The sequence below is a fragment of the Rhinolophus sinicus genome, chromosome 12 (genome assembly GCF_057876585.1).
Source record: "Rhinolophus sinicus isolate RSI-liver-muscle chromosome 12, RSI-T2T, whole genome shotgun sequence".
In the NCBI taxonomy this organism is placed as follows: domain Eukaryota; kingdom Metazoa; phylum Chordata; class Mammalia; order Chiroptera; family Rhinolophidae; genus Rhinolophus; species Rhinolophus sinicus.
Genome location: NC_142512.1, coordinates 29,369,072 through 29,603,126, shown reverse-complemented (window position 1 = coordinate 29,603,126; position 234,055 = coordinate 29,369,072). Strand labels below are relative to the sequence as shown.

General features: G+C 35.8%; 2 protein-coding genes, 1 non-coding gene and 2 pseudogenes across 18 annotated transcripts; 4 read left to right on the top strand and 1 right to left on the bottom strand.

Moving 5' to 3' along the window:
* The first annotated feature begins 19,406 nt into the window (after nt 1-19,406).
* Nucleotides 19,407-144,715, top strand: PPM1E (protein phosphatase, Mg2+/Mn2+ dependent 1E). The gene is made up of 7 exons (XM_019736354.3): nt 19,407-20,071; nt 122,890-123,008; nt 127,677-127,876; nt 130,964-131,152; nt 133,509-133,652; nt 133,861-133,954; nt 139,562-144,715. Exons 1-7 carry the CDS (start codon nt 19,611-19,613, stop codon nt 140,620-140,622), a joined length of 2,268 nt encoding a protein of 755 aa, XP_019591913.3. The 5' UTR covers nt 19,407-19,610; the 3' UTR covers nt 140,623-144,715.
* Nucleotides 69,803-232,083, bottom strand: TRIM37 (tripartite motif containing 37). 16 transcript variants are annotated; one of them, XM_074319741.2, is made up of 29 exons: nt 231,630-232,083; nt 229,811-229,912; nt 224,076-224,116; nt 222,283-222,399; nt 219,596-219,683; nt 217,643-217,765; nt 216,145-216,268; nt 215,240-215,307; nt 209,518-209,642; nt 205,716-205,766; nt 204,520-204,601; nt 200,293-200,369; nt 190,869-191,048; nt 188,016-188,130; nt 186,664-186,882; nt 185,425-185,561; nt 178,373-178,458; nt 174,216-174,410; nt 168,600-168,908; nt 164,539-164,670; nt 163,989-164,169; nt 162,097-162,236; nt 159,608-159,706; nt 153,360-153,470; nt 151,728-151,806; nt 111,797-111,923; nt 111,344-111,399; nt 106,836-106,891; nt 69,803-71,631 (listed from the first exon to the last, which is right to left on the bottom strand). In XM_074319741.2, exons 1-29 carry the CDS (start codon nt 231,648-231,650, stop codon nt 71,618-71,620), a joined length of 3,255 nt encoding a protein of 1,084 aa, XP_074175842.1. In that variant the 5' UTR covers nt 231,651-232,083; the 3' UTR covers nt 69,803-71,617. The 16 variants fall into 16 exon arrangements, with proteins under 16 accessions (XP_074175842.1, XP_074175843.1, XP_074175846.1 ...); XM_074319740.2 differs by lacking the exon at nt 69,803-71,631 and adding an exon at nt 105,571-105,620; XM_074319742.2 differs by lacking the exon at nt 111,344-111,399.
* On the top strand, nt 75,743-80,734 carry LOC109449765 (double homeobox protein A-like; annotated as a pseudogene).
* On the top strand, nt 179,965-180,747 carry LOC109449739 (PDZ domain-containing protein 11 pseudogene; annotated as a pseudogene).
* On the top strand, nt 223,679-223,809 carry LOC141569034 (small nucleolar RNA SNORA72). Its single transcript, XR_012492428.1, has one exon. It is a non-coding gene; the product is annotated as a small nucleolar RNA SNORA72 (small nucleolar RNA).
* Nucleotides 232,084-234,055: the final 1,972 nt, after the last annotated feature.

Here is a 234,055-nt window from a genome sequence, read left to right as displayed (position 1 = left end):
TCTTTGTACAATAATCTTTTAGTCTTATATTCTCTGTTGTTTTAACATAGAGTTTAAACAACCGAATTTTCTCACAGTGTTAGAGACTAGAAGTCTGAAATCAGTGTAACAGCGTGGTCTGGTTCTGGTGAGTGCTTCCTTGCTTGCAGATAGCTGCCTTCTCCTTGTGTGCTCACAAGGCCTTTCCTTGGTGGATGTATGTGGGGAGAGAGCTCTTTATCTTTTCATCTTAGATCTTTATCTTTTCATCTTATAAGGCCACCAATCCTATCAGTTTAGGACTCCACCTATATTGCCTCCTAAAAGCCCTCCCCTATCCAAATATAGTCACGTTAGAGGTTCGGGCTTCAGCATATGTTCAAGGTGTGATAAAAAACTATAATGAATGTTTAGATTAAAGATTTATTACCGTAAAAAACTCATTGCCATTAATCCCCTTCAAAATCTTTCCCCTCACTTCAAACACACTCATCCACAGTTCTTGCCACTTTCTGAATTAGTTCTGGAAGTCCTTTTTCGTGAGTGTCTTTAGTTGTGCTGTTGTGGCTGCCTCGATGTGCTAAATCGATTCAAAACTTTACCTTTCATGGTCATTTGACTTTGGGGAAGAGCCAGAAGTCTCACAGTGCCAGATCCGGTGAATAAGGTGGATGAGGACACACCGTAAGGTTTTTATTTGACAGAAATTGCTGTACCATAACTGATGTATGACATGGAGTCTTTCTGTTGTGATCAAGAAATATGGTGAATGCTGCTGCGGAGCGCCATCCAACAGAAAGGCAGGGATCTTCAACACAGGAAGCAGTGCGTCAAACCTTAGTAACAGTGTGTGACAAGTTTCAACTTGTTCGGTGCAGTCAGTCAGGTGTGAGCTATCGTTGAGAGAAGGTGTGTTTTAAAGTGTGCCGTAAATCATCCTTCATCATGACAACACTCCATGTCACATTTCTGGTATATGGCAATTTCTGTCAAATAAAAGCATTACGGTGTATCCATGTCCACCTTATTCACCGGATCTGGCACCGTGAGACTTCTGGCTCTTCCCCAAAGTCAAAATGACCATGGAAGGAAAACGTTTCAAATTGATTCAGGACATCGAGGCAGCCATGACAGAGCAACTAAAGACACTCACGAAAGAGGACTTCCAGAATTGCTTCAGAAAGTGGCAAGAACGACGGGATGAGTGTCTTTGAAGCAAGGGGGAGAGTTTTGTGGGGGACTAATGGCAATGTGTCTTTTACAGTAATGCATTTTTAAAATTTAAACATTCAATGTATTGTTTGATCACACCTCTATTTTGGGAGGACACAATTTAGTCCATAGCATTCTGATCCTGGCCCCCCAAAGTCATGTCCTTTTCACAGGCAAAATAACACATTTCATCTCAACAACCCCAAAAGTCTTATTCGAGCATTAACCTTAAAGTCTAAAGTCTCATTTAAATATCCTCTAAATCACATATGGATGAGGTTCAAGATACAAATCTTCCTGAGGCAATTCCTCTCCAGTTGTGAACCTGTGAAACAAGACAAAAGTATTTCCAAATTACAATGGTGGGAGAAGCATAGACAGTCCCATTGTAAAAGGGAGAAATCAGAATGAAGAAAGGGGTAATGGGTCCCAAGCAAGTCCAAAATTTAACAAGGCAAGTGTTATTAGATCTTAAGGCTCGACAATAATCCTCTTTGGTTCAGTACTCTGCCTTCCAGGCCCACAGGAGTCGCAGCATCACCTCCACAGCTCTAGGTGGGAGTCCTGCCCCCAAGGCTCTGCCAGGAGGTTTTGCCCCAAGACCTCTGGCAGAGGCCTTCTGGCTTTGTTGAAATTGAGACAGTAGCTCTGATGGCCTCTGAATTGCCTTTGGGTCATTTCTTCCTCTTGAAGAAGAGCACATGTTAGCAGTCAAATAGCTCTGTACAGTCCTGTCAAATCCAAGAAGTCCGACAGCCTTCCTTCAGTTTGTCCCATCTGTCCTCTTCAGTTCAAACTGGCATTGTTTCTGCTCGTATAATGTCATAAGCTCTTTGTGGAGTGATGGTCCAGGCATACCCTTGGTGTTCTCTTCATAGCATGCTATCTAATTTTTTGCAATATGGATAGGCTGAAAATTTTCCAAATCTTTTGGTTCTGGTTCCTTTTTGCAATTCCTTTCTCAATTCATAGCTCTCCTTTTGCATTTTACTGTAAGTAGTCAGGAGGAACCAAGCCATTCCTTCAATACTTTGTTTAGAAACCTCAGCTCAATATCCAGTTTCATCACTTGTGAGTTCTACTTCCACAAAACACGAGAAAACAGTTCAGTCAGGTACTTTATAACAAGGATCATCTTTCTTCCAGTTTCCAATAACATGTGTCTCATTTCCATCTGAGACCTCACCAAAATTGCCCTTAACGTCCATATTTCTAGCATGCATCTCCAAATTCCTTCAGCCTCCACCCATTACCCAGTTCTAATGCCTCTTTTCTAGGTATTTGTTATAGCAGTACCTCCCCTTCTCAATATTAAAATCTATCTTAGCTTGGGCTGCCATAACAAAATACCATGGATAGGGTGGCTTAAAATAAATTTTATTTCCTCACTGTTCTGGAGGCTAGAAGTCCAAGATCAAGGGCTAGCATGGTCTGTTTCTGGTGAGATATCTAACTGGTTTATAGATGGCTACCTTCTTGCTGTGTCCTCATGTGACAGGGAGAGTGAGGGAGTGAGTGAGCTCTCATGTGTCTCTTTAAATAAGGGCACTAATCCTATCATGAAGATAACACTCTTGTGACCTCATTTAACCTTAATTACCTCCTAAAAGCCTTCTCTCTAAATACAGTCACATTGGAGGTTAGGGCATCAATATACGAATTTTGGGGAGACAATTCAGTCCGTAACACTATAGGAAACTTAAATTATATACACATGAATTATTTTTAAACTATATCATATTGCAAACTTTTAAAAAACCCTAATACATCCTCATGTGTTCTACATAATTAAGTTTTTCTGTGATAGTTTTTAATGGTTATGCATAATTTTTAAATTTTGTTTTAGAATTTGTTATAGTATATTTTTAGTGTTATCAACAATGTTCCTAATAAGCATATAAGTTCCTCCTTAAAGGAATTGAATATGACTTGTATTTTCTACTGCTGCTGTAATCAATTTCCCAAATTCTTTTTTTTTTAAATTTGACCAAAGGATCTTTTAAAAATTTTTTTAAATTAAAATTTATTGGGGTGACAGTGGTCAACAAAACTACATAGGTTTCAAATGTATAATTCTATAATGCATCATCTATATATTGCATATGTGTTCATCACCCAGACTCAGTTCTTCCATCACCATATATTTGACCCCCTTTACCCTCTTCTACCATCCCCCCTCCTCTTATCCTCTGGTAACCCAAATTTATTCTTACTGTTGTGGAATCTGAAATCAGTTTCACAGTCCTAAAACCAAGTTGTCAGCAAGCCTACATTCCTTCTAGAGGAAATGCGTTTTCTAGCTTCTAGAGGCCCCCTGCATTCCTTGGCTTAATAGCCCATCTTCAAAGCAGAGGAGCATCTTCCAGTCTGTTTCCATGGCCTTTTTCTCACTGTCTCCTCCGGCCTCCCTCTTATAAGGACAGTTGTGATTACATTTAGGGCCCTGTCAGGTGATCCAGGATAATCTCCCTACCTCAACGTCCTTAATTTAATCGCATCTTTAAAGTCCCTTTGGCATGTAAATTAGCATTCACAGATTTCAGGCTTAGGTTGTAAACATCTTGAGGGAGCCATTATTCTGCCCTTCAAATCTTGTGATAACATGATGCAAGAAATAATGATCCTTGGCTGATTCATAGGCACATTAAAGTTTTAAAAGCACCAGACCTGATAACATTTTAAAACTCATAGTCATTCCCATTTATGAAATGAGAAAAAAAGGATATGAGAAGAAAGGATAGTTCCTTAGTTTTTTGAAAGCTTCATTTTTCAAGGAGTATTCTTTCTTAGTTATAAAATACATGTAAGTATAAACTTCCCCTACCCACCCCCCCACCCCCAAAGTCTTTTCTGTTACTTGGTTTCAAATCATGGTGTGATATAATATCTGTCATCCCACAACTTATATGAGCTTGCCACCTAATGCAACCAGTGAATTAGTTAAAGTCTCACCTGGCCAACCAGTGATGGCATTCATCTTTCATCTTGTGGATAGACAGTGTGGTAACTCAAAACATGTTTATTGGCTTTTACTCCGTTTTATGCCATTGCTATGATAACCCTTTTTGGTAATTCATTTATACACATAAATATATTTGCACACAAAAAACACTTATTCCATATTGCTTTTTTAAATGTCAGTTTCATGTTTTAGAATGTCCTGACTACAGTTGGTACATCACAGGCCATTAACAGAGGTTACTTTAAAAAGTACTCATCCAGGGAAGAGTAGAGTAAACCAGTACTAGTAATTCAAACTTTGCTCTCCTTTGAGAAACCCTGATGCACTTAGAAAATAAGTTTGATTCCAAATAAGTTATTAAAGATATAAAATATAATAAGGTTTTAGAATGAAAAGCTCAGAGGACCTAACATAGGATTTTGGTTTTGTTTTTATTTCTAGGATAGAGACTTAACATTTCAAATACAACAATTATAGACTTTTATTGTTAGAGGAAATCTTAGAGATCATCCTGCTAATATCTTTAATGCATAAATCTCTAATTTTTAAACATGCAGATAATTAAAATAATTTGTTGGTTTTACAAACATTTTATCTTTTTTGTGAAGTATTTTTCCCCAAAAAATATGACTGTTAGCTTGAATTTTGGGAATATGTAACTTAAAACTTACTTATATAGTGCCTTATGATTTTGAAACACTTTTTTACATTATTTAATTTGATCCATCTAGCAACTCTATCAGGTAGACGTGATAAATTGGCACGTCTGCTTTTGTTTCCTCTGTGTATGCATCTGCTGCCCAACACATAAGCACTTAACAATTGTTGAATGAATAAATATTTCCAATAAGATTAAGAATAAATTCTGTTTTTCAAATGGTCAGATAAGAACACTTTGGTCATGCATAGGATAGTGTTTTTCTGCATTTTTTAATTATAAAATAAATATGTAACAATTTAAAATGGCTTTTGTAATTTTAATTTTTCACTTTTTAAAATTGTGATAAAATAGATATAACAAAATTTACCATTTTTACCATTTTTAGTGTTCAATTTAGTAGCATTAATTACATACACGATGTTTTACAACCATCACCACTATAAAACTTTTCGTCACTCCAGACTCTTCCCATTAAGCTTTAACTCCTCATTTTTCTCCTCCCTCCAGCTCCTGGTAATATCTGATCTACTTTCTGTTTCTATGAATTTGCCTATTGTATATGTTTCATATAAGTGGAATCATACAATATTTTTTCTTTTGTGTCTGATTTATTTCATTTAGCATGTTTTCAAGGTTCATCCATGTTGTAGCATGTATATCCATTCATCTGTTGATGGACATTTGGGTTGTTTCTAATAGTGTTTTAATGGTTTATAAATTTGAGTAACACTTTTTGTTTTCTGAACCTCCTACTGATTTTTATTGTTTATCAAGTTTGGCATGGTTGATTTGTCTTTGGAATATTTTTAAACTGTTCCTACTAGTTTAAATTTTAACCTTAATAGACATTTTCATTTCTTAGATCAGCTCTTTTAATTTTCTCTCTAATTACTGTATTTTATTTTTCTTGTTAGTAATGTTCTTACTAAAATGTTTACCAGTGATATAATTACAATTATTTACCAGTGATAAAATTATGGTATAATGGGTAAAAAGAACATAGGACTAGATTTAGAAGACCTGCATTCTAATTCCAGCTGAGACATTAATAAGCCATGTCAGTTTTGGCACCTTTATTTTCTCATGCCTTTACCTTACTTATAAAACAAAATAGGACTAAATGATTGCTAAATTCATAGGTTGAAATTTTGTCATTTCTGCTTTTGTAAAGGCATTATTATTCACTTTAAATGAGCAATAGTGGAAATATAGAAAAGAGTGACATTTACACATTTTTATTTTCAAAATCAGTAATACTAGGGTTTCCATTCCAATGCATTGCATTTCAGTTTTGAGACATCATGTTGAAATGTTCTGTTGCTTTAAAAAAAACATTATGAGTTGCAGAAGAGAGGCTGGCTTTTCATAATATGTATTTTTAGTTAACGTCAGTGCCTAAATTTACTGTTACTGTTAAAATTTACAGAACATTTTGCTCCCTCAGCACTGATTTTGGCATAAAACATGTTGACAAGATTTCATGTATTTTTGACCGCAGTATATTCCTTTGTCTGTTTCCAGATTTAATTCACTATTGATATAGACCTTTTTGTGCTTCAACTATCCATTTGACTGTCATATGTATTAAGATGTGAGTTTTTAAATGCACTGTTGCTTCGATAGTGATTTTACATGTAGCTTATTTTATGAGACTATAAAAGCTTGAGAATCATGGAAGTTATGTCCTACCTACTTTCAAAATGAAAAATTAACACAGATAAAAGATAAAAGCTAAGTAGAAAAGCAAAGATAATTTGTATTAAGAAGTCATATAAATAAAGGCAAAGAAAAAAAACCATAATTGGTTATATAAGTCTTGGTCTAATGATAGGAAGTATACCATAAATTCTTAAAGAAAATAATGATTTTTTGGTCTTTGTTTTTTTATTTGTTTGTTTTTTAATAAGTAGTATTTACACAAGATTTTAAATTCAGTAAAAAGTAAATCTTTTCTCCCCTATCCCTTAAGTCATTCAGCTCATTTTTAGGCGGCAACCAACATTACCAGTTTTTTGTGTGACCTTCCAGAGCTATTCCATGTATCTAAAATATAAATATAATTTTTCTTCAACACCTAAATCACAAAATTTCAACACCCAAATCTGTAAATTATTTTTGTATCTGTACATATAGACTTTTTCTCAATTAAAAAATTGCTGTGTGATACTCCATTGTACAAATATACTATTATTTAATCATTCTTTTATTGATGGATATTTAGGTTAACTACATTTTTGGGAGGATATAGGAAATTGGTCAGAGTATATATGCATTTAAAATGTTGATGTAGAAGGAGAACTGACTCTGGGTGGTGAACACACAATGGGATTTATAGATGATGTAATACAGAATTGTACACCTGAAATCTATGTAATTTTACTAACAATTGTCACCCCAATAAATTTAAATAAAAATAAAAATAAAGAAATGGGGGTGAAATACGCAGGTTTACCTCACAGAAAAAAAAAAATGTTGATGTATGTTGCCCAGATTATCCTCTAGAGAGACTACCAATTAATACCTCCACCAGTGATGTTTGAGAGCGGTTGTTTCTGCACACCCTTGACAACACAGTATTTTATCTTTTTTTGCCAATTTGGTAAGTCTATGAAAGTGACATCTCATAGTATGATATTACATTTTCTAGTTCATTTTTTTATATTAAGTGATGTTGGATATCTCTTCATCTTATTATAAGTTATTTCCTTTTCTATGAACTGGCTGTTTATATTTTTTCCATTTTTCTGTTGGGTGGTTGATCTTATTAATCTGTAAGAGTTCTTTACATGTTAAGGAAGGTATTAGGCCTTTGTGACATGGCAAATATTTTTCACAGTTTGTCTTATTTTTTGGCTCACAGAAATTTGATTTTTACATAATTTTTCACTTTTATTTTGTTTCTGAGTTTTGTGTCCTATTTAGACCTTCCCACTCCATGATTATTAAATTCTTCCATTTTTCCTTGCAGAACTTTCAATAAGTGTTATTTTATGTTTAAATCTCTCTGGAGTGGATTTGGATGTTTGCTATGGCTTTGAATTTTGAATTTGACAGAGGGTCTCTGATTAAAGTGCACTCAGTGGTATCTCAGAAGGCAGTTTTATGAAAAATGCCAGTGAATCTGTCTTACATCAGCCAAAACATCAGGCAAGTTCTAAAGAGGACAATTAGTGCAACGGCTAATACATTTTTCTTCATGAATTTTTGGGTTTCTTGATTTATTTCTTGGTTATTTTCAACAAATACTTCTTTTTCATGGGGACGGTAGTTAGATTAGAAAATAATTGGTAAGGAATTATCTCAAGGTGATGAAAAGGAGGGTGCTGATTTGTAATTCAATCCTGACTTTCTTCTCAGCTCCAGATTGGTATAACCAACCATCAACTTGATATCTTCACTTACACGTGTAATAAATAAGTATTTCAAACTTAACCCCTCAAGTCACCCCCAAAAGAAGTATATCTCCTATATCAGTATGTACCACTATCCATACAAGTTTCATCTGAACCAAAAATTGAAGACACTCAATTTCTTTCATATCCTCTATTACATCTAATCTATTAGCAAGTCCTATCAGTTATACTCAAAATATGTCTTAAGCATAGTTTCTCCATTGCCATTTGCTACCACTACACTGTAAGTCAAAGTCTTTTTCACATAAGCTATGGCAATAACCTTCCAATTAGTCTCCGTACTTTAATACGTTTCCTACAACAGGAGTTAGAGGAATCTTTTAAAAAGATATTATCAGTTTGTATTACTTACCTACTTTCAACTTTCCAGTGGCTTCCTGTTACACTTCGAATAAAAGCTGGACTCCTTATGAAAGCTCAACATGACCTATCTTCTGCTTTCTTTTCCATGCTCACATGATGCCATTCACTCCTTTGCTGCCTATGCTTCAGTCACATTGAACTTTGTTCTTCAAATACACACAGTTTCATTCTTGCTTTAGGACCTTTATACCAGCTTTTCTGGGTTTCCATGTGGCTCACTCCTTGTCTTTTAGATTTAGCTCAGATTTTACCTCTTTGGAGAGGCCTTCACTGGCCATCCTACATAATGTTGACCTCCCTTATCACTATCAAATACCCTAATGTTAGTCATTGCATTTGCTCCTGTCTGAAGACATTCTTTACTGACCTATTATCTAACTCTCCCACTGGACTGTAAGCCCCATGAAAGCAGGGACCGTGTTTACTGTTGTATCCTCAGTGCTAGAACACTATCCCTGGCACAGAACTGGCTCTCAGATATCTAATGAAAATGGAAGTGAAACTCTATCACCCATGCGCTAAACTGAAAGACTTGGCTATGCTCCCAAGGCTTCCTTGATTTGCTTAACCTAGGTAAAGTACAGGGTTAATCATGGAGGAAGAAGCACTTTGCAAACTTATTAAAAACTGGACCTCTCATCAATGCATTTTTTTTCTAACCTGGTTTTTATGTTTACTTACTCGTTCACTGTCCTACCAAAATTGTATACAAAGTTCAATAAAATTGATTGTCTTATAGGCCTTTTTACCTTACTATTCTCATTCTTGAAGCAACATTTGACACTTTGAAACTCTCCTCTGTTGGCATCCCTGGTACTAGACCATCCTGCTCCTCTGCCTTCATTGGATACCCCTCTAATGTACATTCATAGTGTCTTTTTTGACAATCAGCATACACGTCCGTGCTAATTGCTCTCCATTTTCCTTTTGTACAGTTGTGTTTCCCATTCTCCAATGTATGGATTGTATATTCTGATGCCTTACCCTCTATTAGTGAAGGTAGGCACACGACGCAAGCCAAGTCAATTGAACTCATCCCTGGACTTTGAAACTTGAGTGGGGGATCCAGGTTGGGAGAAAGTAGTTGAAATGCATTTATTCTAGCAGCAATGACTGAATAAGATAGTTGAGGAGTTTCTACTAAACAGATATCTGGAGTGACTCTATTTCTGCTAATGGATTACTTCAATAGCCCTTCCATAAATTGTCTCTGTTTAACTCAGCCAGAGTTGGCTTCTGTTTATAACGAAAGAATCTGTGATCTACACTTTTCTCTCCAACCTTGGAAGAATTATCCTAGTTCCTTATTTTAGTTGCCACGTTAATCTTTTTTTGTATCCCAAATCAACATATTAAGCTCTATCTCCCATGCTCCAAACTCACTGCAGTCCATTTATAATTAACATGTTATATAGTTCTATCAAATATTTGACATATCTAAAACCAACCCTATTTTCCTCCAATCTAGTTTTCTACTTCATTTCTCTTAACGTGAGAACCTTTTTCAAAGACGTACTTTCATGATGACTACCCATTTAATTAGTTGCCAAATTATTAATTGTATAAGAGTGCCAGTAAGTTGTACTCTAAGAACTTGGAAATTAGAGAAATAAGTTTGCTCTCAGAATTAAACTGAAATCTTTAAAACCATTATCAATTGTAGCGATAGCATTTATTACATGATTACTACTTTCCTTTATACGTATAGTTACTAAATAGCCCATTTAGTAACTTTGTTGAGGGTAGCATTTTTATTCTCAGAGAAGTTACATCTACTTATTATTCTTCAGTTGTAAATATTGGAAACTTGCAATTTAAACCAAAAAGAAAGATATCAAAACCTTAAAGCCAGCTTGGAAATAAATGACCTAGTTAGTTCCAGAGTGCCAGACAGCAGGGACCATGGGAATGGTTTCATGGTGGGAGCCCTTCTTGCATCCTTATTTCTTGCTGAGGATTCAAAGTCTGGGGAGAAAGTATTCTATTGATCTATTGATCTCAGGATGTGATAGAATCTGGGAGAAGTCACTAGAGTTATCTTTGGCTTGTACAAGAAGAGGCCAGGAATCTGGTTTTAACACCCTGACAAAACTACATACAATGGAGGAGAGGTAATTCCCTTAGAGAGATTGAGATTCTGCTAGGAGAGGGTATAGCTTCTGGGCAACCAAAAGCAGGGAATGTATGTTGTAGTTTATGGTTTGCTCAGTCATACCATTAGGAGACAGCCTATCAGGAATTCAAAATAAGTAACTCCAGAGCCCATGCTCTTAGTTACATTAATGAAGTGGTTCTCAATTTAGGATGATTTCGTCTCCCAAAAGGGGGGAACATTTGGCAATGTGGAGATATTTTGGTTGTCACAATTGTAGGGATAGGTGCCACTGGCATCTAGTGGGTAAAGATCAGGTATGCTGCTAAATATCCTAAAATGTACATTGCAGCCCTCTATAACAAAGAATTATTTGGCCCCAAACATCAATAACGTTGAGGTTAGAAACTTTAACCTGAGAAAATGTGTCAATCAGAAGTGTTGGTAAGCAATACAGTATGGTAGAAAAAGGAGGGTCAACGTGGAGCAAACTTCCATGTAAGCACTCAAACCCTATTCAAGGGGATGAGGGTTATTTTTAGACTGGTCCTGACATCTGATCCTTATTGTGGAAACGGACCCCTCAGGTTTGTCAGTTTGATGCTATTAAATATTTGAATCATAATGAACTCTGATTTCATGCACGTCAATTATCAACTTACTGATAATTGAATCCCAGGTACTTTAGTCACAACCCAGGTACTTAAATTAAAGGTACAAATGTCTGGTCTTGATGGAAGTAATAGTTCTCACTATAAATTCATATGTTGTCATTGTGATTTTTATATATCAATTTCTTGTGAGATTTGTTCGTGTTAGTTAATGTCGCTTTGTGTAATTAAGTTTGGAACACTCAAACTTCTGAGCCTCCTAAGTGCAAGTTGCTAAACTTTGTCATAAATCCATGCAGGTAAATGTCACTATGGTAGTTTGAAACCAAATTCTTTTACACTCCTCCCATCAGGAGGTGGGGTGTATTACGTGTTTCCCTGAAAATAAGACCAGGTCTTTCTTTGCTCCAAAAGATGGATTAGGGCTTATGTTCAGGGGATGTCCTCCTGAAAAATCATGCTAGGGCTTATTTTACGGTTAGGTCTTATTTTGGGGGAAACACGGTATGTCCCCTTCTCTGGAATCTGAACAGGCTTGTTACTGCTTTGACCAATAGAGTACCACAGAAGTAATGCTATTCACTACGACACCAGGTCATAAAAGGCTATGCACCTTCTGCCTTGTTCATTGGAACACTCACTCTTGGAACCATTCCTAAGCCACCATGTGAGAAGTCTGCCTACCCTAAGATCATCATATTGGAATCATTACATGTAAGCATTACAGTTGACAGTCCTAGCTGAGCTCCCAGTCAACAGCCAGCTTCAACTGCCAGTTTGGCAACACAATCAAATTAATATCTTGAAAACAATTTGCATACTAGTCATTTTTCCACTCAATTATTTTCAATATAAATGAAAAAAGTATAATGTGAGTGAGTCGTTTTGGACATCTAGCCCATTTGAACCTTCAGATGACTATCTCCCACCAACTGGTATCTGACAACAACCTCATGAGACCTGCAAGTGAGAACCACCTAGCTGAGCCCAGTCAACCTATAGAGCTGTGACATAGAGTAAAATGGTTTTTGTTTTAGTCATTAAGTTTTGAGGTAGTTTGTTATGCAGTAGTAGACAGACAGAACAGCCATGTTAGAGCCTCTCTGGGTGGGTTGCCGGCTCTTCCCAAGTTGTGTCTTCAAGTGCTTTAGAATTTCAGATCTTCCTTTAAAGTGTCTTAGCTCCTTCTGTTCATCTTCATTCCCACTGGCACTGTTCTTTTCTCTATTTATTATCTCCCATTGCCTAACTGATCTTCCAACCTTCAATCTCTCTTCTTTAATCTACCCTGTACTTATCTGAAATAATGCATATTAAATTTTCTTAAAAGAGTTTTCATCATTTTTTTTCAAATTCTATTTTTTTGCCAATACTTGGAACACATTATTGTAATTTCATCTCCCAGTACAGCTTAGATCAAATCTTGAACTTTTGCCTATGCCCATAGGCTTTATACCTTAAAGAATCATGAAGTTATTGGCATATATTTACAGAGACACAAAAATTTCAGAATTTCATGTGACAATTTAAAAAAATATTTGAAAAATTAGTAACTTTATATGTAAAAGACCCAAGTTTATTTTGCATAGATATTTTGATTTGCTGCCTTTGTGTAAATAATTGCAATTTATTGTACTGATATTTAGGGATATGGAGGTTCATCAAATCTTAATAGTCCTCAACTTGCAGAATTACTGGGAACCACGTGTGCTATATTCGTGCCAGATATGTCATTTATAGATCACTCTTTCATAGGGCAACAAACCACTTCATATGCCCAAATCATTTCCTTTCTGGAGAAGATACATTGTGTCAGCATGGTTACCATGTGTGGTAATTGATAATGTCTGTGCCACATGGCTTACTTCTAACCTTGTCCAACACAGCTATTCTACCACCTCTGATTACCATATGTTACAGCACTCTAGGTTAATGGAATCATTTCCATCTTCCCCTCTAGTCACAAATGTCATCATGGCTCAATTCCATCAGCGCCACACTCAACAAAGAATAAAGTGTTCAGTATTTGAGCATAGAAGACACTTTTGTGAAGTTTTCATATTTAGTTGCCTGCTTAATTTTCATTTAGAAAAGCAGTTGGATTTTTTGATGAATACTCCAGAATGGGGAATGGGCATCTGCTGATTAAAATAGGACATGATCAATATCACCCTCAATTCTTGCATGTATTAATTCTAAATAAATATATGAAGGGAATTAAAAATCAGATGATGATAGAGATAGGTATTTACCACCATAAAGCACTTTTTGGTTTTGTAAGGTGAAAACTAGTAGCAAAATATTGAAATGGATTTTTAAAAATAAGAGTCAATACATTTTAGAACTACTTATTATAGAAGGAATATACCATATGTTAGTTATTCATAGTACCTCCATCAGAAATTACCATCAACCGATGCCCTCTTCCTCAGAAGCATGTCTTCTCCATGTCCTGTTCTTCAGAAGCATGTCTTAATAAGTTCAAAAATAATTTTGGTTCCTCTAAGAACTATGCTGGTTAAAAACAAAGGTTGTTACCATTAATAGTTAAAACATTAAAAAAGTTAGAACATGTTTTTGGGACATCTCTGCTTTTCAAAATGGATGAAAATAATGCATGTGGGCCTGGTATTACCTGATGCAAATTTTAATTTTGACAGCTTTGGACTGTTGCAATATAACCATATTAGCCCCCAGTAGAAAAGGAATAAAAATTAATATAGCAGTATTTTTGGCAGCAAGTGGAGATGATTTTAAAGTTACATTATTGATCTAGGATGTAGAAGATGCAGCCAGGGTATATCAAGGAGAAAGGAGGAAGAAGTTCTTACCTGAAAACATTTTTATGTGCTCAGTTTTTTCAGTTATAAGGTACTCTGTTGCTCCCTACTAGTCAGTTTGACAACACAATTGAATTAATATCTTGAAGAGTACTTACATATTAGTTTTTCTTCCACTCAATTTTAAAAATGAGTGAAAAGTTACACATTTTTATATTTGCAATTTAACATCATTAGGTCTAGTCTTAAACATTTGTCTAGGCACTAAGATCTGAGATATATATATACACACACACACACACACACACATACACACACACATACACATATAAATACTTCGTTATTACACTTTTTCAAATATGCCAATATTTTATGTAAACAATGTATATTTTATCATTTGAGATACAGTATCAGCTTCAAATCAGTAATTTTTTACAATCAGCAATAACAAAATTGAGACTTTTTTTGGAAATAGTTTTCTATTTTTCACCTATAAAGAGATAAAACAGGCATACTTTAGAATAGACAGAATATTCTAGACTTGTATAACCAAGCAGATACTAACTGGAGATAAATTGAGGAGTTAACATATTTTCTTAGTTACAAGCACCAATTATTCACCATATATCAAATATTAACTTTAAAAAATTAATAGGCTTTATTTTTAAAGCAATTTTAGATTTACCATAAAAAGAGTGGAAAGGATGAGAGTTCCATATATGCCCTCTCCCGCTCCCCACCAGTGTTCTCAATTACTAACATATTAGTGAGGTACATTTGTTGCAATTGATGAGCCAATATTGATACATTATTAACTAAAATAGTTTACATTAGAGTTCACTCTTTGTGTTGTACAGCCTATGGATTTTGACAAATGTCTAATATATATCTACCCTTATAGTATCATACAAAATAGTTTTTGCTGCCCTAAAAATACCTTGTATTCCACCTATTCATCCTTTCTTCTCTCACCTTGGACTCCTGGCAACCTATTTGTAACTTTTAATTCTAGGAAATAATTTACTGCTAATTTCAAGTAAGGTCAGTATTCCAGTAGCACCTTTGAAGACCTAAACTTGCTTTAATGTCAGCTTGATCCATTTATAGTTCTTTCATATATATAATACATTTTATAGTGCTTTAAAGTATTATTTGTTATTGTATCAATCAAGACCCAGTTAAGAAAACAGAGGGCAATTGGTTGCACAAGTGATAGAAAAGCTAAAAAAGGCAAAAGGGAAGGTGAGTCAGTGTCTTAGTTCATTTGGGTTGTTATAAGAAAAATACCATAGACTGGTTGACTTATAAACAACAGAAATTTATTTCTCACAGTTCTGGAGGTTTGGAGGTCGAAGATTTGGGCTCTGGCTAATTCAGTGGCTGGTTGACAGACAGCCATCTTTTAACTATGTCCTCACATAGCAGAAGTGGAAAAGGTCTCTTTTGGACCTTTATTATTATTATTATTATTATTATTATTATTATTATTATTATTGGGGAATATTGGGGAACAGTGTGTTTCTCCAGGGCCCATCAGCTCCAAGTAGTTGTCCTTCAATCTAGTTGGGGAGGGCTCAGCTCAGCTCCAAGTCCAGTCATCATTTTCAGTCTTTAGTTGCAGGGGGTGCCGCAGCCCACCATCCCATGTGGGAATTGAACCCCCAACCTTGTTGAGAGCTCGCGCTCTAACAAACTGAACCATCCAGCCGCCCCTGGACCTTTTTTTTTTTAAAAGGCACTAAATCCCATTCATGAGGGTTCCGCCCTCATGACTTAATCACCTCCCAAGGGCCCCAACTTCTAATAACATCATCTTGGGGGTTAGGATTTCGACATACGAATCTGTGGAGAACACAAATATTCAGTCCATAACAGGCAAGAGCAGGAAGCTAGAAGCCACTACCATCTCTAGGCTGATGGACAAATGGAAGAAGATGATGTTTCTAGAGCTCAGGGGCTGGTGTCATAGGCAAAAGCTGGAATCCCAGTGGATGCGATCGGGGGAGCAAAGCTACAAAGGAAATGCAGCAGGCATTAGGACTGGTAGGATAGGGAAGAAATATCCTGGCTTTTCTCCTTTCCTCCCAGTTTCCAGTTTCTTGCCAATGCCTCCCACTGGGCAAATCTCAGCTGAAAGTCAGCTGTCAAGGAACAGTAGTGAATACAGCCTGAAAGGGTCGGCTCTCCCCAAATAGAGAGCAGAACAAGAGGAAAAGGAATGGATGTGAAAGCAAAAAGGACAAGGAGTAACACAATAATCAATTATTTCTAACTTTGAAAGTCAACTTTATTGAGGTATAATTTACATATGATATACTTATTTAAAATGTACTTTGATAATTTTTGACAAGTGAATACACCTATATAACGACTCAGTCAAGATGTAGAATATTTTAATCACCCCACAAAGATCCCTCTTACTCCTTTGCCATGAATCCCCCAGCCCACCTCAGTCCCAGGCAACATTAATCTGCTTTCTGTCACTATAGGTTAGCTTTGTCTGTCCTAGAATTTCACATAAATGGAATCATAGAGTATACACTTTTTTGTGCCTGGATTTTCCCCCCTCAGTATATTTCTGAGATTCATCCATGTTGTTGTATTTATCAGTAGTTCATTTCTTTTTATTGTTGAGTAGTATTCCATTGTATGAATACACCACAAGTTGTTTATCCATTCACGTACTGATGACATCTGGGTTATTTCCAAGTTTATGAATAAAACTACTGCAAACATTATGTACAAAGATTTTTGTGGTGTGTGTGTATGTGTTTGGTGGACATGTTTTCATTTCTTGTGGGTAAATATTTGGGAGAGGAATTGCTGGGTTATATGACAAGAAACTGCCAAACTCAGCAATTCTTTATAACCTTATAAATAGCATTACCATAAATGTCTGCGAAAAGACATTGTGCATTTCCTCCAAAGAGCTAAGGATTAGAAGGAGAACAATTCTTATGAGAAAAAAAATTCTTTACAATCTCAAAAATATTTAAATACCCTCGATAACATACACTTTTCATAGCTTAATATTTTTTAGTAACTAGTAAGAAGGGATTGGGGAAGTGTAAGAGGAGAGGAACTGAAAAAGAAAGTAAAGCAATGCAAAATAATGACGGAAAAGATTTCTTGACAATGGCAAAGTCATCCTACACAGCTGCTCTGAGATCCCAGCACTGCTGTCAGCAACCTTCTGGCAAAGCTACTCTGTCAAATGGATGCACTAGAATCCATACTGATTTTTTGTGAAGGAATATCTTCATTAATATAAGCAAACATGTCTCTCATTTATAGTAATGTAGAGGTGTGGGCTTTTTCTTTTACTCTTAGTAGTAATGTTTCCCCAACACATAACAGTTCCCTTTGCTATGTGGGTTGAGTCATAAATTAATGTCACAAATAAATGTCACCTAGATGAGGAAGGCAATTACATTAACAAAGTAGGAAGGTGTAGCTTGATATGAATTGTTACAGTTGACAGCTATGTACTCTTGAACTAAATGTTATCTTTTCTAATTCTGAGATGTTAAATAGTTGTTAGAATGTTAAACTGGACATTTAGGTGTACAGTCTTAAAAGTTTTGTCAGTCTTTTCTAGATATTCTGAAATGGAAATGAACAGGTGGGTTGAAAACAAAGACAAATGAGGAGTTTAAAGACTTTCTTGGCAGGAGGTTAAAGACTTTCTTGGCATCTCAGGGAAGTTGCTCTACACTGGTGATATTTTAAACAAAACACAAATACATTTAGCTTGTGTAGAAACAGACTTATTTACGGAGTCTTTCCATTTACCTTTGAGACAAAAATAGTTATAGGGGACTCATGCATTACTCACTCTACATTTTCTATCATGTATTATTTAATCTCAAGCTGGGAGAGAGAATGGACCTCTATTTTACATGATGCCACAATGTACATTAGTGAGCTCAACCCACTTAATCTTAAAATAACAGTATCAGGTCAGGGATTTAGAACACAGTATTATATGAAAACAGTTGGCAGGGAGACTTCTCCTGCCATTAATAACTGACTAGAAATGGCATTTCAGATCCTAAATCCAACTGAAACCCAGAAACAATTAAATGGAGAGGATGGGTTGATAATTTGTGAGTTTTTCAAAGTAGAAAAAGAATCACTATGTTTTTGCTGAATTATATGTTGCCATGGACATGGAAGTATGCAGTAAGGATGCTATCATCTATACAGCTGTATAAAAACACAGCTTCTGCCTCTCCCAACCCCCCCCCCCCAGTAGGGCTCGAAAATAATAGGCTTGTGTGTAGTTTGGTAAGAAAATTAGAATAATTTAAAGTTGTTTCAGTTTCAGTCTAAGAAAGAAAGAAAAGCTGGGGGTTGAGGAAGAAGAGCTAACAAAATGTATACATATTATGTAATAAAGTATATGTATTGTGCAGAGACTAAAGAGGGGTGTCTTGGTGTGCTGGAAAACTAATGGCTTTGTAGTGAAAAGACCTGGATTTTGTTCGTGTTGCATCACGTGGGTGACCTTGAGCAAAGTCACAATGTCTTTAATTCTGTTTCCTCATCTGTAAATTGGAATCATAATGGTAATGTCTTTAATCTTGAGTCACTATTGTAAGGATTAAAGGGGTAAAAGACAACTTGTAAACTAGAAAAGCCTAGAAAACTAAGGCTTTACAGACATTGCACTGTTGAATCTTCAGAGACAAAGAAAAGGAAAAAAGGCTTTGGAGGCTGACAACCTGGGTTCTGATTCCAGTGTCATGGCTAGTAGCTTTGACACCTCCAAGCGAGTAAAGTACTTAAAATCCTGTTTCCTCTTTGTGAGAAATGAGGATAACACCACTTTCTTCGCAGAATCAAATGAGAGAAAGTATGCAAAGAAACCTACCACTTGGTAGTTGTTTGATGCCCTCCCCTGCCCAAAACTATTATACTTAGTAAAGGAGTGTCATCAACAACAAAAGGTGTTCACACCGTGATATCTTTCAACAGATAAAGGCTCTAGGGCAAGGCAGGAACAGATAAGGAAAACAGGTAAATCCATCAAAGTGGGACCCAACAGCTAGACTTGGAGATGTCTTAGTTCACTTTATCCAGTTGAGGCTATGGTAGCTATACAATAAAGACATTCAGAGTTGGAGAGCGGGGAAGTCTAGCGTCCGTTCGACTACACGGACTCGACGGGAGGGACCCTGAAATTCTTAATTAGAGCTGGTTGTCATGGCGACAGTCTCTAGGCAGCGTGGGCTGAGCTCTCTGTAGGGCTAGGAGGTGGGCCTCCGCTGGACCCTGAGCGCGCGCCCGGCACCAACTTTCCCTCCAGACCCGAGAGGGGCGGCGCGCTCCGCCCCCGCCCCCGGGCCGCGCACGTCCGCACTCGGCGGCGCGCACGCCTGCGGGAGCCCTCTCCAGGCTACCTAGTGCTGATCGCTCGTGCCGGTGCGGCCGTTAACCGCCCTTGCGGGAGCCCGAGGCTCGAAAGCAGCCCCCTCCGCTTCCTGGGCTTCCCCACCCGCCCCAACTTCCCGGTCGGCCCCGGGGCATGAGCAGCGATGGCCGGCTGCATCCCTGAGGAGAAAACTTACCGGCGCTTCCTGGAGCTATTCTTGGGCGAGTTTCGGGGACCCTGCGGCGGCGGCGAGCCGGAGCCGGAGCCGGAACCCGAACCCGAACCCGAATCGGAGCCCGAGCCGGAGCCCGAACTGGTTGCCGCTGAGGCGGCCGAGGCTTCGGTCGAGGAGCCTGAGGAGGAGGCGGTCACGGTAGCCGCCACGGAGGAGGGGGAGCAAGAGCAAGACCCCGACCCCGAGGAGGAGGCGGTGGCGGCAGCGGAGGGCGAGCAGGAGGAAGAGGAGGAGGCGGCGGCAGCCCCGGGGCAGTCGGCCGTGTTGCCGCCGCCGCAGCCCCAGCTGCCGCCGCTACCCCCGCTCCTGCGGCCGCTGTCGGAGCGCATCACCCGCGAGGAGGTGGAGGGCGAGAGCCTGGACCTGTGCCTGCAGCAGCTCTACAAATAGTTAAGTGGCGGGGCTCGGTTGGGGGTGGGCCCGCTGTCCCTGCCGCGTCGGCCCTTCAAACTGCTCTCTATTCCGCTCTTCACCCCCCACCCCCCCGCCCCACACACACACCCGCGCCTGGCGCCGCTGGAAGCGCCCCCGCTGCTCGGACTGGGGCGGTAGGCTGCGTGCGAGCTGCCCACGCCCGCTTAGGTCCCGGTGCTCCTGCTGGTCCCGGAGCCGCTCCTCCGGCCCCTGAGCCCTCCTGCCGGGCCCCTGCTCTTTCTTCCAGCTTCACCTCGGCCGCCCACTTCTTGCTCCACTTCACACACACCCTTTCTCCTTCGTGCCTCCGAAGGTCCTTTCTTCCAGTCTTGAGAGTTCCCTCTTCTTCCCAGCTCCCTGCCTCTAGGAGGTTTTTCTCCCGCCCAGGTCTGTCTTTTTCTCTGAGCGCCTTGTTTTGGCGGCTGGAGACGAGACTCGGTTCTCGGCTGCGCTGCGAGATGCTTCCTGCGTAACCGCGACAACAATGATTGTAATACCCGCCTGGTAGCCGCATGCATGAGGAGAGACTGGAGTAGGTTTTTCCGCCAGGCGCTCAATGTGGAAAGTGAAGAGCTATTTGGATGGCTTAATCCATGGGCGCCTAGCATCCTAGTTGAAAGATATTTGATAACTCCTAATTGAGGGAAGCGGGGAGAACTTGGGAGGGAAGAGTAAGCAAAAATTTACACGCGAGCCCTCAGGTGAAGGACACCTGAAAAAGCCCTAAGTCGTTCAAGTGCAAAAGTCAGGCTGGTTTGATAAAATTGCAATTAGATGCAGTATTTTCAGTCCATTAAGTAGATGGAGTAGGGGAGAGAAAGCAGATGGCTTAGCTACACAGATGAAAAGTCGAAAATAGAAAGGTCAAGGCTTTGCCTTTCATCCCAGTTCTGGTTTTTATGGGCTTGAAATAGAAACGGTTTACAATTGCGTCTCTTTCTAAACGGAGTTGTTCTGAAATAATGACAGAGGAGAATACTAACAAGTTTCTGGAAACATTGGTAAACCTGGGAATGAATCTTTTGCCATTCTGCTGATAGTTGTAATGAAAGGTGTTACTCTGGACCTACAAAAGTTTACTACTGCACAATTCACTGCAATTAAATTCAGACTCACTTCTCGGATTTTCTCAGAAGCCTAAATTAAGAGAAGGGCCTGGAAAGGAAATGTTTTGTCTTTATCCAACGTGACCGGGGATCAAATCGTTTTCCTGTGAAAGCAGAAGCTTATCAATAGGCAAAAAGCATTTAACATCTGCTGTAGAAGCAGGCTGTACTGATGTTCCACACTTTATAGGCTATTTAAAATCTAATTTGGAAATACTGTTCGATTACCAAAGTAATAATGCTTTTTGGGAAATTAAAAAAAAAAAGGCATGTAATACCACCACCCAGAGACAACAGTATTAACATTTTAGAGTCTTCCTAGTGTTTGTAAACTCATAGAAATGGGCGTATGCAATGTCATTTTTTAGCACTATATAAAGACGTTTAAAACTTCCTACTAAAAAGAAAATGGAAATGTTTACCAAAGTGGGAGAATTTATCTCAGCATCAGATTAATTCTATTTTGACAGTTCTTACCTTTACAAACGCAGTTGCAGAATTAAAGAAACACACGTTTAAACAGAGAAGGTCCATTAAAAAGAGACTCATTAGTTTAGAACAGCTACAAACATTTGCCAGTAAAGGTTTTTTTTAAAAAATGAAACCTATATAAAGATGATGGCAAGTAGACATATGTTTTCCATATGGAAGGAAAGCAAGATTAATTTTGATATACATAAAACTTGAAAAGGTATTCAAATGGTAAAATGGCTATCTAATTGAGAATAGAAGTTTGGATTTGAAGTAAAACTAGCAAAATTAAAGTTGGAAAATATTTTGCTTTAAATCAGAGATTTCATCATTTATACTGTGTTTTGTGCAGGGGCTATTAACCTATTTTTATTCAGATATAAAATGGCTGGCTTGTTCATGTAAAGTAACTTCAAAATTCTTAAACAGATACCCCCCCAAAAAAAGCCTAAGAGTTAAAAAATATATACTTTTAATGTTTTTAGTTTTTATTTTGTTATTTATAAAAGGAAATCATATTACTTAGTTACAAGAATCAATATTGGAAGACACTGTTGGGATAGATCATTTTCTGACCAAGCACTTTATTTTACAGATGAGAAAACTATGGATTCAGATTCAGAAATGACAGATTATGTATAAAAGATTCCAACATTTCTCAATATAAGTTATAATACTCATTTAAAACTACATCTTTTTTCTTATTAAAAAGTAGTAAATGTTCACTATAAGAAGTGGAGAAAATTCACATTAGCAAAGAGAAGAAAATAAATACCAACCATTCAGTGTTAACTGTACTTTTTAGGTTTTTTCCCACTTCTCAGGCTGCCACTTATTCTCTGAGTCTTTGTTTTGTAGCTAGCTATCTTGAGACCAACTTCTTAAAAAAGATTTATTCATGTTCATACATATAGATGTAGTTTGTTTGTTTTTTTCATTTTGGCTACTCCGTAGCATTCCATTGTGTGATTGTACTATGATTTATCTAATCTATTGATAGACATTTGGGTTGTTTAATTTTTACATATTATATACTGTATTATTTAATACTAGCTGCTCTAATGCATAAATCCTGAAATCCCAAAAGATTAACATAATGTTAGTTTATTTCTTGCTCACAGAGTACTTTAATGAAGAAGAAAGGTTTGTTTTCTTATGGAGTGATTAGGGGACCCAGGCTAGTAATAAAGGTGTGCATCTTTAACCTGTGGTTTCCAAGGTTGCTCTAGGCATCCAGCAAACATAAGAAGAGTAGAGAATGGTGTTGGACGTTTCTAGGGGCCAGTCCTTAGAAGTGGCATATATAATTCTGTTCACTTTCCATTGACTAGAATTCAAGTCATACGGCACCCACCTAGGGCCCACATTTCTCAGCAAACAGGACTGGGAAATGTAGTTGCTGGCTTGGCAGTTAATTTAAGAAACAACTCTACACTTTGAAAAAAGAACACCAAACTTTGGTTGATAGCTGGCAGCCTCTGCCCTACAAATAATTCTACAGTTTGGACATGATTCCTTGTGCATGTGTTCATAGATTTCTTGGGTATATACCTAGAAGTGGAATTGTCAGATTGAACTTGTGAACTATGTACACATTTACTTTGTTAGATATTGCCAAATTCCTTTGTCCAACAGTACTGTATGAGAGATCTGGTTTCTCCATGTCCTCACTAATACTACAACTGCCATGCCACTCACCTTGTATTTTTATACAGCTGTATAAAATACAGTGGCATTAATGCCACTGAACTACTGTGTTTCCCTGAAAATAAGACCTAACTGGAAAATAAGCCCTAGCATGATTTTTCAGGATGACATCCCCTGAACATAAGTCCTAATGCATCTTTTGGAGCAAAAATTAATATAAGACCCGGTCTTATTTTCGGGGAAACACGGTATGTTGGAAATATGAGAATATGTATAGCTGACTATGATTTTGATTTTGGGCATTTTGGAAGCGGTCGCTTGTTCAGAAGTCTAGACCAGCACTGTTCAATAGGAATATAATTGAGCCACATATATAATTTAAAATTTTCTATTAACCAAATTTTAAAAATTGAAGAGATAGATGAGTTTAGTTTTAATAATTTATTTTCTTTAACCCAATATATCCAAATATATTATCATTTAAAAATGTAATCAATGTTAAAATATCATTGAGATATTTTACATTTTTTTATACCAAGTCTTCAAAATCCTGTGTATATTTTACACTTACAGCACATATCAATTTATTTAGTAGCTATGTGGGGCTAGGGACCACCATATTGAATGGCACAGATTTAGATTTAATAACAAAAGCTTTTATTCTGTAACACATATATTTAATTTCAAAGTTATATTTAAGTGGGTTCTCACTCCAATCACCAAATACATCTTAATTTAGCCTTTGGAGGAATAGAAAGCCGGATTTATTTTCTCCAGATTTCTTTCTGTGACTAGAGAATAATCTGATCTAGATTATTGAATGTAAATTTCTCCTCACATAGTTTATGGGGTAGTAGTTTTTTCTGTTGCTGTGTAACATGTCACCATAAACTTAGTAACTTAAAATAACACTCATTTATTATCTTACAGTTTTGTAGGTCAGAAGTCAAGGAATGTTCCGCTGGGTTCTCTGCTTAAAGTCTCAAGTCAAGGCCAAAGTCAAGGTACAGGTCAGGCTGGGCTCTTCTCTGGAGGCTCGGGAAGATTCTACTTCCCAGCCCATGCAGGTTTTTAACAGAATCTAGAACCTTGTTGTAGGTTTGAGGTCCTCATTTCCTTGCTGGCTGTCAGGCAGGGGCTGGTTATCACTCCTATAAGCCACCCACATTCCTTCTCAAGATGGTTTGAAGACCTGTCCATCTTCAAACCAGCAATGACACATCAGTCCTTATGCTTTAAATCTCTCTGGCTTCTCTTACTGCTAACCAGAGAAAGCTCTCTGCTTTTAAGGGTTCATGTGATTAAGTCAGGTCTGCCAAAATAGTCTCCCTATTTTATGATCAACTTGCCATATAACATAACACAACACAGGAATAGCTCATTGGTATTCACAGATTTTGGTGATTAAAGTGTGACATCTTTGGGGGACCATTTTAGTAATTCTTCATATCACAATAGAGAAATAAGATGGAAGAGCATTTTAATTATTTTGTTTAGAGGTCTTTTAATTTTACATCTACATGAAAGAAAAAGAGTCTCCCAATCCTTTTTGTCTTCACTCCTACCAACCTGGTCCAAGGTTCTGTCAGCTATTAGTTGGCTTGTAGCCGTGCTCTTAACTGCTGTTTCTGGTTCCACATTTCCCTCCCTTCCGTCAGTTTTTCATGTAATAATCATTTGGTCTCTCTTTGATCAGCTTCTGCTCTTGTTTAGTTTCCATGCTTCAATCACAGTGGTCTTCATTTAGTTCCCAGAACCTGCCATGCTCTGCCCTGTCTCAGGTTCTCTGTACTTTTGTTTTCTTTGCCCAAGCAACTTTTCCCCTTCTTTCCACTGTCCAACTCAACCTTAAATATCTTGTCCTCATAGAGGTGTTTCCTTACCTATGGTCTAAATTAAGTCTTGGTTTTCATAGCATCCTTTATATCCACTTATCACAATTTATATACATTCATGTGTTTTTTAATGTCTTCCTTAGACTGAAGGCAACAGGTAAATAATGTTTTGTTCATCTTTGTGTATGCAGCACCTAGTACAGGTCCTGGCACATAGTGGGCACTCATTAACTATTTGTTGAACAAATGAATGAATCTTCAACTTTTTATCTGCTCAGTCTACCAGGTTGTTTTCATTCCAGATTTTTGTAGGCCTGTTCTTAGTCCCTTCTTTCTCTTAGTTATTATTTTCTTCCACTGCTCTCCTCTGAATGGTAGAGAAGCTTGCTTCCTATTTTATGTTGTTATTGGTGTGTGTGTGTGTATGTGTGTGTGTGTGTGTGTGTGTGTGTGTTTAACATTTTCAGTTATATAGCTGCGGAAATATGTTTGCAGTTCTTGTTACTGATTAACACTCCACAACTTTGTAACATTTTCATGGATTTAGGAATATTCTCATGTAAATTCTTTGAGAATATTGTGAACAATGACAAGTTTGAAGAATGATAATACTGTATAGAGAGTATTGAGCTTGTTAACAGGTTGAGAATAATCTTAATTCCTTGTGTGTATTTTCCCTTACGACTTTACCTTCTGGTGTGTAGTTCTGAGGAAGACCAGTCCATTACTTCCTAGCTTAGCTTAAGTTATCAAAGAAAAAGAATCAAAAGACTAATCTGCTAGTTAGAAGTATCAAAAATAATTTTTTTCCTGGTGATGTGATCCCATAATGATTTATAAGATTTCCTACAGAAACATTGCTGTTCTTATCTTTTATGGAATTGAAGAATTTGACCTACTTCTACCACAAGGCAAAACTTCTGATCTTCAATCCATACACTGGGGGTGCCAAAAAAAAAAAAGTATACAAATGGACACTTTGGTCAGTGTTGCTCAAGCAGTTTGCCGTAATCAGAAGTGTCTGGACGCTGATGGTAACCGCTTTGAGCACCTCTTGTCATTGCAGAAGTCAAATGTGACTTGTATTCATCTTTTGTTATCGGTATATATTGAGTATTATAATTTTAATACAGTTTTCCTTTCTTAAAATGTGTATACATTTTCTGGGCACCCCCTGTATAGTAATTTCTTACGTTTTTCTGCTTTGTGAATCTAAATACAAAAACTAAAACAAAAATTGCTTTTTAATAAGGCTGGTTTTTGAGAAGTGCTACAGCTATTTTACTACAATACTCACCTTTGCATTAAAAAAAAACAAGCACCATCAACAACAAAAGTAACGAATGCCCTTAAGGTGATATATATAGTATTTATTAAATTGTGTTTGAGGTTTGTGATATATAAAATTATTTCTTAGGTTAAAACTGTAGAGGGCGAAAATCATGTTGTGAACATATTTTTTTATTGAACCTAACAAGTTATTACATAAATATGGGCACTGACAGTCATTAAATCAGGCTGTTACTGATTTTGCAATAGGAATGACCTCTGAAGTTTTAGGATTTGATTTCTGGAAACCCTGAATATTTATTAGTTCATATAGTCTTGGTTTATGGCAGCTTATAAATGCAGTCTCATCTATTAAGTGAGAGACATATGTCTTATTATTCACAATCTACTTATATACAATCAGAGGAACAAAATATTTTCAATTTTTCAAGGTCATATGGAAAGTTAACTGCATCTAGAAGTAATTTCAGCCTTTAAAACAGATAAATACAAATTTGCATTCAAATGCTCTTTGCCAACATATTCTCTATTCTTGGATTGAGAAATATAAATATCTTGCTGTAAGACTTAGTTAACAATTTAAACCTCCATGGGTCACCATTGTCTGCACCGGAAATAATTCTAGAGCTAGTAGTAGTAGTATTTTCTGTTGTTGCTACTGCATTTATTGAGAGCTTGTTCAGGCACTGTATTACATTTGTTACCTCATTTAATCCTTGCAAAAAGTATTTGAGGTTAATTAAGCTCTATTATTAGCCCATTTTGCAGATGCAAAAGCCAAAGCACAGAAAGTTTAAAGAACTTTCTCAACTTTCCACTAGCAGTGGAATGATTTCAGGCAGAATGATTTTTGAGAGGTTATAGCTATAAAGTTCATTTTATGATTTTCATGCTACATTACAAACGTATTTCTATAGGGAAAAATCTCAGTGAAAATGCAATTCAATTGTTTGAATTTTGACTACTGCTGTTGCTTAGCTCAGGTTCTTATCACTGCTTGCTGTGATTAGTTTAGTAACCTCACAGAAAATTTGCCATTAGTCTCTTTTTCCTCTAATCTAGCCTCACTGTATTTTCCAACATAATTGAATTCACAGCACTTCTCTAAAGATGTCATGTTATTTCTTGTCTCTTTGCCTTTGTAGATGCTGTTTCTTCTTTGTGGAATATCCACTTTCCTGGCTAACCATAACCTCCCTTTTGAGGGAGAAGGGGTGGTTGGATTTTTATTTTATCTTCCACCCAAAAAGTCCATCTTGCTCTGGTATTATCTGTAAATAAAGAGCAGTGTAAGGTTTTTGCACCAAATATTTTTGTAAATCTCGTTTCTAATTAAAGAAAAGATCAACAATTAATGCTACTTATTAAAAACACAATTTGAAATCTAGAAATTCTTTAAAAAGTAGCCTAAAAATGGTTTACAACTTGTTGTATAGTTCATAACAATGCCAAACAAACAAACATATCACTATTTTACCTTGAGATATTTTTTTCCATTTTGTACTTGACTAATCCTGCAATCTATTTAGATTTTTGAATTCAATAATAATTATTGAAGTAGCCAAAGGCACCTATTTTCTATACAGTTTTAACACTACTCAACATAGTGTCCCTTTTGGAAAGAAATCCTTTTTAATCTTTTTTAAAATTAAGTAAACAGAGAAGAGAAATATTTTTGCTCAATTAGTTTGCAGTCTATATTAATGTCATATATTCAGTATGGGATTTTTTAGAAGCCAGTAAAATACATTCTGGTCATTAGTAAGCAGTGGATTATATATTAACATAAAGCAATGATCACTTGTATTCTAGAAGTCTAATGGATGACAGTTCCCACCATTGGGTTCATATGCTGTAACAGTTTTGTAATCATTATGATTGTAAAATCATTATTCCTTTGCATAATGCATTAAAAAAATGGCTCAAAGTAAAGCTTGTCCTTTAGAGTCAGAATTCCATTTTATATGTTAAAATATCCAGTTTATGTTCAACATATAATACTAAAGTAAAGTAAAACTATCCTTGATTATCAAGGAAAGGAAGAGGAAATAGGACAAGTGATATCATCTAATGTAAAGCTGTAAAAATAAACTGTAGATGAAAATATATTGAAGATCAAATATAAAAGCATTCTCTCAGAATGAGGCCTTACAAGTACTCAAACCAACTAATTAAACATCACAATGGAAAAGTCCATTAAATATTATATTAAATAGTATATTTTTATATTCTTACATAGGTCAAAATTACCAAATCATGAAACTAAATTTCTTCTCATTTCTCTAAGGACTATAAATGGAGATTTTAATTAAGAATTTCTTTGGTTTTAAAAAAAACTGTTTATTTTACTATAATTTAGTTCTAAGTAGTTGTCTAAATAAAGATAGCCTTATGTATGGTTTGGTAATTTTGTGGTTAATATATACCATGAAAAAATTCTAGGTATTCAGTTCCTGAGGCATATATGATCAGCCATGTTCAAGCTTGATATTAAATCATTTGGTATTTTGTAATACATATAGTTAACAGTAAATCCTAAAAACCAATTTGATTAAAGACAGTATCCTATTTTTAAACTGACATTAATGGAGTTTATTTTCTTAGTCACTTGTTTTTCACCTCATTGAAGAAACTATTTCAAATGGCAAATTAATTTTACTATAATAGGAGTAATATTTATTTAGTCATCAAAAAATCATTAAGTACCTACTCTATGCCATGCACTGTGCTAGATGCTGCTTATACAGAAATAAAATACTTGTTTCCTTCCTCAAGAAATGTGGAGTTTAGAGGAAAAGTTGGAGAAATTAACTAGCAAGTACAGTACAATGTGAATATAATAAAAGTTATTAACTCTGTTATGGATGAGGTGATATACTGAGCACATATCATATGTTATCTTCTGTTTTTTGTTGTTGTTATTTTCTGTTTTTATCAAGAAATTAATGTTTAGCAACATAAGGTAAATCATCCAAGGTCACGCAGTACGTGCTAGTAGAACCAGTATTTAAACTCAGATGTATCTGACTTTAAAGCTTGTAATCTTGATGCCTCTCTATGTACTGATAAGAGTTAAGACACAGCGGTGCAGAGGATTTTATGGGACATTGGGGTGGGTGTGCCAGTGTAGTCTGTTAGATTCTGGAAGGGGATATTAAGTTGAATTTAGAAGACTAAATAGGAATTAGCCAAGAGGAGGAGGGAGCTGAAAAGCATTCCAGCAGAGAGACTATCATGTGCAAAAGCATGGAAATGAGAGAGCATAGCGGATTTGGGACTTCTCTGTTGTTTCTCTGAATAAAGGAGGGTGATCCTGCAAGAAAGGCTGGAGAAATAACCCTGAAAGTCATTCATTCATTCATTCATTCAGTCAGTCAGTCAGTCAGTCAGTCAGTCAGTCAGTCAATATCGGGCCCGGTAGACTTTGTGTTCACTGCATCTTTGGGAAGATGAGGGAATTTTAAAAACTACAAGTCATTGAAATGCCACTAATGTTAAACAAAATGCCACATAACCAGGAAACAGAAGAGCCTATGCTGTTTCTTTTGCCCTCTAATTTGTCTTAATTGGCTTTTAGAACAATGGTATCTAAATTGTAAACTCTTTTTCTCTTTTTTTTCCTGATCATTTCTCTCATCAGTGCTATCTCATGCCAACCAATGTGGAGATTTTAGAACAGAAGACTGCCTGAAGTGTTCTCATTTCAACTATGCTTAAATCCTATTTACTTCCTAAAGATTTATGAAAGGATAAGTATGTCTCTCTATCAGTATCCACAGTGTGACCTTATCTTTCATAGGATAAATGTACTAAAAGTACTATAACAGATTCTTTCAAGGACATGTCCGGAGAGATAGAAGCACATCAAGCTGCTGGATGGATATACAAGACAACACAAGACCATGACCCAGATTAAAAATCAACATATAAAATTTAGGAATGATTTTTCTGAGTTTGAAGGAGTGATGTTTATCACTAGACATATTTATCATTCAGTGAGAGAATTATTAGTTTATTTTCTCTATCTTCACAATCTAAAGAGACAGCTTTCAACACTCATTTCAAATGCTATCTCCCACTAGAAGAATTTCTATGAGGTCAACGGGAAGTAATTATTCCCTTCCTTGAACTCCCCAGTATTTCATCTGTATCTTTTTAAAAGACATTCAATAATTCCTTCCTTTTTATTACATCATTTGTATGCAGGCCTTATCTCTATTAATTTTACGTACCTTCCTTGAAGCAAAATTCACATTTGATCCACAGCACTAAGCTTTGTACATATAAGGCACTGAGCTAATATTTAATGAATTAAATCACAGCATCCATATCATAAACTGAATGATTAGAACAGTGTTAAAGTATTGGACATGAATTACCTACTTCAGAATCATCTGGAATATATTGTTAAAAATGCAACTTCCTGTGCTCCTGTCCACACCTACTGAATGAGAATTTCTGTGGGATCCAGGAATCTTGTTTTGAATAAAAATCTAGGTAATTATGATGAACATTAAAGATTGAGAATTCACTGCATTAGGGAATGTAAGAATCCAAATTAAAATAGAATTTACATGAATTTGCTGATATGCTTAACATTAAAAATAACATTTGTACATACCAGAGTGCAAAATATAAGAAAAAAAATGAATAGGAGGATATTTTCAATGCAATTTTTCTATGTCAGTGAAGATCAATGTTCAGTGTTTTAGGACTTTCAGTGTTCAAAAGCATATTTAGATGTATTAAATAATTTTGAATATTGAACATTTTTATGAATGCATTTGAAGTAAAGTGCCCTGGATTTATAAGTAAAGATTAAGAAAAGATGCAGTGAACATTCTTATCTGCACATTTTTATATTACTGTATGCATAGATGTCTTTTAGGGCATCATTTTCTATAATATAGCTTGTGGCTAATAGTTTTATTATAAAAGAGTGTTTTAGATAGCATTTAACAATTCATGTTTCTCATCTTTAGCAACACATTGTATTTTAGATTTACTTGTGTGTAAATGTTTTATCTGATTTTTTAAAATACGGAATTGCTGATTGAATGCCAACTATTTTGGCTTATGCATTATTGAAGTTGATAAGGACTACAATACGCTGTAAGAAGCAAGTCCAATATAGATCTCCATCCATGTAATTCTTTTACTTTAATATGACATACAATAGTTTTACAAGCTTAAGCTGTTCTTATAACAATAATAGTAAGATAAGAAATGCTTAAATAATGCTTGTAATGTAGAGCACTGGTCCTGGTACTTTGCATGTATTAATTTATTTAATTCTCACAACAACCAAATGAAGTAGGCACTGTTATCAATTATACATTACAGGTGAGGAAACTGAGACACTAAGTAAGAAATAATGTCTAAATTCATACAACTGGTAAGTGGCTAGGATATGAACCCATGCAGTGTAGCTTCAGAGTCAGCACTCTTCACTACTCTACAATAATGTTAGTTTTTTAAACTAGCAGTTAATTTGATTCTGTCTTAGTAATTATCAGGAGCATTTTCCAGCAATAAGATGGCAAATGATTCCAAGTAAGAATTTTAAACAAATTCAGTCTATATCTAAACATTATCTTTTTTGAATTGTCTTAATGCTATTCCTACTTTTACTGATATATGTAGTAATATCCAGGTTTTTTTAACTTAAAATTAGTTGCATATCAAAAAATTGTCTTAGCATGTTATTTCTGGTGTTTATGATTGCAAAAGATGATGATTTGTAGTAAAAAGAAAAAAGTGTCTGTGGAGGAATAGTCCCATCTTCAGCACTGATTGACCCAAGTGAAAGTTCAGACTGATGACTTTAAATATTATATATAAAATATGTTTAGTAATATACTTTCTGATAAAGTTTACTGAAGTTTTTCTCTATAAAAAGTGCATTTTTGATTGACGTTTCTGTGTTACACATGAATAAAATATTTCTCCATGATCTGTGTCATTTCCTCATTTTTAATTCTAGAACTTGGTCATTTTAGGTATCATTAATTATGTTGTTTCAATAAATAAATACTGAAGAATACCACCTTTTAAAAGCATCTAACTTATGAATGCTATATATTAGGCTGTGTTTTAATATGTTAACTGTGCCTAAAAATCTGTACTTTCAAAACACTGATTTGTTTAAAAGGTTTAATTGAATACCACTGGTTTGGTATAATCAGGACAGCTCAGAAGAGGAGACCTAAATTAGAAAGAAACTCAGAATGGAAAATAAAGAAGAGATACTTTACCCTTAGAATAAAAGGTTCCAAAAAGTGGAGGTAGACTATAGGATTCTTGAATCATGGATGTACCCAATTATGTGGCTCTTAATAGCATCACTAGTATACTTTTATCTTTTTAATGCAAACTTTTAATCTAGTCAATTGAAAAACAGTATGAACATTGAATTATCTGTGGAACTCTTAAAGGAAGGGTTACTGTAATTTTACATGGGAAAAGATATTTCTTGTATTTTTATTTTTTTATCTATATTTTGTATTTTATTAATAGTGGAAAAGAATGAACATCATTTCCCCCCCCATTTTTCTACCCTCCCCACTCCGGTTCAAGCTGTTGTTTCTCAGTCTAGTTGTGTAGGACACAGCTCACTGGTCCATGCTGGTATTGTGAACCTTGCGCTCCCCAGGCTGAGGTAGTCGGTCGCTGGTCATCAGTTGGCCACTCACAGCAGCTCATGGCAGCTCTCGCCGGCTGCCGGCTATGCTGGCCACCGGCCTTTCCTGGCAGCACATGGTAGCCCACAGCAGCACACAGCAGCCCGCGGCAGCTCACGCCAACCTCTGCCTGCCTGCTCCAGGGAGAGCTGTTGTTCAAAACCTTAGCTGTAGGGGGCGCAGCTCACTGGCCCATGTGAGAATGGAACCGGCAACCTCGATTCCATTGGAGCTGGGCCCTCCAACCACCTGAGCCACTGGGCCAGCCCCAAACATCATTTTTTTAATGAACAAAACATTTCTTTTCTAAATTTGACACCGGTATGAAACTTACTCCAAATATTTAAGTTTTTAAAACTACAAGTTGAAGATTTGATCGTGCTATAAAGTACCATTTTACCTGATGGCTAGGAGTCAAGTATAGTCAAGAGAGGTGTCTAACAAGTACCTTTAGAGCAATACATAAGGCATTTAATAACTTGAAGAGAATGACAATGTCCTGTTTCTCAAATAAATAGATATTTAATTTACAAGGAAATTATTCTATACAGAGTTTCCTACTAGAATATAAGCTCCACATAATTAGCATTTTAATTTCTGATTAAATAGAAGACACATGCTCATGTTTGAAACTACATGAAAAAACAGAAAAACTACTGTATTTTGCTACTTCAAATAGCTCTTTAGGAATATTTTTCTCGTCCTTTTTTATGCAAATATATTTATAACTAAATTGAGATCATACTTATGTAGACCTTACAGACCTTACAAGGTCTGACAAGTTCCCGAGCTTGTTGCACTGATATTGCTAACCTTCTTTGATATCAGAGGGATTATTCATTATGAATTTGTACCAACTAGACAAACAATTAACCAAAGTTTACTATTTGGAAGTGCTGAAAAGTCTGCTTGAAAAAGTTAGATAACCTGAACTTTTTGCCAACAATTCATGGCTCTTGCATCACGACAATGCACCAGCTCACACTGCACTGTCTGTGAGGGAGTTTTTAGCCAGTAGACAAATAACTGTATTGGAACACCGTCCCTCACCTGATCTGGCCCCCAATGACTTCTTTCTTTACCAAAGATAAAGGAAATATTGAAAGGAAGACATTTTGATGACATTCAGGACATCAAGGGTAATACGATGACAGCTCTGATGGCCACTCCATCAGAAGGTGGACTGAAGGGTGGACTAGGTGCTGGTATTGGTACATAGCTTCCCAAGGGGTGTATTTCAAAGGTGACCATAGTGATATTCAGCAATGAGGTATGCAGCACTTTTTCTAGGATGAGTTCGCGAACTTAATTGTCAGACTTATATAGATTTTTTTGTACCCATTTGCATATACTTGTATTATTGTATAATGAATTTCTGTAATTCAGATTGTTGGGATATGTGGTATGGAAATTTAAAAATTTTAATTCTTCAAATTTTCAGAAAGTTAACATCAGTTTGCACTACCTCCAGTAGTATATGAGAGAAAAGATGTCCCCATGGTGTTAACACTGGATATTTTCAATCTTGATTTTTGCCAGTCTGATGAGCTAAACATATCTCTTTAATTTGAATGTATTAGTTTAGCATCTTTCCATATGCTTATTGAGGTTTGTGTTTCTTCTACAAATGCTTGTTTATATCCTTTGTGGGTTTTTGTATTTATCTTTATTATTAATTTGTAGGAAGTGTATATATATTATGGACAGTAGCCTCTTTTTTTTTTTTTTAATTTTTCAAGTCTTTATTTCTTTGCTTTCTCTCCCTGGTGCAAAAAGACAAAAGTCTTTTAAATCTTTTTTTTTTTTAATTAGTTTCAGGTGTACAAAACAATGTAATAGTTAGACATTTATTATTTATACCCCTCACAAAGTGATAACCCCTCTCCCCAATCTACTACCCCTCTGACATCGCATACAGCTGTTACATTTCCACTGTCTCTATTCCTAACTAATGCTGTACTCCCCTTCTTGTGACCATATATATAGATATAGATCTAGATCTAGATCTAGATATAGATATATAGATATATAGATATATAGATATAGATATGAAATTATAGTTGACATTCATTATTATTCAGCTTCAGCTTCAGGTGTACAGTGCAGTGATAAGGCATCTACACTATCCCTGAAATGGTCTCCCTAATAAGACAAGGGTCCATCGGATACCCTACAAAAACTTTACAACATTATTGATTATATTCCCCAAACTGACTTTTGTATCCCTGTGGCAATCTTGTGGTTAACAATTTGTGCTTTTCAATCCCCTCACCTTCTCCTTTATCCCTATCTCCCATCCCATCTAGGAACCCTCAGTTTTTCCTCTATATCTCTGAGACTGTTTCTGATTAGTTTGTTCGTTATTCTTTTCTTTAGATTCCACATATAAGTGAGATCATATGGTATTTGTCTTTCTCTGTCTGACTTATTTCATTTAGCATAATATTCTCTAGGTCCATCCGTATTGTTGCAAATGGTTAAGATTTCATTCTTTATGGCTGCGTAATAATACTCCTTTGGATAAATGTACCACAGTTTCTTTTTCTTTTTTTTATTAATTTCAGATATACAAAACAATGTAATAGACATTTATCATTTATATCCCTCACACAGTGATAACCCTCCTCCCCCCATCTACTACCCCTCTGACATCGCAATAGATCCTTCTGACCCTCCACTGTGGACTCAGTACCACAGTTTCTTAATCCAGTCATCTACCGATGGGCATTTCGGTTGTTTCCATGTCTTGGCTATTGTGTATAGTGCTGCAGTAAACATAGGGGTGCATAAATTTTTTTCAAATTAGAGTTTTGGATTTCTCTGGATAGATACCTAGGAGAAAAATTGCTGGGTCATAAGGTAGTTCCACTTTCAGTTTTTTGAGATACCTCCATACTGATTTCCATAGTGGCTGCACCAATCTGCAATCCCACCAACAGTGCACAAGGGTTCCCTTTTCTCCACATACTCGCCAGCACTTGTTTGTTGATTTATTGATGATAGCCATTTTGACTGGGGTGAGGTACTATCTCATTGTGGTTTTTATTTGCATTTCTCTAATGATTAGTGAGGTTGAGCATTTTTTCATATGTCTGTTTGCCATCTGTATGTCCTCTTTAGAAGAATGTCTCTTCATGTGTTCTGCCCATTTTTTAATTGGGTGTTTGTTTTTTTGGAGTTGAGTTGAGTGAGTTTTTAAATAACTTTTGGATATTAACCCCTTATCAGGTATATTATTGACAAATATCTTCTCCCGTTCGGTAGGATTCCTTTTTGTTTTATTGATGGTTTCCTTTGCTGTGGAAAAACTTTTTAGTTTGACATAATCACATATGTTTATTTTTTTCTCTTACTTCCCTTGCCCGAGGCGATATATCAGTAAAAATATTGCTCTGGGTAATGTCTGTAAACTTTCTTCCTATATTTTCTTCTAGGAGTTTTATGGTTTCAGAATTTACATTTAAGTCTTTAATCCATTTTGAATTTATTCTTGTATATGGTGTAAGGAGGTGGTCCAGCTTCGTTTTTTTGTGTGTGTCTGTCCAAGTTTCCCAGAACCATTTATTGAATAGACTGTCTTTACCCCACTGTAAATTCTTGCTTCCATTGTCATAGATTAAATGACCATATAGGCATGGATTTATTTCTGGGCTCTCTATTCTGTTCCATTTATTTATGTGTCTGTTTTTATGCCAGTACCATGCTGTTTTGATTACTGTAGGCTTGTAGTATAATTTGGTGTCAGGTATCATGATACCTCCCACTTTGTTCTTATTTCTCAAGATTGCCGAGGCTATCTCGAGATTGCTGAGGGGTCTTTTATGGTTCCATATAAATTTTAGGATTATATGTTCTATTTCTGTGAAAAATGTCCTTGGTAGTTTGATAGGGATTGCGTTGAGTCTGTATATTGCCTTAGGCATTTTAACGATATTAATTCTTCCTATCCATTAGCATGGTATGTGTTTCCATCTACTTGTGTCTTCTTTAATTTCTCTCTTCAGTGTCTTCTAATTTTCTGAGTAGAGATCTTTTACTTCTTTGGTTAAATTTGGACAGTAGCCTCTTGAGTGCAGTGTGTTGCATATGGCTTCTCCCAGTCTGTAAATTATTTTTTGAAACTTTATTATGGAATCTTTTTCTACATAGAAGTTTAATTTTTTGTACTTCATCAAATCACTATTTTTTTCTTCTTTTTGGCTTCTGGGATTTGTGTCATGTTTTAAAGGGTATAATTAATCTTCCCCACCTATTGTCTTATGTTTTCCTCTGAATATTAATAGCTCTTTATGTTTATTTATTGAGAATTAATTTTTGTGTAGGATACTATTATATTTAGCTACTTAAAATTGATATGTCTAATCATTCTAATAACTAAACAACTCTTACAATTAGGAAGATTAGTGAGTTTTGAAGGGAGTTCTAATTTTGTTAAAATGCTTGAATTGATAGATGTAGCTGGCTACATCATGAATACAAGACTGATAAGCAGTTGGAATAAGGGTAGATATTTTTTGGATAGGAAGACATTTAAACAGAAGTGCAGATTTCTCAGCAGGCTTGATGGCCAACTAACTTAATTTGAAACACAACACTAGGTATTTTACAAATTCTTGCCTTCCTGACATTTTCTCTCTTAGAATGTAAGGGGAAAATATTTATATATTTGTATGAGAAAAAGTCTTGAATGATATATACCAAATTATTAGATTATTAGCAATGATTTTCTCTGGATGGTGAGAGTTCAGATATATTTTAAAAAATTTTCTACTTACTGTATTTTAAATATTTAACAACACAACTGTGAAAAATAATACAGGGGCTGGTAAAGGATGCAGTGAAGGGTACTGTTGCTCTGGATCTATTTATAGCCAATGAAGAAGAATTGCATGGTTGGTAGGAATGAAAGAAATTTTTGCAGACAAAATTGACCATATCACTATAGAGTTTGTTATAGCTGGGGTGGAGAATTCTAGAAGTAACCACATACACATATAGTCTAGATTATAGGAAGAAAACTTTAAAAAAGTGAGCAAAAACAATATAGTCATGGCCTTATAACCTGAAACTAGGACAGTTGTGAAGCACTAAAAAATAATTGTAAAATTATACAATTATGTAGATTATAGAAATGAGGTTTTTTTAAAGGCAAAAACCACTTTGACTCCACTCGGAGCAATCTTAACTCAGGTTTTAAAAGGATATTTATAAAAGATGTGTATAGAAAAGTGACACAAAAATTTAAGTGTGTCAGAAAATCTAAAATCAATAATTCATAGATTTGGGAAAGACACTAAAGCTAATTTAAAATTTTTACAATGCAGAAACAAGAATAAGGAGGACATATGCCTACTTAATATTAACAGCTCTTATTTTGTTTCCATATTTTCTGTCAAGGAGAACAGTCTTTATGCTGTAATAACAAATCACTTAGTAAAGGAGAATTAAAGTTCAATATAGGTGAAATTAATTAAGAAAGCATATGACTATCAATATGACTGGTTTCTAACTTGAAATAATTATACCTGGGGAGACTATGAGAATTTGTAGGTAAGAAAGCTAAACTTCGAGGAATTACTGGGAATAGGAAGAATGGAAGTGATAACAAGTAAGGACGTTGATAGTATGTTGACTAAATTCAGAAATGACACAAAGCTCGATGGACCTTTATATAAGCAGTGAAAATAATTTGGAAGTCTCTAGCAACAAGGATTTAACAGATTGGTTTAAAGAAGAAATTTAGTATAATTAAATATATCATTCTGAATTTGGTATGAAAAAAATCAGATGAAAGAAGAATTGATGAAGGATTAAATAACCTAATGGGAGCATTTATGACAAAGGGAATTTTACTGCTGGTAAACTTAATATGAAGCAGCGGCATGATGTGCCTGTCAAAATTTAATTATTATGGTTTTCTGAATCAGGGAGGTTGGTTAGGCCACACCTGGCACGTCTCCAAATTTAGGTGCCACTTTTGGGGAAACTGCCATATGTCCAAATGACAGCGGTATCAGCCTTTCGTCATGTAGAAAAAGTATTAGACTTAATCTGAGTCATAAAGCGGCTCTGGGACCAAAGATTATAGAAAGAGAGATTACAGCCCAAAAGAAGGAAGAATTTTCTAGTGTCTAAAAAATAACAGGCTGCCTCGAGAAGCAGTAGTTTGTGTGTATGGTGTTTGAGTACGGCTAGTTTACTACCTTGGTAAGGATGCTAAGAGGGTATTTTGAATGTATTGGTTTTGCATCTCTTCATATGCTTATTGGCCATTTGTATATCTTCCTTGGAGAAATATCTATTCAAATCCTTTACCATTTTTCACTTGGGTTGTCTTTTATTATTGAGTTGTAGGAATTCTTCATATATCCTGGATACAAGTCCCTTATTAGATACATGATTTGCAAATATTTTCTCCCATTGTCTGGTTTGTTTTCACTTTATTGATGGTATCATTTATAGCACAAAAGTTTAAAATGTTTATATAGTCGAATTTGTTAGTTTTCTTTTATCACTTATACTTTTGGTTTTGCCTCGCTGAAGGCTATGAGGATTTATTCCTCTGTTTTCTTCTAAGAGTTTTAACTCTTACATTTAGTTCAACAATCCATTTTGAGATAATATTTGTGTATGACAGTGGTAGGGGCCCAATTTCATCCTTTTGCATGTGGATATCCGGTTGTCCCAGCACCATTTGTTAAAAAGACTATTCTTTCCTCCATTGAATTGTCTTAGCACTTGAATTTTTAAAGGGATAATATAACTTTGATTTTTAATAACAAATATAAAAACTATGGAAGATAGGAGATAAAATAATGCATAATTCTACCACCCTTATACAACTTCACTATTTTGTGTATTCTTTCTAGTCTCCCATCCATAAACATATACATTTTATAGACTTGCAATCATAATGTACTAATTATATTTTTCACACACTTTCCATATTGCTATATAGATTTCCAATTTTTTGTTGTTAATGTTCCATCTGCAGGATATGTGTAATAAATCAGCCCCTTATTTTGAATATTTGGGTTTACTCTAATTTTTTATTATTTAAATAACATTGTAATTATAATCTTTGTGCATAAGCTATTAACCTTCCATTGAATAATTTCCTTAGATAAATTTATGCAAGGATTTCTTCCAAACATACACTGAAAACCAACTAGAGGCTAGTTATATAATTTTGATTTGGGGAATTCTGGGGTGTGTGTTGTTGTTGTTGGCTCATTTAATGTAACAATAGCGGCTGATACCTCTGACTGGGTCAGGCAATGTGCCAAATAGTTTGTGTGCATCATGGTATTTAATTCTCCCCCAAATTCTATTAGATAAGGGATTCAGGTCTCAGAAAAGTTTGCTAACTTGCCCAAGGTTGTACGAATAATAAATGGCAAAGATGGTACACAGAGCTGTGTGACTCCAAAACTCCAGTGGCTCCTAGATTGGACATCAATAGTTATAATGGCAATATTCCTATAGTAGTAGACTATATTGGATTTGTTATTTTGTGCAGAAGTTCTCTGAATACATATGACTTGTTAAGTACTAATGGATTATTGGCCCAAAGCTTGTTTTTTAAAAATGGGAATCTAAAGACTTTCTCTCTATAGATTTAATAATTCATTATTCTTGGATCCCATGAACTACTCATTTTATATTATTCCAGTTTGTATAGTGTTTGCTATTTCAAGGGGTCTAGATAGTATACATAATCACTACAGAAATTGTTTCGTTCAGTGAATAAATGCTGCAATAAAAAAGAAAATGGAAAATGAATTAGAAATCTTTAATACTCAAATGTAAATCAAAATTTCCTGATATCTTAAAGATATACATTTTAGTATTTTGGGGAGAATATACACAATAGCATTTTTGATCAAGACATCTAAATCCTATGCAATGTATATTTAATTAACAGTGTTCAGCTGTTAGTAGCTATTTCAATTGTAGAATTATTAAATATGTTTAGTATTTGAAATAATTATGTGCAACTCATAATTATTACTATAGCTGAAATATGAAGAGGAAAATCACAATTATAAGAATAAAATGATACTTAAAAAGAAACTAATTTAGAAATGCTAGTAGTCTGAAAAAAATTGGCTCTGTCACATTCAGAGATAACAGTTTTCTTTCAAGCATGAAAATGCCGGTTCTTTATACAAACTCTTGTTCCAGGATTCTATTTTTGCAGTCTTTCAGCACATCAAGCTGCATAAAGTCTTTCTTTTCTTGATTTCCATCCAAAGAGACTATTTCCTCAAGATTAACAAGGCGACTGGAGTTATTTGTATGCCCTAGACAGAAGAATGAGCCTTTTCATTCTGGTAGAATAGTACTCTTTCATTAAGGTGTACCTTCAAGAGGGATTCATATGTAATTGTGAGGGAAGAAAGGTACCTTTACCTGGCAGAAGCAGTCCATTTTATTAAATGGCAATTCCCTGAATTTGTTTCTTTTAACTAGAGTTAGTTGATCAGTTTTCATGTTTTTAGTAACATTTAAAAGAATGTTCCATTTGTTTCTGCTCCAATTCCTTGCTGCTGTTGAGGTGGACAGAGAAGAATTTTTCATATTCAAGAATAGAATTGCGATTAATGTATTTATTAGTGGAGAACTTGAAGACTTTAGCCTAGTCCTCTTTCTTTCAATGCCTCTCAGTCTCTGGCAACAGTAGCAGGGAGTTAGGACAAATTGAACATTCTTTTAGCTGCTATTATGAAAACAAATCCTATCAACTAAAGTGTGAACGTGAATTCAGTGAATTGGCCTTTACATGAAATGATTTTTTTTTTTTAAGATTTTATTGGGGAAGGAGAACAGGACTTTATTGGGGAACAGTGTGTACTTCCAGGCCTTTTTTCCAAGTCAAGTTGTTGTCCTTTCAATCTTAGTTGTGGAGGGTGCTGTTCAGCTTCAAGTTGTTGTCCTTTCAGTCTTAGTTGTGGAGGGCGCAGCTCAGCTCCAGGTCCAGTTGCTGTTTCTAGTTGCAGGGGGCAGAGCCCACCATCCCTTGTGGGACTTGAGGAATTGAACTGGCAACCTTGTGGTTGAGAGCCCACTGGCCCATGTGGGAATCGAACTGGCAGCCTTCGGAGTTAGGAGCACGGAGCTCTAACTGCCTGAGCCACCGGGCCGGCCTACATGAAATGATTTTTGATAAATTGACTTTTGGCCAATGACCCAGAGCTCCCCTAACCAGCCAGATCAACTGAATTAATCCTAATAATGAGGTGTCAGATGCTTCAGCTATATTGCTTTCATATCCTCAAAACTGAGAATTTTCATAATGACAGACCACAAAATGGACTACCAAACCTAACGTATAAAATGTACATCTATTTTGGACTGAAAGATTGCCTAGTAAAAGCAATTAAATGACATTTTCTCTCTTCTATCAAAGACTTCCGCACCTCCAGCCTCATGCTCTCACTGGAGCTCAGTTCCTTATTTCCAAGAGAACATAGGAAACACGTCTTTTTCATTGAGTGCAATCAAATCACAATTCTCCCTCTTTTCTCATCAAATAGCACTTCTTTAGAATTTCTAAAGACTCACAGTTATCTCATTCTTTTTCATGCCCACTTCTATTCAGTTATTCCCCAATTTCATTCTGTCACTTTTATAAAGTTCTCAGATTCTCCACTATTCTTACTGCAGCCACTTCAGTTCAAGTCTTCATTACACTGTCTTCTAGTTGTTTTCCTGCTTACATGCTTCTCTCTAATAGTAGGTAAAATTTATACTGCTTTCATCATATATCTCTCTGAGGTAACCCCCAAAACGGCATATTCACTAGCTAACCTTTCTGTCAACGTATCAGAAGAATCAGCTATCATCCTGTAGTGCTGTTTTTGGCTTACTTGACGTCTATCTGCTGTCTGAACAAAAGGCATCTTTATCCTTATTCTTTCTACTTAGATGACTTTTAGATGTGACCCTTTGCATGGTACTTGTGGTCCTAGCCTGTTGCCTTCTCCTGATGTGACACACAAGAACCATGTTTATATTTCAGACATTCAATAAGTATTATAGTTTATTTAATCCTATACCCTCAATTTATCAAGTAACCTAATTTCTCAGGCTTCAGTTAGATATCCTTAGGATCTCTTCTCTGACTACTGCCACTCTGCCTCTCTCTATTTTAAGTAGCCAGGTTTTTTTAAATTGAGATATAATTGACATGTAGATATTTATATATATCTCAAAATGATCAGCACAATAAGTCTGGTTAACATCCGTCACCGCATGTCCATTGCAGACTTTTTTCTTGTGATGAGAACTCTTATGATCTACTCTCTTAGCAACTTTCAAATGTACAATACAGTATTGGTAACTACAGTCACCATACTGTACATCACAACCCATGGCTTATTTTATAACTGTAAATTTGTACTTTTGACCCTCTTTACCTATTTTGCCTACTCCCCAACCCATAACGCTGGCAACCATTAATCTGTTCTCTGTATCTATGAGGGTTTTGTTTTTGTTTTTGTTTTTTAGATTCCACATAGTATAAGTGAGATGATATGGTATCTGTCTGAAATGCCCTTAAGGTCCATCCATATTGTCACAAATGGCAAGACTTCCTTCTTTTTGGTGGCTGAATAATATTCTTGTGTGTGTGTGTGTGTGTGTGTGTGTGTATGTGTGTGTGTGTGTGTGTGTGTGTGTCACATTTTCTTTATCCTCTCATCCACTGATGAACACTTAAGTTACTATTATATCTTGACTACTATAAATCATGTTGAGTGAACATGGGGTACAGATCTCTTTTCGAGTAGCATTTTCATTTCCTTTGGATAAATACTCAGAAGTCAAGTTGCTGGATCATATGGTAGTTCTATTTTTAATTTTTTGAGGAAACTCCCTCCATACTGTTTTCCATAGTGGCTGCACCAATTTACATTTACATTCCCACCAACAGTGCACAAAAATTCTGTTTTCTTCACATGCTCACACTTGTTATTGCTTTTATTCTTTAGCCTGAAGAACTATCTTTACCATTTCTTATAGTGCTGTAGTAACAAATTCTCTTTGTTTTTTATTTATCTAAAATTTCTCTAGTTCTTTTTTCAGTCTTTTAAAAAATTTTTATTGAATTTATTGGGGTGACATTGGTTAGTAAAATTATATAGGTTTCAAGTGTACATTTCTATAACACTCATACATCATCTATATATTGCATTGTGTGTTCACCACCCAAAGTCAGTTCTCCTTCTAGCCCCATATATTTGACCCCTTTTTCCCTAGTCTACCACCACACTTTCCCCTTTACCCTCTGGTAACCACTGAAGTGTTGTCTGTGTCTATGAGTTTTGTTTCTTTTTTTAATCTTGTTCCTTTGTTGATTTCGGTTTTATATCCCACATATGAGTGAAATCATATGGTTCTCGACTTTTTCTATGTGACTTATTTCGCTTAGTGTGATAATCTCAAGATCCATCCATGCTGTTGCAAATGGCAGTATTTCATCTTTTTTATGACCGGTAATATTCCATTGTATATATGTACCACATCCTCTTTATCCAGTCATTAATCAAAGGACACTTCAGTTGTTCCATATCTTAGCCACCATGAATAAAGCTTCAGTGAATATAGGAGTACATATATCTTTATGGATAAATGTTTTCTGATTTTTGGGGTAGATACCTAGAAGAGGGGTTGATGGGTCTTATGATAATTCTATTCTTAATTTTCTGAGGAGTTTCCATACTGTTTTCCATAATGGCTGTACCAATTTACATTCCCACCAGCAGTGTATGAGGGTTTCTTTTTCTCTACAGCCTTTCCAACGCTTGTTATTACTTGTCTTGTTGATAATAGGTGTGAGTGGCATATCATTATGGTTTTGACTTGCATTTCCCTAATAGCTACTGAAGTTGAGCATTTTTTCATATATCTGTTGGTAGTTTGTATGTTTTCTTGGGAGAAGTGACTGTTCAGGTCCTCTGCCCATTTTTAAATTGGATTGTTTGTTTGCTGTTGTTGAATTGTATGAGTTCTTTAGATATTTTGGATATTACCCTTTTATCGGAGATGTTGTTTGCAAATATCTTCTCCCATTTGGTTGGTTGCCTCTTTGTTTTATTTATGGTTTCTTTTGCTGTGCAGAAGCTTTTTAGTTTGATATGGTCCCATTCATTTATTTTTGCCTTTACTTCCCTTGCCTTTGAGGTCAAATTTGTAAAATCCTCTATGAACCCAAGGTCCATAAGTTTAGTTTAGTACGTATGCTTTCTTCTATGCAATTTTTTGTTTCAGGTATTATATTTAGGTTTTTGATCCATTTTGAGTTAATTTTGGTGTATGGTAACAGCAGTCTGGTTCCATTCTTTTGCAAGTGGCTTTCCAGTTTTCCCATCACCATTCATTAAAGAGGCTTCCTTTTCTCCATTATATGTTTTTGGCTCCTTTTGTTGAAAATTATCTGCCCATATATATGTTGGCTTATTTCTGGGTTCTCACTTGTATTTCTTTGGTCTGTGTGTCTGTTTTTCTGCCAATACCATGCTGTTTTGATTATTGTCACTTTGTAGTATAAATTGAAGTAAGGCAGTGTGATACCGCCAGCCTTGTTCTATTTTTTAAGGATTGCTTTGGCTATTCAGGGTCTTTTGTGATTCCATACAAATCTGATGTTTCTTTGTTGTTTCTTTAAAAAATGCCATTGGGATTTTGATGGGGATTGCATTAAATCTGTATATTGCTTTGGGTAATATGACCACTTTATCTATGTTGTTTCTCCTAGTTCATGAACATGGAATATCTTTCTGTTTCTTTGTGTCTGTAATTTCTTTTAATAATGTCTTATAGTTTTCAGTGTATAGGTCCTTTGTTAAGTTTATTCCTAGTTATTTTATTCTTTATGTTGCAATTGCAAAAGGAATTGTTTTCTTCATTTTTTTCTCAAATTTTATTGTTAATATATAGGAATGCAATGGACTTTTGTACATTGATTTTGTATTCTGCAACTTTACTGTGTTTGTTTATTGTTTCTAATAGCTTTTTAGTGGAGTCTTTAGGGTTTTCTATATAAAGAATTATGTGACAATTTAACTTCTTCATTCCCAGTTTGGATGCATTTTATTTCTTTCTCTTGCCTGATTGCTCTGTCTAGGATTTCCAATACTATGTTAAATAACAGTGGTGAGAGGGAGCATGCCTGTCTTGTTCCTGAGTTTAGAGGAAAAGCTTTCAGTTTTTCACCATTAAGTATGATATTAGCTGAGGGTTTGTTGTATGTTGCATGTACTATGTTGAGGTCCTTTCCTTCTATACCCATTTTATTACATGTTTTAATCATAAATGGATGTTATATCTTGTCAAATGCTTTTTCTGCATCTGTTGATATAATCATATGATTTTTATCCTTTATTTTGTTTATGTGGTATATCTGATCAATTTGTGTGTGTTGAACCATACTTGTGCCCTAGAATGTACCCCACTTGATCATGATGTATAATCTTTTTTAATGTATTGTTGCATTCAATTTGCTAGTATTCTGTTTAGGATTTTGTGTCTGTATTCATCAGCGATAGTGAACTGTAGTTTTCTTTTTTTGCATTATTCTTACCAGGTTTTGGTATCAAAGGTAATGTTGGCCTCATAAACTGAGTTAAGAAGTATTACTTCTTCAATTTTTTGGATGAGTTTGAGGAGGACAGGTATTAAATCATTTTTGAATGTTTGGTAGACTTCACTAGTGAAGCCATCTGGTCCTGAACTTTTGCTTTTGGGGAGGTTTTGGATGATTGTTTCAATTTCCTTGCTGTTTATTGGTCTATTTAGAGTTTCCAGTTCTTCGTGATTCAGTCTAGAAGGTCATATATTTCTAAGAACTTCTCCATTTCTCCAAGGTTATTGAATTTGGTGGCATATAGTCCTTCATAGTATTCTTTCCAAGTCAAGTTGTTGTCCTTTCAATCTTAGTTGTGGAGGGTGCCATTCAGCTTCAAGTTGTTGTCCTTTCAGTCTTAGTTGTGGAGGGCGCAGCTCAGCTCCAGGTCCAGTTGTCGTTGCTAGTTGCAGGGGGCGCAGCCCACCATTCCTTGCCGGAGTGGAACCAGCAACCTTGTGGTTGAGAGGATGCGCTCCAACCAATCAGCGGCAGTTCAGCTCAAGGTGCTGTGTTCAATCTTAGTTGCAGGGGCGGAGCCCACCATCCCTTGCAGGACTCGAGGAATTGAACCAGCAACCTTGTGGTTGAGAGCCCAATGGCCCATGTGGGAATTTAACCAGCAGCCTTCGGAGTTAGGAGCATGGAGCGCCAACTGCTTGAGCCACCAGGCCGGCCCCTCTTTTGTTATTCTTGAAAGATATTTTCATTGGATAGTAATGCTGGGTTAACAGGTTCTGTTTCTTTCATTACTTTAAAGATGTCATCTCATTGTCGTCTAGTCTTCATTGTTTTTGATGAGAAGTCGTCAGTAAGCTGAATTCTGTAATTATTTTTCTAGTGAGTTTTAAGAGTTTCTCATCATGTTTGACTTTCATCACTGTGACTATGACGCACCTAGATGTGGTTCCTGTGTGTTCCTCCTGCTTGCGGTTCACAGAGCTTTTGAATCCGAAAATAGATGTCTTTCACCAGATTTGGGAATTTTTTTATCATTGTATCTTCAAATATTTTTCTCCCCCATCTCTCTGTTCTCTCTTTTGGGGACATTAATTAGGTGTATTTTATGCCTTTTGCTATTAGTCCACCAGTGACTTCCTATTTCATTTTCTTCTTACCAAAAAGTTACTTTTCTCTAACTAGATTTAATTGTCAGTTAGCCAGCTTTAAGTGAATTATACATATGGTTTCTCAGTATTTTCATAGATCTTTGGAAGATGTGGCGGTAGTAAGAGAAGGAAGATGGCATTTCAAATGCATAAAAATAGCTTTTCATTATAATAACTTCAATCTTTTGAAGATAAACCATTTACTCTTTACAGTTTCCAAATATTATGATCAGGTGTAATAGTTTTTTTGATACTCAAAAATTGTTTGAGAAAATATTAGTTAAAATACACCCTGTTACAGAATCTTCTTGCCATTGCTCTTGAATGGTGCCATTATCCTCATATAAATACATGGTTCCACTTTAATGTACTCAGAAAATTTGTTCCACATATTGTGATATGTGACTTCACTAAAATAGCCCTGAATGGAAGGAAAGTTAACATACTAGTAGTGCTGTAGGTGTCAGAAAACAATGTGCACTCTCATTTTCGGATCATTTAAGGATCTAGAAACATTTTTCTGTTTAATATAAAGAAAGCAAATATGTTTTCCTTGTATCTATATGAAAGAATATATTTAAGAATAGGTAACCTAAAGGTATGTGATTTATTTAAATATAGATCCAGACCAGTTCTGGTAACTTTTTAGGGTTTTGCCCAAATAAATTAATATATTGATCTTAACATAGTCTTTTATAAACAAGTTCAACTTGCAGATGATAGATATGACTCACATGATCTCATCCATTATCGAAGTATAACACAGGTTATGTGTGGTGTTTTAGACCTATAGAACTAAATAAGTGTTAAAAGGGATTCATTTTTCTTTTCAATATAATTTGTTTTTCAGTAAACAGATCTTGGCTTTCTACGTAATGTGTGTGTTTTGGACTCTGCAAATGGAACAGCATAAGTGTGAAGGAAGAGTTATTTTACAATTTATTAAGATGAGAACTGATAATTCTTTTTTTTAAATGTATTGGGTATGATTTTCAGTGAATGGAGTTCAAATAATTGGTACTTATAATATTACACTTTCTTCTTTATTTGTTTTATTATTTCATGCTGGCTTATCTTCTCATCTATGGAAAAGACAACTATCCAAAATCATGGTTTGGGAAAGGAAAATGCTAAATAAATGTGTATATAATATGAGCACAATACTTATGGTACTAATGTTATGTTCCCTTTTCTGGCAGGTATATAAAGAAAATGCTATACAAAAATGTAAAATCATCCCCCCCCCCCGACAGTTAGTCCTCACTAATTATTATTTACATAAGCGAATGGTGAAATTTAAAACACATAGGATACATTTTTTTTAAGTTAAACTACCTAAACCAAGACCATTTTTCCATATGGTTTTTGTTTCCACACTCCTAAATACTAAATGTAATAATTTTTGACAGCAGCATTTCATGTATTAAGTTTTGGAGTTTAGAAATATTATTCATTAACCATAAATAAATCTCATCAGGGAGACATCTAGGTAAAAAAGATGCCATTTCTGTAAGAAAGATGCATTTAATCTAGTGATACTCTATGATGTCAAATGGTATGAAACATTTATTAAGCTGTGTAATAAATAGGACTCAGTTCTACTATATCCCAGGAGCTTTAATAAATTTTTAATAAGGAGAAGTAGGAAAACCAGGATGTTTTCCCTTCTACAGTGCCCTAAGCGTTTTTCTGTTTTTAAGAAAACCACCCATACTACTTCCAGAAAAACATTTGCTAGCTTTTCAAATCTTACATTACAATGTTAAATCAGATTCTGTTAAGTCTAGGGATCTCAGATGCAATTCCATACTACTAGAAAAATTCTCTTGGTTTGTCTTTTTTTTTTTTTTAAGAAATTGTTGTGTGTTTCAAAACTTTCAGTCTGTTCAAAGTTTCCCTGTGTTTCCATAGCCACCAATAAGAAATATTAGATAGTGCTAAGAGTTATTATAATCACATGATCATGAATAATCATGAACAAGAGCCTAATAGCAGATTGGCCTACACCAGCTCAGCCAAGTAGCATTGGACCTGGTCCAAATACTAGCACTGAACCAGTTAGCTAAGCTCTTTAAGCCTCAGTTTCTTCATCTATGAAATAACGATACGGTTATTGTGAGCATCAAGTTATCAAATTATATACAAAACACTTAGCACAGTGCCTGGCATATGGCAAGTGCTTATTATTATTAAAGATTTAAAACATACCATACTTTGTTAGCAGTAAACTAAAAATAAATTTGCTATTTTAATTTTTTAATTAGCTTAATTAATGGTTTTTCAGTTGTGTTTATTTTATGTGCTTTATGTTAATAAAACTTAGAAAATGTAAAGATAATCTAGTGATGTTCTTAATGATTCAAAGATGATGCTTTTGTCATTTATATGTGTATGTATGGTTGAAGCAAAACGAATTGTTCATACCAAGCAGGGAGAATTTTTACATAAATTGGTCAAGGTAAGTGCCACCTGACAGGACATGGGAGGAAAGGACAACCGATAGGACTTACTATGTACTTTATCTCATTTAACTCCTTTAACAGCCCTCTGAAAGTAGAAAGTATCTGTTTTGCAGGTAAGCAAACAAGCATCAGGAAATAAAATAACCTGTTAATGTTAACAGCTTGTAGCAGCAGAATTGGGATTCATTCCAACTGACTCCCAAATCCATTTTTTTATTACTATCATTTTGCTGAGAAAATTAATATGATCAGAAGTGTAAAATGTGTGGAAAGGGGGCTATAGATGGGAAAAGCTTGTTGATGCTAGGATGGGGATTCAGTTGAAAGATAATTAGATCTCTTTCCAACTAATAAATGGTAAAAGAAAAAATGTAATGGGAAAAAACCTCAATGTGTGAGTTTCCAGCCGTCTGCTCTTCCTCTGTGTGCTAATGACAGTTCTGCCTTTGCTAATTCAATTGCTTCCATTTCTTCTCCCTCCAAGCTCAGCATTTGTCAGACTAGGTCCTTGGGGATTTATAATACAGAATTGAGAGACAAGGATGAAGTAGAAGGAATATGAAAGTAGCCACTGCAGGATAGTCTAATCACATTATTCCATGTTTTCTACTTTGTACCCTGTCATGGTTGCATTCAAAAAAGACTTTTCAGTGGATGTCTTCAAATCTTACAGTGAATGCTGCTGGGAGCTCCTAATTGTAGCAGCATAAGAAAATGTTTTATGTCGGTAACCGTTGAACTTGGTTATGTGGAGGTTTACTATATTATTCTCTCTACTTTTGTGTATGTTTGATATTTTCTATAATAAAAAGGGTGTTTTTTTTTTGGAAGAAAATGTTTTAGTGAACATACTTGTCAGGCTCCCTCTCTAATCCTGGAAGTTTAAAACTGTATTTTGCATATTATTAATGTATATTTTAGAGTGCCTTACACATAGTAACTACTCAATAAACAAACATCTGAGTTGAATTGAATGTAATATTTAGTTGCTCAATTTTAAATGTAAGTAATATGTAAGCAGCAGTTAGTATATAAAGTGAAAATATGCTTTTTGGCTAATTTGTCAAGGTGAGAAAATGTTTAGGAATTAGTGGAGATGTTTGACATTCATATCTCTAACCAGTTTCTTTTGGTTAGTATTACCTGGTACAACTCTACTCAGTCTTTTACTTTCAATCTTTTTTCTTGTATTTGATTTGTCTGTGGGAACACATATAGTTTTTAACTTTAAAAAAATTTAGGCTGACAGTCTTTTAAATTGTAGATGTTAGTCCATTTACACTTTTTGTTACTATTGATATAGCAGGTTTATTTCTACCATCTCTTATGTTTTTTATTGTCACACTTTTTCTACTTGCTACTATTTTTCTTGTGGTTCTTCTGCTCCTCCTTCATTTTCTTTTTCTTGTCCTTCTTTGGAAGTTATATATATCATGTTTCTTTTATTGGTTATTTTAAAAATGTTAACATGCCTATTTAACCTCAAATCCAAAGTTAATAATATTTATCCAACTTTCTGAATGTTTAAATTCTGATAATCTTCCTTAAGGGTGATTGTTTGTTGTGTGATATTTCAGTTCTATTTTTTATTTAATTCTACAAATTAGACATTCATTATCATTTTATATAATGCTTGTTTGAATATATTCATGTCTATCTTTTTTAAACAATATTTTTTTTGGTTAGGATTCCAGCATCTCAAGATAGACCTTTCTTTCAAGTTTCCTTCTTCCTGAAGTACATACTTTCGAAGTTCATTTAAATATGGACTCTTAGTAATTAATGTTATCTTTTTTTGTTTGAACATGCCATTCTTTGCTCTCACACTTTAAAGATCATTTTCCTATGTATTTCAGCTCCAGGTTGATGGATATTTTCTTTTAGCTCTTTTTTATTTATTAATTCCTTTGTCTTCTGCGTTTCATTGTTGCTGTTGAGAAATCAGTTGTCAGTCTGTTTATCAGGTATTTGCCTTTTCTCTCTTATGGCCTCTAAAATATTTCCTTTGCCTTTGGTGTTTTCCAGTTGCATTATGATAGATGAGATAGTTCTCTTTTTATTTACTGTGCTTGTGATTTGTTGGGCTCCCTGAATCTGAGAAACTATGGTTTTCATCAAGCTTGAAAAATGTTTAGCCATTATGTCTTCAAATATTGCCTCTTGATTATTGTTTTCTTCTTCCAAAACTCTAATTAGATGTATTAAACATTCTTACTCTTTCCTTCTTTTCTGTTAACTTCATCTCTTTTATATTTCCATTTTGCATCTGAACAAATTCTTAGCTCTTCCTTCCAGTTCAAACTGTGAATTCTCACTTCAGGTTCACCTACCCTGATGTTTAACCTGTCCACCAAATTTGTAATTTTAATTATTATAATATGTCTAGTTTCTAGAAATTCTATTAGGTTCCTTTTCAGATCTGCCTGTTCATTGAATAGAGTCTTCTTAGTCATATTTTTATATCCTTTCTTGCTCCTTTAAATATTATTCTACAGTTAGTAATTCCACTGTCTTTGTGGGTCTGAGTTTTATGTTTATATTTCTGCTGATGCTTAATCCCAGTAGCTTGCTTTATATATTTTGTCAGTTTGTTCGTTTATCTCAAGATGATTTTCACAGTTTAGCCAGCATTTTTTGGTGACTTTGTTAAGAAGGTTTTTTTCGGGGTAAATTAGTATTCTATTTGCCTGAAATGGAAGATACGAAATATTTTTAGCTAATTAGGAAAAAATATGAGAAATAATGTGCCTATATCAATATAAAATGGGACTATGCCTTTTGAAATAGAAATTTAGAATTCACTCTTTGTACTATCTCATCAAAAATGAATCTTAGCAGTCAAATTGTTTTACATCTTAAAACTCTGTTACTGTTTTTATACATTGTGTGATCAGAATTAAATTAACAGGAACAAATGGAGACTTTATTCTTTGTATTGTTATCTATTGTCTTAAACTGTAGACCTCTATGTGACTGTTAAGTATCCTGTTTTACTTAACTAATTGTTAATTATCAGGTATAAATTGAATGAATTTGTGCTGTTCCTCTAATGGTACAATTTTATTTTTGCGGTTAATATCATTAGCTACACAAGAAAAAAAATACAAGATCTTATTTGCTAACATTGTTATCCTTTGTCATTAAAAGATGAGGGACTAAAGAAAAAGGCAGGGCAGATTTCTCATAGTTCTATTTTATTTTTTTATGTCCTCTGAACCCTACAATTGAGGACTTCTAATAAAGTCTGTTCAGCATGTTTATGATGCTGAATTCATAGCAAAATATATGTTTGACATGAGTTTTACATTCCATTGTAAGAAAATGGTAGGAGATTATGAAGTTTCAATTTTTTCAGTCCAAATGTGATCTACTCATCCCAGGTGATATACTTCCCTACCTTGTTTGAGGAATATATTTTGTTTTAACTATAAATAGCACAGACTGTTCTACTCTTCAAGTTTCCTCAAGTCCTTTCAGAAGCAAGTAGAATACAATTCTTGAAAAATGAAAAATGATCTCTTTCCCTGCAATGCTGTAGCTCAATCTTAAGGACCAAATAATATTGCCTTTTTTTTTTAAGGGCAGTTGTCATAATAATTCATGATGTAGCAGTGAAATGAGAGAAATATTTTGAACCACTGACAATAAGATATGATGTTCATTATTATTCTCAAGTTATTTTATATGTTCATTTTTGTCCCCCCCCAAAAACCCAAACTCTTTTATAGCAGAGACTGTCTTCTATTTTGTGTATATATCTCTATCCTCTTTTTGTCAGACTTCAGGTCCATATAACTCTCCAGCTTATTCAAAATAATTTTGTCTTGGCTAGCATGTACAATGGGATCTTTTTAGCCTCTTTCTCATGCAAACATCATAACTTGGTATTTTTCTGTCATAGTAAAACTGCACATGGTGGAGAAAGCCCAATTAAAGTTGACTTAGTGGGACTTCCATATTTGTGGAAAAATCCCAAGACGTCTTTCTGGGCCACTTGCTGTTTCATATATCCAGATTGTTCCTTATCCCAATAAAATAGATATAGGAGACGACTGTAATTAGCTATTCCTATCATTCTTGCCAGGATAGTAGGGGTTGTTCATTGTGAACACATTCTGCCGCCAACATCTGACTTGGAACATTGTGTTTATTTGTGAGAGGATTTGAGTATGAACAATTTGGTTTAAAAATTAAATGAAGAAATAAATTCTATTGGTAAACCTGATGAAACATTAATCTTTTAAAGAAAAATTATTAAATTATAGAGAGTTCACATTTAAAGCATTGACTATCATACTGAACATTGTAGAAATTTAAAATTCTGTGTCTATTTAATTTAGAAGATTTTTTAAAACTTCCTTTTTGCCTTTTTGAGCAATGGACAGATGATCTGGAGGCAACCCAGCAACAGATTGGAACATAGAGCAGAACTAGGTGTACAGTGTCAGGGAGTCCAATTCAGTGTATATTTACTATGTACAAGGAACTCGGATAGACACTTTAGTGGGGGAGGGAGGTTGAGGTGGATATAAGGATGAATAAGAAATAGTCTCTTAAATATTGTAAAACCCAGTGGGAGAAATAGATCAGTAAATAATAGAAAATGGAATAACAAATGTTAAACCCAGTTTGCAGTAACATGCTGTAGGGGAACGTAGGAAAGAACAATGGAGATTGATTAGAGAATCAGAGAAGTTTTCACTAAGAATGTGGCATTTAAGTTGCTTCTAGAAAAGGAGTAGTATTTGGATAGATGGAAGATGTTGGGAATAGGAGTGAAAGGATCTCATTTTGAGGGATTGGTAAATAATAGAGGCATGTATGATTAAAGCCCCAATTTTGTGGAAGGATAAATAAAAATGACTATAAGGCCAAACTGTATGAGTGTTTAATTTTTGCTGTGTAATAATATTGATAGCAACTATTATTGCTCTAATAATTTTATGCACATAAAGAACAGCTATGAGAGGTATTATTACTGCCCCCAGGGCATACACAGTCTTGTGTGATTTTGTGAAAAGATCTGGATTTGAAAGTTGACTTTGTCACTTAAACGGTACATGACTTTAGACACATGACTTGATATTACTGAGTATTGGTTTTCTCACCTATCAAATATGGATAGTACCTTCTTTAGTAGTTTGTTTCAGGGCATAGGCTGTGCACTGCATCAGGCCATGTGCAGCATTCACATGGACCAGGCAGGGGCTGGCAGTTTTTTTTTTTTCTGTAAAGGGTGAGATAGTAAATATTTTAGGCTTTTGCAGGCCATAAACTATCTATCTGTTAGAACTGCTTAATCCTGCTGCTGTAGCACAAAAATAGCCATAGGCAATGTGTAAACAAAATAAAGATTAATAAGAGGGTGTGGCTGTATTCTAATAAAATTTCACTTACAAAAACAGGTGTTGGGTCAGATTTGGTCCACAGCCCAAAATTTGCTTGTCCCCAACATAGACCCAGATGTGAATGGTGCACCGTTGAGCTGTGCAGTTGTGGCACAGGTGGGTTTAAGGAATAAATTACATGGGCTGTAAGAAATATTTATAGCCCAAATATTCCAGCTTAGTACATGTGGGTGCTCAGTGAAAGAAATCTGTACGCTTTCCCCTCTTCCCTTTTAAAGTTGTTACTATGGAATTGTTGGGTAAACCACATAAACTTTCGCCCTCAATTTCAGAATTCTCAGTAGGAAAATAAAAACTACCCTTCTACCAAAGTAACTATAATTAGGTATGTGAGTTAGAGTGATAATATATGAATATTGTTTTGAATTCCTTAAAATCAGTGTTCAGTTGAGTGCCCTGTATCCAGCAGTCTTAACACAACATGAGGGGGAGTCCAAAACTAAATTGATGGTACTATTCAACATCTCATGTGATTTATGCGATTTACTTTGTGTAAATGAGGATTGTAACCTGGGGAAGATATACTGCTTTGAATCGCTGCAAAATTAGCATATGGTAGCATGATAGCATATGATAGCATGATAGCATATGATAGCATGATAGCATATGATAACATGCTGTCCTGGTTTTGAGCCCCACCACACAGTTTTTGTCAGACTGCCACTGCATCATTCTTGAAATGCAAGTAATAATGGAGAAAAATCCTATGTTCTAGTAGAGATGTCCAGTAGGGGTGGGGAGTATATAGGCTTTCTCTTACTTTTACTTAGTGATAGCTTTGTTAATGCTGTTCCTTTCAAGGAGTTTTCTTTCTCTAAAAACAAACAAACAAACACCTCTGTATTTCTCTAAGTAATTCTGTTGGTGCGCAAGTAAAATGTCTGGATGAATATACACCAAACTGAAAAGACTCACTCCTAGAGGGGGACTCAGATGGGGAACAGGGGAGACCCTAGTTCTGGCTACATAACATCTAAATTTTTGCAATTGTATATATATTATTAGTAAAACTGAAAAATAATAAACCATAAAATGGCCAAAGAAGTCATGGCCAAAGTGACCTCTACTCCCTCAGCTGTACCCCAGGGTAGCTAACCCGAGACCCCTGGGTGAGAGGAGGTTTGGGTGTGGTTTTTCACTGTAGGGAAGACAGGACTGGCTCTCAAGGAGTGTTTCTTGAGGTGTTTTTCCTTCTCAGTACTTTGAGAGTTCTCATATCAGATTTTGTAAATCAAATGTTGATTGTCTACTAGGGCTGAATTTGACATTACTTTTGAGTCTTGGTTTAGGAATACCAAGTTAATTGCTCATTTTAAGGTATTTTATGCTAATCATTGTTATGAGATTATGATGTTGAATTGCCATACATAATTCTGTTCTCCCACTCTCAGTATTAAAATAACTTTATAGTTGTCATTTTAAGTGTGGAATAAAGGATTTCCTACTTCTACATTTGAAAATATTTCCTTTTCTTTACTCTGTAATAATATGTACATTCTACCTACCTTATGTTTTTTAAAACCATTTTTATTGTGGTAAAATATATATAACATAAAATTTACCATTTTAACTATTTTTAAATGTGCAGTTAAGTGGCATTAAAAGTGTTGTGTAACCATCCCTACTGTTATCTCCAGAACTTTTTCATCATCCCAAACAGAAACTCTGTACCCATTAAACAATAACTCTCTCTCCCCTGCTTCCCCTGGTAACATCTATTTTACTTTCCATCTCTATGAATTTGCCTATTCTGGGTATCCTGTTCATATAAGAGGAATCATGCAATATGTGTCCCTTTGTGTCTGTTTTATTTCATTTAGTATGTTTCAAGGTTACCCAAATTGTAGCATGTGTCAGACTCATTTTTTTAATGGCTGAATAATATATTTCATGGTATGTATATACCACATTTTGTTTATTCATTCATTTGTTAGTGGACACTTGTAATGTTTCCACATCTTGTTTATTATGAATAATGCTGTTATGAATATTGGTGTACAAATTATCTCTTTGAGTCCCTGCTCCCCTTTTTTTGAGTATATACCTAGGAGTAGCATTCCTTGATCAATTCTATGTTTAACTTTTTGACAAATTGCCACACTTTTTCACAGTGACTGCACCATGCATTCTGTTTTAACAGATAGTTTTGGAATGCTTATTAGCTTATTTTGAAAATGTTTACTGTTTTCAATTTAATATATGAAAATGTCTTGGAATTTCACAAATGTATTATCATTTGGGGACAATAACATTTCTAGACTTGCCTTTTTAGTATTTTTCTGTTTTTCATTTCTCCAAATTTGAAGTATTAAATACTGATTTCTTTGTCATACGTTCACTGAGAAGCTAGAAAAATTCTTACATTCCTGCAAGTGAAGTATTCTATAAATAAGCATACCACTTCTCAAACTAGTTAACACTTAGGATTCCCAAGCATTCTGAAACTTGTATGATAAAAAAAAAACACTACATTTTTTTTTATCTCCTGGAAAATATATGAATTTTCCAAGAAGAATAAACTCTAGTGTTTTTCTGAAGTTAAATCTGTACTCTATCTAGTTCATTATCAGCATCTTACTTAAAAATTAAATAATGTTAAACAGGAAAAAAGGAGTACTTAATAACAAGTGTTACTGAGTACTTTCCGTGTGTCAGACAGACCCTGTGCTAAGTATTTAAGCTCATTATCTAATTTAACCTTCCCAACAACCTATATTGGGTAGGACCTCTTATCTTTATTTTATAGATGAGAAACTTGAGGTACACAGAGGGATTAAATAAGTTGCCTAAGGTCACACAAGTAACAAGTAGTAGATTTTATTTACTTCAGAACATCTTTATCCAAAAGCATATTTTAGGACTACTAGTTGGCCCTGACAAAGATTATACATACATGTATATGTATACATATATATATTTCATATACACATATACATAAATATCAGCCCAGATCACTTAATATTACTGTTGTAGGCATACAGAAAAAATTGGATTTTAATTATAGAAATTTGAAGGCTACTTATTTTTATAGCCTTTAATTAGTGTAAGCTTTTGATGTAGTTCCCAAGTTCACTATTTTCTTGCTATTCCATGTAATGGCAACCCATATATGAGCCAGTGATAATTATATCACCTAGATCCTGGGTAAAATTTACTACTGATGGTTCCCAGCTCCATTTTGTACTATGTCATTTTGTAGTACCTTTCTCCTGCTTCCTTGAAACTTTCTTGCTTCCTGGAAAAACCTCTTTTTGTAAGCTCCGTAAGGACAGGAATCTTTGAACAGTGCCTAGTTCAGAAGTGATCAATTTACAGTTTGGTGAATAACTGTAAAAATCTATTTTTCTTTATAAATCCTTATCAAATAAGATGACAAAATCTTATAACTGTTGTTATGGTTGTTTATCTGTGCTCTTTAATTTTCCATAGTCATATTTCTAATTACTTGTTTTTTCTTGAATACATGACAAACCATCTAACAATACAGGTGATAAAGGGCATGGATTTTGATGTTGGACCGACTTGGAATTAATCCTGAGTCCACCCAGTACTAATTATATGACCTTGAGCAAGGTACCTAACGTCTCAAACCTCAACTTTCTCATCAGGAAAATAGATTAGATAATAGTAACTACCTCCCAGGATTGCTGGGAGGATTAAAGAAGGATTTGCATACATGTGATGTGCAAAATTAAGTGCGGGACCCATTTTCATGTGGGATAAATGTTTTGTTGTTGTTGTTTCAAATTACTTGGGATTCAACTGTGCAAGATGTGATCAATGTCTTAAAGGAATGCACCTATTAGGCTACAAATAGGAAATAGGTATATGCATGACTTTAAAACACTGAGAATAGTGGAATAAAACAGACTGAATGCACATCTGTGACTTTAAAAATGTTTTAAATTTTTGAAATTGTATATATTTAAGGCATACACTGTGATGTTTTGATATACGAGATCTGACAATTAAGTTCGTGAACTTGTTGCAACGCTGTTGCTAACCTTTTTTGATATCAGAGGGATTATTCATTATGAATTTGTACCAACTGTACAAACAGTTAACCAAGTTTACTATTTGGAAGTGCTGAAAAGGCTGCTTTAGAAGTTAGATGAACTGAACTTTTTGCCGACAATTCATGGCTCTTGCATCACAACAATGCACCAGCTCACACGGCACTGTCTGTGAGGGAGTTTTTAGCCAGCAAACAAATAACTGTACTGGAACACCCTCCCTACTCACCTGACCTGGCCCCCAATGACTTCTTTCTTTACCCAAAGATAGAGGAAATATTGAAAGGAAGACATTTTGATGACATTCAGGACATCAAGGGTAATACGATGACAGCTCTGATGGCCATTCCAAAAAAAGAGTTCCAGAATTGCTTTGAAGGATGGACTAGGCACTGGCGTTGGTGCATAGCTTCCCAAGGGGAGTACTTCAAAGGTGACCATAGTGATATTCAGCAGTGAGGTGTGTAGCACTTTTTCTAGGATGAGTTTGCGAACTTAATTGTCCGACCTCGTATGTATACATTATAAAATAATTGTCACAATCAAAATGATTAACATATCCATCACTTCCCATAGTTACTATTTGTGTGTGTATGTGGTGAGAACACTTGAGATTTATTCTCCTAACAAATTTCAAGTATAAGTACATTATCATTAACATCACCATACCGACATTAGGTCTCCAGAATGTATTCATGTTTTTACTGAAAGCGTTTAACCTTTAATATATCCCCTTTTCAACCCTATCCCTAAGCCTTTGGTGACTGCTATTCTACTTTCTGTTACTATGAGATTAACTTTTTTTTTTTTTTTTAAGATTCCACATAGTATAAGTAAGATAATGTGGTGTCTTTCTGTGTCTGGCTTATTTCACTTAGCATAATGTCCTCCAGGTTAATCCATATTGTCACAGATGGCAGAATTTCCTTCTTTTATAAAGCTAAATGATACTCCAGTGTGTGTGTGTGTGTGTGTGTGTGTGTGTGTGTGTTATTTCTTTTGGACATATATCCAGAAGTGGGATTTCTAGATCATCTGGTAGTTCTATTTTTAATTTTTTGAGGAAATTCCATACTGGCTGTACCAATTTACATTCCCACTAACAGTGCACAAGGGTTCCCTTTTCTCCACATCCTCACCAATACTTGTTATCTTTTAATTTTTTTTATAATTGCCACCTAACAGGTGTGAGGTGATATCTCATTGAGGTTTTGATTTACATTTCCTCGCTGATTAGTGATGTTGAACATCTTTTTATGTACCTGTTGGCCATCTGTATGACTTTTTTGGAAAAATGTCTATACAGATCTTTTGCCATTCTTTGTTTTTTTTACTACTGTGTTTCCCTGAAAATAAGACCTAGCTGGACAATCAGCTCTAGTGTGTCTTTTGGAGCAAAAAATAATATAAAATTAATATGTTAGCTGGTAGGAAGATTGTCAAAGATGGAGCCAGGTTCTATTCCCCTTCTCTTCTGGCTTTATACTAAGCTTAGGTTTTTCCTAAAAATAGTGTGTCCACATTCTTAACGGTATAGCCCATAGGCATTTTAAACTTACTCTTTGAATTGAGATAATTCATATTTTAAACACAGATTGGCCATGGATTGAAAATATGAAAATTTGTATCTAATAGGGGTTCTTTTCTAGACTACACTGTGCTTTTTTTCTGTAGGGAAATTCTAATTCTAACAAGCATAAGTTTAAGCCTGTGGTTGATAATCAAAGCTATGATATCAGCCAGGTCTGCCATACTGTCAGGACTTGCTGTTGGAGAATGTAGATTATAATTGATTCTGTTGTTCAGGGTCTGTAACAACTGCAGGCTGCCAAAGTCAGTTGCCCCACTTTCTCTTCCTTCTCACTAATAAAGTAGTGAGGCAGCAGAGTGTTGTGAAAAAGGTATGTTAGGAAAGCTGAGTTCTGATTATTATTGCTCTTCTTGTTTGACCTAGGGCAAACCCTTCCAGCCTATTTTTTTCCTGATTTTCAAAATGAGAATAATATCTCTTTTACTTCTGTCAACGCGTTATTTTGCATCAGATAATATAGTTAATGTGAGCACTTTATAAACTGTAAAGGCAAAATATAAAAATAAAGTCTTATCCTCATTTCTGTCACTCAAGGAGACTGGTATCTAGTTGAACAGAACCTGAAATGGGCAGATTCCTGTTACGTAAGCATTTCTGATAAATTGCTCAAGGACTGGAATGGGCAGGAAAGGAACTATAAAAGTAATGGGGAAAAAATCAAGTGGGTACTTGCATGAAAGGCAGAGTTACTTGAAATTCCAGGCACAGGAATGGTTTCTTAGGATTGTGATTATGCTATTCTCTGAAAGATTTAGGTGAAAGGGGAAAGACCTCATTTAATAATTGAATATGTTTTATATCAAAATACAACAGTAATGAATATAGGAGAATGGTTCTTATGTATCCATAGTCATCCTTTGAAATTTGGAAATAACATTGCTGCTGCTATTTGGCTTGCCTGTTGTTTGGTTCTTAATTTTTTCTCCTTAGGAAATTGTCTTTTGTACATTCTTTAATTATTAAAAACAATTATTATGACAATTAGATTCAAAATAAACAAGGTATGAAATTTAATATTTATGCAAATTAATAAGACTATCCCCAAATATTGATGTACAAGATACTACATATACATTTAAAACATGAATTATAGTTGGGGAAAAGGGTTTGAAGGGAGATGAACACATAGATGAAAATCTCAGCTCAGGATAAAAATGTATATAACAATTATCGGTCAATAAATTATACGTAATTTAAAACTTTTTTTGGTGGGTAAAAACGGTAGATTGCCCTAACTATAGCAGTCTTAATCTGAGTGATCTATTAACCCAACACTTTCTGAGACTCTGTATCATGGGCACAGATCCTAAGAAGCTGCTAATTAACTGCTACGTCCTGCAGAATAAACTTTTTATTTTTAAGCCACGTATACTCAAAAACTCTTATCAGTGAAGGTAGACATTCCTCCAGTCTAATTATTATTATTATTTTAATGGAACTAATACAATCATTTTGAAAAGAAAAAGGATTCAGTTGTAAAATATTTATTCTATTTTTCTTAATGAATTTACATTGCCTTAGCTGCTGATAAATGTTATTTAATGCAAATGCCAGTGTTTACTTCTTTGTCTATTTTCTTGCATTTTTTTTAACTGTGGAGAGAAGAAATTCACTTAAAATATCTAAGCATATTTCAATTCAGAAAACTGTTGGTAGTTTAGAAAGCTTTGCATTAACATGCTATTTCTTTAGGAAATAATGCAAGAAAATGCAGAAGTTTTCCATTTTCTGACTTAGTCTATATAGTTTATAGTACATTTCTATATTCTGCATAGAAATGTTTTACTTTTAGTGGTCCCTGACATTTTTCTCAAGTTTACTCAGAGCAAATGAAAACTGTTTTAGTGTCTTATAAAAGAAATTTAGCTGGACAGATCCAGCTGTTGCATTTATAAATAGCCACTGATGTCTGAAGCAATAAAGGGTTTACTCAGGTTGTTATGGCAACTAAAATTCAGCAGAACCTCAAAGATAAGCTATATTGAAGGAGCAGAGTATATTAAAGATACATTTAATCTAATTATATGATAGAAATTATTGCTTGCTATCATTTTAGATTACAAGAGAGAAATTAGATTCCACTTGTCAATGTAACTTACTATCCTTAATGTACAAAGATTCTGTTACTAACTTACGGGCTGTATGGTTTTTGTATACTTTTAAGGAGGTTTTCATGCAGTGGTTGGTGATGGATTCTTTTGACCCATTTAAAATCTCTTTCTCTGTCCTCTTTGTAATGAGTTCAATGTTTATTTAAATCTGTGGGCTAGGATTGGGGGTACATTTTTGAGTCCATGGACTATGGCAGAGCCTGCATTGGTATGAGTCCATGATCTTATTAATGCTTTATCCAACTGAACTGACCAGTTAAAATCTTTTAAGACCATTTAAATAGGTAGATCTATTCAGAGATTGTTACACAGTACCTCTGGGAGTAGAACATTAGCATCTGTAGATTTTTGAAATTATTTTTACTCAATGCAATACATGTGCAAATTTTTTTTTTGTAAAGTGAAATAGTGTATTATAAACTTATAATAAAAGAGCAATCTCTTCCTCTGTTTTTCTCTATCCCCAAATTCTCAGAGACAGCTATTTTTAATTCTTTAAGTTGTTTCTTCTGGGATTTACCTCTATGTCTCTAAAGAATGTTTCTTTCTTTTTCAATTTTAGATAGTAATTCTTTCCTACTTTGGTAAAGATTTAACAATCTTACACAACTCCTGCTATCACTTAGCCCACTGCCCCATCCCTCACCCCCGCCATATAATCATACTGCAATTTTGGGTTGTAGGTTCAGAGTTAAATTTACTCTGCATGATAAGTAAAGATAATTTTAAAACTTTTATTTTGAAATAATGCATTATCTTGTCCATTGTTAATCTTTGAAATTTAGTCATTTCCTAAATTTAAAAATTTACTATTAAAGTCTAATAGCTATATGCTAGCTAGTCTATATTGATTACAAAATTAATGAAAGTTAGATGGGTTTGACAGTGATGGAAACATAATCCATGTTTTTTTAACTTTGCCATCAATTCAGTGACATCCCTCATCTGCATGAATACTCAATAATTCAGAGGCATTTTTAGTTTCTTGCAGTTGTCATTTTAGAAAAAATTGGTCCTGGAGGTTAGTAGACAAATAATTTGAAATTCAATTAACAGTGTAACTGCAAGAGCTTTGGATAAGGGATTGTGTGACCATCACTAAGTTTCTAGAATGGTGTCTGCATTTAGTGTTACAGCAGTCCCCCCATCTGTGGGGGCTATGTTCCAAGACCCCCAGTGGCTGCCTGAAACCGTAGATAGTACTGCACACACACACACACACACACACACACACATATACGTACATATATATAATGTTTTTTCCTATACATACATATCTATAATAAAGTTTAATTTATAAATTAGGCACAATAAGAAATTAACAACAATAACTGACAAATAGAAAAATTACAACAATATACTGTAATGAGAGTTATGTGACTGTTGTCTCTCTCTCTCAAAATATCTGATAACAGATCTGATAACTGAGAGGGCTACTAAGTGACTAACAGGCGGGTAGTGTATACAGCGTGGAGATGCTGGACAAAGGGCGGATGGGGTTGGATGGCACAAGATTTCATTCATCACACTACTCAGAATGGCCTGTAATTTTAAACTTGTGAATTGTTTATTTCTGGCATTTTACATTTAATCTTTTCTGACCATGGTTGACCATGGGTAACTAAAACCATGAAAAGTGAAACTGCAGATAAGGGAGGACTACTATATGGTATAAAGGCAAAAATAACAGATTTAGAAAACATCATTTTATGGAAATTTTCTACTGTGTTATTCATATTAGTTTTAAAATAAACTATTGTGTAAATTTTTTTCCTTAGTAATTTTGGCATCTAAAGATAGACACTACATAATGCACAAATGAAACACTTAAGCATGGAATCATGGAATTTCTTCTGTGGTTTTATTGCATTTGTATTTTGTTTTTAAAAATTTAGTATTTTCACATTCATAAGTGACCAAATATATAGCTTTAATTTTGGACAAACATTTTGTTCTGAAAAAAACATGTATTAACAAATTATTCGATATATAATAATTTTAGATTTTTAGTGATTGATAGCATTTTAGTATGTACTCTAGCAAACAACTCTACGTCATACATGTCATGTGTATGTATATATCTGTAGTATGCTAATGTGTCTAATTTTAAAGTCAGAGGGGTCAAAGTTAGTTTCCAAAGCATTGCAAAGTTGTGAGAAAGTCCTGATGTTACCTGAACCCATATTTGAACTAAAACATACAATCTTCATTCCTTTTTATGACAATAAGGAGACCCTGTCTCAGGGGACACAGGATTCTCTCACAGTCACTTGCTTTCAATCCAGCTTTCACTTCATACTTTCCACCCAAGATGGTTATATATCCTGACCTTACATAGCCTCAAAAGAAATGGAAAAAAAATCTCAGTGATTTTACTCTAGCTCTTCATGAGTATTGCAGTGACTTCAAATTTAGATAACTTAAAGCTCTACCTTTTCAACCACCTTGCTGCGAAATGAATTATTTTTTGCTGATTTAAACACAGAGAATCCAAAAACAGGTATCAAATTCATAAAGGCAATATGAAGAATGGAATACCATTTTGTAAATAATTTGATACTTACTGTTTTTGAACAGGCATCCTGTTGATAGGTGAGCACATTTACACAAAATGCATATAGATTTTAGAAAATGTCTCCAAGTACTTCACCAAACACAAAAAAATGTAAATATTGTAAATTGCCCCAATTGAATTTAAATTGCTGTTAATATCCTGTTGATGACCCTAGGATACTTTAATCCTACTAAGAGAGTGACTTGACAATGATTTACCATACCTACATATAGAATCCTCTGAAATATAGGATATTCATATTCACTGATCAAAATATGAAAGTGTTGATGAGACTTAGGTGAGAGGAATCAGTGCAGTGTTCATTCTTTTCCCCCATGCTTTCTCAGATTACTTGAATATATTGGCCACTTCTTACCTTTGGAACTTTCACTTTTCCAGTATATGAGTAAATATTTTCTTGCATTGTTCTTTTATTTTTACTTCAAGTCTTTGAAGTGCTCTAATTTCAAAGATCTGGATACATAATTGCATCTTCTTTTTATTAGTTTCAGGTGTACAAAACAATGTAATAGACATTTACACCCTTCACAAAGTGATAATGCCTGTCCCCCAATCTACTATACCCCTCTGACATAGTATATAGTTGTTACAATTCCATTGACTCTATTCTCTATGCTGTACTCCATATCCTTTGAATATATATATGTGTGTATATATATATATATATATATATATTATATGTGTGTGTGTGTGTATACATATATATAAAATTACAGTTTGCCATTCATTGTTATTCAGTTTCAGCTTCAGGTGTACACTGCAGTGGTCAGGTATCTGCACCGTCCATGAAGAGATGAGATTATTGATATGCATAAAATACTAGAGGCGGCTTACAAAGTTCATAAAATGCATCAAGGCAATCAAACAAGATAAACTGATATAAAAACATAAGAACAGAAAAACAATTAAGCAAAGTGTAATGTTGATTAGACTACAGAATGTGTATGTTAAAATCCTAAATGCTTTCATGGGATAATATATATGAAGGTGCAAAGTCCAATGCTTAGAAAATAGGCATTCAAAAGTTTTGGCTTAATTTTCATTTTTGCTTGACACTACTTTAATTCCATCTGATTTCTTTCATTGACTCATTCTAAAAATATTTATTGAGTTCCTACTATGTGTCATGCCCTATTAGGCCTGGGGATACTAGAGTGAACAAGACAGACATGTTTCCTACCCTTATGGAACTTACATTCTACAGGGGGAGGCAGACAATAGACACTTAGACACAATAATTAAATAATTACAGGTGGTGATTAAGTTTTTTGAGCAAAATCAAACAAAGTAATAGAGTTACTGGGGGTAGAGTTACTTTCACTTGAGTAACAGGGAAGATGTTTCTAATGGAGCTGGCATTTAAGAAGGAGCCAGCTGTGCAAATATTTGGGAGAAGAATATTTTAAGCTGAAGGACCCAAAAGTGCACAGGGAATAAACTAGGTGTGTTCAAGAGTCAGAAATAAGACCTGTGTGACTCAAGCTTAGCAGGTGAAGAGGAGAGTGGTAGGAGAAGAGAGAGAGATCTGGAAAGAAGCCAGATCTTTTTTGTCCACGGGCAGTGACTTAATCTTTCTGGATCTTAGTTTCTTCCTTTCCTATTGTGCCACACCCATTGAATTGTTCAAACGCACTGAACCTAGTTATTTATTACCAGCAAGGTTTTCACTAAATCTACTAAGTCTAGCTAAGGTTTATGTCTTCTAATGGTCAAACTAAACAGAGAGATGCTTTAGTATTTCCCTTGCTGGTTTTCTTGATCCGATTCACAGAGCCGATACTCAACAAGTTAACTCTCCACTTGTTTGATACCTGGCCCACTATCCACTTTATTTATGCTAATTCTGGCTGGGATATACATAGGTAGAAAATTCTTCTATTTAAATCTTGTTTATACTGTAATGTTCTTCCCTCAAATATGTTTCCAAAATTCCCCAAATAAAAGTTTCTATCTCTTCGTTTATGATTTCTTGCACACATTCTTTCACGTCATTGCATCCTACCCTTCAGCTATACCTTAATGACTAGCAATTGGCAAGAGTTTATCCAAACTCTTAGGCACCTAAGTCCACCTTCTGTCAAATTTGACCTCTTTCTTCTCTAATAATTTAGCTTGTCATATGAATTTTTTCCTTGCATGTCTTTCCCATGCACATCCTACTCTACGTACTTCAACATGCTGTGATAGACAATATATGACCCCTGTGTCAAACTAACCAGGTTTGTAGCTTGACTGTTAATTACTAGTTGTGCGACTGACTAGTTACTTAGCCTAAGCCTCAATTTTCTCATCTGAAGAAAAGGGGTAATAATAATACCACAAAAAGGAGTGTATGAATTAAAAGACTTAATATGTATGGAAGTATCCAGCACAGCAACTAATAGGTAGTCCATATAACTAATTAGTTTACTTCCCTTCCTGTCCTGTTGCTTTTACTTGATTTACTCCAGCTCTGTACAGTAAATCCTTCCTAACTGATCTCTCTGACTCCTATTTTACCTCTTTTAGTCTATTCCAATTACCACTGAAAGTTTAATCACACAACTCGGATTGGGCCTCTCCTGAAAGATCTTCAATAATTTCCCATTACCAGTTGTAACAGGTAATAGCTCCATGATAGTCTCAATGCAAGAAATGCTGTATTTCTTAATTTTGAAATTAAATTAAATAGGCTTGAACCCTTGTTACCAAGGTTTCAAGAAGACCAGTATCACACATTTTCCGTGATTTTTCTCCTTTTCTAGTCCTTCAAGAGTTCTAGATGTCCTAAGGGTCACTGTTCTGCCATTTCTCTTTGTGATCACCCACTTTGCTATTAAGCACTAATTTTCCTCCACCTGCCTGGCACTGTGGTTCCAACTGAAACAAGATTCTTTTAGGCTTAGCCATAAACTGTGTGACCATGCAGTGGCGGAGCAAGGAGAAATGGTGCTACAGTCTCATGCCAAGTACAGATACTAGAGATCCTTGCCGAACTCTACCCATGTAGCCATTTCCATGTAAAATACTAACAGCTGGAAGATTCTGATTTCCATGCTCACTGCTGAGCCAATAATCATTTATCTATTTCTTCGGGGATCCAACAACCTTATTAGGGTTAGGCCATATAAGTCTTTTATTATGTAAGCATACAAGATGCCATTCCTTCTGGGACCATCGGTTTACTTACCTCTAATTTTGTAGTAATCAATATGGAATATTGTTTCTTGGTTCCTGGTGGCATTTAAGGAAATAGGGGCCGATCTGTGGGGTTTGCTGTTTATTATACTTGACATTAACTTCTTAAGTCTTTCATGAATTTACAGTCTCGTAGTGGAAACAAAGGAGTATTCAACCAATTACACTACCAGCCAGAATCTGCCTTTAAGGTGCATCCACTTTAAATATAGGTTGGATTGAACTTCTTAAATCATAAAGAGACTTAACAGTACTAAAGACTGTTAATAATAATAGCTGACATCTATTGAGTGCTTGTTAGGTGCATTTGCTAAGTGCTTTAAAAGTGCTTAAGATAATCACATAAAGTAGATACTATTATTACGTGATTTTTCAGATCAGAAAATAACTTGTCCAAGGTCAGGTTACTTGGACAGAGGAAGGACTGGAATGCAGATCTGTTTAAAAGCTTTTAACCTATACTGCTTCTCAAAAGGCTGTGATGTACTTTGAGCATTTAAAATACATTTTATTGTTTGTAAGACATCTTGTGACTTCATACATACATGCACACGTGTACACACACACACACAAGTAAAACTGAAATCAAATTTTATGAAACTTAATGTGATGAACTCTGATATTTCTATTGTATTTATTTTTTAAAAACATTGGTCACTAATAAATTATTTTTACAATCCATAATGGGTTTTGACACTGAAAAATATACTAGTATGGTATGTAGGAGAATACAATTTGAACAACACGGGTCTGACCTGCATGGGTTCAATTATACATGGATTTTTTTCAATAAATACCCGTACTGTTTTCAATCCCCCATTGGGAGTCTACAGATGTGGAGGGCCAACCATATGCATTGGTCCACGCTATTTTATATAGGGGACTGGAGCATCTGTATATATTGGTGTCTGTGAGAGGTCCTGGAACAAATGCCCAGTGAATACTGAGGGACAGTTAAGTTTTGGGGGAATCAAAAGTGCCTATAACACCCACATTGTTCAAGAGTCAACTGTATTTTTTTTTTAATTTTAGGGAAAGCAACTCTGAAAATTATGAATGAGGAGATTTTGAAGATAAATAAGAGTTCAAAGAAAAAATTGAGTTTGTATATATTAGTGCCTGATATGTTGACAATTTGTTCTATTCTAGTGTAAAGGCTACAGGCATTCAATAAATTCTAAAGAGGAATGAAGTAAAAATGTCTTGTCAGTAGGAAACATTTTCTGGGTCAAATATCTTTCATTCTGCCCAAATGAGGGACTTGGCTCTGAAAGCAATAATTGACCTAATATTTTCTAAGTGTATAATAATACAATATTTATTTCGATTCTATGTTATTATCCTCTCTCCTGACTTAGTAGAGCTCTTGTATATAATATAAATACCAATAAATTACCTGCACTATATTTGTGATTTCATTTAACACTTTCTTAATTTAAATACTGGTAGGAAATAATAATATTTTTCTTTCCTGAGTCTCAGTTTTTGTAACTGCAATTACAGAGGAGCTCATTCTCATATTCATCTCACAAATACCGTATGTTAAATATTTATGATTAGACCTGAAGAACCTGAGAAGGATCCAGCCACATGAAGAGTGTGGGGGACAGGGGTCCAGACAGAAGGGTAAAAAGCCCTGAGGCCAGAGAGCTGCCATTGTGGCTGGTTTGGTGGATGAGATAGAAGGTCACCAGAAACAAAGTTGGAGAAGTTAGGAGTCAAGTCAGACCCTCACAGGGCCTTTGTGACTCCTATAAGGAGTTTGAAATATTTTCTTAAGCGAGGAAGTAACATGGTCTGGTTTATATTTTAAGAGGGTAACTCTGGCTGCTATGTGGAGAAAGGACTGGAAAGGGCAAGAATCAGAGTAGGGCAACCAGGTGAGAAGCTGTTGCTAATCTATTTGGGCTCGGGATAACTATCACTTGGACCACGGTGGTAGCTAAGCAGATGGAAAAAAATGGATGGGTTCAAGGTGTATTTTGGGGGTAGAATCAATCAAAGTTGCTGATATATTAGATGTGGGGATGAGAGAAAGAGTGAAATCAAGAACTCCCAGGTTTGTAGGGTGAGCAACTGGGCATTCGAATCGTGGTGCCATTCACTGGATGGAGAGAACCAAATAGGGCAGGGCCAGATTTCAGGGGGATGTGTTAGTTTCCTAGGGCTGCCATGACAAAGTACCACAAATTGTTTGGCTTAAAACAATAGAAAAATGTATTCTCTCTCAGTTCTGGAAGGTAGAAGTCAAAAATCAAGATACCAGCAGGTTTCACCGTGAGACTCTCAGAAGAGAATCCTTCCTTGCCTACTCCTAGCTTGTGATGGTGTGCTGGCAATTCTTGGCATTCCTTGGCTTGCAGCTGCAGCACTTCAGTCTCTGCTTCCATCTCTACACATCATTCTCCACGTGAGTGTGTGCCTATGTTTCAAGGACTAGGGCAGAAAATAAACAAAATCAGCCTGGAGCATGTTGGAGTGGCAGAACATGAGAAAATACTGAAAAAAAAAAAAAGCTTCGATTGGCGGTTGTCAAAGGAGCAGAGGAGCAAACTGAAAGAGCTCTCAGTGGTCAAACTTGGAAACATTTGAACAAAAAGAATAAAATAGTATTGTATTATAATTCAAATCGTAAAATAAATATCCATGAGCCCATACTGGCACAAATAATTGGATAAATTAATAAATGGAGGTGATGAGACAAATCTCCCCATACAGAAAAATGCCAAATATGTGGGGAAACATAACTCCCCACTTCTTAAGTGTAGGCTGCATACAGTGACTTCATTCCAAAGAGTACAGTGTGGAAAGTGGGAATGGGGAGAGAGGAAGTAACTTGATAGGAGAAATGTGACAAATGCTCCTTCAGCCAGGTGACCAAGGTCTACATCAAGAGTCATAAACCGTATAAATAGCAAATACCCTTGTTACGATGTGATGACAATGGCATTTTACCTCTGTGACCTCCCTCACAAAAGTTCCTAACCCCGGTCTAACCATGAGAAAAACATAAGAATTCAATGAAACAAGACCTCAGCAATCAATCTTTGGAATATTAGACTACTGCAAAAACATGATTTCTATGATATGTACCCATGAATAAGAAAACCATATACATACTAACTGGCATTTCACAAGGTCTCTTGTTTTGAACTAAGAGATACTAAAGAGACACAAAGACCAAATTTTTAAAGTTAAATATTTCTGTTGATAACCTTTTATTCAGTTGTTATTATCATTTGTTTCCTTAGACAATTGGACTGGTTCTCGTATGTATTACATATAGTAGTGCTGTTAGGGAATGATGTGGCCATGTTGCTCCATTAGGCTAGGCTTTGCCTATGTATGAATGCCTGGTCTTAAACAATGTCGCTAATCATTTAGGAGAATCATGTGATCAAGTGTAAATTTGCTGAAAATTTAGTAAAAATTTGGGTATATGCTGGTAACATCATTAATTAGTATTTTCAGGAAGAAACCAATGGTAGTGTATAGCAACCTAGCAAGTAGATTTGCTTTTACAGATTTATCCCTGTTATTCAGTTTATGGTTTATGATTTTTTCTTTTTTTTTGGAATAGCATAAACACGTTTATTCCCTAATCAAAGGGATGATCTTAATTAAATGAACACTTGGAAATAGCTGCATGTAAAATGTTTGTGATAAAGATAACTGAATACAGTAATCAAAAAAAAAAAAAAAAAGCATGGAGAGATTTGCTCATTGAACTGTTTATTCGTGCAGCCAATTCCTGTCCGGAAGGATGATGGAATTTTTACTCCCCTTTTTCATAGACCCGAGTACAGGTGGCAATGTTCATGACGCATTCCACAACTCATTTCCCGTTTTCCAGTTTTCTTGTTATTGTGCTTTCCTTCCCATCCCATTCCTGATGTTGCATCAATGCGCCGTTGACAAAACTGCACCCAGTCTGAGTTTTTCTGCCATCAGCTGTAGTTTCTTCAAACTTCTCTCCCAGGTTACATGAAAACTGCGTTGTTTTCAACATGCTCTCAGTTTTTATGGTGAGGTATTTGCTTGTCAGTGGTGAGGACACAGCCTAGTTTGGCCATGGCACCCATTTTTCGTAGAGCCATCCCTACTCCTAATTCCTTCATGTACTCATCAAAGCCTCTGCTCTCCACTAAGAGCCGTCCTCCTACCAGCTGCTGAATGGAGGCCATGGTGGGCGATGGCGGCCTGCGGGGGGAGAGGAGCAGAGTGCAGCGTGGGGAGCTTGGCCTGGTGTATGATTTTCAACCAAATGGGATAAAGTCTTTAAAATGGTATACCACTGCATATCTATCTATCTATCTATCTATCTATCTATCTATCTATCTATCTATCTATCTATCTATCTATAATACAGAGATCATCTTCTGGAATAACGTAACATTCCTTTCAAATGTGAACCGTACGTCAATCTTTTTTCTCCCAATTGGAGCTACTATTATTCCAAAATCGAGTCTGTAGTCTTTTGTTCAGCAATATTCAACACTTGCATACTATCAAGATAATGAACATAATTGAAAGAAATGGGTTTGTCAGATAAGACAATGAATTTTATTAGAAATGTTCAGTAGAAATGTTCGTTGAGATTACTTTGCTGTTAGATTTAGGCAGGGGATTTCAGATGAACCTATTTCCAAAGGGGTTACTTATTTTTTAATAATAAGGAATATTTTCACAAAATAATATACTACTTTCTCTTATGTCATTCCAATAACAGTGCCAACATCACAGATTAACTATAATCCTAGCAGCAAATTTTAAGACCTATTTGTAAATTAAGACCTTAAAGTTCAAATTTTTAACTATGTAGGGTAAATGCCTGGAATTCTACTCTGAAGTGTTTTCTCTCTCTCTCTCTCTCTCTCTCTCTCTCCATATAGATAGATAGATAGATAGATAGATAGATAGATAGATAGATAGATAAATAGATAGATATAGATATAGATATTCTCTCTATATATCGTATATATCATATTATATATAAATGATTGAAAATGACGTCATTGAATTCTATGGCTTTTTTAAAAAATCAATTGATATAACTTTCATTGTTTTAATAATTTGGAAGCTCCTCTATGATAGCAAATAATTTATGACAAAACCTTACCCAATGTGTTTATTATAAATGCTACTTCCTACGTATTATACTTTGTTCCTCTAACAAATATTTTGAATTTTTTTCATTCTTTTCTCAGATATATAAATAGTGTAACACAAATTAGAACATTTTGGGTTTTGGTTTTTTTTTACTTCCTTAAGAAACTTCATTATTACCAAAACTAAAAGATGTGATTGAGAAATATAATGCTCTAATTCCTTATTCTTAATATTTCTTATAAAGCCATTACGTTTTTCATTCACATTATTTATGCCATCATAGGCCTAAACTCACATTTTATCCAATACATCTTCAAGGTACTACAGATAAACTTTCATAACTCTTTGTAGGGTGTATCTTTTCACGATCAGCAAAATTTAGGGATCGCCCTCTGATGTTTTCTACAGATATATTCACGATTGACAGCAGGTATTTTACTGTACTATTGTTTCAGTTTATAGCATCATCATTATGGTTTTTCTAAAATAATAGCACAATCTTTTCTTTAGATATTGTTTTCAAATGATTACAGTTCCCAAGAAAGAAACTATACCAATTTGAGTCTGAAATATCAAATCTTGAAGGAGAATACAAAAATTGTCTTCCAAGTGATGGAAAATCATTTATGTATTAAGAGAAGTAACTTGGCTCTGGTATACTGACTGGCAAAAAGAACAATAGCTAAGGTAGAAACAGCCAGACTAAAGTGTGATCTTCGATGGATTAGAATGAAATATTCATAGTTTTCTTTCTCCATGATTTTTACACTGCTGTGGAAATAAGTAATACTACCCAAAATGAGAACAAATGGGCTACTGTTCAAAGCTTGCTATACAGACACCATCATTTGCATTTGCAGATTCACAGGGAAGTGGAAAAGTTTTATTATTTAAAAAAAAAAAGATTTTAGATATGCTCTGATCGGAGATTGTTGACATGGGGAAACTGAAGTGGGCTGACTAGAAACCTGGCATCTTAGGTTATTGGTTTGGAGAGCATATTTGTCTTTCTCTTATTGGTCCTGAGTTGAAATAATGGGGTGGTGGGTAGGCCATGGGCAAAAAAGAAAACAAAACAACAACAATAACAACACACCTATAAAACTAATAAATAAAAAGAAAAAATATTACAAAAAAACAACAAAAGGAAGGTGGTGGTTATTGACCAAATCCTGACTCTTTGGGCTGATTGCTGCAGAGGATGTGTTTTGGCTTTCCAGGAGGTTGTCGAAGAGATTGTGGGTCAGAATTCTATTGTCTTGTATGGTCTGGCCATTGTCCATTTGTATAGTTGATCTCTTCTACTGAAGAACTAATAGATTTGTTTTATAATTTTATAGCTGATTATATTCATGTAGCTTTGAGAATTCTATCAAGATTCTAATAGTTACAGAAATCTTCCCAGAAGAAAATAATGTTTCATGTCTGAGAGTATAAGATGAATTATGCCAAAGTGTTCACGCTGTAAGTCAGTATGAAGGTGTCATTACACAGGTAGAAGTGGATTCTGGACCTCAGAGGCACCATTTACAATAATAATTCAGTTGGGCTTTGAGAAATTAGTGAGAACCTGGTTTGGACCACCTCAAAGAGCCTTTGGGTATTTTCTTAATGACTTACTGAATAATTAGGACTTTCAAAGATGTAGAGGAGAAAGTAACTGGCCTTTTACCATGGGAAACTGCACATACTAGCAATATCCTATACCGCCTATATAGAGGAGATTGATCAGCTATGATAAGGAGGATATTTGAGTTCCGACAGTTTTTTAAAAATTAAATCTTTATTTTGAGAAATTTCAAATTTTAGGTATTTTATGTAAAAGTAATAAAGCATGAATAGATGAAGTTAAAGTACGTTTTATCTCCCCACCCCCAATTTCCTCTCATTCCCCTCTTCCTGTAAGAGGCAACCTCCCTTATGAATTTGGTGTTATGTCCTAACTCATAAAATGATTATTTCTGAAAACAATAGAAATACCCTCTACTTAGCAAATTATAAACACAAAAATAGAAGGTCTGAAAGACTGCTCTGTAGATTTCTTTTAGATTAGTAAATTAACATAGCATGATGAACTTGAGAAACATTTTTCACCAAGTAGCTTAATAACTAAGGAGCTCTATATTGAATGTTAAATAGCGTATGTTCTTTGTATCAATACTAATTTGTCTAGTTAGCAGCAGGCAACTAGGAAAGAAAAAAGAAGGGTTGGGGAAAAGAACCTATGAAAGAAAGTAGGGTTTAAGTTGACCCTTTGAGGAATATGTAAAAAAGTCAGAGGGTTTCCTCTCTTGATCTTGGCTAAACCAAGTAGTTAGGTCTCACACGTTTATCTTATCTTTCTTTCTTTGGCTGTTATAGAAGCAATATTTTTTTCTTTGTTTCAAAATGAACAGGCACAATATATACTAGTAAATCCCAGTATTTCAGGTATTGCTATTTTGAGCCTCATATGGCAAAACAAAGTTTATTTTGTGAAAATTATAATCAATTCTACAAATATAAGTTGTCTTATAAATACCTATATAAAAAAACCTTTAGGTTCCGGAACATAATTTAATAGAATCCTATACATCTTGTTTTAAACATTCCTGTGATTTTCATGGACAATCACAACTGACTGAACAAAGAACTATATTTAGTACCTTATTAAAAGGGTACTGTAATTAAGTCTGTTTTAGTTTTACTCATTACTAACACCCTGGATAATACAAGAAAGGGGGGAAATTTAGCTCATCAAAGAAGAGACCCATGAGACGGTATGCAGCTAGTTTAAATCTTAGTGAAAAATCCCAGCGATGTCAGTGCATCTGCACTGTCCTTACTGACAGATGCTGTACAAAGACCTCATCTGAAGAATGAGTCCTTGGAGTACCCACGATTTTAACGTCTCTTCAAAGGATAAAAAGAGGTTCTGTTTTCCTGTTGTTGGGATGTTATATCTTGTTAAACTGACTGCATGATGCACACTGGTTTATTATTTAAGTGTATTATGAACATGAGTTTTTATTTGCTTCAAAAATTTTGTTTTTGCCTTTAGGAAGCACTTTAGGAAAATGCTATTCACTCAGTAGTAGGTATATTTGTAATTTGTAACATGTATAAAATTTCATCTCCAAGGATAAATATTTTATTTTATGGAGATATAATTTGTATATAGAGAAAATTTCTATGATCTTGAATAATTTTGGAAGGTACTTTATTTTTATTATTTTTAACTTTTTAATTGAGTTTTAGAGTATTTTCCTTATATTTATAGACAAAAGACTAGTCCTCATTTTATCAGAAGATTAGGAAACATTTCCCTATATTTAATATCCATGTTGCTTTCCAAGTTTTTTACTTTCCTGTAGATAACCAAAATGTCAACCAATGGGGAATTCTGTAATTGAACAGTGATATTTTGAAATCTGCTGTAATAATGATGTAGTGATGTATTTTTTTGGTCTTTTGACAGAAAATTGAAATACTGACAAGCTAAAAATATTTATACATGGGTTGGCAACTTGTTTTTCTAGTCCTCTTCCTGAAATGTAAGGAATTTACTGTTAAACGCTTACTTATAGAATAAGTCAGAAACTGATAGTAAATCAAAAGACTGAAAATAATTATGATATTATAATGATTGAGAAAGTAGCTAAAGAAGAGCTTGTAAGATTATTAAATTTTCAGAAAGTGGATGGTTAAAATACTCGTATATATTCACAATTAAAAATGTGCAAGTTGAATTTAATGACTACTTATTATTTCTAAATATCTATAGTATTTGAACTTAAGATGATATTTTAAATAGATATAACAGGTTTTGCTTTTAAAATTTTGACGGTATAGGAAAACTATTTGTATAACCAACATAGGTAGCCTTGGCACATTCTAGGGAAACTAAAGCTTTTTTCTCATTGTTAATGAAAAGGATAAGATTACCCTAAAGGGAAAAAAAACAAAAAGAAACTCAAGATACTGTTTTTATTTTATTTTATATTTGTAGGTAAAATTGGTAGATAACATTATATAAGTCTAAGGTGTACAACATTGTAATTCAACATCTGTATATACTACAAAGTGATTGCCACCAAAAGTCTAGTTTCTATCCTTTACCATACAGATGACCCACTTCACCCATTTTGCATCCCCTTTCCCCTCAGGTAAACATCAATCTGGTCTCTGTATCTCTGAGTTTGTTTTGTTGTATTTGTACGTTTGTTTTGTTTTGTTTATATTTCACATATGAATGTTTGTCTCTCTCCATCTGACTTATTTGACGGAGCATAATACCTCCATCCATGTTGTCACAAATAGCAAGATACATTCTTTTCTATGGCCGAGTAGTATTCCATTGTACTACATCTTCTTCATTCATCCACTGATGGACACTTAGGTTGTTTCCATATCTTGGCTATTATAAATAATGCTGCAGTGAATATAGGTATGCATATATCTTTTCGAATTAGGGTTTTTGTATTCTTTCTGTAAATACCCAGAAGTAGAATTACTGAATTATATGGTAGTTCCATTTTTAACTTTTTGAGGAATCTCCCTAGTGTTTTCCATAGTGACTGCACCAATTTACATTCCCACCAACACTGTATGAGGATATCCTTTTCTCCACATACTCTCCAGCACTTGTTGTTTCTTGTCTTTTTGATGATAGTCAGTCTAACAGGTGTGAGGTGATATCTCATTGAGATCTTGATTTGCATTTCCCTGATAATTAGTGATGTTGAATATCTTTTCATGTGACTGTTCACCATCTTTATGTCTTTGGAAAAATGCCTATTCAGATCCTCGGCCTATTTTTTAATCAAGTTGTGTGTTTTTCTTGTTGAATTCTTTATATATTTTGGAAATTAACCCCTTGTTGGATGTATGATTTGCAAATATCTTCTGTTTAGTAAGTTGCTTTTTTGTTTTGATGATGGTTTCATTAACTGTGTAGAAACTTTTTAGTTAGATGTACTCCCATTTGTTTATTTTTACTTTTGTTTCCCATTCCTTTGGAGTCATATCCACAAAAATGTCACTAACACCTATGTAAAAGAGATTACTGCCTATGTTTTCTTCTAGGAATTTTATGGTTTCAGGTCTTACATTCAGCTCAAAATGGATTCATTTTGAGTTAATTTTCGTATGTGTTGCAAGGAACTGGTCTAGTTTCTTTTAAATGTGGCTGCTCAGTTTTCCCAGCACCATTTATTGAAGAGACTGCCCTTTCTCCATTCCTCCTTTGTAATCAATTAATTGCCCTTATATGTGTGGGTTTATTTCTGGGCTTTCAATTCTGTTCTACTAATTTGTGTGTCTGTTTTGATTACTATAGCTTTGTGTAGTATAGCTTGAAATCAGGGAGCATGTTGCTTTCAGCTTTATTCTTCTTTCTCAAGATTGCTTTGGCTGTTCCAGAACTTTTCTGGTTCCATACAAATTTTAGAATTATTTATTCTAGTTCTCTAAAATATGCCATTGGAATTTTGATAGGGATTGCATTGAATCTATAGATTGCTTTGGGGAGTATGGACTTTTTAACAATATTAATTCTTTCAATCCGTGAGCACATAATATCTTTCCATTTATTTGTGTCAGTTATCACTCCATCATCTACTTTCTGATGTCCAAAAATCTGTTGCTTTTTTCCGTTCTCTCTTCCCTTTTGCTCTTTGGTATTATGTGTGTTTAAAATTCACTTTATGGTCTCCTGGTTGAAGGCTGAGACTTTAGGACTCTCTTCCAACATGGCTCAAAACAACTCTCCAAGCAAGATCACAGCAATAAATCATAAGTGAAGCAGCACCAAATTCACAGAAGATCAGTTGAAAATCCTCATCAAAGCATTCAACCAAAAACCTTTGTTTGGTTATGCTGTCAAACAAAAGATTGCTTTAGAAATCAACACTGAAGAGTCTAGAATCCAGATTTGGTTTCAGAATTGAAGAGCTAGGCACAGAGTTCAGAAAAGATCAGAACCTGAGGACTTAAAAGCAAGCCAAGACCAAGATCACCTGAAGAGAAGATTCATAGTAAAGAAGATAGACGGTGTCGTACCAGCTACACCTCCTCCCAATTATCCACCCTTATCATGGCATTTACGAACAACCCTTATCCTGGGATTGATTTCAGATAGCAACTTGCTAAGGAAATTGGGGTTCCAGAGTCAAGAGTCCAAATTCAATTTTTTCAAAATCGGAGATCTAGATTCCATGTCCAGAGAAAAAGAGAACTTGATGAGCCGTTAGAACAGAAACAAGACCAGGAACAAGATCTCTGAGATGAGGGAATTCAAGGTGTAGAAACTACATAAAATGGCACCAGTCTCACTAGCAACTCTCTTATTTCTCTGAAGCCAGAATAGGAGGGACCAAAAGATAAAGTCATTGTATCTGATGTCATCAGCCTGCATTCCAAATCTCTCCTATCCGGGAACATATCCTTCTAAACATACCTTCACTTCTCAAAAAGCTGAACCTCTGGAGATGGTAAACAGAACTTCAGGAGGCCAACAGATACAAGGCTCCACACAGCCGGCCAACGGAGCTTGGCTCCACAGTTCAGCGGATGTCAAGAAAAATAAAAATAAACTTATTCATATCGTTTTTAAAAACCAAATGAAAAATAAAAATTCACTTTACTGTTGTTTTAGTGGGGTTTCTGGAGGAAGTAAATTGACTGTTCATGGTCAATCTGCCCTTTTAACCTGAAAGTGTCTTATTCTTATATTATTTTTTTGATAGAGAAGCAGCAGTATATAATTGTTGGGAGAGTGAGTTACGGCACCAGACTGCTTGGGTTTGAACTCTGGCTCTGCCACTTACTAGCTGTTAGAGTAACCCCTACATTCCTAATTTTCCTTATCTGTAAAATGGGGATAATAACACCTACTTCATAGAGTGACCAGAGAATTAATTAAAAATAATTTTTAAAGCACTTAGAGCAATGCCTAGCGCGTATAGTATGCCCTTAATAAGTATTTGTTATTATTATTTTCTTCCCTCTTTTTTTCTGTCCTCTTCTTGGAACTCCCCTTTGTCCACAGTTAATTTCCCTAGATTGATCCTTTAACTATCTTTTCTTTCTTATTTTCTATTTCATGTTTTGTTCTACTTTCCTGGGGATTTTTATAACCTCTGTTTAATGCCTTATTTCAGTAATCATATTTTAAATATCAAATAGCTCTTTTGATATCTGTTTTTAATCTTTCATGATTTCCTCATGTCTGATCACCCTTGGTGGTCTGTATAGGTGTATTTTTTAAAGTGGTTAAAAGCTTTTTAGGAATAAGAAGACTCATTGTGTGTAAGCCTCACTTTTGGATGTTAGGATGGAGACATGGCCATACGTCACCACGAGGAGGACTTTTTTTCTGGGATTGTTCAGTTCCTTCAGAAGAGACTTTTCTAGTTTCTTGCCTGGGCAAGAAAATGCAAGTTTTCTGGGGTGAGGGTGGGGGTAGTTTCAGTATTTCAATAAATCCCTTTCTTTTCGGTTCATCTTACGTCTGCTCTCTACTCTGCCCAGTGTTCTCAAGTCTAGAATACTCCTTTTCAATTTCTGTAGAGGAGAAACTTACATTCTTCCACCAGAGCTGAACTGTGTGCACTTATCTGCAGGCATTCTATGTGTGGGAGTCAGGAGGGAAATCAACCCTTCACATACAGAGACTTTCATCCTGTTTTTTCACTTTGGGCTTCCCCTACATCTACTTGATACTTCCAAGGTCTGAGCCTTTCCCAGGTTCTTTGGGGGTAAATTCAGTCTCTTCTCATCAGTGTCTCCCTGAGGTTATAGCTTCTTCTACCCTGATAAATCAGATGCCACTCCCCTCCATTGGCTCTCATGTTTCCAAAAATTTATTGAAATATTATCTTCACTGTTGCCCTCTCTTCTGTTTGCTTTTTCCTTGTGGATTTAAACCTTTTAATTTATTTTTGCTGTAATTTTATAAGGGGAGAGGATAAATGTATATGCCTTCTCTGCCTTTTTTTTTTTTGAAGTCAACAGACAAATGTTATTTAAAAAATATTTATAATTGCTTTTAGCTATGCTACTTAATTATATAATGGATTGGCAACTTCTAACACACTTGGATAAAAAAGACCAGTTGTCTTCCTTAGATGCCGAGGCTGGCTGCCATTACCACACCTTCCTCCCTATAACAGGTAGTGAAGAAACTCAGATCATAGAATCCAGTTGAGTTTGAATTCCCACAGCCAGGGCAGGTTCCTCTACCTCCAGATGATTCACTGGAGCTTGACTTTTCCATCTCCATTTGGAACAGATTTTATTCAACCACCATTCTATTTTTCTTCCCCCTTCTTCCTCTTACCAGCCCTAATTACTGGCATTCATTGAGGACTCCTCTATTCTGACACATACGAATGGTAAGGTCCCACCTTGGCACACTCTAAACAGTATGTGGTATATCCATATAACAGAGTACTATTTAGCAATAAAAAGGAAAATGGTATATCTGTGCAATGGCACGTGGTTCAGCATGTTCAACATGGAAGAACATTATACTAGATGAAAGAAGCCAGGTGCAAAAGGTTACATAATTGTGATTCTATTTATAGCAAATGTCCAGAAACGGCAAATTTATAGAGACAGAAAGCAAGTTAGCGGTTGTCTGGGCCCTGAATGGCTGATGGTGGGGGAAGCTGTGCAGGTGGCGGGGGAAAAGGGTGGAAGGGCCCGCACATACTTTCCACTCCGTTTTGCTAGGAACCTAAAACTGCTCTAAAAAACAGCCTATTAAAAATGTAAGTTAAAAAGGTCTTAAAATAGGAATTACAGTTCAAATTAGAGAAATGTAACCACTGTATATATAAAGCTCTTTGTATCCTAGCTAGCAAATTTAAACAAAATTATTACACATTTAATTATTAATACTTAACTTACAGGGGTTTAGGTTTATTGGCCTTGTAAGTGAGTCCTTCTTATAATTATTTGGGTTCATTTCACTCATTAATTCACCAAATGCTTATTAAGCACCATTTATGTGCCAGGTATTATTCCAGATCCTAAGGACATAGTAGTGAATAAAAACGAAGAAGGCCTCTTCTTTCAAGAAACTTAAATTCATTCTAATGGAGAAAGACAGAAAATAAACACTAAATATTTCAGTTAGGTGGTTTTGATAAGCACTATGAGAAAAAATAAAGCAGGATAAGAGACTAGAGAATGGTCAGGTAAGAGTGCATAGGGAGTTTGCTATATTTTTAATAAGGTGATCAGGGAAGACCTCTCTGATAAGGTTAAAAGAGATCTGAAGTAAGTGAAGTAGTGAAGGACATAGATACCTGGATGAAAAGCTTTCTAGTCAGAGGAATCAAAAAGTGCAGAGACGGTGAGGTAAGAGAATACTTAGCATGTTTGAGGAACAACAGAGATTTGTGTGATTTGGAATGAAGTGAAAGAAAGAAAATGTAAGACAAGGTCAGAGAGGTGGCAGGGAATTAAATCAAGTAGGGCCTTATAAGCCGTGGTCAGGAGTTTTAATTTTTCCCTAAACAAGATGGGAAGGCAATAGAGGTTTTGAGCAGAGAAAGGACACGATCTGATTTACATTTTTAATGAATCACTCTGGGTGCTGAGTGGAAACTAGAGTCTGAAGAAAAAAGGTAGCAGTTAATAGGCTGATGCCGTTGTCCAAGTGAGAAATGATGATGGTTTAGAGCAAGGACGTAATCTTGGAAGCGGTAAGAAGTGGTCAGTTTCTGGATATATGCTGAAGGAAAAAACTAGGATTTGTTTATGTGGTGTATGAAAAAGGAAAAGAGTCAAGGGTAAATCCAAAGATTTTGGCATGAGCAATGGAAGAATGGAATTACCATTTACTAAGATGGAGAAGGCTTAGGAAGAGCAGGCTTAAAGGGAAAATCAAGAGGTTCAGTTTTGGACACATAAGATTGTGGTACCTGTCCAAATTGAAATATTGAGTATGTGAGGTTGGGTATGAGAAACAGAAGTTCAGAAGAGACATATGACTGGCGATACAAATTTAAACATTATCTGTAAATAAATGATATCCATGGAACTTGCTTTACAATTACTATCTACATGTACAACGAAAACTTGTTTTTTTTCTTGCAGTGGAATATTGATCTCTAGTTCTGGCCTCTTCTCTTTAAATATTAATTTTCATCCTATTTTCTTTCCTATATTTTTAAATAGAATTTGAAATTATCAGAAGACTTTTATTTGTTAGCATTGTCAATCTCATCATCTTCTGAAAATCATCTTCCCAAACTACAAATGGATATTAAAATGCACAGTATTAATTGTTAGACCGTTGACTATTCAGCAAAAATGGAGAAGGTGGCATTATGAACTTAAAGTTTTAGACAGATACGGGTTTATGACATCATTCTCAGTCATGACCTTAGTGTTTATATGTTCTTTTAGGTTCATTTTAGTTTTTTATTTTTCTCTATTCTAATAAAAGGAAATGTGAATTTTAAAATTATGTACTTCAAAGTTATTGAAACCATTATTATAGGAAATGTTAATGTTGAAAAAGTCTTCATGAAATATTAAACAGTACAACTCACTTATTCTACTTTTCTATAATAAGATTAACTTTATAGCAATGTGACTGTTTAAGGATATTACTTGCTTTTTCATTACAATTAGCTAAGCTATGTGAGGGGATGTATGTTTTTTTGCTCTTTGGAGTCACTTTGGGAAAGTAACAGTTCAATTCTGTTAACTGATTGAGGAAACCTTTAAAAATCATCTTAGAATTTTTTCTACTGCATAGTTTTTACCATACTGCTGCCATTATCCACAATAATTCCTTGTAGGAATAACTAAATCAGTAAAATGATGCCCCATTTGCTTCTGTAAATTTCTTCTCCATCTTTTAAGTGGTTACAAGTGTATTAACTATCTTTATGCACGGTCTTTTTGCTTACCAGAAACCTCAGAATGCCTCATAATGCCATGCTATTTAAAGTCATATAATGTATGTATAACATAATATGTTGTCCACTATCTTCATTATGGTTGATTATTCATTACTTATTCAAGACAAGGCACTGCGCTATGTGTATCTAATCAAAATAGTCAGTGGTTCCTATAAATAAATTTCATTCAAAGAAATATTTTGTTAATTAGGGAATAAACACACATACACACACACAGTTTATTCTCCTTATTCACAGTAGTTATGTTCTATAAAGTCACTAGAGACATCGAATTAGTGATTACTGAACCATGTTTCCTAAGGGAAATACAGAGTTAGATTCCTATGAGCCTCTGGCCACATTTTCATCAGCCAGTCAATACAGTTTTGTTTTATGTGTGTTTCTGCTTAAAGATATCTTATTTAATATATATTGTTGATTCGTTAACATTGAACTCACAGCCAACAGTGCTCGTGCTTGAATGAAGGTTGTATTGAATGTATGTGTTTTCTCCATAAGACACATCACAATCTTCTTGTGCTTAGGATCACTAGACAGCACTTAGCACTATGCTTGGGGACCATTTTAAACAGCAAAATTACCAACAATAAGCACAAAAAATGGGGAAAACATAGCACAGTGAAATAGACTGTGAAAAGGACACTTGTTTACAGTATGAAAGCTAAAACAAGAAGGCAGTGTTTTCTTGTTTGACCTTAGCTAGGAACGTGTGCTTCAGGCAGCTCAAATTTTTTGTCACTCTGTGTATGTCCATGAATGACTGACTGTGAAAGTAGTATTGACTTACGGGTTCCAAATAAATTTTAGTGAGTAGGTGAATTTACAAATACAGATTCTAATGAGGACCGACTGTATACATACGAGTATATGTATTATTTTAATGAGTCTGTCTTAATTCAAAATTGCAGACTATATGAAATAGGAATAGTTACACATTTTATACCAGTGAACATCTCTTGTTACCTCGATTTTTGTTGGTACTTTTTCATTTGGATGAAGTGGCTTTATTTGGAAAGGAATGAATAATGAACCAGAAAATCGGTTTTTCTATTACCTTTTAAGTAGTTCTGTGCAAACAAAACTTACTGAGCACAGTAATGCACTAGGCTCTGTATAAAATTATCCCGATTCTAAACTGCAGAGGGGAGAGTTTATACTCAGGTGAAAATCAGGATGCATGCTTATGCTAGATTTTAATTTTGAAATAGCCCCAAAATACAGATTGGCATTGAAAAAAGGAACAAAGCAAAACATCCATATATCTACTACCATGTTTGTCATATTTAAGTTTTGGCCATATTTGTTTAAAGATTTTTTTTAAACTGAGCATTACAGCTCCCAGTTGAAAGCCCCCTACAGACCCTTGCTTAGTCTTGTGCCTGCCCCTTCCCTCCCATTCCAGCCACTTTACTGAATTTGGTATTTCTGTTTCCCAGCTAAGCCTTATGTGGGTGGATTTCAGGATGCTAGGGATCCTTCAGTGTTTTGGTTTTTTTTTTTTTTTAATAATAAAATATATTCATTTAGTCTAGCATATGGGTTGTGAAGCATTTCTGAAAGGAGTCATCAGTCTCCTGCCTATGTATAGGCCTTTCTGGGGAACACTTAATGAGATTGCTGCTTCTCTCCCACTCCTTCAGATGTTTTGTTTGCCGTCCCTGAATCCAAATTACAAATTTATCTTGCAGTGTTCTACTTCTGATGCCGATGAACTTCTTATTGACAGACATTATCAACTCTGCCATAAAGCCATTATTGTTTTGCTTCCAAAGAAAAACTTTTTAGACTTTCAAAATGCAGTCATTTCAATCATTCTACTATAGGGGTTGTGAAGCGCAAATAACATAAATAATGAACAATGAAAAATGTATATTACAGTATATTAGAAATATACAAATCCATATTGTGTTTAGTTGGATTAGTTATATCACAAATTCATATATGCAAGAAATGTAAAATTATATCATTTTCCATAAATTAAATTAACTATGACTTTGAATTGCCCAACCTGGTAAGATGGGATTCCTATCAGTCATGGGAGCATGTGGAGAAGAATGAGGCTCCCTGCCTTTCTCCTCCCCAAAACAAGAATCTAAGAGTCTTTAATGGGATCAAATACATGGTGATGGAAGGGGAACTGACTCTGGGTGGTGAACACACAATGTGATATGTAGATGATGTATTGCAGAATTGTACATCAGAAACCTATATAACTTTACTAACCATTGTCACCCCCAACAAACTGTAATTAAAGAAAAAGAAAGAAAGAAAACAAAGTGGGATGGGCCTACTTGTTTGCAGTTTATGGTCACGATGAATAACCTTGTTAAATAAGTCCTTGTGTTCCTTAAAGTAAGATGACATTACTGCTTTTTGGCCGACTTCTGCACGAGACTCCCTGCTGATAGTCCTTAGGACCTAAAATGTGTCCTCCAAAGATGCTCCACGTAGCCGTGCCTTGAAGCACAGCCAGAAAGTAGGATTCCAGTCTCTACTATGCCTGATACTGCTGAGCCTTTTCCAGTCTAGGGAAGTTGCGTTTAGGAGGCTCTTTTCCAGTCTCCCTGACAGCCCTCAGAGGTTTTGCCTTTAGCTCAGGCTCCCTGCCAAAAAGTTAGAAGGCAGATCATCCACGAATAACCTCTATTTTCTACTCAATAACTCACACCTTCCATAAATAATAGAGTGGGAGAAAGAAAAAGAGTAAATGGAGAACAAAATACAAATTAGGATTGTAATAAACTACCCCAGTAACTCTTACATGTACACCCATACACACACATTCCACCCCATCTTTCTGCCTAGGGCTACTCTGAGTTGTTCAGGTTTTTTATTGAGCACTGGTAGGAAGAGACTTTAGATTATTATAGATGAATCTATATTTATGAATAATTAAAACATGACTAGTAAAATGAGCAACTTGGATATTTATCTCTTGCTGTGAAAATCAGAGTAAAGCATCCTGTTACATAGACTTTTCCCCCCACAAGTATTGAAAAGGTAATCTAATAGCTCCCAAATGAAATTATTATAATTATTATTATTGTGTATTTTCAGTAGACATTAAGGAATAGCAAAGTACCCCAGATCTATTGTGAGTCTTAAAAATCAGATCTGATAGTATTATCATGACTTTTAATTGAATTTGAAATAATTTCAAGAACATTCAGTTTCCAAGTGCTGAGATAGAGAATAAAGTTGAATATGATATATTTTTACCTTCAAGGATCTTGCAGACTAGTGAAAATATATGAGTAAATCCATAATTATAGTGTGATAAATGAAAAAGATGCTATGAAAGTATATGACTGAAAGGAAAGGAGTCAAGAAGGCTTCCTGAAGAAGGTAATGCTTTCTATGAGTTTTTCAGAGCCCAGTAATGGTTGTTGACTAAATGAAGAACAAAAAAAGGGTAGTCCAAGCTGAGGAAATGAAATGGCATCTGTGAGTTTGTGTTAACATAAAACAATGTAACATATTTATGTTACATGGCTGGAGCAAAGGGGGCACCGGAGTAGATTGAAGGCAGAGACAGTGTGGGCCAGATATGATGTTAAGGTGTCTAGGGGCCTTTTGCTTTTTTCCCCAAATAATCTTTCAACTGAAGACCTCCTTAGAGAAATAAACCTGGAAGAAATTTATTATCTTGTTGCCAATTATTACTTTGTATTGTATGTAATTTAGTTCTATTGAACCACTACTGACAGATGTGTTATTAAGTAATTGAAGTAATGGTGTTATTAATAGAATGGAATACATTGAGAGAAAAAAGTGGAGAAAATCACTTAAAAGAATGATTTTTTTATTAAACAGCAAGATCAATTATAAACCTACTCTATGAAAGAGACAAAATTTATATAATACATGAGAATTATTTTGAATAATCAGTCATTCTACTTGAGAACTTGAACTCTGAGAATTTTTATTTTATTTTTCATTGTGAGACCTGTTTAATGGATGAAAAGCATAAGGATAAGAACTAGTAATGGATGAAAAGTATAATGATAAAGATAATAAATTTATTTAAAAGGAAAAAATACGTGGGGTCCTCTGTCTCCAGTTTTTCACTTTAAATTGTGTACTATTCTTCATGGGTATCATCTAAACTAACAATCAGAAAAACAATTTATGCTGCCCAACAACTTCTATTGATTCATTTCTTCCTTCATGTAATTAGCATAGTTGTTGCTAGATATTGTCCTTCGTACTAGAGATGCAGCAGTGAACAGATTCAGTCTCGGCCTTCATGGAGGGCATAGTTTGGGGGAACAGACAATAAACAAAACAAAGATACGCTATATCGGGTAGGATGAGTTCATGGAGTAAAATGAAGGTAAGGGTCATAGGAAGCACCAGTGACTGGGGAGGAGACCGCTGCATAATTCAGGGATAATGTGGAGTTGTGTCTCATATATGAAGAGAAGGTATACTTCCCTCAGATAGAGGAGAGAAGAGTGTTGCTGGTAGAGGAACAACAAATGCATAGGTCTTAAGTGCCTGGTATGTTTGAGAAACAGATGCCAGTGTGCTTGTGAAGAAGTGAATAATGGGGAGAGTTAACGCTAAGAGTTGGGAGTAGGGGACAGAACCAGAGTATGCAGGGCCTTGTAGACCGTTGTGAGAACTTTTGCTTTTGCTTTTAATGTAATGGGAAGCCATTGCTTTTTGAGCAGAGTGAGACATAATTTAACTTACATTTTTCTTCCCAAATTTTTATTATGAAAATTTCCAAACACTCTAAAAAGTTGAAAAAAATATTATAAGTCTCCATTTGCACACCCTTGGTTTCAACAACTGTTACCATGTTGCCTTATTTTGTCTATCTATCTATCTATCTATCTATCTATCTATCTATCTATCTATCTATCTCTCTATCTCTCTCTCTATCTATCTATCTATCTATCTATCTATCTATCTATCTATCTATCTATCTATCTATCTATCTTTGCTGAACCATTTGAAAGTTAGACATCACAACACTTCATTTGTAAAAATAAGTATATTCATTTACATAATCACAGTACCATAATTTCATCTATTGATTTAGATATGCATTAATGATTCTTGCCTGAATTTGTCATTTCATTGGAGTTTGACTTACATTTTGAAAATATCTATTTCATTACAGTGTGGAAAATAGACTGTAAGTTTATTGCAAAGGCAGATTCCGGCAATTAGACGACCACAGGAGAGATGGACTAGAGTGATAGCTGTGGTGATGGTGATAAGTGGTCAAAATCTGGATGAATTTTGAAGAAAAAGTCACCTTATATCTGCTGATGTGGGACTGAGAAATGCTGAGGAGTCAAAGAGTGTTTCAAGGCTTTTGTCAATTTTTGCCCTTTGCTGAGATTGGGAAGATGGTGGGAGGATCAGATTTGGGAGCTGGAAATCAGGAATTTGGCTTCCGTCGTGTTAAGTTTAGAACATATTAGACTTCCAAGTTGAATTATTGAGTAAGCAAGAGAAAATGGAAGCTTAAAGTTCAGGTGAGAAGTTTGGGCTACAAGTGAACATTTGGGAGTATTAAGGAAATGGTGATGTTTAAGGCCACGAGACAAGATCAGATCCTCTAGGCAATAGGTACACGAGGTCTCACAATTAAGTTTGTGAGCTTGTTGAACTGATGCTGCTAATCTTTTCTGATATCAGAGGGATTATTCATTATGAATTTGTACCAACTGGACAAATAGGAAACCAAGAGAGTGTGGTGGCTTAGAAAGTGTATCAAGAAGGAGCAGAGAATTCAGTTGTGCAATGCTACCAATAGGTTAAATAAAAACATTTGAGAAATTATCATTGGATTAGTAAATCATGGGTGACCTAGAAAAAAACAATTTCAATAAACAGTTGGTTAAAGAGAAAATTGGAAATAAGGAATTAAAGACAATTCTTTAGACAATTTTAGTGTAGATAATTCTTTCAAGGAATTTAGCTGTGTAGGGGAGTAGTAGTGAAATGAGGGAGTAAGAGCCTTAAAAACAGATTAGAGCTATCATAGCATGTTTACATGCTTATACAATAACCTATTAGAGAGGGAAAATTTATGACGCATGAAAAAGTAGGGACAATTCCTGAAGTGCTGTCTCTCTTACCACAAGTGAAGGAGATGCAAAACAGAACAAAGTATGGTTGACCAATGAATATGTGGGAAGTCTCCATAAACAAAAGGCTTATTTGTAGAGCCAGAAATCCCCTTTTCTGTAGGAGTTGTCTTATTACTGCCAAGGTAAACTCCCTTGTTAGTTCAATGATAGTGGAATTAAAAAAAAAAAGGTAAATGACATTTAAAATTCTTTATTTTCTCAGTACTGTCAGTATACTGTATACTAACAATTCCATTGACATTATTTTAAATCAGGCATTCCTCTTTAGAGGATATTTTGAGATAAAAGAATAATGGTATGGAAAATTTGAATGACAGAATGATTGTAGTGTGAAAACTGCATTGGGTGAGAACCTACCATTGTTCAGAAAATGAGTGGCCTGAAACTGTTGTTCTTTTATGTCTTCCCAATCTCTTTTCTTTTCCCATCCCTTCCCTTCCCTCTCTTCCCCTCCCACCCTCCTGTCCTCTCCCTTCCTGTCCTGTCCTTTCCCTCCCCTCCCGACCCCTCCCCTTTTTCTGCCTTATTTCGTTAGCAAGTACTTTCAGTATGATGTTGAAAAGGAGTAGTAAGAGTTGACATCCTTGCCTTGTATTTGATCTGAGTGGGAAAACTTCAAGTATCTCACCATTAAGTATGATATTAGATGTAGGTTTTTTGTAGATATTCTTTATCAAGTTGAGGAAGTTCCTTTCTCTTCCTAGTTTACTGAGAGTTTTTATCATGAGTGGGGTGTTGGATTTTGTCAAATGGTTTTTCTGCATCTATTGATATGATTATGTGATTTTCCTTTTTTAGTCTGTTCATGTGATGGATGACATTAAATGATTTTCAAATTGAATCAGCCTTACATACCTGACATAAATCCCAATTGGTCTTGGTTATAATTATTTTGTGCTATTTAAATTTGATTTGTTAATATTTTGTTGAGGAGCTAGGTTCTTAATCTATAGTCTAAATTCCTTCTTTCTAGAAACAAACCTACTTATAAAGCCACTTTTGTGTTCTTCCATTAAAAGAAATTTTGATTGATTTTGAGAGAGAACTTATTGAAGTGGCTAAGAGCAAAGTGCCTGATTTTTAAATCATGTGACCTTTTGGCAAGTTACTTACACTTTCCTCACTATTTTAAAGAGCTAAGAGGCGTATGCACTAGTTAAACAGATAATTTTAATACAAAATGTAAGACAGACTTCTGCACTGGGTACGACAGAAATCCAAGAAATGGCTAGCAAACTTTCCTGTAAGTTTTGGATATTAACCCATTATCAGATGTATCATTGGCAAACATCTTCTCCCATTCAGTAGGATGTCTTTTTGTTTTGTTGATAGTTTCCTTTGCTGTGAAAAAGCTTTTTAGTTTGATGTAGTCCCATTTGTTTATGTTTTCTTTTGTTTCCCTTGCCTGAGGAGATATATCAGTAAAAATATTACCACAATAAAAAAAATAGAAGAAATGATATCACTAAGGGTAATGTATGAGAGTTTACTTTCTATATTTACTGCTAGTAGTTTTATGGTTTCAGGTCTTACATTTAAGTCTTTAATCCATTTTTAGTTTATTCTTGTATATGGTGTAAGAAGGTGGTCTAGTTTCACTTTTATTTCATGTATCTGTCCCGTTTTCCAAGCACCATTTGTTGAATAGACTGTCTTTACCCCAGTGTAAATTCTTGCTTCCTTTGTCATAGGTTAAATGACCGTATGGCACAGGTTTATTTCTGGGCTCTCTATTCGGTTTCATTGATCTATGTATCTGTTTTTAATGCCAATACATGCTGTTTTGATTACTATCATTTTGTAGTATAATTTGATATCAGGTGACATGATACCTCCAGCTTTCTTCTTTTTTCTCAGGATTGTCATAGCTATTCAGGGTTTTTTTGTGGTCCCATATGAATTTTAGGATTATTTGTTCTAGTTCTGTGAAAAATGCCATTGGTATTTTGATAGGGATTGCATTGAATCTATAGAGTGCTTTGGTAGTATGGACATTTTAACTATATTAATTCTTCCTATCCATGAACATGGTATAACCAGTGTTTTAAACTCTGTCTCTGGTAAGTTGGTTGCCTCCATTTCAGTTAATTCTTTTTCTAATTTCTATTTGGGACATATTTGTTTCCTCATTCTGGGTACCTCTTTGTGTTTGCTTCTAAGTATTAGGTAGATCTATGTCTCTCAGTCTTTGCAGGGTGGCCTTATGGGGTAGGTGTCTTGTGTGGTCCAGTGGCAGTCTCCCTGATCACCAGTGTGTGTGTTCCAGGAGTGTCCTTAGTGTGTTGTGTGTATTCTTCTGTTGTAGTTGAGCCTTGATTGCTTTTGGTGCATCAGTGGGTGGGATTGACTCCCAGGCTTATTGACTATGAGGATTGGCTATGTCCACAATGTATGAGCTGCTGTGTTGGGGGATGACCCCTCAGAGGGGGATCTGCCCCTGCAGGCTGTTGTGCCTGTTGAGACCAACCTTTGGGTGTGATACTTGTGGGGATAGCCAGGTAATGATCTGGTGTGGTCTGAGCCCGGCCTTTGAGTGTGTTGTTTCTGGTGTCTCTTGGGAGGAGCTCCTGTGCAGACCACTTTCAGCCTTGCCTATGACCGGCCTGGGACTACCTGGTAGGAGCTACAAAGCTATATGTGGTTGTTTCCTGCCTGTGGTGGACCAGGAAGCATGTAGGGGTGGCTGTGAACTGTGGTTGACTGCCACCAGTATTAGGCCGGGGGAGGCTTAGCAAAAGGCACACAGAGCCCTAGGCCTGTTGCTATCTGCCAGCTGCTTGTAAGGTTCAGCCACTGAAAGAGCCTCCTTAGGTGTGTGGGCTGGGCCTTGTTGAGCCAGTGTTAAGAGTGCCTCTGGTGATGCAACACTAGGTGGGCAGGGCAGGGTTCTAGAGAGTTACGGGGTTTGGGTGGTGAATTTTACAAAGTTAATGCAGTTTCAGTTTTTGCACCTGTGCCAGGCCTGTCATCACTTCTCAAAAACACTGTGAGAACACTGCTTGCTTCTGGCCCACAGGTCCCCAAGAGCCACACAGAAGAGACTGTGGAGCAGGTTGTGACTCACTGCCCAACCCCCAAAATTCCCCAGCCCACTGCAGGCCATCCACTGCTATAAAAGGCTTCTGCAGCTTGTGGGGAGGGCCTGGCACCCAGGAGCTGGAAGTAGCGGTACCAGCAGTGCAGGGCATCAACAAGTTGTTGCACACGTGCAGATTTTACCAGACCAATGTGGTCTCCAATTTGGTCTTTTGGGAAGGATTCAACTTAGAAAAGATGGCTCCCTCCTGTGGGCTACACATTAGGCAGGCTCCACACAGGGACAGTGGCTCCTGTCTCTCCAGCCCTCATCCCACAGCCACACAACTCAGTCTTTCCCAGTATGTCTCTGGTGCCTCTCAAGTTGCCAGCTCTCCACCGGAGACCCAGGTGAGTGTTCTCAAGTGAGTGTCTATGTTCAGGCCCTTTAAAAGGGCATCTGGGTTTCTAGCCACCTTTCTTCTTACTAGAACAGACAGAATCCTTGCTGATTTTCACTGCCAGCTGTTGTGGGGGTTCTCTTCCTGGCATAGGACCCCTGGGCTGGGTAGCCCAGTGTGGGGCTGGGATCCCTCCTTCTTACAGGGGGACCTCTGCCACCGAGGTGTCCCTTTTGGTGTTCAACCACTATCTGTGGGTATTGGGGTCAGCCCATTTTGCGTCTCCACCCCTCCTACCAGTCTTGATGTGGCCTTTTCTTTATATCCTTAGTTATAGGTGTTCTGTTCAGCTAGTCTTCAGATGATTCTCGAGGTTGATTGTTCTATAATTTATTTGTAGCTTTGGAGTGATCCTGGGAGGCAGTAGAAAGAGTGTTTACCTAATCTGCCATGTTCTATAGTGTGCCCTAGAATGAAGTTTTAATTAATTTAATAGACTATAAACTACTTGAGAATGGTCACTGGGTTATATGTTTTTCTATGCCCCACAGCAGGAAAAGGGATGATCCTATGATGTTTGTTTGCAGGCACTTCATAAACATTAACTGAATAAATGAATGCCTCTCAGGCTTTTCACCCATTATAATAACCTGCAGAGGAGTATGTAGGCTAGTACAGCTTTGTTAGTAATTCCAGTCGTCTTGATACCTTTGAGTTTACCTGAGCTGTACTGTACTTTGGATCTTAATTGGAATAAAACACTTTTTGCTTCTGAGAACCATTTTAATTCTTTTTAGCAACCTTGCCTGATGCGTAGTTTGGCAGAGTGGGAATGTGATATAGTGGAAGCAGTTGGCTTGCTGACGCGAGAAGACTTGAGTCTGTGATGCTTAGCTGTAGGTACAGAGGAGATACCATACCAGATGCTGCACAGTATCTGTTAGAAACAAGTAGAGTTTAATATGACTATCAAAATTAAAACTAGTTCTTGGGCTTTGTCTTCCAAGTTAAAATTTAAAATCAAAGAATATAATATGATTTGGCACCATTGTTGTTTGAGTAACATATGCTCCTACCAAATCTGAGAAATTAGTTTTAGATATAGAGCCCTTCATGTTTAAAAATATCACTATTCCAAAGTTGTTTATTTGAGGGTGTCTTCTCCATACTGTATGTATTCAAAAAAGAGGCTTTAATTTCCCATTTTGGCTCTAATCATACTAAAATATTAGGTTGGTGCAAAAGTAATTGCGGTTTTTGCCATTATTTTTAACCTTTTAAACCGCAAGTACTTTTGCACCAACCTAATAATTCTCACTACTTTTCTTCCCTCTAATTTCATTCTATGTGACACAGGAATAGGGGATAGCCTTTAATCACCTTTGTGTGTACTTCAGAATAGTGTGGGCCTTACTAAAGCATGGAGTGGGCCATAAGACCAGATGAAATAAGCATTAATCTACATGGTGTCAAGGAGCGATTGGAAAGCTGTTCTGTTGTAGTTACATATACTTCTACTGGTTAATAGTGATGTGTAAAGTTACACCACGAGAGGTTTGTTCTTTGCGTTAAGGTTTTGTTCTTGTTAAGATGCAGATATCCCTGAAGAATTTTTAAAATCTGTTATTAATATGAAGTAATCCATTCATTCAATAACTACTTACTGCGTGCCTACCATATACTAGGTGCTGGAGATAACGCAGTTAGCAAAACCGACTCTTCCCTGTGGAGGACAGGGGCAGACAGACAATATATTCAGAAATAAATAATAAGAAAGGTGGTAAGGAGCTGTTTTTATTTTTTTATACAGAGTGGGTGACAAAATCCTCTTCAATAATGTTACATTTGACAGAGACTTGAAGGAAATGAGGTGTGTGAGCCGTATAAATATCTGAAGAAAGATCGTTCCAGGGAGGAAATGATCCCTAGTACAAAAGGCCTGAAGTCACGATGGGTATATTTGCGGAATAACAAAGAAGCCAGTATTGGTGGGGGGCATTGAGGCGAGAGGAGACTTGTAGGCCACGGTCAGCAAGGTAATGCACGAGTTTATAAGCATGTAGCCTTGAGCAGATTTTTAAAAAATAAACTTTTGTTTTGAATAATGTTAGATTTACAGGAAGCTGCTAAGATAATATTCCCATCTACCTCTTACCCAGTTTCCTCTAATGTTAACATCTTACATTATCGTGGTAACTTTGACAAAAGTAAGAAACCAGCATTGCTACATTTACTATTCACTAAACTCCAGACTTGATTTGGATTTCTTACTTTTTCCAAAATGTTCTTTTTCTGTTCTAGGATCCAATCCAGGATACCATATTGCGTTTAATCATCATGTCTCCTTAGTCTCTTCTGGTCTATGACAGTTGCTCAGTCTTTCCTTGTTTCCTATGACCTTGACAGTCTTCAGGAGCTCTGAGCAGGTGTTTTATAGAATGTTCTTCAATTTAGGTTTATCTGATAATGTTTTCCAAATGGGGTTATAGGTTTTTGAGGAGAAATCATAGAAATGAAGTTCCCTTTTCTGGGAGGTGGAGTTAACCCCATCCCCACTTTGAGGGCTGACTCACTTCAAAATTAAAGAGTTTAGAGAAACCTGGCAAACACTATCTTAACCAAATGATCAAGGTTAATATTACCAGTGATAAGTCATGTTGATATGATGTGATGAATTGAACAGATTTTAATACAGAGATAACATGTGAACAAGATCTGATTTTTGACAAAGCTTTGTCCACTTTATGATTTCCCATAGACTGTACTCACTAAAAAGTATACATAATCTGTGGCAAAATTAATTTAAATATAGATTTTTGACATTTCTCCTTATCTTCCACAATTATTTACTACTTAGGTAGCATCAAAGATTGTTGTCATTTTGTGGTGGTGTGTGTATGTATGTGTGTGGGGGGGGAGGGAGAGAGAGAGAGAGAGAGAGAGAGAGAGAGAGGTGGGCTTTGTGCCTGTTTTTGTAGTAATGCTCAAGTATATCATTGCAGTAGTTGCAGTGACCATAGATTATATTGAATCACATATCGTCAGTAACTTGTTAATTTGTTATAGCCCCGAACTTCACATCTTTATAACTCTCATTCAACTTGGAGTTGGCTGTATTAAATCCTATTATTATATCCCAAATAGTTTTAGTTTTGTTGCAAACTTAAGGGACTTTAAAAATGTTTGTCTTTATTGAAATGCATTGTAGTTTTCTTACTTTGCAATGTGGAATGGCATTCATATTAGATCAGTAGATTAAAGATCTATATCCTAGGTCCTGCCCCATTACTTACTAAATATGACTAATTCACTTAACTCATTTTTCATATCTATAAAATGGGTATAACCATATTTTATCTTTAGCTAGGCCTACTATTCAACATACATTCTCAGAGCTGCTCCATTTAGTCTGGGAAAAAATAGTTTCAAGCAAAATATGCCAACTAAGCAGCTATTAACTGCTTCTTATAGGTTGCTGTAAGGATTAAATGAGATCATGTACATAAAGACAGTGCCTGGCTCATAATAAATTCTCAGTAAACAGAAAATAGCTGATAGAGGTAGAATTTTCTATTGCCTTGTTTTCCTGTTCCTGTTTGAGAAAATACTCAGTTAAGCCTTGCTCATTCTTCATAAGCCTTTGATAATTCTGTCATTAAACAAAGTATAACTGAAGCTAATTAATTTAATCAGATGTTAGTGATACTATAGAGAGAATTCTTACCTGCAAAGTGAAGGTTGACTAAATGACTTCTATAGTTCCTTCCAATTCTATGATTTTACGTTTTAATACCTATTGTACCTACCTCACAGGGTTTGACAAGGCATAACCAAGATAATGTATGTGTAGACATTTTGTAAAGAACCATACAAACATTTGATACTATAGACCACTAATTTTCCAGTTAACAGATTTCTTCAGTAATTGTAAGAACTGTCTGTATTCACTGGAAATTAAAGAGTACACCTGATGCGTGAGATTTTTTTTTCATGTCAGACCTAGAGTTTATTTTTATTGTAATTGTTGCTATTGTTGTCTATTTGTTTATGTTTGTTTTCCTAGATAGAGGATTATAGCACTTATTAATATAGCATAGTCTCCTGTTTCTTCCAGTCCATTTACTTCTATGACAGTTTTTGTTAAGGTGATGCCTAGAGGTGTTGGTTAAGGTTATAATTCAGCATTTCTATTAAGGAGACATCTTTCCAAAAACCATTTAAAAATAGAAAATAGCTCTCTGCAATCAGATTTACTCAGCTTGCTACCACTACTCTTCTTTTAACTTAAGTAGCACAGAACAAATTTTATAGTGACTTTAGAAGGGAAGCTATAGTAGTAAAGTAAAACGGTTTTGAACCCTGCCAAAGTGTCTACTGCCAATTACTTTTTCTCATGAGAATAATACATACTTTGCACCATTATGGTTCCTCTGCGAAAAAGAAAAATGTTTCACTACCTATCTTTTTCCTTTTTTTTTTTTTTTTTAATTTTTCCAGTTTTCGCTTACTGACCCTACCAGTTCATTTCAAAGTCCAATTGTAATTTTATTCTCTGGTACCTAAGGAGTAGTACTTAAAGAAAATTGTAGCAAATTATCCTTAGTCTGAATTTTATTTTACCATATGAGCAAATGCATTGTCCTAGATACTTTTCATATAATTTATGAAAACAGTTTCTCAAATCTTTCTCAGTATCAAAAACCAAGTTGCGATTCTCATTTTGTCCCTAGTTGCTATATTTTGTTACTTCCCCATCAGCATTCCTATTTCTTTTCTTTTTTCCTTCCCTAAGTTTATTTTGTGAATTTAACAGTGGGGAATCCACTTGACTGTGCTCACAGCAGGTAATAAGTGCCATGGTAGTCACTGGATTGGTTTCTTCGGATGGTTAAATAATAGGGTAATTAAGTTTTTCTGAAGCTGCCAACTGTATTGGGGGTTTGGAGCATGTTTAAGGCTTATTTAAAAATAGTTCCTTCAGAAGTGAACTATTTAACTGGTAGAATTCCTAAGGGCATATTCCTTTCTCAGGTAGAGATTACTTAGACTGGAATTTGTGTCAAGTAGAAGAAAATCCTCTTTCATGTAAGGCTAGATTTAATGCTGTACTACCTCATTCTGATTTATAATGTTTAATTTATGATTTTTAGTGATGTGCTTTTTACCTACTATAAATTCCCTAAAATAGCTTTTTTTTTTTACAAACAACATATGCTTTAAAAATGAAGGGTTTTAAAAAACTGAATAAGAAACATTTATTCAGATACTTTTAAAGACTCATGATCTTTGCTTTTTGAACCCAAAATCTAAATCTAGAAAAAATACAGAAAGGACATTGTTTTTATGAGCTGCAGTTATAAGGTCTAAATGTTATTTAAATAAACTGGGATGTTGGTATCTTTAAGACCCCAAGCATTCTAACTGAGCCATAAATAAGGGCAGAGCTATCACCACTTCTAGTCAACATAGTACAGGTAACCCCCGTATAACACAGTTGTTAGGTTCCTAAAAAATGCCATGTTATGTGAATCCGTGTTATACAAAACAAAGAACTAGTACAAAAAAGGGGGTTCGGTTCCAAAAATTAAAAAAACATACTATTATATTTTTATAATTAAGAGAAATGTCTTTATTAAAGCAATTTTCACCAAAAGTATAACATATTAATATGTATTAGATAATGTTTTTTTTGTCATCACTACTAAGCTTTTATTACATTCTGTGTTGTTCGGGGATTTCCCTAATTTTGAATGAGATATCTTTTGCTCTTAAAAGCTCTTATTATGCTCCGTGTTGTTCGGGGATTTCCCTGATTCTCAAACCGTGGTACAGTGAAACCGAGTTCTAGGATGCTGTGTTGTACGAGGGTTTTCCTCAATTCTTGAACGGTGTTAGAGTGAAACTGTGTTATAGAAATGCCGTGTTATATGGGGGTTACCTGTACTGTGCACTGTCACCACTTCTTTTCAACATAGTACTAGACATTCTAGTCAGAGCAATTAGGCAAAAACAAAACAAAACAAAAAAGCATACAAATTGGAAACGAAGAAGTAAAATGATCTGTTTGCAGATGGTATGAGCTTAAATGTAGAAAACCCTAAGGATTACACACACACACACACACACACACACACACACACACACACACCTGTTAGAACTAATAAATGAATTCTGTAAAGTAGCAGGATACAAAATCAAAATGCAAAAATCAGCTGTATTTTCATACATGAACAATGAACAATCTGAAAAGGAAATCACAAAAACAGTTCCATTTACAATAGCATAAAAAAGAATAAAATGCTTAGGAATTACCTTAACTAAGGAGGTGAAAGACTTGTACAATGAACTACAAAAAATTGCTAAAAGAAATTAAAGAAGACATATTAATGGGAAGACATCCCATGTTCATGAATTGGAATACATAATATTATTAAGATGTCAATACTACCCAAAGCAAAATACAGATTCAATGCAATCCCTATGAAAATTTCGGTGATTTTTTTTTGCAGAAATAGAAAAACCTATTATAAAATTCATAGGGAATCTCAAAAGACCCAAAATAGTAAAAACAGTCTTGAAAAAGAAGAACAATACCAGAGGACTCACAATTCCTAATTCAATAACATACTATAATGCTATTGTAATCAAAACAGTGTGGTACTGGCATAAAGATAGACATAGACCAATGGACTAGAATAGAGACGCAGAAGTAAACCCTCAAATATATGGTCAAATTATTTTTAACAGTGTGCCAAGACCATTCAATAGGCAAAGGACAGTCTGTTCAACAAATGGTGCGGGGAAAACTGGATATACACATATAAAAGAATGAAGTTAGATGCTTACCTAACACCATACACAAAAGTTTACTCAAAATGGATCAAAGACTTAAATTGAAGACCTAAAACAGTAAAACTCATAAAAGAAAACCTAGGGCAAAAGCTTCATGACATTGAACTTTACAGTGATTTTTTTGGATATGACACCAAAGGCACAGGCAGCAAAAGAAAAAATAGACAATTGAACATGATGAAAAAATTTTTAAATTTGCATCAGAATACACTATCAACAGAGTAAGAAGGCAGCCCACAGAATGGAAGAAAATATTTATAAATCATATATGTGATAAGGGATTAATATCCAGAATATAGAGAGAAATCCTGAAACTCAACTGAAAAACTGAATTCAAAAATGAGCAAGGGAGTTGAATAGACATTTCTTCAAAGAAAATATACAAATGGCCAATGAGCACATGAAGAAATTCTCAACATCACTAATCATTAGGGAAATACAAATCAAAACTACAATGAGGTACCACCTCACACTCACTAGGATGTCTACTATCAAAAATAAAGTAGAAAATAACAAACGTTGGTGAGGAAATGGAGAAATTGGAACCCTTGTGCACTGTTCATAGCGATATAAAATGGTACAGCTGCTGTGGATAACAGTATGGCAGTTCCCCCCAAAATTAAACATAAAATCACCATATGAACCACAATTCCACTTCTGGGTATATACCCCAAAGAATTGAAAGCAAGGTCTCAAAGAGGTATTTGTACTTCCATGTTCGTAGCATTTTTCGTAATGGTTAAAATGTGGAAATCAAGTGTCCATCGACAAATGAATGAAGAAGCAAAATGTGGTATATACATACAATGGAATACTGTTCAGCCTTAAAAAGGAATGAAATTCTGACACATGCTACCACACAGAGGAAACTTGAGGACATTATGTTACGTGAGATAAGTCAGTCACAAAAAGACAAATATTGTATGATTTCATTTATATGAGGTACTTAAAGTAGTCAAAATCATCGAGATAGAAAGTAAGAAAGTAGAATGGTGGTTGCCAAGGGCTTGGCGATGGTGGGAGTTATTATTTGATGAATATAGAGTTTGAGTTCTACAGGTGAGAAGAGTTCTGGAGATGGATGTTGGTGATGGTTGCAAAACATTATTAATGTATTTAATACCACTGAACTGTACACTTAAAATGGTTAAGATTGTAAATGTTATGTGTATTTTACTACAGTAAAAGGAAAATTTTTACAGACGATAGGAATAGAGAAAGCAGAGAAAGCAAATACAGATTACTCTTTCAAATTTGGTTGTAATGGGCAGCAGAGAAATGAGATTTTGGCTGGGGAAGTGAAATGTTGGTCGACAAACTTGTATTTTAACATTGGAGATACTTTGTATTATTGGAAATGACTTATAGAGTGAAAATTGATAATGTGAGAGAGAAGACAATTGCAGGAGTGATATTTTTGGTTGTTCATAGTGGATGGAATCTAGTAGATACAAGTGGGAGAGACAGCATTAGGAGCGTGGACACTTTTACCACTGTAATAGGAAAAAGGACAGAGTTCCTGGGTACAGGTGCACAAAGTTTGGTGATGGGAGCTTATGTGACTTCTAATCATTTCTGTTTTCTCAATGAGAATTAGGAGCAGGAAGGAGGAGAGAGTTCTTTGATTAAGAAAAAATTGTGTAAGTTGTTAAGCAATACGAAGGGCACTCTTAAAGTTCGAGGTCATAAATTCAAGGATGACACGTCAGTATGTTGAATTTCACTTCGGTCACACTCAGCTGTTTGGGTGATGGCTGGAGTAAGGAGAGAGTTGGAGTTAACCAGGATTTTACAAAGTGAGTTTGGCAGGGGATAACAGATTTGAGAGTTTATGCAAAAGAGTGTTTGTAATGGTGGAACAGGGAAGGAAAGTAGTGAAGATTGTAGGGAAAATGTATTAAAGGTCCTGAGAGTTAAAATTGGTGAAGTTCATGTTCTATGGGGAGTGAGTTGGAAAGATAGGAGCTGGTAGGTGGAGTGTAAGATCCCTGAAATGGATGCTTTGAAGGTTATTTAGTTATTAGTAGTGACATGGCCTGGAGGAGGATCGTGGGACTGAGTTGCAGTGGAGGACCTGAGATGTCTGAGCGTTAGAAAGATCATCTGTGTAGACACTGAAACCACGCAGTTTTTAAGAGTTGTGGTAGAAAGAGACAGTAGGTTTGCTGCTAAAATATTCAAGTAAGAGGACGTGAAGGTTTGCTGAAGATGCTAATGGTCGTGAGTAGTGAATGAAATAGCCTGATAGTGTAAGTTTCAAAGGGTTTTTAGGAAGAAGGTAGGTGGCCATGAGGAACAAGGAAGATACCTAACCTACCTCAAAGCCAGATGATTTAAGGGATGAAAGAGAAAACTGACACTCCTGAGAGGGCTCCGAGGAAAACAATATCTTTTCAAGGGAGTCAAGTATTGGTTAATGTAAGAAGGTGAAAGGAATGGGATGATCAGGGAAGAGGCTGAATACAGGAGGTTTGCTGATGACAGACCTTGAGTTCCAGAGAGCACAGGGGAAGGGTTGGGTTGGGGAGGTTGGGCAGGAGGGATGTGAATTTGGATCCGTTTATGGGACAAACAGAGCTTAATGGAGATGAGAGGCTGTGATACATGTATGAAAGGCTGAATTACATGTATGCTTATATATTATATATATGTTTTTATATATGTTATTTAAAAATTATAATAAAGAAACACAAATATTAATGTAATAGCCTTAGAGCCCACAACCAATTAATTGTGCTGCCAGATTATTTTTTGTGTTTCCTTTTATCTCCTAATAAACTTTGCCATTTCTATGTAATTAATCAGTAGCTTGAGATTTTAGGAGAAGCCGATTTTTAAAAAACTGTTGCCATTTACATGGGATTTGTGGAAATGGATTGTCTTAATTAAAACATAACAAAAACAAAGTAGAGGAAAAAAGCAAGATCTCCATGCTGATATAAGATTGTAATAGTACCTACAACTTCAGATTTAAAGTGTTTAAGTTAATTAAAACAATCTCATTTTCAAACAGAATTGACTTTATAATATGTACATGTTATAAATTCAAATGTATAAAATAAATGTGTACTTAAAAACAAGTTATTAGGATGATGCAAAAGTAATTGCATTTTAAAAGGTTAAAAATCATTGCAAAAACTGCAATTACTTTTGCACCAACCTAATACTTAAATTGTAAGATGAAAAATAAAACTTGATTTTAGAAACATTGACTAACATTGAATCAGAGACTCTGTGCTTTGTTTCTTTTTTTTTAAAATTCATTTCAGGTGTACAAAACAATGTAATAGTTAGACATTTACACCCCTCACAAAGTGATAACCCCCTCCCCAAATCTATCGCCCCTCTGACATCGTGTATATCTATTACAATTCCATTGACTTGATTCCCTATGCTGTACTCCATATCCCGTGACTATATATATATTACATTATAGTTGACATACAGTATTATTCAGCTTCAGGTGTACAGTGCAGTGATCAGGCATCTACACCGTCCATGAAGTGGTCTCCCTAATAAGACGTGCCCATCTGACACCCCACAAAATCTTTACAACATAATTGATTATATTCCCCAAACTGTCTTTCATATCCCCGAGGCAATATTGTAGTTACCAATTTGTGCTTTCTAGTCCCCACCCCTCACCCTTCCTCCCACTCCCCTCCCATCTAGCAACCATCAGTTTTTCTCTATATCTCTCAGACTGTTTACTTTGCTCATTTATTCAGTTCTTTAGATTCCACATATAAGTGAGATCATATGGTATTTGTCTTTCTCCGACTTATTTCACTTAGCATAATGTTCTGTAGGTCCATCCATATTGTGGCAAATGGTAAGATTTCATTCTTCTTTATAGCCGAGCAATACGCCATTGTATAATTGTACTTACAGTTTCTTAATCCAGTCATCCACCGATGGGCATTTCAGTTGTTTCCAAGTCTTGGTTTTGTGAATAGCATTGCAATAAACATAGGGTGCATATATATTTTTTCAAATTAGTGTCTTGGATTTCTCTGGATAGATACCTAAGAGTGGAATTGCTGGGTCAATTTTGTTGATTTATTGATGATAGCCATTCTGAGAGGAGTGAGGTGGTAGCTCATTGTGGTTTTTATATGCATTTCTCTAATAATTAGTGAGGTTGAGCATTTTTTCATGTCTTGGCCATCTGTCTGTTTATATGTCTGTTGGCAAAAAAGAATGTCTCTTTTTGTCCTCTGCCCAGTTTTCAATTGGGTTGTTTGTTTTTTTGGTGTTGCGTTGAATGAGTGTTTTATAAATTTTGTATATTAACCCCTTATCAGATGTATTATTGATAAATATCTTCTCCCATTCAGTAGGTTGCCTTTTTGTTTTATTGGTGGTTTCCTTTGCTGTGAAAAAACTTTTTAGTTTGATGTAATCCCATATGTTTATTTTTTCTTTTACTTCCCTTACCTGAGGGGATACATCAGTAAAAATATTACTTAGGGAAATGTCTGCAAATTTACTCCCTATATTTTCTTCTAAGAGATTTATGGTTTCGGGTCCTACATTTAAGTCTTTAATCCATTTTGAATTTATTCTTGTATATGGTGTAAGGAGGTGGTCCAGCTTCAGTTTTTTTGCATGTGTCAGTCCAGTTTTCCCAGCACCATTTATTAAATAGACTGTATTTACCCCACTGTAAATTCTTGCTTTCATTGTCATAGATTAAATGATTTGTGCTTTCATTTTAATGTCTTAAGTTACAATTTAGTTTTTTAAACCTGATCTAGATTTATCAGAATTGTATGGACTTCTGATAAATAGCTTTGCTTTTAAATGTATCCATTTTTATACTGTAGAGATAAATTACTTACTGACTTTTAAACTAGCTTATGGCATTTTCAGTCTTTCGGCCTCCTGTAGCTACCTTTATAAAAATAGTTAAGTAATGGAGTCCTTGGTGAAGTGTTTGAATTGCAGTTTTTCCACCATTCTCAGTTTCCCAAAATAGATACATCAGGTGCCTTTGTTACTGTAAGAGTGTCACCTCAAATTAATTCTTAGTTTAACACTGAGTAATACTTTTCTATCTTTAGAAGTCTCTCACATGTATCATTTATCAAGGTTATACTTTGAAAGATTATTTTATAGTTTGATGGTAAACAGCTAAGGTTAAAGTGTAGAATACAGATATATAGACTCTAGACAGGAATACCATAATTCCACGCTTCATGAATGTATGAATTGAAGTACAGTATGATGAAAAGACTTACTCTTTTGAGTCCTAGGAATTAGCGAAGTCCAGGGTCTTAAAGAAGTTAGTCTGGAACTGAAAAAAAAAAAAAAAAGTAAAGTAAATACCAGATTTTAATATGAAAGTACCCTACCTACACCATTAGTATTATACCGTATTATTTTTCTAGAGCTACTGTAACAAAAGTATCAACAGAAATTTATTTCTCACAGTTCTACAGGCTAGAAGTCCAAGATCAAGGTGTTAGCAGGGTTAGTTTCTACAGAGACCTTTCTCCTTGGCTTGTGGATGGCTTTCTTCTCCCTGTGTCTTCACACGGTGTTCCCTCTGTGCCTGTATGTGTCCAGCTTTCCTCTTCTTATAAAGGCATAAATCATATTGGATTAGGCCCACCCTAATGATCTCATTTTAACTTAATTGCCTGTTTAAACACCCTATCTTAAAGTTCAGTCAAATTGTAAGATATTAGAAGTTACTTCAACATACGAATTTTGACAGAACACAGGTCAGCCCATAACACATACTAATACTGATACTGATTCTTCAGCTAGGTAAAATTTGGCCCAAGGTTTGTTTGTTTGTTTTTAAGTTATTATGTAGCACTTGCTGTGCTAAAGGAACTAAAAGTGAAAATTCCTAAAGGTGTATTGGGGCATCTTCCATTGACTTACCATGAATATAACTTTGTAGAAAGCATTTTAAAAGATTTTTAAAGAAACACTGTATTTGTTTTAAAAAACAAAGAAAGCCATATTTTACTATAAAGTCATATAAAAGCATGCTATCTTTGTAAGGCTACAGTGATGAAAATAGTATCTCTTTTTGGTGGAACCAGTTTTAGGTATACACACTTTTTAATTTCACTTACCCTCAGTAAATTTTCCTTTACTATATCCACAGTCCTCTGATAATGAATTTACTAGTTTAATAGTATTATATATACTTGTAATTCTATAACATTTCTTGACATGGATTGCTGTTGCCAAGTGCCATTATTAAATATTTTCCTTGTTTAGGTCATATTTTCCCTTGATGTGACCACCTGAAACAATTTATTTGTATGAAATGGTATCCTCTATTATCTTTTCTATCACTTTAGAATCCATTCATGACATTAGTGGATATTTCTGCTTTAAACCCAAGATTATTAGGGTATTGAATATCAAGATATTATCAGAGTTATCAGATTTTACTTAGTTAAACAAGTGTGACTTGTTTTTCTGTGTACTTGGAAATACCAAACTTGTATGACCATGTCCATTAATGTAGGTGTAATAAAAGATTGTCACTTAATAACATGTCTGATTTTTGAAGTAGAATTGCTTTGTCTGGCACATACAACCAGAAATTTTTAAAAAGGCTGTAAGTATGGAAGAATTTACTCTTCATATTAGAAGCAATCTGATACTGTTATCAGGACTACTTAATATCTGAAAGAAATTATTATGTTTATTATATATTATTATATTACTATTGCTTATTATATTATCTCAACTCTAAAAAAAGGATTTGATAGCAAATTAAATCACAATATACCCACCAGAATTGATAAAATTAAAGAGACTGACACCATGATAAAGAAGATGTGATGTATATACACAATGGAATACTATTCTGCCATAAGAAAAGATGAAATACTGCCATTTGTGACAACATGGATGGATCTTGAGATTATTATGCTAAGTGAAATAAGTCAGACAGAAAAAGTTGAGAACGGTATGAGTTCACTTATATGTGGGATATAAATCTGAAGGTAACAAAGGAACAAGATAAACAAATAAAGAAACAAAAACTCAGACACAGACAACAGTTTAGTGGTTACCATAGGGTAAGGGGGTAGAGGGATGGTAGAAGAAGGTAAAGGGGGTCAAATATATGGTGATGGAAGGAGAACTGACTCTGGGTGGTGAACATATATTTTTTAAAATAAATGAACACATACATAAGATGTTCATGTAAAAACTAAAGTAAGGACCCAAAATTCCGATAACATGTTTCCAATAGCACTATGTTTTTGGTTAATTTAGCAAATTATCTTGTATCTCTGTTTTCTCAGTCAGTAGAATCTGAATAATTATTACCACACCTGTTCTTGGGATAAACTATAATAGGCATACCTCATGTTATTGCTCCTCAGTTTATTATGCTTCACAAGTATTGCATTTTTTACAAATTGAAAGCAAGACGTCTCCACCAGCAAAAAGATTATGACTCGCTTTATTGTGATTCTTGCTTTATTCTGGTGGGAGCCAAACCCACAATATCTCCAAGGTATGCCTTTATACTCTTAAAGGTTTACAGTATAGTTTTCAAAACTTACAAACCTGGGTTTAAAATCTAAACATGCAAAATAATGAAACTATACTGCTATCTGTCACCATGTACCAAAATTAACTCAAAATAGATAAAAAACCTAAATATAAGACCTGAAACAATAAATTGCAAAGAAGAAAGCATATGTACTAAACTTATGGACCTTGGGTTTAGAGAGGATTTTATGAATTTGACCTCAAAGGCAAGGGAAGCAAAAGCAAAAATAAATGAATGGGATCATATCAAACTAAAAAGCTTCTGCACACAAAAGAAACCATCAACAAAACAAAGAGGCAACTAACCGAATGGGAGAAGATATTTGCAAACAACATCTTTGATTAGGGGCTAATATCCAAAATGTATAAAGAACTCGTTCAACTCAACAACAAAAAACAAACAATCCAATTAAAAAATGGGCAGAGAACCTGAACAGACACTTCTCCCAAGAAGACATACAAATGGCCAAATGATAGATGAAAAGATGCTCAATTTCACTAGCTGATAGGGAAATGCAAATCAAAACCACAATGAGTTACCACCTCACACCTATTAGAATGGCTATTATCAACCAGACAAGTAATAACAAGTATTGGAGAGCCTGTGGATAAAAAGGAACTCTCATACACTGTTGGTGGGAATGTAAATTGGTGGTCACTATGGAAAACAGTATGGAGGCGCCTCAAAAAAATTAAGAATAGAATTACCATATGACCAGGCAATCCCTCTTCTCGGTATCCACCCCCAAAATCAGAAAACATTTATCCTTAAAGATACTTGTACCCTTATGTTCATTGCAGCATTATTCACGGTCGCCAAAGATACGGAAACAACAAAGTGTCCTTTGATCGATGACTGAATAAAGAAGATGTGGTGCATATATACAATGGAACATTACTTGGTTATAAGAAAAAATGAAATACAGCCTTTGCAATGATAGGATGGATCTTGAGATTATCGTGCTAAGCGAAATAAATCAGACAGAAAAAAATTGAGAACCATGACTTCACTCATATGTGGGATATAAAACTGAAAGCAACAAATAAACAAGACAAACAAACGAAGAAAAACTCATAGACACAGACAACAGTTTAGTAGTTACCAGAGGGTAAGGGAGGAGGGAGGTTGGTAGAAGAGGCTAAAGGGGGTCAAATATATGGTAACAGAAGGAAATTTGACTTTGTTGGTGAGCACACAATGCAATATACAGATGATGTATTATAGAATTGTACAGTTGACACCTATATAAATTTATTTATTTATTTTAATTAAAGTTTATTGGGATGACAATTGTTAGTAAAGTTACATAGATTTCAGCTGTACAATTCTGTATTACATCATCTATAAATCCCATTGTGTGTTCACCACGCAGAGTCAGTTCTCCTTCCATCACCATATAGTTGATATTTATTAACCAATGTCACCCCCAATAAATTTAATTTAAAAAATAAAATGTGGCTCTATTAACTTCTGTAATCATCAGTTTCTTCGGCTGGAATTTCAGGTACGTTCTATTTCACAGTGCCATTGTGAGAATGAAAAGAGATAAAAAAAATGTAAAGAATTTAGTACATTAGGTGGCATGTAATAAGAACTCAGATTGTAGCTACACTTATCATTTTTCCTGAAAACAAGATACAATTTTGCTTTTAATATTATTGTATTCAGAATGTTTATGAAACAGGTTATGACTTAAATTAATATTCAGTAATAGTAACATGGATTACTAGAACCATTAAATAGAGTTCTATTTCTAATTGTTTCAAAGGATAATTGTGCATCATTTTAGTAAAGCCCCTGCTTAAGACTGGTCAATCATTTCGAAATATTCGTTGAAGTAGATAGAGTTCCTATTAAACAGCCATACTTACTTTTGAAATTTAAATGCATTATCTCTCAGTGAGAGGGACTAAAGTCTCTAATGAAAATGAGGCCTCAATATAAACCAGTTATCTGAGTTGACAATAAAAGTGTAAATATGACCATAATTCCTGTTTGCCAATGGATAACACCTGTTTACTGATACTAGCCCAAGTTTCATGTAAGAACTCAGCATTGTTATGTGGAATATTCTTTTGTAAATGTATTGATTTTCTACTCTTAACATTCTTTCTAGGGAATTAGGGAGTAACTTAAACATACATATTAATAAATCAGAAAGACAAAAGTTTCTTCATTCAGCAGATATGTACTGGTCACTGTGTGCTAGGCACTGACCTGGGCATGGCATCGATGACCCATCGATGGGCATGGCAGACAAAAACATCTGTGGTCTAGTGGGAGGAGGAGTGGAGACATAAAATAAACAATAAACATAATAAATTCATATAGTATACTAGAAATTGATAGAGGCTATGCAGAAAGGAAAGACTTGCAACACAGTGAGAGGCATTGCAAGGGCAGGGAGAAGAGGAAGAACCATCAAAGGAGATTGAGAAGACAGAACTCTGGGAGTAACAGGAGAGTATGATGTTCTGGAAGCCTAGAGAAGAAAGTGTAATAAAAGGAATATCAGCAGTCAGATGCTCCCAAGTGAGTCAGACCTGAGAACAGACTGCAGGATTCGGCAACAGGAAGGTCACATTGGTGATGCTGACAAGTTTCAGTAAGCTTGTGCTGTTTAATTCTTTTTGGTCAAGGAGGAAAGAGGACAAGAAAAATAGTAATTACCTGCAAAGCTCGCTTGTTTTTGTGGTCTTGTGGCACTAGTGGTAGTTTGATCTCTGGTAAATGTTTAGCATGTAGCTTGCTAGTCACAGAAAACTTAGCATATTGTTGGTCTTGCTTGAAGGTCAACCTGGCCAGTGTGAACAAATGAGTGCTAAGGTTACACTGACAGCAGCCATAGGGAATGAGATTTGTGTTGTGAGAACCCCACGCCCAGAAGTGTAGGAACTAGTCATTTGTAGGTACCACTGTTTTAATTCAGAAAAGCTAAGAGAATCCGTGGTGTGTGGGCATCACGATCCGTTGGCTCCAGGTGGTGTTCCTAGAGGTTGCTATAGAAAAAAAGAAAAAAGCTTAAAGGGGAAAATGCAGTCCTCTGTTTAGTCCGCTGAGAAAAAGAATATAAGTCAGGTGGAGAATTTGCCTTCTTTATTCTTGGTTTAATGTGTTACTCTAGATTTAGAATACATATGATTAACTTGGGGAGCAGCAGAGGGGGTGATCGGAAATTCAACATTGAAGTGCTGTCCCCCTAGCAAGGGCATGCCGATAGCACCGGCCCACATGTGGGCTGAGATGAGGCTGCTCTGCATGAGCCTCTCTCAAAATTAACTAATGGAAACATCCCACCTTCAGAATTGTTATTACCTTAGCAATGCTTTGCCAAAACGGCTGCAGCACAGCTGTGGGGGCTGCGCTGACGCCCACGTTGCCAGTGTCAGGAAGGATGTACTTTTAAACCTCTAATTTATCTAATGATGTCTTTAGTGATTTGTGTAGGTTTGGCATTGTGATGAAAATGCTTCCTGGCTTGGTTTATAACAGTTTGCAGTCTTAAAATGTATTTTGCCTTAATATGCACGTGGAAGATACTCAAAAGTCAACTTGGCAAAAGGTCTGACTAAAATACTATCCTGTCCATCTAACAGAACTCATCCACCCAGTATATTTGAAAATGAATGCAAATTAAATGTGTTTTTATGCTGGAATACTCTATTATGGTTTTTGCTCTATAAACCGAGACGGCAATATGTAGTGCTGAAAGAGAGCCAGCTTTCATATTCATTTACAACCTGACTCCTTGCCTTTTCTCTAGTGGAAAATGTATATGTCAACTATAATTGAAAAATAAATTTTAAAAAATAGAAAATGTGGATTGGACTCATGTCAGCCTAAAGAGCGGAGATAGAATAATAAGCTCTTGTAAATAAATAATCTTGAAGAGGTAGGAAATAGTACTCTCTTGTTTGAAATATAAAATTTCATAACAAGTTGGCAAAAATATGAAGCTTAATAGACATGTCTCTTTAAGAAAACAAGCTATATAAAATCTGAAGGATTCTTTCCTAACGAATGGATTCAGTGCAAAGATTGATTACATTTATCAAAATAAATATACATTCACCTTCTAAAAATACACCTAATGCATAAAGCAGAGTATTCCCATATTGATTATAAAAGGAATATACAGAGTTTATTTCCATTCTGCTGGCCTATGTGAAAACATTTGTTTGGATCTGAAGTTTGTTAATTTATACTTTAAAACTGCTTTTGTTCCATCATTCAAATTCAAAATGATATTTGGAATAGAATTATAGAATTAGAATTTTAGACCTGGAAGAAACTTTAGAGTTATTTTATTACAATTTCTTGATTTTCCAGTTGAGGAAACTGAAATCCAAGATTTAAGCATCTTTTCTAAGGATGCAAAACTAGAATTAGAACTCAGCTTTCTAACTCCCTGTATTTCTGGATAACCTGTCTTCAACAAGTTCGTTGAGTAACAATTAAATGATAAATTGGCAGAAATTTTAGGTTTCCCCCAGTGTGCAACTATATATGTCCAGGCTTCAAAGTCAATAATGATCCCTAATTGTCTTCATCATTAAAAAAAATTCTTGTAGCAACAGAGAAATCACAGTGTTTAAATTACTAGCTAAAGTGATTTCTGAGTGACTGAGACATCTATGTATATAAGCAATAGTCTTTAATATCTATAGGAAACAGCCAAAGCAATCTTGGAAAAGAACAAAATTGGAGGTGTCACACTACCTGAAGTCAAACTATAGTACAAGGCTATAGTAATCAAAACAGCATAAAAACAGACAGATAGATCAATGGAACAGAACAGGGAGTCCAGAAATAAACACACATCTATGTGGTCAATTAATTTATGACAGAGGAGGCAAAAATATACAGTGGGGTAAAAATGGTCTCTTCAATAAGTGGTATTGGGAAAATTGGACAGATACATGCAAAATAATGAAACTAGACCACTTTCTTACTTCATATACAAGAATAAACTCAAAATGGATTAAAGACTCAAATGTAAGACCTGAAGCCATAAAACTCCTTGAAGAAAACATAGACAGTAAACTCTTTGGCATCGCACTTAGCAATATATTTTTTGATATGTTTCCTTGGACAAGGGATAAAAAAGAAAAAAATAAACAAATGGGACTATGTCAAACTAAGAAGTTTTTGCACAGCAAAGGAAACCATCAACAAAACAAAATGACAACCTATTAATGGGAGAATATATTCACCAATGATACATCTGGTAAGAAGTTAATATCCAAAATATATTAGGAACTCATACAACTTAACACCAAACAAACAAGCAAACAATCTGATTAAAAAATGAGCAGAGGACCTGAATAGACATGTCTCCCAAGAAGACATATAGATGGCCAATAGACATGAAAAGATGCTCAACATTAATCATCAGGGAAATGCAAATTAAAACCACAATGAGATATCACCTCACACCTGTCAGAATGGCTATCATCAATAAATCAACAAATAACATATTGGCGCGGATTTGGAGAAAAGGGAAGTCTTATGCACTGTTGGTGAGACTGCAAACTGATGCAGCTGCTACGGAAAACAGTATGGAGTTTCCTCAAAAAACTAAAAATGGATATACTATACGACCCAGCAATTCCACTTCTGGGTATTTATCCAAAGAAATCCAAAACACGAATTCAAAAAGATATAGGAACCCCTTTGTTAATTGCAGCATTATTTACAATAGCCAAGATATGGAAGCAACCTAAGTGTCCATTGATAGACAAATGGGTAAAGAAGGTGTGGTACATTTATACAATGGAATATTACTCAATCATAAAAAAGAATTTAATCTTGTCATTTGGAACACCATGGATGGAACTAGAGGGTATTGTGCTAAGTGAAATAAGTCAAGAGAAAGACAAATACCATCTGACTTCACTTATATGTGAAATCTGAAAAACAAAAACCACCAAACAAAACAGAAACTCACAGATTCAGAGAACAGATTGATGTTCACCAGATGGGAAGGGGTTTGGAAGGATGGGTGAAAAGGTAAAAAGGATTAAGAAGTACAAATTACCAATTATAAAACATCACGGGGATGTAAAATACAGCATTGGGAATATAGTTAATAATATTGTAATAACTATGAATGGTGTCAGATGGGTACTAGACTTAACGGGTGATCACTTTGTAAGGTGTATAGATGTCTAATGACTACGTTGCACACTTGAAACTAATATGATGTTTTATATCAACTGTAATTGGAAAATTAATTGAATAAAAGATACCTAAAAATATCTATGGGTAACAAAGACTCATATAATAATAGTAATAATTCCTGCAAGCACTGTAGGTGATAGTAATGCTAGGGGCTCTTCTGTGACTTGGCCCCATTGTGAAATCTACGGAAATCAATGCTCATCTCGCGCATGAGAAATGAACATGCTCAGTATTGAAATTTGTCTTCTCTATGCTGCTCCACTCATTGTGATGGGGGTAGTTCTCATAATGATTGTCTTCGTCCCTTTGAGCTGCTATAACAAATTACCATAGACTTATAGGCTTACAAACAACAGGAATTTATTTCTCACAGTTCTGGAGGCTGAGATGTCTAAGGTCCAGGCACAGGCAGATGTGGTGACGAGTGAGGGTGTACTTTGTGGCGTATAGATGACTATCTTCTCCTTATGTCCTCACATGGTGTAAAGGGCGAGAACACTTTTTTATAAGGGCACTAATTCCATTCACGAGGGCTCAACCCTCATGACCTCATCGCCTTCCAAAGGTTCCAAATCCAAACACCGTCACTTTGGGGATTAGAATTTTAGCACATGAATTTGGGAAGTGGTGGAGGGATACTCTTTCAATCCATAACAATGATTGAACATCTTCATCCTTAAATACTGCTCCCAGATATACTGTACGGCTGTTTACATGTCTAATTTGGGAAAAGACTGATTTAAAATAAAATAATTTGTGTAGATACTGACAGATACTGAAGGTCATTAGAATGCAGTTGTATTTTTAATAATTCAAAAATCTTCTACTAGGCATGTTTTGGGCTGTGGTTATTTTTGAAATGGAATTGAAGAGTCAAGATTGACCTACCCAGATAAATGTTTTGAGGATAAAGATGACACTAACGAATGTGAGCAGCAGGGAGGAAGTCAGAACATTCATGGATCTCAGTTTTATGTATTTTCTGTGTGTCTGAAGAATATCTATTGTTAGCTTAAAGCAAAACCCGTGCTTTGTTTACAGAGTTCAGTTTGTGAAGCTTAATAGAGCCTGATTTTTGCTTTACAATATATAACATTGAGAAAGTCCATATACATAGAAATTCAAATATGTATTCATGTATTCATTAACATAAATAGCTTTAGTGAAATAGAATGTTTTGTTTATGTAACTAGAACTAAAAATTAAAACTAAATGGACCCCTAATTAATGGTATCTTGACATTGTTCAAACATATTTATGCATATAGTTTATGACAAACATAAAATTAGCAAGGATTTTATTTCTATCTAGGAATATGTAAAGTCTGTACTTTGATACCTAAAACAAAGTAACAAGTTGGTATGGAAACACATTTCCTTTTGTTCTCAGGATGTGAATTACTTGAAAATAGCACCTCAGATATGTTATATTTAAATAGCAAAGTCTCATTCTTGGACTGTATTTGAGGGGCCTGGAAAGATTAATTTGACTTTGAAAGAGCCAGTCCCCAAAATGACACACACTGCAAAAGTTGAAAAAGTTTCTAATCACACTCTACTTCAGCAATGTTCTCAATATAATAACATTTGTAACCCCCGTTTTCCAAACTGCCATGAGTTTTGGGCCTCCTCTGAGATTTGCTATGTAATACATTTGCCTAACTTTAAAACCTTCTGTATCAGGATTTTTCAAGCATTGAATGAGAAATGATGAACAAAAAGCAGTTTGCTATATGTTATCATCATATTTGTCACTCCTGGTAATTCTCTTTTATAATGACAAGCTTTAATGATAAGCTTTTATTTGAGTTGTATCAAATGCTCTCTGATGTGACTGTTTTAAAATATATTTGCAATTCTGATTTTTTCTTTTTTTTACAATTACTTTCAATTCAGAGTCAAAACCATCAGAACTTATTCTGCTAAAGTGTTATAGCTTTCTGACATGTAGGAATAGCTGATGTGGGTGAGGTGTCTAGCTTGATGTTTTATATCTAACTATTAGTCAGCTAATCCTCCTCCCTACTTCACTGAAAATATTTTCATTCTGTCTGACAAGTAAAAAAATTACATTAACTGTGACTAAAAATGTATTGCAGATGACACATTAATGAGACTGATGGTTCTTGCTTTATACTCTAAAGTTTTCATAGTCTTACCTTTGGTGAACCTAGATCCAGCTAGTTTAACAATTACACAAAAGATTTTGTAACTCGGGGGGAAAACAATTACAATAAAGGTTTTTCAGATAATTTTTTAATGTAAATTTTAAAACAAAGAAAAGGACCAAGTAAATGTTATAACTATATACTAAAAGTCCACTTAGGCAAAATATTTGGATGTGTCTAGTTAATCAAAATAAAGCATGATTGAAAGGTAAAGACAAGCAATGTTGATAAGGAGTTTAGGTCTATGAAGGAAAATTTTGACTCATAAGGAAAAATTCAGTTAACTTAGCATGAAAGGAGAACTGATAATACTGTTTATAAAGCATTTGGATTTCAAAGGATGCCACCAATTTGTTTCATAATTATTAAAGGGCAGTAGCTTTCAAAAAAAATTTTTCATCATAATCAGGATTCAGTATATACTTACATATCTATGTATCTGGAATACTTTGCTTACCTCAGGTACTCTATTTCCTTTTCAAGAAAATGCTGGTCACAATTCATAACTTGATTTTATTACCCACTAATGGGTCGTAACCTACAATTTGAAAAATACTGATGAACAATAAAGAGAATTTTCCAATTTTTTTTCCCCCTTAGGGACTTAGAATGTAAACATTGCCATTCTGTTTCTAAATCACGCACTTCTTGGCCTCACCTAAACCTTGTTATCACAAAAATTGCACCAGCTCCGAAATCATACAGACGAGCATTCTGTTCTCAGACTAGAACATTCTGTCCTTCTAGGTTATGTGCTCAAGTACTCCCGCTACAGTCCTTTAATTACATTTAGACCACATTGATTTGCAACTCATGTCTGTTCTTTCTTAGCCAACAGTCCATGGTCGAACATTGTAATCATATCCTTAAAAAGATACTCAATTGCCATGTCTCTTCTTCACTTTATAGTACTTACCTTGCAAAACCCCAAATCTTGATAAACTAGATTATTCTTTTCCCATGTTCCAGCACATGAACACAGATGGAGAAAATCATACAACCAGAAAGACTGGTTTCACTTAAACATTGTCTCCAAGTTCCAATAATGGCACGGCCCTGACAGTCCTACTGCTTTCTGCTATGACTATTTCATATCTACTCTCTCTTCACCCCTCCTCTCCCATGTGCTTTCTCCCCTCACCACCCAGTTGATGATCTAACCCAGTGGTTCTCAACATGTGGTCCCCAGACCAGCAAGCAGCTTGAACATCATATGGGAACTCAGTTAGAAATGAACGTTCTTGGGCCCTACTCCAGGCCTACTGAGTCAGAAGCTACGGGGATGGGACCCAGCAATCTGAGTTTTAACAAGCCTGCGGGTGATTCTGATGCATGCAAGAGTTTGAGAAATACCGTGTTTCCCTGAAAATAGGACCAGGTCTTATATTAATTGTTGCTCCAAAAGACACATTAGGGCTTATGTTCAGGGGATGTCACCCTGAAAAATCATGCTAGGGCTTATTTCCCGGTTAGGTGTTATTTTCGGGGATACACGGTACTGATCTAGCCTCATACTTCATTGAGAAGCCATTTTCTGAAATGTAAGCTCCAAAGTCAGGGGTCTTTGTCTCTTTTGGGGCCTATATATCCTGTGCACTAGAACAGTGCCTGGAACAGTCTCAATACGTTATTGTTGAATCAAACCATTAGATTGGAACGCCCTTATTTTCCTAAGAAATCTAGAAACCTACCTGCATCTGTACCCATTTTCTTCCTTCGTTTTCCAACTAAGGAAATGTGCCTCATCCTAGCAGGGCTCAGTATTTCCATATATAGATTGGATCCCATCCCTCTTTGCCTTCTCAAGAACTTAGTTCCTTTGGTCCTCTCCTCTCTCCTGCATTATCTATCAATCTTTCTTTACTAGGTCATTTCATTTAGTACAGATTCTACACCATTCTAAAACAGCAACAAACTTTCCCTGTCCCCGTATCCCCTTCCAGTCACTGCCACACCTCCTTGCCTCCCACTTACTAACCCATTCTAATCTGATTTTCACCTCCACTATTCAGTAATTCTTGACGAAGTCAGTGACTTTTTAAAACATCTTGTTTTATATAATTCACATACTGTAAAAGTTACCCATTTAAAGTGTACATGTACAATTCAGTGGTTTCAGTGCATTCAAAATTGTTTACCCACCACTACAATCTAAGATTTAGAACATTTTCATCCTCCTAAAAAGAAACCCCCTACCCATTAGCAGTTCCTCCCTACTCACCTCACCCCTCCGCCCTAGGCTACCACCACTCCTCTACTTTCTGCTTTCATATAAATAGAATCCAATTTGTGGTCTTTTGCGACTGGCTTCTGTCGCTTACCATGCCTTAGAGGTTCATCCACGCTGTACCATATATCACTACTTCATTCCTTTTGTGGCTGAATAATACTCCATTGCATGAATATACTGCCTTTTATTTGCCTGTAGCAGTTGATGGACATTTGGTTTTTTCTACGTTTTGGCTATTTTGAATAATGCTGTTATGAACATTCCTATAAGAGCTTTTGTGTGGATTACGTTTTTATTTCTCTTGAATATATACCTGTGAGTGGAATGGCTGAGCCATCTACCAACTGTGTGTTTAACATTTTAGGGAACTGCCAAAGCAGCTGCACCATTTTATATTCCTACCAGAAATATGTGAGAGTTCCAGTTTTTCTACTAGTCACCAACACTTGTTATTACCTCTTTATTATAGTCATTCTATTATGGGTGTGAAGTGGTATCTCACTGGTTTTGATTAGCTTTTCCCTAATGACTAATGATATTTTTTTCTTGTGCTAATTGGCCATGTGTATGTCTTCTTTGGAGAAATACCTATTCATATATCCTTTGCCCATTTTTAAATTGGGTTGTCTTTTTATTATTGAATTATAAGAGTTCTTTATATGTTCTAGATACCAGTCCCTCATCAGATATATGATTTTCAAATATTTTCTACCATTCTCTGAGTTGTCTTTTCATTTTCTGGATTATGTGGCATATTTTTAATTTTTACATAGTCTAATTTAATTATTTTTTATTTTGTTGCTTGTGTTTTTAGTGTCATTATTTAGGAAACCCATTGCCTAATTCAAGGTCATGAGGTTTTACTTCTCTGTTTTCTTTTAAGATTTTTATAGTTTTACATTTAGGTTTATGATCCATTTTGAGTCAATTTTTGTATATGGTTTAAGAAGAGTCTAACTTGATTATTTTGTATGTGGATATCCAATTGTCCCAGCATCATTTGTGGAATAGACTATTCTTTCCCCATTGAATTTTCTTGGTACCCAGTCAGTGATGATTTACATGTTATTAAATTCAATATCCATTTTTCCCCCTTATTTGACCTTCCAGCAATATTGATGTAGTTGACTATTCCCTCCTTCAAATATTCTACTCTCTTGGTTCTCCTTTCGCTTATCTTGCTATTTCTTTTCAGTATTTATAGATTCCTTATCTTCTACCAAGCTTTTAAATGTTGAGTTTCCAGTTACTATGACTGTGTAATAAATTAGCACAAAACTTAGTAACATAAAACAATCATTTATTATGTTCATAGTTTCTTTGGGCCAGGAATTCAGACTGGACAAAGCAGGGTCAGCTTATTTCTGTTCCATTTCTGTCTTTCAGTCTGGGCCCTCAGCTGACTCAGGCTGAGGACAGGTATGATGTGAAGGCCGCTGATAATATTGACTGGGAGCCTCAGTTCACATCCACATGAGCCCATCCATGTCCGGGGGACGGGGCGAGAGGGAAAAGAAGAGAGAAGAGAAAGCCAGGGGGAAAGTCATGTAGTCTTTTATGACCGAAGTTCAGAAGTCACACAGCATCACTTTTGTCTTTTTTTTTTTTTTTTAATCAGTCTCACATTCAAAGAAGGGGAAACAGATTGCCTCTTTCTGTGGGATGGTAAGGTTCTTACAGGGTATATGGGACCAGAAATATTGCTGTGGCCTTTAGAAAAAACCATCTGCCAGTCTGTTCTGGCCGCACAGTTCACATCCTTCCCACATGCAAAATACACTCACATCCTCCCCCTCAAATCTCCCAAAGTGTCATCCCTTTATGGCATCTGGGTCAGGCTTGAGGTTCAGGATCTCACTGAGCTCAGGTCCAGGTGCAGATTCCATGGGTACAATTTCTTGACGACAGCACCTTGAATGTAGTTCCACTTGATTTGAAAACTTGGGGACTAAAAAGACAAATCATCTTCCCCCTTCCCCACCACTACCCAACATACAATGGTGAGGCATAAGCTTAGCTTCCTGTTCCAGGAGGGGGAAAACAGGAGACACATAGAAACCCCTGGTTCAAAACAATTCTCTTTTTATATTCTCCCTCTGAGAGCCATTCTGTTTCCGTAGTTTTAAACACTATCCATAAATTCATGACTTCCGAATTTCCTAAAATCTGAGCTCCACACTCGAATATCTCATTAACCACTGGACACCTGCACTAGGCTATCACACAGGTATTTCCAACTGAACATGCTAAAATGAATTCTTGTTTTCTATGTAACCCCTTTTCCTCCACAAACCTGTTCTTTTCCTGGTTTCTCCATCTAGGTGAATGATGCCACCACTCACCTAGTTAGTTGCTCAGACCAAACCCCAAACCCAGGACGCAGCCTAATTCTCTTCTCCCTCTCTCTACATCCAATAATCAGCAAGTTCTATATTTTCTTTCTCCAAAATATACTTTTTTACATGGTTCTACAACAATCTCCTTATTGGTCACCCTTCTACATTCTTGCTCCCTTCCAATTTCCTTTGACACAGCAAAGTAATATTTTAATTAATGTCTGGTTATGGCATTCTCTTGCTTACAGTCTTTTGTGACTTTCCACTGCACTGAGTAAAACCTGTATTCCTTACTATTCTCTAAAAGGTCCATATAACTGACCTTTGCCTGTTCCTCTGACCTTATTCCCTGCCATTTTCTCCGTCACCCACTACATCTTCTCTGGGCTTCTTTCAGTTCCTCAAATATACCGAGCTCTCAGAAGGGTCTGTACACATGCTATTTTCTCTGCCTGAAACATTCTCTCCCAACTTCCCACCCCCACATACCTGAGGCTTTCTCATCCTTCAAGGTGTGGCATTCTTGACCATTCTAAGTCTGTACCTACCCCCTCTTATTGTCTATTATTGTATCCTGTTTGTTTCCTTTATAAAACTTGTCCCAATGTTGTTATATCCTATGTGATTACTTATTTATCATCTATCTTCCTAAATAGATCATATGCCCGACTAGGTTAGGGCCTATATCTGTGTTATAAGCCTAGCACATAATATGCACTCAATAAATGTGTTGAATATTGTTTAAAGGTATAATTTTGTTTTGAGATAGTATGTTAATAATAATAATAATAATGTTGAATGTATTATTTCCTGATTCTTACTGAAATAGCCTTTTATTTTTCTCTTCCAGTAACTGCCCTTCCTTTTTGGCTGCTGCTTTAGCCAGAGCCACATCAGATGAAGTCCTTCAGAGTGATCTTTCTGCACACTATATCCCCAAGGAAACGGATGGCACAGAAGGGACTGTAGGTGAGTACCTTTCTATATCATTGGTTTGAAAATATAAAAATCTACTCATGTGTAATGACACACAGAAAATGTCTGCAAAATACAAAATCAAATTATGGCTGATTTTATGGTGGTATCAAGAGAAAAAAATGCAAAAAAATTGTTTTTTCAAACTAATCAATAAAAGGAAAAAAAGAAAAATACAAGTATATTTTGAAAATATGTGAAGGTAATTGGAACAAGAGCTAATCATAACAGGATGTTATCATAAATAATATCTAGATAAATGGAAAAAGTAAAGTGAAAGATGTGAAGAAAACAGGAAAGATGAGTGAGTGATGAGTGAGGGGAGACAGTTTAAGCAAAAGTGTTTAAAATTTTTAGCTTACCTTTAAGAATCCAAGTAAAAAATCAGATATAAAAATTCAAGAAATCAGTTGTAACAAAACTTCTCATTAATTATATTAAATTTTATATCAACCAATAAATAGAGCACTTTATGACAGTCAGACATGTGATTTAATTGCATGGATCATTGTATTTCTTTTATCCAGGCAAATTATGAGGTTTTATTTATTAAGGAAGGCATATTTATTAATGTATTACTTATACATATTTGACACTCTAAAGAAATACCAATTTTGTAAAAAATATGAAATTACTACTAAAACTGTTTAAGGAATTTTAATATTTCATTCTATTTGTTCTATTTTAAGCGTTTACCTTGAATTATGGTGCATAAGGAGCAAAGCATCTATTAATGAATTAGAGTAGCTAGATTCCAGAGAACCTGAGGCAGATACAAATATTCCTGGTCTTCCTTTATGTCTCTAGCTCATTTTTGGCAGAAAATGGGCAAGGAAGGAATTCCTCTGCTTGTTTTTACTGAGAGTAATTGATTCACTTGGAAACAAATTATTCCAAAGTCACGCTGGATGGAATCCTGCTACAAAGCATTGGTCTTTCCTCTGGTACTGGTGCATGAAGTAAAAGCCCTGTAATGAAAAGATGAGGGAGAGTATATTCTGCTTCACTGCAGCCAGGCTGATGGCTGACTCAGCTCTAGCTCAGGACAGTGACATTAAGGACTGATGAGTAACTTACAGCTGTGAGGGGTTGGACTACTACTTTGAGTAATTTCCTTTTTTTTCACACCCTTTTTAATTTTATTTTTCCATTTCAAGCAGCAATTATTTACACACTAATGTTCAACACCACTCCCTGCAGAAGGAGAATACTTAACGTAGCAAGACTGAAACGTTGTCCTACATGCCTACTTTGGAAGAATTTTCTGAACCCCCATAAGATAGCAAAAGTGAAATGAAGGGTTTTTCTTTTGGTGGGTATCATTGGTCATTCTGATTTTATATTTTTCCAAGAGATTACCCAGTAATTTCTCCATGCCACTGCTGTGATTCAGAATGGTCTATTATAATTCTCAGTTATTGGCAAGTCCTTAATCTATTTAACCCAAATCCCTCAGTGTGAATTGCACTGAGGAGCGTCCCTACAGGGCATATTGTGTTTCTCCATGTGTCAGAGGGAAATGAGCATACTGAATACGGCCTGCTGTCACTGGCTTAAAGGCAGTAAGTTCCCACTGAAATGCCTTTTGTGTCTCCTTTTAGTTGTTTCCAAAAACAGTCTTTAAAAAAAACCTTCAAGTTCTTTTCATGTTTACATCATCCATAACAGAATGTTTGCTAAACAACCTTGCATATCTGTTGGTACAAATTTAGTTTAGCAGATGTAACTCCTGTCTAGACAACCTAAAATCAATTTTAGGTTGAAATATCCCAATGTAAAAATTAAAAACAAAGGGAAAATGATCACTAATACAAAGGTAATTAAAAGAATTTTTTAAACATTGTGTGAATGTGAAAACCTGGGTATTTTCTAGAAAAACACAAATTAACGAAGAAAGAGATTGAGAAGACTGTTATGGAGCTACCTTTCCAAAGAGACAGGGAGCAGATAATTCTACAGGTGAAGAATCAAAGATAGACAATTCCAATGCTTTTTAAAATGAATTATTCAATTGCATGGAGAAAGAAGGAAATTTTGCACAGCAAAAGTGATACCAAAACTTGTCTAAGACAAAATTAAAAAATGAAATGAGATCAGTCTTAGTAATCAATATTAAACATATTAGGTCAAAATATTTGTACATTAAGTACAACAGTTAATTTATTTGATGAGTATTATATTGAGGGTCTACCATGTACTTAGCACTATGCTGGGGAAACAGCAGTGAACAAAACAAAAATATTGGGAAATCAGTTAACGTAATTTATATAAAAAAACCGGAAAAATCTCTAAAGATGCCCAAAGAAGCATTTGATAAAATTCAACTTACATTCTTTATTTTTAAACATATACTTAATAAAGTAGAACTAGGTGGATACATGTTGGACACTGTAGGGCAAAATTTGGCTCAACCCAAAATCTAGCATTTATGCTTGATGTTTACTCAAGAATTATTTGGTTGCAAAGTGACCACCAACACAACTCAAACTGGCTTCAGCAAAACAGAATTTATTGGCTACCCTTCAAGGTAAGAGCTACACAGCTAGATTCAAGGATTCATATGTCATCAGAACCTGGTATTGCTCCAACTCTCTTTTTCATTTTGATTTTATTTTCAGGCTCCAAGTGGCAGCAGAACGACTACTAGGAATGCCAGGTCTTCAGCTGCCCAGGTTCAAATCAAGTGGGAAAATTAGTAACTTTACTCCATTGCTCATATAAGTCACAGGTTTTACTCCAATCAGCCCAGCTTGGATTATTTCCCATTCCCGAACCAATAACTATGGCCAGAGGGGTGTGATTCTGTTAATTGGTAAATCATGTTTTACTCCTTAGATGCACATGGGACTGAGAGTAGAGAAGGAATGTTCCTGGTAGAAAAAGGAATGTTTGTTGGGTGGCAAATAACACATTAAACCTAGGAAGCTACCTTATTGGACAGTCCAAGTCTATATACTAAGAGTAATATACAAACCAAAGAATGATACAGTGGTTTATATTATTATCTGGAAATCTAGGAACTATACTGATAGTATCAGTTGTTTCATCCCACCCCATTCTCCCTCAGAGTTTCTGAATTCACTTGTTTTGCAGTCCTCTGTTGTGATTGAGTCCAATGCAGACAAATGCAGGGTCTACATTTGGGTGACTCTACTGCTGCAGAGACCATAGGGGTGGAGTGATACAAACAGGTAATTGCTGGCTGAAAGAGACAGTCTCTGGTAACTGATGCTTTAAAACAAAGACTGGAATTGCTCAAAACAATCAAAATGTTGGGTTGTTTACTGGCCTCAGTTTCCCTCTTTTACACACCTCCTCAGATTTTATTTGCTCTTTGAACTTTTTCATATAAAAATGTCAAAGGGACAAAGCCACAAAACATGGTTTACTACCCTGTAAATGAGAAAAAAAGCAACAAAAACCTTGAGATCAGTTTTCTGAACATAGTCATTTTAAAAAGAATTTTGAATAAGAAAACAGGTAAATGTAGTCACAGATTAAGGCAATGGCAGGGCGAGGAATACAAAATGAGAATCTAAGTTCCCAGGCTGTTCTAGAACACATTCTCTTCTTTGGGATTTGTGTTCTAGATCAGAGGAGGCACGCAAAGCCATTTCCCATCTGGCACACATTTTCTCAGGCTGTCATGCTGTATCTTAGTAAAGTTTTAAAAAATTCTAATTTTTTTTTTACCTGGGATGTAGGAGGAACCTCTAAATACCGTCCTAAGAAAACATAATCTCCCTTTGGATATTTCAATAGCTGCAACTTGAGTAAAGGACAACTTGACTGGAGATGATAGTCTGGTTGGTACTATTTAGTGTTGCTTGAAAGGCTTTCAACATCTGCCCATCCTCTGATGGATGCAAGTCAGCCCCAGAAGTCACCCAGGCTACTCCACTTAACAGGTCATGTAGCAGATTTAAATAGTCTAGGGTAAAGAATCCTCTGATTGCCATCTTTTTTTTCTATATAGGGTTACACACATAGAATTTAAGTACTTGTTTTCCTTAGAGAAATACAAAAGTCTTAACCCATTTGCTAAACTATTTAAGTTACTGCCTAAAACATTAATTAAAAGTACATCAAATAAAATTTACCTCTAAATTATGATCACGTACGGGAGAGAAAAGTTGGGGAACTCGGAGGAGGTAGAGGTAAGGAAGAAAGTGAGACACAGACAAATGTGTAATCAAGGCAAACTCTTCTTTTTCCTGTAGTTTGTAAATAAATAATCTTTTTTCATAGGCCTTTCATATTCCAATTAACTGGATAACCACTGTTCATATTTCATTCATTCCAAGCATAGGGGGCTGGCTCTCCCAGTAACCGTGGCCGCCAACCCGAAGGTAACCAGCACTCTGAACTAGATAGTAGTGGCCTGAGCACTTCACAGGCGAGAAGAAATCCAGCCCTGACTGGAGGTTTTTCTCCTTAGGACATAAGGATTATCTAAGTTGCAGCTGCTGGCTGATGATTTTTCTGTTAGATAGGTTGTCATTTTCTCTCTCCAGAATCAACATTTCATTTCTCTTGAGAAGGGGGAATTTCTTCCTTTAAGAAGGAGCTTGACTAATGTGACCTACTTCTGTCTTTACCAATCGTGCAAGTGAAAAGCAGTTTTTACAAGGCTCTTCATTGGGGGTTCTGTGTTTCTTTCAGAGATTGAGACAGTGAAATTGGCCCGTTCTGTGTTCAGCAAACTGCACGAGATTTGCTGCAGCTGGGTGAAAGACTTCCCTCTCCGCAGGAGACCCCAGCTTTATTACGAGACATCCATCCATGCCATCAAAAACATGCGCAGGAAAATGGAGGACAAACATGTCTGCATTCCTGACTTTAATATGCTCTTCAACCTAGAGGTAAAGGGCACTTCTGAAGAGTCAATGAGATTTAAAAAGCAAAACCAACACCTTCCTGGTCCTATTTGCTAACAGGAAAACTTGTAGTGTACTTCTAGCAGTTTGGAGAGGCTGGAATGGGACTTAAGGGCACGGTGGCACAGGTGTTGTGATCAGACAAAAGGAGAGGAACCTGTCTGTTATTTGCATAGGTAATGTGTGGTTTAGAACTGGAAAATAAACTCTCATCCTTGTCTCTCACTCGGTTGTCCTGCATGAGGGCAAGGGAACTAACAGTTTCTTGTGTAACCTTCCAGAGCTATTCTATAAACACACAAGCCAAAAAGAAATCTGTTGTATCTTAACAAAGCTGTTTTTTTAAAGGAAACTACTTTGATAGTATAATCAAATGGTATTTATGAAATTCCCACATTTCTATTTTGCTGAAGCAACCAACACAAAACAAAAACAAAAGAAAGAATCTGAGACTGAGAGTTTTCTGGTTTCATGTGTTTTTTTTTTTTGTGTTTTTTTTTTAATGTCTTGGTTTCTGAGATAGGAAAGCAGCTGGAATTGCATTTCATGAATCTCTGTGACTGACAAATTGGATCATATGAGCCTTGTCAACTTAATAACCATTTTCTTGTTATCATCCTCTTTTCTTTCTATTAAGTGTATTATGTTAATGCAAACAGAGGTAGGTTTGTTTCCTTTGCCTGTCACTTGCCTCTTCACTCAAGTCCATAACTTAAAAATTACAATGCAGTAATTTCTACAGAGCACAGTATTTCCTTTATTTAAAAGCTAAATTTTAATTTTAGCTGACTGTTAAGGTCTGATAAGCAGTGATGGTGGGTTGGTAACTGGCGATTATTTTACAAAGATAGATCAGGTGATACGTTTCCAAATGTTATCTTGCCCACGCAAATATCACCCAAAAGGCTTTTACGTGATAATCCTTGTATCATTACACCCATTTGAAGATTATACTCAGGTTTGAGGGCATCATGGCCATTTGTTGACTTGGTTGGTTTTCATTTTTGCCTCAAAATCAGTCGAGAGGCCGAATTCAGAAAGGAGCACCTGGCTATAGTGAAACAGGCTTTGAGGGCAGTTTGGCAACACATACTTAGAACCTTGTAAATTGACACACCCCTTGATATGGTAATTTCACTTTTAATTTTATAAGAAACAGAAATGCAGAAAAGTCTTACCTATATGTTTTGTTTTACATAAATATTTTACACAACATTGTCAGTAATAAAAAATTAGAAATCTAAATCATTATCTATAGGGAATGGTAACTATGATATGCTCATTAAGATGTATGGTACATACCCATTTAAAGTTATGTCTTTGGGTAATACTTAATGACAGGGGAAATGCTAATATAATAAATGACAAGAAGCAGGATATAAAATTCTATGTACAAGTATGATCCTAATTTTATTTAAAAATCTGTATGTATAGAAATATGACTGGTTGTCTGTGGAGGGTGGGATTATAATTGATACATACACGCATACATTATATTTATAACAGGGAAAATGTGTTTGTTTTTTTTAAGCTATACTATTTAAAGAGATCCATTTGGCTCCCTTCTGTTTCTTCTGATGCTATATTAAGAAATCTCCCCACCAATCTCACATTGTTTAGTTATATTCACACACACCCCCAGAGATATTACCCCCTCCCTTTTTTGATAATCCCACAACAGCTTACTCATCATTTAAAAACTGCTTGTATATGCGGTTTTTCCATTTTACCCTTGTTCTGCCAATTGAGTTAAAAATGAGTACTACTTCAGTACAGAAGAAATTCTACATGTCAGGACTTTTTCCTAGATACTTTAATCAGTTAATCTCTGATGGCATTATATATAGATGGTGTTGATTAAATTGTTGAATTAACTAGTTATAGATTAGATATAGATTTCATAATATTTGGATATTATCATTACTCTATGGACATTTATATGTAGTACTTTTGTAAATGTAGTATACCCTTTAAAAGAACTTTTTTGAAGCACAAATATACCTGTTGTTTTAGTAGTCCTACCAAATCCCCATGAGATAGTAACTTATCACTACCTAACAGAAGGGAAAACAAGCACATGAAGATTGTATGATTTGTTTTGTATGTTTGATTTACTGTGAATGACAGGACCTGGACTCATCTGAGCTCCTAGAGCCTAAAGAATGTCAAAGACAAAGTCATTCCAGAGTTGCCTAAGGGAGTCCAGGACTCGGTGAGAGTTCAGTGAGCTACAGGTCTCCTACATGAGTTAGCTCTGTGATTTAAACACTTAGGCGGAAAGTGAAGAAGCAAACTACTGATGGTTTTAATGTACTCTTGTGATTAGGCTTCCTTTGTCAGGACAGAGCACAGGTTTGGAAGACCCTTCTGGCAGTTGTTTTAGAACTTCAGGCAGTGGGTGGGCAAGGAAATGGGAAGCTAACTCTGGATGAGGGACAACGTAAAGTGGTTCAGGGCATTTGGACATCTGATGGGGTTCAAGTTTTGCTAACCAGTTGAGACTGTTATTTACGGTGAGGATTCAATGCGACCATGAATAACTTATGAAGGAGATATTCTAGTTCAGAAGTCTGGGTACGTTTTCATGATCTCTCTGTATTTTAAACAACCTAACATAATTGGCCTTGTGCTGGAAGGCCAATTATTTCCTTTTGTTCTCCGTTTCTAATTTTACTAAAATACTTTTTTTTTTTTGGAAAAAAATACTCAATCCATAACAGCTGTTGTTCAATTGCTCCTAATTTCTCTTTTCTCCCTCTCCCCTCAAAATTGTAGCAGCAATTTTGAAGCAAATGTATGTGGGCGGTTTCCATGGTACAAGACAACAGCTTTCAGAGAGGGCACCTCAGCCTGAGCTTCTTGGGCATGAGGTGTTCGTGTTCTGGTGTGTAAACAGGTGTCCTAGTATTGCAGATATTTTAGCAGCTGATGAGGCACGTCAGAAAAGGGAAAGATTTAGTCTCACTCTCTGGGTGACAAATGCAGTGGAGGAGGATGGACGCAGCACAGGCACTGGCTCATTTGCATCATGCTGTGCCGAACTCCCGTAACTGTTTCTGCTTCTGTCAACAGGACCAGGAAGAACAAGCTTACTTTGCCGTGTTTGATGGCCATGGGGGAGTGGATGCTGCCATCTATGCCTCCGTTCACCTGCACGTTAACTTAGTACGCCAGGAGATGTTCCCCCACGACCCTGCTGAGGCCCTGTGCCGGGCCTTCCGGGTCACTGATGAGCGCTTTGTGCAGAAAGCAGCCAGGGAGGTATGCATTTTCATTTCCTCATGAATTGTAGCCATGAATGCACTGGCGGAGCTTGCCTTGATCTGTGGTTAAAGGGCTATTTTGGGCAGGCATTCATTAAAGTTCTCTTCCAAATTGTATTCTTGACCCATAGTACTGGATTCTGTTGTAGTTCTAATTCTGTTTTCAGGAAGAGTTTTGGTGGGGTGATATGATGTACAGTATAGAAACTCCTAAGCTATAATTTTCTAGAAAGGCAATCCATTGATGGACCTGGCAGGTGAGTTTTATCTTTCTTATTTACCATTGCCTGTCAGGTTCACACCAGGACCATCTCTCTAAGCAGATTTCTGGTGATAAAATCTGAATATGGTGATTAAAACAATGGTCTAAAAAAGAAACAGAAGCTGGGATTACTCCCATACATTTGGTTTTAAATGGTTGGCAGTGTTTTTCTGTCTCTCTTGAGGGAAAATTTGCTTGGAGAGAGTGAATCCTTAGATGATCCCTGAACTGATTTTCTTTTAACAGGAAGAAAAGTCCGAGCTCATGTCCTAATTTATTAAGGTTAATCAGGCTTAAGGTTTTTACTTTGAATGAATGACAGGAGTTCTATATGAAGATCTAGAAGTAAAAATTTTAATCTAATTATCATTCTGATATTGGTACATAATTATAGTACTCTATATTCATTTCTAACTGGGGGCCAATAGAAAGAGAATAATTTTTAATTTTTAAGAATAATTACAGAATTATATACACACAGAAAATCAGACTCCTCTGCTATGACCGAAACATTAACTCTTTTGAAAAGGACTTGGAGAGGACAGGGTAATCATTTTAATCCATTCCTTTGATCTCATAGTTATGTAGTAGTGGGGCTTAGAATTAATGAAACAATAATTCATAACTATTTGGTATTAAGCAAGAGAAATATTCCATATCTCCCCATCCGCACCCCAAGTTTAGATGAATATGCAAATCCAACAACAGAAACCACGAAGGTCTACATACAGCGGTGGGGCTAGAAAATAAAATACAATTTTTACATCAGACCATCCAGTCTCTTGAGGGCCAGCACTGCTTGGCCATCTGCCATGGAGCTGCTGGCTGTCATCATTCTGAGGACAAGAGCTGGCCCGTGAGGTGACCTGTAATCACCAACGTGAAACTAAGAGAACCACGTGTCTTCTTCATCCTCTATCCCTTTTCCTGTGTTCTCAAAATTATGGCTTTTCTGACCATGTCACCTCCTTTGCTTGGCCAGTGATCCTAGTGTCCCTCAGTCCTGCCAATAGTTCTCTTGAATAATTTAGGTTTGTCTCAGCAGTTACTTTCCTCCTCGTGCGCCCATGTGCTGCTCACTGCTGGGAAGAAAAGTAGCTATTCCTGTTGTGTAGCAGCCCTGCCTCCTGTTCTCTCCAGGGCATATGCACTGAAGTGTCTTTATCATGTGTTCCAGAGGGCTGAGTTTCTGAACAGTCTGTGTGGGAAGACATTTTATTGGTGGGTGAGGATTTATAACAAACTATCCCTATACAGGGAAAATGAGAAGTTGTTTTTCTCATTGGCTACAAGGGGCCTTTTACTACCCTCAAAGCATTGGTTCTAATTTAGGCTAAGTCCTTAGTAACAGAAAGTCATGCTCATTTGGTGGTGACTCATGTCAAATGGAGACGTCATCTAAGTATATTAGTATCAAACACAGTGGACTGGGCTATTGGAGTGAAATTCCAGGCTGTTAGTTCTTTATGCAATGTTCCAAAAGCAAAGGCCCCTAAAATTATTGTAGAGGAGTTCTTTTGTTTGAGGTATAAATAAGTATCTTACCACTCCAGGGAATGTATGTTATCTCTTAGCTCCTCTCTTAATATCCAGAGAATGGGAGCATTTATGTAGCAGTCAGATGCTATATATATTATTTTGTAAAGCTAGGACTCTCCTCCGAGACATACAGTAGGTCAGTAACAAAACAGAGACCAGAATATGGTAATCTGTACTCTTAGGGTTGCTATAATGGAATCAGCACTGGACTGGGAGGAAAAAGAATTTCATTTCTCTTTTATGTACTAACCGGTTATCTGCCCTTGGACAAGTCACATAACCTGCCATAGTTTTCTTACCTGTATATAAAATGGAATTAATAATCATCACCATCTTGCATGTCACAGATCAAATTGGGTCTCTGTGTGCACACATACATACATACATGCACATAAAATGAGAAATTTGAATAGGAATTGCTGTTTATTTGTGAAATTGAGGTAATAGTCTAGCTCCCAACTGAAATGTCTGTATCAACTATAAATTGCTTTTCAATGAGAATTTGATATCTATTTATTGTTACTGACTCTAGTTGTATTTAAACTATTTCCAGAGCTTAAGATGTGGGACCACAGGGGTGGTGACGTTTATCAGAGGCAACGTGCTGCATGTGGCCTGGGTGGGTGATTCCCAGGTTATGCTTGTGAGAAGGGGCCAAGCTGTTGAACTAATGAAGCCACACAAACCGGACAGGGAGGTAAGTATGGTCTGTCCCACAAACATGGTTTTCTAGTTAATTAAGATTCACTTATTTACCATAATTATCACTATTATCTCACAACCATGCCCACCTTCCAAAAGAGAAATAAAGAGAAGCTGATGAGTATTATATGTTGTTTACTGTTAAAGGAGATGAATAAATCCTGAATCTAATTATTTGCTTCTTTTATTGCATTGCCGTTTAGGATGAAAAGCAGCGAATTGAAGCCCTTGGAGGTTGTGTAGTCTGGTTTGGTGCCTGGAGGGTGAATGGAAGTCTGTCTGTCTCCAGAGCTATTGGTAGGAAAAACCAATTATTTTTGTTTCTCTAAAACTGTTCTCTTCTGGCTCATTGTCTTATATTAACTCTGATAGAAGGGACCCTGTGATGATAATTTATATTATCAGTGTTCTTATTATTTAAAATAACAGTTGGATGATGCCTCTTTTAATTATTTAATTAACCTACTCATTTATATACTTAAGTTCCATTTTAAAAGGGAACTATATTGAGAAATGCAGAACTTACTAGTTTCTATCTTTTTTTTTAAATGGAAACCTTTGATCTTTGGTACACACATCTGCTTAAAACCACAGTGATCCTCACTTCATTCCATTTTGGTTCATATTTAGTTTAAGTCAGTAATTTCCAGAGAATGGAAGGCTCCCCCACATATTTTACCTTGCGTATATCTTTCAATATTTTTCAATGAATTCTAAAATGATATAAACAACAGAAAACAAATTGATAGGAAAAACATTGTGCTTTTTAGATGAAAATAACTTTCCATATAAGCAATATAATAATTTGCTAGACAACCCTGGGTTTCAAAGAATCTGCTCCCTGGGACCTAAATTCTTAAATAGAAGTGGAAAGTTAACAAAACTCTGTCTAAACCTTGAGAGAGTAAACAGCTAAGTTGATTGGACCAAGTTCAAGTTCAAAGAGTTGTCCTATTTCTGTCTTTCTTTCACTTTGGCACCTGGGCTTATTATTTTAGGCTTCATGGCTTAGCTTCATTTTCTGGTTTTTTTAAAAAGTAAATCTATGTGTGTGTCTAATGGGAGCTATGCATTTCTACTGCAGTTCTTAGTCACTGCCTCCTAATGGAATGAAGCAGTTTGGTACAGGGATAACATGGATAAATGGAATTCACATCTGATCTCCAAATTTTGCTTATCATTACCCCCAAAATTCTAGAACATTAACAAAATCTCAGGGGACTGATTGTTTCACCACTGATGTGAGCTCCTCCTGCCCTTTGGTAAGGTGCCTACAAGCTGTGAAGTGGCCCAAATGTGAGCCGCTGAAGGCTGAGAGAAAGAAAAATTCTGCAAATGCCTCCTGAAAAACTGCAAGTGGGCTCTACCTTATGACTGAGGGAGTTACTAAGAACTCTGGAATGAGGCCATATAGGGGATACTTCCCACTTCTAAAACATCCCTCCATACAGAATTAGTTTTTGACAATTCCAGCCAAAGACCTCTTCCTCTTGATCTGCCTGTCTTTGTCAGAGTACTGAGAGGGATCTTTAATGCCTGTTACAGAACCAGCTTTACTAGAGGACACTTTCTTTTTCTTGTTTCTAAAAATACAACACAAGGGGAAACTACAGCAGGGGAAGAATGCCCTTGAATAAGTGACAATCTAAGAGAATAAGGCAGACTTCACAGAGGAAGTGACTTTGGAGTTGGATATGGAGGATAGTGTTCAGGGAGGAAATTACTGGTATAGGGGAACACAAACCCACGGGCACCTGAAAGAGTACATGGTGTTTCAGGAACAGCAGCCCATCCAGGAGGCGGGGGCAGTGGGTGGGAGTGACACGAGGGAAGTGTGGGTGTCAGGCTGTGCGGGGCTTTCCCGGGTGAAGGAGCAGAAGGACTTTTGTCATCAGGTTTGTATTTGTAAGGTATTTGTAATGATGGCATATGGAAGACAGACTGGAGTAGAAAGCCTAGATGAGCGGTAATTCAGGAGGCTGGTGATCCAGTGTGTTACAGAGGACAGCTAAACAGGATACAGAGGAGAGGGGATAAATTGATGAGACAGAAATGACGGCTGTGGGGGAAGAGGAAAACTAACTTCCAGGTTTCTGACTTGTGTGACTGAAGATGATAAAGCATTTGTAATAAAGCAGCAGCAACTTTGGGTGTGGGAAGGGCAGATAATGAGTTCATTTTGGACCTATTTTATATTCCAGGTACTTGTGGGATGTCTTGGAAGAGATCATTTATATGCAGTTGGAAATACAGATCTGGAGCTTAGCAGAGAGTTCTGAGGTGTAGCTAGAGATTTGAGAACTCATCCAGTCTGGGCAATAATATTAGCGACCTGTGAAACTATAGGCACGGATGACGTTGCCCAGGAAGAATATGCAGTGTGAAGAGGGACAGACCAAGGATGAGGCTCAAATTTAAGGTAGAATAACAAAACGAAGTCATGCTTTCTGGGTTTGTATCTTGGATCTACCATTTTACAAGTTGTGGGGCTTGGAAAGTTTACTTAACTTCGCTGTGTCTATTTGTTCCTTTGTAAAGTATGAATAGTAACAGCACTTAATTCATGGAGTTTTTGTATTAAATGGTATGTACATGCACCACACTTAGCACGCTGCCTGCCAGTCTTAGCACACAGTAATTGTTAGTGCTATTAAGTGAAGGAGCCAGTGAAGAAGACAGAAAAGGCATCAGTTATAGAAGCAGTGTATCACGGGTGCTAGGGGAAACGGGCTTCTAGGAGTAAGTAGTCAGCAAGGTCAAGTGCTGCAGGGGTCAAGTGAAAAGTGGGTTAAAAAAGACCTGAAATTTTGAAAACAGGAAACACGACAGGTCCTTGAAAAATGTTTCGTTCACCATCTTGTCATTATTAACATTGATGAGATGCTGTAGGAACCTAACTCTTGTCAAGCTTGTGGTAAACTGGTTTCATTTTATGTTGTTTCACTCAAAGTCAAAGAACGTATTGAGGACATTAAGCAAAGACTTACTATATAATCGGTAACATTTGAGAGAAGTGTTTTGGCTTCATAGGTGGAAAAACAAGAAAACAATCAGGTGAGGGAAAACACAGCAGCACATGTAGATTTGGTTTCTTAGACAATTTGGTGGTGCAGGGAAATAGTGTGGTGGCTTGAGGGAAAAGCCGATTTGGGAAAGGGTTACTTTTACTGTTTTAGGATGAGATTTTAGATCAGACCATGTTTGTAGGATAAAAGAAGAAAGAAGCAGAAGAGAAATTGAAGATGAGAGAGAAGCCAGAGCCCTAGAGAGACAGGTCCAACAGCACAGGTTAGCTTTGAGAATGGAAACGACACCTCTTTCTCTGAGAAAACGGTAGCTGATATAGGTGAATCTCTACAGATGAAAAGAAGAAGAAATGGGGGGTTGGGGAGGAATTGAGGGACTTCAGGTCTGATAAACTTAATTTTCTTTGAAGTAGGAAATTAGGCCATCTCCTGAAATCCAGTAACTTGGAAGGGGAAAGTTGAACAATGTGAGACTTAGAAAGCTCACGGAATAGGGACATGCAAAAGGACTCCTAAGCAGAGTTCAACTCTACATAGAAAAAAATGACACTTAAAGCTTTAGAAATGAAAAGATTTTAAAATGTGTCTCCCCATGAGCCCTTCAGATTTATGATCCAAAGCTGACAAAAGCATGGTATGTTTCCTAGCATATGGGGAGAGGAGGTTGAAGACAAAAGGATGTTGCCGTTTCTACCATGAAGTGGGTAATCACGCCCTCCTACCAAATTTGGGGGCGAAATGTCATGAATCTGACATCCAACAGTAGAGCAGGTGAAAAGCCAGAATTCTGGCAGCGTTTTCTCTGTGCGAATCTTTGTATGTTCTGTTCTAAACTAACAGTTGCAGTAGACTTTTAATTGAAGCACTAAAACAAGATTTTTGGGAACAGTATGACTCAGATCACATTTATTTTTAGAGCTGGAATTCAGAAAATAATGATGATGATAATAATACAGTCAGAGCAGGGGATGGAGAAATTTGTAAAGTGGATTGTGGAGGCCACTGAAGGCCATGACTGGCAGTTTAATTAGCTTTCACAGGCTAATTAAAAGGTATCATAAAGTGGAGTTGACAAAATCAAAACCAAGCTTGAGGAAGATGGTTCTGGCTACTGCATGAGAAAGAGTTTCTTACCTTATAGAGAAACTAACACAGGTAAATATGTTAAGTATCTATGGTTCAGGGTGTCCCATCATACAACCTGCTGGGTAGGACACTTAGCCCACACTGGCGCTGGCACTTATCCACAGGGTTCCTGAGCTTTCTGAGCCTATCTGAGGATTAAACAGGGATGGGAAATGTTAGAGAGAATCTTACTTGGGTAGGAGAGAACCTGGAACACATACTAGAAACAGGGATAATACAGCCAGATCACTTAAGAATATTTATCTTCACTTTTTATTTTCCCCTGGTCAGAACGTTCCGTCTTAGTGCAATGGAAAGCACAGTAACTATGAGGGTTTCTAACCAGTGCTAGGATTTGGACGCAGGCGTCTGACTCTCTGACTCTAGTACTGGCATCCTTAACCGCTAAGCTCCATGCCACTACTTTACAAATGATAAATCACCTTGTACATTTTTAAAAACTATTGTTTACCGACGAGTTATGATACCCTAATCTAGGAATTATTGCTTAATAGTCTGTGTTTTTTATGTAAAGAAGTAAATGAGTGTCCCTGTTGTAGTAATAAGCTATTTGGCTACCCAATGGCTGAAGACCCTTTTGCTAGGCTTTCACCAAATACCTAAAAGAAAATGAATGGATTTGGAAGTGCACTGGATCTGAAAGCTCCAATATGCACTGTAGATGATGGACGATTTTAGTAGTCTGGTGACAGAAACCTAGCTTGTGGTACTGATGTCTCCAGTCCATCTCTACTCCAAGCACGCTATATTCAACTACACATTATTGCCTAACAGTTGCCTCTCTGTCTTTGCTAATTCTGTTCCCTCAACTCTGTCAGGTGACAACTAACGATCTTTCAAGGCCCAGCTCAAATGTCATTCTGTAAGTGGATGAGCTAAGCAAGGAAAGAGAGAAATAAAGGCCCAGTAGGGCTTGGGGCGAGGGGGGTTCTCACAGTTGTTCACAAATGGAGAATGAACAACAGCAATAAAAACAGAAGATCAGAGACATAGAAGAAAGCAAGAATATGGTAGTCCCTGAAGACAAGAAAAATGATCATACACTTTCTGACTGTTCTCTACAAGTAGTATGCAAAGCAGCATTTAAAAAATGAAAAGCAAACAGGACTGGGAACCAAGAGACTAACATTCTAGTTACCTTGTCAGAGGCTTGGGATGACTTTTCCTGGCTTGAGGGATTTGGACTTGATTTTTAAAAACCCCTTGTAACTCAAACCTTCCTCTGTGCTCATAGCATGAAGCTACTGATTTCTACACAGGGCAGAACACAAATTAAGTGTTTAATGAAGAGAGTGATCAGAACTTTGGTTTTTCAATGTGGACTCGTTCTCAAATCTCAAATCAAACCTAACCACCAGTAAAAGAACAGAGCTACTAAATCAACAAGGTTTTCCTACGTAGAATTGGATTTTTCCGTACAGTAACAAATTTAGATTTGACATTCGTTGCCTTGCTCAGCTAAGCCTAAGTCATAGCTTCAGGCACAAGATTCAGAGTCTAAACTAGATAAGAAATTAAGTCCAGTGAATGGCAATTATTTAACTGCGAGTATGGAGTGAGCAGCTTCTGATTAGCAGAGAATTCAAGTGGTTTATCAACAACTAGCTTATAAATTCTTTCTTATAAATTCATATCACAATTCAGCAGATTGTGATCAGAGTCTTAGCATTGGCCATAAACATTCTTACATGCAAGTGAAATCAAACTCTGACCTACCTTCTAATTCCCACAGGAGATGCTGAACATAAGCCATACATCTGTGGGGATGCTGATTCTGCCTCTACTGTTTTGGATGGAACAGAAGACTACCTCATTCTGGCCTGTGATGGCTTCTATGACACCGTGAACCCTGACGAGGCAGTGAAGGTCGTGTCTGACCACCTGAAGGAGAATAATGGAGACAGTAGCATGGTCGCCCACAAATTAGTGGCGTCAGCTCGTGATGCTGGGTCAAGTGATAATATCACTGTTATTGTGGTATTCCTGAGGGACATGAACAAAGCTGTAAATGTTAGTGAGGAATCAGATTGGACAGAGAACTCTTTTCAAGGAGGGCAAGAAGATGGTGGGGATGATAAGGAGAATCATGGAGAGAGCAAACGCCCTTGGCCTCAGCACCAGTGCTCAGCACCAGCCGATCTAGGCTATGACGGGCGTGTGGATTCATTCACTGATAGAACTAGCCTGAGCCCAGGGTCCCAAACCAACGTGCTGGAGGACCCAGGCTACCTAGATCTCACACAAATAGAAGCAAGCAAACCTCAAAGTGCTCAGTTTTTGCCACCAGTTGAGATGTTTAGCCCGGGTGCACCAAAGAAAGCAAATCTTATTAATGAGCTAATAATGGAGAAAAAATCAGCTCAATCATCATTGCCTGAACGGAGTGGTGCTAGAATGTTTCCCTCTTCCTTTAATTTGGGTTCAACAGGGCAGCAGATGCACAGAATGGAGAGCTTGTCTCCTGTCTGTTCTAGGTTGGAAAATGAACAGTTCAAATTACTGGGAAAGAGAGTTTCTAGATTATCTCATTTACGCTACCACTACTCAAAGAGGCGGCACAGATTCAGGTTTAATCCAAAGTTTAATGCATTTCTCTCTGCTCAAGAGCCTTCCCACAAAGTAGGCACCAGCCTGGCTTCACTTATTCGAAGTGGGAAGAGAAATAGGATGTTAAGAAGTTCTCTGCCATGGAGGCAAAATAGTTGGAAAGAGTATAGTGAAAACATGATGAGGAAACTCAGAAAGAGCAATGATATTCCATACCCAGACCTTCCCCAGAGCTGTAAAATATAATAATTCTCTTTAAAGTAGGCTAGCTAGCTCCCGCCCCCCCATAAAAACACCACTATCAGAGTAGAACAAGGTAGACATTTCTGAAATCTATGTGCTTCATTACGAAGACATGGATGGCTCAATTCTTAAATGTAAATAGATCTCTAGGAAACTCAAAATACAGTGTTTTCAATCTAAAGAAAATAATTGGCGGTTTCACTAGCAAAATTATACAACTGATCCCTGTGATGTAGCTCTACACCTACATACAACCCCCACCCCACGTCACTAGTGGAAGCTTGCGAGTTAGTTATTTTAGTCAGGATATATAGTGTTGAAAAATCTCAATGCAGTTGAAATCTGGTCTGATGTGCCTAATATAGCTATGGAAAGCGTAATGCAGAATTAGATTTAGTTGGGGAATGTTCCTTAAAAGACTGGGGAGGGAAATGCCTCCCCCCCTTTTTCTGGTTGGTAAATGAAAGACTAAAAGCCATATGGGTTTTAACTGGTAACAATGAAAGTAGAAACCTAGTGTAAAAATGTCATATTCTCAGACTTGTGAGGCAGCATACAGTCATAAAGATTTACTGAGTTTTTTTTCTGTAACATAAAAGACTATGAAAATTTTTTGAATGTAAAAGTATTTCCTAGGGCTGTAGCTATTTGGGAGTTTCATAACCTGCTATGGTGCTTTCGGCAGAATTTTTATTATTTGTAATTTTAGAAGATCGCTGACAACTGGTTTTAACCTAGGATGCTAACATGTTTTTCACTGTACCTTCATCTGTTTAATGGAGATTATGTAAGGTATAAATATACTAGAATCAAGTTGCCATTTAAAAAGAAAAGTAATATTTATGTTTTTTTCTGCCTTTTTTAAGGTCACAGACAGCAAAGGCATATGCTACTATAAAAAGTGGTTTTGGAGAATGAAAAATACTAGTTTTGACCTCTCTAAAACTGTTTCCCCCAAGGGAATAAAGGAATAGGTGTGAAGAGACTGCAAGTACTGACTAAAGGGAGCCCAGAGGCCAAGCGTACAGGGGAGTGCAGGTTATACTCAGACTAAGGTCTGCTTAGTTATGAATGGAGAACGCCCCCGAGTCCTGCTCCGTGCAACTTCAGATTGCAGATAGGACATGTTTCTCATTTCAGTACTTATTTGTATTTGATATTTTTAAATTGTCTGCTTTTTGCCATTCCTGCAGTTTCAAGCCAGAAGCGTATCTTCAACTAAAGACAGCAAATAAACTAACAATCAGGTTCATTCAGTGAAGCAGCCTCTGATTCTGAGAATCAGGAATGTGTCCACGTGACATTTCACCCTCCCCCCGTCAGCCACGGACCAGCCCTGCCAGTGGACAGGAGGTACCTGCTATAGTGCTCGGTCATTCATACTAGCAAGGGACTAAGTGCTCTTGCCAAGAAATGTCCACTGCCTAATCATGTTTTAATGTAATAATACAATTTATGTTCCCCAGATCCATAATGGAGGACTAAAATTCCTGGATTTTAAAAACATAGAGGACTGTAACATATTTTGGGTGCCAGTACATCTATGTCCAATAAGTAAAAACAGCCTCACTTTAGCAAGGATCAGGTCATTCATCTATGGATTTTATTTTAAAAATTTGGATGTAAGTAGATTTTCAGTATTTGTTTTCTCAAGTCTTGTGACACACGACTGAAAAGGAGGGAGTGAACATGGCCCCAACTACAGTGCCAGAATCTTCACCACCCAGTGCTTTCCTTTACCCCCACACGGACCTCACTCACATCTTTCATTTCCTGAAGCCCAGATCTTGTAAACAAACCCGTCAGGTGCAGTGTCAGTTTCGAATCAAATTATCTAAAGAAACAAGAAAACAGAGGTAGCAGAGTATTGGTGTATTATAATCCAGAGCATTTAGCCAGTTAAACATATTTTTTAAAGATCTTCTATAGTTGTTTATAGTTGATGTTTTTGATCAGAATAAAGGTGAAAGGAAAGAGGGTACAAGTGATAGGTTTTTTCAGTGGGGAAAAATGGTTGGATGAAATTGGGATGAACACAGACCACGTGTTTAAGGGTCTGGATCTTGTAGGTTTGACTACATAAGCAGTGTTAACTCCATTCTCATACCAGCAGCCCTCTAGAAAATAAATCAAAGTAGTTCTAGTGTGGTCAAGTTATAAAACAATATTGTAAAAAATAGCAAATTTTCATTCATCCACCACATGCATATTTATAGAGTAGATAAGTACCATTTGTAAGGTAAGTCCTTTAAAATTCTCTAATAGATATTAAAGTAGTGGTTATTGGTCTGATATATGCTGCTCTTGGTTCTAGAAACTAGATAAAAGCAGTGCTTTGTGAAATGCAGTGTTATATCTTAATGCCACTGATGATAGAAAGTAGTTCCCTTCAGTTCAAAGCCTGTGCCCTTATTTGCTGCTTGCTGACGTAAGCAATAAGTACCCCTCTAACTAATGGTTTCTACACATTTCTGTAACTCGTACTTAATGATGGTGTTACCTGGTGATTGTAAAAATATTAGACCGATATAAAAGTATATAATACATATTAACTGTTAATGCTGAGGTATAGTCTGTGAATTATGTTTTGTACTTTTACTCATTGTGTAATTTAGTGGTGGTGAAAGTTCTACACTCAGTCTCTTTAAGAGTGGCAGTATCCCTTTTTGAATTTAACACGATCTGCATCAATTTGTTTGCCTGCTAAAGTTTCGTTAGAATAGGAAATAGTAAAATAAATATAAACAAGAAAGTATAGCATCGGTTAGGGAAATGGACTTCAAGTCACCAAGCGAAGTCATTACAAACTCCTTGTACATTCACTGTGAGTTTCAAAGGGAATCAATCCCTAACTGAAAGGCTTCCTTTGTTCACTTTCTGGATGAGTATGTACTGTTGACGGAGATCTCACGTTAAGCAGCATTATCACACCAAACACTGGGACTACCAGTCCCAGTTAGGTCTGTACTAAAGACAGTGGTGCAAACACATATGTATATACTTTTTCTTTACCTAGAAGTGCCATCTACTGTCCTTGAATTAATAAGATGAAAGTTACGGTTGCATTTAACTAGGAGGATCCTTGAAAGTAACATCTTTTTTCCTAGGACAATGTCAACAATGTCAATGTCAGAGTCGGCTTCTGACCACGTTTATATGGGGATGTCAGCTGGTGGTACAGCGTCTTCATGACAACCACACTCCACTGATGCCAGTAAGAGGTGCAACGTCCAATGGGCAGATGAAAATGATGCATAAAGTTAGGTCAGTGTTTGCAGAAAAAACTGCTGGGGTTCAAGTACTTCCTTCCCCATCAAAGGCTTGCCAAGGCTTTGTAAGAAAGTGATCTTAAATTATCATTTTGATGTTTTCCATAATTTGTTCACTCAATGATCATTCTCACCTCAAGCAAGGCCATAAAAGGGGATACTATAGTTTTGGTCACATCATAATTTGGGATAATTGTTCTTTGCATATTAATTAGCAAAAGTTAAGAACATACTTTTCTCACCTTTTAAAACCATGTGACATTAAAGGACAAATGCTCACTCTTCTGTTCTAACCTGTGAATAGCTTAGATGATTTTTCTCAAAACAAGATACCACCAGTATTATAACACAACTGTTTTCCAGACAAATGGTACTGTGTTGGAAAAAACTGTTACTTCCTCTAGTGGCATTTTATCTTCTATTTTGAATACTATTTATTGTACTAATTAGAAAATATGAACTAAGATAGGGAACTCCAGACTGACAGAGCAGTTGTTTGGAAAAGGAAATAACTCTAATAAACTTTGATGATTAGATATAATTAATCCACATGCATCCTCGTTAACTTACTCTAGGTGCTCTTTGGTGAGACAGGCTTTGTTCTCTTGTTCATATTTCTCTGCAAAGAATTCCCTATGGAGTAAAGCGAATGCAGTGAATCATTTCTTACCAAGTAAATTTATCAATTTATGCTCTACCGCTCACTTCTGAGTTCAGTTGTAATCATGAGTGATCCTTCGTGTTTTATTTATTAAAACTGTTCATTCAGGTAAGAAGTATGTTGAAATTTTGCCAATATCTTAATAAAACCCAGCAATTTAAAACCACTGGTCATTTGTCTTTTTATTCAAAGGAAAGATAAGTTATTTAGTGCTGAGATTTAGGCTGCTTCCCTTAGAACTGAAAATAAAATCCTGAAATAGTAGTTTTCATAAACTTTAGGAACATTTTAAAAAGAAAATTTGCTAAGTGTTGCTGTATAATGGGGCAGAAGAAATAATGGCCGAGAATTTTCCAAAATTAATGAGACGCCAAACCATAGATCCAAGCTCAGAACACCCAGCAGGATAAATACCCAAATCACACACGAAAGAAAAAGAAATCTCTTTCCAGATAGTTTCACCGGGAAATTCTATCAAATATTTAAAGAATAAATACCAATTCTATATATTCTCTTCCGGGAAAGATTCATTTTTACTAGGTCAGCATCACTCTGATACCAAATTAGATGAAGCCGCAACAACAAAACTACAGACCAATATCCCTCATGAATATAGATGCAAAAATCCTCAACAAAATATTAGCCAAATGAGTATCGCTACACACTCATTAGAATGGCTAAAATTAAAAATATACAGTACAAAGTGTTTATGGGATGGATATAATTGGAACCCTCAGTTGCTATTGGGAATACAAAATGGCAGTGGCACTTCTGGTAAAGTGGGGGTTTCTTACAAAGTTAAGCAAATACCTACCAGGCGACTCAGTGCAATGATTCTGACACCAACTACCTGCTGTTAGGCCAAACTTCCCGGGTTCTGGGCAAAGTCCCTCCTCCACAGTCTGTTCTCACTGCAGATACCAGCTCTAGGTTTGGGGATCCCAGGCCACCACCCTCATTTCTGACTACAAATTTGGGAGTTCCCATCATCCGCCCTTAGGTTTGATAATTCACTAGAACAGCTCACAGAACTCAGGAAAATACAAGTATAGTTTTATAAGGATATAAATCCGAACCAGGCAAAAACGAGACACACACAGGGTAAGGTCTAGGACAGGCCCACTGTGCGGCTTCCTTGTGATCAGGACATGGTACCTCCTGAAACACGGATGCGTAGCAATACAGAGGACTGCCAACCTGGAAGCTCCTCAGAGCTTTAGTATGCCAAGTTCTTATTGGGGTTTCCTTACGTAGGCATGACTGACTTACCAGAAATGAGGCTGAACTCTTCAGGCTGATGTCACATGACTCAGAGCCCCAATCCTCTAATCACACGATTAGTCACTCTGGCATGGCCAGCCCCCATCCTGAGTCATCTCATTAGCATAAGCTGTCAGGACCCACCATAAATACACTCTTATCACTTAGGAAATTCTAAGCACTTAGAGGCTATATCCCTAGAACGAGGGACAAAGCCAGCAAATTCTCTTATTATATACCCAGCAATCCCACTCCAAGGCATATACCGTGTTTCCCCGAAAATAAGACCTAGCTGGACCATTAGCTCTAATGCATCTTTTGGAGCAAAAATTAATATAAGACCGGGTCTTAATAATTAAATTAAAATAAAATATAAAAATATAAAATAAAATAAAATACCGGGTCTTATATTAATTTTTGCTCCAAAAGATGTATTAGAGCTGATTATCTGGCTAGGTCTTATTTTCGGGGAAACACAGTATTACCCTTGAGAATGAAAACTTATGAACTTAATTATCCCAAACTGGAAATAACTCAAATGTCCTTCAATGGGTAAATGAATAAACTGTGGTGCATTCACACAGTGAAATACTATTCGGCAATAAAGAAGAATAAAGTACTGATTCCCACAAGACAGGTGAAACGTAACTGGATTATGCTAAAGCAAAAAGCTACATATTGTGTAATTCTATTTAAAAGGCATTCTGGAAAAGGGAAACCTAAAAGGACAGAGAACAGATTGAAGTTGCCAGAGGCTGGGGGTGGTGGGGAGGGGTATACCTATAAAGAGCCAGCCCAAGGATTGCACTGTTCTGTATGATGGCAAATAACACGACTCTATTTGTCAAACCCCACAGAACTGTATATGCCACAAAAACTGCATTTTAATATATGTAAATTTAAAAATCTACCAGGATGTGTGTGGGCAGATAGAATGCAGAGTATAACAGATGAATCTAACTACATTACAAATGAACCACATCATCACACTGAAGAGACAGCTAGGGAGGAAAAGAACTAACATAACTTAATACCTAAATAGCATTGGGAAAGTGTTCTGACATGATACTGAAAGGCTGTACACAAACACTGGACTGTAGGTGATCAATTTGTTTCTCACAAGGGTGTAAGTCAATGGTTCTGAAACTACTTGGTTTATGTATTGGATTGAACACGTAAGTATATTATAGCTAATGAAAGCCAGGCTGTTAGAGAAAGAACGATATAATAAATAAAAGGGAAGGCTAAAATGAGTGCTGTGGAGTTGGACTGGCGTAGGGATCAATATAGACACACATGGTTTTTCTTCTTAAAACGTGTACATATACATACAAACAGAGATACAGAGTTCCCCCGAAAATAAGACCTAACTGGAAAATAAGCCCTAGCATGATTTTTCAGGATGACATCCCCTGCACATAAGCCCTAATACGTCTTTTGGAGCAAAAATTAATATAAGACTCGGTCTTATTTTCAGGGAAACACGGTACATTTAGATGTGTTTGCAAAAGTATATACACATTTCTTATTCTCTCCACTGAGAGGGACTAGAAGCAGTGACACTCTAGTGACAATAAGCACAGCAGCACCCAAATCTTTGTTTCTAAATACCATGGTCTAAAAAAAGAGCACGGAAAATACAAGATGAGCCTGGAGCATCTTGTAGGGTCGGGGAAGGGAGGGAAGGAGAAGGATGGAACATATCAAAAGGTCACAGGGGCCAAGCTGAAACAGCTTCTAACAGCCTAAACTGGAACAAACTGAACTTAAAATAATACAGCAGTAGATCATAACTCAAAGAATAAAATAAATATCTGTGAGTCTACACTGATATAAATAAGTAGCTGAATAAACAAATGGAGAAGAAGGGACTTTTCCTTACAGAATTCTAATAAATGTGGAAGAAATCAGGGAAATAGAAAACCACCATTTAGAACACTGCCAATATTAATTACCGTAGGCAAGATCCACTTCTGGGTGCTAAAATTAGTGGTTAAGAGCAGAAACAGAATGTTTGCTTAGTCTCAAAGTATTTGCCCCAAATATTTAGTAATTACAAAGGGAAAAATAGTAAATAGTGGGGAATCCTGGCAGACAACATCTTAACCAAGTAATCAAGATTAACATCACCAATGATGTCTGCATCCCATAGCTTCTGATACAACTCATTCAGAAGGGCTTATGGCCTCTGTGGTAGCTTTCCCAACAACGCGTAACCTCAACTGAGGATGAGAAGACATCAGACAAACCCAAACGGAGGAAGACTCTATACAGTTGACCCTTAGCCAACATACGGGTTAGGGGCACTGACCTCTCACAGTTGAAAGTCTGTGCATAACTTCTGACTCCCCAAAACTTAAGTAGAGTTATCCCTAGTTATCTGTGGGGAATTAGTACTAGGACCACCACCCCCACAACCCCATCACCAAAATCATGGCTGCTCAAGCCCCTTATATAAAATGGCACAGAACAATGCATACAGTCAGTAGACTGTTGTAGTTGAAAATGCAGATGCAAAACCCAGGCTGACTGTATACTCACATTTATGGGAAAAAAAAATCCACGTATAAGTAGACCTGCACAGTTCAAACCCATGTTGTTCAAGGGTCAACTGTAATTGTCTGTCTTCAAAAATGTCAAGGTTATGAAAGACAAGGAAAGACCAAGGACTGTCAGACTGGAAGATACTAAGGAAACACGACAACTAAATACAATGTGGTATCCTAGATTGGATCCTGGAACAGAAAAAGGACATTATTGAAATAACTGGTGAAATCTTAACAAATTCTGCAGTTTAGTTAACAGTACTATAAACAAGACTAATTTTAGTTTTGATCACTGTTCTAGTTACAGTTCTGTAAAATGTTAACAAAAGGAGAAGCTGGGTAATGGGTATACAGGAACTTAATTTAAAAGGGTCTCAATGACTCTCCATCTAAAATTAAGGGCAGCGTCCTAGTTGTTTTTAGACAAAACCTGAGCATAAGAAAAGCCAGAAAAATACTTGAGATCCAAGTATACCATGATCCAAATATCACTGACACCTGAGGAATCCACTGGCTGAAAAACCACAAGGTTATGAAAAATAAGAGCAAAGCTTAAGAACATTTATGATTTAAAAAAAACCAAACCCTCCCAATAAGCACAGAGGGATACCTCAAAGGTTATGACAGTAATGCCCCCTTATCCACGGGGGATTCCAAGATCCCCAGGGGATGCCCAAAACCGTGGGTAGACATCCCCTACTTGGTGTCACTCATTTTAAGGGCAGTCTGTATATGGGTTCAGTGTTTTCTGGTGCAACATGCAGCCATCATCAGAACGTGTTTTCTATTCATGTCTTCAACCCACAAACTTAAAGCCTTTTCCACCTTAACTAAGCACTTATTACCCACTGTGGCCCTAACTTTTGCCGTTTCAGGTGTGACGGCAAAACGAGCACAAATTTTTTTCCTTCTTCACAATTTCACAAATAGAAGATTCGTTTTTACTGTAGATCTCAGCAACCTCAGTATACATTTCTTTTTCTTTCCTTATTGAAAACTTTCACCTTTTCACTTAAAGGAAGCACTTTATGGCTTCTCTTTGGAATATCCGAATTGCCAGTATTACTACTCTTGTGCTTTGAGGCCATTAAGTAAAATAAAGGCTCACCTGAACACAAGCACTGCGATCCTATGACAGTCAATTTGATAACCGAGATGGCTACCAAGTGACTAATGGGCACGCAGCATATACAGGGTGGATACGCTGAACCAAAGGGATGCTTCCCTTCCTGGATGGGACGGAGCAAGATAGCACCAGATTTCATTACGCAATTACAAATTTGTGAATTGTTTCTGGGATTTTCCAATTAATCTTTTTAAACCACAGGTAACTGAAACCATGGAAAGCAAAACCGCAGTTAAGGGTAGTGTATATATAGATATACATATAGATATCTACCTATATATATCTATATATCTGTCTCTCTCTCTCTCTCTCTCTCAAGTGAATCTCATGACTAGTTCACTCATGCTTTTACAAGTTAATTTCCCCAACTGAATAGTCTATTGTCCGGCTTCTTTTAGTTCTTAACCACATGTGGTTTTCCACATTTTGAAAATAAAAAGAATTATAAAGGCACAATGGAAAAGCACTCTACATTAAATCTGTACAGGACAAAAAACAGCTAGGCAATTGTGAGAGATTCAAAGTGTCAATCACATTTGTGTTTATGGATTCTGATGCGCCTCATTAAAAATTCTAATCAATTCTTACAATTGTTTGCTCTCAACATTAAACGTGCAAAATTTTTGCATTATAGTTTCATCCATTACACTGTACAGATAAAGAGAAACCTGGATTAAAAATATCTCATCAAATGTAATGTACATGAATACATTTCCACCTAATAGCAAAGGAAATGCTTTTAAGACCTTATTAGTAATGTTTTAGATCGTTGCATGCTAAACTACCTAATAACTATATAAACGCATGCCAATGCTAACGTGTTAGTCATAATTTAAAAAACGCTCAATTTTTACTTCTCCTATGATTATAGTACTTAAATATTTCCAACTAATGTTTGAGAAAAAAGTGACCATACATATTATGGAGATTATAAATAAGTCTCCTAACTTTCCCATGCATTTACTAACAGTTTGCAGAGCTCAACAGCCTCTATAACATACAGGTACTATGAATAGGAAAAAAAAGGCAGGGGCTTTCTGTCCCACTTTTAATAAATTGCAGAGGCATAATATTTTCTCAGGTTCGTTTTTATTAACAAAAAGTGCAAACTGTTTTGAACAAAAGCAAACCATGAATCACAGCAATCGGCAAGACATCAGACATGGAAAAGTGAACAATATTAAGTAAAATATAAGCAGATGAGATGCCTCTCACATGTATATATATTCATGCTTTTTCAATAGTCTCAGTCAGCTTTCAGTGTGATTTTCAGAAAGAGTATAGCAGCTCAAACTCAAATGCAGGAGCCCAATGGCAAAGTTTGGCAATTATTTGGGGCTAATTGCAAGTATAAAAGTAAACCTTATACCAGTTTCATGTAAACCACTGTGCAATATGTATGGATCTTTAAATGTATTGACACTGAAATCAATGTCCAACTAATGAAAATAAAGGAGAAAAGAGGGTTTGAAATACTTGTTGCACTTTAGTTGTTTGTAAGAGGCAGAAAATTGAAATAATTTTAAATGATCTTATATGTGTGCATATGACCAGGAACATAACCAATCCACATTAATTTAATTCATTTAAAATTACATTTGTAAAAGTCACACAGCAGAAAGATTATGTGCCATTAATCAGTGTGCCTGCACTTGAAAACAAATAAGTTAACTTTAGTCAGTCAACATACTGCAAGATTCAGTCTAGTGTTACTTCAGTTATTCACATATAGTGTCTACAGGGCAGAATCTCCACCTACGTAATGTTTCTGTTCACTAATCTCCAGGCACTAATGAAACTATAATAAACTGTGATTAAAACCAAAAAATACAAAGGTGGTCATTGAAACCCAACTGAACCTCTGGCCAACAGAAGAGCCCTGACACCAAGCAGGTTACTGAGCGCATGCAGTGTCTCTAGGTACATTTTCTGGCAGTTAATTGCCCTTCTGTTGTAGCAAACGGCTTTTAATAAATATACTATTTTACTACATTAATTAATAACTACACTGTTATTCATTACATTACACAGAATTCTTCCCACACTATTAATTTTTTTCTGTATACTAATGTCTTATACTACAATTGTGCTACTTTCTAAAATTTCAGAATTACTATTTCAGGTAGATGTGATGGAAAAAATTAGACCAAATCTGATTATCTGGTTAATGACAATTTGAGCACCAACTACAGCAAATTTCAGAGTCAAGACAGCTTGCAAGTCAGTTCTCTTGGTTTGAAAATTACCTTCCGCTGTTTTCATCAGTACTGAAGCTGAGATCTTCAGGGCCTATTTGTTCACCATCAGGAAAATTGGCATGCGTATCTAAGATAAAAAAATCAAAAGATTTTTTAAAAGACCAGTATTATTTTTTCCATGTCTTTAAATGACTTTATCAAGTGTGTTATTTAAGCGATAAAGATTTGCTGGGTTATGAACAAATCTGTCGTCAGAGAATTTGTGATCTGAGTCAGGTGTAACACAAGGGGAAACACAAGGGGAAACTAAAGGAAAAAAAGGAAATGTGGACTAGATACCCACAATTAGAAGCTGAACGGCACTGCCCCACTTTGTCCTCCTGGACACACTGTGCAAGCAGCTGAAGGAGGGAACAGGAAATGACAATGGTGTACAGTCTGAAGACCGACTTTGTAAACATAAAATGGATTTCAAAGCCAACTAAATTGCACATGCAATTTAATCACTACAAAAACCCATCAGCACTCCAAAAAATTGCCCAAAATTTGGCTGCTTCCTTTAGGAGAGAAAATTACTAAGAGTGTTTTAATACTTAACAATCATCAAATGCTTTGCTCTGTATTGAAAAAGACACTACTGTGTTTCCCCGAAAATAAGACCAGGTCTTGTATTAATTTTTGCTCCATTAGGGCTTATTTTCAGGGGATGTCTTTTTTCATGTACAACAATCTACATGTATTCAAATACAGTCATGTCATCTTCTTCTGGAACATTGTCATAGCATACTAAATGCGTCTGTCTGGCTGAGATCTTAACCGGGGCTTATTTTCAGGATAGGTCTTATTTTCGGGGAAACACAGTAGCACATCAGGGAAATAAAGATGACAATTAGCACAAGCCTAACAATGCTGTCATTCCAGGAAATCTTGTGGAGGAATGCTCAGATTGAGGTATCTGGATAAAATATTAACAATGGGTGATGGATGGTAACTAAACTTATTGTGGTAATCAAACACATATATATCAAATCATTATGTCGTACACCTAAAACAAAACAAACAATACTAACAATGGGTTTCTCTCAGTGAGTTTTTTTTTTCTAAGACTTTTGGGAGGAAGAAGAAATAAAAATTGATGATTCCATAATCTGCATACATTTCTAAGAAATCAGAAAAAGTTATCTTTAGCTAGGCTACAAATATCTCTGAGAAAAAACAAAATTAAAATTAAACATCTGAAACCTCCCTAGGGTTTAGCCAACGTTTTCTATAAAGGGGCAGATAGTAAATATTTTTAGGCACTGCAGGCCACAAATGGTCTCTGTTGAAAATTCTTCTGTTTTGTTCCCCCCCAACTCTTTACAATGTAAAAGGTATTCTCAGAGGTCACAGGCTGTACCAAAGACCCCTGAAGCACCCAATAAGTAGCATCCATTTAGAGTCTCACATAATTTAGGTGTCTGCCCAGCCAAATATTACCTACCAGATTTTTCCAGTACTCACCATTTAGTTTACCCCACAGAATGTTGTTTCACAAATGACAATAATTAAAAAAGAAAAAGAAGCAGAAGCAGCAGAGAAGCAGCAGAAGCAGAAATAGAAGCAAAAGAAGCAGCAGCAGCAACAGCAGCAGAAGAGGTGGTTTTATTAATCTCTGTGAAATGACAAGATGTGTTGCACCTTCATCTGGGGGCTGTGCCATGAAAGAGTCGTTAAATCCGCCCATGCTCGTGTGCTCTTCCTGCTCCTCATTCTCAGTGTCACATTCAATATCACTGTCGCTACTCATTCCTGGCAGGAAAGAAGGGGAGAACACGTTTCTGACAACAAACCACTTCAAGTAAAAGGAAATGGAAATCTCCTTATCTATGAATCCTACTCAATTTTGCATTGGATGCCAAGACAATATAAGACACCAAACAAAGGAAAACCTCAATTCTGGTTTTATTTTTCTCCTCAAAGATTAAAATTACCCTTTCCATAGTATCTGAAAGTCATAATGTGACACCGGTATTAATTTCATACTGAAAATATTTTTTCTAAAGCAGTTTTTTCTAGTCATAGAGATAATAGGAACGCTTAATCCTAATTCAATGTAGATGTAATAGTTTCTAATCTAAAACATACGTAAACTTGTTACATAAACACAAATACACATTTACAGACATAATGTATGTGTGCATATAAAAAAATTCCAGTAATTCTAGCAATAAATGAGTTACTATTTCATTTGGGACTCCAATTTTGCTTTTGTGTATATCAGCTGATTTTTCAAAAGGAAATATCTATAGAAAGTATACCTGTTTCAACAAGACAGCGATCAAGAAAATCTGAAACTCTTTCTGCTACAAATCTTTATAAAGGGTAGATAAAACATAAACTTAAAATACTATTTTAATGAATAGCCACATTTAAAAGAAGGGCACTCCAGTTGCCAAAACAAAGCAGGGTAAGGTAAGGTAGAGAGGCAGATGACTGCAGTTGTCCAGACAGCTTGATGTGAGGGTCGTTCACACTCCCTTGGGGATAGGATAAAAAACGGTGGACCCATGTAGAAAGGGAGTTGAAACTGAAACTAAAACTCCACTCCTTGTATACAGCTAAAATTCGTATTGAAAGAACAGACTAGAAAAAGTCTGCCTACTGGCACAGGAAGACAGCAAGGAATTTTGTTCTGGGCTCAGCTCACCTTAGAATTCAAACTAAGGCCTGTGTGCCTAATTTAGGTTTGGGATTGAAAATTGAGGTTTAAATTTCAGGAAATTAACATAAAAATTGGTCAGGAGCTAGTGTTCTTTGAACAAAGCAAATGTAAGATCCTTTGGAGGGAAGGTTCTAGGTAAGGCGAAGTAAACACATTCCACCCAGTCTTTCCCATTGAATGCAGCTATAAAACCTGGACAGAATGCATGAAGCAGCTATTTAAGGACTCTGAAGAACAAATAGGAACAAGCACATTGGTGTAGACCAGAATTTGAAGTGCCACCAAAATGGCAGACTAAACAAGACCCAGAGTTTCATAAAATCATATTAAAAATGTCCAGAATACAATCTAAAATTATTTCAGCATATTAAGAATCAAGAAAAGACAATCAACAAACATCAACACTGAGATGACAGAGATTTTGAAATTATCTAACAAAGATTATAACGTAGATATGAAAATGCACGTGAACACTCTTGAAACATTTAAGAATCAAGAAAAGACAATCAACAAACATCAACACTGAGACAAGAGAGATGTTGAAATTATCTAACAAAGATTGTAATGTAGATAGATATAAAAATGCACGTGAACACTTGAAACATTTTTGAAAAAACTCTCTGGAGGAAACTTCCACAATCTGGGTCACAAGAAGTATCACAGGAAAAAGAAAGAAAAAAAGAATTCTCCAGGGGGTAAACAATGCTCAAAAAGGTATGTTCCAATCAAAATTTATAAAACAAGGCAGATAATCCACCTGAAGTAAAGGTCAAGCAGATATACAAATAGGACAATATCATGTCTTTTTCATAACATGAAATAACCTGTAAGACACTACACAATTCTGTTTAATATGGAAAATGAAAGGATATTTTAAAAATTACTAAATAGACTTTTTGGAAATGAAAGATATAGTCATTAAGATTAAACTATTAATAGATAAATTTAGGGAGAAAAATGAGATGAAAATTATAAAAAAGCAGTTGAGAAACAAGGGGATAAAAAGGAGTGTTCTGGTGTAGAATTAACCCCTGGTCGTTCACAGATGAAAACATTCAGACTCAGAAAGAATAGAAGTTAGAAAGTTTATTTTAAAAGAAAGGTGTGTGGTGGCCTGTTAGCTCAGTTGGTTAGAGTGTGGTGCTAACAACACCAAGGTTGCCAGTACAATCCCCACATGGGCCACTGTGAGCTGTGCCCTAAAAGAAGAAAGGCGCCAGCAGAGAGGCTGCGGGGTGGGGGGGGTGGGGGGGGTGGGGGGGGTGGGGGGGCGGAGTGGGAGGAGTAGACAAAAGCACCTAACTTCAGGTTAGCTTTTTCTTATATAGGCAGGTTTGAGGGATGACATCTTGACATTGTTTCCTGGGGTCTGGTCTGTTTGAAGATAAAGTTATCTCCTGTCTCCAGACTCTGGACTCAGCCTAGGGCTTTACGCATTACCAGTAAAAACCGCAAGGGAGCTGCAAATTGGATTCCAGTGTATGCCTGAGGATTAAGAAATTGCTCTTTTTCTGACTCATCAGGGAGTGGTTCAAATAGACTGCCATAGAGATAGCAAAAGTAACAAAGGAGGGACAATGTAATAAGAGAAAATGGCTGAGAATTTTCCAGAATTAATGAAAAACATTCTGAATTGAATGAAAATACAACATATCAGAAGTTCTGGAATGTAGCTATAGCGGTGCTTAAATGGAAATTTATATCATTAGATGCTTAGAAAAAGGTCTCAAATTAATGATGAAAGTATCCACTTTAAGAAACTAGGAAAAAAGAGCAAGTAAATGAAAATAAAGAACACAAGAAAAATTAGCAGAAAACAATACAAAAAGAAATCAATGAAATAAGAAGGTTTTTGAAAAGGTCAGTAAAACTGAAAAGCTTCTAGGTAGATTAAAAAAAAAGCAAACAAAATTACCAGTATCAGAAATAAAAGGGTGCATCACTACAGATTCTACAGACATTGAAAGGATAAGGGAATAGTATAAACAACTTAATACTAATGAAATCGAGAACACAGATGAAATAGACAAATTATTTGATAGACACAAACTACCAAAGCTCATTCAGATAAAAATAAATAACACAAATGGGTATTATAACTACTAAAGAAATAGAATTTGTAGTTTAAAAAAAAAAAAATCCCAACAAAGAAAACCATAGCTCCAGATGGCTTCACTGGTGAATTCTTTCTCTTCTGTTTTCAAGAAGAGTTTGTGTATTATTTCTCCCTTAAATATTTAGAAGACACTGACTGAATACAGCAAAGAAAATATTTTACTGTTCTAGTGACACAGTGACACTTACTTTTAGAGGCCAAACCAGCTACTTCTATGAACCACCACCACCACCTCATGGCCCTTCATGGGACTGTTGCTGAAAACACTGAAACTTATGTTGAATTCTTGAAATTCTAGGCACAAATTTAAGACTTGGTACTAGTTTCTGAATTCCTGACAGATATTAACCTTCAGGATTCAAACAAGGAATTGAAATTCTCTGAATTCCCAAAATCTCAAGTTATTCTTTAAATACAACACTTTTCAAACTATATCTTAAAAAATTTAATTTGTAATAGTTCCAAGAACTGTAGCCCACAATAAATATTCAAATGTTGGAACATGCTGTGAACATTACTGGGTAGTATTCAAGTAATGTAACATTTAGAACTTTTAACAAGATTTATAGTACTGCATAGACTCATATATTGAAAATGCCAATTTAAGGAATTATTTTGCTTCCAAAACTTCCTATATCTTAGAACACTGCTCAAGGGATTCCTATATAGTATAAACTCATTATTAGTTATATAGTAGCAGACAGGGCTATGAACACATTCTTATAAAATGATAACAGCTATAACCAGAACTGATTTGACTGCATCTTTCCAAGGTTCTTCTGTTGATCTTAACCTTTGACTCCAGGTATCAGCATTTCCAGTTTTTACTTTCAACTTGACGTAAGTGGATTCCTTCAAACCAGTAATGTTTCAGTGTTGATTGTTAAGGTTACTCTAACAGGAGAATTAAAACTTTTTCATTTTTTCTTTCGACTCCTTCTTCTCAGGATTCAGGAAAACATGCATTTCCCAAGAAATGCTGGGGAGGAATTCCTGCATGAAAACACTGCTGGGTCTTTTATGAAGTCCTACGATCTGGAAGTTCCCAAGCTTTATGAATGTAATGAGAAAGACAAATTGGTCTCTTAACCTTTCGCTTACTACTTGGACTACTAAATCAACAGGGCCTGTACCACCCATTGCCATCAATAACTGAGAGGGAGTAAACACAATAAAACGTGAACTACTTTCATTTTTTTGAAATGAGACTAAGGTGCTGTCAACAGCTCACAAGCTATTTGCTGTGCCTTATCTCACATATTGCAATGTCTACCCATTGCATTAAGTAATGATTAAAGCAAACTAGTGATAGTTTACCTACTCTTAATAATTTTGAATACTGGACCTGTCTTGATCTCACCAGAAGGTGTCAGTAGGTTGTCATGGATAGTAATTACAAGGTACCATTAAATGTAAGATGCTTCAGAGATGTTAATGTGGAAAAAAATTTGCATCTTAGAATAAAACCTGAAATAGCATATTTCTGTATAATCGCCTACCACATTGTTTGAGCATAGTCAGCACTGTCCAAAGCTAACTTCTGAGTTACAACTCCCTTATTCAAAGGTGGTCAAATTTTGGGTGCTTGCTAAATACACTCACTGACTACCTGCTACACACACACTAACGCTTCACTTGCCTTCCTCCTTTCTAACAGAACCTCAACATCATACCACATGGCTATGGGGGGACAGGGACCAAATGTTTAAACTCTGCCAAGTTTCCTTTTCTTGCCAGTTAGTTATGAGATATAAAAGGAAGTTGGGAAGTTGTTGAGGTTCTCTGAGAAAGGTTTTCCTTGTTGATAAATAAATACATAGAAATAATCCTCCCAGAACATTCTTCTGACTCCATACAAAGTTTGGAACTGCAGCAACCATCTTGCTGTCCTGAGGGGAGCTGAGCCACCTCACTGAGTGGTAGAGTAAAAAATGGAGAAAAACTGAGTTTTTGATCACAGTGAATGGCTAAATTTTCCAACCCTTAAACTGCCCTATCAGTTAGGTGAGACTTCTTGTTAATATAACAGAGTAAACCTTTCTTATTGTTTAAGCCAACTGATTCATGTTTTTGTAACTTAGTTAAAAGCTCCTAACCAATATTCCAAAACAAATCAACAATGCCAGAGCATCAGACTTTGTATTCCCCTCAGATCGGCTGCCAGTAAGGTTTGTAACAGGTATGCCACGGCTTTCCCTGGGATGGGTGTTTTGAAACCTATGACTTGTTTGAAAGGGATCAGTGCTACTTCAGTAAGAATTTAATCAGAGCACAGTATCCAGCTTTAGACAGACCAAGGAAGGAACTGGTCTACCCACAGGCAAGCAGGCAGGCGCTCTGTAAGGTATCAACAGGGATGGGGAGGGATGGGGGGAGTCAAGCTTTTCACATCAGATGGACATTAAACAGAAGATTAATACTAGCTTGTCCCATATGGTCCCAGTTAGAAAGGAAAAGCCTGTTTGATGCCTGTTATGTCTAAGAAAAGTCACATTTTATTGATGCTCAAGAATATTTAAGAGACAACTTGGGTAGCCCCAAATTCCCACCTAGTAATATATACAATGTCTTATTTTAAAGCTCCTTCAGACAGCTTGAAAAAGAGAGAAGGGGAGGAATGGGTAGGGGAGGACGAGAGGGAGAGAGACACCCACCCACAGTGATCTGACACAGAAAATTGTCTCTTAGGTATTCTGCTCAAATAAAGAGCCTTGTTTTTCCTAAGTATGGATACAAGAGAAACCCACTCAACTTTCTACCAAGGCTTAATTAACAGTGTGAAAAGTAACGGTTTTTGAGAACTGGCTCCTGCTGATGATAGAATAATACCCACAGCAGTGAGTAAAGCCCCATTCTCCTCTCACAAACAAAGCAGATTGCAAAAGGCACAAGAGCTCCTCTCGTCCACTGTGTTCCCTTCCTCCAATCTCATCATTTAGTCTCCTTGTTGCCTATCCTGAGGCCCTACTGGTAAAGCAGCAAATTGCAAGGGTACACTCCTGTGGCACTATGGATATGCATGTTTATGGCAACTTCTCCTACTGAGTTGTGGGTGCTTTATTCCACACTCCTTACATGAGAGAAAATGCGTTACTCAGTAACACTCACCACTTGGCTCTAAATGCCATAGGTTCGAGGGCACGGCAGATGTTAAATGTGGCCAAGCAAATGCCTGTCTCCAGTTTAGGATAAGCTGCCAATGATCAGCTTTAAATAAGAAATGAAACTAATGTTAAAACTTCCGGGGTTTTTGTGTGTGTGCTGACTAGCTCATTATACAGAAAAACTGCTAAGATAATGTGAATTATGAGTTGAAGGCTGAAATTAAGAAGTCCAAGTCATCTCTCACCTAGATTAATTGAATAAGCTTCTTACCAGTTTTCTTGCCCCCAGATTTCCACACCTCATCCCCACCTCCCAAAATCCATTCCACACAGTGCAGTTAGAGTAGGAATTTTAAAACATAATTTCATTATCTCACTTCTTGTTTAGATTCCAAAGGACAAAGTCCAAATTCTAACTAAGACATACAACAGAACTCTTTATGATATGACCTCGGCCTCCACTCTGGCTCCATCTAGCACCAGTCTTTACTTGGCTAACTCTTATATTCATTCCTCAGGATGATTTTTCCAAAGGTGGACTAGGTGATAGTTAAGAGCACTAGCTCTGGGTTCAAGTTCCAGCCCTTCCACTTTAACTCTGTGACTCTGGTAAGATAAGTTACATCTCTAGGCCTCAGCCTACTCACCTGTAAAATCAAGAAAGTAACTACCATGTAGGGCTGTACTGAGAAAACATAAGATAAATACTGGTAAAGTCTCTAGCAGTCTCTAACACATAATAAGGACTTATTTAATATTATCTATTATTTTTGTTATTACATACCCGTTTTTTAAGCTCTTTATATACCCTATCACAGTACTCATAATATAATTCGCTATTAACCAGTTTCTCTGACACCTGACCAGTGGTTTCCATTGTTCTCCCTGTGCCCCTCCCACCACCACCACCACCACCACCACCACCACCACCACCACCACCACCACCATGTATTATCCAGTATGCCTGAGAGCTACAACTTGCTACCGTTTGTAACTATGATGCACTCTGGTCACCCCTGGTTGAGAGTCATTCAACTCAACCAGTGGCTCTCAACTGGGAAGGACTTTGCCTCCGTGGAGACATTTGGCAACGTCTGACCTTTTCTGGTTACTGTAACTTGGAGGAGTACTGCTGGAATCTAGTGAGTAAAAGCCAAGGATGCTGCTACACATCCCACAATGCACAGGGCAGCCTCCTACAACAGTCATCTGGCCCAAAATATCAATGGTGCCAAGGTAGAGAAACCCGCAACTAAATATTAGGTTCTGAAGTTACTTTATCACGAGCATCACATGCAATGTCAGGCAAATCAGAGGCACTTCATAAACGCTGCATGAATAAAAGGAGACTGTAATCCCAGCACATGCTGTAAAAATTTAAGCCACTATAATTTATAATCAGTTTATATAAATACATGGAGACTAGCTAATCCCTACAGGTCCTTTCTATAAAGATCAATCATAACATTTCTTTCTTAATGTTTTAACAATGAACACTTCATTTTAAAAATCCTTTCCATTGAATCTCTTCTACCGAAATAATGCTGTCCGCCACAGGAGCACCAACTAAGAGGGCAGACCAAAATGCTTAATGTTATTTAACTGAAAAACCTGAAAATGCCACCATCCACACACACTCTCACACGGTAACCAGAGGTAGATGCTGGCACCTGTATATATGCTTTGAGCTACAATTCATCAATCATTGAAATTCAAATAAGTGCAGAGGTGGAAGGTGGCAGAGTTTCACTGACAAATGAATACAATTTCAATGTCAAATATCACTTAGAAAGTTGACATGCTTTTTTGCTAGCAAAAAGGACACAGCAAGGACAACATACATAAACCTTGTTTAAAATACCTTCTATTACTCAAAATTACAAAATGTCTTCTATGCTTTTAGACAAAGAACAAGGAATTTAGAACATGTAGAAGAATACTAGTAATGTAACTGAACATGAATTGGCAGAGTTGAAGCCGGTTACTATAAAGGATTTTTTAAATAGTTCAAGTTTGGAATACTTCTGTAAGGGCAATGTAGTCTATAAACATTAATCAAGACTGACTTCAAATGCTGAAGTACTTGTCAGTATTCTAATTAGTTGTTGTGGGGCATGTCTTCCCCATAAGACTGTGAGCATATCTAATTTCATCTGCATTATCTAGCAAAAATTCAATCCCTGTCATGTAGGTGGCTTAACATATTTATCGAACGAGCAGATGAACGATCTGCAGATTTTTCCCTCCTGTAAATGCCTTTTCTAATAAGACATATCCTTTTACGCAGTCGATTATCCATTTTGCCTTTCTCTGTGCTTAATGTCCTAATAAATCAAATCCAGTCGCACAATGAATGCTGTGTTCAGAAAAGGACATCAGATAGTAGGTAATGTCTCAATCACTCTTTTATTAAACCAACAACTCCCTGCCACCAACACCAGAAAAAGATCATTATTCCCGCCACCCACCTAATTATGACTTATCATTCCTTACCTTCCTCAGGGGCAGCGGAAGCTCCTTCAGGTAGTATAGGCTGTAATTCCCCCGTTTCAGAATTATTTTCCAAGTCAGTCATTTGCATTCCTTCCAGATGACCTCCTTTAGCGTTAGCCCTCAAAGAGGGAGAAAACAACCTGATGTTTTTGTATAACTAGTCAGTGATACAATAATCTATATTTTCTTCTTGTCCTGAAACTGAGCATCGAACTAAGTAAGGTATATAGCACTAATGTTTAATACTAAATTTCAAGTTGATTTTTAAAAAATCCACTAGCAGACTTACAATGAAGCTTCTAAAATGGTGGACTATCAATGTCAATATCCTGGTTGTGATATTCTATCAGTTTTGCAAAATGTTATCACTGGGGGAAACTGAGTAAGGAACACAGGATCTCTCTGTATGATTTCTCTTAACTGGATGTGACTCTCCAATTATCTCAATAAAAATTCCAATTAAAAAATAAACAGAAGTCCTCAATAATATGTTCTCACTAATATGGAAAGACTTTTGAGATATATTATTGAGAAAATGGGGTGCACCTTTTGTATTAAAAAAACTATATAGTCACAGTGACTAAAATACACATAAAAACTGAGAAGATACATCATATATAAAAAATTAAGAACAGCAGGAATGTGTGTGGGCAGGGGGTTGGAAAACTAAGTGGATGGAAGCCAAAAATGGGGAAAATTTCACTTAATTTTTTAACCACTTAGTATTTAAATTTTTTGCTTATACTATTTTAAATCAGGCAATGAAAAAGACACAAGCTGGAAAACACCGCATGAGCCAGGCTGGCGATACAATTAACTGTAAAATGAGGGTTAGAGTTAAAAGCTGCAGATATTTACAAAAAATTTTCCAGGCTAAAAAAAAGTCTAAGTTTATGTACATTTAATCTCTCTGACTAAAGGCAGGTATAAATACCTCCATGACAAATAAATATAAAAGCTAGTTGCAGCTTCAACTTAAAAGGGATATGTTATCAAATCAGGCTAAGTAATGGAGAGGACAAGATAGTCTCCAGTGATTATAACACCTTCCACTGCTTAAACATGAGCTAACAGAAAACTAAACCACCAGCTGTCCTTTCAGATTTGGTAATTGCCCAGATCTTAAAACTGTATGAAATTAAGTAAACTTAAGAGATGTAAATCTTTCTCTAAATTTAATTCAACGTTCTTTTCAAAGTCTCCAAGGTAGAACTATTCCACTGTTTAAATTTAGAAATGTATTTAATTAAATCCATAAAATAGATCAGCAGGTGGATATTAAGGCTCATCTAGCACATTTCTATACATCACATTCTACAAACATTCTCTCTTTTGAAGGGATGGAAGTTTGAGATGGCTGGGATTTAAATTTGTTTCCTAGGAGGAAGATTAAGGTGTTGACTATCATACATATCCTTTTGGGAAACTCCAACTATGAGTTTTGAAGACATTTTTATAAGAGGAGAGAAAAAAGGTGAGATAAAATCAGTGTTAAAATAAAATTGCTAGAAGCGCTTTGTTCCTTGCAAAGTATGTGTAAAAGACCTATGAGACATAATACAGCCCAACTGAAATGTCTATCAAAAGTGTGGGGCAGATGGGAAATACAGCTGACACACACACACAAAATCGCACAAGGCGGAGTTCATACAAGATTTCACACCATTATTATTCTAACTTCAGTGAAAATGAGCTCTAACATATTTAAATTAAACTTCTGGTACATCTTATCCTATTAAGAAAAACAAGTAAGGTTTGTGATACTTTAAGTTACATTTTAATACAACAAATTAACTTTCCATCTGCTAAAAAATTAACGTAGTGGAAATTTATTTTGTTCATTATGAAGCTATTAGCTATACACCATTAATAAACAAAAGAATTTAATTTACCCCAAGGTGACCATTTTCCTTCTTTTCTCAACAGTAGGTAAGCCATTGATAACTGCAACCACGATAGCATCTGAATCCAAAGCCTGACACTGCCGGTCTTCGGATTTTGGCAGAATATCACCAATACTGCCATGTGTCAAGGCTCGGGGAGAACTGTGCCTGCTCCCAGACTGACAGCTTCCTGGAGAACGTGCGGAAAGGAAGAGGATATTCAGAAAAAAGGAAAACAAACAGAAAGTTCTCTCTCTAGTCTCTACTTTAGAAGATCTCATTAAACACACATTTTTAAACGGCAGGAAAACCCAAAAATAACTTTAAAATATACCCCAGTCTCTTTGATGCCAAATATGTAAAATTAAGGAGTCCAGAATATGCAATCTAATAGCTGCATTTTCTAATTAATCAGTTGAACAGTTCTGTTGTGAGAGCAAGGAACTTTCGAATCGAATCTCAGCATTTTTGGTGCCTTTAAAGGTCTAAGGCTACGCCGTAAGATCAAGTTCAAGTAAGACACCTACCCACTGAAATTACATTGAACTCTCCAAATTACCTTCAGACGGAGGTTGACAATCTCCCTTTGAATGGTTATTTTCTCCAGAGTCTACTACTGCTCTTCGAAGTGAAAGACTACCAGCTATACTGGACCGAGCTGGCTTGGGTGAATTACTCTTCTTATTTGTGGCTGCAAAAACATTCAAAAACATTTCTGACAAAATAGCACAAAGTTTACCACCTAGGCAGTCAAAGAAAGTTTAATCTTACTATACATAATAGGTACTCTATCTGCTATGTGAACAAACAAACAAACAAACAAAACAATGTTTTGGTCCTCACTGGTTTATTTGGGGTGTTTCCCCAAAAGTATTCCTACTTTGCTGCAAACAAACAAACAAATAAAACAAAGTTTTGGTCCTCACTGGTTTATTTGGGGTGTTTCCCCAAAAGTATTCCTACTTTGCTGCTTGTGGAACAGTCTTAACTTACAAAACTAAAAAAAAAAAAAAAAAAAATCAGTAAACTTCAGAAGAAAAATCATCGCAGACACAAACTCCATCTCAATGCAATTAAACTAAATATTAACAATAAATATATAACACCTAAACACTGGGAAATTGTAAACTATTATAGGGCTTAAAAGAAAATCAATGTTGAATTAGAAACGAACCACAATTACAATACTTCAAGATGTCTGTGGCTAAAACAGTAATTAGAAGAAAATGCATAGCCTTAAAATGAATTAATTAGAAAAAACTGATACTGACTGGCCTAACATGCACAGGCTCAACAAGCTAGAAAAAGAATGAAAATAAATAAAAGAAAGCAGAAGAGATGCATTAAAAGGTAATAAACAGGTTCAGCCAGGTAGAAGAATATAAGACTGATAATCAATTGTCATTTTATGCCTCAGCAAAGACCAATCTGAGAATGAAATGTAAAAAAGAATTCCATCTGCAATAGCATTAAATAGAATAAAACACTTAGGAAAAAATTAAATGAAGAAATATAAGACTTACAGACTAAAAACTACATATATTGTTGAAAGAAAATAAAAAAGACAATTAAAATATTCTGTATTTGCTAACTGGGAAGACTTAATATTGTTAACACAACAATACTCCCAAACTTAAGCTACAGATTCAACACAATCCCTATAAAAATCCTACCTGTCTTTTTTAAATACAGAAATTGATAAGCTGATCTTAAAATTCACATGAAAATGCAAAAGATCCAGAATACCCCAAAATAATCCTGAATGGAGGATTCACATTTCCAATTTCAAAACTTGCTATAAAACTGCAGTAATCAAAACTGTACGTGCCTGACCAATGCGCTATACACATGAAGCTGAAGTAGAATAATATTGAATGTCAACTATAACTAAATATACAGGTGTATACAGTCATGGAATGTGGAGTACAACATAGGGAAGATAGTTGATGATATTGTAACAGCTTTATAAGATAGTCGGAGGGGTAGTAACTTGGAGGGTAGGTTATCACTTTATGAGGGGTTTAAGTGTCTATTACGTTGTTTGTACAACTGAAACTAATAAAAAATTTAAAAAAAAAGACTATGGTACTGGTTTAAAGACAGAAATATAGATCAATGGAACTGAACTCAGAGTCTAGAAATAAACCCTTACATTTATGGTCAATTAATTTTCGACAAGAAGGCCAAGACAATTCAATAGGCAAAGAAAAGAAAAAATGGACAATTACAAGTGTTGACAAGAATACAGAGAAATTGGAACCCTCAAACATTGCTGATGGGAGTGTAAAATGGTGCAGCTACTTTGGAAACAGTACGGCAGTACCTCAAAAAGTGAAACATACTTCCCACATAAACTAGCAATTCCACTCCTAATCATTACTCAAGACAAAAACATAGGTATGTCCCCACAAAAACCTATACATGAATGTCCATAGCAGCATTATTCAAAATAGCCAAAAAGTAGGAAAAAAACCCAAATGTCCATCACCTGATGAGTAGATAAACAAATACAATGAAGTATCATTCAGCCATAAAAAAGAATTAAATAACACATGCTACAACACAAATGAACCTTGGGGACATTATGCTAAGTGAAATAAGCCAGACACAGAAAGACAAATATTGTTATGATTCCACTTATATGAGACATCTGGAATAGTCAAGTTCACAGAAACAGAAAGTAGAATAGTGGTTACCAGGTGTAGGGGGAAAGGAGGAATGGGTGGGTTAGTGTTTAATGGACACAGAATTTCATTTTGGGATGATGAAAAAGTTCTGGAGGTGAACAGCAGTGATGGTTGCACAACAGTGTGAATGTTCTTAAATACCATTGAAGTGTACCTTAAAAATGGTAAATTTTATGTTATTTATATTTTACCATAGTAAAAAAATTCATGCTTAAGAAAATGAAAACACAGATAACAAACTCTTGACTCCATACCCTGTCCAGGCACCAGCAGATTCACTGTGAAACTTAAAGAAGCTGGGCAGGCATGCTCGCTTCTCGCCTCATTCACTCTTCTGCTATACTCCTCCATGAAAATCTTAAAAGGGTCACCCACCCATTCATCTTGACACCTCTCAATGGTATAACCACTCCCCTTCTTTCTGAGATGCACTTTTATTTTTCAGATATTTGGGGTATTTATCACTTCCAGTTTTTCTCCTACCTTTATGATTGTTCTTTTCAATTTCCTTTGCTGGCCTCCCCTTCATTAACAGGCCTTTAAAAGTTTAAGCAGAGCCAAAATTTCTCTTTTCCATTTAAACTCCCTTCATACTTGATCTTATTCAGTCCTTGGCTTTAAACAACATCTTATACTATTGACTCCCAACTGTTTATATCGTTTTCTGACCTCATCAGCTTCAGACTTATGAGGGATATCTAGCAGACATCTCAAATCTAACACATTTAAAAAAGAATTCCTGATTTCCTGCCCCTATTCTCTCTCCCCAATCTCCACACGTTTTTCTTCCTTATTTGCTTTGCACCTCAATTAACGACACCAATAAGTCCCTTAGTCCAAAAACTAAAACATCATTTTTAGTTTTTTTTTTCCTTAAAACACTATCCAGCCTTTCTTAACTTGACTTGGGGGAAAGAACTGAGCCCTTCTGGTCTAAAATATCCACTGTATGTAATGGATTAAGTTATCTTCTATGTAGCTAAAATAGTACTAGTTATGTACCATCCTTGGGAGAATTAGGAGAGAAGAGAATCTCAGTTATTAAAGGGTGCTAGACTAACAGGAAGTCCATTTACTCACTGACACAACACCTGAATAAGCCACCGAATAAGCCACCATATTTCACACAAGCTATTGTTATAGGCTGTTGACTGATATCACAACTCCCATTCTCAACCCTTTTCAGACTCTTCACACAAAAAGCAAAGTAATCTTTTTAAAAGGTAAATCAGATCATAAATACCCTCCTAATTTATATTCTCTTGACACTTCCTCCTAAAACCAGAATAAAACTCAAAATTATTTATAGAGGTCTTAGAGCCTGCCTATCTGACCTATCTCCTATTACTCTCCCCTCTGTTTTGTTCACCACATTCAGCCATACTGGTCTTCCATCAAGCCTTCAAACATGCAAGGCAAATCCTGTTACCATTGACTTTGCATTTTCTGTTCTGCCTACCCTCAGGAGTGCTCCCACAGATCTGTGTATGGCTGCCACCTCCTCAACCTTCAGGTCTCAGTTCAAATGCTGCCTCCTCAGAAACTTTGTCTGACTAACCTAACTAAGGTAGCACACTGCTCACCTGCTCTTCCCATCCCACTCTTCTGTTTCCTTCACAGCACTTTTTACCAACTGAAATTCTGTCCACCTGTCCACACATTTTAATGTCCAATTCCCAGCACACAAAAGCAAGGTCCATGAGGTTAAGGATTTTGTCTTATTTACTGCCCGGTACAGGATACACAATCAAGAAATGTTAGCTTTATTATATAGTAGAAAACACAGGCAGTTTTAGATGGGAGAAGAGGCTATCTGTATTTGCAGTCTCACTTCATTGTAAGAGAGATGTTTAAATATTATCCTGAATAAAACCCTGCAGTCGATCTTCCTAAATGCCAGAGAAATGGCACTAATAGGATCTTTTTCACTTACAGTTTCGTATGTAACAACTGGCAACTGATGACTTTGCCAAGAGCTCCATTCCCAAATCCTGTAATCTGCCAGAGTTTTCAGTTCCACATGCAGCCAGAGCAGCCTGGTCAGCAGAAAAATGGCTTGTTTGCATGTCTCCAGAAGCAGCACTGCTACTTTTTATTTCTGAAAGTGTATTCTTTACATCAGTTTTCATACATCGGACTTCAGCCATTTGAGTTTTGAGTCTTTTTAGCATCTTTAAGTCAGAGGGCACTCGCCACATCGCCTGCTGCTTCCTTTGATCTTTATCTTTTCGAGAATATGACGCTTCAGAGAGAAAGTGATAACTCAAGTTAATACAGACTTTAACATTCATGCAATACTTTTGTACCATGAACATATGCAGATTTGATGTGTAAATAAGCTAAGATGCTTTAGATGGTATCAATAATAAAAGCATACATTAAATTCCATTAAAAAAATAGTCACAAGTATTTAATTTTATTCACAACTTCCAAGTTAGAATCTGGGTCACATTATCACTAAAATCTGAATCATATATTTAACTTTAAATGTTTAAAAAGCTGCCCTAGTGCCTGTGCTTCCTACTTTATACTTCTCTACTTTTCTCAGGTTTTCTGCACTGAGGTTTTATTATGGTCATAATTTAAAACTATTTTAAAAAACCAAAAAGCCAAATACTTAGTTAAATCTGCATACATTATATATATATATATATATATATATATATATATATATATATATTAAAAAATACCAACTACATTCAAAAAGTTGATTTACTGAACTAATACTCAATGCAGATGCAGCTATTAAGTGCCATGGGACATATAAAAGAATAGCTCCCTGTCCGAATCTGCAGCTACTAAAGTAGCTAAAGTTGTTTTTAATTTTTCCCCCTTACCCAAATATTACAATGAGAGGCATGAGAAAGGAAAACACAAACTTTCTACTGCAGGAATGAAAAAAGAGGTAGATATCTTGGAAATCAAAGAACACTGACTCAAAGCAGAGATCAAACACCCCCTTTCATCACCCCAAAAAACCACACATGTGCACACCCACAGGCACACAGCCTTCTAAAGCGACCAACAGGCAACCTAAGTGTTTGACAAAGAACAAATCCTTTGTTAATAGAAATGATAGCTGAGCCTGCTTACACAATGCAACAACCTTCGCCATAAAAGCGGAAATACAGTAGTACCATGTTTCTCCGAAAATAAGACCTAGCCGGACAATCAGCTCTAATGCGTCTTTTGGAGCCAAAATTAATATAAGACCCAGTCTTATTTTACTGTAAGACTGGGTGTAGTGTAGTATAATATAATATAACATAATATAATACCGGGTCTTAGATTAATTTTTGCTCTAAGACGCATTAGAGCTGATTGTCTGGCTAGGTCTTATTTTTGGGGAAACACGGTAAAAGGTAGACACTGTAGTGTGTCCAACAGCCATACCCCCACTTCCTTCTAACCTTGCCAAAAGGACCCAGATTCTGTTCAGGTATCAGGTGGGCAGCAATGTGCTAAGGAAGGTTAGGTCCCTCCTTCACCCCCAGTGGATATGGGTCCAGGACTGGTCTAAGCTCCTTCCTCTTGACAGTGGTTAGGGTGGGCACACGACTCAGTGCCAGCCAAAAGTCTGGGACGGGCATACTTCTGGGAAAGATTTTCAATCCTGATAGGAAGATTTTATTGTGTTGATTTATTTTAAAACATCTATAAAGAGCTTACTGTCAGATATTTGAAAAATATTAAGTAATTTAATCTTCATATCAATCCTCTGAGGTAAGTACTATTATTTATCTCCATTTTATAAACGAGGAAAGACACGAAAAGGTTATACAATATACTCGAGGTAACATGGCTAGTAAGCAGAAGAGCTTGAATCCAAAACAAGAAGTCAGCCTCCAGAGTGATGTTAATTATTAGTAACTCTGCTCTCCAGGGTCGCAGGAATAGGGTCTGTTTTCCATCCAGTCTTTTCCTTCCTGCTAGTGACACATTTCTGTGAAAACATGACACGTGGAGCTATTACCGTGAGAGAAGAGGCAAGACAATCACAGGAGGCCCTCACCCAGTGCCCTGTCTTTAAGTATCTGATGAACTTGAGATCACCTACCTCCAGATTTCTCAATGTGCTTAAGAAAGAGCCTTTATTAGTTAAGCAACATTGACAATGAGAAGTCATCCTTAACTGGCCAAGTTACAAGGTTAATTAGAATTAAGACTCTCATCTGTAAATTCTCTCACGTTATTGTTATAACCTTCAGGTATGACAGCTCTCTACAGCATCTCTGGACTTCAGCATCTGTCAATGCTGCCACCCTTCTGGGCACCTAAGCTTCTTCAGAGTCCTCTTTACCACATTCCGATTGGTTGCCAAGCCCTATAAACTCTAACTTTACGAGGTTCCAAATATTACCATAGCCACACTATAAGTAAAATCTTAATTATATGTATATTGCCTAGATTAATGTATTCCCTAGAGGTTAAGCAAAACTTTTATGTCACAAAATTCTGAAGACCTTACCTGAAGCTTTACATATTTTTAATCATATGATTGAGAAAATACAGATGTGTATGAATTTGCCCTCTTATACTAGGAACCACTGATTAATAGTACCCCTGATTAAACTTCCATTTCTGATAGTTTTCTGGGGACTCTCACATTTCTAAAATATGGTTTGAATCAAACCACTCGTAAACTAAAACAATGATTCTCCACTGCCCACTATGAATGCCTTTCATAGAATGAACCCAACTTGACTTTCTAGTTCTACTCACCACTGCATGTACCTTATAATCTGGTTCAGCTACATTACCTGTTGGTTCTATCCTGATGCCTCTTATGATGCTCCTTTTATAGCACAGTAGTTAAGCACTTGCAGTGAGTCTGAGAGTAGGTGTTTATTCAATATGAGTTGAAAGGAAGAATAAAAGGATAATAAAGTAATACTATGAACAACTCTATGCCAACAAATCTAATAACCTAGATGTACTAGGCCAATTACTTGAAAATAAACTCACAAGAAGAAATAGACAATCTCAACAGACCTGTACCTATTAAGAAATTGGATAATTAATAGCTTTCTAAAACAGAAAGCATCAGGCCCAGATGAGTTCACTGGAGAATTTTACCAAATATTTAAGGAAGAAATTATACCAATTCTCTATAAACTCCAAGGAAAGAAGCAGAGAAAATACTTCCCAACTCAATCTATGAGGCCAGCATTACTCTATACCAAAACCAAACATAGACATTACAAGAAAACTATGGAGCAATCTCTCTCATGAACATAGATGCAAAAATCCTCAACAAAAAATTAGCAAGTTGAATCTAATTATGTGTAAAAAAAATTATACACTACAACCAAGTGACCCCAGGTATGCAAGACTATTTCAACATTCAAAAAATCAATGTAATCCATCACATCATTATCAACATGCAAAAAGCACTTGACAAAATCAGACACCCATTTGTGATTTTAAAAACACCCTTAGTAAAGTAAGACTAGAAAGGAACTTCCTCAATGTGATAAAGAATATCTTCGAAAAAAACGACGTAATGGCGACAAACTCAAAGCTTTCCCACCAATATCAGGAACAAGGTAAAGATGTCCCCTTTCACCACTCCTTTTCAACATCGCACTGAAGTCCTAGCTAATACAGTAAGATAAGAAAGAGAAATGAAAGGTATACAGATTCAAAAGGAAAAAATACACAAAGAACCAAACAAACATCAAAACGTAAGCAAGAATTTAAATAAAAAGAAAGCAGGGTCTTCCTGCAACATTTGTTTTTAATATCTTCTCACAGATAGGTTAATATCATTTGGCTTCCATGACTGTTCTCATGGTTTTTGTCCTTCCAAAGACCCTGCATCTGGCTCATCTTCCACACACTCAGTAGAAACAAGTGTTCACCATGATTATGTCCTTGACCCCTATCCTTATATTTTCTTGAAACGTTCTCTTTTGCAATCTCATTTCCTTAGTTTTTATTACCCAATATCATCTCTAGGCAAGTAACTAACCTGTATTCCAGTTCTTAATTTTTAGCTGTCTACTAGGCATCTGTACTTTGATATCTCAATAGTTATGTAAAACCAAAGATGTTTACATCCAAGACTTGTTCTTCCTCTCTACTATTTCCTCCATCCTCGTCATTTTAACCACCTGGATTTGAAACTCAAGTCATCTCATTTATATCATTTATTTTATTTAGAAAACTGAATTTTTAGAGAACGAACATCTTATTCTGTTTCTACAGCTTGCATTTTTTCCGGTAACACTAAATATTTTTAAAAAACATGATTTTACCTTTCTATAAAATATACAATTGCATGACTAAACTAATTTTTCAACCCTAATAGTATTATTGGATATTTTCATACAACTGATTGTTTTGTCTTTGGGACATACTCCTATAAGAGAAATCACAAAATTAAAGGGCAGAAATAGTTTAAGCCTGCTATAAAATTTTCCTTCAGAAAGGTTAAACCAATGTACACACCTACAGAACCAGAACTTACCTGTTTCACTAGGTCTTTGCAAACAACACTGGTTATAATTTAGGCAAAACCTTTGCCAATGTGATAAGTACTTTATATAAAAAGGTATTTATTGATTACAAGAACTATGTATGATTTTTATTCTTTATAATTTCATGTTCCAAGTTTTATACAATAAAAATACCTCAGAAAAAACAAAATTATGTACAATGTGCTAAGTGTTACAAAAGTACAAGTATGATGGTAAATGTACTTGGACATAGATGAAAGGCAAGTGGTTTCATATCCTGGTGGAGACTTTCAGGAAGCATACCTTAGGAAGGAAGAGGCCTAAATAATCCAGACTCTGAGTCTATGACCCACTAGAGCAGCTCTATTTCTATTTTTCTACACTGAGGCTCTACCTTAGATTTTTGATTGAAAAATGAGTTCCGCTGCTTTAAAGAAACATCACTGTTCTAAATCATTGATTTGATTTCTATAATATTATTGTTTATGAAGGTAAGAAAATGTTTAGTATATTTTAAAAAGCTTTCTAACAAAAATGGTTTTTAAAACGTGTCATTTATAGGTAAATCTTTAGCTGTTCAAAACGATTATGCCTGAGAGTTTAAAAAAGATCAAGTTGATTATTTAATATGTGTGCGTATATAATTTCTCTTCAACAAAAAACCTCTGCATATACACCACATAAAACACTGCTGCTAACATATACATTTTTAGGCTACTGAACATCAAAGTATGAGTAAACCATCTTTTTCTATATTCAATTTAGAAACAGTTCCACTTGGAAGTTATGGTATTCATGAAGCCCACTCACAAAGGAAAACTGTACTTCATATGGATCAAATGGTCACTTAGATATTATACAATTTAAATGGCAAATAACATAAAAACATTCTTCCAGGCATTTTGACACTATTTTTTGCACAAAAGACCTTTGAACAGTAACAAAAATTAATTTGATTGATGTCATTTTTATGATAATGAAGTCAATTTGCTACAGAAACATACTGTGCTCCAGCATTTAGATGAAATACTTGGATTAAAAGTGAAGAGTTCTTTTGAGGAACAAAAAAAGGGAAACCATTAATATTTTACCTGTGGGCTGCAAAAGTGAAGCAGGTGGGCGAGGCTGTAAGCCCCACAAATTTTCCATACTGCTCCGGTCCTTAAGGTCCAACAAATGAATTAAAATGAAAGGATCAATGTCTAATAAACTACTGGAAGCAGCAGAGCATAAATGTGCTCTTCGTGACATCCTGCTACTGGCACCAACATATCCATGGTTACTACCTGCAAAAGAAACAGAGACGTAGAAAATGCATGGTATTTGCACTAATTTAAGTATACTTAAAAGAAAAGGTAAACTGGTTAATGTTGTTTGAATGCTCGCGTATGGACCTATCTTAGGATAGGATAGGTTTTCATGATGAGAAGCACAAAGGAAGTAACTGGACTGCCAGAGAGGGGTACTGTGCCCGAGCACTGGCCTCATTACTATCCAGAGTTCAGGAGCAACCCTGAACCCCGTCCTGAGCCCTAGAAATAAACAGGTGACAACGTACACAATATGCACAATTAGGGGGACATGAGTGAGGCAAAGGAGAATATATCCATAACCCAGGGGTCTTGGATAAAAGAAAAATCCTCACACTACAACAGATCCCAAGGAACTAGACACCAAGATAAGAATCTTCTCCAGGTCGCTGGATAGCAAAATGTACAGGTTCAGGACAGCCTGGAAGGCTTTTTTCTTGGCTGGATTAAGTACTGGAGTGCAACTAGTTAATGACCAATGCGTAGTATAGACATCTGTAAGCAAATGTCCTGTTTATATCGCCTGTGTTGGACTAAGCTCCTTAAGCCAAAGAAAACATTCGACTTTTCTCTAGGGCCTCATACAGTGCCCAGCAAATATCAAGTATGAAAATGTTACTCCTTCAATAAAGCTATTTAAATATATCCTAAAGAAACACATTTAAAAATGTTATACGAAGCAAAGTCTTAGATAATGTAGAAATAAAATAATCAAGTACTTATTATTCATGAGTATTTCAAAGAGATCTGGCAGAAAATAACTTAGGAGAAAGTTCAATTATTCAGAAGCTTCAGGCCAATTATTTACTTATATGTTTTTCATCTATATTCACATTCTCATGTCCTCATTTTCTTCTACTTCTTCCTCTTCTAAGGATTATTATCCCACTGCCAATTTTTCATCCCACTCTCTGTAAACATTGCAACTCATATTTTAAAAAGGCAGAAAACTATCCCTCCTCCATCTTGAAACCTTCTTAACTCTATTCCCTTACAAGGGAGTTCACAAATCAGGATGCATATCAGTCCGCTGGAAGAGTTTGGTGGAGTTTTAAAAATTACAGATTCCTGGCTCCACCCCAGATGTACTGAACGAGAATACCAGAGTAGGACCCAGGAGCTTTTTCCAAAAAGTTACTCAGGTGGTTCTGAATAGTAAGTAAATAAGCTCAGTAGCCCAATATATGGTATCTACTGCCCTGATATCTGGTTCTTTAAAAATAGAAGTCGCCCATGTTAAATAAACTCACAGCACAGAAAGGAATGTTAGCAGTCTCCAGTTTCTCACTGCTCTTCTAGGTCATTATTCTCACCAATGAGCAAAAACTCCTTTCCTTTGAGGTTTATGCCCTCTGGCTACTGCCTCCCTGGCTCCCTCCCATCCTTTCTACTCACTTATGATATTCCATAAAGGCATGGAAGACTTTAGTGTCTATTTCAGTTAGCTCTCTCACCGCTAACACCATCATTCTGGGTGTAAGTGTCTCAGATGTAAGTACTTCGAGCCTAACGAATGTTCATAAAGTACTGGCACCCCAACCGCCCCCCCCAATATCTCCTAAAGTTACTTGCTAACCTTCCTCCCCAAAGGTAACCTCCATCCTCATTAAATACCATACAGTCGTTTTGCTTGTTTTTGAACTTTATATAAATGTGATGATAGAGTACGTATGTACTCTTACATCCCACTTCTTTGATCAACATTGTGTTTATGAAATTCATTTGTGTTGCTATGTAGCATCTCAGTATATGAATACACACTATATATACTATAGCTCCAGATAGCAAAATAGTACCCAGTTCCAGTTAACTGCTCAGTAAATATCTGGTAGATGAATTAATTGAAAAATGTAAACTCTTGTTTACCCAGTGTGTGTAAAAATGTTTCATACAAGAATTTCCATACAACAGTTTAAGAGAGGAAATCACAGATCTAACAAAAAAAAAGCTGAAAAATATTCAACAACCTTGACTCAGTACTCATCTTCCATTTTATATCAAGATAGCCTCTGAATTTTTCTATATAATTTAAAACCTTGAAAATTACACTCACAACTTAGTTATAAAGTATATTTGCTTAACATTTTTCTGAAAAATATTAAATGATCCCTGTTATACTGTTAAGTGCTAGGGATACAAAATTAAGATTCACATCATCTTGGCTTCACGGAGGCAGAGATGAGAGGGAAAATGGGCAGCTAAGTAAGCAGTAAGAATAATGTTTAATATGAATTAAATAGGCTCTAGAGGGTTCTAATAGGTTAATTTGAGAGAGCAGAAAAGATACCCAGGGCAAGCAGTTTCCTAGGACTTCCAGGAAGAAATGAAATAAAAGCTAAAATAAAGCAAGAGGAGTTAAGAATGCTGAGACTGAGGAGAAGGTAGAAGGAACAACGTGTTGGGAAGCAAAGATGTGAGCGATACCATGGTACATTTGAGGGGCTGAAAAATGACATGGGAGTGTGAGAGAGGTAAGGCTGAAGAAATGAGCAGGTGCCAGCGCATGAAGGGCCTCGTGTACCATATTAATGAGTTTGGACTTTATCCTATAAGTAAATGGAATCCACTAGAGCGTTTTTAAGTAGAAAAGTGACATTATCAGATATTAATTTGAAGAGGAATAAAAACCTCATTCTGAACGCATGCTGTGGTAAACAGAATTAAGGGGAGCAATAATGGATACAAGGAATCCAGATGAAAGGCTGTTTTGAAAGACAGTGGCCTTTCAAGAACAGGGGAGTAACAAATGAACTCAGGCACTGTTTAGGAAGAGAATCAACAGATTTGGGTAGAGACTGAAGGAGAGGAAAAGGTGAAGGCTGTAGAGCACTACCAATCGCAAAGATGGTGGCTGTACAGGCAGGCTGGTAGATGAAACGATAATGATTTCTGTTTGGAAGAAGCTGAGTCTGAGACATCTAAACCAGACCGCTACATGAGTCTGGAAGTCATGAGAAAAATAAAAGCTAGAGACAGAACTTGAAGAGGAATCAGCATTTGGACAGAACTGATATGCAGATGTCCCTGAGATTACCTAGATATAAGGTGAAGAGCAGGAAGACTACAGGGCATAGGTTGGAAGCTGAAACACTGAGGACCAGAATTTAAGAGAACTTGAGTTACCCAAGCATGCTATGCAACATGCCCATGCTCACACCACAGGCAGCATCAGGAAAGCAGAAGCAGCACGAACTGCCTTATAACTGTTCTAACCAAGATGCACCTATTAAAATAAACAGGTCTAAACACACAAAAGAAACACCCGTTATCTAAGTCAGTTCTTCCCAGGAGAAGCAAGGTGTTTGGCAGAAAACTGGTTCCAAGAAAATGACCATGTGAGGTTCTAGCCTGGCTGTACCAGCAGCTACCTATGTGATCTGGGCAACTAAATCTCCGAGTTTTCTCCATGTATAAAATGAGCTCTCAAAAAGTCCTTTTTAAGTCAAAGACTCAATGAGTCTATTCAGATTATTCCACCGTCAAGCTCAATATACAAGCAGGACATATATCATAAAAAGACAGTATAAAACAGCAGATAAGACCATGAGCTTTGAATTCAGACAAACCTGGAACTTTAATTCCTCTCTTTCGTTTACTAAATTGTGAAAAGATAGCAAATTGCTTTATTTCTCTACATATCAGTTTCTACAGCTATAAAAAGTAAATAATATTAAAACCTATCTCACAGAATTTTGTAAGTAAATGAAATAAAGTATACAAAGTGCTTTTGCACAGTGCCTGGTACATAAGAACACTTACCAAAATGTTAGTTATTATTATTGTTTTAAATACCATTAGTGATATACTCTACACTCCACATATAAAACATAGCACTTCCAACACCACAGGCAGAGAGAGCAGTGACTGCCACATATTACAATATGATACAGTCAGAGAAGAGCAAAGACAAGCCCGCTTGTGGGGCTTGGCCTCTGTACCTGGAGGTCTTGCAGCAGCTGCATCTTCCACGAGCTCTCCCTCTTCCAATTCCATGTTGTTGTATTCCACATCATTTTCTCCAGACCTAAGAATATACAAAATTCAAAGTAAGTACAATTAACATTATTTGCCCCACCTCAATGAATTTTATAGCAATGGTGCATAGCTTTTTCCTGTGAAGATAGGACATTTCTAAATACAAAAATAAAGAAAAACACTTTTGTCATTATCACACGTACAGGTAGTGTTAATGTTCAAACTACCTTTAAAAAAATGCCAAAATACGTTGGCAACGTTTAATTTTTAAAATAGAAAACCTGAGAGCCACTGTAAGCAGAAGAGATTATATTAACAGCTCCAAAGAATCTACAAGTAACTTAATGGTAGTAAATTAGGCTTGAAACACTACATTTTAAGGTTAATAAAGAAAGATGCTCAAATTACAATACATGATGAAATACTGTTTTCTTAAAATATTATTTCAGAAAAGAAGATGTTATTACCTCCTATCAAAGTCTCTCATATCAGAAGTGTCTCCGACCCAAACCCAGTATGACCTTATTGTAAATGGCAAAGTACATATGGAAAAGCACTCATCAACGTTAGTTTGGGCTATTTTTTTAAAGTCTTAAGATCAACTCCCAGCTTGACAGCATGCATGGGTAGCTCTGTAGATCTGTTCTCCAGTGACACTGGTGAAAATTATTTTGAAAACAAAAATTTGAAGACTCTGGAAATAGTTCTAAGAGCATACAGCAAATGAAAACCATCTCAAGAAAGTGTAGTAAAATTTGGTAAGAAGAGTGAGTCTCTGGTGCGTGAACCCTCTCCTTCCTTGCCTCCCAATTCAGTAATACAGAAATTCCACTCCAGACGGGTGCATCCAAGAACATAAGTCTCCCATTTCCATAGCTCCCAATAGAAGGGCTGTACTTCCAGGAGGGATAAGGTATCAACATTTCTCACCCTTCCCCAGCTACCTGTTGCTGAAGCTAAGGTCAGGTATATGTAGCCAAAAGGTGGGGATTCCCTTCTTCTACCCAGACCCAAGACTCTACCTTGGGTGCAGCATGCTGAGAATACTGAGACCCAAGTCACCCTTGCCCCAATTCACTTGTAAAGCAGAAGTCCAAGGCCTGAGAAGACAAGTTGAAAAGATTTGAATCTACAGCCAACTCCCCTACCCACACTGCTTCAGCTTCTAAGTGGGAGAAATTAGCACACCTTGGCCCTCACTCCAGCTTCCGAGCTCTCGCTCAGAGATTTTGCCTGGGTAGAGAAGCGTGCTATAAAACAGAGCCACAGAGAAATATGTAACACCACTAAGAGCACAAAGTTTCTCTGCAACACTACTTAGGGCATAAAAAGAATCTCAAACGAAATCCAGCAAAACATAAAAAGAATTATCACAGCAAAGTGAGATTTATCCCAGGAATGCAAAGTTGGTTTAAAATCCAAAAATCCATTAATGTAATACATCATGTCAACAGAATAAAAAACAAAAACCACAGGATCATCTGAATAGATGCAGAAAGACACTCCTGACAAAACCCAACACCCTCTCGTAATAAAAGCACTCAAGAAACTAAGAATGGAAGGGAACTTCTTCAACCGAATGAGGAGCACCTATGGAAAAACCACAGCTAACATCATAATTACAGGTGAAAGACTGAAGGCTCTCCCTCTGAGATCAGGAACAAGACAAGGACGTCCACTCCCACCAATTATATTCAACGTTCTACTGGACATTCTAGCCAGTGAACTTAGGCAAGAAAAATAAGTAAAAAGCATCCAGATTGGAATAGAAGTAAAACTATGTCAACTTACAGATAATATACTGTGTACATAGAAAAACTTAAAGAATCCACTGGCCTTTTCGACCCATTTGAGCATCTGCTTCCAGTGCCCAGGCTTAACTGGCGGTGAGGGAGCCGGAGGTCGCTGAGACCTGTCAGGGCCTTGTGGAAAGGGACAGCCAGATTCCTTATGGTGACTACACACTGGTTTTCCTGCGTGACTCTGAGACTCTCCCAGCATGGGTTCTCCTCACGAGAGTATACCACCCAGACGACAGCAATGAATTGACCCAGTTTCTGCCCCGAATCACCACACTAAAGAAGCCCCCTGAAGCTCAGTTGGGATTTAATATCTGAGGAGGAAAGGCCTCCCGGCAAGGCACGTTCATCTCCAAGATGATTCCTGACTGTGCACGTCGAGCAGGACTTCAGGATGGGGACCAAGTCCTAGCTGTGAATGATGTAAATTTCCAAGATACTGAGCAAAGCCAGGCTGTTGAGATCCTGAAGACAGCCCTTCAGCTGTCTGCTTCTTTCCCTACAATTACCATCGCCAAGAAGAAAGGACAGTGCACTAGAGAGTTGCAACCTACAGCCCTCCACATGGAATCTTCCAGGACAAGCTGGCTAGGCTTCAGGGAAGCCCCTTGGGAAACTGTACTCTCAGTCCCACCCTGGCATAGCAGAGTGGGGGTGATGGGGAGACAGGAAGGCCCAACACTAAGCCAGCTAGCTGACGGCATTACCCAAACTGCTGCACTTTTAATTCCACGGTTTTCTACGTGATCTTCACTCCTTGAAAAGAGGAGGATGATGTCTGGGTAGAGCATAGCTTGTGGGAAACTCTGCTAGAAAAGGCAACTGACATTTATGGAATACCATGTGGTAATACATGTATATATTACCATTTTCATTAGAGAACAGAAACCAGTAGGAAAAAAAATCTTGGGGACCTTCCATCTAATCTGCCTGGCTATCTCATCCCATCCTTATAGTACCAGTCTCATACACTGTGGAGTCTCCAGTGGGACCATTTTCCTCCCCTCCCTCCTTCTAGTCTCCCCCACAAAAAGTAAAACACAATGATGAAGTGGGGGGAAAGACTCCACTAAAAACTATTAAAATTAATAAATGTGTTAGCAAGGTTGTAGGATACAAAAATAGACAAAAGTCAACTGTATTTCCATATATTTGCAAAGAACAATCCAAAAAGAAAATAAAAAAATATATATCAATTCCATGTACAGCAACATGAAAAAGAATAAAATACTTAGGAATGAATTTAACACAAGTGTGAAATGTATACTCTGAAAACTACAAAACACTGCTGAAAGAAAAAAAACTTCTTGGCAAAACACCATATTAAGAAGATGAAAGGAAGATGCAGAGTGGGAAAAAGTATTTGCAAGGATTAGTATCTAAAATGCATGAAGAATTCTCAAAACTCAACAGTGTTGCCAGGGGGTGGAAGAGAGATGGAAGGGGAAATTATTGTTTAATGTGTAGAGTTTCAGTTTGGGAATATGGAAAAAAAGCTCTGAGGATAGATGGTGGTGATGGTTGTAACAATGTGAATGTAATAATGCCACTAAACTGCGCTTAGAAATGGTTAAAATGGTCAATTTTATGTTTGTATATTTTAACATAATTTAAAAAAAAAACTCAACAGTTAAAAATATTCAATTAGAAAATGGGCAAAAGACACTAAGAGAACTTTCACTAATGATAAACAGAGGGTGCCAAAAATATGTATACATATTTTAAGAAATAAAAAAAACTATTAAAATTCTAATACTCAATATATACCAATAACAAAAGATGAATACCAGTCATGTTTGACTTCTGCAATAACAAGAGGTGCTCAAAGCAGTTACCATCAGTGTCCAGACACTTCTGATTATGGCGAACTACTGCTTGAGCAACGTTGACCAAAGTGTCCACTGGTATACATTTTTTTGGCATCCCCGGTACAGATGGCAAATTAAGCAGATGAAAAAATGTTTAACACCATTATCCATTAGAGCAGGGGTGTCCAAACTGCGGCCCGCAGGCCAACTGCGGTCCGCAATCCATTGTTAATTGGCCCGCAGCAAATTCCAAAAATATATTTAGTTTACTTAAATAAACCAGGTGAGGCAATACGTACTTCACCTTGAGTGAGTGGCCCGGCTGTTTGTGCATTTTACCGCATATGGCCCTTGGTAAAAAACGTTGAATAAAGTTTGGACACACCTGCATTAGAGGAATGCAAATTAAAATCACTATTAGATATCACTACACACCTAGAATAGCTAAAATAAAAACTAGTCACAACATTAAATGCTGGTAGGGATTCAGAGTAACTAGATCAGTCATACATTGCTCACAGGAATGCAAAATAGTATAGACATTCAGAAAACTGTTTGACAGTTTCTTCAAAATCTAAACATTCAATTGCCATACAATCCAGTAACTGCCTTTGTGCCTGAGAGATGGAGACTTACGCCCATATAAAACTCTGTACACGAATGTTTATAGTAGCTTTATTCATAATAGCCAAAAACTGGAAACCATATCCAGATGGCCTTTAAATGGTGAATGGTTGAACAAATTGTGGTACAACCACAACACAGAATACTACTCAGCATTAAAAGAAACCAATCGATACACATAATAACTTGAATGAGTCTCCAGAGAACTATGCAGTTAAAAAAGCCAATCCCTGAAGGTTATTTACTGTGTAATTCCATTTATATAACATTCTTTAAATGACGAAATTATAGAAACGGGGAACACAGAACACATGAGTGGCTGCAGGGTGGGGACTGGGAGACTGGGGGTTGCTGAAGTGGGGGAAAGTGGGTGTATTATAAAAAGGCAACATGAAGGATCTTGATGGTGGTGGAAAGGTTCCATATGTTCACTATCCAACGTCGATGACCTGGCTGTGATATTGTACTATGGTTTTACAAAATGTTACTTACCATGGAGGAAAACTGGGCAAAAGGTATATGAAATATCTATTATTTCTTAACAATTGCATGTGATTTTACAAATATCTCAAAAGAAAAAAATTGCAGGAAGAAATACATAGTACTGTTGTAGAAATACTGAGGAAGGAGAAGGTAATGGAAGAGGAGAGAGAAGGAAAAAAAGGCCTACTTGATAAATGTGTCCTAATTATTTAAAAGCTATTTATCATAATCATTATTCAAATTGTATGCCTATTTTTCAACTATAAAGGAAGGAATTGACCTTAATTTCTAAGATCTAACACTTTATGATTCCCTGAGTGCTCAAAATATCTCACAATTAACTGTGCTATTTCTATGAATTATACATAAGTGTTTCAATTGAGATATTATTGTAGATATATGTATATAGACCTTCTATTAGAAAAAGGATTAAAAAGTAAATCTAATGAAAGGTTATGAATCAAGTTTTTTGTAAAATCCAACTGCTCTCAAAACAACCTTGAAAAAATTCAAGGGACATAACAGTCAAAGAAATTAATTCAGGGGGTGGCCGGTTAGCTCATTTGGTTAGAGCGTGGTGCTAATAACACCAAAGTTGCCGGTTCCATCCCACATGGGCCACTGTGAGCTGCGTCCTCCATAAATAAATAAATAAATAAATAAATAAATAAATAAATAATAAAATTCAGATAGAACTGCATATTTAATCTACCTATTATTAGCAAAATAGATTCCATTATACAGAATCACCATCTAAAAGAATCTTCCGTGTTGATTCCATCGAGTTCTATTTTATATATCTAAAAGTATCACTGTAATAATTTCTGATTTGAGAACTTAAAGGTACTTAGACTTCACATGTCAACTAATCAACCCTTTTAGACAATCTGCCATATATGCTACGATGGAACATTAAGCAGTCTATTCAAAATAGTCTATTTCGAAAAGCTAATTTGTGGGAATACAGGCGAAGTCAAATAGAGGATTAAAACTCTCACCTCATTCTTGTGAAATGGCTGAAGCCAGGGCTGGGACAGAGAAAGTACAAGATGGACCTGGAATATCTTATAGTGCTAGAAAATAAAAAAGTGCTTAAAAAATGATGAGGACATCTCAGAAGGGCACAGGAGTTAGCTCTTTGATAGGCTCCCATTGGCCAAATCTTGAATAATGAGGGCAATAAATTATGATAGTAAATGGATTAAACTATTTAATAATATAAGAATCCATGAGTCCATATTAGTGAGCAGAGGGAAAAGCTCCTTCTTAAAGTAGAATTCCTATTAATAAACGCAGAACAAATAATGGAATTAGAAGATCAGTTGGCAATCAACATGGTAATCCTTTTCAAGCAAGAGTCATCAATGGATGCTAAAATTAATGGACAAACATCCATTAAGAAAAAAATATTTACAGTCTCAAAATACGTTCCCATAAGATATTTACTGATTACAAAGGGGAAAAAAATCATAATTTTAAAGTACTCTTAACCAACTGATCTAAATTAATCACCACAATGGGACAGATTAAAGACATGTACCCTCCTCCTGTCCTTCACAGGATGCACGGAAAAGGCTACATCATCACCTCTGTAGTATACCCGCCAAGAGTGCATATCCTCAACCTAATCGTGAGGAAACATCAGACTACTGCAAACTGAGTGACTTTCTACAAAATAACTGCTCTATACTTCTAAAGTATCAGCCATCAAAAAAAAAAAAAAAGAAAAAAAACAAAAGAAAAAAAACTAAGTGACCCAGATTGAGGCAGACTAGAGAGATTAAAAGCAACATGTGATCCTGCACTGGATCCTAGTCCAAAGGACATCACTGGCAAAAGTTTTAAAGGGTCAGATTACAGTATTACATCAATGTTAATTTCCTGATTTTGATAACTGTACTGTAATTACATAAGAAACATGAGAAGTGTACACTGAACCTCAAACGTCTCACAAAAACAATTATAGAGAGAGAAGAGAGAAACATAAAACAAAGCAAAATAATAACATTTGGGGAAAGAATCTGGGCAGTTATTTTTAATATGGAAATTCTTAATGTTTTTGCAACTTTTCTTAAGTATGAATTTAATGCAAAATTAAAAGTTAAAACAAAAACTAGAACTGTTTGAAACCCAGAGACAAAAGAGAAGAAACTAATTCAAGTCTTTCCTTCAAGATCACTCACATAAGATACTCTATATCAAGAAAAAAATGCTAAATATCCCCACTTTTAGGCCTTAGTTAATATGCTTCTAGTAATTTTCACTTAGATGCTTTATAATGGTAGTTAATATGACACTCACATAGTTTCTTCATCGATGTCATTTTCTTCCGTGTTACTTGTTGCTGTAGAACTGGCGGAGGAACTGCTGCCATCAAGGTGATTTACTTCATCTTCACCAATAAGATCCAGATCCAGATCTCCGTCTGAAAGCTCATGCTAGATCAAGGCAAAGATACGAGATTTTCATCTCAATGGAGAGTTCAGTATAGACCAAGCACCAAAGAACAATGTCATCATCAGAATTCTATGCTCCTGTGCCTCGGCTGGAGAAAAATCACACAATAACATTACCTAGTAACACTAATAATTTATTGTTGCCTGTTTCAGCTGGGCCCTCAGTGTACCTGGAAATGCTTCACATATTTCATATCAGCTTCCAGTAAGGCTCCTTACAGAGTAACATTTCAAACCATCGTTCCTCAAGTCCTACCTAACCTCTATTATCCTCAAGGTCACTGTACAATCCTGTCACCTATCTGCACAGAAAAACATATTGGCTATTATGTTTTTTAACATGTTCAGATATATAAATAAATATAAAACCTACTTTATTTATATATCTAAAAGTATCACTGTAATAATTTCTGATTTGAAATAAATCCTCCTAATTTTCAGCTGCCCTACCTGTCTTCCTTTAACTCATCCTATCAAAGGTTATCTGCTTCACCTGAGTGCTCCAACCCTTATTAATATCCTTAAATACTGTTTTATCAATACCTTAAACTTATTTTCAATCGCTCTCTCCCAATGACTCCTCCATTTTAGTGTATACTTGTAGTCTCCCATCTTAAAAGTAACAACTATAGCAAAAAATGCTTGTCTCTGCATCCCTGGTCTTACATTGAACAATAACAACCACTTCTTGAATTCTCATTCTGGTTATTGTATAGCTGGGACAAAGGCTCCCAAATCCTAAATCATTCTATCTATATATGCAATAATAAGGTGCTTACTAGTTTCAATGAATGGAAATAGAACACATTTTAAAAATCAACAACTTATATAGTTTCTAGAATGTTCATCAGTTTATTTTGTTGACTATAGTTTTCTACAATAAATTAATTTTTAGAACCTTGAAATACTTTGATTCAACAACTTCTGACTTATTAACATTTACAGAAGGGCATATACTAGTAATGAAAATAAATGCACAAGATTTTCAGCACACTGATTCCTCTACATCTTATGTTGGAAACCATGACCTTATTCACTTCTCTGATCACACCCACAAAAAATCTCAAACAGGCCTAATTATTACATGATAATCTTCATTCTGAATCTTCTCCTCATCTTCTTCATCATCTTTGGCCTCTCTTACAGAAGCTGTAGTAGGGCCGTCCTGGAGAAGCATGTCTGCGCATGACCCAGATTTCTTAGCTCGTGTCTCGGGAGTGTCATCATTTTGGGGGCTAAGGTGATTATCTGGTGGTGACAAATCTCTTGATTTCTGAGTTCGAGACAACTCAATAGTAAGTCTCTTTCAAAACAAAAACAGCATAAATAAACATGAGTCATAAGTAGTTGTTTCTGTGATAGAGTAAAATATATTTCAAGTGAAAAATATATCCAGATGTTCCTAAAACCATTTCTTGAGCCATCTCGCTCACCACCTCCTGCCTTTTGCTTATGAAAAAAAATCTTTGACAAAGAAAAACTGCCCAATTTATTCATGTCCTTCTTTGCATACCCAGCCCAAGGTACACATAGAATTAGCAAACTATATAGTAATTAGAGACAGTTTTAAATATTAAATAGCACACTTAATATGAAAATCTCTGAAAGTATGTATTTGTTCATATTTTCCTCCCTGATCTATTAACCACTCTGAGCACTTCAAACCTTCCACCCCACCCCAATTTCCATTGGCAGAAAGAAACATTCCTTATATAATTTAGTTTACCATTATAAAATAAAAATCATTAACTGATCCTCTCCAGTGCTCAACTCAACAATAGTGAGAATTCAAGGTGGGGCAATTTTCGGTTGTTCTACAGCAGGGGTGTCCAAACTTTTTTCAACATTTTTCACCAAGGGCCATATTCAATAAAATACACAAACAGCCGGGCCACTCACTCGAGGTGAAGTACGTGGTTTATTTAAATAAACTAAATATATTTTTGGAATTTGCTGTGGGCCAATAAAAAATGGATCGCAGGCTGCAGTTGGCCCGCAGTTTGGACACCCCTGTTCTACAGCTTTGAATCCTCTAAATTGAAGACAGCATGGGGAAGAGAAATACCCAAGTCACTGGGAGAAACACAAAAGATTATACCTCAAACTAGAGCAGCACTGTCCAATACAATGTTATGCGATGACGGAAACTTTCTACGTATATTTGCGATGTCCAATACAAGGATTTAAAATGTGGCTGTGCAACTATGGAACGTAAGTTTACACAGCCATATGTGACTAATGGCTACTGAACTGGACAGTGAAGCATTAGAGGTTCAAAGGTGGTGAGGATAGAGAACAAGAGAATTGGATTTTTCTACAACTACGAACAGCAATAAATATCCAAAATCTAATTACAAGTGTTAACAGGTCAAATAAGATAATATGAAATATTAAATCCAAAGAATATGTTTCTTTTTTGTTTGTTTTTTTGCTTACCTCTTTAAGGTTATTTATTTGTTGAATATAGCTAGTCTGTGCAGCTTCCAATTGAGTAATATACCAGTGCTGGTCCCGGCATTTTTGAAAGAAAGTTGGTGAACGAACCTGAAACCTTAAAAGAATAGCTGCACATGAAAAATAATCCAAACAGTAAAATATTATCAACCAACCCTTGAATCTATAATTATAAATTCTACAATTTTAAGTCTGATTATAGTGTAAGGCCAAAATTCAAAATGAACTCAGAGCTCCGGTATTTGCCATTTACACATTTATACATGTAGTTCATAAATTATAAGTTTCTGAAAAGTCAATTATCTGTAAGTCAGTTGTCTAAACTTAAACTGTACTTTTCTAAAGAAATAACTACACATCACAGTTAACCTACTAAAGCATGTTTACTACGATACTCTAGCTCAAATACAACGTTGATCATGAGTTGGAAATAAGAGGATCCTACAGTGCAGAAGGAGAAAGCTAACACTTTCCTTCCCCTTTCTTGCCTAGGTCAGACCCCAGCAAAAGAGGCAAAGTTTGTTTTAGGCGCTGCTCTTCTTCCTTCCCTCGTACATCTCACATTCCCATATTTCCTGTTCCTCAGTAAAAATCGCTTAAAGGGTCAACTACCCAGGACTGCTTTACTGTCTCCCAAAGAGATTCAAGCTCTAAATTCCCAACCCCTCCAGACAGCAGCTTAAAAATCAAAATTTTCCATATGTCACAATATGACATATTTCAGCTAGGGTTAGGAAAAAACATCTATATTAAAGCACATTAATGGATAAATGATAGGATCTTTCTTTTAGAGCTACCTGTACTTAAAAAAATTAATACTTATTCAAGCAAAAAACAAAACAAAGAACTACCACCTTTGTTATACAGTCAAACTACATTTGCAGTGAAAAAAATTACAGTAACGTGTAAAGATGTTTCTGAAGTCACAAGAGGCAAGACTACTTTGGAAGCCTGCAAATCCTCCTTTCAGTCTTGCCAACCATATATTAACTACCATTCCATTTTTCCTAGGATTTTAGAGCTAGTTCAGGAATCACGGACTATCTAATAGTTATCTGCAGCAGATACCTATTTTTAGTCAAGGATACTCATGCATCAGAGGGTAGAGATGACTCATTCAGTCACCATTCAGAGCAGATACTGCTCAGACAGCATACACTCAAAAGACAGCAGGAAGACTTTCTAAAGAGTATTATCTTTGAATGACTCATGAAACTATGGTCAACACTGCATATTTTTAGTACGTGTGCTATTAAAACAAATGCAAGCAGCAGGTTAAATTTCTGAACTTCCTCTTTTAATAATACAATATATATTTATTCATATAGTTATAGAAAAGCCTTATAAGTACATATAAAATTACACCAGAATCTTGAAGTTTAAATTTTGAGCAATCTCTCATTAAATAAATAAGTAATCAGATATAAAAGCCCCTTCTATGTGAACCCCACAGAAATTTATATTGCTATGACAGCACTGTCTTATAAAATAATAAATTCTGTTTATCTGTCAATTTCATCTTGCGTTTCCTATGAACAAAAACCATGTCTTTCTCTTAGGATTAGCCCAAGGCCAGGTGCAGACACAACAAATGTTGTTAAATAAATGATAATTGAACAACACAACAGGAATCTGTTCCTGTACTAAGTCTATAAGTAAAACTTCTGTTATAAACAGAGATGGCCTAAATAAAGAACTAGAGGTTAGACTAACTGCATTAAAAAAAACAAAACTCGCTCACAGATTGCCACCAGAAAGATTAAACATTACTATGACTCCAATAAGGAGAGGACTAAGGCTATAAAAAAAAAATGGTTCTTTTTTATGTTGGTAAGATTAATGTTTGAATAATCTTTCAAGCCTCTCTATGGTTAAAGTATGAAATATCAACAAATTATTTCTTTTGGTGAATAATTTTTTAGAAATACAAAAAAAAAAGTTATAAAATAATCCCCAAAAGATGACAAAAACATGATTTTTTTTCCTACTTTGAAAATACAATAATCTCTTTTTTCATTTAATTCTCCCAGAGAAGTTATGAAGAACACATAATAACAAAGGTTGATATAATAGCATCTTACCCAGCGCCCTCAAGAACAAAGAGTATGTGAAATTTAAGAGTATATCAAATCACTTCCAAGGAAAAAAGCCTTCAAAATTGTGGTGATGGAAACTTTCTGAACTGTTAAACATTCTGAAACCTCTCAGTTCAAAACACATTTGAATTTATTTTTTTAATACTCAAGTTCTTGTTTTGATCATCAGCAAAACATCATGTAATGATGCCCCAAAAGTTTTTGACTTGTAAAGGTTATCCAACATTAAATGGGACTGTTGTGGTTTCAGTCAGTATTTACGTTTTGTCCTTTCTTTCACATAACACACCAACTATCATCACTTAATTTGTTTTCATCTCTACTCCCTTATTTTTAATTCGATGCTATCTAGAAGGAAGTGAAAATCTTTTCATGAAATTAAGCTTGTAAAAAGTCACCCGAATATGTACAATGTTGAGTGAAAAAAATAAGCACTTGATCCCTCACTATTCTTTGATTTCCAAATGTTGAGGTTGTCAGTAAATGGTACATTACTACATTCATTAGAAGCAGTAGTTACCTTTTTATGAAATTAGTAACTAGATATTAAACACATTTCTGAATAACTTAAATTATTCACTGACTACACAGGACTCCTGAAATGAAATGGTTAAGAACACGGTAAAGTTACAGTTAGCATGAATTTCAATATTCATCTTTGTTAAATGAATAGACTTTAAAGTTCTGGTGACACTATTCCCTCATGATAAATACCACAATATCAAATGTTTCCTATTACCTTAAAATCACTGTATCATTTTGTCGATTCAAGTATCCTTCATTTGCAAGTAAGTCCAAACGAAAAAATCTATTATAGCCCCAGCATTCTCCCACTTCAAAGTCAGATGCAAACTCTCGAATAATATTTTTCGTAGGATCATTGCAGGACTGATGAACCATCTCTACACGATATTCATATCTAAAATTGAAAAACAGAATAGTAATATAGCATTAGTAAAACAAGAATATAAAACAGACTCATCAAAACATTAAGGAAGGTCATAAATTCCCTGAGAAGAAACTTACTGATATATACAATTACATTTCTCTCAGAAAGGATTGTATTACTTCTAAAGATAGCAGTATTGTGGATGAGCTACCAAGACATGACTGGCAATAGGTCCTTTTTCCCTCTTAAAAATGTTTACCTATATATCAGGTATAAAACACCACCTCAATAAATAAACTTGTATAAAACAGTACTTTCAAAGTTACTTTTATTTCGGCAAAGCTATGTATTTTCCCATATTTTCATTACCTATATTGCCTCACATGTAAATATTCTGCCATTTCCTTTGAGGTTTATCACTAAGCAATTTTAAAATACATAAATTATAAAATACTCTACTATATTTTTCCAATTCAACTTATAATAAATCAACTATGTATTGAGGAAGTCAAGCCTATCAAGTTTTCTCAGAAAATAAGTATACATTGGGAAAGACAATATATCCAGATTTCCGTATCTTACATAGTATAAAACTTTCAAGTCTTCAAACTCATTTTAACTAAGAAAGTACTGTTATTAAAAAAAAAAAAGTGAAGAAATAAAGATAATCAGAAGGAACACTCAACAGTAGCCATAAAGCTTCTCTTTTATGGTGGAGGTAAATTTTTAAAAGAAAAACATAATAGCTTAGCCTGTTACTTCTGCTGGAAAAGGCAAAAGAAAAAATTACAGATCTTTACCTACATATATCATGTTAAATATTTCTTTACGTACTGTCAAATATACTAATATCTCTCATAGTACGTTATCTAGATGATGGCACAAAGAACTAACCAATACAAAAGCTATGATAGTCTGTCTGCCTAGATTTTATGGAAGTCATGAGGCCAGCTCTGTAGTACAAAGGGTTCCATTATATGTCCAGAAATAAAACCAAATGCTTATGCACAATTGATTTTTGACAAGGGTGCCAAGATCATTCAATGGGAATATAAAAGTCTTGTCAACAAATGTTGCTGAGAAAATTGGATAGCTATATGCTAAAGAATGAAATCGGACCCTTATCTAATTCCATATACAAAACTTAACTCAAAATGGATCAATGACTTAAATGTAAGGGCTAAAACTGTAATACTCAGAAAACATAGGGGTAAATCTTTATGAATTCAAATGTGGCAATGGATTTGTAGATTTGACTCTAAAAGTATAAGCAACAAAAGAAACTTGGACTTCATAAAAATTTACAATTTTTGTGCATCAAAGGACATTATCAGGAAAGTGAAAAGACAAACTACAGAATGGGAGAAACTATTGCCAAATTATATATCTGGTAAGAGTGTGGCATACAAAATACATAAAGAATTCTTGTAACAATTCAACAACAAAAAGATAAGCAACCCAATTTAAAAATGGGCAATGAACTTAAACAGACATTTCTCCAAAGAAGTTATACAAAGGCCAACAAGCACATGAAAAGATGTTTAACTTCACTGGTCATTAAGGGAATGGAAATCAAAACCCTGAGATACCATTTCATACTCACTAGAATGACTATAAAATATAATTAAAAATGGAAAATAATTTAAGTACTGGAGAGGATGTGGAGAAATATGCATTCTTGTAAATTGCTGGTAGGAATATAGAATGAGACAGCCAATATGGAAAACAGTTTGGCAGTTCCCCAAAATGTTAAACATAGAATTATTTTATAATTCAGCAATTCCACAATTAGGTATATAATAAAAAATGAAACATGTCCATATAGAAACTTGTACATAAATATTTATAGCAGGATTATTCATAATAGGCAAAAGGTGAAAACAACCAATGGTCCATCAACAAATAAACGGATAAACAAATCGAGGTATATATGTGCAATGAAATATTATTCAGCCATATAAAGGAACGAAGTTCTGAGGTATGCTTCAACATGGGTGAAACCTGAAAACACTATGCTAAGTGAACAGAAAGTCTCATATTGCATGACATTTTAAATAAAATATCCAGAATAGGCAAATACACAGAGAAAGCAAAGTAATTGTCTAGGAATAGGGGAAGAAAGAAATGGGCATGTTTACTGGGTGGGTACAGGGTGTTTTGGGTGATGAAAACATTCTGAAATTAGAGAGAGGTGGTGGTTGTACAACAATGTAAATGCACTAAATTCCACTGAATTGTATAATTTTAAATGGTTAATTATATATTATGTAAATTTCACCTAAAAATAAACTTTTTACTTCTATTTTAAAAATAAGTGGTGAAAAACTAAAAACTCATAAGAAAAAATCAACAATCCTGAAAGTCTAGGGAGAAAGTAATGCAGATGGTCAAATACATCCAGGATCAAGACAGACAGAAATTTAGAATCAATATAAAACAATTTTTGAAAAATCAGTTTTGTATGAAAAAAACGTATGTTTGGAAAAAGTTCTTTTATCTATATTAGTTCTTTATAATCATAACAAATATATATCTGTATTTCTAACAAATATGACAATTAACCCAAGTTAAATTAGATAGTATCTCAACCCCAATCTTAAAGCTAAAACCTTAAATTTGAATATTCCAACTTAAATTCTTTCCTTCTATTAAACTGAAAGTCTGAATAAATTCAACAACTATTAACCTAAAATTTTTAGTTTCATTAAAATTACTCCCCCAGGAAAGTTCTCTTTCATTAGGAAGCATCTCTAAGAAATTCCCTTCTCTAAAACAAGTCACTCGGTATATACTGTGAAGAGTCAATTCCAGGATGTCACTCATGTGCAGACTGCCTCTGAAAGCCCCGCCCACACACACGTGTCTATGCTAACACACAGCTCTTATACAGATATCTTTAAGCATAATGAAATTATGAAAGTACTTCTGCAGGTGATATTAAAATGATGTCCCAGGTGGTATTAAAATCTACTAGATAATGACACAATTTAAGTTTTTATTCCATATTTTGGCAGTTAAACTATCTCGTTAAACTCTGAATTCTATAATTGAATGACATTTCAGTATTTCATGAAAAAGTATTCAAAACTCTTCTCTAGAATTACCGAATCATTATAATTAACATGTCTGTTTTTAGCAGACTAGAATAGCCTCCTTAAAGTATTTAGGTAATATCTAACAAATATACAAATTCTCATCTTTTTCAACCTTAGTATCCGGAATGTTACTATTTCATTCTCACTGTTATTGCTGTTTGTAAGACAATGTGAACTGTAAGTTCCTGAAGTGTAAATGGTCAACAATAAAAGCACCATCAACATTAAAAGCACCAAGATTAAACCAGTACTAAAGGCAAGAGATATGGAGAGACCCAAGACTGATGGCAGCAACAGGGACATGAACAAAATCCTGTATCACCAAACTACTTACACTAACTCTGCCAAGATCAACCACTGTCCAAACATAAGGGCTGATTTCAGGAAATCAAACAGAACTTGGTGCTTCAGAACGAAGAATACAAAGACTGAAAAATCTCTTAAACAGACTGCTGTTTAACAATGCTGAATTTCATAAACACAGACAATAGTTTAGTGGTTACCAGAGGGTAAGGGGGTGGGGGTAGAGTAGATGAGGGTAAACAGGATCAAATATATGGTGATGGAGAACTGACTTTGGGTGGTGAACACACGTCATATATTGATGACATATTACAGAATTGCACACCTGAAACCTATGTAATTTTACTGACCATTGTCACCCCAATAAATTTTAATTTAAAAAAACCAACAATTCTGAACTTAGGGGAATAACTAAGCCACTACAGTCCCATCTGTGCAATGGGAGTGGTAATAGAACCTATAGCTCACAAGGTGGTAGTAAAGCAAAAGGAGTTATGTAAAACATAGTGCATGGTACAAAATATATATTCAGCAGACGACAGCTGTTCTAATAATACAGGTGAGTCTACCGTTTCAGATTGCACAAGAGATTAGGAGAACTCTTGACTAAAACGTACTTATAATCGAAGGCCAGAATCCTTTCCAGATTACTAGCATTTTTTCATAGTTTGACTCACCAAAGGTGGCAAGAATATTCAGCATTATGGTTAATCTATGCCAGAGGTCTTTAAAGTGTAGGCTGTGTGCCCTGGGGGGTCAGTCCTTACGATCCCTTCAGGTATCCAAAAAGTTTCATAATAATACTAAGACGTTATTTGCCTTTTTCACTCTGTTGACATTTGTGCTATTGGTGATAAAGCAATGGTAGTTAGAATGTACCAGTAGTCATTACTGTTATTCATTGCCACACACTTTGAGATGGGAAAAAATTGCCAGTGACTCTTAAGAATGCCTTTGATGAAGTAGTAAAAATGATAAATGTTATTCAACTTCAACTGGTATCAAAATGGGAAATACACAAAAAGTACTTGTGCTGCATACTGATGTACAATGGTTGTCTTTGGAAAACGACTTTGTTCCAATGAGTTGCAATCTCATTAGTCAGTTTTTTTGGTGAAACATGAAATTGAAAGAATGGACAAACAACTTACTCAATTGTAGATAGCTGGTAGACATTTCTGGCCCAAAACAAATAAGGAAAAGATTTGTCGTCAATGATAAAATATTAATTTTGACCAAAGTCAAAATGACAATGAAAGGTAAACATTTTGAATCCATTCAGGACCTCAAGGCAGCCAGGACAGTGCAACTAAAGACACTCTTGAAAGAGGACTTCCAGAACTGCTTCAGAAAGTGGCAAGATAAGTGTGGGATAAGTGTGTTCAATGCAAGGGGGGAGTATTTTGAGGGGGCTTAATGGCAATGTGTAATGTAATAAATTCTTATTTAAACATCCACTGTATTTTTTGATCATACCTCATAACTTCCAAATATTTCAGATTTACAAAATGTCTGTTATTAATATCTAAATTCTATTATGATGAGAACATATTTTTAATGAGTTGAATCTTTTTGAGTTTATTGAGACAAGTTTTAGGTCCAAGAATATGAGCTATCTTGGTAAATATTCTGTATGCACTTAAGAATAATTCTTATTCTGCTATTGTTGGATCAAACATTATATAAATGTCAATCAGGTCAGGCTGGTTAATAGTGTTGTTTAAATGTACTACATACATATCCTTGATGATTTTTAACCTACTTGTTATTCAATTGAAAGAAGTTCTTGTCTATTTCATCTTGTATTTCTATTAGTTTTTGCTTCATATATTTTGAAGATCTATTATCAGAGAAATAAATGTTTAGAATCGTTATGCTTCCTCTTCATTAATTGATCCTTTTATCACTATGAAATAAACTTCTTGATCTCTGATAACATTCGTTGGTTTGAAATCTACGTTGATATTAAAATAGCAATTCCAACTTGCTTTGACTAGTACACCTTTAAAGTGCATTTCTGTGGACAGTAGGTACTTGAGTTTTGCATTTTTACCCAATCTGACAATCTATGCCTTTTAATCCGGGTGTTTAGACCATTTACATCAATATATATCTGTTCCATCTGTTCTTTACTAGCTGTTACCTTTTTCTGCCTTCTTTAAGATTAAGTTTACATTTTATCCCCTTAGTTGCTTTATTAGGTATTAATATATGTCTTTGTCATTTTAGCAGTGGCTTTACAGTTCACAGTTGTGGTAGACTGAATAATGCCACCCACCAATCCATCCCCCAAGATATCCACATCTTAATCCCTGGAACCTGTGAATGTTACCTTTTAAGGCAAAAAAAAGGGAGTCTACAGCTGTGATTAAATTAAGGCTCTTGAGATGAAGGGACTATCCTGGATTATCCGTGTAAATCCTAAATGTAATTATTACTGTCATTGTAAGAGGAAAGCAGAGGAAGAGTTGACAGAAACAGAAAAGGCAAGGCAATGTGACCGAAGGAAAATGGAGCAATGTGGTCACAAGCCAAGGAATGCTGGCAGCTACCAGAAGCTGAAAGAGGCAAGGAATGGATTCTCCCCTAGTGCCTGTGCAGCTAGGACACTACTAAAACCTTGATTTTTGACCTAGCAATAGTTTTTGGATTTTGGTCTCCAGAACTATGAAGGAAATAATTTCTAATGTTTTAAGCTGCCAAGCCTGGGGTAATTTGTTACAGAAGGCAAAGGAAACTAATACAATAGTATAAAGCATCAGTCTAGCTTTGTTATTTCACATAGTGTCAGAATCTCACAAAATTATGTTTCTGTGCTCTACCTTTTTGGCTTTTATGCTGTTGTTGTCATATATTTTACTTCTACATGTTATAAACCCCAAAATACAATGTTATTATTTTTGTTTAGTCAATTACCATTTAAAGTTATTTTAATAGGACACATTTTGTATTTACCCATAAAATTTCCATTTTTGCTGCTCTCCAGTCCTTTGTTAAGATTCAGATGTCTAACTAGTATTATTTTCCTTCTATGTGAAGCATATGCTTTAACATGTTTTACAGTCTAGGTCTGAACATGCCTTTGTTTTTTAAAAGACATTTTTGTTGCCTACAGAATTCTAGTTTATTTTTTTCCTTCAGCCCTTTTAAGATGTCCCTCTATTATCATTTCACTGGTATTGTTTCCAGTGAGATACCTGAGTTCATCCTTATCTTTGTATGTCGTTTTTCCCCAATGCCAGTTTAAGATTTTCTGTTTATCATTGGTTTTGAGAAATTTGATTATAATGTGCTTTGCAATTTCCTTCATGCTTCATGTCCTTGTAGTTCATTGAGATTCCTGAATCTGTGGGTTTAAAGTATTTATCAAGCTTGGAACGTTATCACCATTATTTCTTTACTTTTTTTCTTCCCATCGCCTTCTTTGAGGTCTCCAATTATCTCTACATTAAGCTGTTTCAAGTCGTTCTACTATTTCGGAATTCGTTTTTCTAGGTTTCATTTTGGACAGTTTCTACTGCTATACCTTCAAGTTCATTATTCTTTTCTTTTGCAATATCTAATCTGTTGTTCATGTTATCCAGTTTATTTTTCATCTCAAATATAGTTCATTTTCAAGTTCAATTTGAGTCTTTTATAGCTTCCATATCTCTACTTAACTTTTGAACAAATGGAATAGTTATAATTATCTTGAATGTCCTTTCATATGCCTCACATGAAACTCCAGTTTTCTTTTTTTAAGCCATACATTCAGAGTTCCAGAAATACCAGTTTTCTCTTCAAATATGATTTTGCTTTAGAAAAAGTTACTATTCATGAAAATTTAATTTATGTTAATATACAATAGGTTTATTATGATTTTAAACGAACTGACAATTTTTAAAATTTTTTGTTTTAATTTATAATTCAGAAAATATCAATATAACCCATACAAAGAAAAAGTTCTTGCTCAATTTTGATTTATTATTCTCATTGGTTATGTCTTCCTGCCTCTTTGCATGCCAATTAATCTTTGACTGAACAGCTGAAATTTTAAATTTTACTTTGTGGGATGCTGGATATTTTTGTGATCTTACAAATTTTCATGAGCTTTGCTCTGGGATGCAGTTATTTGGAAACAATTTGATCCTTTGAGGTCTTGCTTTTATTTGTTAGGTAGGTCCGGAGCAGTGTTTAGTCTAGAACTTAACTATTCCTCACTACTGAGGCAAAAATTTCCTGAGTACTCTACCCAGTGCCCCATGAAGTCTAAGTTTCTCCACTATAGTGGTGGGAATAGACACAGTTCCCGGCCCTTTATGAGCACCAGGCACCACTTCCTCCAATCTTTTCAGATGATTCTTTCCCCAACCTCAGGTAATTTCCTCACAGATGAGCCCTGATCAGTGTACTCTGTGGAGTACTTGAAAGGAACCCTCTACAGATCTCTGGAGCTCTCTGTCTGTGCAGCTCTCTCCTGATATTCTGCCCAATACATTCTAGCTGCATTGGTCCTCCTGGACATTCAGCACTATCTCAACTCAGGAAGTCTGCCAGACTAGCTTAGTTTCCCCTCCCTGTGTTACAGCCGGAGAACGCGCTTTCAAGGCTGTAAACTAGGGCAATCATGGGGCTCATTTGTCTGTTTCTTGTTTATCAGAATTGCTTTCATTTGTTGCCTCATGTCCAGTATCTAGAAAATGTTACTTTTCTTTTTTCTTGGTTGTTACAGGAGAAAGGATTACTCCCGTTACTCCATCAGAGCTGAAAAGCAGACATCTCATACCAAACCAAAAGATTTTAATGTAATAAACAAAACTTACTGATATGGTTCCAGATTCCACATTACAAATTACATTTAACAAACAACCACTTGTTCAATTATGTTGTAATATCAAAGATCACAATTATCTAAAACTGCTTTAAAAATGTTCCCCTTTTTTCTCAACAAATTTTTGTAACTTTTTATGGTGACAGATAGTAACTAGACATACTGTTGGTGATCATTTCTCAGTGTATACAAATATTGAACCATTATGTTGTGTACCTGAAACTATTAATGTTATATGCCAATTACACCTACTAAAAATAAATAAATAAATAAAATGTTCCTACTTAACAAAAAGTAGATTAGTGGTTACCAAGGATGGGGGGAAAGGGAATGGGAAGTCACTGCTAATGGGTACGGGATTTTTTTGTGGGTTGATAAAAATGTTTTGAAATTAGATATTGGTGATAGTTGAAGTACTCGGTAAATACACTAAAACCTACTGAATTGCATACTTATTTAGAAGGTAAATTTTATGGTATGTGAATTACATCTCCTTAAAAATAAACTTTCCCCAACTGCATGATATTAAAAATCTGTGAGACTAGATTTTATACATATACTTCAACCAAAACAACTTACTGCACAAAATTAAATATAGAAGCAGATGTGAGAATCTAGTCACCTTTTTTTAAAGTCGTACATTAAGAGAGTTCCAAAAATGCAAAACAATACAAGTTTTGTCATCAAATATTATTTTGCTTACTTTAGAAAAAGTTATTTTTCAAGAAAATATTTGGTAATATGCAATAGGTTTATTAAAGTTAATTAATAAAACTTAAAACATTTTTCCTCAGTTTTCATATCTAATTTAGAAAATATCAATAGACAATCCCCATTAAGAAAAGCTCTTTGGTGTTTCCAATACATTTTATGAATATAAAGAGGCCTGAGGCTATACAATTTGAGAACTGTCAGTCTATGCCATCATACTATTCCAGGATTACATACTAGTGTACACTTTAACAAACACAACAATACAGTAATCAACAAAACAGTTAATAAAAAAATGCTAAAAGCAATGTACATAAACATATATTAAAGTCTCTTATTTAACTGCATGTCTTACTTGGAAGTTTCAGGCAAGCCAGCTGAGAGTTCCAGAAACACAGATAAGTAGTAACCACGAACAACTCCATTTCCATCCTTAAAAAAATAAAAGATGTTATACAAATACAAATTCCAGATCAATTTAAATGTAAAGAATTAAGCCACAATGAAACAAACAAAAAAAATACAAACTAGTATCTGATACTTGGATTGGGAAGTACTTCTAAGCTTAAAAGCAGTAAGAGAAATAAAAAGATTTGAGTGTAACAATTCAAAACTTTTGTACATTAACAAAACTTGAAAATATCAAGGCACACAGTTAAGAGTTTTAACATACAAGAACTCTTAAAAATCAGCCTCCAAGAAAAATGAAAATCCCAAAGGAAAATATTTTTTTTAATCTAAATTTCACTAGAAAATGAGATAATATTTATCATCAAAAAGAGAACAATAGAAAAAGGTAATACTTGATGTTTAAAGTAATTATCATTTCTATGTCTTAAATGTTAGGATTCCATGTAAGATTCTGTCTGGAGGTTGAGAAGTTGTTTAAATTTCCATTACAGAGATTTTTACAAAGATAATTATTCCACTTTTATTTCTCCAGTACTTTCCTCACATGTAATCCTTTTTTTAACGGATTACATTTGTTATAATTACATGTATAAATATCTGTTTCCCCAACCAGACAGTGAGGGCTGAGGGCAGGGAGCCTATCATTCATTCGTGTCTATTGGGATATGACTATATAGAGTACAAGTACTTAGTAAATCCTTCATCTCCAGGATACTTTGCTCCAAAAGGTCCTGAGGCACCTCTCACGGTATCACTCAATAAATATTAATGAATAAACGAATCACTAGTTAAGTGAAAAAAGTCAGACACAAAAGATTATAAATTGTATGATCCCATTATATGAAATTTTGGAAAAGTGAAATTATAGTGACCAAAGCAGATCTATGGATGCAGAGAGGCCAGGAAGAAAGAAAAAGAAGGGATTAGCTGACAAGGGAAATTAGATAACTTTTGAGGGTGATAAAAATCATGACTGTCATAATGATTATATGACTGTATATTTGTTAAGACTTGCCAAAATTAGTGAATTTTATTCAATATAAATTAGATCACAAATCACTTTGATTTTTAAAAAATCAATCAAACAGCTGGGATTTTTTTCTTTTGAATAATGTTCCTAGAACAATTTCCCTTGAGTTAAACTAATTAATTAATTAATTAATTAAAAGGAATGCACATTTTTCACTGCAGATCTTTATTAGCCAATAACAGTAGAAATTTTTTTTGACTTAATATTTACCATCAATTTAAGGAACAAAATTTTTTACTGCTCTTATTCACATGCCAGCTATATGTCTAACAAAATACTGGCCTTAACATTTTTCAATAGGCAGAGGATTCTGGGAAAATCATCACAATAATAGCAGCATAGTTTTTGCAACTCTCCAAATCCAACCATAAAACAAAAAATAACTGGCCAGCAAAACCAAAAGGTCACAAACAACGTTTACAACAAAACTATATCACAGGTTACTTTCACAAGCCCCAAAATAAAAGCAGGTAAAGAAACACCAATTACATCCACAAAGACCTGAATGATATCAACATCGGTATGGGAGAAAGAAGAGAGAATCAATGGGACATCTAAATGGACCAGAAAATAAAAAATCACAAAATGGCCAAGAGTTCGTTACTGAAAAGCATCGTGAGCCAAACACAACAGCTGAAACTAGAAAGAGCTGCTCAATGCAATACCGACTAAGTACAAGAGGGCGTAATATTAAAAAGCCTGAGAACTAAATGCACTCTAGTCACTCTAAACTCTTGAAAATGAATATCCAGGGCCTTTCAGTACAAATCCACAGATTGCAAACAAACAGCTAGAGTGAAATAAAAGATAAACAACACAGAAACAATAGAAACAAAGGGAGAAGGTCCACATAAAAGTGGAGGAGGGGGTCCGAGCCAGGGAATCTCTCAATAAGCCAGGCACCGTATTTTTGATGGCCACATCACACTGGATATTCACATGCAAAACAACCAAGCTGGATCCCTATGCCATACACAAAAATTAACTGAAAACAGATCAAAGATCTAAATGTAAGTCCTAACTAGCAAACCGTATAGTAGTAAATTACTGAATTTAAAAATAAGATTATGTGAGCATTTAGGCAGTATTAGCAAATGCCTTTTAAGGATTAGTTTATCATCAGACTTTACCTCAAGAAAGTGGAATTGAATATTTCAGACACCCAGTGAATAAAAAACATGAGCCAAGAACTGTATATCCAGCAATACTGGCTTTTACAAAGGATGCAAACTGTTTTCAACATACAAAAACCCAGGGAATATTGTTTCCATCAGTTCTTTCAATAGAATCTACTAGAGAACAAGCTGTGGACATCCAAACTATTGTCTAGACATGGCAGAGGAGGGGAATGAGGACAGTATATGCAAAAATATTTTAAAACAGTTCTCAGTGAGAAAATTGATGGTAGAATTAAGAGTTCCTCCTCTGAGGTGCCTGTGTTTGTCAGGTGAAATAAAGCAAATGAGTGACTGATTATGAGCTATCCTAATTCTCTCATTTCCTATGACTTCAAGAAGTATGAGTCCTAGAGTGGAAGAAAGAAGATACAGGTGCAATATAAAGAGATTAAGTTTATAAAAACACTTCTATAGTCTTAAATATGAATTGTAAATGTGAGCATAAACTCGAGTTAATTCTTTAAAAAAAATTCATACATGTATCAAAAAACCCAATAGTCTACAATTATATAACAATTTTAAAGTGTTCATATATTTTTTTTCCACTGAGATCCCTGGAGCTAATCCACTTCAATTTTATCCACACTCCTACAGTTTTTCTCAAGGTATGGTCTTTGGCCTAAAAACAAACAAAAAAACTTATAAAATGTACAACACCAACAATGAACTTAATGTAAACTAGGGCTTTGGGTGATAACATGTCAATGTCAATTCATCAACTGCAACAAATATACCACTTTGGTGCATATGTGGATAACGGGGAAGGCCGTGTATGTGAGGGTTAGGAGTTGTATGAACTCTCTGTATTTTCCACTCAATTTTTCTGTTAACCTAAAACTGCTCTTAAAAATAAAGTCTGTTAAATAAATTTTTAAATAGATACAGATTACGCCCCCTGCCCCCAGAAACGTCCCATACATTTACCTTCGTATTTCCTAGCTCTGTTCACTAAGGAGGCCTAGAAACAGTGACCAACCTGATAGAAATGAACATCCCTAGTGCCGTTAGGTCTTGAAGTGCAATCTTCCAACTAATAGGAATCAAGATTCTTTGGATAAAACGGCCAATTCCAGGTACAGAGTAAAAAAATGTACAAGATGAGCATAGAATATCTTGCCATGGACGAGAACAAGAAAGCTAACTACTAGGGTTACTACTAAGCACTGTTAGGGTTAAAGCAAGAGACACAGAAGCCAACTTGAAGATATTAAGTATATATAAATCCAGGAGTTCATAATGGTATTTTTTAAAAACCTAATTAATCACTTTCAGAGAATAATAAAGAAAACTGGCAAATAACAAGAAAGAATCCTACCTCTTCTACATGAGCTGTACTATTGGGTAACCAAATAATAAAGGAAAGCATCTCTTTATAAAAGTGTAACAACTAACAAATGAAAAAGAAACAATAAAATGAGAATATCACTGTTTTGCAACTCCCAATAAGTTAACAGATGAACACAATGAGCATCAATAGTTGCCAATATCATTAAAAAACATGTGACTAGACGTCACATGATAAAAGAACACACTACTGCTCATATTCTTGCTATAGGAATCAAGTATGTGTCTCATCATGCCACAGGATCCAGCTGCCAAATTAGCAGAAAATATGTAGGTCATACTGAAATGCACCATGAGTATGTGACCAGCATACATCTGTTTCTCATGGCTTTCTGTACCTATTTTTACTTTAAAAAATACTTTTAAAATAAGAATTTTAAAGATTTCTTCTAAAGGTAAGTATCTGCCTACAAACAAGAAATAAATTCAGCAATATGTCAGGGTTCATACTGTTCATTTTGAACTCATTTTTTCGTAGATTTGGTAATAGACCCTATAGTAACATAAAAATTGTCATTACTTTAATTCCTTACCGCACTAAAAAAGTGAACCAGTGTATTATAGAATCTTGAGAAAAAGATCTTGGCTTAAAATGTTATTAGAAATATGAAAAACTTACTGGGTAAACTTTTAACCTCCAACAAAGTCCTGAAACTTGAAGAGGTGGACTGTAAACAGGATCTGCTCTCTGGCGCAAAGTGCTAAAGTCAAAGAAAACCAACAAAATCCCAAGATCAAAATTGTTGTGAAGTAGCACAGGCAAAACCAAAACCAACCACTTTATTTATGTTGCTTATTTGAAATCCTGGACAAGAAATAGAAGGTGACTGAACAAGTTAAAATTACACTGTATTAATTTACATATATAATACTTACATTCTGAAATAAAAGAAAATTTAGTAATATTGAAATATTCAGCACTATCTTTTCAGTTTCAAGTTAAAGAAAAACCTCAAAACTGTGATATTTAAGGGAAAAGGAAAACATAACTAAGTGTCCTGAGTTTAATTACCACTCCAACAAGCAGTCTTTTATCATTAAAGGGAAAAAGAAATGTGCTTCTTTCCTCACATCCCTGTAGTACAATTATCCTTTTCTTAAATATAAAAACAAAAGAACATGTACTAAATCTTAACACATGTGAGGAAATCCTCAGAAAGTATATATTTAGCCACAAAGTTATCCCGTAAGCAAAAACAAATTAAACAGGGAGTGGTATAAATTCTGTTTGGCTTATTTTGATGGTTATGACCTCTCGAAGTTGTCTACCTAAGGCAAGATCTTATATTCTTGGTTCTCTACTTCCATACCGCCCTTGAAGACAAGTCCCTTAGGACATTTTTGTTTTAAGATCTTTGCTTTGAATCTTAGACAAAAAGTAGTAATGGCTAAAAAAATTAACACTCAAGTTATGAAACTTACAAATTTCTTACAATAATGGTACCTTATCTACAAGTCCTGAATTTGAGCTGAGATAAATTGGACCCAAAATGGACTTCTTCCTATCACTCTTAATTCAGAGAATGGGTAGGGCGCTCATTGATCTCTATCACCAATTCGCCCCATCTTAGCAAAGGCTAAGTGGACCCTCTTCTTCTAAAAATGATTCTCTTTCCTATACGAGAGAAGCAATCTGTCCTGAAGAAATAATACAATCCAAACAAATGAACTCTCTGTTTCTAATAGGAAATTTGTTTCTTCTAAGACTACACTGAGGTGTCACAGAGTTCCTTAGGTCTATGTCCTACCCAGGAGTAACACCTTCCTGGCTCTTATGCATACATACAAAAATCCAGAGTTGTCAAAAACTCTTACCTGAAATTCTCTAAAACAAAAGTAGCTGAATCATAAGATGGTACTAATTCACTAAAAAGAAGCAAAGGCAAAATAAAATTATTTGGCTTATGTAAGTTTAAAATTTCATTTAGTTAAAAAACAAAGTCCTTCAGTAATATCTTATAAACTTTATTAATCTAAAATAAGTCCCTCAGGAACATTTTTAAATCCTTCTTAAAAATAACATTAAATCAAACAAATTCATAAAACCATCAATAGATGACATCAAAAGTCTGCAATGAAATTGGGGACTCAACAAATACTTTATAAAATAGCTTTTAAACAATGCAATATATAGGAACATTTGTGACAACATGGATGGATCTTGAGAGTGTAATGCTGAGTGAAATAAATCAGACAGAAAAAGCAGAGAACCATGTGATTTCACTGATATGTGGTATATAAACCAAAAACAACAAAAGAATAAGACAAACAAATGAGAAACAAAAACTCATAGACACAGACAATAGTTTAGTGGTTACCAAAGAGTAAGGGGTGGGGGGTGGGAGATGAGGGTAAGGGGGATCAAATATATGGTGATGGAAGGAGAACTGACTCTGGGTGGTGAACACACAATGGGATTTATAGATGATGTAATACAGAATTGTACACCTGAAATCTATGTAATTTTACTACAATTGCCACCCCAATAAATAAATAAATTAAAAAAATGCAATATACAATTAAGTGTTAAAATAAGTGTTTAAGAGACATTTAAAAAGTACTCATGAAATAGGACAAGGAAGAAAATGGTGCTGCGACTGGGAACCTGAAATATGAAACCAATATAAACAAGTTGAAAAAAAAAACAAAAGAAATAGCAAAAGCAAAACACATCACAATAAATCTCCAAACTTCTTTCTTCAGAACAAATTATGAGGAATACTGACAAACCGTAAAGACTGTGAAACTATTTATTAGCAAACCTATACAATTTTATAGGATAAGAATAAATAATCACATGGGGGCAAGCAGAATGGCTGAGCACATTATCTAAGAGGCAGCCTTGGAACATTAGTGAACATCCTTATCCTTAGGTTCAACCAGATCTGCTTAATGATAGCAAATACCCAGTTCTTTTAATAATAGTCAGTGCTTTAATATGAATACGGTATCTAGTTTGTTAATTCAGAAAGAAATGGAGACTTATCTTATGGTCAGTGAGAACTACCTGAGTTCTGGTTGTCAGAAAAATTTTGCCCTTCTGTTTACAGAACTGTGGGTGGTCATGATTCTCAGGACTGTACCTGTGATAAGGAACAAGGGCTTACACCCTGATTCTAAAGCAGGGGCCATTCTGCCCCCAGGGAACATTTGGAAATGTCTAGAAACATTTTTGTCCCAACTGTAAAGGGAGAGGTGCGACTGGTGCTACATCCTACACAGGGAAGCTCCGTCCACCCCACAAAGAATTATCCAGCTCAAAATGCTAACAAGGCCAAGGCTGAAAAACCCTGGCTTACTCCATACAGTCTATTACAATCAAGACCCTGTGGCCAACAGAGGGCATAACGTATTCGAGCAAAAAGCAAAGGAAGTTAAACACATACACATTATTTATAACAAAGGTTGTTTCCTAAATGTACCACAGTCCTCAGCATGCTAGAAATACTTGATAGTCTCTCATAAGCCATCTCTAAAGTATAGCACAGATTGAAATCCATCATACCAATGTATTTCTGTGAAACAGTGGTTAAACCTCTCATCTTAGGAATAAGCTAAGGAGAGTTAAAAAGAAAAAAAACTACAAATGCCTAGATGTACCCAACGTTATGAACTGAATTGTGTCCACCCCCCTCCCACCCCCCCACCAATTCATATGTTGAAGCCCTAACCTCCAATGTGACTGCATTTGGAGACAGGACCTTTAGGGAGGTAATTAAGGTTAAATGAGGTTATAAAAGGTAGGACCCTAACCCAGTATGACTCTTGTCTTTAGAAGAGGCAGACATCAGAGATTGATTCTGTGCATGCAGAGAAAAGGTCATGGGAGGGCACAGTGAGGAGGCAGCTCTCTACAAGCCAAGAAGAGAGACCTCACCAGAAATTAAATTTTCCAGCACCTTGATATTGGACTTCCTGCATCCAGAACTGTAAGAGAATAAACTTTTGTTGTATAAGCCATGTGGTCTGTGGTATTTTGTTATGGCAGTTCAAACAGACTAATACACCCACAAAGATTTTATTTCAAATGTCCTGAAGTACGGGCCAGCACTGGTAATTTTCAAAAGAATCCCAAGTGAGTTAAAATACACCAGTGTTAAGAACCACTACTCTTAACACCACAGTGTAGTCTAACAATGCTTAAGAGAATATTCTGTTCAGAAGAATTCTAAGACTGCCCAAGATAAAAACTAAAAAGATGTATAGAATGCAACCAACTCTTTCCTCCCACTATCTTTTAAGATCTGGAGAGAACATCATGTTGCCTTCAAAATATTTTGGCATTTTCATCTGTTTATGAGTTCTCCTTTTGACAACATACGTGTAAATAAGTTATAGTCGCCATGTAACAAGATCTAAGTAAACTCAAAAGGTAAATAAAAGAATGAACATGAGGACTGGCCCGGTGGCTCAGGCGGTTAGAGCTTCATGCTCCTAACTCTGAAGGCTGCCGGTTTGATTCCCACGTGGGCCAGTGGGCTCTCAACCACAAGATTGTCAGTTCAATTCCTCGAGTCCCGCAAGGGATGGTGGGCAGTGGCCCCTGCAACTAAGATTGAACATAAACATGGCACCTTGAGCTGAGCTGCCGCTGAGTTCCCAAATGGCTCAGTTGGTTGGAGCGCATCCTCTCAACCACAAGGTTGCTGGTTCAACTCCCGAAAGGGATGGTGGGCAAGTTGCGCCCCCTTCCACTAGCAACGGCAACTGGACCTGGAGCTGAGCTGCGCCCTCCACAGCTAAGACTGAAAGGACAACAACTTGAAGCTGAACCACACCCTCCACAACTAAGATTGAAAGAACAACAACTTGACTTGGAAAAAAGTCCTGGAAGTACACACTGTTCTCCAATAAAGTCCTGTTCCCCTTCCCCAATAAAAAAAAATCTTAAAAAAAAAAATAAATAAATAAATAAAATAAAAAAAAGAATGAACATGAGACAACATGGATGGACCTTGAGAGCATTATGCTAAGTGAAATAAGTCAGACAAAAAGACAAATACTGTATAAGCAAATACTGTATGATCTCACTTATTTGAGGAATCTAAAAAGGGGTCAAAAGGTATAAACTTCCAGTTATAAAATAAATAAGTCATGGGAATGTATGTAATGTACAGCATAGTGACTATAGTTAATAATACTGTATTGCAAATCTGAAAGTTGCTAAGAAAAAATTTTTTTAACTATGTATGGTGATGAATGTTAACTGGACTTATTGTGATCATTTCACAACATACACAAATATTATATCATTATGTTATAAACCTGACACCTTATATGTGAATTGTGTATCAGCTAAAGAAAAAAAAAAGAGTGAACAGACAATGATGAAATAAAATGGGATCAATATTTTTTTCTACTGTATAGAAGATGAAGTTCCAGGAAACAAACAATTCCTAATTCACTATCAACTTCTCTTTACATTCAGAAGCGTATTTAAATCCACCAGAATTTTTTTAAACTACATTTACATACATAAACTAAAGTTCGCTACACCACCTCATTTTAAACAGCACCTTAAAAAAAGATGAAGTTAACAAAACAACATTCCTTTGAAACAAGTATATGCATTTGCACATAAATATCTTATGAAAAAGGAGTTAAAAAACCGTCATACCTGGTAAAATCTGGTGGAACAGGAGTGGTAACAAAGGATGCCATGGGTTTTCGATGAACTTGCTGAAACATCATGAGAATCTCTGAACTCTTAGATATCAACTCACTCTTACTACAAGACCGCAACTGTGTGAGGAAAACAAAATTACTATTCATTGGCACCTCAAAATCCTTAATAAAGAAAGATAACAGAAATTATTCTCATAAACTAAAAAAAAAAACAGATAAAGTTTAAACTAAAATTTAGTTATAAACTAAAAAAAAGCAGAGATAAAGAAAACAGATTGATTTTCAAAGTGGGTTTGAGAATTAAAAATCTGCAAAGAACCTAGGTTTATTTATTTCCTTTCTAACCATAAAGCCATCAAGTATATTTGATTTTAACGCATTTTTCTCTCATACAGTAGGGCAAATCCAATTTTAAACAACTACAAATATATTTTAGGCTTCTACAGTGACGCCATTATGTATATTAATAAACAAATCCCTATAGGTTGTTAGCCTTCAAACAAGGATTTCTCAAATTGCATTCAAGGGACCACAGAAATGTTAAGATGTAACACACACACAAAAAGTTTTAACCATAATATTAAATGTCAACTATAGTTAAAAAAAAAAAAAGTTTTAACTTGTACTGATTTGGGAATCACTATTTTAAGTTATGCCAAAGGTAAAAAGTGAAAAATCCAACTTTAATAAAATACACCTGGTAGTTAAGACTAATTCTGTATTCAAGGCAACCAGTCTGAAGTCCTAGTTCTGCCACACACTGATTATGACTCTGACAGTCTATTTGTGTATGTAAAACTGGAATAATATCTATGCTTGCTTTGCTGGGTTTGTTATAACAGTCACGAAGTTGTAGGAGAAACAGCTTTGTAATAAGGTCTTCAGAGGACACAAAGAGAAGGCAGCCCTTTGCAAGCCAAAGAGAGACCTCAGGGGAAACCAAACCTGCCAACACCTTGATCCTGGACTTCCAACCTCCAGAACAATTAGAAAACAAATTTTCCTTGTTTAAGCCTCCTAGTCAGTGGTACTCTGTTATATCAGCCATACCAAACTAATACACTATCAAATGGCATACAGATGCTATTCACAAAAATTACGAGTACTATAACTGGGTTTTATATCTTTTCAATGAGTTACTTAATACTTATAGCTCTTATTCAAATGTTTATTGAATACATACTGAGTACCCTTCCTTGACCCCATTTCCTCCAAAGGTAACTCACTCCTTGAACTGAAAGTTATTGTCACCATATACATGTGTTTGTACAAGTACTATGGGTCTATACACATCCATAAACAATGCTCTGAATGTTTTCAGGCTTTACATAAATACTATCAGGCTGTATTACCATGTAGCCTATATTCTTCAACCAACATTGTTTTTGAGATTTAATTGTACTGATATTCATAATCTACTCATTTTGACAATTTTAAAGAATATCATTGCATGAATATAGTACAATTTATCATCTTTATCAATGGACATTTAGGTTGCTTCCTATTTTTCATTATTAAAAATAAATCTGGAGTGAAGACCCAGATGGTGCACAGCTCCCTGTTCACATATTCGAGTCTCTCTAGGACTGGCTAAAGCATACCGAACTTTTAGCAGACAATAGCAAACTGCTCTCCAATGTTTGTAGATTCATTTCCATCAGCAGTGTAAAAGTTCCCTTTGCTGTACATTCTTGTCAACACTTAAATTTTTACTGATTAATTTTTGCCAGTCTAATGAGTAAAAGATAGCATTTTGTTGTCTTGGCTTATATTTACCAGTTTATCAATGAAATTTCACTCTTACTGGTCAACTCAACATCCAATTCCGTGATCTGTTCATATCCCTTGCCTACTTTTCATGAGATTGTTTCGGCTGTTTATGATTGACCTGTATTTCTTTATAAATTCCAGATAACCATTCCTGTTCAGTTTTACGAATGACAAAAATCTTTTCCAAGTCTATGGCCTGTCAACCTAGTTTTTGAAGATTTTTTTTTTTGTTCAAAAATTTTTAATTTTGATGCATTCAAACACTACTCCTTATATTTTGCACCTATTGTGTCCTCAGAAGTCTTTCTTTACCCATACCAAAGATTTTCTCTTCTAAAAATAACCAAATTTTGCAATCATATTTAAGTCTTTAACCCACCTGGAACTGAGTTTTGTGTATGGTGTAAAATGAAAATTAAATTTTATTTCCCACATGTATTGCTGTCAATATTTGTTGAAGGGTCTTTCTCCATCTCCAATCATGTATCAAGTCTTCACACATACCTGGGGGTCTGTTCCTGGGATTTTTATACTGTTCTGCTTGTCCATTTGTCTGTGTTTATGTCAAAATCTGTGTCCTAATTACTATTGTTTCATATTATGTCTTGATATAACAAGAACTCCAACTCTGTTCTTCTTTATTTTTAATCCAGGAATATGTTGTCTATTTGGGGCCCCTTGCTCTTTCATATTAATATTGGAATATTCATGTGGTCTTGCCTTTTAATCTCGAGTTACAATCAAAGAGATTTTTCTAATAATGAAACATTTCTTTAACCTTACCTGATCTTGCTTTCTTGTTTAGTTTTTTAAAATATCCTACTGATTTTGATTTGCCAGTATTTTATTTAAGATTTTAACATTTACATTTACAGTAAGGTTGATTTTAATTTTATTTTCTTACAATGTTCTTATGTCAATTGGTTATTAATGTTATATCACTCTCCAAAGAATGAGATGTTAGCTTTCATACTTTTTGTATTCTCTAAGAAAAAACTGTTATGATAAGCAACCAATATTTAAAGATTTGGTAAAAATTTTCCACTAGTCTGGATTTAATGTGTTTTGAAGGAGACAGACTTATTACCAACATAATTTAATTAATGTTCCTTGGTTTAAATTATACTTTTTTAAGTCATTTTTGGTAATTACAATTTTCTAGAAAATTAAGTCTTTTCATGTAGATTTTATCTGAATAAAGTTGCTCTTATTTGTAAAGCATATAAAACAGTGCTTGATATACCAGGGGTGCCAAAAAAATGTATACAAGTGGACACTTTGGTCAACGTTGCTCAAGCAGTAGTTTGCCATAATCCGAAGTGTCTGGATGCTGATGGTAACCACTTTGAGCACGTCTTGTAATTACAGCATGACGGGTACTCATCTTTTGTTATCGGTATATATTGAGTATTACAATTTTAATACAGTTTTTCTTTCTTAAAATGTGTATACATTTTTTGGCACCCTCTGTATAGATGACTTATTATAGAAATGTACACTTGAAACCTATGTAATTTTACTAACCAATGTCACCCCAATAAATTTAATTTAAAAAAGACACAGTAATCAAAACACTGTAGTGGAAATAAATAAATAAATAAATAAATAAATAAATAAATAAATGGAACAGTATAGGGTCCAAAATTAGACCAACATGTATGTGGACATTTAATTTTTGGGGGAAAAAAAGCAAAGGCAATTCAGTGAAGAGAGGCTGATCTTTAATTAATAGTGCTGGAACAACTGGACAACCATATACAGAAACAAACATACAGAAATTAAAAAACCACCTTGGATCAAATACCTCACATACAAAAATAACTCAAAATGGATTAGACTTAAATACAAAGCTTGAAACTACAAAACTTTTGAAAGACGACAGAGAAAATCTTTATGATCTTTGGTTATGTAAAGATTTCTTAGCTATGACACCAAAAGAACAAATTGATAACTTAGACTTCGTCAAAATTAAAAACTTCTCCTCTTCAAAAGACACTTAAGAGAATGAAAAGACAAGCCACAGACTTGAAGAGAATCTCTGAAAGCATGTATGTAATAAAGGAATTACATCCAGTTCTTTATGTAAAGAACTCTCAAAACCCAACAAGAAAACAAATCAATAAAATGATGGGCAACAGATACGAATAGACACCTCAAGAAAGAAGATACACAGATGACAAATAAGTTCAAGAAAGGCTGCTTAACAGCATTAGTTGTAAGACAAATGCAAATTAAAGCCATAATGAAATACTATTTACACTCCTATGAAAATAGATAAAATTCAAAACACTGACTATTTCATGTGTTGGCAAGGATGTGGAGGTACTGATACTTTATTCATAGACTACCAAAGGAAATATAAAATGGCATACGTACAATCACTTCAGAAAACAGTTGGTAGTTACTAAAATGGATGGTAGCCATTCCATCTTAGGTGAACCCAAGAAAAAAGGAAATGAATGTATAGATTTATACATGAATGTCCTCTGTAGCTTTATTTGTAAAAGCCAAAAACAGGATAGCAACCCAAATGACCATAAAGAGTTGAATGGAAAAACAAATTGTGGCATATACATACAATGGAATACTACTCAGCAAAGGAAGGAAAGAACTATTGATGTATGAATGAATCACAAAATAATTTTGCTCAATGAAAGAAGACATAAAATGGGTACATACTGTGTATGATTCCAATGATATAAAACTCTAGAAAATGCAAACTAATCTATAATGACAGAAAGCGCACAAGGGGTTGCCTGGTGGGGGAAGGATGGGTAGAAGCTGAAGGAGAGAGAACAAAACACAAAGAAATGTGGGGGTATAATAGGTATGTTCACTATCTTGACTATGGTGATGGCTTCACGGGTATATACATTTGTCAGAACTTACCAAATTATATATACACTTTAAGTGCACACAATTTATCTATGTCTACCAGAGCTGGTTGAATTGTCACATCACTCTAGCAGAAGACTGCTGGCTTATTCTCTTGAGGGGATAAAATAAAATCTCTGGACCAGGGGAACATCATGCACAATTATGAGTGGGAGTTTAAAGAGGGTAAATAAGAGCATTTAAATAAATATTTATGTACTGAATACACCAGCCAAACAGTCAATCAAGTATGAAGATTGAACAAAAATATTTTTGGACATACAGTCTTGAAAATTTATTCTGATTACCCTTCTAGAAAAGCTACAAGAGGAAATGTAATGCCAAAATAAATGAGCAAACCAAGAGAGTAGAAGCCATGGGAATCAGGAAACATGGGATTCAACTCAAGAAAGAAGTGAAGGGAATCTCCAGAATGAAAATAAAGAAAACAATCTCAAGAGATAGCTAGCTATGTAGCAGGCATAGAGAGGAATTCAAGAATTCCAAACACTGAATTCAAGACAGATGAATATATCAAATATTTATGTGACACTATATATTTTATTCATTCACTATGTACTTCACACCCACCTGCCCCTAATCTAAAATATAAACTCTATGGGGACAGATTTTTTTTCCATTTTGCCCACTGCTGTGTTCCAAACATCTAAACCAATGCCTGCTGTCTATCTGATACTTAATTAAAATTTCATTAATAAAAATGCTAATTTTAGCATTAAGAATCACTCTGTTTAAGTAATTGGCAATACCATTCTATCTCAAAGGCACCATTTAAGTCACAATGTCAGAAGATTTTAATCTTTTAGAGATTCCTTTGTGCTAGTCCCAGTAAAAATAATTCCATTCTTTCGAAAGAGTGTAATCTAGTTACCAAACACAGGGAGAAAACTTGAGAAGAATCAGCTGATTGCTATTTCATAAAAATCCCCAGTATGGCACACAGATCCCCAGATCTTTTGATCTTATATAACCTCTATTAAAAAAAAAATTTTTTTAAAGCATATGGACACAAGTAGATAAAGACTTTATTACATTTAACATTTCATTACCTGGTGCTCTACCTCCTGAAGTAAGGATTCCAAAAGCTCTGTTTCTTGTGTTAGAGAAGTCTTCTGACCTGTTTAAAAATAGCAAAACGCCGATACTCAGGCTCATTATTGGTTTAAGAAGGAAATCAGCTTTCACTGAACATATTCAGTAACACGGAAGCAATTTTAAGAAAGCAAAACTTCATTACAGCTACCCTAAAAAATTTTCCCAGAGTTTTAAGAGGTTGAATATAATACTGTAGTAGCTTTGACAGAGGATTTCAGAATCAACCCTAACTACAGTTTTAGACAAAATGCAATTTAGGTCTATTAAATTTATTTAAGAAACATACAATGACAACATACTTTGTAAATAAATTAATGTTATTCTTTCAAAAGGAATATGGAGATCTAGAAAAGTAAATTTTTTACTCAATCAACTATTCTGAAATAATTCCTCCCCAAAATTTAACTGTGGCTTAAAAATAAGAATGTAGGCCAGATACTTATATCAGCAAAAGGTATGTTCTTTGAAAAGAAGACCCAAAGAGGAAAATAGTCTCAAGAACCTGGAAACACAGAGGGATAAAGGAATTATAATTACAGAATTATTACAGAAAAAGAAGAAACTGCTTTACATGATAAAAAAAAAAGTCGAAAAGACAGGCATGCTTGCCTAATCAGATCGTGTTCTTTTTAAATTACAAAGTCTGAAGAGCTGGAAGCATATCCCACGAGGTTAGCAAAGGTTATATCAATTTGGAGTAATGCAATCTGATACAGAGGGACATTTAATCGGTGGAACTTTTATTTCTTAAACCAGTCTTTTCCCATCATGAAGAAACTCACCAACCTTTACTCCTCAAAGATTGAACTCAAGAAGGCTCAAAGCACCATGTACCCCAGCAGCAGAGAAAAACACTCACCCATCAGTGTTATAAGCTTATTCTTCAGCTGTGTGTCTAACCGCGCAATCATCATCTCCACTGCATTCCGAATTTCCCGAACACGCTCATCTTTTGCATTTCTTACAGCTTCTACATTTCTTTCCTAGTAGATAAACATAATTTAATTGAAGAATTTTTAAAACAGACATTAATCACTGTAATTATTCTTAGTCAATTGATTTCCTCTTTAAACACTATAAGCCAATAATACTTTTTAATTGTTCCTATGTCATAGGAAACTCATTGCTTTAAAAAACTATACATTGAACTGATTCAGGAAAAAGACTCTTAAAAGTAAACAATTAATAAATAAACAATAAGTAGATAATTAATAAATAGATAAACAATAAACACAAAGATATGCAATTACAAAAAATTGGTTTTGGTAACATGTACAGAACCCATACTCAAAGCCCTAACCATATCTGATAGGAAACCACCATTCAAAAATAAAAATGTATACCAAAGCCAGTTTACATCATGTAACTTAAAACAAAAATTTTAAAAAGCCATATTACGCTAGTTTACAAAGTTTTTCATTTTTTTCAGAACTAAGCACAAAAAGGAAAAAAATAGGCTTTTTAAAGATTGCCGAGTACACATAGATTTTGTAATAGCATACTGCAAAATATAAAATGCAATCTTTCCTATACCTATTATCATAAATACAAGTGGTGATAATCTCAACCTAGTACACTCTCCCTAATGACCAAATTATAATATTGCCAAGAGAAAACAGAAAAGAAAGGTAGCAAGATGAAGACCAAATATAAACCATCCCACTTGTTTACATTCCAAAATGATTTTGTAGATAGCATACATGCAACTCAAAAACACTCCTTTCTATATAAAGAAGGTTGTAAATGATGATCTGGATCTTGATTTCTGAAGGGGTAAAATGAAAACATCTTAAGAGTGGTCTGCAAACCTCTTTAATAGCAATTGTCATTCTGGCAACTTTAAACAAAAAATATTCCAAAAGTATAGTTCGTATTGAAATGTTTGAAAGTTTATTGCATTTTCACATAGAAATATTATAAATGGTAAATAGCTGTTTGACCCATACAGTAGCTGAAGAGTAGTGTTAAATATTACTTTCAATTCTGCAGGGTTCTAATTTAGAACACTAGAAATAATTCATTCCTTGGTATCAGAAACTCCCAAAAGATGGGGATCCAAAGAATGAATAACTTAATAACTTTGTCAAACTCAATGTTGACTCTATAGCAAACAGGCTTATTTAACTTATTAATCAATCCTTTATTCCTACATAAAAAGAAGCAATTCGTTGGCTCCAACTGCAGAATAGACCAGGGGTTTGGATCCAAATTCCTCAGCTAGTCTGAACTTGGTGAGACTGACTATAAATATATCCTGGAATTTTCAAATCTTGACTTCAACATCTAATTGATCTATATTATAAAACTATATAATATAGACTGTAAAAGGGATAATGATCTTTTAGTAATTGTCTTACCACTTCTTGAACTAAGCTTATCAATTCCATGAGACGCCGACGAAGTTTGGCTACCTCTTCATTCACTTTAGTAACATGTTGCTCATAAATTTCCGCCAAAGGCTTAAAGGTATGTCCACCGTGCTGTTTAAATTAGTAAGAGTAGTTTTAGATCATTTTCAAATATCTCATCTGCATTTACGTTCCTTTATTAACAGTTTGTGGGTACTAATAAACTGGTAAATATTTCCAAATGAATTTTATCTTTTTGGTTGCATTTACTTTGTTAAAACAAGCCCGAGCTTTCTTAAAATCACTTGGCCCAGGTAGGAAATCTTTCAACTGTGGATAAAGGTATTTAGCAAAATATTTACACTTATCTAAAAATCTTCACCCATTAAAAAGAACCAAAATCCCTAACCATGGCCCGGAGCATCTGACACAACCTTAATTGCCACTCTTCTCTTGGTCAGCACCAGCCTTCTTCCTCGTCCTTAAACTTCTTCCCACCAGGCCTTTCCAAAAGTAACTCCTACTTATTCAAAAGTAATTCTCCTTCATCTTCCCTCCTCCAACTCTCCACATCTTAACTCCTACTTGAGCTTAGCTCAAGCTTACACAGTCAGCTCCTATAGTTATGCCCTCTTATCAGCACTGTATACTTACTTATTCCTAGTATCTACCACAACAACAAAACACAGAACTAGTTGATATCTGTCTTGTTAACCTCTGAACCCCCAGTTAACCTCTGAACCCCCAGTCTACAGCACAATTGAAAAAATTACAAAGACTCTTAAGGAAAAGATTCATGGTACACTATTAGCAAAAGCAATGAACTCATTCCTCATGTTGCAAAGAATTACTGTGAAGACAGAAGGCCTCACAAATCCAGCTGTATTCAAAGAACAATTTTTTGGAGCTAACAACCTAAAACGAATTTTTTTCCAATTTTAGTACTGTAATTTATAAAACTCTGGATTGGTAAATAGAAATTTCTATTATAAAAAATTCCTTATAATAGATATGCTCTTATTAGAAGTGTCCTGTTCAACCAAAACAGCCAGCTATGGTCTCTAAGAGAAAAAAGATGTGGATTTTTGAATGTCCACTTGAAGTATGTAAAAGAATGTTTACACTGCTTTTTACAAAACCTGTTTATTTAAGTACTGAATTGTGGGAACTGAGTTTTTTTCAGTCAGCACACTGGTATTCAAATTCCAACAGAATGCTCTCTGAATTGAGCTCTACTCAACCAACTTGCCTGCCATTCTCTCTAAAACATGCTAACCGATGCCCAAAGAGATCAACTGTCATTGCTAACAGACACCTCTAGATGTTTACACATTTCTTCTCCCACTATGACCAACTTTTTCCACCAAGAATCTACTATGTTGATTCTCAAACCTATTTATGCTAATTGTACTTATATTACTGTAAGTATATAATTTAATATGAACTAAACGATAGAACACAAATGTAAAATAAAAAGCTATTTCTAGGAACACTAACTAGAATGTTTTAGACTTGATAAAGCTAGGTTACCTTAAAAAACTACTTCTGAATTAGATTGGAAAATAAATAAACAAACCATAAAATCTAGGTGCTTATATTCATATTTTTCACAAATATCCAAGTTGTTGTTCCACTTTAAATAAACCAAAATTAGAAATTGTTGCCAGGACATCAGATCAACTGACCTTAACCAAAGAAAAGACCTCAATCCTACAACAAGAGATTTGCAAATGAATATACGTTTTATAGGTTTTCATTTAAAAGAAAATATTTACATCAAAATCTCCCACAAAAATTGTTTTTCCGTAATAACAGAAGGAACAATGCCTTCTGCTATAAAGTAGAATCATTTAATTTTCATTCTACAAATAGAGTAAAACATTATTTTTATATAAATCAAACAAGTATTCCATGCTTTCTAGTCTCTAACCAAAAATAATATGCTGAATTTGTTCTGCTCACCATTCCTCCCCAGAGTGCACACTGATGGCAGATACACTTCTTACAAGTCCAGCAAAATACACTAAGTTTTTCATGGTGATTTTCACATCTATATATCATGAAAAGAAAATACAGTTATAAATTAAATAAATTAAAATTGGAAAATAATTGCCTCAACAAATTCCTAAGATTTGCAAACAGGTTAAACTTTAAACAATTACATCTCTGGAAACATAATATAAAATGTATTCCATGGCTTCTGTGAATTAAGCTGAACAATTACATGGGAACACAATTTTTTAAAGTATTGTTTTCATTAATCTATAATGACTTACAGTCACATGAAAAATACAGACTAGTTTCTGAATAAAGTACAAATACAACATCATTTTCTAGCATCACTATAGATAATAAATCCTAGCCTACTACTACATTTTTGGACAAATCAGATTATGTGTTTATACCTACATGAGTATGTACGCATGCACAAATACTTTTCCCACATGGGGCCAATGCTAACAATAATCAAGACACATGATTAACTGCACAAAGTAATACCAGATCCTCATGAGAAATGAACTCAATTTTTAAGTTTTCCCTTAAGCTAGATATCCACATGCAAAAGAATGAAGATGGACCTAGTTATGAACTGAATTACATCTATCCCCCCAAATTCCTATGCTGAAGCCCTAATGTAACTGTATTTGGAGATAGGGCCTTAAAGGAGATTGAGTTAAATGAGATCATAAGCGTAGAGTACCAAACAAACAGAACTGACGTCCTTACAAGAAGAGAAAGAGACGCCCAGAGTGTACAAGGAAAGGCCCTGGAGGACACAGAAGGAGCCATATCCAAGTCAAGGAAAGGTCACCAACCATGACAATACCTTGATCCTGGACTTAGAGCCTGCAAAACTGTGAGAAATTAAGTTTCTTTAAGTCATCCAGTCTGTGGTACTCTTATGACAACCCTAGCAGACAAATACCATTAGCTTACAGCATACACAAAATTTAACTCAAAATGAATCAAAGACCTAAACATAAGTCCTAAAACTACAGAACTCCTGAAGAAAACATAGAAGAGCTTTATAATATTGGATTTGACAATGATTTCTTAAATATGAAACCAAAAGTACAGGCAACAGAAGTAAAAATACATAAACTGGGCTGCATCAGAACTAAAAACTTCTGTACATCAAAGGACACAATCAGCAGAGTAAAAGGACAATCTATGGAATGAGGGAAAATATTTCCATATCATATATTTGACAAGGAGTTAATATCCAAAATCTATAAAGAACTCCCTCAACACAACCCCCCCCCAAAAAAAACAACCCCAAAACAAAAACCTGATCAAAATATGGGCAAAGGACTTGAACAGACATTTCTCCAAAAAAGATATACAAATGGCCAACAAGCATATGGAGAGACGCTCCACATCCTAACCATCAGGTAAATGCAAATCAAAACCACAATAAGATAGTACACCTCACTATCTAATGGCTATCATCAAAAAAACGGAAAACAAGTGTTGGCAAGAATGTAGAGAAACTGGAACCCTTGTACACTGTTGGTACGAACGTAAAATTGTGCAGCCACCATGGAAATCAGTATGGCAGTTCCTCAAAATATTAACACCCATGTTCATAGCAGTATTATTCACAACAGCCAAAAAGTAGATGCAATCCACATGTCCATCGGTAGATGAATGGATATACAAAATATACACACAGTGGAATATTACTCAGCCTTTAAAAGGAAGGAAATTCTGACATATGCCACAACATAGATGAACCTTGAGGTCATTACACTAAGTGAAGGAAGACAGTCACAAAGAGACAAACACCGGATGATTTCAGTTATATTAGTATCTAGAGTGGTCAAACTCATAAAAAAAGAAAGTAAAATATGGTTGCCAGGGGCTGAGGGGAGGTGAAACTGGGTTATTTTTTAATGGGCAGAGAGTTTCAGGTTTGCAAGATGAGAAAGTTCTGGAGATGAGTTGTGCAACAATGTGAATATACCTAACACTACTGAACTGTAGACTTAAAATAGTGAAGATAGTAAATTGTAGACTTAAAATAGTGAAGATAGTAAATTTTGTGTTATGTGTACTTGACTACAATAAAAAAAATCTTTTTTTTAAGTTTTCTCTTGCCTTTCAAGGAGACATAGTTGCATTTTTTAGAAAGCTTTTCACTAATTAAGTACACTGAACTTAGAGAAATTAACCTAAATAGGTCTACATTTTATATTCTCATTTATAAGTAATCTGAGTATCAAATAAAAAATAAAAGAATGAAGAAACAATCATACTAGATATGGTCTGGAAGCTCATTTAGCATGATTTCCACACCACCAAATTTAGAAGATAGCTTTTATAATTAACAGGAAATTTATCAGAATAATTCTTAATCAATGGCTTATATGCATCTTCAGCAAACTGGGGGAGCCAGTAGGCATCAAAAGGCACAGAAGAGAGATTAGTGGATTAGCAAACTGGTAGTTCCATTCCTTTTATGAAAGACTCTAATAAAAGAAGCCAATCGAGAGTGAGAACGATCTTTCCAAAGTGATAGCCATACCATGCCAGAAGAAAAATACCTAAATGTTCACCTATGACACTAAAAGAAAACTTTCAAAGAGTTTCACTAAAATAACATATGGTAAAATCTATGAAATACTTGAACACAGAACTTGTGGACGTACTTGTCCTTTTCATTTTCTTCATGTTTGGTGAGACTACAGAGTTGAAGAGTATCAAGCTGCTGCGTTACTTCTTCTGCCCAACGACAGTTTACTAATTCTCGTAGCTGGAGTGGAGCCCTGGAGAAAAGATATATACATATATTCTAACTCAGGAATTTGAGATTATTTCCTAAAATAAACACATTCCAAAGGTAAATATGTGAAGTGCTAGATGCATTAATTAACCCTGTGGCAGGGAATCCTTTCACATTGTATACATATATCAAATCATCACATTGCACACTTTAAGTATCTTACAATTTTGTCATCTCAATAAACCTGGAACAAAATTATCAAGAAAAAATAAACACATTCCTCAAAATAGAGCTCATAATTCATTCATACCATATTACTATTAAAATAATAACAAAGACACAATGAAAAGTATGCTTTGTAACTTATTTTTACATTATAATGTCTGACTTACACACAAAAAAAAAACACTGGCAATTCAGAGTACAGACTGATTTCTTAATTCCTTAGTCTAAAGCTGTACTGTCCAAAAGGATAGCCACTAGCCACATGTGACTTCAAATTAAAATTCAAATGAATTAAAATTAAAAAAATAAAATTTCATTACACAATCAAACCAGACATATTTCAAATGCTCAAATGCCACATGTAGCTAGTGGCTAACGAATTGGATGGCAAAGTTATAGAACATTTCCATCATTACTTCATAGTGTAGGTCTTCTTAAAAATCTGAAAAAAATTAATAAATGAAGAAAAATAGGCTGGCAAAGTGAAGAGTAGTTTAGAACAAAAAGAAATACAAATGGTTAAAAATATTTCTAAAGATGCTCAATTTCAATTATTTTTTAAAAAGCATATTAAAAACGAGATACCATTTTTTACTTAGCAAAATGACCAAAAAAAAAAAGATAGATTGTTAATATACACAGTACTGGTAGGAATGTGAGGAAAAGGCACTTTCATGTCTTTTCTTAAGAATGTAAAATGGTACAAACATTTCCTTCAATGCAATCTGGCGTCATCATTTGAAATAAACAAAAGTGGAAACAATCTAAATGTCTCTCAATAGGAGCATAAATCAATCAATGTATAATCACATAATAGATTCAAACATTTTTTAAATGCATAAATACCATCAAGAAAGGTGCCACCATATTTTACATGAAAAAAAAAGCCAATAGCAAAACAGAGTAACATCTGTCTTTTAAGAAAAAAATGTATGTGTATATATATCAGTATATACACAGAAAAATGTTGAGAAGAGTAGATACCAAATCTAATAATTTCTTCTGAAAGTGTTGTTTCATGAAACCATTAGATGGGGAGTAACAGAATCAGACTTGTTATTTATATATATAATCTACTCTATCTGGATGTTTTAAACCAGAAAGCTTTTTAATTTCTTTTAATTATAAAAAGTAAGTTAAAAGCTACATTTGCTATATTAAGACCGAGCATGTGTCTTCAGACCTAGTTCTCTCCCTAGGTCTGGTTTTACAAATGCTGGTTATAAACCAGGTTAAAAAAAAAAAAAAAAAGCTACACAATGATCTTCTAAAAGAAGGTAAACAATGTAATGCATTCTACATAATTCTAAGTTAGACAAATTAATTTGTTTTGCCCTGCCATATCTATAAAGATAACTTATTTTCTTTTCAACTGTATTCAAACAGGAGAAATGTAGCAGCAGATTGCCTAAAGATTTTTATGAGTACTAGGGCACACCCTGACTCCATCACATTATTTTTTCAATTCACAAATAATTGTAACAAAACACTTACCGGCAATGAGGACACTGAGCTCTCTGCTCTGTCAGCCAGCGCTAAGGAGGCAAAAAAAATTAGATTTTTGATTGCGGAAACACCATTAATTTGTACATACTGAATACCTATATATCAAATTTAATGAGTTTAACTCTCTAGTGCCTGCATTAATTATAGAGATACTTATAGAAACAGGAAGCAATCTATTGTCTCCCTCTCATTATCGTGACCTGGACAAACTTTCAAAGGGACAGAACTAATTCCAAAATAGTTTAGAAGCTATTCTCTCATAGGAAAGAAAGTGATCGTAGGACTATCTGGATCTTACAGGGAAGATGTGAATAATCCTCACAAAAATAATGATAGTGGCATCGCCATCTCCAAAAATAAACTACAGTGATGATTTACTTCTAACTAACCTATTATAAAATCCCTGAGGAAATTTAAGTTACTATTATATTCCTTTTTAGAAAAGCAAACTAATTTTGAAGTATATACAAATTAGACCTAAAACATGAATAAGCAATAGAACAAAACCTTTTTTATGTCTTCAAAGAATTCTATAGTTCAGTAACTTAAACATCTATATAACTTGGTTTCCTCATAATTATAAAGGTTTTACAAAATAATGTCTCTCCTAAACCTCCAATTATATTAATTTAATAGTTTTAATTATTACTGGATAGGGAGGAGTTTTATACCTTATGCAAAGGAGATGCTAACATTTTCTGAATACCTTTCCAAAAACAACAACCTTAGGTTAAATATTTTATGTTTTAATAGACTGGTAAATTGGTTCAGAGGTAAATGACTAATTATGCAATTCTACACCTATGTATTCCCAGTATCTGATACTTCCATTTATCCCTTTGTACTTCTATAAAACAACATAAGCTTTTACCTAATGTCAAATAATTAATCAAGAAACAAAATTCCCAAGGAAACAGTAAAGGACAATAAAAGATTAAAGATATTGGGGGGAAAGGTACTTCACCGCAATAAATAAATAAAGCTGGAAGAAAAAGAAAATAGATGGAAAAGGATTCCTTCATTTTTTATTTATTTATTTATTTATTTTTAAGATTTTATTGGGGAAGGGGAACAGGACTTTATTGGGGAACAGTATGTACTTCCAGGACTTTTTTCCAAGTCAAGTTGTCCTTTCAATCTTAATTGTGGAGGGTGCCGTTCAGCTTCAAGTTGTTATACTTTTCAGTCTTAGCTGTGGAGGGCGCAGCTCAGCTCCAGGTCCAGCTGCCGTTGCTAGTTGCAGGGGCACAGCCCACCATCCCTTGTGGGAGTCGAACTGGCAACCTTGTGGTTGAGAGGACACGCTCCAACCAACTGAGCCATCCGGGAGCTCAGCGGCAGCTCAGCTCAAGGTGCTGTGTTCAATCTTAGTTGCAAAGGGTGGAGCCCACCATCCCTTGCGGGACTCGAGGAATTGAACCAGCAACCTTGTGGTTGAGAGCCCATTGGCCCATGTGGGAATCGAACCGGCAGCCTTTGGAGTTAGGTGCACGGAGCTCCAACCACCTGAGCCACCAGGCCGGCCCCTCTTCCCTTCTTAATAACCTTGAAAAGTATTTCTTTGGTCCCTTGGCAAACAAGATTTGGGTCAGGTTTCTTCCCCTGAAACAATACTCTGCTAAAGTTATAGCACCCCTCCAGGGCTGATCTCACTCCACACTACCCTAACCTCCTCTTCTACCTCACCCTAAGGGACCCAGCAAGGTTAAGCCTTTAAATACGTCTGGTCTCTCTCTGCCCAGGATATATGTCAACACCTCTCTTCAACTGGGTTATTTCTATTCATCCTTTAGATTTCAATTCATATGTCACTTTCCAGAAAGCTTTCCATGACTCACTACAGACTATTTTAGATACCATTGCCATGCTCTACCACAGCAACCTATACTTCCCTCTTCATTTGCTAATAACACTTTATGACACTGACTTATTTATTCATCTTTCCTCCTACAGACTGTAAGCTCTATAAAATTTGGAACCATGATATGAAGTGACGAGTTCATAATTTTTAATATTCTCCTCCCTTCCAACCAGGCTTACTACGGCAATACCGTGTTTTCCCGAAAATAAGACCAGGTTTTATATTAATTTTTGCTCCAAAAGATGCCTTAGGGCTTGTGTTCAGGGGATGTCATCCTGAAAAATCATGCTAGGGCTTATTTTCCGGTTAGGTCTTATTTTTGGAGAAACATAGTATATACCATTCTTGGCATCATGTTTATGTATTTACTTATCCAGTCCCTCCCTCAATGTGCTGTCACATGGGATTGTCCATTGATTATGTCCATAAGATGTTTCTGCTTATCCCAGGCTAGTAGCCTTTCCCTTCTCTGAATATATGTGGCATTTTTACCTTGTATTTCATAATCTAACTTAATCACAAAATAAATATGGCAATTTTAATACTTTGGGAAAAACGTTTCTTCCAAACCAAAGCCACAGGTAAGAAACAGTAAACAATATTAATGCACAAGTAATATTAAAGAAACATCTTTATAGCAATTCCTCCACGTTTAAATGAAAAATCAGTCTCTCTCCATTAAATGGAAGAATCACAAGTTTTTAGAAAGTATTCAGACCTCAGTCTGATTCCTAGCTCTGGCACTTACTAACTACGAGATACTAGACAAGTGACTGAGCTCAAGTTTCTTTGATTTTACAACATGACCACGTGGAATTTATTCCTGGAATGCAAGGATAGTTCGACATACAAAAATCATTCAGTGTAATATATCACATTAATAAAACGAAGGGAAAAAACACATAATCCTCTCACATAATTGATACAGAAAAGGCATCTGACAAAATCTAATATCCTTTCATGATAAATACAACTCAAGAAAAAGGAATAGAATGAAACTTCCTCAATTTGATAAAGCCCATATTTAACAAAACCACAGCAAACATCATATTCAATGGTTAAGATTGAAAATTTTCCCCTTAAGCTCAGGGAAAAGACAAGGATACCCGGTTTTAACACTTCTAGTTAACATACTACCGAAAATTTCAGCCATAGGAATTAAGCAAGAAAAACAAATAAAAAGCACCCAAAATGGAAAAGTAGTAAAAGTATTTGTTTGCACTGACATAATCTTGTATGTAGAAAACCCTAAAGATTTCACAAAAAACTATTAAAGCTAATAAATTCACCAAAGTCCCAGGATACAAAAATCAATGCACAAAAAACACTTGCAATGCAATATAAAAGCAAAGAATCCAAAAAGGAAATGAAGAAAATATATTTACAATAGTATCAAAAAGATTAAAACACCTAGGAATAAATTTAATCAAGGAGTTGAAAGGTTTGTAAATGGAAAACTACAAAACATTGCTGAAAGTAAGTAAAGAAGTCCTAAATAAATGGAAAGACATCCCAGATTTACGGAAAGATTTAATATTGTCAAGATCACAATACTACCCAAAGCAATCCACAGAATCAATGCAATTTCTATTAAAAAAAACCCAATGGTGCGTTTTAGAGAAGTTGAAAAACCCAATCTAAAATTCAAATGGAACCTCAAGGGACCCCAAATGAACAAAGACTAAAAAGAAAAAAGAAAAACAAGAGAGAAAGAGAGAAAAGCAAACAATCTCAGGAGACTCCAAGTAGCCAAAACAATCTTGAATTTCCTGATTTCAAAATTTACTACAAAGCTACAGTAATCAAAACAATTTGGTACTGGACAGAAATAGGAAACTGGTACTGGACAGAGCCCAGAAATAAACACAAAAGGACAAATCTTATACGATTGCATTTATATGAGGTGCTGAGACTAGCCAAACTAAGACAGACAGAAACAATAGTGGTTAATTGACAGGACTTAAAAATCATTAGAGTGGGGTGGCCAGTTAGCTCAGTTGATTAGAGTGCGGTACTCTTAACAACAAGGTTGCTGGTTCGATCCCCACCTGGGCCACTGTAAGCTGCGCCCTCCACAACTAGATTGAAAGAACTACCTGACTTAGAGCTGATGGGTCCTGGAAAAACACACTTAAAAAATAAATAAAAGGGGAAAAAAAGAGCTAAGAAAAGACATTGAAAAGTTTTAAAAAAATCATAGTGTAAGATTTTAAGGTTGAGTGACTGGCAGAATAGAACAAAAAGAAAGAAGTCAAAAGAGTCAATTTGAGAAACTAACAGGAAGAATTTGATCTGGAAAAAAGCTCAAGATGCTGGAAGGACAATCAGACAAGACATTTATAGGTGAAGGAATTAACGCTAACGCTAAAGGAATAGATTAGGAGGCAAACACACAGAGGTGATACTTAAACCTGCAAGAGTAAATCAAATTTCCTAAAGTAGACAAAATTTTCCCAGAAACCTCAAAGTAGAGAATTCCAGCAGCAATATTTAAGAAATATATGTCTTTAAGGAGCAGGAAGAAGACGTAACGTGAAATGAAGAATAGATGAGGTATAAGGTAATAATCAGAGGTCATATGTATGTATACTGAACCTTCATCAAAAGAGCTGAGTCCACATCCAGCCTCTACCACTTAATTAACTAGTGACAGAGGCCAATTACTTAATTTCTCTAGCTTCAGTTTCACCATTTATAAAACATAAATAAAGATATGTGTATCAGTTGCTACTTTAACAATAGAATAATACAACACCTTATCAGGATAATATTTTATACTTTCTAAATTACTTTTTGGCTTATCTCATGCAATGCCACAACCATCCTATGAAGGTCTTGTTATTCACATTCTAGAGCTGAGGAAACAAAGCTAAGAAAGACTGAGTCTCAGATTGTAAGTGGGAGAATTAGCATAGTTTATAAATTAGGTCTTCTGCACATGGTGTAGTGGCAAAAAACACAGGTTCCAGAGCCAAACTTCCTGGGTTAAACAAATTCAGCTCCATCATTTACTAGCTGTGTGACCGGAAGCAAATGATTTTCATGTTAGAACTATTGCTCTTCACAAATGGATATTTATCTTCCTTCGGCAGAAATAAGGAACCACAGAGAAATTCTGAGGTGAAGAGCATGTTAGATGGCTTTGATTTTCTCAGTAAAGGAAATAATCTACTAAGAGTAATGTGGGCAGGGCAGTTTTCAACTGTGGTCTGTAGATGTGCTATTGGATCCTTATACACAACCAAAATAAGTTCTGTTTTACATCTTAAGCATCCTTTGAGGGGTTCACCTGCATTCAAGTTTTAAAGCCACTGTACTATATTCCTCTCTAAAAAGATTATACGATTTTATTCTTTGCCTTTGAACCCATTACTAGCTTTTTTTCCATCTTACCCATCAAACAAGTATAAATTCTCCCTCCTGAGTCTCATAGCATTTTATGTCTCTTTATGACACACACTTCAATGTAAACACAAAGGCCATTCTCTCAATTAGATTTAAGCTCCTTCAGGGCAGGCACTTAGTCATTTATCTTGTATCCCTCAACCCCAATCACAATACTTTTTAAGTACTTGTTAAATATATACAGTGAGTTAAATATATACAGTAATTTAATAATGTAAATATACTAAAGTTCAGTGAGCTTTGGTTTCCAGACATTTCATGGCAGTTATCCCTCGATGGTTATTCATCTCCATAATATTAAGCAATATACATCGATGGTCTCCCTATTAAGGAACATTCATTTAAGACATTTTTTAAAAAGAGCACAAAATGTAAAATAAGGAAAAGATAAAGGAAACAGCTAACTTTTACAATATATCCTACATATATTAAATGCATGCAAAATCATACAACTTACCCTGATACAGCTGAAACAACAAAGCTTGGAGCAATGAGGACACAGGCGAGCATCCCGCAATTTCTCCATACAAATGAAACATCGGAAAACCTCAGCAATGCTCTGAAAATAATGAAAGATATAAGGTCCCCCAGATTAGGCTACTGAATCAAGAGTACAAAGCATGCTTAAAATAATTTACTTGACATTAACATTTATTTTTGGCTCATAACTCAGTTTTAACTATATTCCATATCAGGACTTGGTTAGTCAAGGTCCAGGGTACCTTAAAACATCTCCTGGAAAAAGTGCTTCCTTTTTTCTAAGCTTCACAATGGTTCCATTTTAAGGAAAGAATATGAAATGCAAAAATAGACTTATGCACAGATATTTTCATTGAATCATTAATTATAACTGCAAGAATCTGGCCATAACCCTAATGTCCATAGGAGTTAACACAGATTATAACACAGTCACTACAAATATTTCTTGATTTATTTAATGATACAGAAAAAATGCTTGTGATGTAACAGTAAGGAAAAAAAAGGCAGACTATATAATTAAATTAACGATATGAACCTTTAACTTTTTCCACAATTCCCCTAGGGGAATGAGTTACCTTTACAATTTACAAAAGTCTTAAAAAAGATATGTATCCTAACAGCAGTGTACTTTGATCAAGAAACTAATCCAGAATCCAGAAATTCGAATTTCTGCCCTGATGCTGCAACCAACTAGCTACTTCTTTGAGACTGACATTCTGGCCCTATAGAAAATTGGGCGGCAGCTTTAGCAATGCTTTCGAAAGAAAAAATAAACTATGTAAATAGAACAGTATTATCTTTGCAAGCCTCAGATGAATCAATTTAGGAAGTAACTGACAAGAAAAGATACAATTAAATATAGGTTATTATCTGTTTTATTTTTACAGTACTCACATTTATTTTACTCCATTCCAGGAAAATTAAACTCTCCTAAAAGGTAAAGTTATCAAACCTTTATACCTTCACATGAGGAATTAAGAAGAAAATTACTCATGAGCCTAATCATAACTGCAGGGCCAAAGAACCTGTGAGGAGCAGGCGCTGACGGGTAGGACAAGACCACTGGGTGAACTAGTTTCAAGTGGAATGCCCAGTCATACAGCTGCCCTTACTAAGAAGCAACGATTTAATATTTCAGTATCTGGAAAGTTCAAAATTTGACAATTATATAATTATGTCAAATAATCAATCTTCGCTTAATGTCCCTAGCCTTTACGTAATCATCTCAACCATGTGAAATCACAGCTTACAAGGCTCAAATAAAAAAATAAAAAAATACATACGTAAAGAGAGAGAGAGAGAGAGAGGAGATAGGTTGTTCTGGCAAGCTACAACCAAATAAGATAGTAAGAGTATATATACCCTCATTCAATCTAGGAAGGGCAGAAGTCTGCAAAATGTACCCTGGGAGGAATAATCACCCATTCGGAGGGAGACTTGGATCTGCGCATCAACTAGCAAAAACTGGTTGAGTGGTAGGGCACGTCCATCTAATGAATTTGCAGTTTTGCTCTGCACAGGCGGTGTTTGCAAATACCCCGTGGGGATGAGTACCAGTGCCAAGACAACCTGAAAACTCCAGGGTAGGTACCACCTGACTGCGGGAACGGTCAGGGCGCAACCACCTGGAGGGCTGCAGGACACGGCGTCCTTCGCACCTGGTCAGCCCTCTCCGCAGCGGCAGCGGCGGGGTAGGATGCCCTAACAAAGATAGGACTAGGGCGAGGCGTCCCGCTTAAAGAACTCTCAGGAGGTGGTGGGGAAGCCTAACCACCACCCTCCTCAACCACCCTCACCTCCACGCTTTGTTCATCCATTGCCTCCGACTCTCGGCGGGGACCTCGGCGGCCGGCAGAGTCCGTGATCTAACCTATTAGGCGCCGACGCGAGGTCGCCAGGTCAAATCGCAGCGGAGTACAGCCCGGCGCCCACCTCAGGGGGCTCCGACGACCGCCCCACCTGTGCGCCCCATGGCTTCGGGTTCAGCACCAGCTACCCCCACTTCGCCATTTTTATCCGCGCGCCCGCGCTAGGGCGCAGTGGGAGGGCGATCAGTGGCCGCAGCTCCCTCCTCGGGACTCAGCAGCCCGCCAGCAACCGCAAGGCAGCCTCGGCCCACGTGACGATGGCGGGCGCGCGCGTATCGAACCGCGGCCGAAGCCCCGCGGCACTGGTCTCCAGCTAAGTAGGCGCTGCAGGCAATTCACAAACACCAACGGTAACCAGGGCAGCTGGAGGCGGCGCGGGAAGGCGCCGGCGCGCATGCGCACAAGACGTTACGTTAGGGGAACTGAGGAGAGGCTGGCACCTAGTTCCCGCGGTGCGGGGGCGCACACGAGATTTGGAAGCTCGCTGCCGCATTGTTGCGTGCCTCCGACCCCAGGCTAGCGCGGGCGGCGGAGAGCCGGGCACTGGGCTGCGCCCCGCCCCTTAAGGGGAGGCGGTGCTCCACTGATCTCAAACTTTTGCGCGCCAGAGTGGGGCCAGCTGGAATGCTTGCAGAAAACGCTAACTCCGGAGCCACACCCCTAGGTATTCGGCTTCGTGATTCTAGGGTGGGGCTCCACGAAATCGGCGCTTTCAACATCCCTTCTCGATGACTAGGCTACTGTTACCCGCCCTTTGAGAAACTGTATTGCAGAGGCTTCCTGACTGGTGATCCTTTCTCTGGAAGGAAGCTGTCTCACATTTTTTAAGACTTCCGCTGCACCTATCGAAGCAAAGCTCCAGATTGTGAAGGCTAGAGCAGTGTAGTTCCTCATCTTGGGGGTGGGATGAGGGAACCACAGATTGTGTAGACATTAGACGCACACACTTCATCTCATCTTGCATTTCTAGCCACTTGAGATGCGCTGTCTCTATGAGACTATGGGAGGTGTCAAAGGGTATCACCTGTATTCAGCTTGCCTATATTGGTGACTGCTTTCTACAGTTTTCTAGCGTAACAGGTGTTCAAGTATTTGCAGGAATTGAAGGTGTGAGACAAAAGGTGTGCGTCAAATTCTTAGTTTGAATTTATTTTTTTCCTTTCTGGTTTGTTGCAAACTATTACACTTAGCCTAACCTAGAATGCAGGTGTAGAGAAACAACAACCTAGAAAGTTCTTGAATATCAAGGCATTTGGACTTTCATTTATAAGTAGTAGGCAACATTTTTAACTACCTGAGCCATGAACAAAGATATTTTAGGAAGATTAATTTGTGACTGAAAAATTCTTTCACCAAAATTTATGGACAGGAACTTCCTTAATATTAATTGCCTGAGTACTGGAGAAAATTAACGTTACCATGGTGTGAATTATTTTTCTGTAATTTAAAAAAGGGGGGCTTTCTCTTCTTGAGCTATTCAAACCAGACAGGACAATTTTAACTGCAGATACTCTCTGTGGGGACAGAGCCCCATAGAGTAGTTTACAGGCTCTCGGCCTCACCTGGAAAGGTGCTGGCTTGGCTGTGGCTGATTGGCTGTCCGCTGTGGCGGCTACTGCTACAGGGGAGAGCCGAGGACTGCCAAGGATTGCCGAGAATTGCCGAAGAGCCGAGCAGAGCGGAAGAGGAGAGCCGAGGAGAGCGGAAGAGAGGAGAGGAACAGAGCCGAGGAGAGTGGAGGAGGAGTCTTCGGTCCTTCGGTTGGCGGAAAGGCTGACGGCAGGTCGAGCGTCCAGTGGGCCCAGTCTCCGGTGAGACCATAGTGGTATGACTCCCCTACCTATGACTCCGTGGGTGTTCCTTTTTGGCCTCACCATATCCTGCGTTCTTGTGTGGGGAGCGGGAGCAGAGACCCCGCAGGCCGCCCCGCCTGAAAAATGGTGCGCACGACAAATGGCGCAGCGAGCAGGGTCTCCCGCACGACACCCTCCCAACCCTGTTTGTCAGCTATTGTAAGTTTGTCAATGGAGAAATACTCCAGAAATTTTTTAAATTATATTAAATAATTCTATAACCTACATAACTAACATTTGATGCATTTTTCCTAGTCTTTTCAATACTTCATTTTTGTGTATGGAAATATAACTTATTGAAGGATTAAGTATCAAACCCAAATATCATCTCATTGTGCTTCCAACCATCCTGGCACATAGAAGTTAAGTGATTTGCTCAGGATCACACAGCTAGAACTAGGGTTTGCAGGCAGCAGTTCCCACCTGTTCTCAGGAATTTTTTTCGTTTTCCCAAATCCCGAGAAAAGTTGGTCAGGAAATCGGGAAAATCGGCTCCTTGAA

Bases quoted from the DNA above. Each gene is read 5' to 3' on its own strand.
- PPM1E (XM_019736354.3), top strand. From the start codon at position 19,611: ATGGCCGGCTGCATCCCTGAGGAGAAAACTTACCGGCGCTTCCTGGAG. The intron at 20,072-122,889 runs GTTAAGTGGCGG...TTTCTCTTCCAG, and splicing joins CTGCAGCAGCTCTACAAATA to TAACTGCCCTTCCTTTTTGG. The intron at 127,877-130,963 runs GTAAAGGGCACT...TTCTGTCAACAG, and splicing joins ATATGCTCTTCAACCTAGAG to GACCAGGAAGAACAAGCTTA.
- TRIM37 (XM_074319740.2), bottom strand. From the start codon at position 231,650: ATGGATGAACAAAGCGTGGAG. The intron at 111,924-151,727 runs GTAATTTTCAAA...CACACTGGCCAG, and splicing joins ACTGATGAAAACAGCGGAAG to GTTGACCTTCAAGCAAGACC. The intron at 105,621-106,835 runs GTAAGTCTTTTC...TTCCACTCTTAG, and splicing joins AATTCCTAGGACTCAAAAGA to GTATCTATCCAGAGAAATCC.